This window comes from Callithrix jacchus, chromosome 1 (assembly GCF_049354715.1).
Source record: "Callithrix jacchus isolate 240 chromosome 1, calJac240_pri, whole genome shotgun sequence".
Classification (NCBI taxonomy): domain Eukaryota; kingdom Metazoa; phylum Chordata; class Mammalia; order Primates; family Cebidae; genus Callithrix; species Callithrix jacchus.
Window position 1 is genome coordinate 188,415,747 of NC_133502.1, and position 280,948 is coordinate 188,696,694.

General features: G+C 53.5%; 5 protein-coding genes, 2 non-coding genes and 1 pseudogene across 14 annotated transcripts; 5 read left to right on the plus strand and 3 right to left on the minus strand.

Annotated features, from left to right (window-relative positions):
* Positions 1-12,989: 12,989 nt before the first annotated feature.
* SCUBE1 (signal peptide, CUB domain and EGF like domain containing 1) lies at positions 12,990-156,898 on the plus strand. Of its 4 annotated transcripts, XM_035265525.3 has the most exons (23): positions 12,990-13,188; positions 16,660-16,791; positions 35,895-36,023; positions 65,298-65,432; positions 92,469-92,594; positions 96,890-97,006; positions 99,605-99,694; positions 115,136-115,252; positions 121,018-121,140; positions 124,045-124,161; positions 125,719-125,841; positions 131,393-131,512; positions 131,855-131,959; positions 133,612-133,728; positions 134,320-134,457; positions 136,451-136,654; positions 140,583-140,744; positions 142,287-142,454; positions 143,778-143,939; positions 144,599-144,796; positions 146,582-146,734; positions 147,501-147,580; positions 150,921-156,898. In XM_035265525.3, exons 1-23 carry the CDS (start codon positions 13,101-13,103, stop codon positions 151,071-151,073), a joined length of 3,057 nt encoding a protein of 1,018 aa, XP_035121416.2. In that variant the 5' UTR covers positions 12,990-13,100; the 3' UTR covers positions 151,074-156,898. The 4 variants fall into 4 exon arrangements, with proteins under 4 accessions (XP_035121416.2, XP_035121422.2, XP_035121432.2 ...); XM_035265531.3 differs by lacking the exon at positions 99,605-99,694; XM_035265541.3 differs by lacking the exons at positions 124,045-124,161; positions 125,719-125,841.
* Positions 156,899-169,115: 12,217 nt separating this feature from the next.
* TTLL12 (tubulin tyrosine ligase like 12) lies at positions 169,116-190,469 on the plus strand. 2 transcript variants are annotated; one of them, XM_008979899.5, is made up of 14 exons: positions 169,116-169,716; positions 172,876-173,042; positions 175,774-175,972; positions 177,018-177,177; positions 177,267-177,400; positions 180,662-180,738; positions 182,418-182,534; positions 182,644-182,838; positions 183,196-183,307; positions 184,442-184,593; positions 185,045-185,126; positions 187,583-187,651; positions 188,241-188,379; positions 188,961-190,469. In XM_008979899.5, the coding sequence occupies exons 2-14, from the start codon at positions 172,906-172,908 to the stop codon at positions 189,110-189,112; spliced, it is 1,725 nt and encodes a 574-aa protein (XP_008978147.3). In that variant the 5' UTR covers positions 169,116-169,716; positions 172,876-172,905; the 3' UTR covers positions 189,113-190,469. The 2 variants fall into 2 exon arrangements, with proteins under 2 accessions (XP_008978147.3, XP_002743875.3); XM_002743829.6 differs by having other exon boundaries at positions 169,116-169,331.
* A 2,811-nt stretch (positions 190,470-193,280) lies between these two features.
* Positions 193,281-203,579, minus strand: TSPO (translocator protein). The gene is made up of 4 exons (XM_002743828.7): positions 203,554-203,579; positions 197,602-197,812; positions 195,835-195,973; positions 193,281-193,710 (listed from the first exon to the last, which is right to left on the minus strand). Exons 2-4 carry the CDS (start codon positions 197,781-197,783, stop codon positions 193,522-193,524), a joined length of 510 nt encoding a protein of 169 aa, XP_002743874.1. The 5' UTR covers positions 197,784-197,812; positions 203,554-203,579; the 3' UTR covers positions 193,281-193,521.
* Positions 203,580-204,899: 1,320 nt separating this feature from the next.
* LOC118147930 (U4 spliceosomal RNA) lies at positions 204,900-205,040 on the plus strand. Its single transcript, XR_004734632.1, has one exon. It is a non-coding gene; the product is annotated as a U4 spliceosomal RNA (small nuclear RNA).
* A 5,917-nt stretch (positions 205,041-210,957) lies between these two features.
* LOC118148085 (U6 spliceosomal RNA) lies at positions 210,958-211,063 on the minus strand. The gene has a single exon (XR_004734879.1). It is a non-coding gene; the product is annotated as a U6 spliceosomal RNA (small nuclear RNA).
* Positions 211,064-213,752: 2,689 nt separating this feature from the next.
* On the plus strand, positions 213,753-223,788 carry MCAT (malonyl-CoA-acyl carrier protein transacylase). 2 transcript variants are annotated; one of them, XM_002743827.7, is made up of 4 exons: positions 213,753-214,225; positions 217,004-217,091; positions 219,677-219,894; positions 222,914-223,788. In XM_002743827.7, the coding sequence occupies exons 1-4, from the start codon at positions 213,803-213,805 to the stop codon at positions 223,355-223,357; spliced, it is 1,173 nt and encodes a 390-aa protein (XP_002743873.2). In that variant the 5' UTR covers positions 213,753-213,802; the 3' UTR covers positions 223,358-223,788. The 2 variants fall into 2 exon arrangements, with proteins under 2 accessions (XP_002743873.2, XP_008978125.1); XM_008979877.4 differs by lacking the exon at positions 219,677-219,894.
* A 2,865-nt stretch (positions 223,789-226,653) lies between these two features.
* Positions 226,654-242,096, minus strand: BIK (BCL2 interacting killer). 3 transcript variants are annotated; one of them, XM_054238886.2, is made up of 6 exons: positions 240,900-240,977; positions 236,553-236,673; positions 230,113-230,274; positions 228,514-228,612; positions 227,700-227,826; positions 226,654-227,132 (listed from the first exon to the last, which is right to left on the minus strand). In XM_054238886.2, the coding sequence occupies exons 3-6, from the start codon at positions 230,265-230,267 to the stop codon at positions 227,046-227,048; spliced, it is 468 nt and encodes a 155-aa protein (XP_054094861.2). In that variant the 5' UTR covers positions 230,268-230,274; positions 236,553-236,673; positions 240,900-240,977; the 3' UTR covers positions 226,654-227,045. The 3 variants fall into 3 exon arrangements, with proteins under 3 accessions (XP_054094861.2, XP_078207130.1, XP_035121481.3); XM_078351004.1 differs by lacking the exons at positions 236,553-236,673; positions 240,900-240,977 and adding an exon at positions 241,909-242,096; XM_035265590.3 differs by lacking the exon at positions 236,553-236,673.
* Positions 242,097-274,429: 32,333 nt separating this feature from the next.
* On the plus strand, positions 274,430-274,804 carry LOC100403011 (cystatin-B pseudogene; annotated as a pseudogene).
* The last annotated feature ends 6,144 nt before the right edge of the window (positions 274,805-280,948 follow it).

Below are 280,948 nucleotides of genomic sequence, written 5' to 3' on the forward strand. Positions count from 1 at the left end.
TAGTGGGTACTCGGTTAAATGTTTGTTGAATGACGAAGTGAATGTTTCTCTAAAAGAATGTCACCCAAAGGAAAGTACAGAGGTTTGATGATAGTTACTTTATTTGCTCTGAGTTCTGTGGAATTGATTATCCAGGACCAGAAACCCAAAGAGGAAATTAAGGGTTGGTCAATAGTTTGGCAAGGAAGACACTGCCGAAAATGCCATGTCCCTTAGGTGCTGGTTAGGTGGCATCCTTCGGCAAGTCCTTCCTGGGTAGGTCATGATGGCATTCGTTCCCCCATTCCCCATACCCTTGGGGGTGTGACATTCTCCCTGTAAGGCCCAGAGCCAATGCCACCTTCTCCTGGAAGCCCTCTGGGAGGCACACAGCAAGTTCGCAAAAGAGGTTTCCTTTTTATTTTGTTTTGTTTTGTTTCAAGACGGAGTCTCGCTCTGTCACCCAGGCCGGAGTGCAGTGGCGCGATCTCTGCTCACTGCAACCTCTGCTTCCCAGGTTCAAGCTATCCTCCTGCCTCAGCCTCCCGAGTAGCTGGGATTAAAGTCATGCGCCACCACACCCAGCTAATTTTTTGTGTTTTTAATAGAGACAGGGCTTCTCCATGTTGGCCAGGCTGGTCTTGAACTCCTGACCTCAGGTTATCCACCCACCTCCGCCTCCCAAAGTGCTGGGATGACAGGCATGAGCCACTGAACTCAGCAGTGATGGGAGTTTTTTATTCTCATTTTTATATATGAGGAAGCCCAAGCTCAGAGAAGCTAAGTAACTTTCCTGAGGACACACAACTGTCTAAAAACGCGTGTGTCAGTTCAAGTCCAAAACCAGTGTGTGTGGTCAGTTGCGGGAGACTTGCAGTCTAGAAAAGACGAAGCAGGCCCCTCTGGCTGGAATCTTGACTGCCTCCTGCAGAACTCATTGCTGACGTCTCCTTCTCTAGCCTCAGGTTGATCATGGGCAGGGGCCGGGTCTCTTCCTGTGCCTCTAGTGTCTGCCACAGAGCCTGGAATGGAGTTCCTGCTTAGTCAGTTTCTTTCTACATGAAATGAATTATTTTCCATCTCTGCTGGGTACAATCCAACATCTGAATAGCTCTTTTTCTTTCTGTAATGACTCAGGTGGGACCAGCACAGCCTTGGGTGAGGGGGACTTAACTTTTCTTGGCCTCAATTTCTCCATCTGCAAAGTGAAGGATATGAAATGCCCGAGATCAGCCTTTGACTCTGATCAAACAGGCCGATGGATATGACTGAGTCTGGCAAACCGTGAAGTCCTGTACAAAGCCCATTGTCACTGTCACCGTGACCTCTCCCAACTACATCACAGGCACCAAGCTAGTTATCAAAGAGCAGAGCTGGCCTTGGGGGCAGAGAGCTCAAGCCCTTTGGTCAAGCTCTCCCCGGCTGGCCTTGACTCCCCTGCATTCCTTGGAGATAAGACTGTCAGGCAAGAGACCATCACGGCTTGTTGTGTGTGGGGTGCTGCGTCTGTCTGCAGCCCAGCATGGGCAGCTGTGGGGAGACTTATCATGGCGATACTTGCACCCTCCTCCCCTTATGCTGGGCACAGACTTAGAATTGAACCAGACCTGTGTGGGCGTGGTGGCTCATGCCTATAATAATCCCAGCACTTTGGGAGGCCAAGGCAGGTGGTTAATGAAGTCAGGAGTTCGAAACCAGCCTGGCCAATATGGGTAAACCCCGTCTCTACAAAAATACAAAAATTAGTTGGGCGTGGTGGCATGTGCTTATAGTCCCTGCTACTCGGGAGGCTGAAGCAGGAGGGTTGCTTGAACCTGGGAGGCAGAGGTTGCAGTGAGCCGAGATCATGCCGCTGCACTCCAGCCTGGGTGACAGAGTGAGACTCTATCTCAAAAAAAAAAAAAAGGAATTGAACTAGACCTAACCTGGGACCAGAGGAGGATTAGCATCTTCCATTCAAAACAGCAAACCGGGGGAAGGCCCGGTTTGGGAAAGCTGTGGATCACTGGGAGAGAGCCTGTAACTTCTTCCTGGATCCTGGGAGATCCCCCCCCGGATGTACTGAGAAGCAGCACCGCTTCCTATTTCTATGTTGTCACTTCCACTAACTAACCTTAGGAAACACGTTTAAGGGGAATACAGGCAATAGGGTCCTCCTGGATTCATGGGATTCTCCCACCTCAGCCTCCCAAGTAGCTGGGACAACAAGCACATGCTACCACAATGATTTATTTTATTTTATTTTTATTTTGTATTTTGTATTTTTTTGTAGTCTCACCGTGTGGCCCAGGCTGGTCTTGAACTTCTGGGCTCAAGCACTCCTCCTGCCTCAGTGCTCATCCCAAAGTGCTGGGATTATAGGCGTGAGCCACCATGTCCAGTCAAAAATCCAGGAAAATACCTATTTTCAGTACCTTCTCTGTTGGACCACTTGCTAGGCACTAAAGGAAGAAAAGAAGAAAGTAGACTAGTGACTCCCTAAATTATTGATGCCCCCAAATTCATGAGGTCTTTTCTCTGTGCCTAGTATCAAGGCTCCTGCCCCCCTCTGCAGCCTCAGAGCCCCCACCTGGCTTCCCAGGGGTGTCACCTCCTAGGTCTTGGGTTTAGAGAGCTGCTTGCAGCCCGGAGGGTAGTATCCTTGGGCAAGGCCCCAGGAGGAGTGCTAGGGAGTGACCACAAAGGGCAGGGGAGACTGCAGAGGTAGAGAGGGCTCCACGGAGCTGAGAGTCACTTAAAGGGAAAATTGACAGGACTCGATAACGTCTTTTTGTGTGTGTGAGACAAAGTCTCGATCTTGTTCCCCAGGCTGGAGTGCAGTGGCGTGATCTCGGCTCACTGCAGCCTCTGCCTCCCAGGTTTCAGCAATTCTCCTGCCTCAGCCTTCCAAGTAGCTGGGAATACAGGCACACGCCACCATGCCCAGCTAATTTTTGTATTTTTAGTAGAGACAGGGTTTCACTATGTTGGCCAGGATGGTCTTGATCTCTCAACCTCGTGATCCGCCCTCCTTGGCCTCCCAAAGTGATGGGATTATAGGCGTGAGCCACCAAGCCCAGCCTAAATGATGCACTTAAATGGTACATTTTACTATCTGCAAAGTATGTCTCTATAAATATAATTTAAATAATATAAAAACTAAATACACATAGAGGCCAGAAAAATATGCTGTATGTGCAATATGGCCTTAGTTTTATTTTTTTTAATGTATATGCTCATGGATAGTAGAATGTTAATTAACATCCTTTCTTCATCTTTTTTTTTTTTTTTTTGTGACAGAGTCTTGCTCTGTCACCCAGGCTGGAGTGCAATGGCACGATTTCGGCTCACTGCAATCTCCACCTCCCAGGTTCAAGAGACTCTCGTGCCTCAGCCTCCTGAGTAGCTGGTACTACACACGCTATCAAGTCATATCTATATTGAACAGATACAGCTTTTTTTAATTGGAAAAATCTTACTTTTTGTGTACAAGGTGTTCTTGCACAGATCAGCATTTGCAGGGGAAAGCAGGTGAGGGCACACTTATGCCTGCATCAAAATACGTTGCATTCATTCATTCGTTCACACCCCCTCCTCTGCTCCCCACCATGCTATTTAAATAATGTTGGCAGCACCATCATCTTGGGAGAGGGGGTTTGGTATAGGGTGCAGTGTACCATTCTTTTTTTCAGCAAAAAAAAAAAAAAAAAGACTCTAAGAGAATTTTAAAGATCAAGTCTGTAACTCCTTGAGGTAGACTTCCAGCCACTCTCGGCATACTGGTTCTGTTTGATTTTAATTTTTGGGTCTGATACAAGCATCAGCTCCTGGGAGTGACCTCAGATGATGCCCCCCACTCCACCACACCTCCATGCTGGATGGCACCAGCCTACTTCAGTTCTCTGCAAAACGCTGATCACTGAGTTAGGCTTGTCTTGTTTCTCATTTTGTTTCTTGCTTATCTGTCTGCTGTTCCCAGCTGGGGATGTCCAGCCTATGCTCTTCATTTTGTTATAAGCCCCATGAAGGCAACCCCCTCACTGCCGTATCCCCAGCATTCAAAAGAGTGTCTGTACAGAGCATCTTTTCAATGAATGGCTGCCTCATGTTCAGTGCCTAGGCTGTTTTACAAAAGTGATTTTAGGAGCGTTTCCTTGCCCACACTGCAAGGTCAACATTCTTAGCTCAGTTTTTGTTGTGTTTTGTTCTTGTTTTTTGAGATGGAATTTCACTCTGTTGCCCAGGCTGGAGTTCAGTGGCGTGATCACAGCTCACTACAACCTCCGCCTCCCAGGTTCAAGCGATTCTCCTGCCTCAGCCTCCCAAGTAACTGGAACTACAGGTGTGCACCACCACGCCCAACTGATTTTTGTATTTTTGGTAGAGACGAGGTTTCACCATATTGGTCAGGCTTGTGTCTAACTCCTGACCTCAGGGGATCCAACTACCTCGACCTCCTAAAGTGCTGGGATTACAGGCGTGAGCCACAGTGACCTGCCGTTTAGCTCAGTTTTACAGATGAGTATATTGAGTCACAGAGGCACTGTGGTTTGCCCAAGGCCACACAGTAAGTGGCAAAGCTTGCCTCTGTGTTCTGATCTGTCAGGTTCCTGCCCTTCCTCTTCACCTCTTCATATAAGTCTTACATGCTTAGATGGAGTGGAGCATCTAAGACTGAAGGATGGAAGGAGGATGGAGGAACCCTGGCCAAGGAATCAGGAGCCCACAGCCCCTTCCAACCCCAGTGGTGACTGGCTGGGTGACTGAGGGCAGCACTTCCCATTCATTCATTCAACCATTCATTCCACAAGTAGTCAAGGAACTCCAGTTCTTGCTGCTGTTGGAACAGTCATAGAATTGTCACACCTGGATAAATAGAACGTGAACAAGAAATCATGGGTTTTTTGTTACAAAGAAAAGAATAGGAGCATTTTTGAGTGATTCAATCAACTATCACGGTTATATCTGTTTGAGTGGCAGAGTATGTAGTACCTAAGAGCCATTAGTACCTAAGTTTGACTCCTGGTTCTGCTGTGTGACCTTGGGCCAGTCACTTAACCTCTCTGTGCCACATTCCACACCTGTAAATGGGAATAATAGTGCCTGTAGGATTGTAATGTATGTAAAGTGTTTAGGACAAAGGCTGGCCTGTGTGTTATTTGTCACTTGTGTCATTTCACAGAGGCACCCCCACCCCCACCTTGCACAATGATTGAGCAGGAGTATTTTGGCTGCAACTGGCAGAAACGTAAGTGTCTTAAGAGCAGAAGGGACGGTTCAACCAGGGCCTCAAACAATGTCACATTCTTCCTTTCTCCTCCTCCTCTACTTTCTTTCTCTCTTCTCTTTCCCTCTCTAACTTTCCTCTCCATTTCTCTCTGACTGGTGAACCTGTTCTCCCAGGTAAGCTGTCCGCACAATGGTAGGACCACAGTGACAGGCAGCTCTGGACACCCGTCCTTACTGCTTTGTGCCCACACAGGAATGAAGACGCCCCCACCCAGCTCCACCTAGAGAAGCCCAGGGAAGGCATCTCCCTGGAGTGGCCCCATTGTGTGTCCCTGTCTCTAAGGCTGGGGGGTAGATGACAATGAATGGCTCAGCCAGTCACGTGTTCACTTCTAAGGGCTTGGGTTGCCATCTGGCAGGGATACTAGGTGGCCAGGATATCTAGCTAACCTGCACACCTGCCATGGCATTTTGACCTAAGCAGGAGACATGGACTAGCCGACAGATTCCAGGTTTCAATTCTCTCCCAGTACTCATGGCAGAAGGGCATGCAGGGCACAGTTGCGGCTCAGCACAGGGACTGGTGCCCGAAAACAGGGCACCCGAGCTGAGCCTGAGTCTGCCTGCCAGGGGCAGGAGACGGGAAGGGCATGCAAGAAGAGGGAAAATACACTCAATCCTCCGAGCTGTAGCTCATGGGGTAGCTGCAGCATAGGGTAGAGATGAAGCGTGGGGTTTACCAGATGGGGTGAGGGTGGAGAGGCCAACAGAGCACCATCTCCAAAGGTCTTCAGTGGATTTTGTCCCACAGGTGGCAAAGACTGGCAAGGTCAGGCCAGCCCTTTGAGAACTGCCTCTAGCTACTCTGGGGTTATGAATTTGAGCCTCCATGGGTGAGAGCCAGTGCCAGTGGGCAAGGGGATGGAGAGGAGAGGTTGTGGATGCAGTGCTGACAGGGGGCAGGAAGTGGAGAGAGGAGAGGTGAAAAGTTGGGGAGTGGAGAGAGAAGAGGAGAGATGAGAGGTTCTCCCGCCCCAGCTGGGACTCCTGAAAGAAGCATGCTTGGGCAGGAGGAGCTGAAGGTCCACTTGGTGGACTTTAGGTACCGGAGGGGGTCCAGATGGATGTGTCCGAGGGGCAGCAGATCTGTGAGGCTGGGCCTCAGTTTCCCCAGATGTCAAATGAAGAGCATAGGCTGGACCATCACTAAAATTCATCTGCGGCTTTTCCTGTCGATGTGTCCATGAACTTGCAGTCATGAGGTGATGGGTAGAGAGGAGCCTGGTATACTGCAAGGCTCCACACGGCGCGGCTACAAGAGAAGAGTGGCTAGTCCTCCAGCTCTCACTAGGAGACTCCGAGAAGTCCTTCTTGGTGTTGTCCCATTTCTTGTGTCTCCTTTGCACGTGGGAGGGTGGCTCCAACAGATCTGGGGACTCTTAGAAAGATGAGAGAACATAAAATTGAGTCATCCCTACAACCAACCCTGCGAATTATAAACTGTGCCAATTTGACCATGGTGTTAGTCTGTTCTTGCATTACTAGAAAGAACTACCTGAGACTGGGTAATTTATAAAGAAAAGAGGTTCAATTGACTCCTAGTTCTGCAGGCTGCACAGGAAGCACGGCTAGGAAGGCCTCAGGAAACTTAGAATCATGGTGGAAGGCAAAGGGGAAGCAGGGTCGTCTCACGTGGCAGGAGCAGGGGGAAGAGTGCCAGGGGCCGGTGCTACACACTTTTTTTTTTTTTTTGGAGACGGAGTCTCTTTCTGTCGCCCAGGCTGGAGTGCAGTGGTGTGATCTCGGCTCACGGCAACCTCCGTCTCCTGGTTTCAGGTGATTCTCCTGCCTCAGCCTCCCGAGTAGCTGGGACTATAGGCATGTGCCACCATGCCCAGCTAATTTTTTGTATTTTTAGTACAGATGGGGTTTCACCATGTTAGCCAGGATGGTTTCGATCTCCTTACCTCGTGATCCGCCCGCCTTGGCCTCCCAAAGTGCTGGGATTACAGCACATTTTTAAACAACCAGATCTCATGGGAACTCACTCACTATCACGAGAACAGCAAGGGGGAAGTACGACCCCCTGATCCAATCACCTCCCATCAGGCCCTTCCTCCTCCCACACTGGAGATTACAACTGGACATGAGATTTGGGTGGTAATATGATTTGGTTCTGTCCTCCCACCCAAATATCATCTTGAATGGTATTCCCATAATTCCCACATGTTGTGGAAGGGACCTGGTGGGAGATAATTGAATCATGGGGGTGGTTCCCCCCATATTGTTCTCATGGTAGTGAATAAGTCTCATGAGATCTGATGATTTTATCAGAGGGTTCTGCTTTTGCATCTTTCTCATTCTCTCTTTATGTGCTGCCATCCATGTAAGACGGGACTTGCTCCTCCTTGCCTTACACCATGATTGGGAGGCTTCCCCAGCCACATGGAACTGTAAGTCCAATTGAACCTCTTGCTTTTGTAAATTGCTCATTCTCAGGTATGTCTTTATCAGCAGCATGAAAATGGACTAATACAGGTGGGAACACAAATTCAAACCATATCAGCCACTACATGAAAACCACTTTTCTCAATATCTAAACTAAGAAAGTAAAACTTGAAGCATTACAACCAGGAGCATCCTACCACTCCACACCCCTCAGCCCTTTGAGTCTCTGAGTCTGTTTCATTAAAGAAGAATGGTAAAGAGTGTGACGTGGGGGGTCACACTGACCTGGGTTCAAATCCCACCTTTGCCACTTGCTGGCACTGGGATCCTGGGCAGGCAGCCTGAGTCCCCATCTCTGCAGGTGTGAAGTGGAGATGGCTTCACAGGCTTAAAAGATATAATGCCTGGGACATCTCAGCAGAGTGCCTGGTTCATATAACATATAACACTCAACATGTCAGCTATTGTTACCCCTTGGGAAGAAAGAAGCAGTGACAGGTCAGAATATGCTGAGTGACGCAACTCAGGTGGGATGCTTCAGAATCTGGAACGTGGATTCCTGGGAACTAAGACCCTCACTTTGACGGGTCAGGCCAAGAGATGGGCCTGTGTGGCCAAAGGTCATTTAGGGGTTAAAAAAAAAAGTCTATCCTCAAAGGTCTAAAAACGTGTGCAACCACAGGAGGCTATTATGCAATTTCGCTTTTAATTTTTAAAAAGATACCTGGAGGCAGTGGCTCATGGGAGGCCAAAGTGGGCAGACTGCCTTAACTCAGGAGTTCAAGACCAGCCTGGGAAACGTGGTGAAACCCTGTCTTTACTAAAAAATAAAACAAAACAGAAAAAAAGCCTGTGGTGGGACGTGCCTGTAATCTCAGCTACTCAGGAGGCTGAGGCACAAAAATCACTTGAACCCAGGAGGCAGAGGTCACAGTGAGCCGAGATTGCGCCGTTGCACTCCACCCTGGGTGACAGAGCCAGACTTTGTCTCAAAAAAAAGAAAAGAAAAAAAGGAAGACACGAGCATCTAAAGGAATGAAGGTGAAGACTTGACATCTACGTAGTAACCTTTTATGCTTGCAGAGAACTTTGTTTTCTGAAAGAACTTCCCCAACCGTTGTTAAGCAAGGGAATTCTTCATTAGGAAGTTTTTAAAATGGAAAAATTTTTTTTTTTGAAACAGAGTTTCATTCTTGTTACCCGGACTGGAGTGCAATGGCACAGTCTCGGTTCACCACAACCTCTGTCTCCTGAGTTCAAGCAAGTCTCCTGCCTCAGCCTCCCGAGTAGCTGGGACTACAGGCATGTGCCACCATGTCCCATGCCCGGCTAATTTTGTATTTTTAGTAGAGATGGGTTTCTCCATGTTGGTCAGGCTGGTCTCGAACTCCCAACCTCAGGCGATCCACCCGCCTCAGCTTCCCAAAGTGCTAGGAATACAGGTGTGAGCCACCGCACCAGGCCAAGATATTCTTAACTGGTTGCATATTACTAGTGGTGATAGTAGTAGTGAGAATAGTCATCTAATAATAACCATCATCATGGTCCTAAGGGCTTTATGTACAAAATCTCACTGAATCCTCCCCACAGGTGAGTGAAAAACACTAGCTACCATCACTCTCAGGTTACTGATGAGAAACCTGAGGTTTGGAGAGGTTCCACACCATTTCTGCTGTGTTGAATCTTCCTGACAACTCTAAGAGGTTGGTCACCCATACAGAGGAGGAACCTGAACCCACAGAGGTGTCAATAGATTTAGCCCAGGTTACTGGGTGTGGTCTGGAGGCAGACCTGCTGGGTGCAGGGCCTCTGGCTTTCCCATTGCTGAGCACTGGAGTCAGCCACTGGAGTTGGGTCCAAGAGAGTGTGCCTGGAATGAAGGAAGAGAGGAGCTCACCTCCTCTGCCTCCTCTTCCACTTAGACCTGTGCAAGGTGTCACCAGGGGGAGCCAAAGGGCCCCAGGTCGGCCACTCTGGGCCGCCGAGGACTGCCATCCTGCTGGCTAAACCAGCATGCCCCCCGAGCCACAGAGGTGGTGTTGGACAGGATGGAGCAGGCAGTTGGATTCACTCTGAAGGTCCCATCAAATAGACAAATATTTGGCTTAAATTCTCCTCTGGCTTCTTGCTCCTTTTCCCCAGAGCCACAAGAATTACCAGTTAAATGATGTCCGTCTTGTTTCTTTGTTCATTCATTCATTCATTCAACAGTAATTTCTTCGGTCCCAACTAGGAGCTGTGGCCTCAGATATAGATCAGTTGTGAGCCCTGCCCTCGAGAGCCCCGTCTAGGAGGAGACAGATGTAAAACTCAGGGTGAGCCGGCTCTGATGAGGCAACTACAAGGGACTGTGGGATCCCAAAGGAGGCCCCATACCCAGCTGGGGGCAAGGGGCAGGGTGTGGGCAGAAGAGGGGGTGGGGGTGCCTTGAAGAAGGGAAACCAAAGGTTTCCTGGTAGGGTGAGGGATGTAGGCTCTGGGGTGTGAAAACTAGGACTTGTGTGAGGTTCCCTTTGCAGCAGTTTGGTGAGGCCGGGACTGCTGCAGAGGGGCAAGTGGTGCCTTGTTTGCCATGCAGAGAACACGCAGGTCATTTGGAGGTGACAGGAGCCATAGTGTGCTCCCTGCCAAGGTCACTGTGCAATTCAGCAGCCTTCAGCCTCCACTATCCCAGCTCCACATCCAGAGGTTCCAAATCATCCCTTGCTGGAGGCCTGGCTGTGGGCTCCCACCTGCCAGCCCATCCCACTTCAAAACAGGCTCATCCATTTCTATAGGCAGCCTACAGTGCTCTGCAGTTTTCGAGATGCTTCCAGAACATTCTCTGGCTCACTTGTTCAGTCCTCACCTTCTCTCATGGACCTTGGCGGACTCTCTGTTGGTCCTTCTTGTCCATTAGGCAAATCTCTTTATGCTCTGTGTCCAGCCCAGGTCACCTACCCTAAGAGGCCTCCGTCATGGCTCCCAGGGGCAGAAGTGACCTCCTCTTTCTCTGCCCCACAGGCCACCTCCTTTCCTGCACCTGTGAGGGGCTTACAGGTGTGTCTTCTCTCCATTTCCCTCCTCCTCTGCTCACTGACTCCTCCATGTAGACAACAAGCTCCTGGAAGGAAGCGCTTTCTGTCTGCACACCTTAGAAGGTGTTAATTCACCAGCAAACTTGACCTAAGCAATTACTTTAGGGCAGGCTGGGACTAACCGTACAAGGGAGAGCTACCTCTGGGCTGTGGGGTCACAGAGTAACCTGCCTCCGTTCATACCTGGATTTGTGGGGTCAGAGCCTGGAAGAAGGTTCTCCTGCTGCCATCAGGCTTGAGGGGCACCTGGCCAGGGCTGGGGGTCCCTAATGACCAGGTGCATTAAAGGTCATTGTTTCCAGTAGCTCAGAGCCCCCTGGAGGAACCTCCCCACCACCTCACACTGCTGGCCCTGTTCTCCAGAGCACAGGGCAATATGTGGTTCTGAGGGAACTCCCCACCCCCTGCAGAAACTCAAAGCCACACAATTGACAAGGAGACAAAATAAAGCCTGTCAACAGCATCTCCCAACTTAAACCAGCAGCCATGCAGACCAAAACGTCTCACGTCTCGAGCAATGGGATAGAGGCTCGGTGGAGACCGGAGGCAGCATGTCCTTCTTCCTTGGGCCTTTCTGGCCTCCCAACACCTCCCATCCCCATGTAGGGGACCCCTTGCCTCGGCCACCAGGACAGTGTCCCAAACTGACAGAAAGTCAGATGGGAGTAAGAACTGGCTGGAGGAGTTCATCTACAACAGGTCGGATGAGTGTGTGAAGACGCATGTGTGAGTGGGTGTGTGCTGGAGGGTGGGAGGGTGTGTGTGAGGCTGCGATTGCATGTGTCTACATGCATGTGCCTGTATGTGTGATGGTGTGTGCGTGTGTGTGTTGGGGGCAGCAAAGGCAGCTGGCGTGGAGGGTCTGAAACTGGTGCAGGCCGAGTGGACAAAAAAGAGAAAAGTGTTGTCTTTGAGTCGGGGCTGGAGAGCAGGAGAAGAAAAAAGGAGCTCTTATTGGTGGTTGTCAAGGAGATGGGCCTTGGAGTGTGCTGAACTTTCTTCCCTTAAAGCGCCCGGAGCTGAGAGGGGCCATTTATTTCCAGCCGCGCCTCCCTCTCAGGCCGGGTGGGACCAGACCCAAGCCCGAACCTCGCCAGGCGTCAGGTGTAAACCCCAGGCCAGGCCAGAGCACTTCCTGGGTCTTCCGACCGCAATGCGCGCCCCGCCCCTCCTCCTGGCCCCGCCGGGGCTGTCACTGGGGAGGCCTCGGCCTCGCATTCCCAGCCGCGAACTTCCCAGGCCGAGGTCAGCCCCATGCGGGGCCTCGCCCGGGACCTGCCGCCAAGGGGCATTGTCCGCCCCGGGCGCCCCGTTCCAGACGCGGGTCCGGCGGCCGCCTCCTGACGAGCGCACTGACCAGCCACTGTCCTTCGGCGAGTGCTAAAAAGTTGGTTTGTCCGCATGTTCTCACTCCTAGGCGGTGTTGAACAATGAGAACACATGGACACAGGGAGGGGAGCAACACACGCTGGGGTCTGTCGGGGGAAATAGGGGAGGGACAGCAGGGGGCGGGGAGTTGGGGAGAGAGAGCGCGGGGAGAAATGCCAGATATGATATAGGTGATGGGGAGGAAGGCAGCACATCACACTGCCATGTGTGTACCTATGCAACAGTCTTGTATGTTCTTCACATGTAGCCCAAAACCTAAAATGCAATAAAAATAAATAAATAAATAATTTTAAAAAAATAAAAAGTTGGTTTGTTCTGAAGGTGAATGTTTAAGCGATCTGCAACGCGTTTCCCCGCCCGGTTCGCTCGCTGCTGCCTCGCCCGTGCTCAGCCCCCAGTAGGTGCTCAGGAAACGTCCAGTGAACCCGGGGCGCGGACGAGTCTGTTCTGCTCGCGGGCGCGTTTCCCTGCAAACGGGTGGCGGGCGACCTCGCAGGACCCCCGGCTCGCAGGAGCCCCGCCCCCGAGGGTGCGGCCGGGAGGGAATGGGCTGCCCCAGTCGGGGGCGTCCACCCTGGACGGCTAGGGCCGGGGGGTCGGGGGCAGGGGAGGGCGCAGCCTCCGAGCAGCCCCAGCCTGGCCGAGACCCCGCGCCCGCAGTCCCGCGAGCTGGCCGGCCAGCCGGGCTCCCACCCCCACCCCCCACCTGCCGACCGCCCCAGGGGAGGGCCCCCCCCAGGCCGTCCGCGCCCCCCTCTCCCCCACCCCCACCGCGGGCCGGTTGCCCGCACCCATTGGCCGGCCCTGCGCGACGCCCCGCCCCCCGGCGCCGCTGGCCAATGAGCGCGCGCTGTCAGCTCGTCAGCCGGGCCGGCTGGGCGGCTCGGCAGCCCGAGCGGTGGCGGAGCGGCGAGCAGCGAGCAGCGCCTGCGGGAGCGGCCGGTCGGTCGGGTCCCCGCGCCCCGCACGCCCGCACGCCCGGCCGGGCCCGCATTGAGCATGGGCGCGGCGGCCGTGCGCTGGCACTTGTACGTGCTGCTGGCCCTGGGCGTGCGCGGGCGCCTGGCGGGGGGCAGCGGGCCCCCAGGTAAGCCCCAACCCAGGTTGGGGGGAGGCGGACGCGGGGGGCGCGGGCAGCCGACGCGCGGTCCGGGAGCCTCCTTCCCCGTGCATCCGGAGCTTGCACCGCGCGGCCCCGCGCAGCCCCCCACCTCTTTCCAAAGTAACTTCTGGGGCCGGCCCGGGGCGCCCCCTCCCCGCAGCCCGGGCGGCCGGGGCTCCTGAGCCCAGCGGGGCGGGGGCTCGTGGGTCTGGGCCCCGGGAGGGGAAATACGAGCGCGGGAGCGAGGAAGAAAGGCGGCGGCTCCCGGGGGCCCGGCGTGCGGACCGGGGCGGGGTGGGACCCCGAGCGCAAAGGGGGCTGTCCTCCCAGGAGAGGGGGCGCGGGGCAGGGCGGGGCGGGGCGGGCGGAGGGGACACGCCGGGAGGTGAACGGGGAAAGGGACGGACCGAGGGACAGGGACGGGCAGGAGGTGCGGGACAGACGGACAGAAGAACCGGCGCAGGGGAAGCAGAGACAAAAGGACGCAGGAGGAGGCCCGGAGAAAAGACCGACGCGGAAGGGTGGAGAGGAGGCCCGCGCGGCCCGGGGAAGGAGGGGACCCGAGGGAGGGAGGAGGAGGCCCAGGGACGAGGGGGAATCAAGAGGGACGAGGAACGGTCCCACCGATAAGTGAGAGAGGAGGAGACGCGGGACAGATGGACGCCAGAGAAAGACGGAGTGAGGAGGGGGCAGCGGAGGGAGACTGGGAAAGAGAGAGGGACAGAGATGCCTGGAGAGCCGTGGACGACGGACCGTCTGACAGGACGGGGAGGAGAGACAGAGGGAAGGAACGCAGAAGAGACAGAGGGACAGACGCGGGGAGGAGAGTCCGGACTCAGGACGTCGGTGGAGCAGACCCAGGAGGGGGAGGGGAGGCCCGGAGGCCACCGGCCCAGCCCCGAGGCTTTCACGGGGACCCCTCACTGTCCCACCCATCCCCTCCTCTCTGGCTGTCTGCAGAGGCTTCCCGAAAAGCTGGAGTCACTTTCTCTCCTCTGCGTCATCAGAGGCTTTTCCTCCCGTGCTCTGCTCGGAGCAGGGGCAGGGGGAGGGTTCTGCACGTCCTTCCAGGCTCCCTGAAGTCTGGTTTGGGTGACTAGGGTCTGTTCCTGGTGGTGACGCGTGCCCAGAGTGGGGATGCTGGGCCAGTGAGACTCCTCCACAGCAACACCTCTCCCGGAAGCCCAGCCCTGCTGCCCCATCCCCCTTGTGGGTGTCTCTCAAGCTTTGGGGTCCCTCACCTCTGAGTGACTGTTTCTGGGTGTGCCTATCACCACCTGTGTCCCTCCTCTGTGTCTGCCTCTGTCTCCTCCCCAACCCTCTCGGTGGAAGCCCCATGACTGTGAAACTCCAGCAGCCTGTCCCTAACATAAGCAAACCAGAGTCCAAGGGAGCTCCCTTTGACTCAGGTGCGGGGAGGGCTGGGCCACCCTGCATGGGAGTCTCCAGCCCAGACAGGAGCCAGAGCTGGCAGAGGACCAGTGGGGACAAGTGGCTCCTCCCCGTCTCTCCTCAAACTCGCATGCCCTCTCCACCGAGAACACCCAAGTGTTTAAAGGTGCATTGGGAGCTAGCTTCACCCACTCTCATCTGCGTCCATCTGTTTCCATCCCAGTGAAGACACCGGGCTAGGGGGTAGATTGGGGGTGGGGGCACAAGGGGCTCACACCCCTCATTCCCATGCACAGGTCCCGGGGAAGTGGGAAGAGCCATATCTGTGGCCTGCTGCCCCTGCTGGTCCTGTCTCAGAAGTGACACCAATCCTCCCAAACAGAAGCATGGAAATGGGCCCCCTCTGACCTCTGGTTCCCAGCCCTAGAGGCAGTGCCACCCCTGCACAAGAGTCCCTCTGTTGACACTTTCCCAGAAGGTGCTCATGGATGTTTCTGCTGGACCAGCCATCCAGTTGCCGGCTGGGTCCTCTCCAGTCCCTGCCTCCTGGTCCCTTTTCCACTCTTCCCCTGAGCAGTTGTCAAGGATAGGCTGCCCACCTGAGCAGATGCAGCCCCCCTGAAAAGTGATACCACCTGCTGTGTGTGTGCAAGGTGGTCATGCTGTTGTGTTTCTGTTTGATGCCTCTCTTCCTTTAGTGGTGGGAAGGAGACTTGGGGGCTGGGGCAAAGAAGGAGGACACCTAGGGAGCATGGATCTCATAGGCCCCACTGGCAGATTTCAAACCCAGATATTATTCAGGGGAGAAATTTAGACACTCATGGGGACCCAACCATCTAAGGTGAGACCAGAGGCATGAAGAGATGGGGACATTCTGAGCTCACCCCTGGGGGGGCTGCCCTCATGGCTGCTGCTGAAAGTTCCTTGTGCTGCACTCCTGGGTCCTTCTGTCTATCTATGTCATCCATCTGCATTTCATGCATTGCTAGCTAGAAGTCACATGGCACATAGGAAAGCTCATTCTGTGCCTGAGTCCATTGTCTGCCCCAGTGAGCTACTGACCTACGACAGATACCTGGGCCTCGGTTTCCTTATCTATAACCTGAGGTATTAACCTGGATGATAGCTGTGGCTCTGACTGTGCTGAACTGTGCCTGACAAGAGGAAGGTCCCCTCCCTGCCTGAACTCTGTGTGTGTGTGTGTGTGTGTGTGTGTGTGTGTGTGTGTGTGGAGAGAGAGAGAGAGATTTGGGGTGTATAGATGGAACAGATACACAGAATCCATTTTGCATGATTTTGCCCCAACAGCTATACCAGACTGAAGGTGTTGGGGGTGGGAGGTAGAGAGTGTTGGGAGCCCTCAAAACCTAAACTGAACTTGCATTTAGAAGCTGGGATATGAGAACCAGATTCACCTGTGGATTTCTGAGGAAGGAGGATGGTGGGAGGAGTCAGAACCATGGATGGGCTCAGGTTAGCCTAGTTGAGGGTGTGCTTCTGCCACCGGACACCGGTGCGGGGCCATGGAAGGCAGATGACGCATCCCATATCTCCACAGCCTATGGTCAGGGTGAGATACCATGTTCAGGTGGCCTGCAGGAGCCCCCTGGCATGGCCTCGGTGTCCCCATCTGAAACCCAAAGGGACTGGATTTAAATTCCTCCAAGGACCCTTCTGGCTGTAAATTCTAGAGTGAGGAGCATGGAGGAGGGTTGGGGCAATGCTTGTGTGGAGAGCAGGATGCCTGGAGGAGGTTCTTCCTCACTTTCTCCTTAAGCCTTAATTTTCTCATCTTTTTAGTGGAACAATAGCTCAACCTGATTGTTGGGACAATAAATAAGGCCAAGCATATTGGTAGCATTGTCCCTGCCACAGAGGAGCTGCGCCAATGATGCTGCCAGTTGCCACTTGTCACATCAGACTGTCCTGTGTGACAGTTGTTATTGCCAGTGAGCACACTGATCAATGGACAGGCAGAGGCAAGAGCTTCCTTGCCCCATACCATCGGCTGCCTCCTCTGGGGCCACACCTTACTTCTTGTTTCCCCTACACCCCTACCCACAGGGTCAGTCGACGTGGACGAATGCTCGGAGGGCACGGATGACTGCCACATCGATGCCATCTGTCAGAACACGCCCAAGTCCTACAAATGCCTCTGCAAGCCCGGCTACAAGGGGGAAGGCAGGCAGTGTGAAGGTGAGTCCAGCCCGGCCCTCCCAGCCAGACCCTGCGGCTGCCAGGGCTGCTGTAGGTGCCCGATGCCCGCCCCATTCATCACCAGCCAGGGCTGAGCCTCCAGCACCACCATTGTGGTGGCTGACAGCAAGGCTTCTCTCAGTCTCGGGAGGGAGGCAGTGAACTTTTCGGGAATGCTGGCTGCTTTCCTGGAAGGGTGCAGTTGGAGTCATGGGGTGTCTGATTCTCAACAGGGCTTGAAACTTTTCATTCTTTTTAAGAAATTGACTGGGTGCAGTGGCTCATACCTGTAATCCCAGCACTTTGGGAGGCCAAGGTGGGTGGATCACCTGAGGTCAAGAGTTTGAGACCAGCCTGGCCGACATGGCGAAACCCTGTCTCTACTAAAAATATAAAAAACGTCAGCCAGGTGTGGTGGTGAGTGCCTGTAATCTCAGCTACTCGTGAAGCTGAGGCAGGAGAATCACTTGAACCCAGGAGGCAGAGGTTGCAGTGAGCCGAGATCGTGCCACTGCACTTCAGCCTGGATGACAGAGCAAGACTCTGTCTCCAAAAACAGAAAGAAAGAAAAAAAATTAAAATGAAGCATTGAATGATTTATTTGTGCATCTGTCCTTGACTGGCTATATGGGGGTGGAGTGCAAAGACCTGGGTTTACCCCTAAGCCCCCAGGTCCCTGATGCCAAGTTCAAAACCACCCTATAGATCTCCTGTCTCAAGCTCCAGTGCTTGGACAGACACTGGTAGATTTGCACCATCTGTCTGTCTATCCAGCCTTTCTACTCTGCATCTGGGGTGCTGGTTAGACCTCCTGGCATTAGAAACTGCTTCCCTAGCAGGCTGAAAGTCAGAGAGAAAAGAGCAACTCTGGCTGCATTTGGCACCAGGACTCTCCAAGCTCATTGGAACCTTGGGAGCTTTTGTCCATGAGAGTCTGCATGGCCGTCCTCACCCCATGGGTCTGGGGCAGCACTGGGCATCTGGGGGCTGGAGATAGCTGTCTCTGAGATGAACGTGCATCCCAGTCTTCCATGTCTGCACCCATTGTATAAATGATGAGAGCCGAGGCTCAGAGAGGAAAACCATCTTTTGCAAGGTCCTCACGTTCACAGTGACCCATGACATGACAAGGACTGAGAGCCAGGTCTTGTGACTCCACTCAATGCCTCTGACATCTCATTTTCTTCTCCCTGGGCCCTGCCAGCTGAATTTTTCCAAGTTTGATATTTGTATTAGGAAAGTGGCAAGTGAGCATAAGACGGGTCCCTGTTCTTTCTGTAATAGGCATTTACAGGGCTGGAGTTCTGTGGGAGAGCCGCCACGCCTCCTTGGGATGCTGGTGGTGTTTATCCATTGTGTTTGTTGAGCATTTATTTAAGGCTGAGTGCTGGGCAAATAACATCGCCCTGGGTCATGCCTGGTTGGGTCATATTCCTGGCATGCTCAGGGCCCAGAACCCGAAGCGGGGAGCTGGTGCCTACCCACAGACCTCTGGAAGGAGGCCAGGCTGGAGGCACACAGAGGAGGCCATGAGTGAGAAGCCTGGTGGGGCGGCTGGCCGGCTGCTGGCAGGGCCAGATGCTAGCTTGCTGGTTCAAGTGGTACATACGAGGCTGTGTGTTGCCACTTTCTGACCCACTACTCTGCCTCCCAGAACAAGTGTTCTGGCAAGGCAGGGCCATGTTGACCCACCCCCATCTCTGCTGGTTTAAGCCTCTGACCTGGCCTCTTCCTCCCCCAGCCCAGCTCCTCCTTAGGCCCTCTCCTGCTGTCCCCTATCTAAGAGGCCCTACCTAGTTCCCTAAAATTTTTCAGAGTTCAGCTTTAACTCCCCACTCTGCTTGATCCCTGAGTTAGGAATCAGACTCTTGTCCCCAGCCCAGCTCTGTGGCTCACTGGCTCTGTAGGCTTCATGTTCTCATCTGCTAGAAAAGGAAATTGTTTTTTCCTGCCGGGTGTGAAGATGAGACAAGAGGAGGCTTGTGAATGTGCTTCAGGAGCTGAAGGGGTCTCCTTATCTCTCCAGTCAAATTTGGGCTTCCACCCTTCACATCCTGAAGCACCTCTGTCCTGACACACATGTGCACACACACTATGTTGTTCTGTGAGCCCCAGCTCAGATTTCCCACCTGCCTGGAGCTCTTTACCCTCTTTCTGTATACTGTCTAAATCTAAAGGCTGAACATTCTTTAGATTTGCCTCCTCCAGGAAGCCTTCCCTGATACCTCAACTTATATAGACACACTTACACATATACACACATGCATGCTAGGCTGCATTAGGTACATACCCTGCTCCCAGAGGCTCCTGGGCCTCCTTCCATCGTCACTCTTCTGACTCTGAGTCATAATTACTTGTCTTCATCCCCCACTGAATTGTGAGCTCATTCACCATGTTCCCAGCTCATGGGGCAGGGCCTGGTGCTAGCGCGGGTGTGCAGAAAATGTTTAGTTGGAGTTGGCTCTCCTTTGCCCAGACTGGACTTCACATTAGATGAGCAATCTGTAAGATATCCACAGAGGGGGGCGTGGACCGTGGGGTCTGTAGAAGGGCTTGTTGTGGCCCTGGTGTCCTCTTGACCCTGTGTAATGAGAGAGAAGAACAGGGACAAGATGGCCTCTGCAAGAGGAAACTGGGTTGCAGGCCACCCCTCGTGAACATTTGGGTGGTGATTTGCCCTCACTGAGCCTCAGTTTCTCCTTTGGTTGTGTGGGCCAAAAATACTCCCCATCAGAGGTCAGCCTGAAGATTGAGTGAGGCACAGTGTAGTGTACTGGGGGCTGACATCCAATACACAGTAGGCACTCACTTCGCAGTGTGTGCTCAACATACAGATGGTAGGGTCATCACTGTGATCTGTCATCAGCATCATCACCATCACCATCATCATTATCATCACCAGCATCATTGTCACCATCATCACCATCACCATCATTATCATCCACCATCATCATCACCATCATCATCACCATCACCATCATCAATATCATCACCATCATCATCATCATATCAATCATCGCCATCATCATCATCATCACATCAATCATTATCACCATCATCAATGTCATCACCATCATCATCATCATATCAATCATTATCATCACCATCATCATCATCACCATCAATATCATCACCATTATCATCATCACCACCATCATCAATGACATCACCATCATCATCATCATATCAATCATTATCATCAGCATCACCATCATCACCACCATCATCAATATCATCACCATCATCATCATCACATCAATCATTATCACCATCATTGTCATCATCACCATCATTGTCATCATCACCATCATTCATCATCACCATCATCATCATCACCATCATCATCATCACATCAATCATTATCATCAACATCATCATCACCATCATCAATGTCATCACCATCATCATCATCATCACATCAATCATTATCACCATCATCATCATCATCATCACCATCATCACCATCATCACCATCATTATCATCACATCAATCATTATCATCACCGTCATTATCATCATCATCATCTGTTCTCACTAGTTGTCAGAGTGGTTTCAGGCTCAAATGAGACTATGAATGGTGAAGACCTTTGAAAATCACTGAGTGCTGCATACCTGGGAGGTGATAGTTAAGGTGCAACGTAAGGTAGTCCTTACTCTCCAGGAGCTTGTGGTCTGGTGGGGCTGCATGAGCCGGAAATTCCTGATAACAGATTTAGGGTAGTATGGGTCATGATCAGTGCCTGTTGAGTTGTTGTGTTAACGGTATGAGAACAATTGTTAGGAACCAAGAGGAGAACACCGTTTGATTATGGGCTCTCTAAATCCTCATTGAGTGAGTGCTGACATGGATCCTGGAGACCTGTGTGGACCCTGTCCTGCTAGCACTTGGGTTTTCTCATCCCTGGGGACCCACCTACAATCATCAATTTGAATCAAGGGAGCCTGCCGGAGTGCTCACATGTATACCTCCCATCCCCAATACACAAACACCGAGAAGCATCAGATCCCTACTGGCTTCCCTGGGAGGACTATGCAGAGATATCCAGGGGCTTTGAAATCTGAAGGGGTACCAAGTGCCATGGTGGCCCGAGAGAACTGGGAGACCATCCAGATGTTCACCTCCTTGGTTTACAAATGGGAAAACGGAGGCCTGAGGGGCAGGTTTTTCCACACTGTGTTTCTGCAGGTGGTTATTCCTATCTGTGGCTTTCTGTTCTGAGAAGAGAGTGTGAACAGTCTCTGCTAAGGTCAGCATACGGGTTAAAGCATTGACTTTGGGGCCAGACTGCTGGATTCAAATCCTGCCTAGGCATGTTGTTTAACCTCCGTTTGTTTATCTATAAAATAGGCATAATGCTAGTACTTATTTCATAGAGATAGTGTGAGAATAAAATGGGTTAATGTATTTAAAGCCTTTGAACATAGCCTGGCACATAGGATGCTGTGTATAAGCACTAGCTGCTCCCACTGTGATGATGATGATGATAATGATGATGACGATGATGGTGCCATTGATGATAAGGATGATGATAATGTTGATGGTGGTGATGTTGATGGTGGTGATGATAATGTTGATGGTGCTGTTGCGGTGCTGTTGTTGAGGGTTATGGTGATGGTGATATTGATGATGATGGTGCTGCTGATGATGATGTATCCGATCATCATCGTCACCATGCTGATGTCATAATGTTGTTCAAGATGTAAAAGAGCTATAGCTTTGTCTTTTCCAGCAATTCCTGGAACCTAAAATGGTTGGAAAATGAGATATTCTGGTTCATGGACTGATCAAATAAACCATATGCATATACCTATATTCCCATAGAGGTGAACAGCCAGGTGTGCCATTCACAAATGGCTGCTTATCGAGAATGTACAATGAAAAATACACAGGACAGAAGACTTCCCTTTGTTCAACTAAGCCTTCTTCAGGGATGGCAAATATGCCACCACCTCCTTCCACAGCAGACATTAATAATCTATCACCGCACCCTCCAGTCACTTCTGCAGTAGATGAAACTTGCTTTCCCTCCCCAGGCTCCTACATCTGCAGGTCCTGAGCTGGTGTGGGGTTCTGCTGAGGCCAGGATTGGAATTTTGGAGGCAGTGAGCCCCCTGTTCTGCAGATCTCACCGACTGTACCCTTTGCTGTGATAAGCAGAGCATGCCCCAGGACATGGCTGCCACAGTCTCTCCCCAGCTGTTCACTTACATGTTGAGTATTTGCTGCCAAACACTCTACATGCTCCACATCCATTTACCCCTCACAAGAGCCCTACCAGATAGGGACTATGCCTTCCTTTTTTTAAGCGAGGAAACTGAGGCATGGAGAGATAAAGTGACTGGCCAAAGGTCACACAGTTGATAGAGGAGAGCTAGAATATATGCCCCAAACTAGCAGTTCCCAAGGGCTCTCCTGTTGATGGCTGGGTGAAACTGCCTGCTTTTAACTGGCTGTCCCACAGCAGCTGTCAGCTCTGATCAGTCCCCAAAACATGCTCTGTCATTTTCACAACCCAAGCGTGGGTTGGGGGAAACCCGATGTGAGTCTGACCGAGCGCCTTCCCTGCTTTACCAGGTCACCTTGAAACTTGCTGCTTGTGAAATCCTTGTTAGCAAATGCAGCCCTGGAGGCCACCTGCCCCCCATTCTGGGAATGGTTTCTGCCCCACCTTCAAGGCAACTTACCTCATGGCCAGGGGACATATGTGATGCTGCCGTGGCCTCCACATGTGCAGACAGGTTGCACATGTGTCCAGGAGTGGTCTGGGACCCCCTGCAGTCAGCTTAATGCTGGCAGAGGGCTTGGTGTAGCCAGATGGGTGAGTGCCTCAGACAGCCAGGAAAGGCTCTGAGCAGGGCTGGGGATAAAGCAGTGTTTTCTTGCTTGAATCTCAAGTTACTTGAGGCAAACTCATGGCTATGTAGAGTTGGAAGAAACTTGAAAGGGCATTGAGGCACCCCTGTGAGTGACAGCTGCCGTCCCTCTTTGCAGCCCACCCCAGGTCCACACACACCAGCGTTTTAGCCCAGGCCACACTGCATTTAGCTTGGCCCACGTCTCCTCCTGGAATGTGAGCTCCTCAAAGGCCGGATCTGGGACCGGTCAGCTCCCATCCCTGGAACCCAGGGACTAGGCCCAGCACAGGGTACAGAAGGCATTTGCTGGATGAAAGCAGTCACCTCCTCCAGGAAGTCATCTCTGGTCCCCCAGACAGGGGAGCTGTCACCTGTGAGCATCCTTATTCAATGCTCCTGTCACACTAGACTGTGAAGACCCATGCCACTTCCCTCAGGGCTAGGCCCAGAGCTGGTGTCGGTGGATAGTCAGTGACCCTTGTCCATGCTGGGAGGATCCAGCAAGGCCTCCCAGAACCTCACAGACGCTGAGGGTTGTACAGATGAGGAAGCAGAGGAGTGGCCAGAGAGAGCTAGTCTGAGGATAACTGGTGTGGATGGATGGCAGAATTCACCTGGGGAAACTGGGTCCAGAGAGGTCTGTCTCTAGCCAGGTCTCCAATCTGAGAGGCAGCAGGGCCTGGGCTCCATCCCAAATCAGCCCAGGGGGCTCAGCAGCAGGTCAGGCCCCCATCAGCCCACCTGAAAGCAACGGGGGGGGGCTCTTTCACTATGGAGGGAGCGAGGGGGCTGCACAGTCCCTCTGCTTCTACACAGGTTCCCTCCCTTGCTGCTGCGGGCTGGTCTGAAACAGGACCTGGGAGTGGGAATGGCTGGAAGCTACTATTTGTGATATTGTTATTATTTTGATTTATTTTAGAGGTGGGGCCTCACTGTGTTGTGAGCAATTATTTGTTTGTTTCTGAGTCGAATTCTCGCTTGGTTGCCCAGGCTGGAGTTCAGTGGTGCATCCTCAGCTCACTGCAGCCTCCACCTCCCAGTTTCAAGCGATTCTCATGCCTCAGCCTCCCGAGTAGCTTGGACTACAGATGTACACCACCATGCCCATCTAATTTTTTGTATTTTTAGTAGAGTCAGGTTTTCACCATGTTGGTCAGGCTGGTCGAACTCCTGACCTCAAGTGATGGATGCCTGCCTCAGCCTCCCAAGGCGCTGGGGTTATAGGCGTGAACCACTGCGCCTGGCTGTGAGCTATTATTTCGTATCCATCCCTCTGTACCTCATCCTAGCCTCACTGTCTTTTTTTGTTCCTCACACTTGCCAGCTGCTTCCTACCTCCAGACCTTTCCACACTCTGTTTCCTCTTCCCTCTCCATTTCGCTAAGCCTGTGCATCCCCGGCTCACCCGGCCCCCGGGGTACAGGCCTCTGGGAAGCCTCAGGCCAGTCCCTCACTGGCCTCCTGGTCTGAATTAACCAAGCCTGTTTGGGTTTATTCCGTGGAGGGGGCAAGCTGGGGGAGAGGAACGGACATTGCACCCCCTTTAAATGCTTCAACTCATTTAACCTTAATTGGCTTGTTTTCATAGACATTTGCTAAGGAAAAGGACCAAATTATAGCTTGAATTGGGTCCTACTAATGTTAATTAAAAGCTCTCGTTTATAATCACGACCAGGCCCCAAACGAGGAGCAAACTGCCCTCAAATGGCCTGTTTAAATGACTGAGACCCTCTTGATAATCAACTGTTTAGTCTGAACCAAAGCACACATTACCCTTCTATGTGTACTTAATTTTTAGACCATTTATTCAAGCGGTTTATTCCATTTGCAAGTTCCAGCTCGGGCCTTTTCCAACATGCTGTAATTAAAACTCTTGGGGGAAATAACTTTTTTGTTTGGGCCACAGTATATCAAATATATTACGTGTTTTCCTCTTTTTGCGTGAAAAGGGAAAAAATGACAACCTTATGGCTGACAGAGATCACAAAATTAGCAAGTATGTAATGAATATAAATAGTCACTTCCGGAATTTTATATCTCCAGGGTCTACTTGTCAATCTCTGAAATTAGGTAGATTACAGAGCATGTTATTAAAGTGTTTTAACAAAATTCCTGATAATATACTCAGTGATCCATTTAGTCTAACATCAGAAAAAAAATCTTCAAACCAATTGGCCTTCTTAGGAAATAATGTCCATGACCCCTTATTAAATCATTTTCATCCTCATTATTACACACTTTATTGAAACTCCAGATAAAACTCTGCTCTTTTTGGGAGGCCAGGAAAGGCGGTAGGAGGTGGGAGGGTTGGGAGAGAGAAGGGGAAATTCTTCTCCTTCAAGTCTTAAAACATGCAATTATGCATGCTAACCTGTGCTCAGCCCAAGATGAAAGTGCTCCAGTCCAGCAGACCAGCAGGCAGGAAGAAATGGGATGTGACTTAAAATTCCAAGTTGTTGTCAGGTCGCAATCAGGCAGTGTTGCTTGCCCGCTCCGCTGCAGTGTTCAGGCCTCTTGCAGAATTCTCGGAGCCAATGTCCATTTTTAAGAGGAAAAATAAAAAGCTCATGCTACTGCATTTAAACACTGTAGGCAAGTTTACCTCTGAGCCTCAGTTTGCCCATCTGCAAAATGTGTGCACACTGGACTGGATTCAGTTAAGTATCGAGAATGTTCACTGAATACCTACTCTGTGCCACACTTGGGGCTGGGGCCAAAATATGTTTCCTGCCTTTAGAGACCTCCCTGTCTTGTGGGAGACACAGACTGGAAAAGATGTGATCATAATAGGATATGAAAAGTGCTGCAATGAAAATACAACCAAGACAGAGAAAGTGTATTGCATATCTCTGCCTAAGGAAGGGAAGAAATTCAGGAGGGCTTCTTAGAGGAGGTGTCTTCCAGGCTAAGTTGGGAAAGCATAGCAGAAGCAGGTCTCTGATGCTCCTTCCAGCTGTGATGGTCAGTGGAAGCATTTGTAACAAGGATTTAGAGGCCTGCATTTTGGTCCTTGCTACTCAGTGAGGCAGGCGGTGACTTGACCGTTCTGAGCCCTGGTTCCTCATCCATCACAGGAAGCCACAACACCTGCCTTACAATGTGCATTTGAGTTGCGATTTAACGGGGAAGGGGGCTCGCTGTCTGTGAGAACGTGTGGAAGCCTGCATAGTGGCTGCATGTTGGGTTCTTTTTTTTTCTCTAAGTCCCCATTTCTCCCACGGTTAGGGGTCTCTGCTCCCACCTCCCACCCTCCATGTCCTCCCACTCCCCAGGCAGCAGCCCCTCTCTGCCCCCTTCCTCTGGGCCCTCTCGCCTCCTCTTAGCCGCTTCTTATTACAGTGGCTGTATTTGTTTTTCCATCAGAGGAATGCTAACCAGAAAAAAACCATTATTTCTAAGAAAATAAACTGTGGACTTGTGTGTCTTTGAATGCTACTGAAATGGATGACGGCCTTCCCCAAAGGCCTTGAGACAAAGAGTGCTCGGGGCCTTGTGTGAACGGGCAAGGTCAGGGGGTCTCAGAGGGTGCTCTGAGGCGGGCTTCCAGATGGGCCAGGGCTGCGGCCCCTGGCTAGAAAGAGTATAAAACCCCAGCCAGCTGCTTGGACGCTGGCCTGGGTTAACAGAAGCTGCTGGCGTCCATTACTCCCCACTCCCTCCAGCGTCTCCAGGGTACACCCCTCTCTCCAGGAGCCCCCATATCTTCTGTCTAGACTTCCTGCCTCTCATAGAGAGGGGAGTAGAGCTGTGAGTGTGTCCCTGGAGACTGAGTTCCAGCCCTGTGTGGCCTGGGGCAAGTCTGTGGGCCTCTCCGGCCTTTGCGGCCTGACATCAGAGTTCAGCTGGGCCAGGAGATCTCAGGGCCCTTGGACCCTCCCTGTGGGCAGCTTCTTCCTCAGGGTGCCCCTCATTTCTGAGGCACCCAGGGCTGACCTCAGTCCATCAGCGTGGGGGGTGGGCTTCAATGGGGTTTAGCCAACTGTCCCTTCCCACTGCCAGCCTTGTGGGCAGACCCAGACCTGGTCAGTCCGTGGGCAGGATAGCCTCTCCCCACGTGAGTTTGTGTGTGTCTGTGTCTGGGTCATTCCCCACTCCAGGCTGGCAGCCCCTTGTGGCCAGGGCCCAGGACAGCATTGGCATGGGATGGAAGAAGGCAGGGAAGTGACCTGATCCTTCACAAGAACCACGGGCCCTAGATTCCTGGGTCACAGAGATGCTGTCTTCGCTGGACAATTGTGTCACAGTCAGGAAGGTAGCATCTGGCACCAGACTGCCCGGGTTCAAATGTCGCCTTCACCACCTTCTAACTGGGTGCTCTTGGGAAAGACACTTAAGTCTTCTGAGCCTCAATTTCTTTTTCTATGAGCTGTGGAAAGTGAAGACCTTTCTGCCCAGTTACCGTCAAGGATTAAGCCAGTTACGGTCAAGATGGTGCCTGGTGTGGAGCTGCCACTGCTGTTATTTTTATGACTTTTGGAGAGGAAGTCCACCTGGGGATTTGGAGAGAAAGGGAAGGAAATTGAATTGCAGCAGGCCAGCTTAGGCTCTGCCCGCTGCCAGATCCCGAGACTAGAGAAAGAAGCCCAAGCTGAGAGCCCCGAGTTCGTTGCCGTCAGCCCCTGATTTGCTAAGATTTGTCTTTCAGCTCCCCTCCTTGGGCCTCACTTACGCCTTTATAACATCCAGGGTGCTCTAGGATCCAGCTCACCAATGCTAAGGGGCGGCCCAGGTTTTCAGGCAACTTCCTTTTTCTGATCATCCTTCTGAGGTCAGAGGCGGCTGGGCCTGTGGATGGGCCCCACAGAGCCTACAGTTTTTGGGTCCTGGGCATCTCCCTGGCCCTTCCCTAAGGGAATGGGGGAATGACTGCCTGTCATTGGCAGGAGGGTGTCATAGGGGCCTTGACTGAGAGCTGGCAGAACCACACTCAAGCCTGCCAGGTTCCCTGCGGTCTCTCCTGGCTTTCATCTCACATGCGCCAAGGACTCAGTTTTCCCTTGCTCAGACTGCCAGAGCCCAGGAGGGTTCAGGGCGCTTTGAAGGGAGAAAGGAAATAGTTAACTGGTCTTCATCTTATCGGTTTGGTGGGAAGTCACCCCTCGTTCTTGGGAGCAACACACCCCACCGTGACCCCAAGCTGGGCAGGTGGCACGTGAGGTCAGTTCAGAGCCAACCTCCTTGTGGTTTCCCTTCACCCAGGCAGACACCCCTGGAGATGCAGCCAGCCCAGTGGAGTACAGTGCCAACAGCATGAACTGTTTGACTTTTATTTTTAAACAGCTTTATTGAGATGCCATTCACATACCATACAATTCACTCATTCCATCCATTGTATTGCATCCAGTATACAATTCAACTTCCATCCATTACCACAATCAATGTTAGAATCCTTTTTTATTTTTTGAGATGGAGTCTCGCTCTGTCACCCAGGCTGGAGTGCAGTGGCGCGATCTCAGCTCACTGCAACCTCTGCCTCTGGTGTTCAAGCAGTTCTCCTGCCTCCGCCTCCCAAGTAGCTGGGAGTACAGACGTGCACCATCACGCCCAGCTAATTTTTTGTATTTTTAGTAAAGACGGGGTTTCGCCACGTTGGCCAGGATGGTCTCGAACTCCTGAGCTCAGGTGATCTGCCCACGTTGGCCTTCCAAAGTGCTGGGATTACAGGCGTGAGCCATGTTCTAACCTGGCCCTGAGTTAGAACCTTTTCATTACTCCAAAAGAAACCCCATGCTCCTTGACCATCTGCTTTAGCCCCTCTGGCACTAGGAAACTTCTCATCTGCTTTTTGTTTCAGTAGATTTGGTTTTTCTAGAAACCTGATGTAAATAGAATCATTGACTATGTGGTCTCTTATGACAGAGACATCACTAACTCCGAAGTCCAGCAGCCTGGCTCCCTTCCTGGCTCCCCTTACATTTGCTGTGTGATCTGAGGCAGGGCAGACAATGTCTGTGAGCCTTGGTTTGCCCTTGCTGTGAGACAGCTATGGTGGTACCCAGCTCTCAGGGCAGTCATGTGTGTGGGGCCTGCAGACTGCCTGACATGGCGTGAGGGTCGGTCAGCAAGGTCACAGTCATGATTATTCACCCGTGCAATGCCCAGCAGATTCCTTTGAATATGCTCAGGTTCTGCTCGGTTCTGAGGCTCAAGCTGCTCGGGACACGGTTCTTGTTCTCATGGATTTGCAGCATCAAAGGACACAGACACAAGCAAGCAAGAATAATGCTAGTGCCTGTTTGGGCCAGGGGAGGGACTCTCTGCTCGAAGATGAGCAAAAGCTTCAGGGAGGAGGTGATGCTGAGGCTTAGGATGCAGAGGTGAGTAGATGCTTGTGGAGGGGAAAGAGCTCCAGGTAGAGGGAACAGCATGAGACAGAGTGTGGAGGCCTGAAGCCACATAAGGGACTGGGAGAGGTCACGGAGCAGCTCAAACCCCACGGTTATCTTGAATAAGAGAGTGGGAAGAGGGAGGGAACCTTCCCACCCTCTGGCTGAGCCATGGTCATTGTGTGCAGTTAGGAATGAAAAAGTATATCGATTTGTGTTAGTTTTACGTGCCCTTTGACCTTTCCCGTAATTAACTGCCGGGCCCACTTCTGGCATTGTCTCTGCAGAAGGGAAACCTGATCGATGGATGCCAGGGGTCCTCAGAGAGCAGGTCTCATTACTCAGTCATTACAAACCCAGAGCTTAACCCCGAGCCACCGGAGACAGGGGCTTAATCCTTCCTGCTAGGCAGCCCAAGAAACTACCTTCCCTGGAGCATAATTAGCCAACAAACCGGATTAAGATTTATTCATCAATAAGGAGTCAACTTCCTAAGCCATACCTCTCTCCCCGAATGGTTGCCTGATCTAAGGAGAGCAGGGTTTTCCCTAAAGCCCCCAGACAAAGGAGAGGACGTGCTAGTGCCTAGCCAGGAAAGGGGTCTTTGTTAGAGTGCTTTGCCTCCACTGTTCTTGAGGAATGTCTAGAAAAATACCAATTTCAGGGGGAAATGAGAAGACATTTTCAGTAATGGTCTCTGAGAGTAGAGTGGGATGCTTTAAAAATCCTTATTTTGAGAAGGTTTCTAGTCCTGATTTTGAGGAAAATGCCCTAAAATCATATTAAAATAAGATGGGAAGGTGCTCTGATTCACTGCAATCAAATCTTTTAAATCTAGACACCACAGAATAAATGTGTATTTTATGGGGCAGCAAGAATCAATTTTGAATTGTATGGGGAAAAAAAAAAACTTTATCCTATGGGGGTTCCAAACCAGCACTGTTGGCACGGAAACACAGCTATGGGGTTGTGTGTGTGCACCACCTTTTAATACACGAAAAGTGAAACCGGGTGACCTTTCAAAAATTCCATAATGAGCAGTTTTCTGTGCTGCTTTTCTCCGCTTTATTAGCTGCTGGGAGCTGTCTTCTATTGGGAATTGAGTTTTCATTTAAAAAACAAAACTCTAGCAGGGAAGGCACAGGGATGCCTTGAGTGACTTGCTGGACTTCTCATCTCCAGAGCTCAGGGTTCGGAAAGCTGGTCAGATCCTTTCTCCTGCCCCATCCCCATTCATGTGAACTATCCCCGTCACCACCCCTCCACTGCCACCACCCCTCCACTGCCACCACCCCTCCACTGCCACCACCCCTCCTCACCCTCAAGGGTAGGTACGGACCTTGGAAATAAAAATAATAATACGCATGACAACTCTTGCCCACTTTTCTTGTTAATGACTTTTTGAAGCGTGCAGCACTTTTTTTTTTTTGAGACGGAGTTTCGCTCTTGTTGCCCAAGCTGGAGTGCAATGGTGCGATCTCTGCTCACTTCAACTGCCGCCTCCTGGGTTCCAGTGATTCTCCTGCCTCAGTCTCCCGAGTAGCTGGGATTACAGGCATGCACCACCACGTCTGGCTAGGAGCATGAAGCACTTTTTAAAAGTATTCATTTCACACACCCCAAGGATGTGGCTCCAAATGCAGGAATAGAGCCTGTACTTGAACACAACCACTGGCTGGGAGCCTGAAGACGAGGTCCTTAGTGATGCTGAGCCTCAGCCTCTTCTGTGTGGTAGCAGCTCTTACCCTGGTTCACATGCAGCTGCATCACTCTGATCTCCGTCTTCATCATCACACGGCTGCCTTCTTTCTGTGTGTCTGTCTGTGTTCACATGGTATTTTCCTCTCCGTATGCCTGTGTCCAGTTTCCCTCTTCTTAGGACACCAGCATTGTATTAAGGCTCACCCTAATCTAGTATGACCTCATCTGAACTTGATTATGTCTGCAAAGACTCTACTTCCAAGTCAGATCACATTCTCTGGTCCTGGGAGTTAGGACCTCAATATATCTTTCTGTGGGGACACAATTCATTCCACACCAGTCCTTTGAGAATAAGCATCCACAGAGCTGTGCTCTGTCCCCTCCATTCCTCTACCACTTCCCCCTCCACCTGCCTCTTCCTCATTCTCTAGCTTTCAGTCCTTAAAAAGTGATCTGAGCCTGATGAGTGTCTCAGAGGTCTGTGGTGCCTCTTCCAGGGGAAGTGACTCCTGGGAATGTTTTTATAATAATAAATCCACTTGCTTTGGCAGATTTTTTTAGCTGATTTGTGTGTTTATCTCTTATGTATTAAAGGAGGAGGCTTTACATGATTTTAGAACAAATTTGGAAAATCAGGGAAGGTTTGGCTTATGAGCAGATGTCCTCCATCCAGGGCAGTGGGAGGTAAAGCTGGCTCCCACGGAAGCCTGGAGAGCACAGCAGGCCTGGGGATTGGCAAGGAACTGGTCATCTGAGAGATGCTCAGTCTGGGAAAACTCACTGGGGATGGATTAAGGAAAGAGATGCAACCAGCGAACATCTCTGCACTCTCCAGCCCCATGGCAATTATTGTGGCCTTACCCTATGGGGGGTCAAAGGAAGGAAATGGCTAGAGTGGTTTTATTGACTATTCAATATCTTTATAATGCCTTATGGGTGATCAGATAGTTTATCATTTTAATAGTGAAAAGTATAATAATTGCTGTTAATAATTATACCCCAACAACAGGCAAAAACTGGAGCTATGCCAGAGAATTAAAGTATATGATATTCTAAGCATGGGAAGACATTCCCTATCTAGGAGGTCTGAGGCTTCTCAGACCTGACTACCATTGAAACAACTAGTTTGATTACATTTTATAGATGTGGCAACTCTATTACCTATTGTGTTTCTTTCTTTGTCTTGGCTTTCAGGAAGCTCACAGCCCACCTTCTATCATTGTGCTACAATTATCAAATGTGTGTTTGTATATTTCCACCAGATTTATCTTATTCTGCAACCCTCATTTATTTTCCTTCATTCTAATATCTTATTCTGTTTGAAAAAATTACTGTATTTTGTAAGCTGTTTGGATGGATAATATTGGAAAGAGTCAGTGAGTTAATAGAAGTTTGGATTGATGGATGGGCGTGTAGGTGTTTGAATGTGTGTGTGTGTGCATGTGTGTGTGTGTATGTGTGTGTATGTGTGTGTGTACGTGTGTGTCTGTGTGTATGTGTGTGTATGTGTATGTGTGTGTACGTGTGTGTCTGTGTGTATGTGTGTGTATGTGTGTATGTGTGTATGTGTGTGTGAATGTGTGTGTGAGTGTGTGTATGTGTGTGTGAATGTGTGTGTATATGTGTGTGTGCATAAGTGTACACACATGTGTTTGGATAGAAGGGTGGGTATTTGAATCAGTGAATATACAGATGAGTAGCTAAGCACTTGGATGGATGTTTGGATGGGTCACTGCTTAAATGAATGGAAGGATGGGCATCTGGCTGAATATTCAGACAGATATGCATGCATGTTGGATGTATGGGTGAATGTTTGGCTGGATAAATGGATGGGTGACTAAGTAATTGGAGAAATGGAAGGGTGGTTAGCACACTGGATATTGAGATGGATAAATTTGAGCAGAAATAGACCAATGGAAGAATGATTGGGTAGATATTTGAATGGATAGGTTGAGGGTGAACAGATGGTTGGATAGTGGAAGGGTAGATGAGTGTTTGGATGAATGGATGCATGGCTGGCTGGTTGGTTATTTGGGTAGATAGATAGGCATGCACACATGTGTGTATGTGTGTGTATACAGACAGATGCAGAACAAGTAGAAAAATAGATAGGTAAATGGATATTTGGATGATTGGATAGTACTCTCAGTACACAGCATAAATGTGCTGAGGGTGAAATATTGTATCATGTATAAAGCATTTTGTCAATGACTGGCATGTCGTAGGCATTCTAACTTAGTAAAAAGGATGTGGGCTTCCTAGACTGAAAGACATTTGTTCTGATCCTTGCCCTACCACTTACTATGTGACCCTGAGCAATTATCTAACGTCTCTGCACTTTAGTTTGTTCAACCATAAAGTGGAGTTCAAATAACTACTCCAGAGGGTTGTTGTAAGAATTAAAGGAGCTGGTGTATATTTCAGGAGTAGATACTTCCTTCTGAGGTACAAGATGAGAGAAAGTTCTTTTACCCAAGCATGGAATAAAAGTCCTTTTCCTCAGTCTGATTGATCCAACCTAAGTCACCTACCAAGCCTGGGACCAACAGCAATTGCTAGTGGCACATGATGTTTGGATAAAATTGATAAGACTTCACCCCCAGAGTTAGGACCAGGCCAGCTTCCCCCTGATCACCTGCTTGCAGGAGGAAGGGAGGGAGGGAATAGTTTGGGGGCTGCTGGGTTAAATCAGATGTGAGGTGATACTCATGCTGACAGATAGTGAAAATAAGTGACCAGTGGGCAGACTGTAACTGTATTAAAGGTGCAGAAAAACCACACTTTGCTAGCTGCTTTGATGTTAAGGGAGCAGTGGAAGGAAAACAGTATTCACTGGAATGAGGAACCCCCAGGTAAGTGCAGGTTGAATAGTTGAAGTTAGGCTTTGTTGCCTTGGAGTATCTTTGGACTACCCAGGGGAAGAGATGGTTGCATTAGTCCATCTGGGGCTCTGGAGAAAGATCAGGGCTGCAAACAGAGACTGGGAAGTAATCAATCTCTTAGTTTTTAAAAATTGGTGTGCCTTTTCAGTAAACATAAAATATCACATTCTCTCTTAATTTTAATTTATAAGTATATTAAATATCTATCTTTTAATTTATAAGTGTATTAAATATCAGAATTACAAACAGTTCAGAGCCAGGCACAGTGGCATATGCCTATAGCCCCAGTTACTAGGGAGGCTGAGGCAGGAGGATCCCTTGAGCCCAAGAGTTTGAGTCCACTCTCGCCAACACAGTGAGGTCTTGTCTCTAAATAATTCAAATGAGCTTCAGAATTGAGAACTGATGCAGGTGCCCCTGTAGGCAGATTAGGCGAAGACTCCTATCTCTTGATCCTTTGGAGACCCAGCCCAGGCTTCTTTGTCCCTCATTGTGACTGGGTGGACACCACGAGTGGCTGCACAGCCCAGACCCCGTACTTGGTGTGTTCTCTTCTGCTGTTTTCACCACAGTTGTCCTCACCACAGTTGTCCTCTTTACTCTGCAGCATATCTGGCAGGCAGGTGCTTAGTCACCTCCAAAGTCAAGGAGCTCACCACCTCCTGCAACAGCTTGTGCCTTGCAGACCGACAGTCCTACCCACATATATTCATAGGCCCCATGGCTTCCCCACATTGTGAGTAGCTCTGCTCTCCCAACCAGTATGGAGAAAGCAAGGAGTTCCGTGTCCCTGTGGCAGCTCCGGAGGTTGAGGGGAGGCCAGGCCTGCCTTCTCCAGGCTCTCTTCTTCTACTGGCTGGCCCCAGCCCCATTTTCACAGCTGGAACTCAGCCTCAAAAATCCCTTTTCCGCGCCATGCAAGAGGAACTGTGGCGTCCTCCTCGGTTGCCTTTTTAATGTACTTCCGGTTCCGCTTAGTGCTGCACTTCTGGTTCTGTTTTCCCTGTGGGGAACACTTCCGGTGTCCTCTCTCCCCGGCGTGTTTCAGAGCCTCTGGAGGTCAAGATGGTTGTTGGTTGAGATGAGTGAGGCCAGGGGTTCTAGGGGTTGCTGAAGACCCTGCAGAAGAGCCGGCACCCACAGGCTGGCAGATTTTTGCTGTGCCTGGTGCCCTCCCAAGTAGGCCAGGTGTGACGGGGGTTAGGCCCCTTGGGCTCTGAAGCCCAAGGGTTCGAATCCCATTTGTACCACTTCCTAGGTGTGTGACCTTCCGCAAGGTTTTAACTTCATTTTGCCTCAGTTTCTTCCATGCTCTTGCAAAATTGGAATAGTGAGAATGATGCCTGAGTTAGTGTGTGGATTGAAGAGGTATGACATGGCCTTACAAGCAGCACTTGGGCATGGAAGCAGCTCAGACGAGGTTAACTAGGCATGTTCCTGGCATTCTCCAGGGTCTCAAATCTCTAGAACTCCAGAACTGATAGCCCTTTGACCCCTGATGGGAAATATTGAAAAAGCCTTAAAACAGCAAAAAGGGTGACCTTTACCAAGGCTATTGGCCATTGTTTATGAGACAGAAGCCTTTGTTATAGCGAGGAAGCTGGAGCAGTTGAAATGCAGGCATCAGACGCTGATGTGGAAAGAAACTGTTTGGAGGAGCAAGTGGACTTTTGTTTCATTCCAGAAGTTACACTTTTTGGTGATGTTCAGTTAATTTTACTCAATACCCCCTGCTTCAAGATAGCTAGTTTTCAGAAATCGTGCACAGGATTTCCGCATGTTCGTAGTGTGGAGAGGCTTTCAGTGGAGGCAGAACTAGGTGTGAATCTTGCCTGTTCACTGTGGTAGGAACTGGAAGGTACCCCACATGTGATTGATTAGCTTTTTTTTTTTCAGACAGAGTCTAGCTCTGTTGACAGGCTGGAATGCAGTGGCGCGATCTCAGCTCACTACAACTTTCACCTCCCAGGTTCAAGCGATTCTGCCTCAGCCTCCAGAGTAACTGGGACTACAGGCATGCACCACCATAACCAGTTAATTTTTGTATTTTTAGTATAGATGGGGTTTCACCATGTTGGCCAAGATGGTCTCAATCTCTTGACTTCATGATCCACCCACCTTGGCCTCCCAAAGTTCTGGGATTACAGGCATGAGCCACCGCATCTGGCCACGATTAGCATTTTTATAATCCTTGAGTCCCCAGCTCCCAGGGAGGACTTATGTGAATACTTGTTGAATCATCCCCTAATCACTCATATCCGGGTGGTTTCCATTGGGGAAACTGTGAGGGGACCACCAGGCTCTTGTTCTGACACCTCTCTTGCCCTTCCTTTTGCAGACATTGATGAGTGTGAGAATGACTACTACAACGGGGGCTGTGTCCACGAGTGCATCAACATCCCGGGGAACTACAGGTGCACATGCTTTGATGGCTTCATGCTGGCACACGACGGACACAACTGCCTGGGTGAGTGACACAGCCACATTCTGCCCTCTGGGCACACCCTGCCTGTTGCTCTGCTCCAGCTTGCGGAGTCGGGGCCTGTGGGAAGGTTCCCCTTCCTTTGGCTTTATGTATTAGTTTGCCAGGGTTGTCACAACAAAACATCACAGACTGGGTGGCTTAGACAACAGAGGTATACTTTCTCACAGTCCTGGAGGCTGGAAGTCCAAGATCGAGGTGTGGGCAGGGCTAGTTTTTCTGAGGCCCCGTCCTGTGCCAGGCTGGCAGGTGGCTACCTTCTTTCTCCCCCTGTCTTCACACAGTCTTCCCACTGTGCATGCACTCATCTGGTGTCTCTCTGTGTCCTAATCTCTTCTTCTTCTTTTTTTTGAGACGGAGTCTTGCTCTGCCACCCAAGCATTCAGTGGTACGATCTCAGCTCACTGCAACCTCCACCTCCCAGGTTCAAGCGATCCTCCTGCCTCACCCTCCCAAGTATCTGGGATTACAGGCGCCCACCAGCCACCCAGCTAATTTTTGTATTTTTAGTAGAGATGGGGTTTTGCCATGTTGGCCAGGCTGGTCTCGAACTCCTGACCTCAGGTGATCCACCCACCTCAGCCTCCCAAAGTACTGGGATTACAGGCATGAGCCACCTCGCCTGGCCAGCCATTGCACCCGACCCTAATCTTCTCCTCTTATAAGGGCACAGTCATAGTGGCGTAAGAGCCCACCCTAAAACTCCATTTTAACTTAATTATCTCTCTAAAGGCCCTTTCTCCAAATACAGTCACAATTTTGAGGTCCTGGGGGTTGAATTCTTTCAACAAAGAAATTTGGAAGGGATTCAAAATTTGGCCCGTAATCTTATATACCTCCATCTTCCCATGGTCCAAATACATTGTTAAGCCAATTACATAAAATTTATAAGAGGCTGGGCACGGTGGCTCATGCCTGTAATCCCAGCACTTTGGGAGGCCAAGGCAGGTGGGTCTCCTGAGGTCAGGGGTTCAAGACCAGCCTGACCAACATGGTGAAACCCCATCTCTACTAAAAATACAAAAATTAGTCAGGCGTAATGATGCATGCCTGTAATCCCAGCTACTTGGGAGGCTGAGACAGGGGAATCACTTGAACCCGGAAGACAGAGGTTGCAGTGAGCCAAAATCATGCCATTGTACTCCAGCCTGGGTGACAAGAATGAAACTCCATCTCAAAAAAAAAATTATAAAACAGTGCATATTTGCTGAATCAAATTGGAAAAACACAGAAGAGTAGGGAGAAAGCTGGGCAGTCGTCTTAGTTTTGCTGGTGGGTTTCCTGTCTGTCTTCTATATGCATCCAAGTGTGTTTTTACCATAGTGGTGATCAGAGTCCACAGGCCTTTGTCCCTTGCTTTTCCCTTTAATCTCATGCGTACCTCAGCCATTTTGGTTTTGAGACAGAGTCACCCAGGCTGGAGTGCAGTATGGCTCACTGCAGCCTTAACCTCTGGACCTCAGGTGATCTCCACACCTCAGCCTCCAGAATATCTGGGATCACAGGCACATGCCACTCCACTCGCTAACCTTTGGGTTTTTGTTTTGTTTGTTTTTTGTAGAGACAGGGTCTGGCTGTATTGCCCAGGCCAGTCTGGAACTCCTGGGCTCAGGTGATCCGCCCACCTCCGCCTCCCAAAGTGCTGGGATTACAGACGTGAGCCACTGTTACTTCAGGCATTTTTATGTAACCCCTGTGACCACTATTTTTCTGGTTGCCCCATAGCCTGATAAATTACTGACAACCTGTGTCCCTTTCCTGGGGCTGCCACAACAAAGCAATAAACTAGGGCTTAAACAGCAGAAATGTGTTCTCTTGGTTGGGAGTGCAAACGCAAGGTGTAGGCAGGGTAGTTCCTTCCGAGATCTGCAAGGGATCATCTGTTCAGGCCTTTCTCATAGCTTCCGGTAACGTCAGCTATTCCCTGGCTTGTAGATGTCATTCTCCCTCTGTCTTCCCATTGTCTTAGCTCTATGTATGTCTGGGTCTGTATCCAAATTTTCCTTTTTTTAAGGGCACCAGTCATGTTGCATTAGGGCCCACCCCAACCATCTCGTCTTACCCTGGACATCTGCCAAAGCCTGTTCCAACAAAAGTCACATTCACGAGTACGGGGAGTTAGGAATTCAATGTCTTTTGAGGGGACATAATTCAGCCTGTAAGAGAGGGAATTCAAAGTCTGTCACAGGAAAACAGTGTCTTGTCATGGAAAGCGTGTGGCTCTCGAAGCAGATGTGTCCATCCCTCAGACCCTCTTCTGCCACTGCCTGCTGGGTGTCCAGGGGATGTGGGCATGGATGTGGCAGGAGCATGGCCCTGGATGTGTTATTGACTTGTCTGGGTCTCAGGCCCTTGTTGGTAGATAGAGGGAGGCTGTCGTGAGCAGTAACTGAGATGTGTCCAGATGGCCGAGAACAGGCTCAGCACAGGGGACTTTCAACCACTGAGAGCTGTTACTAGCCGCATGGTGTCTGGGCCGCCATCTTCTCCAGCCTACGGCAGGGATAACTGTACCACCCGCTTCACGAGAGCGCGTGTGAGGATGAGGTGACACTGAGGTGAGGTGGCAGTGTGAAGTGACTAGCCCCTCACGGGTGCTCAGTAGTCAACACAAGCATCACTACTCCAGCTGACCCGGCCACCTCTCTGTGGTTAGACGTCTAGATGTTTGCTTTTTTGTTTTTACCATCAGAATCCAGAGGTGGTTCTGGACACAAAACTTTTTGTCCCCTGTTTTCCCAATTGTTTCCTTAGGAATGCTTCACAAAAGTGGAACCGCCGGGTCCAAGGATCACTTGGTTTTTGATGGTTTTCTAAAAGGGCTCAGCAAACCTTCCGTTGTGCCAGCTGGTTTGTGGGTGTGCAGTAGAGGACACTGGGTGTCCTGAGGAACATTCCCTCTTAGTGGAGTGTTAGCCTTAGACTTGCCTGCCTGTTTCTGTCCAGTGCACGTTTGATGTCAGATGAGCGTGTTGTGGGAAACATTCGTAAACATGTAATTACACCCCGAAGAAATGCCAAAATGGAGGTCTGAACAGCAGGTTGAAACCCAGAGGGGCCTGGGAAGAGCTTCGCAGAGATGCAGTGAGTGTGAGGGTGGAAGCGGGGCTCACTCCCTGGGGGTCTTCAAAGAGGAGTAGCGTTGAGTGGGACCTCCAAGGTTGGGGAGAAGTTTGCTAGGCTAAGGGCAGAGCCTGTGTAGAGCTGCAGGCAGCCCCTGAGGCTCAGCTCCAGGTGCAAGGGTGCGCACAAGGATCAGGGGGTGTGGGGCTGTGGAGGTAGGTGGGGCTTTGACTAGACTGTGAAGAACTAGGACCGCACGGCGTTTATCGTGCCAGACACCAGGTTAACTATCTTCCAAGCGTTAGCTCACTTAATCCTCCCAAAATGTAAGTGCTTGGCTTTCGTCGTCCTTTGCTCCATTTTCAAATGATAGAGTATGTTTTGGGCACTGATTAGCCAGTGAAGACAGAGCTGACAGTCGCTGCGGGACAGCCAGTTAAAAGCAGGCAACATCACCCAGCCGTCAAGAGGAGAGCCCTTGGGAACTGCCCATCTGGGGCTCACATTCTAACTCTCCTTATCAGCTGTGTGACCTTTGGCCAGTCACTTTAACCTCTCTGTGCCTCAGTTTCCTCACTTGAAAACTGGAAGGCATAGTTCCTATCTGGTCGGGCTGTCATGAGGATTAACAAGATCATGGATGTGGAACATGAAGTGGAGTATCTGGCCTCAAACACTCAGCACGTAACCAGCGTTCATCTGCTCATGGGCTCCCGGATGAAATGCATTGATGTGGACTGGTTTGATGCCTCCAAGACCTTGTGGGGACCACTACCTGCCATGGGCACCCCCAGGGCTGTGTCTGACACATGGGACTCTCCTTCCAGTCACTGTACTCTTACCTGTGCACAAACACCTGTTTGTAAATACCCTTGTTCTTGGCTACAGCCGATACTCCCAGTGCCCCCAGAGCCTGATGCCAGCAGCCTGCAGACTGACAGTGAGTCTGTGCAGGCCTTTGTCTCCACAACATCGTTTTCACAATGGACTGTTTTTACACTGATTAATTTAAAAGGACCCGGTAAGGCTCCCCTGCCTCACCACCTCTAGCACAGATTGCAACCTCACACAGCTCTAACTTGCACATCCAGCAGCCTAGAAAAGGCTCTCTCTGTTGCTCCTCTGCTTTCAGCTAAGGGCAAGACCCTTCCCAACAGAGTTCTTTTTGTTCAGCCTTTCTCTTTCTCAAGATGAAACTCCAGCTCTAGAGAAGTCAGACCTTGGTTCCAGCAGGCTCCAACCCATCCTGACCATGTGACCTCAGGCTAGTGAATCGACTTCTTGGAGTCTCAGCACCCTCACGTGTGAAACACTGTATGAGGGTGAAAAGTAGAGTACCTCGTTCTCTAGGACCATGGGGCTTGATCTGTGTTGGCAGAAATTAGTCATGTGTAAGAGTCAGCTGAGCTTGGAGTTTGAAGATTTAGTTCAAATTCTGGTGTCACTGCTCATGAGTTTTATAGTTCGGGACCTGTTCCTCTAGCCTGTCAAGCTTCAGTTCCCCCAACTATGAAATGGATCAGGGCCAGGCACAGTGGCTCACGCCTGTAATCCCAGCACTTTGGGAGCCCGAGGCAGGTGGATCACGAGGTCAAGAGACCGAGACCATCCTGGTCAACATGGTGAAACCCCGTCTCTACTAAAAATACAAAAAATTAGCTGGGCACGGTGGTGCGTGCCTGTAATCCCAGCTACTCAGGAAGCTGAGGCAGGAGAATTGCCTGAACCCAGGAGGCGGAGGTTGCGGTGAGCCGAGATTGCACCATTGCACTCCAGCCTGGGTAACGAGCGAAACTCCGTCTCAAAAAAAAAAAAAGAAATGGATCAGTAGTACCTGTCTCAGAGGGTCCATGTCATGATTAAATTGGATTGCGCAGAGCTTTCCTTTTGAAAGGAGATTGCGCATTTACAGATGTAAATTCTGGTGCAGGTGCTGGATTTTGTGGTCATTTTGCAGCGGAGGCTTTAAGCTGGCAGCCCACAGTCCTCATCTATCCCACAAACATGTTTGGTGTGTGCCCATGGTGGCATCATTGGTTCTTATTAAACTATTTGTCAACACTTAAAAATTAGGGGATATCACATAAAAATCAGTATCTGTAGCGTCACTCCTCAGCCACAGTCACCCAGGTCCTGACGTTTGCAGGACTTGGGACAGGAATCCAGATGAAGGCCCCTATCCCACACCTCTAAATATTTTACAGGTATTATGAAACCCCCAAACAAGAATGACAAGTATTCCTATCTAATAACCTGGAGGCTAGACTGGAATTTAGAAGGCTGCTTAAATTTTGCACGAGAGACTGGTAGCATGGGCAATGCCTGCTCCCCTCCCTGCCTTTCCCACCGTTGGCTCCATCCCACACCGTGATGAGCCTCAGCACACCCTAAGGCAAATGTGCGAGCTTTGGCCGTTTACCCTGAAAGCAGCTGTCTTTTACCTAAGTCTTCCTCAGACCAGAGTGTCATCTGATCGGCTTAGGACCATTTGGGGGGAGTTCTAGGGTCCTAAATGCCCAGGATGTAATGTAGAGTGGCAGGTATATCTTCCAGGTGCCCTGACCCCACTGCAAACTCCTTACTCCATGGTGGAGGGCTGCTACAGCCACAGGAGAGGCAGAACAGGGACCTCCAAAGTGCAGGGCCCAAGGCAACAGCACTCTTGCTCACATCTCAGTGTGGTGCTGGCAGCAGCTAGAGTGAAATACACCACAGCTGCCTGCTTCAGAGCGGGTGTGTACTCTCTCGTTTGCCGCAGTCTCCACCACTCCCTATTACTTGCCACTGGCTTTGGTCATTTAACTACCTACTTGAAATTGTGCAGCCTGGAAATGTTTGGAATTGTTTGTGCTCCCTGACAAAGCTTCCTGCACAAGGCCTTGTTCCCAGTGGATGCTTGGTGGTGGCTCTGAGTGGCCCACTGAGTTGTTGGGAGGCTCTCCGTCTTCACTGCCTTGTACAGTCTCGACGGCCTCCAGGCCGTCATGGAACCTCACCCCATAGCGCATTGCCCATCAGGAGTGGTTAGGCCCATTCACGCCTCCTGCTGTTTTGTCTCAAGTCCAAGTCAAGAGTCTTGTCCAGTTGTAACATTCCTCTTTGAACCACCACTGAATTCCTTAGGGATGGGGGCTGGATAAAACCCTGATCACCTTAGAAATACACAGACCAGTCTGAAAAGCGTCTGAGCTAATTAGGAGGAATGAAGCTAATGGCTTACAAGTTATTTTCTTGCCTGAGTTTGCACAGTTGAACCTTTTCTTTTCCTTCGAGTATGCGAGGTTGTTTTCCTGTGGAGATGGCCTGCCTCTGACTGTATCCTGGAGGGTGGCCAAGTCTGTCCTCTGGGGAGCAAAGCTCTCACTCTCTTTGACATCTTTATTGAGGAATTTCTCAAATATAACAGAAAATGACACCAGAGGGAATTGAAACCATGATGAGATCTTGCTCAACCCCAATGGCTGCTTTTAGCTGTGTAATTACTTGAAATAGCAGTAGTTCTGTTTGAAAAATATTATTCCAAACTCCACACAACTGGACAGCAGAGCAATATTTAGGCTAATAGAATAAGATTTTTTTTCATCTTAAATTAAAACCAGCAGTGGATAATTTCTTCCCGTCTCCACAAAGGCTCCTCTTTCTCTAAAGCCATTAGTTCACTCAGCCAGATGTTTTCTTCGGCCCTGATCTTTACCTTGACTTACTGAAAATATGTTTCTCAAGTTGCTCACAGTTTGAATTTTGGACCTGCCTCTCAGCACTTCTTTCCCTGATGAAGAGAAGCCATCTGCATCCTGGTTCAGAAGCACTGATATCTTAGCCAGCTCTCTCCTTGCCATTAACGTTATTGAGCACCTACCCTGTGCCCAGCCTTGTGCGGGGTACACTGTCTGACTTAAGTGAGATTTGGGAGCTTTGGCTGAGTCTCCGGTGTGCCTGGATGTGCCCATGATGTTGTGCTCAATTCTCTCGTTAGTGCTCACAGCATCCGAAACCATTAGTGTCTTCTTTTTACAAACAAGGAAACTGAGGCTCAGTGAGGGAAAGCGACCTACCCAAGCTCACACAGCCAGTAAGTGGTAGAGCTGAGATCAGAGCCCAGGTCTGAGATTTTACAAGTTCAAGCCTGTAAGCCTACCCTGCTGCCCACCCCTGCCCCACAGTGCCCAGAACTGCACCAGCTCCAGTAGAGTGTTAGAAGTGCACCCCTGTATCTATGTGTGAGTTTGGGAGTCACTGGGAGCATCCAGAAATCCCAGCATGTGCCAGGCCAGGCACAGGCAGGAGTGTGCTAAGGGGCAAGCGAGCACCGCTTGCTCTAGAGAGCTCACGCCAAGGGCGCCTTCTCCCCATAGCTTGTTCAGCCTCCCTGGGCCAAGGGCAGAGCTTGCAGCCTTGATTAGGCACCTCACATCACCTTGAGCCGCTCTCGGGACCTTGTCTTTCCCCATCTGACTGTGCAGAGCCCTCCGCTCCAGCAGCCTCCTCTCAGTGCCTCTCATGGCTCCCACTGCTTCCACAGCGGCACCCAGAGGCCCCTCTGGCCAGGGCCTTCTAGACTCTCCCCCCATTTGTCACCCTTGCTCAGCTTTGCCCACGGGTCCAGCCTTCCCTATACCCACAGAGTCCTACACAGATCTGCTGTTGATAGGCTGCTCCTCCTTAGCATAGACCTGGTGAGGTCCTGCTCATCCTTCAAGCCCCAACCAAACCTCCACTTGCTTAGAAGTCTGCTGTGGCCTACACCACATAGTACATCTCCACTGCAGCTCTGTGGGGCTCCTCTTTTCTTTCTCTGAAAGCAGAGTTTGTCTTGTTTACCTTTCTGTCTTTCTTCTCAGAACCTAGTGCAGTGTCAGATATATTGTAGGCATTTAGTCGATATTTGTAGAATTAATGAATGGATGGATTTGTAAAAATGCCCTGTGATCTAAAAACCCTCTCACTCAGCAAACGTCTGTGCTAGACATAGGGCAGAGGTAAAGATGAATTAGACGGGGCATCTCTCGCAGGGGTACCAGGTTAATGAGGAAGCCAGAAACATTTACAACTCTAATGAAGGGTAGAAAGTGCTATATTAGGGCCAGGCGCTGTCACTCATGCCTGTAATCCCAGCACTTTAAGAGGCCAGGGTGGGTGGATCACTTGAGGTTAAGAGTTTGAGACCAGCCTGGCCAGCATGGTGAAAGTCCGTCTACTAAAAATACAAAAAAATTAGCCAAGTGTGGTGGCGCATACCTGTAATCCCAGCCATTTGGGAAGGTGAGGCAGGAGAATCACTTGAACCTGGGAGGCGGAGGTTGCAGTGAGCCAAGATCGAGCCACTGCAGTCCAGCCTGGGTGCAGAGTGAGACTCTGCCCCCCACCCTAAAAAAAGAGCGCTACATTAGGAGTAATACTAAAGCCTTCCACTTAGTATTCATCCATTTGTTTACCAGAACGTTCTGAGCACCTGCTACATGCCAGACATGATTTTAAGTGCTTACTCTGGCAGGGAAAAAAAGCTACAACATCCCCCTGTTTGTGAACTTACATAGAGGAGAAAGACAGCAAACCCGTAAACACATAACTCAGTAATTTCAGCCAGGTCAGAGCCGCTGAAACATAGTCATGTGATACAAAGTCATCCCCAGTCTTCAAGTCTTCTAGCTGAGGCCCCAGACACTGTGAAGCAGAGGCTGGCTGATCCTTCTGAATTCTTGAGCCACAGAACCCATGAGCAAAATAGTACTGTATGCCGCTAAATGTGAGGTAGTCTTTTTAAAATTTAATTTTACTTTTTAAAATGGACGTGTAATAATTGTACATATTTGTGGGGTACACAGCAATGTTTCAACATGTATTTTTAAAAACTTCATTTAAGCCAGGAGCGGTGGCTCACGCCTGCAATCCCAGCATTTTGGGAGGCCGAGGCGGGTGGATCATGAGGTCAAGAGATCGAGACCATCCTGGTCAACATGACTTGATGGCTAAGAGCTGAATCATCTGGAAGCGTCTGCTCACAGCTGGTGGTGGTTGGCTGTCAGCCAGGACGCTATGGGCAGCCTCTTTATGTGGTCCTTCCACATGGACTGGTGGGAGCTTCCGCACATCATGCCACTGGGTCCTAGGAATATAGAATCTCACACTTGGCAGTTTTACAGTCTGACCTGAGAAGTCACCTCCACCAGTGAGGGGAGTAACAGAGTCTGCCCAGGGGCGAGGGGAGGAAGCCTCAGTGAGAGGGAGAAAGTGCCATGCGAAGGTCTAGGGAAGGTCCTCCGTCCAAGCAGAAGGGGCACAAGTGTGGTAGCCCAGAGGCGGGAACGAGCTAAGTGACTTTGGGAATGCGCCAGGGTGCCTGGTGGGTCAGGAGCGAGGGATATGGACTAGATATGAGGCAGCGAGGCAAGCCGGGGGTGGGTCATGCAGGGTTATATTGGCTGGAGAAAGGGGTTTGTCTTTTATTCTGTTACTTGGGAAGCCATGGGATATTTTCACCAGGGATTGACATATTCCCGTGGACATTTTAATTTTAAAAACACTTCTGGCTGCTGAGCAGAAAGGCAGAGTGGCTTCAGCAGGGAAACCACTGCAGTGTCCTGGGTCAGAGATGTTGGTGGCTGCATTCAGGGTGGCAGTGGTAAAAGTGGTCGTTGAACTCGCAGTGTATTTTGAAAACAGTCCATGGGACCTGCCAGTGAATGAGATGTGAGAGGTATGGGGAAAAAAAGAATCAAAACTGATCATTGGGTCTTCCCAGATTTCCTGGGGGCTCTGCTGCTGTGGCTGACATGGGGAAGGCTGTGGGAGGACTGATGGGGTGGGTGGGTAGAAGGACTCAAGAGTCTGTCTGGCTGAGTTTGGTTTGAAATGATAAGCAGCCATCGAAATGGAAGCGGCATACAAGTTTGGACGTCTAGTGAAATCTGGGGGAAAATGTGAGGGTTCTAGATGGCTTTGGAAGCCAGATATCTTAATATTTCATAAAGATTTCACAAGTTTCTTAGGATCCATCTGTTTAAAAATTTTTTTTAAAAGAAACAAAAAAAAATAGATTTCACGAGCACCCACCCTATGCTGTGCCTTCTCTAGGAGCTCACAATTAGGAGATGGATGGCCTTATTTTGGGCCCTCAAGGACCATAGGAAGTCTACCTGTCTGACTTTGAACCCTGGATCCATCACTTACCATGTGACCTTGAGCAAGTAACTCAGCTCCTCTGGGCCTCTATACACTCCTGCATGAGGCGGGATGGCAACAGTGTTTATTTGACAAAGATGATGCAGAGGCCAGTGAGATGAGCTTTGTATCACACATACCACAGAGCCTAGCACAGAGCAAGCTCTCAACAGATACGAATGAGGTCATTGACATTTATTCCTAGTGTGCAAAGCCAGAACACAGTTTAGAGAAAATGGATGGATCCTGGAGCTGGTGAAGATGCAGGACCTGAGCGGAGTGGGAAGCCCATTGGCTGGGCCCTGTTTCTCCTTCCTGCTGGATGAGCTGCTGCCCATGGGCCGCTCCCCACCCTCCAAATGCTCTCCCAGCCTCTTGCACTGGTGCTTGCACTTATTGTCTGTTTACTGTGGGGTCGTGTGGCATTGAGACTTCAATTCCAGCTCTGCCATCTTCTTATTTTGTAAATCAGGACATATCATCTCATTTCTCAGTTGCAGTTTTGGTCTCTGTGAAATGGGGTCAGTCCCCGTGTGTTAGGATCAGATGAGGAGATGAATGTGTAAGTGCCACTTGAGGCTGCCAAGTGGAAGGGCAAAGGGGAGGAGGAGGGGCCCTCAGGAGACTCCCAATCCAGCCTGGAGTCCAGCTGCTCCTGGGGAGGAAGTCACCCTCGAGCGAGCACCCCAGATACTCCGTGTAGGCACCACACTCGCAGCTCTCCCTCCGCTGTCTCAGCTCTCCCTCCGCTGGGCTGAGCTGGTCCCCTGCCTGAAGAAAGGGCCTGCACCACACCTGGCCTTTTAAAGGAGCCCCTCGCGTCCTAGAAGGCAGCTGGAGACAATGTGTGGCTCCCTGGAACCCCTAACAAAGGCTCGAGTTGCTGCTGTTTATTTGTCTTTATACTTCAGCAGCTCAAATCCATTTCTTGCTGGGAAAAAAAAATGATGATCATCTTAATGTAAAACTAAACACCGTTGAACAGTCATAGACTTACTCCATAAACACCAGTATTTTCTGAAGTAAACTGGAGAGGTTTCTTCCTGTTCTCTCATCATGCCCACCTACCACCCACCACCGTTCCCATTCTTGGCCCACTTTCAGGTTGGAGGGAATTGCTGTCCGGGTACAAGACAGGTCCAGGCCCGTTCTTCCTCTCCATCTCCTACAGCCGTTCATCTGATACAAACCCTTTGGCCTGAGAGAAGGAAGCTCCCTGGACAGTGGTGTGCATTTCATAGACTCGCTTCCTTCTTTTCCCAAATTGCTACACAAAAGGGGAGAGCCTAGAGTGGGTGTAGGGAGGCAGACTGGTTCAGACCCACAGGTGTTTTCAGGGTGGAGTGGCCTTTGACAGCCTCATGACCGTGGCCTGCTTGGGATTGGGTAGAGAACAGTGGGGTGCTCATTACAGGGGGCAGATGGATCTTCCTCCCAGCCCCCACCTGGACCGGCGATCAGGGCAGAATCAGTCAAGCTCCTTAGGCCACTGACTTGCTGGGGACCTTGGGAAATGCCCTACCTCTTTGTGCCTCAGTTTTCCTGTCATATGTGAAATAAAAAGATGGGATTTGATCCGTGGTTTTCAGACGCTGTGGGGTTTACGGCAGCAGCAATCTTTTTTCCCAAGGAGAATCATGCAAGGGTCTCACGCTGTGGCCGAACAGGAGACAAGACTAGCCACGATTAGAGCTCTGTCCCCGCTTCACACAAGCCCGTCTGTGCCCCCGCTCCCCACGGAGCCTGTCTCTACCACTCCTCCCCACGGAGCCTGTCTCTACCCCTGCAAAGTCCTGAAGACCCTAGAACTCCGTCTGGAACCCCTGGCTGGGTCCCTGGAACTCGGTCTGGACCCCCTGGCCGGGCCTCTAGAACTCGGTCTGGAACCCTTGGCCGGCTCCCTGGAACTCGGTCTGGAGCCCCTGGCCGGGTCCCTGGAACTCGGTCTGGAGCCCCTGCTGGGCTGCTGTCAGAGCCCTTCTCCCTCTGGCACCCCATGACTTGGTCGTGTGGGATATGATTTGGCCCCAGGGACAGTGGCAGCTCAGCTCTTTTCCATGTCTTCCTTGTCCCAGCAGGATGCAGTCCTCGTCTGTGCGGCTCTACTTGTTTCTTAGGACTATAATCTGCAGCATGGCAAAAGTTTCCTCTCCCCGACCATGCCACCCTTTCCTCCTCCGGGGTGTCAGTGCACCTCCTGTTCTACCCTGAGCACTCTTCCCCAGCCTCCTCTTGAGCGCTTAGTTTGTCTGGCCCCCATGTTCCTCAGGGCTCAAGCGAGGCGTCAACCCCTAGAGAAAACCTCTCTGAGCTGCACAGCCTCCCTGGGCTTCCCTCCGGGACTGGCATGGGCATCTCAGGGCAGATCTCCCTTTCTTCCTTGGGAACTCCTTGAGTGCTGAGTTCTGGATTGGCCAAGCTCTTCATCCAAGGCCTGCACAGGCCAGGCCCACCACAGGCTCGTTTGTGTGGTGGAGGATGGGCCAGTGGCAGAATGTTGGGTGCCGACCCTCAGCAGGCACACGACTTGGCGGTGCCAGGTGCGCAAGCTGCTGTGGGGGCAGTCAGCAGCACACTTGGGGCTAGGTAGAAGTGCTGGAAAGTCTCCCCGTCTACCGTAGCCGGCGCTGGCCTGCGACTCCCCAGTCCACTTCTCCATGCCTGGCTCCTTCTCGTCTCTGCTCTAGACAGGGAGAGCATGGACTTGGGGATCACACACTTGGCCTTGACCCCCACTCCCTTCCTGGCTCTCTGCTCTTCGTTTCCTTTCCTGGAAAGGGGCATGCTGATATTCCCAGGAGGGAGCTCTGGGGACACAGCGAGGGGATACGTGAAGGAAGGCGGCACATGGTGGGTGTCAGGACCCTTCCGTTTCTCTCCCCTTCCCACTCTCCTCTGCTTGTATGTTCAGGTCAGGGATCGCGACTCCATCTGAGGCCACCTTCCCCTTGGTAGGAACATGTGTTCATGATCCTGTCCTCCTTCCACTGGACTGAAATCTGTTGTCACTGTGCCTGGTGCCAGCCCCACCTTTGGTAGGTCTCAATTTGGTGGCTTGAGGAAGAAGTCCCACCCTGTCTCAGGGCAGAGAATACCAAGTCCGTAAACAGCAAAGAAAGACACTCGCTGCAGACACTTGCCTTCGTCTGCTCCTGTTTGCAATCCCTGTGCCAAGGGCTTGGTCAGTACTCCGAAAATTTGAAAAAAATAAAATAAAAAGTGTCTTGTAAAGGCTCTTTAAAAATACCTGCCAGCAAAACACATGCCCCTAAACCGGACACAGAGCCATGGACCTAAAAAGGGGCGTTAGCAACAATTGAAGGCGCCTCAGCCCGGTCCACTACTTCCTCTGTCAATAGTCTTGCTTACCTTGGAGCAGCATGGGCCCTGGGTGGTGTCTGGGGTCACCGTGGACGTTTGCTGGAACTGGCTGCATCAGGACTGATGCTGCGGTGACCCTCCCCCCACACCACCAGGACAGGCTCGAGCTGTTTATAGTGGCCATTCGCCAGGCCAGTGCATCAGGCTGCCCCAGCACCCCTCCCTGTCACCCACCTCGTCCCAACCACATACAGCTAGAAATAGACCGTTGGCAGAGATGCCCCATGCCTGGCTGGCACTCTTTATTTGTGGGAAGTGGGCAGCTGTGGCAGCAGCCCAGCTGCTTGGTTTAGGGTCTTTAGTAACCTCCCAGGTGCTACTGTAATGACGGGGAGAGGCTCCCACAGGCTTGCCCTCCCCTGGCTCATCTGCTGGCCGCCGGGGGGTCAGATGCCAGTGGAGTCATTTGGGACACACCCACGGTGGAGGCCACTCTGAGTGGGACCTTTCCAGAGCCGGTGTTGCCACTCTGGGGGTCTGGCTTCCTCAGCCTGGCAGCCGGTCCTGCTAACACCCGAGCCTTTCCTTCTCTCCTCGTGCTCCTAGCAAACTAAACATTAAGCCTGTCCCCAGGCACCTCATGCCCTCTGGGCCTCTGCACACACCGTTCCCCACCAGAGAACCTCCTCCCTGCTGTCCCAGGTGCTCCAGCTCTTCCTCCTGCACCTCTTCCCCAGCCTCGCTGGTGGAGGGACCTGCTCCCTGCGTTCCGCTCCCTCACCCTCCCTGCCAGCTCTCAGGCCAGAATCAGACCAAGCTGAAAATGTCTATTTACTTATCCATCGGCCACACGTACAATGATTGTACAGAAACACTCAGAGAAATCCAGAGAAAAGACAGAATCATTCCCACATTTCTCACCCCTCCAACAGAGCAAGCGTTTGTGTCCTGATGTCCATGTCCAGTGTCGTCTGAGCGCAGACAGAGCTGTGTGTGGTGACGTCACCCATCGAGGTGTGTGCTGCTTCTGCACCGTATTCTACAGGACCCGCTTCACTGTTGATGCAGAATCATGCAGCCACAATGCGGGAATGGAATCAAAGCCTGGGGCAGTGGGGCCAGCGGCGGTCATTATCTAGTTGGGACAGCAAGAGTGCCCCAATGCTCTTCTGTCAGGACCTGCCCCGGTGCCAGGCAAGGGGCTTCTGAGATCAGTTAGCTTCTTGCACTGAGGGAGCTCCCAGGCCGTGTGCAGAAATACTCCTAGTCTGGTGTCCTTTGTGTAATTAATACTAGGGGTATGTGCAAAGGGATGGTGTGGGTGGATGACTCGCCCTACCTGGAACGAGTGGAGGGTCCCCTGGTTGGTGTGAAGATGGGTGACAGGAGGACATTTCAGGAGGTGGGAGGAGCGTGTACAAATCCTGGAGGTGGGAGGGGCTCGGCCAGGGAGCAGAGTGGGTTCAGGGGCAGGTGGTGGTGGCGGTAAAAAGGCAGTCTCTGTCAGACGAGCCAGGTATACCACATGCTTGCTGGGTGTGAGACCCAGAGATCTCACACACACACACACACACACACACACACACAAAACCAACCGCACCTTTCTCTGCAGTGGCGCTCAAGTGGCTTAGAGAGACCTTGCTGCCTCTGTTCAGCCTGCCTGTTCCCACTTCTCACAGCACACTCTTCTTGTCCTGCACACCTCTGACCCCCTCAGTGGTGACAGACACTGGTCTCCCAGTGTCCTCGCCACTTCTCTCTTTCCTGGAATGGCAGCTCCCTGAGGGCAGCCTTGGCCTCTTCTTCCTGGCTTACCCATGCACCAGTCTGGTGCCTTGCACCCCTGCCAGGTGGCTGAGTGAAGAAATACATATGACTGGTCCCAGAAGTTCACTGGAGGTGGATGTGGCCGGTAGGAAAGATGGTGGCAGATGAGGCCACATGTGCAAACCATGTAGGGCAGGAGTCAGTCACTGTGTGCAGGTTAACAGGGGTCTGCAGGGAGTCATGAGGAGCAAAAGCTCACAGTGGTTGGCCCAGGAATCCCACTTCTAGGGAGCTCTCTGAAGCCAATAATCCCTCAAATGAAAAGGGCCGTGGCTGCCCAGCTGTGCCCTTCACAGGGGAGTTTATTAACAACTGCACAAGAGCCTGGAAGAGGAACCCACTTGCTGACGGCACAAAGCAGCAAATCAGAAGGATGGGCAGGGTGGAGTCACAGCATGGAGGGCGCTTTAGCTCAGCTTGCAGTGGCTGTGTGCGGATCAACTCACTACAGTTAGAGAAAATCAGCTCGTGCAGAAGGATAGACACAAAATAGGCGCTCCTGACTGGCTGTGTCTCAAGTATAGTGGTGTTGATCCAGCTTTTCCACCGTTTCTCAAATTCCTTGTCAGCTCAAAATCTTAGATAATAGAACTGTTTTACTGGAAAGTGACAGAGAGCCAAGGAGGAGAACCGTAGACAGAATGTGGCCACAAACTCAGAAACAGGTTGGCTGTGGGGAGGCCTGCGAGTGTTCCAATGCCTCAGCCAAGCAAGCTCCCTTTTCTGTGAAGCTTCCTGGTGCCCACCCTCGGCTCCTCCACCACTGCCCTCTGTGACCTGCTATCTGCCCCCTCCTCAGGTGTGTCAACTCTGATGAGACGAAACTATTCCTTAGTCCTGGTTGTTGCTGCCTGGCCCACCCCAGGGCCTGACAGCGAGGGACTGCTGAGCACAGGAAGGAATAAGCCAACATGTGGCAGGCCCAGTCGGAGAGCCGATCAGGGCAGGGGGCAGGAGGCCAAACGGCTGGCACCTGGGTCTGGCCACAGGCCTGGCATGTGCCGAGGATCCTCATGCTCAAGGAGACCTCTCAGGTGGGGACAGGTGTACACACGGAGGGCAGTAGCAAGGAGGAGGAAGAGAAGGAGCAGCTGCACAGCCGCCTGGCAATTTCACACAGCTTTGGAGGGTGGAAGAAAATGCCAACTTCCATGGGGAAGAATTGGCCCCTGAGGGTTCAGAATTCCAACAGTACCAAGGCTGGCAAATTGATGTTGGGAATCAATCAGTGTTGACTTGGCTGGAGTCTGGCAGGATAAACTGGCCAGAGGACCTGTGTCACCTGGGGTGTTGTGGGAGCTCCGGGGCCTCTCCTTACTTCGGGCGAGTTTTGTTTTTTTCACAAGGAGTGGGACTTGCTCGGCCACAGCATCCACTGGCCTGGAGGTAATCACATGCAGCTGGGCCTGGGTAGGCGCGCAGGCTCTTCGTTAAGCATCCTGTGGGGCCTGGATAGGCGCAGGCTCTTCATTAGGCATCCCGTGGGGGTGGTTCCCCTTTCTTTTCTTAGAGCTTCTCGCTTTGGTTCTGTGATTTGTTTGTTTGGTTTCCCTCCTTTCCTCTCTCCAGTCCTCCATTCTTACCCCATCAAAAGAAATTTTGCAAAACTCCAGTGCCTCCTACAGATGTCCAGCCAGGCTCACATGCACAGCTGCACTGTCGGAGGCCTGAGGGAGGGGATCAAAGCATCCTGTTCCCAGCCCAGCTCTGTCACTCACGTGCTGGGGACCGTGGGCAGGCTGCACACTGCTTGGAGCTCCCAGTTAGAAAACAGCTACCGCCCTGGGCTGAGGAACCAAGATAACTGTAACGAGAGTGCCTGACCCTGGGCAGGGGCCCTGCCTGTGCGGTAGAGGTTCAAGGAGGAGCTGGCCTTGCCATAGGTGGCCCAGCACAGTCAGGGAAATGTAGTTCAGTAGGGGATCCCACTGTGTCTCCAGACCCCTTCCCTTTCCACTTGATTCCTAAAACTCTGTCCAGCTCCAGCAGCTTTTCTTTAGTGGGAGACTTTGGTCCTCGTGTCAGTAAAGCAAAGCAGGAGGACACCCTGAGCTGCACCCCTCTTCCAAGGCACCAAAGCCACAGGCCAGCAGTGACTGTGAGGGCATCAGGTTCCCCGTCACGATTGCTGCACAAGCTCCCCACTCTCGGGCAAGGCTAAGGCGGCAGATGAGCACAGCTCTTCTCTGAGAGCCTTCTCTGGCACCTCCTGATGTCAGCGCCAGCCCACCCACCCAGGACCCACTGGCAGCCAGCACAGGCTCCTGTCACTCCTCCAGAGCTGCTTCCTTGAGGGGGTCCTGGGGCTGCAGGCCCTCATGCCAGCCCCTCTGCAGCCACACTTTGCAGCATACGGCAGTGAAGGCCATGCAGCTCATCCCTACTGGGACGGCTTTAGTCGGGGCCTATGGACGTCCCAGCCAGAAGCGCTGTTCCCTACCCACATGTTTGTTAAGTGCTCAGCGAGGGCAGGGAACAGCGCTTCTGGCTGGGACATCCATAGGCCTCATGATATATGTCATACCCCATGTGCTCCCTGCACTGTTCAAAACCCTGGGATACTGCAATGCTCAAGACACACACGGTCCCTGCTCTCAGGGGCTCTCTGTTATCTGTGGGGAGACAGAAACAGCCACAAAGATGATTCCAAGTGGGTGGGGGCATGCTCTGAAGGAAACGGGGGAGGGGCATATTGCAGAGTAGCCTGTCTGCCACTTTAGCTTGGTGGTGAGAGAGAGCATCTCTGGGAAAGTGGCACACGAGCCGAGGTCTGAAGGAGGAGGAGTCAGCCGTGCCCAGACAAGGGAAGAACATTCCAGGCAGAGGAGCAAATGCCAAGGCCTGGAGATGGGAGCAGGACAATGGTGGTCAAGGGAGAACAGGACACAGCAGCCTGGCTGGAGGCGAGTGAGCGAGGGGCGGCCAGGGGGACATGGGCAGAGCAGTCCCTGTCGGCTTGGTGGCCAGGAAAGGGAGTTCATGTTTATGAGGCCTTTGGGGGCTTTCAGGCAAGGGGATGGCATCAGGTCCATGAGGGATGGAGGATGGGACAGGGACAGGGTGGCAGCAGGGAGTGTGAGAATCCAGGCCAGAGATGAGTGTGGCTGGCCCAGCCATGGCAGCTGTGAAAGGGAGTGAATGTGTGGTGGTCGCGGTTAATTTCAGAGGCAGAGTTGGAAGGCCGTCGGGCTAAGGACTCGATGTGAGGAGGAGAAAGCAGCATCCGGCATAACTAGGATGACTACCAGATGTTTTGCCTGAGGCCACTGCGGGTTCACGAATACTGGCTGAGCTGGGGAAGGCTGAGGGTAGACTGGACTTTGTCTCATTCTGTTCTGCTTTTGTGGGAGGGGGACTTAGGGGTTCGGCATGGGCCCCCTGAGGTCCGTCCCGCCTGTGGGACGTCCATGTGCAGGCACCAGGTCAGCTCTTGATTTCCAAGTGGGAAGGTGTGGAGCAGGCAGGCTGGGAGTGTGGGGAAACATTGGCACATAGGTAGCCAAGGAAGCCACGGGGCGGTGCGACATCTCCCAGGAACAGAATGCACATGGGGTGGGGGCAAGGGCAGAGCCCGAGAGGAGCCGAGGCCCCACTCACCTGCACTGAGCTCCTTAGTACCTAGCGCTGCCCAAGGCTGCTTTAAAGGAGGTGGTGTCCACAGAATGGGAAAAAGTCTTTGCCAATCATATATCTGGTCAGGATCTAGTATCCAGGAACTGTGAAGAACTCTTACAACTCAAGACGACCCAGTTTAAAAACAGGCAGAGGATCCGAATAGAAATGTCCCAAAGAAATGGAGATGCCCCGCCCCCCTGGCACCTTAGAGAACACAGAGCCTGTGAGAACAGGTACCACGTCTGTGTTGAGCATCGCTGCATCCCAGGGCCATACATGTGGCCGCTAAGCCTGTGGAAAGGGGTTCAATGTCATCAGTAGTTAGAAAAATGACAATCAAAACCATGAGGGCCAGGTGTGGTGGCTCACGCCTGTAATCCCAGCACTTTGGGAGGCCAAGGCGGGTGGATCACGAGGTCAAGAGATTGAGACCATCCTGGTCAACATGGTGAAACCCTCTCTCTACTAAAAATACAAAAAATTAGCTGGGCATGGTGGCACGTGCCTGTAATCCCAGCTACTCAGGAGGCTGAGGCAGGAGAATTGCCTGAACCCAGGAGGCGGAGGTTGTGGTTAGCCGAGATCACGCCATTGCACTCCAGCCTGGGTAACAAGAGCGAAACTCCGTCTCAAAAAAAAAAAAAACCATAATGAGAAACCACATCACCCCACTAGGATGGTATTAAAAAAAAAGAAAAAGCCCAGAAAGTCACAGGTGCTGGTGAGGACATGGAGAAATTAGAAACCTCATACTCTGCTGGTTGGGAATGTAAAATGGTGTCGCCCTGTGGGAAACACTTGGCCATTTCCTCAAAGAGGCCAACATGGAGTTACCAGATGATGTGATGGTGCCACTCCCAGGTAACTACCCAAGACAGCCAGGAATGTATGCCACACAAAACTTCCACGTGGTGTTCCAGGAGCACCACTCATGACCACCACAGAGCAGACACGACCCAGATGCCCATCCGCTCTCGAAGAGAGAAATAAAATGTGGTCTGTCCATGCGGTGGAATATTATGCAGTTATAAAAAGGAATGAAGCTTAAAAACATGCTAAGTGAAAGGAGCCGAACACACAAAGACAAATATTGTGTGACTCTTTATATGAAATGTGCAGAACTGGCAAACCCACAGACAGAAAGCAGACGTGGTTGCCAGGGGTGGGGGCGGGGGGCGGGTGGAAATTTGGACTAATCAAAAATAGGCATGGGGCCTCTTTTTGGAGTGATGGAAATATTCTGGAATTAGTAGTGATGATTGTGCATCATCACCAATACACTAAAATCCACTAAGATGTGCGCTTAAAGATGGTGAATTGTGCGCTCCATGCGATCTATCTCAACCAAAAACTGGGTTGGAGAAATAGCGGAGGTTGCACAAACATAGCATCAGAAGGCCCGTCCACACCCTCCGAGCAGACTACGTGCCCAGGTCTGTCCACTTCTGGGCCAACTGTGAGCTCCCCAGTAAGCTGGGTCCCCAGGGAAGGGCGACCCGGATGGTGAGGTGGTGAATGTGCCAGAAGCTTATTCAGGAGGGAGCAGTGTCAGGAGCTGAGCGGCTTTATGTGGAGACCAGAAGGCCGAGGCGCGGCTGAGTGCTCCCCTCTGACGTGGTTCGTTGCTGCTTTTGCAGTCTGGAATGGCCTCTGCTGTACGTTCCTAGCCGTGGATCCCCGAGGCATGAGCAGCGCTTTGTGCCACCCTTGTTTGGAGGTGGTCTGTGCATGCCAGGTCTGTGCAGGGCTCCTTACCTCCATCACTTCCTTTGATTCCCAGAAGACCTCTGGGTGTTTTATAGAGAAGGAAACCAAGGCCCCAAATGGTAAAATGACCTTCCGAAGGTCACAGAGCAAGTTACTCCCTGAGTCTTGCACTCCATCTGGTGTGACTTGTGGAGCAAGAGCCAGGTCCCATGGGCCGTAGTCACTGTGCAGACCACTGTGAGGACTGGCACTAGGTGCCAGACTCCTGTCCTTCCCTAGAGATGCACAGCAGGGGGCGGCAGGGCATTGGTGGGGCTGGAAGGCAGGACTCAGGTTGGGGAGGGCAGAGTGAGCAGACCCCAACAGCCAGCAGGCTTCTCCACACCTCTGCCTCCTCTGGGCTGGCTTGCTGGGTTTGGACATGAGCAGTGAGCTTGCTTTTCTGGAAAGCAGACCTCACCATTCATGCGCCTCATCTCCCACCCTGAGCTTGGACTCAGGCCCAGGCCAAGAGGTCGACCCTGTGTCTTCTGCACACAGCCAACCTGCTAGGGAATCAGGAGCCCCAGGAAAGGCCTCAGCCAGGAGGCAGACAGGTCCTAGAGACCCCAGGCATCCCTCCTGCCTGCCGGTGCCAGCAGCTCTTGACAGCTCAGGGAGTGTTCTGGATCTGGCAGAACGCAGGCCCCAAAGCTCTAAGACCCATGTATATTTTACCCAAAATCTAACCCATCTGGTTCTCATTTATTTACACTTAACTCATCAAATGCAATTTTGCAAGAGCGCTAGATAGCCAAGAGGCTTTTCTGCCTAAGCCGCCCTTCTGAAAGGAGCCGGCGGAGGGGGGAGCCTCAGCCCCCTGGGACCAGGTGGGAGCTCTCAGTGCCGGAGGTCGAGTTCACTTCCTCGGGGGCTGGGCACCTCTGCCTGTTTCCAGACCCTCCGTGGGAGCTGGGACACCAGACCGTGCAGGGCCTGACACACAGTAGGCTCCTGACGGGCATGAAAGCATGGGTGGGGTCCGAGCAGAACACAGAGTCTCTGTGTCAAATCAGGAAACATTTGTGGGAAACACGAAGAGACCAGGGCTGGATCCAGAAGTAATTTTTAGTTGTTATAAATAACTTCCAACCTGGACTCTTTCTCCAAAGTAGAACAAACAGCCAACTATTAATAAAAACAAGCAGCATCCTGGGCCAAAAAGCACACCTCCCAGGGAAACTGGTGCTGTCTGCAGAGGCCTTTCAAAGCAGGGCAACCTCTGTTGTGCTGGTGTCAGCTCTGGAAACTCTTCTTGCTGGAAAACCACTTCAATCACAGCGCATGGGTCCACGCCCACCCGTGACCCTTCATTGGCTAGCAGTGGGTGGAGGTGGGCAAGAGTCACAGCTGAGGGCCATCCGCCACCCACCTGGCATCCAGAGCTGTGCTCATGCCGGGCACTGCACAGTGAGGTGATGGGACGTGACTTCAGAGACCCTGTGGGACCCTGTGCCATGTCCTGTTCCAACCAGAGTCCTCACAGCAGCCACTGCCCATGGAGAAGGGATTGCCCATGGAGGGGCTGAAGGCTGAGAAACCCAGGAGAAGTCTGCAGCCTACCCCAAAGAGGAGACTGAGGCCCAAGCCAGGGCTGTGCCATGGGAGCCAGGGACAGATGGGCAGGGTGGCGAGGAAAAGTTAGCGGCCTTGGTCAGACCCTTGGGAGATGGGCAGAAAAAAGGGGATTCAAGGACAATAGGGTCCTCAGGTCTGGTGGCTGGGTGGGGTGAGGGCCAGACCCTGACCAGTGAGGCCCCTCTTTGGTGCTCCAAAAGCTTGGCCTTCCTTGACCCGTCTCCTTCCCTTCCTCCCACCCCTCCCCTCCCCCAGCTCCGAGGGCCGAAGGAAAGAGAGCTCACTGCTCGCAGGGAGCAGCCTTCAAGGACCTTCAGGGTCCCTGTCTTTTATCCCAGACCTCACGGGAGTCATCTTTTTCTGAGGGTGTCTCCCACCCCACCCCCCGCTGAAGCCCCCATGGCAGGGCGGGCCGAGCTTCCACCTTCCCTTCCTCCCAGCTCCCCTTGCCTGCTGTTTCACCCTTGGCCCAGAAGAGGGAAGGGCTCCAGCGGTTCCGATGGCCAATCACAGATACGTTTTGTACCTCAAAGGAGGCTGTGTACCGGGGTTTTTCAGCCTCGACCTGGCCAGTCCAGGCAGCATGAAAGGCTCCTCCCAGAGCCAGCATTGAGGGTCCGCTCTCCATTCTGCCTCCTCCGTCTCTCCTACCAGTTAAAAGGATTTCCTGAAAGGAGCCTCCTAGAATCTGCCCAACAACCCAGGGGACCTCCTCTCCGCTTTGTAGCTCAGTTCCTGAGCTGTGCGGCTGTGCGAGGAGCTCCATGCCCTCTGGGAACACTCAGCTGTGGCCATAAATAAAGATGAAGGACCGTGAGCTGCCCGCAGGATTCAGAGGCGGGACGCTCCCCCTACCCCTCCTGGAGCCGCCCAGGGATTCTGGACCCTGGATTGGAAACAGGCACACTCAGGGGCCTCACTCCGCGCAGCCTCAGCCCTGGCCCAAGACCTCAGTGGTTTGGGACACTCTGCGTGTCAGGTGGCACAAATGTCTTCTGTGGGAACTGCCCGCCCCCACCCCCGCCAGCTGAACTGGTGTGGGGACCCGGACAGGGCTGGGGCTTTTGAGTGCTGTGTGGGGTCTCGCCAGGGCAGGGTGCAGGCCTCGGAGCAGCCTCGCTCACTCTGCATGCCCACAGCCTGGCTCTGCTGCTCATCTTAGCCCTGCATCCAGGACCCAGTCAGCCACCTTTCCCTGGTTGCTGCCAGAACTCTCCTGTTAGAGAGGCTGCAGGCTGTTCCCCGCCTGGGCCCTGCCGGCCCCTTCCACATACCTTTGCTTTCAGAACACCGCAGCCTCCAGGATCCCCGGGCTCAGGCCACATCTCTCTGCTGTCCTCATTGCAACTTACCTCACCTCTTCCAGGAAGTCTCCCATCTCTATGCTCTGGCCCAGGACACTGGAGCTTGGTGTCCCTGGCAGCTCAGGGTACTGTGGCACAAAGTAGGTGCTTGCTGTTTATGGACTGAATGAATGAACAGAGACGTTTCAGGTGGATTCAAAAGGCAAGAAAAACTTCAGTCTGGACGAGGAGGGGAGGCTGTTCTGGGAGGAGGGTGGTATCTGCACACAGGCAGAGGTGAATGCGTGGGCGTCTTGAGCAACAGAGTGGCTGGAGAAGTGGGCAGGTTCTGAGAGCCCTGAAGAAGCCCCCTCCTGCCCAGGGGAACCAGGACAGCACTCTGCCCCAACGGCCCCCTGGTGGTAGTGAGCTCCCTGGCCCTGGCGTGTGCAAGCACAAACTGCCTTCACGTTTACTCTCCTGACACGAGCACTCACTCTTGGCCTGCTCCACTGCTCGAAGCAGTGATAGGAAGGAGACTTGGCCCTGGCCTCACCCCAGGGCAGGGACCACCAAGCCCTCTGGTCCAAGGCAGAGGAAGGAATTAGCGAAGGAAGGTAGGCCTGGCCGGGAAGCCGGGATGGAGTGAATTATGCTGGGCACCAGAAAGACTCCACAGAGGAGGAAGCTAAGCACTGGGTTTTGGAGAGGTGGGCATGTGGCATCCAGGGAGGTTTGTGAGCATCGGCATCTGGGTACCTTAGTCTCACCACCATCACAGCTTGAAGGGGCCTCATTCACAGCTGAACCCTGGAGGAGGAGAGTGAGGGCTTTGGGCTCATGGGGCTTCCAGTCCTCCTTCTGCCTCTTTTAGAGCTTTGGGGAAGTCTCTCCCCTTCTCCAGGCCTCAGTTTTCTCATCTGAGAATCAGGGATGGTAAGAATAATGCCCCCGGCAAGGAGCCGTTGTGTGGTTTAAGATGGTGCCTGAACTGGGCCTCCCTGGAAGCAGGTGCCGTTATTTACGGTGGTGAGGCTGTTAACCCCGCCCAGCTCCCCTCTATGTGCGGGCATGGATCGGGGCAGAATTCTCACATGGGGCCAGTCCGTGCAGAGACGGAGGAGAGCTGCCCGCACCACCAGCACTCCAGGAGCCCCTCCAGAGGACACAGTCTGCAGCCCTGAAGCTCTGGGGGCTTTTCCCAGGGATAAGGCCTGGGCATCCCCCACAGGACACAGCGCAAGATAGGGGTGTTGAGAAATGTTAAGTTTATGAATATTGAGAAATACTGACTGTACGATACAATATATTGTTTGCTAGGAAGAATGATGGCAAGGAAAACCTAACTCCCCCCACCAAGTAGAAAATTACTATTCCAAAGTGGCAGGACAATGTGTAAACATCACACACCGGTTAAAACAGTTCTTTAAGACAGCTGACCCTGCCCCCATGGCTCTCTCATGGAGAATGCTTTTTAGTTTGTGATCAGTGATAAGGGGGCACCAGCTGCCTACTTGGCATATTTGGTGTTATGAGACCCAACATGTGTTTGTTAATAATGATCACCTGTGCAGAGAGAATCGCTACGTGGGTCAGCGTCTGCTCGAGGCCTTCAGCCGGGAGTGTGTCAGCCCCTGAGGCTCTTAGCTCGGAAGGCTATAGACCCACTTTGCTGTTCTGAGTGTCTGCCTCTCAATACCTTCAGTGCCGCCTGGGTGAGGGTCCCTCCAGCCGAGCGGGTCTCGGTACAGGGGTCGAGCTCAGGGAGCCTGATTCCCGGGTATGGGTTCCCCTCTTGCCATGAGGGGATCCCTCCAACCTCTCATAATGGGGTGTGCCGAGTGCTGGGGACCATGGGGCGACGTGTGCTGGGCTCACAGCACCCCTTGGAGAGGGCGGAAGGACTGTTTCCCACAGTGCCCTCTCAGGCCTGGCCAGGGCCTTCAGGTGAGCCCCGTCTGTCCTGGGCTCGTGGGCAGCATCTCACAGGCCCAGCTGCCACAGCTGGACACTCTTCAATCTCAGCGTGGGGCCCACTTGGAGTGCTGGAGACAGGGGTGCAGGGGGCATGCATGGGGCCTCAGGCCCTTCCCTAAAGATTTGGCAGCCATGATTTCCTCCCCTCTTCAGGGGCCGGGGGTGAGGCCTGTTTGGCCCACGGTGGGAAAGGGGTGCAGGGGGCAGCCCCAGCTTCCCGCCTGCTTAATCTCAGGGCTTGATCACTTGGGAATGGGGACAAGACATGTTTACATGGCTCTACATTTGTTCCCCATTATTCATCAGCACTGGCAAGTCACTGTTCCCTGCTAGTGTAAACAGCCCTGGCCCAAGGCCCAGCCACCCTGCCAGGTCACTGAGGGTTTGTAGATGCCTTACGTCAACTGCCCTTTGCTTCAAGCTCTCAGTGAGGTGAGGAATGGCCAGGCCAGACGGCTGCAGATGGGCGGCACCAGGGAGCTTACTCGTGACAGGGGTGAGATAGCACTTCTGCACCAGAAACTCAGCATTTGAGGGTCTGTATCTGTTTTGCTTACTTTACAGTTGAACCTTTACTAGGCCTGGGGAAGTCAAGGCACAGAGCAAGGAATCTGAGAACCATGGGAAGAAAGGCGACGACTGTGGCATGAGAGGGGTCTGGACTGAGTCCAAGGGACACTACCGACGTCCAGGTCCCACTGTTAAGCGTATGCCAGCACAGGCCTCTACAGGGTCTTATTGGCCCGGAGATGGGACTAACCCCAGGAATGCTGGGCCCTTCTCGATGCTCCTTGTGGCAAGCTGCATCTGGGGTTGACCTGCATGTGCTCTAGCTGACACGGGACTCTAGCTGTTGTGAGGAGCAGCCGGCTCTTCTCAGCGTTAGTCTGAGCGCACTTGCTGACACAGCCAGCTTAGCATGGGGCCAAAGGCACGCGCTCTGCAGCTAGACAGCAGGGCTGGGTCCGGCCTTCACTCTGATGTGCTGTGTCACTGTACTCCAGCTGCTTCAGCTCCCAGAGCCTCCATGTTCTCATCTGTAAAATGGGATCCATAACGTGACCTATCACACAGGGAGCCACGAGGATCACATGAGCCTGCGCCTGACGCATCACAAACACTGGAGGGCTGTTTGCTTTGTGTTAACAGGATCAGTAGGACACAGGGCCTGGATCGGTGCTTTTCATGGTCCAGGGCAGGCTGGAGACAGACCCCAGGGGCAGACATGGCTGAGGCACAGAGGGAAGGGAGGCAACCACTCACCACACCTTGGGGCTGCCCCCAGCAAAGGTGGCATTGGCACTGGGCCCCTAGGGAGTCCTAAGCAGGGCTTTGTTGAATGGAGAAAGGTGCTGAGGATAGTCCCTCTCCCTCCTCCCCAGGCTTCCCCAGTCACACTGTCGGGTCAGATCACAGTGTGATCACATGGCTCCTCTCAGCAAGGGCCACCACTACCAGGTTAGCTGTAACCGCAGGTGGCTTTTAGAGTTCAGAGCTCTGCCTGCCTCCTCCGGCTGCCCACGCGGCTGACATTTGAGCTTGCCAAAGAATAATGGCCTTGCCGTTGGCCTCAAAGGCAGCCGAGCGGTCTCTTAGGTGGTAAAGTGGTCTGTTGCCCATGAGTCTAAATAGGACCAAGCTCACATCCGCAGCTGAGTCCTCTCCCGGTTCAGGGCAGGTCACCAACTCTCTACCTGTTCACATCCTTTTGGTTCCAACAGTAAAATATGTCTGTGTCCAAAAGAAGTGTATCAAAAGCTCAACACCAAAGAGTGAGTGTGTGTGTGTGTGTGTGTGTGTGTGTGTGTGTGTGTTGGGGGCCAGGGACTGGCTAGAAGCACTCAGTAGCTCACGCTGCCTTTGTCGTTTTATATATTTGCCTATTAAAATGACAATACAGACATGGAACATTAAGGTTTAAGAAGCCCTTCTTTCATTAAACAAACTGACAGAGTAGGGGGTTATGACTCTGGTAATTGAAACATGCTGTTCTGTTCAAGACCAGAACTCCATAAAGACTCTTTTCAGCCAATAGCACCCTTTGTGCCAGCAGCCTCTGATCAGAAATGAGTGTCGGCCCTGAGATCAGCCTCTCCCCGAGACTGGGAAAGACCGCTTGGCAGCCTTCTGCAGCCGTCTCGGCAGCCGGAGGTCAGGGCCTTTTCTTAATAAAAACCTCCTCATTCTCGGGGCTTTTGAAATCAGTTGCAGGGCACAGAGCCTCAGGCGCAGCCCTGTGCTCCAGCCCACCATCATGTTGTGCTGCTGCTGGTAACCCTAAGCTGGGTCAAGAAAGAGGGGCTCGTGGGGTGGAGCTGGCAAAGCTCCCTGTGTTGGGACAGCTGCTGCAAGCTGCTCTGTCTTCCTAGAGAGCGGGGGTCTGGCGACGTCAGTGAGAGCCAAGGTTTCAGGGTCAGATCACCAGGTTTGAATCCTGCCTCTGCCACTTACCATGTGTAGCACTTTGGACAAATGACTCTGCCTCTCCACACCTAAGTTTCCTCATCTATAAAATGCACTGGCACCTGGATCTGATTTACAGGGTTATTGTGAGAATTAAAGGAATTAATACAGGTAAGATGCTTAGAACAGTGCTGGGCACACAGACAGTATTGTTCAGTTGGAGTGAGCTAGCATCATAGCCATTGAACTACTTCCATGAGCAACTTTCGGGAGTTCTACTGTGCAGCATCACCATAGAGTCCCGCTCTACCACTACAGCCCAGCACCATAGAGTCCAGCTCTACCACTGTGCGGCATCACCATAGAGTCCCACTCTACTGCTATGGCCCAGCACTGTACAGTCCCGCTCTACCACTGTGCGGCATCACCATAGAGTCCCACTCTACCACTACAGCCCAGCACTGTACAGTCCCGCTCTACCACTGTGCGGCATCACCATAGAGTCCCACTCTACCACTACAGCCCAGCACTGTACAGTCCCGCTCTACCACTGTGCGGCATCACCATAGAGTCCCACTCTACCGCTACAGGCCCAGCACTGTACAGTCCCGCTCTGCCACTGTGCGGCATCACCATAGAGTCCCACTCTACCGCTACGGGCCCAGCACTGTACAGTCCCACTCTGCCACTGTGCGGCATCACCATAGAGTCCTACTCTACCGCTACGGGCCCAGCACTGTACAGTCCCGCTCTACCACTGTGCGGCATCACCATAGAGTCCCACTCTACCACTACAGCCCAGCACTGTACAGTCCCGCTCTACCACTGTGCGGCATCACCATAGAGTCCCACTCTACCGCTACGGGCCCAGCACTGTACAGTCCCGCTCTGCCACTGTGCGGCATCACCATAGAGTCCCACTCTACCGCTACGGGCCCAGCACCGTACGGTCCCGCTCTGCCGCTACGGCCCAGCGGTGCCGCAGGGTCCCGCTCTACCTCTACAGCACAGCACCATACAGCCTACTGTACCTATAGCACAGCACAATGGCAGCCCATTGTAAACTACCACCATATTGCATTGCCATGGGGCCCACTGTAGGGTACCACCGTGGTGCAGGGCTGTGAAGCCTACTTCAGTGTCACCATAATACAGCACCAGGGAGGCCCTCTCCAGAGTCCCTCCTCCCTTCAGGGCCCTGTGAGGAAATTCACTGCCTCCCTGTCCCGCCACCCCATCATCCCCTGCTTCCAACTCAGGTCCCCCTGTTTTCCTCTTCTCACAGATGTGGACGAGTGTCAGGACAATAATGGTGGCTGCCAGCAGATCTGCGTCAACACCATGGGCAGCTACGAGTGTCAGTGCCACAGTGGCTTCTTCCTCAGTGACAACCAGCATACCTGCATCCACCGCTCCAATGGTGAGTCCGGCCTGTGCTGAGCAGGCCTACCCCTCCCCTCAAGATGGGCAGCCCCCCAGTCCCCTTCTCTACATCTCGATTCCATCCAGGGCCCTCAAGGTCAAGGCATGGGATGTGGGTGGTAGTCTGAATGGCTGTTTTGCACATCTGGTATTGGTTCTGCGTAGGCCTCCTTCCAGCTCCTTCCCTCTGCCATCCACGCTAGGGCTGTGGGTGTTTCTCGTGTTTATGTGTGGGGCCGCAAGTGGTATGTGTGACCAGAGGAGCTGTTTTCCTTTCTGGGTTGGGGCTGACTATGGCTGGCAAGAGTGGGGCACCATTCTCTGCAGGTTCCTTCTCTAAAGGGGGCTTGAGGCTACCTAGGTTGTGTGCCAGCTTCTCTGTCTCCGTGAGCCTGTCAGCACCAGCGCCTCCCTGCAGAATGTTCATTGGGTTTCCCACCCAGAGAGGGTCCTTGGGGTCGGCAGCCTGTTTTTTGGAGGCCAGGCGGGATGGCAGGTCAGCCTGGGAAGGTGCAGAGGACCCAGGAAGACACCTCACCAGCTGGAGCACTAGATGGCAGACCCAGGCTGAAGCGGAGCCTGGCCGCCAGCCAAGCCCAGCAGGCAAAGGCATATGGTGTTAGGGCCTCAGTGGTCAGATTCTGGAGTTTGGGCTCAGGGCAGCAGGCCTGTGAGGTGGTGGCAGAGCTGGCCAGAAAGCCAGGACACATGTGCTTGGTGGAGAGAGGCTTCCAGGCAAAGAACAGCATTTGGAAAGGCACAGGGCATCTCTTGCTGAAGGTAATGCAAGGTTAGGCATCTTGAGGGCTAGGTGCTGCAGCAGAGTGGGCTGTGAGGCCAGAGGCAGGAGCTGAGGGTCCCGGGGCCTGGCTGTCATGAGCTGTCAAGGGAGTAGATGGAAGGAAGAAGGCCAGGACTGCCCCAGCTCGAGCACGCCCCCATTGCTGACCCTTGACAAGGAGGAGGCTTGTGGGCGTTCCTGGGAAGGTCGAACCTCTCTAGTACGCAGTCCCTGCAGAAGGCTTAGAGAGGGTCCACACTGAGGTGGGGAGCCAAAGGGCACGCACTGCATTCTGGGCCAGCTGGACCCTGTGCGAATCCATCTCCTCCCCTCCCACGCTGGAAGCCCTCCCTTGGGTGGCCCCACTGACTGCTCCCAGATTCCTTTGTCCGAAAAGGGGGGACAAGGTGTTAACCCAGCAGGAGATGGAGCAGGACCCTGGGATGAGGTACCAGCCTCCCGTGAGCAGGCAGGAGGCTGTGAGGTACGACTCTGCCAGTGCAGGTATGAGTTTCATCAGAAAACAGTTCCTGAGAAAGTGAAAGCAAAACATTTAAAAAGTCCTCAGGATAATAAAGTGGAAATGCTCAAACAGCCTGCCTAGAATGCTTACTGTTCGTTGCCTCGAAGACAGGACGGGCCTGCTCGTTAGGGCTCTGTGGTGTCCCTGGAAGGACAGAAAGTCCAAGCCCTGTGGCTCCTGGCTCTTGCTACTGTCATGTTGTCCACACTCCACCCAGGTGACTCTCCCGGGCATCAGGAGTTCATTTTGTGTCTTCTAGACCTCCCAGTGGTAGGCCATGGGGCCAAGCTGCCCGCAATGGAGGCAAACCCTGTAAACCAGGACTCTGAGCCCAACAGGTTGTATAAGAAGCAGATTTCTGGGGACAAAGTAAGCAAGTGCAAGGAGGAGCCCCTGCTTTCATCAAGGGAGGGGATTTCACAGAGTGACTGCTCAGAGCAGGCTGTGAAGTCCCAGGCCAGGGAGTGTGTGCTCTGTTCCTTTGACTCGCAGCTTTCTCCCCAGCAGGGTCCCTGGTTGAAAGGAGGGTGTATGGCGGAAAGGTCACACCCGAAGCTACGGCCTGTTTGTTATAGGTTTGGCCTGTAAGCATCTGCTGTGCTGAGGACCAGGGTTTGGGAGGGGATGATGTGGGAGCAGCAACAGCAGCTGCTGCTGGAGCCACACATGGCCCTGAGCGTGTGTGAGCCGGACACGGCCCTGAGCGCCACCCAAAGACCAGCTCACTCCAGCCTCGCCACTGCTCGGCAAGGCTGGATTGCGACGCTGAGGAAGCCAAAGCCCAGTCAAGTTAGGAAAGAGGCAGAGCCGGGATCCGAGCCAGGCACGTTAGCTACGGGGCTCGCTCCTCGGGAGGTGATGAGGTGCATGAGGAAAGAAATGGGTGGTAGAGCAGACAGTGCTAGAGCTAATGAGAAAGTCAGGCGAGAAGCTTGTGGGGAGTGTGCCAGGCCAGGTGTGTGCAAAGGCCCCGGGGTGGGAATGGGCACATGAAAAGCAGAACAAAGGGCAGGATGGAGAAGCAGAGCACGAAAGCAGGAGGAGCCCAGGGTGAGGGGGTTGGGGCTGGACAACGTGGGGCCTGGTGGGCTGTGGCAGGAGTTGAGATTTCAGCTGTGGGAAAGCTGGTTAAACACAGGTGGAAGTGATGCTTAGGGAAGGGGGAGGGCATCTGGGGAAGCGCCGACACTTCCAGGGGCTGGTATCACGTAAATTGTGCAGTGGCTGGTGTTGGGTAGGACCCTGGGCACACATGGCTCACTCCACCCAGATGCCCCAGGTGGCCAGATCCTGATTTTTAAGGAAGCCAAGAATCCCAGTTTAACCAGAATATGGATTTGGGGGCCTCAGTCCCAGTCTGCATTAAGAAGAGCTTTCTCTCCTTAGGGTCTTTGCGTGGCCTCTGCTATCTAAAAAAACAACAGATAACTTATTGGATCACTCTCAAAGGACAAGCTTCAGCATTCCCAGGGTTTCCATGGTTGTGTGGAAGACCCAAAGAGGGCAGAGCACACACACAGCACATGGGCCAGCTGCCCCTGAATGCCCATGGGGAGACAGGGACCTGGGGACTAGGCAGGTTGTCTGCCTCTCTAGGAGCCTCAGTCTGTTGTGACAATTGCCCACCATTAGTGTCAACTGCAATAATGATTGTTACAGCTCACAGTGAGAGCATGTCAGAGGAGCTAAGACTGAGCTTGTTTTGCACACAAGTGACCTCTGATTCCCATAGCTCCTGGGAGAGCTGATGGATCATGAGCCATTTGGCAAATTAGATTCCTCCTGTCACCTGACTCTGCCTAATGCCTGTCCAGTTCTTTGGAGCCTGCCCCTGAACAGGGAGAAAAGCACACAGGCTGGTTTTGATTAGATGGAACCAGATGTGTGAGAGGGGTTGGCCCAGGTCAGTCCAGGCTCCTGGCTGAAGAAACACAGGGCTCAGCCCTTCTGAGGGCCCCCGCTTCCTAGGCGCCAGTGCACACCCCGGCCCAGGGCGTGGCTGTGACCCGGGCTGGGCTTGGCAGGATTAGGTTCTCAGCTCCAGTTCTCCACCGCTCTGCCAGTCACTCTGGCCTCTTCGGGTGTTTTCAGCTATAAAATGGGCCTAGCTGTTCAAATTTTCCCCATTAGTGGGTAAATGCTCTGTCGCTATCAAGGGCAGCACCTGTCCCAGGAGTGGTGACTGATGCAGGAGCTTCTTCAGGTCTTTAGAACACAGGCTTGATTTGCGGGACTCACACAGGCTGCTCCTCTGTGCCCACATTGGGCGGGAGGGAAGCAGAGACCTTGGGATATGGCCAGGTTCCCTCTGCTCAGCACTTCCCAGCACTGCTTCTAGCCCTGTGATAGGCCCACCTACCTCCCACTAAGCCCAGCCGGATAAGTGCCTACAATCCCGCCTCTGGCCACAGCCGCAGGGGCCTACCCGCTGCCCCCATCACAGCATTGTGCCTGGTATGCCCAGAAGGTAGCACCTTCAGGCTCTCTCCCTCTCCCACACTGCTCTTCTCATCTGTAGCTTCTGACAGATTGATGCCATAGGAAGATGTGGCCTCCTGGAGGAACTTTCTCCTTTTCTCTCAATGAAGAATTCTTTCTTTCAGTCTGACCAGAATCCATCCAGGAGTAGAAAGGGCTCTGGAAGGCCTGTCTTACTAGCCACGTGATTTTAGGTCACTTGTATTCATCTGCTCATTCATTCATTCATTCATTCGTGTGCCAGGTGCTCTGCTAATCCCTAGTATCCAAGGCATGGTCCCCTGTGCAGTTTTCAGTCTGGAAAGGGGACCAAGTGCTACACAGGGGTGCTGAGAGATGCTGTACAGTCATGAGCTTAGGGGAAGTGCTCTGGGGATTCTGTGGCTTTGGTTTTCTCATCTGAGCAGCAGAAACGCTCATGACGTGGTCTTCTCCTCCACCTGGTGAAGTATTGCTACTCCGAGGGCCCAGCACTGGCACTGGGCCACACTGGCTGCCAGCAGCCTTGGGTTTGTGATGCCCCTGGCCCTCCGTGCAGGAAGCTGTTGTGCAGGGCTCTGCTCCGAAGCCTCACCAGACGCCCCCTGTGGGCTGGCCTCAGCCTTGGTGGAAGGCACCAGAGTGAGAGAAAACGTCACATTGTCCCCATCGTTGTAGGAAGCAACACAGGCTCACAATGGGGGCTTCAGACCCAGCGGCCTAGGCTGGAACCCCAGCTCTACCATGGACCAGCTCGTGACCTTGAGCAAGTCACTCAGCTTCTCTGTGCCTTACCTGTAACATGGAGATGACAAGCAGTCATAATACCTGCTTCATAGAGTTTATAAGGTGTTGAAAAGACAGTTTCAATAAAAATGGGCTCTTATTAATGGTATTTGTGACGAATGAGAAAACTGAGGCCCTGAGAGGGCAGGGCCTGGCCCAGGGCCCCACAGCAAGCCAACAGCAGAGTCAGGACCTGGGAGCTGTCAGAGCAAGGCTCTGCTGACGAGTGCTAGGTGCTGTTCGGGATCCTGCGCATTCAGCAGAGGGGGAGGGAGAGGAGCAAGAGGCCAGCTTTGTCCTCAAGGAACTAGTGACTGACGGTCCTTGCACCTGGGTTCATCTGTGAATAGAGCAGTACATGCCAACACCCAGGGCCCAACGAGAAGGCATTGTCCTTCATTCATCGGCTGAGCGCCCACACCTATCCAACCTCAGGGCAGCCCTCCAGATTGCCCAGCCACCCGTCCTTCCTGCAGAGCTTTGAATGCTGGGCACAGGGAATCAGGAGTCACAACAGAGAGGGAGCACCAGGGCCCTGCTCCTCCCCCACCCCGTCTACTGGCAGCTCCTACACTTAGCCCTCAGGGATGGCAGCCCATTCTGAGCTGAGCCCCCAGGGAAAATTGTCGGGCTCTGCCTCTTCTGTGCACCAGTGGCCCCCTCTGTCCCCTGCCCCCTATTGTCGCTGGTGGCAAGCTCCAGAAAGTGGCTTCCTGCCTCATAGTGCCTGTGTCCCTGCAGCTTGGGAGCTCCCTGAGGTCAGGGACTGTGTTCCCCACATCTCTGAGTCCCGCTGCCAACTTGGGCCTTTGGAAAGGACAGGAAAGGAAGGTGGGCATGGGTAGAGCCGGGACGGGACTGGGAACAAGGCAGGGTGGTGAACAGCTCAGTGTGGATGTTGAGCATCGGAACAGCACTCAGCTCACAGCGCCCTCAGGTCGCGCTGTTAGATATTGGTCAGTGTGGGCTAGTAGACCGTGTGGTTGGGCCCAGCAGGGGGCTGGGTAATAGGGGTCCTCTATGGATGAGGGCCCCTGTTTGGGAGAAATCAGGCCACATGCACAGAAAGCCTGCTGTGCAGCTGCCCAGCTGGGGTTTTATGCACTGGAACAGGCCATGGGGCAGGCTGAGGCTCTCCCCGCAGACTCCATGAGTTTACCCAAGTGCGTTTCGCCTTCCGGTTAAAGTTGGGAGTTTGTTTAAATACATGTAGGAAACCACATTGCCCTCCCCCCACAGGTATTCCTCGTGGGACCCAGACCCACTGTTCACAAAGCTCAAGACCTGGCATGAAGAGTGATGGCTCCAGCCAGAGTCAGAGGCAGGGCCAGCAGTCGGAAAGCTTGGCGTCTGGGGTCAGTCCCTTGTGTGAAATGTGATGATGATGATAGCAAGAGCCCCACCCGATGCATGCTTGCATATGCCAGGCCCCACTACCAGGCACTTTCCATGCACTGCCATTCATTGAGTTCTTGCAGTGCCCCATTTTCCAGATTAAGAAACAGAGGCACTGAGAGGTTAGGAAACTTGCACAAGGCAGCCCACAGCTTCAGGGGACTGGGGGGCGGGGGTCTGCCATTATGGCCCCAGAGTCCAGGCTCCTTACTGCCTGGTAGTAAAGAGAGGAGCAACGAGGAAGGTTCTGAGACCCCCACTCAGTCATAGGCCCAGGTGTGATGAGACATGGGCAGGACCTGAGGTTCAGCAGAGATGCCTTCTCAGCTGGCACCACCTACCGTTCCAGGCACCGAGTACACCTCTTTAAGCACCAAGAGTTCAAAAGCCATCTTGCGGGAGAGGTTTTCCGAGGGTGGCATGCACTTTTCTCCAGCTGCCGGAACAGCCTGAGTGGATTTGGCCTCTTCTTTCCTACAGGTTAGGGTTAGGTGATGAGCTCAGCTATGGGGCTTGGCCTCTCTTTCCTACAGGTTAGGGTTAGGTGATGAGCTCAGCTGTGGGGCTTGGCCTCTCTTTCCTACAGGTTAGGGTTAGGTGATGAGCTCAGCTGTGGGGCTTGGCCTCTCTTTCCTACAGGTTAGGGTTAGGTGATGAGCTCAGCTGTGGGGCTTGGCCTCTCTTTCCTACAGGTTAGGGTTAGGTGATGAGCTCAGCTGTGGGGCTTGGCCTCTCTTTCCTACAGGTTAGGGTTAGGTGATGAGCTCAGCTGTGGGGCTTGGCCTCTCTTTCCTACAGGTTAGGGTTAGGTGATGAGCTCAGCTGTGGGGCTTGGCCTCTCTTTCCTACAGGTTAGGGTTAGGAGATGAGCTCAGCTGTGGGGCTTGGCCTCTCTTTCCTACAGGTTAGGGTTAGGTGATGAGTTCAGCTGTGGGGCTTGGCCTCTCTTTCCTACAGGTTAGGGTTAGGTGATGAGTTCAGCTGTGGGGCTTGGCCTCTCTTTCCTACAGGTTAGGGTTAGGTGATGCGCTCAGCTATGGGGCTTGGCCTCTCTCTCCTACAGGTTAGGGTTAGGAGATGAGCTCAGCTGTGGGGCTTGGCCTCTCTCTCCTACAGGTTAGGGTTAGGTGATGAGTTCAGCTGTGGGGCTTGGCCTCTCTCTCCTACAGGTTGGGGTTAGGAGATGAGCTCAGCTGTGGGGCTTGGCCTCTCTCTCCTACAGGTTAGGGTTAGGAGATGCGCTCAGCTGTGGGGCTTGGCCTCTCCTACAGGTTAGGGTTAGGAGATGCGCTCAGCTGTGGGGCTTGGTCTCTCCTACAGGTTAGGGTTAGGAGATGCGCTCAGCTATGGGGCTTGGCTTCTCTCTCCTACAGGTTAGGGTTAGGAGATGAGCTCAGCTGTGGGGCTTGGCCTCTCCTACAGGTCAGGGTTAGGAGATGAGCTCAGCTACGGAGACAGAAAACAGTTGTTATGTCTATCCCCATGCTGAATGTCCCCAGACCTCTGGCCTAAAAGGAAACACTTTTCTTTTGACACTGCTGTTATGAACTGTTAAGTACCCTGTGCTGTAGTGTGGCTTGCTCTGAGAACACTCGTGGAGTTTCAGTTCTCCCTCAGGGACTGGGGACAGCAGGACTCTTCTACCATCTATGCAGCACTTTAGTGATGACACACCTGGGCCCGACATCCCACCCCCATGGCTGGTACTTGGAAGCCCCGTTCCTGTGCCAGGGCAGGTCTTTATGGAACCTGCAGGCTGTAGGAGGGTCCGACCTGAGGCAGGTGCCGACCAGACAGGGCATGCAGGGCTGTGGCAGAAGCCCGACCGGGATGCGGGAGCCCAGGAGAGCGCTTCCTTGCCCACTCCAGCAGTCAGCAAAAAAGACTGCATCTAGTTCATTCCTGCTTCTATAACAAAAGAGCTGAGACTGGGTACTTTATGAAGATAGAAATTTGCTTTTCACAGTTCTGAGCACTGAGAAGTGCAAGATCAAGACTCTGGCAGATTCGCCATCTTATGAGCACTGCTGCAATGGGGATTTGGTTTCCACATCATTTTGGAGGGGACACAGTCATTCAGACCATAGCACATGCTTACTGTGTGGTGAGCTTAAAAATAAAGGTCTCTTTCCTGCTGGCACTCAGACTCCTAAGTGGCTAGAGGTGAAGCCCTGCACAGCATACCCATCTGAGTCTGTCACCGTCAGAAGCACCGCTGGAGACCAAGCCCACCCTGCCTCTGGGGCCTCAGCCCCCTGGTCCAAGTCCACAGCCATCTCAGGACTGGGGGCTCCTTGACAAAGGTTACTTGAGAGTGTTAGGGTGCAGGTTTCCTGGGGTTGAGCCAGGATAGAGAGATAGTGATTCTCCCCAGCAGGATCTGGGGCAGTCTGTATCTGAAACCCTTGTCCTGATCCCTCTTTCCCACCCCAAGCTGTAGTCCTAGACCCTCGAACCACCCTCCACCGGGCTGGTCCTCCAGCCTCCTCTCGACTCTGTCTTCCTCTCTGCTTCTCCTGCTCTGGCTGGTCTGTGGCCTGCAGGCTGACTAGACACGGTCCTTCCCCTAACCCTGTCAGCCCATAGGTGTCCTCGGCAGGCCCAGCTCCACCCTCCCGCAGCTTTGCTGTGGCTTCCACACAGGATCGCCTGATGCTCACAGTCACCATGTGCCAGGCTTTGGATGAGTACTGCAGTCCCCATCATGGGAGGGAAAGCTGAGCTTCCCTGAGCTACATTGTGGGACAGGACATGCGTGAGAACGGAAAGCACGCTGGCCTAGAGGGAAGCTGGCCTGCACGCCTGTTCTGGAATGAAGTAGAAGGGCCCTGGAAGCATCATATGTCCTGTCGGAGATCACCTAGCATGTTGGTGGCAGAGCTGGGACTTAGCCCAGGCCCCTAGGCCCCAGACCAGAGCCCACCCCCTACACAGAAGCCCACAGCCTGGCTTCCAACCTGGGGTTTGTGGGCACAGGCGCCGTGTGTGGAAAGCCATGCAGATCTGGAGTGTGGGTTCAGGAACCACTGGGCAGATGGTTCAGGATCAGGGGCTGGATTCTGAGGCCAAAGCCAGTTCTTTTCAGCCTGCACCCTCCACTTCCAGACTCAGAGAATCAAGCCAATGGACAGAGCCCCACGGGCCCTCCCGAGCCACCTTAGCTACATATTGGCTTAGGATGCTATCAGTGCGCCTGGCTCTCAGGTTCCTGTTGACTCCTGGGACGTGATTCCTACATCGTGGGATCCAGGCTAGGCCTTGACCTGAGTGTCCCTAGCGTGGCTCCTGCAGGGGCAGAGACACTCCCTGCCCTGTTCCAGGGCTTTCCATTACCGACTGTGAGCACCAAGGCAGCATGGCTAGGAACTTTCTGTGTAAAGAGCGGGGAGATGGCATGGCCATGCCCCTGAATACCTATCCCGACCTCAGCAGCTGCCTTCTTCAGTTGCTCCTTGGAGATTAGCCAGGCGAGGGCGCCAGGCAGGACGTATGGGGTTGCAGGTTCTCCTCCCTCCCCTGCCTGCTGCAGACCAGGTGGACCAGAGAATAAACAGCTCTCTTGCTTAGTGGGGAGATTTATGGTGCTACCAGAGGAGGCCTGTCCTGGCCCTGTGAGGTCCGGAATAGCCCTTGAGGCGGGGACAATAAATCCAGCCCATTATTTTTTATGAGCCTCCCACTCCATAAACAATTCTTTTGGCTGGTAAGCCCAGCTTCACGCCCCTCTCCTGGCCTGGCCTCGAGTCGGCGCCAGGGGCACCCCCGGTACTGACTTCATATCAGTGGTGTGAATTTCCCCTGAGCTGCAGAACTTTCAAGTCTCCCAGAGTTGCCGGTGCAGGGCAGAGAGAGCTGCAGCCCAGAGGGCACTAGGCCAAGAAGTAGTTTGCCCAGCCCTGGCCCCTTCTCTGCCACAAGTTCTGGGCAAACAGGAATGTATTTTATTATAGAATTGTTGATGAGAATTAAAACAAGATCTTACATACATGACATCACCTAGTGTAGCGCCTGGTCCTGGGGTCCCTAGAACTGTGCACAGCTGTCATATGCATCATAGCTGAGCCTAGCGCCCAGACTTTGACACACGTCATCAGATCCTAAGAACAGTCCATGTCATGTAGCTACTCCATTTTGCAGGTGAGCAAATGGAGGCTGAAAAGAGAAGATACTTGTCCGTAGTAAAAAGGTAGCAAAGGCAGCTGCCTCCTAAGATCAGACACTCTGAGCAAATGGACAGGGGGCCAGGGCCAGGGCGCTGTGCAGCCCAGATGCCCTGACATGGGGAGCCCCTGCCTTGCCATGCTGCCTTCTGCCTAGGGCTGTGCTGCCGTCTTTGGCCTGAGTTAGGGCAGTAGCTGCCTCACAGGTCTCCCTGTCCCGGCGAGCTTTCTAGTGGCAGCCAGAGCCACTGCTCCACCCAACCCTCTGGCTGTATCACTCCCCACTCAAGACCTTCCCACGGCTCCTGAGAGGAAGTTGGTTCTCTGCAGCCTCTCCTTGCTTGGCATGTCGTGAACCAGCCAGAGTGAACTTCTCATCCCAGCCTCCACTCACACAGCTCCCTCTGTCTGGAATTCCTGCTCATCCTGACTACCCATCAGTCACTGAGAACACTTTACACCTTGTCCCCGAATGCCTCCTGATTCCCCAGGTGGAACCTATGTGTCCATCCCTGCCTCTGTCTCATTGACGCCCCACCCTCAGCCTCCCTACACTGTCTCACATGTCTCTGCTCCCAGGCCTTTCTCTCCCAAGTGAGGATATGCCCTTGGACACAAGGATCCCCTGGCCCCCAGTGTCCAGCCTGGGGTCTGTAGGGAGCGGGCAGTCAGGAAAAGCTGAGGCAACATCATAGAGCTGACATGTGTGAGAACCAAAAGCACGCTGGCCTGGAGGGAAGCTAGCCTGCACACCTGTTCTAGAGTGAAGTGGCAGAGGCCATGGAAACATCCTATGTCCTGTTGGAGGTCACCTAGTATGTTGGTGGCAGAACTGGGTCTTGTCCCAGGCCCCTAGGCTCCAAACAAGAGCCCACCCCCTACACAGAAGCCCACAGCCTGGCTTCCAACCTGGGGTTTGTGGGCACAGGCGCCATGCATGGGAAGCCATGCAGATCTGGAGTGTGGGTTCAGAAACCACTGGGCAGATACCTGGTTGGCAGAGTGGGGAAGCAGCCAAGGTTATCCTGGGTCATGAGGGAGGGCTCTGAGCCCTGCCTAGCCTCATTAGGGAAAGTGGGTTGTGACTGTGGCCTGTGGCCTCAGGCCGATCTCCTGGTGAGATGTCTGCCCAGCCACCCCTGGCCTCAGCACCCCCAGGGCACATCACTCCGCTGAGGCCAGCCAGGTGGGTTTTTGTCCCCCAGCCTGGTGGCTGTTGGATTGTCTTACAGGACTCTCAGCATGTATGTCCTGTGGGGCTTCTTCCCTTCCTCCTCTGCCGTGACCCTGGCTCCTCCTTGGCCTCAGCCCTCTCCCAACTCTCCCCCAAGCTTCTTGAGTCTCCTTGCTGACCAGCATGGCCACTTCTCCAGCTCTGACCCCAGTGCCAACTGTCCCCTAGACAGGGACCCCAGTTACAGCATTCCTACCTACTCAAAACCAAACACATCCCCACCAGACCTGTGCTTCCCAAGCATGTCCCCCGTCAGTGGAGCACCAGCACTGGGGTGCTGCCTGGATCCTCCACTGCCTGGCTCCCACATCCCAGTATGGCCAGATCCTCATCCGAGCCCTGCTCACCTCCCAAACCCAGTCAGCTTCCTCACCCCTGCTTCCCTTCCCTGCCTTCTCTGAAGGCTGTGATTGCTACTTGGTGTCCCTTCCTCTGCCTCGTCCCCCTTCCCTCCTGCATCCTGCAGCCGGGATGCTTTCTCTCAAGTTCCTCCTTTGTCAAGCACTGCTGCCTTCCTGCCTCCCAAAGCCTCCTACAGTCCAGCTCCATCTTCCCCTCTCCTGGCCCCTCCCAACCTGCCTGCTGTTCTCCCTGTTACCGGACACATGCCCTTTACTGATTACAACCTTGGTGTGTGTCATTCCTCTGCCTTTACTGCCATTTCCCATTCCCCTCCCTTCCTGGAGAACTCTTAGTTATCCATCAAAACCCGCTCACTTTCACCTCCTCTCTGAAGCTGTCTCTGACTCTTAGACAGGCGCATTTTCCTCTTGACTTGGGCTTATGTGTTTGAAATGGTTCAGGACCAGTGCCTGAGCTACGGAGAGAGCAGGGATGTGTTTAGGTCATCCTTGTCTTTCTCACGCCTCACTCAGGACAGGGTGCAGAGAAAACATGGCGCATAGGAGTGCAGAGGGGACGAGAGCGTCTCATGAGGGACTCATGCCTGAAGCCTGTGTGTCGTCAGTTTCACAAAGTGCCTTCACATCCCTGGTGCAGAGCAGTATGCCCCACCGCCGCCCAGGAGAGGACTGCCCAGTGTGTCATGGTTTGCTGGGTGCTGCACTGCTGTCCTGCCTGGGCTCCCTTCTGCAGCCAGTCAGCTTGCAGGTCTGTGGGCTTCTCTCCATGAGGCCTTTCCAGGAGGACAGCCCCAGTTTGTCTGTCAGAAGCACAGAGACCTCCCTCCCCAGGCCTCTGCATGAGCCTCCGGAACACCTCTCCCTCCCGCTGCCCACCCAACTCCTGTACCACAGGGCACATCACCAGAGCGCTCACACGTTTGTCTGTTGAGTACATTGACAAGTCAGCAGCCTGTTTAAGTTTGAGTTGATGGCAGGAATTGGCTTATGTTCCCAAAGTGGCTGCATCTGCTGATGATCCAAACGTACCTACTGTGCCCCGAGCCCATGAGCCCCTTTCATCTTGGAAGGGCCATGGAAAGTACTCGCTTCCGCCCCTTGTGCACAGCTGATGGAGGGGAAGTGAGCACCACTGCTGTGATCCAGCTGGACTCCAGCCCGGGACTGTGGCTCTGCAGCCCCTGCTCCTTTCCACAGCATGTGGGTGGGCAGTGGTGGAGAGTCACTGGCTGGGGCTCGGGGGCGCTGCTTGCATCTTTAAAGATTCTCCTGCTAGTGCGTCCACAGTGCTCTTGCCAGCTTCTCCTTCCAGGTCCCCAGGGCTGCTGTGGGAACAGTTTTGGGGTGCTGCCACCTTAGCCACCTTAGTCCCCCATGCCTGGGCTCCCTCCATCTTATCACCTGCTGGGAAGGAAAGACAGACCTGTTGCCTGTTCCTGACAGGTCATGGCCTGGGCACCTGCCTGAGCACTTTGGCAGTAGGACCTGTACAGCCAAGGGTGACACTAGACAGCCTGTCCCTCCGCTGTGGCTTCCTTTAGGTTCCCTGTGGAGGGCAGGGTAGGGTTGACAGAGAAAATACAAAGTGCCCATTAAACTGGGATTCAGATAAAGTAATTTTTTTATGTCCCATGCAACTTTGGAACATACTTATACTCAGAAAGTATTAGTTATTCATCTGAAATTCAGATTGAATGGGGCATCCTTTATTTTTGTTTGCTAAACCTGGCAACCTGAGGAAGGGAAGAAGGACACCTCCAGCCTCCCAGGCCTTGTAGGAATAGAAGCTCAGGAGGTGAGGGAGTCTCTTGACCAGGCTGTCTCTGGTGCAACACCCAGGTCTGCGGGGGCAGAAGAACTTGATTGTGGTGACACCTAGTGACCAGCCTGGGAAATTTCAGGAATCAAGGAAGAGGAATGGGGAAGAAATGAGGCAGGGTGGGGGCTCCAGGTGAGGAGCCAGGGTGCAGGGGCCGGGGAGCGGGCCAGCCTTACAGAGCACCCCTGCAGCTTGAGGGATCTGAGCTGGAGCCCATTATCTCTGTTACTATCCTTGTACACTCTTACAAAAGACAGATTTAAACTGGGCTTAGTGGCTCACACCTATAATCCCAGCACTTCAGGAGGCCGAGGTGGAAGGATCGCTTGAGCCCAGGAATTTGAGACTGGGCGATATGGTGAAACCTCATCTCGAAAAAAAATACAAAAATTAGTCGGGCATAGTAGCCCACATCAGTAGTCAGCTATTCCAGAGGCTGAGGCAGGAGAACTGCTTGCTGCAGTGAGCTGCGACTGCACCACTGCACTCCAGCTGGGGCGGCAGAGTGGGATCCTGTCTCAAAAAAGCAAAAAATAAGAGGGTTTGATTAGGCTACAAGTTCTAAACCCACACGCCTTAGAAAGGGCTAGGACGGGGGCACCAACCGGAGCTGTTGAAATCAACCTGCCCCGCCACCGTGGCGCCTGGCCCATGGAGCTTTTAATGGCTCTGCAAAGGTTTTGTGGGCCTCCCCACTGTCAGAGACAGAACCGCCTCCCGTTTCACAGAGGCAGCTCTCTAGGGGTTCCCACTGTCAGCGCTGGTCAAGGCCCTGGGGCGGGAGGGGGTGCTGAAGGGAGGCTGGCGTCCATCCTGCTTTCTGAGAAGCACCCAGGCCAATCACTGTCCCAGCTCTGTCTGTCCTGTGTACACAGGACATGCCTGCCAGTGAGCCACATGGCAGTGAGTTGGCCTCAAACTGAGAATGCGCCTGTGGGGTTGGACACCCTTCATCCTCAGGCTCAGCCCAGGGCCTGCACACAGGTGGTGCTTAGCAAAGGTTTGTCAACTGAGGGAGTGAAGAAATGCGTGAGCTGAACAGTCAGTGGAGGGTCCCCAAATTAGGGCAGCGGTCCTTGTGAGCTACCTCTTGATGTGCCAGAAGGAGGGTGAGCTTGACTGAAAGTGGGAGGTTGCATGCAGACTCTGCACTGACAGCTGCGTGGCCCGGGGCAAGTCACTGCCATGTGACCCAGGACGGTCACTGTCCTGTGGGCTTCAGCCTCCTCAGTGGGACTGGAGAGGCTTTACCTAGTTGCTCTCCTACACTCCTTCCAGTTCTCACTTTCCAGAAAACCAGTCCATTCTGGTTTTTGCTTGCAAAAACCTTCTGATTGTAATTGACGATTTTATATTATTCCATTTTTTCTTTATGCTATGCTTCATTATAATTTTTTTTTTTTTTTTTTTTTTTTTAGTGTTTGCCCCTGAGTTTGTCCTGTTTGGAGTTCATTAAGCTTCTTTACTTTTAGTAAAAACCAAAGCAGGACGATTTCTCTCAGAGCTGTGCCCATGTCCATGCCGGTGAGCTCAGCCACCTGCCCTGCAGGTGTTTACTGGGCAACTGTTCGGGCTTAACTGTGGCCCGGCCACTAGGAGAGCAGAGCAGGAGGCAGCGCAGACAAGGAGCCGGCTGGTTGGTAGAAAGGCCTGCGCCTACCTGGAATCCTGGGGCTGGAAACCAAGGAGGCACTCCCTAAATATTTGCAGAATGAATGGGCACATAAGCACATGGGCAGATGAACATGGAAGGCGTTGGGAGCCAAATAATACAAGGTGTGGCTCTTGTGACTGGACCAGCTGGGTGGTGAGTGCTGAGCCAAGGCATGTGCCTCCTTGGTTTCCAGGACAACTAGTCTTCTGGGCCCTGGCAGGGGCCTTTGAACCCAGAAGGCCCAGAGTTGGTGTCAGTGTGGGTGGGAAGAGGACCGGGCAGAGCAGGCCAGCCCCCTTGCTGGTCACACACCCAGCTGGGACCCAGGACCGCAAGAGGCTCTAGGGGATAAGCTCTTTCCTCTACATCCAATATGGCGCATTGGCCAAAGCAGACGGGGCAGTGAGAAGGAAGACAAGAGGAGCCGAGTTCCCTGAGGGGCCACCAAGCTGCCAAGTGGGACCAGGCCTGATAAGTTGTGAGGTGAGCACTTACTGGAGGGGCTAGAACCCCTTTTGGGGCTGAAAATGGAATGGCCACCAGGGCATCAGGTCCCTACCCCCTCACACAAGTTGGAAGACTTGGGGCCAGTCTCTTTCTCTTTCCAAGCCTCAGCATCCTCACCTGTCAGATGAGTGCTGGTTGTACCTGGCACTTGGTTATTGAGATGTTCAATGAGGGAGGTTTGCAAAGAGCCCATTGTGGGGCCTGAGGTAGGGGAGCTCTCGGTAAGTAGAAGCCCACAGGTTTGGCCACTCCCATCTCCCAGTTGGGACTGCCCATAGGGACGCTGCCTGGGAGTGGCTAGGCTCAGGGTCAGCTGGGGGTCTAGCCTGGCGCAGCCAGCTGTTGGTGCCCAGCAGCCTAGATTTGACCCAGAGAAGGTAATCTGGAGGATAGAGGGTGGGAGGCAGAGCTTTGCACTTCTACTGCAGCCGAGGCCGCTCAATGTGCCACACTGGGGTGGGTGCTGTTAGCATGTAATTAGGGGATCAAGACCAGCAGCCAGGCCTGGGCCTGCAGACAAATGGAGCGCTGTTGTCCGAGAGCTGGCCCCTGTTCTGACACAGACCAAACCCAGAGCAGCTGAGCCCAGGCTGCTCGCCCATGAGCTTGGGTTCATCCAGAGGTTCCTGCGCATTCACTGGGTGCTAGGCACTGTGCAGGGGACAAGAGCAAAGAGGCCACTCAGGTGCGAGCCCTGTCTTTTTGAGAAGCCCCCATCTAGAGGGAGGGAGACAATGTGTAACTGCTCGAATGAGTGTGGTGGATGCTATGAGCAAGGGGTGGGCAGGGGGCTGAGGAGCCCCAGGCATGGCCCAGTCCAGCCTAGGCACTGTGGAGAGGTTGGAAACACGGAGGGCTTCCCGAAGAGGTGACACGCAAACAGAACGTCAAGTAACTAGCCAGAAGTTGCCATTCAGATGAGGGCTAGAGTGTGTCCAGGCAGAGGAAAGCACCTTCTCAGAGGCCCCAGTGTGGGAAGGGAGGGCAGGTGGTACAAGGCAGCCACTAGGGTGCCCCTCACCCAGGGGCAAAGGTGGAAGGACGAGCAAACTGGAGAGGCAGGTGGCAGGGTCAGGGAGGACCTTCAGTGCCGTACTGAGAACTCAGCCTACTCCTTTGGGCACTGGGTGCAGGTGCATTGAAGAGGCTTTGTTTGTTTACAGTAGGAAGACACAGTCAGATTTATGCTCTAGAAAGTTCCCTCTGCAGCTGGAGAAGGGCAGGGCTTTCAGTCCCACAGAGCTGGGTTTCCATTTCGACTCTATTGTGTCTCCCATGTCCTACTCAGTGACCAAAGGCAAATTGCTTCACCTCTCTGAAGAGCTTCTGTTACGTGGGGTGACACGCCTTGTAGGGTGACGTTGTAAAGGCTTCTCTGTCTCTGCCAGGCCCTGGCTTTGCAGGGTATGCTCCCAGCCCTCGGAGGGGCAGCTCTCCGTGGCTCTGAGGGGACTGGCAGGGTGGCATGAGAATCGGCGCCCTGGAGAAGCTCTCGTTGGAGATGGCCTTGGCCAGAGTGTATTGCGGCTCCAGCTCTGCAGGCTAGGCTCAGCCCAGTCACCTTACCTCCATCGCAGGCATCTGCGCTCAGTGCTCTCATCTGTTCGGTGGGCGTAATACTAGTTGAACAGCCTTTATCCGAAGTGCTTGGGACCAGAAGTGTTTCCAGTGTTGGATTTTTTCCATTTGGGAACTCTGCAGATACATAATCAAGTACATTGTGGATGGACCCAAGTCTAAACATGGGACGCATTTATTTTACATATTCTTTGTACACATAGCCTGAAGGCAATTTCATACAACATTTCAATAATTTTGTGCATAAAACAAAGTTTGTGTGAAGTAGTTATGTGTAGAATTCTCCACTTGTGGCATGATGTCCGTGTGCTAAAAAAGCTTTGGGTTTTAGAGCATTTCAGATTTCAGATTTTCGGATGACGGATGCTCAGCCTGTACCATAGTGCACCGCCTCCCGGACTTGTCAGGGAATCTGGGAGGTGAGGAGTCTCCAGGGCCTGGTGGGCCTGGCACACATGCAGTTTCAATGAACACTGGAGATCGTCTCTCCCACCAGCTCCAGCTCTACAGCTGTTCTGTGCCATTCCCCCCACCCCCTGCCCTGACACCACCTTCCTGATGTTTCCTTCAGCCCCCCTTGGAGGTAGATGGGAGCTCATGTTTGTTTTTCCCTGCGTGGCTCAGACAGCTTGCGGAGTCCCGGTTGGGGCAGGCAGCCGTCTCCTGCCCCCACCACTCCCAAGGCTCCAGCCTCTTTCTTGGCTCCATAATTTTCTATTGATGAGATGAAGGGAGGAAAATCCCTTCCTCCCAAGTTGAGGGGGAAGGGCGGAGCAAGGTAATTGTTCTTTTCTCCCTGCTCTGCCGTTCCCAGCTTGCCGTCCCTTCCCAAGTATTTAAGGGACATGGATGTAGAAAATGATGTTATTGATGAAGTCGCCATAGCAACGACCCTCAGGAGGCACACATTCCAGCTTTGTTATGCAGCCGCAGCAGTGAGAAAGGCTCACTCCTAAGTACACAGCGGGCCGCGCTGCATCCGTGAACTTCGCATTGCAGAGGACGCCATGTGCGAGCTGGCTGGGAGCCAGGCAGACTGTGCCATCGTCCCTCTCCGTGAACACTCCAGTGGAGCACCCAAGAATGATCGAAGGCCTTGGGGGAAGATAGGCCCCAGTGGGGAAGGGCTGCAGGGCCTGTCAGGGTCCAGAGGTGATTGGGACCTGGGGGAGGGCCCATCAGGAGGAAGCACGGGCACTTGGAGAGGAAGACATGGCCCAGGGCACGTCTTCCCCCACACTGTCCCCACCTCCATCTGCTTATCTGGAAGGTGGACACAGTGATGCCCGATCCTCAGGCTTGTTGTGAGGGTCTGAGTGGATGAAAGTATAGTCAGGGCCCAAATTCAGACATGCTGAGTTTTCCAGAAAGCTCAGAAGCAGCTCTTAAATGTGTCCAATCCAGGCCCCTCCCAGTCCCCACAATCACTGCCCCTCTACCAGGCTTTGTCCCCTTCAGACTGATAGCACAGCCTCTCCACTTTCCCGGCCTGCAGTCTTGACCCTCCAGGGCGTCTTCCACGAAGCCTCCAGAGACCTTCCTGACACACTAGTGTGTTGCTTCCCTGCTGACAGCTCTCCTGTGGCTTCCTTCTGGCCAGGAAAAAGTCCCACCACAGCCTGTCTGCACCGTTAGCCAGCGTCTTTCTTACCCAGAGACCGGGGCTCCACATGTAGCACAGGCTGGGAGGCAGGCACTACTACCAACCAGCTCTACACAGGTGGAAACTGAGGTTCAGGGCGAAGGGCTTGCCCGGGGTCACACAGCAAGTGGCTGCCTGAATGTGGACTTGGCATTGTGGCACCAGAGCATCTGTCTACTCCTTGCTCCCTGGCCCATCTTGGGCACCAAGGAGACACTTGGTCTGAGTTTGCAGAATATAATTGGATTTGGATGGTTGGATCAGATTAGATTAGACCTGGCCTGACGGGCATCAGGCCTCCGAAGACCCAGAATTTCTGGGAATGACTCTGAAATTCTGTATCACTTCCCATCAAGAAGGGAGACCAGCAGGGCCCTCTGCTGAACTTGCCTCTCCATAGCTAGGTCAAGGAAGCTGTCCTGTGGCTCCCAAGAGCAGATGTGACACAAATCAGGGGGCCACAGGAGGATTGACTTTGAGCCAGGGCCATTCTGGTCCTCAGGCTCACAGAAGCCTGCTCTGGGCCTGGACCTGGGAAGGGCCTCTGGGCTTAGGGTTGGGCCTGAGTGGGCTTGGTCCCTGCTCTGGCAGAGCTCACAGGCTGGCATCAGTGGACACGCCCTGTAGCTGCCGCTGGCTACATGGGCCTGGCTGGCTCAGGGGAGCTGGAGGAGGGCCACAAGCTCCTTCCAAGGTCATGGCAGAGGGCGTAGAATCACAGACCCACAGAGTCCTTTCTCTCTGAAGCCCAGGACCATTCTCCTAGAGCAGAAGGACTTGGAACCAAGCACCTCACATGCTCCAGGGTTCGCCTTTCCCCTTCACATCTTGACTTGACCCTTATGGCCCTTGGTGGCCAACATCCAGAAATACCACATGCAGGAGCGGATGAGTTGGTATTCCTTCCCATTAGCTCACTGCCCTCAGACGGCCCCTCTGGGAGAGGGCAGGGAGGGCATGCCACCCACTCTGCCCCTGAGGTTTGGAGGCACAGAGGATACCACAGGTGCTCCAGTGGGTGGGGCCAGTGCCCTCTCCCTGCCCCAGCAGGCCACCCTTGTCCCTGTGTCACTGCTGCTTTGTCTGTCAGGGAAGCTAGAATGGGCCATCCCTAGACCCTGCCAGTCCTGGGGTCTCTTCCTGTCCAGGACACTGTGTTAGATGACGGGGAAGGGACTGTTCCACAGTGCTGTGTTTCATAGCACACACAACTAGGAATGCCACAAGAGCATTTCCAAAATGGTAGCCTTGCCTCCTAAAATAACAGACAGCTGGCTTAATCTGTTCTGAAATAGGGGGCTCCGTTTCTCTCTTCTTCCTTCCTTGCTCCCCCCCCCTTTCCATTCTTCCCTCTCTTTCCCCACTCATTCTTCTTCCTTCTTTCAGCCACTGTTCGCAGATCCCTAAGCCTGTGCCAGGCCCCATGCTGGGTCCTCGTGATACTGAAAATAATAAAGCTCAGGTCTCCCCATCCAGTTACCCACAGCTGGCAGGAAAGAGTGTGGCGGAAGCAACGATTCTGATTTACTGCAAGGCAGAATGAGGCACGGGCGGAGTCAGACTGCTGTCCTGGCAGCTGTGCTTTACCGAGACCCTCCCTGTGCCTCCCTTGATATCGTTTGAGCTTCCCGGCAACCATGGGGCAAAGATTATTACATACCCACTTAACAGCTGAGAAAACAGACATCCCGTGCTGCAGGGGGGCTGACGCTCTGTCCTCACACTCAAGACCCTTCAGCAACAGCCATAGAAGGTCAAAAGAGGAGCCAGGTTATGTGCTTTGTGGAGGGGCTGCTCCGAGAGCTTCACAGGGGAAGCAGCATCTGAATTGCCCTTGCATTTTGCTGGGCTTGTAAGTCTGGAAACAGTGGCCAGTAACAGGCACCGGGTAGTCACTCACTCTGTGCCAGGTTCCTGATTCTGTTACCCCAGGAAATGTTTGCTCCCTATCAGCCATCTGGGTCCCACAGGTATAGCCCAGTGACCCCAAGGCAGGAGAGCCTAGGCTGGGAGCCCGGTGGCCCAGGTTCTGGCTCTGCTGTATGTTCTGGGACATTCACTGCCCATCTCAGGGACTTTCTGTCCCTGTAAGATACATAAACAAGATGGGCCGCAGGGAGGGGTCCAACCCTGACCTTCTGTGGTTCGGCCAGCCGCAGAGCCTATCTGCTTATGGCCTCCAGAAGCCAGTGTTGTCCCTGAGGGGAGGTGAACTCGATGCAGCTGACAGAGGAGCTGATTAGAGCATAGGAAGCCCCCAGGCCAGGCAGTAGCAGCCATCCTAGGAGTGGTTGCTAGAGTCATTTTGAAACGCCATGGTGATGCTCCCATGACCACCTTTCTCAGGGAGGAGGCACCCCAGCAGCACTCAGACTGAGCAGACTTCAGCCTGACCGCAGCCTCACCATGCAGCTGGTAAGCTTGGCTCCTGCGGGCCTGGCTGCTGGGAGAGCTGAAAGGGCCCATCTCCAGCAACCCTTCCTGTTCTGGAAAATTGAGTTTTTAACAAAAATAGATGAGTTGTGCTAACATGTAATAAGGTTGTTTTTTTTTTTTCTTTTTCTTTTTTTTAAGACAAGAGTTTCACTCTGCCACCCAGGCTAGAGTGCAATGGCTCGATCTCAACCACTGCAGCCTCTGCCTCCTGGGTTCAAGAAATTCTCCTGCCTCAGCCTCCCAAGTAGCTGGGATTACAGGCATGTGCCACTACACCTGGCTAATTTTTGTATTTTTAGTAGAGACAGGGTTTCACCACGCTGGCCAGGCTAGTCTCGAACTCCTGACCTCAAGTGATCTTCCCATCTTGCCCTCCCAAAGTTCTGGGATTACAGGAGTGAGCTGCCATGCCCAGCCCACATGTAATCAGTTTTTTAATCTTGTTTTTAAGTAAGTGCTTCTCAATTCCTTCAAAAAAAATAAGTAAATGTAAATTTCTCTCTGTAATACCTAGCCTGGCCAATCTTGATAGCTGTAACACATAAGCATGTCCACCATAGCTATTTGGGCTCCTTTGTAATTGTCAGGAATGTGTAGAGGTCCTGAAGTCAGTTCCACTAATGATCACTGGCCCGTCCCTTGCTCTTCATCACAGAGCCAGTGGGGGCTCCGGTGCTAGGGATGCCAGGTGAGGGGCATCGTGCAGTGGGCCTGCCGTGGGGTGTTGAGTGAGGGTGGCTAATCAGGACCTTAGCTCCCCCTCAGGGTCTTCAGGTGGGAGATGGAGGCTCTACCTCTTCACCAAGTTGTTGAGAGGTAAAGTAGAGGCCTTTGAGACCAGCTGACTACAGACAGGGCCTGGGGCTCACCCTTCAGTTCTGTGATTCCCAGCTGACTACAGACAGGGCCTGGGGCTCACCCTTCAGCTCTGCGATTCCCAGCTGACTACAGACAGGGCCTGGGGCTCACCCTTCAGCTCTGTGATTCCCAGCTGACTACAGACAGGGCCTGGGGCTCACCCTTCAGCGTCTCATGGACTGTGGATGACTGCAGCTCTGCGATTCTAGTGCTCAGTCTTATGGACTGTGGATAACTACAGTCCATAGCCATGCTAGATTACATTCCCAAAGTATCCTTTGCCAAGAAAACAACAACAGCTCAGTGGTAAAGTCTAGAGTCTCAAAAAGAAAGATCACTTTGTGTGTGTGTGTGTGTGTGTGTGTGTGTGTGTGTGTGTGTGTGTTTATTGTCTACTTTGATATGGAGCATATTTTTTTTTTGAAAGGAAAGGAAAAGAAAAAAGGAGTGAAGGAGAGGAAGAAAGGAAGAAAAAGGGAGAGAGAACAGAAGTATTGCTTTATTCTAAAAATGGGTATTAATAATGGCAGATCAATATTTTGTGTATTTAAAGTGGAGAATGTATATTTTGTGTATTTAAAATGGAGAGCTCTATAAATATTTATTAAGTTTACTTGTTCCGGATCTGAGTTCAAGTCCTGGTTGTCCTCATCAATTTTCTGTCTCATTAAGTCTAAATCTCTATGGGTCTTATGCATCTGGGTGGTAGGGTCGTTAGCTCTTATTGTTGCATTGATCCTTTTACCACTATATCTTTGTTGCTTTGAAATCTATTTTATCAGATGCAAGAATTGCAACTCCTGCTTTTTATTTATTTATTTATTTTTGCTCTCCATTTGGTTGGTAAGCCTTTCTCCATCCCTTTGTTTTGAGTCTTTGTGTATCTTTGGATGTGAAATGGGTCTGGATGTAGCATACCGTTAGGTTTTGGCTGTATCTTTTGATTGCGAGATTTAGTCAACTTAAATTTAGGGTTAATGCTATTTGATGTTACTGGCTATTTTATCCATTTGTACTTTTTGGTATATTTTTAGAAGGCTAATACTGGTTGTTCCTTTCTATGTGTAATGCTTCTTTCAGAAGCTTTTGCAAAGCAGGCCTGGTGGTGATAAAATCTCTGAGTATTTGCTTGTTCATAAAAGATTTTATTTTTCCTTCAATTTTGAAGCTTAGTTTGGCAGGATATGAAGTTCTGGGCTGAAAGTTCTGTTCTTTAAGGATGTTGAATATTGGCCCCCACTCTCTTCTGGCTTGTAGGGTTTCTGCTGAGAGATCTGCTGTGAGTCTGATAGGCTTCCCTTTGTGGGTAACCTGACCTTTCTTTCTGGCTGCCCTTAGTATTTTCTCCTTCGTTTCAACCCTGGTGAATCTAACGATTATGTGCCTTGGGGTTGCTCTTCTTGAGGAATATCTTTGTGGTGTTCTCTGTATTACCTGGGGTTGAATATTGTCCTGCTTTGCTAGGTTGGGAAAGTTTTCCTGAATAATATCCTGAAGAGTATTTTCCAGCTTGGATTCATTCTCTCCGTCACATTCAGGTACACCTATCAAATGTAAATTTGGTCTTTTCACATAGTCCCACATTTCTTGGAGACTTTGCTCATTCCTTTTTATCCTTTTTTCTCTATTCTTGTCTTCTTGTTTTATTTCATTAAGTTGAACTTTGACCTCTGATATCCTTTCTTCTGCTTGAACAATTCAAGTGTTTAAACCTGTGCATACTTCTCGGAGTTCCTGTATTGTATTCTTCAGTTCCATTAATTCACTTATATTCCTCTCTAAGTTGTCTATTCTCAATAAGATTTCATCAAACTTTTTTTCAAAGTTCCTAGTTTCTTTACATTGGGCTACAACATGTTCTTTTAACTCACAGAAGTTTCTTATTATCCACCTTCTGAAGCCTGATTCCGTCAATGTAATGCATTCGTTCTCCATCAAGCCTTGTTCCCTTGTTGATGAGGAACTGTGATCCTCTTTAGAGAGAGAGGCATTCTGATTTTGAGTATTCTCAGCCTTTTACGCTGGTTTCTCCCCATTATTGTAAATTTATCCACCTGCCGTCTTTGTAATTACCAACTTTCAAATTAGGTCTCTGAGTGGACGTCCAAGTTGTTAGTTCCCAGGGCCGAAATATGAGCAAACCAGCCAAAACAGCGGCGTTAAGACTGATGGCGCTTTTCTGCCCAGGAATCTCCAGTCTGGCTTCCTTCTTGAGTCCGTAATAGGTGACTCTGCCTTCCCGGAGCTCCAAACCTTGGTCAGAAGGGAAACCAGTCCCGTTTACTCTGCACCAAGAGCTGCCACGCCGAGGTGCTGGCAAAATGGCTGCACTTGCCACAAGAGTCACGCTGGCGACCCGTGGGGCTCCTCCACTGGGAATCTTCTGGTCTGTGAGCAACAAAAATTTGTCTGAAAGTGTGGCATCCTCTCATTCTCTGCACTTTCACTGGGAGCTGCAATCCTGAGATGTTAGCGATCAGCCATCTTGGATCGTTCTCCCCAAGAAAGATCACTTGATGGCAAGTCCATGATGAGGGAGAAGACGGAATGGCCCCTAAAGCTTCATATTCCGTTTCCCAGGGTTCAGGTATTTATCAGGTCCCTGGTGACAAATTTATGGTCAGTGATGATTAGCAGGCTTCTTGTAAATTGTGATTCTTTGGCTGGGAATGGAAATTCAATCTCCCTTTCTTCATCATATATAATAAGCCTGAGCCAAGCAAGGGCCCCTGGGCTCTTCCCAGCTTAGGAAGAAAGCACAGATCAGCTTACAGCATTGTCTCCGGTGCCAGCCACAGGACAGCCTGGGAAGTTAACATCGGTGGCAGCATATGGGGGAGGCGGGGAGTGGAAGGCAGGAGGCAGGAGGCTTTGTGGAACTGGAGGAGTTTGAGGCAGGCCTAGGATTTCCTTAATGGAAGACAGGAGAGCGTGTTTGGCCAGGAGGAAGGAGCAGCAAGAGGAGATGGGGCACCCTTGGGGGCTGCACTGCGGGTGTTGTAAGATGGCAAACTGTGGAGGATGTGCGGCTGGGAGAAGCTGGAACAGCAGGGAGCCATGGAAGCCAAATGAGCAGGGAGTGAGTGGGGCGACCCTGGACTCAGTCCACCATGGACAACAGACATCAGTAATGCTCAGAGAGATGGCTTGGTGACCACCAGCCACTGGCCAAACCTTTGCCAGGGCAGGAGGCTCCCATATGGCCCGATGAAGATGGCACTACATCTCCACAGGCTGAGAAGGTTCCTCTACTGAGAGCCGCCCCTCAGGAGGGGCCGCCTGGTCCAGCCAGGCTGCAGGGAGGAGCCACACTGTCTCCAGACCTGCAGGAGAAGCACCAGCCTCAGAAGCCGGCGCCCCCACACACAGACCTAGTCTCCTGTTACCTGCCATTTCCTGTCTGTAGCTGTATTTAATTTGCACACCTCCTCCATGAGACAGTGTTCGTGCCCATTCTAAGATGAGGCTCAGAAAAGTGACACGGCTATCTCCGAGGCCACAGCCAGTAAGGAGGCCAGATGCACACCTATATCTGCCTGCTGTTACAGCCACCTTTCTGAGAAAGTGACGTGCTATGGCTGGCTTGTCTTGGCTCATGAGAGCCAACTGTGCACATTTATCCCCAGCTCTACCCTCGGCCACATATCCCTGGTACCTTGAAATTAGCCATGGCGGGTGTATTTATCCCACAGAAATTGGTAAACACTGCAAAACAGCCTCCACCCCCCACCGGTTGTTAAGCGCTGGCCGCACACCGCTGTCTGTGTGATTTGGGCGCCAATGCTCTTTTGGGGTTGAGCCAGCGGAAAGGGCCTCCTGGTGTGAACTTGCAGCTTCTGTGAGGGGCCGCAGCATGAAAGCGCTTTCCGTGTTCACTCGTTGCTTGGTTGCTTGGTCTGTGTCATTCCAACAATTCAATTGATCAGTGAGAAAATCGAGGTGAGGAAATAGGGGTCACAGAATCAGGTGAAACCAGGAGTTACGGTGCTGGGCAAAATGTAGGCTTCATCATTTCCATGTGTGTGTTAGATTTTTAACGTTAGATGTTTTTATCTTTATTACAACTAGCAGGGTGTGTGTGTTTTTAAATATATTCTGAGTTGCTGCATACCGTATTTAAAGTGGACGGGGTTGGGACTGAGCCAGGCCTCCCCTGGAAGGAGAGGCTGGTGTGTCCCCGGGGGTAGGAGGTCGCCCGTTCGCGTTCGCCGTCTGCAGCTTTCACTGCCGGCTTTACTCCTGCCTGAGCTTTTTGCGGGTGGAGGTGGAAGGCAGGTCACAAAGCCGGTGGCTTGGCAGACAGAGGCTCTTCCCTTTCATCTGCTTTGGCCTCTTGATGGACTTGTGACCTACAACCTCTCACTTGACCCCTGACCTCATAAATTCTGGAAACGCCTCACAAATCACCAGGAAGATAAACATCAACTGAGGTCAACAGAAGGGGGTCTGAGCCACTCCAGGAGACCAAGAGGGTAGATCCAGTCTGCTGGGCGGGTGGGAGGAACGCTGGAACCATGGGTGGCTCAGGAGAGGGGACCAAACCACCCTGACACAGAAGCAGTCCTCCAGTCCCGCAGTCTGACCTAGAGAAGAGGCTTGTGTCTGTGGCCACAAGGTGCCATTTGCAGTGCTGCATGAATCTGGACCCAGGCAGCTTGCCCTTGGTTCCTCCCTAAGGGACATCCATGTGGCTGGCTGCTCCACACGCACGTGTGTGCGTGATACGTGCAGTGACAGCCCATTTGCTTGTTACATTTCATTGGCTATCTCTTTTCACCTGAAATTTTCTCTCTCCCTCTCTGCCCGGTCCCCAACCCGTCTCTTGTCTGTCTCTCTTCCCAGAGGGTATGAACTGCATGAACAAAGACCATGGCTGTGCCCACATCTGCCGGGAGACGCCCAAAGGTGGGGTGGCCTGCGACTGCAGGCCCGGCTTTGACCTTGCCCAAAACCAGAAGGACTGCACACGTAGGTAGATGGAGACAAATGGGTCAGACGTCCCATGCGCCTCCCGCCATTGCTTTCTGGAGGGTCTGTCCAGCCTGCTGGACATTGGTTAGGGAGGGCCCCCAGCCCCATGGGGTGGAGAGGGCAGGGCCTGCTGAAGGGGCCTGATGGGGGCATGAGGGACAAGGGTTGTGAGCCTCAGGCTCGGGGGCTTTCCTCAGCAAGCATGACACCGCCATGACACCAGTGTAGCCTCAGGAGCTGGGCTGGGTCTGCGTCAGCCCCTGAGCCTGAGCTCTCCAGCGGGAATGGTGGGGCCGTGGCACTGAGGTCTACAAGACCAGGTTTCCCGATGGGCCTGGGAAGCCCCTGGTAATGAGCAGTAGAAAGAAGGGAAAGAGGATGGTTTTGAAGGGTCCGGTTCTGGGCTGCGCTGACCAAAGAGCAGAACTCTGCATATCTCTAGTGCCAGCTGGTTGGGAGGCAGAAGCCAGGGAATCACTCCAGCCCAACTTTGAGTCCAGCTTGGACTACATAGCAAGACCCCATCTCTAAAATAAAATATAAAGATCAGAAGTCACAGCATGACCCCTGCAAGGCCGGCTGCCAGTGATGATACCTGGGAGAGGAGATCGGGGCTGAAGGAGGCCTCTGGCCAAAGACGCCATTTCAGGATCTGCTTGGTGGTCTGCCTGCGGGGTGCACGCGTAGTCCAGCCTCTTCACGGGGTCACCCATTCCCCAGTAGGAGTAGGAACCAGGAAACCAGGTAGAACAGCGGCTGAACTCAGAAGCTTGGGAGCCAGTGCATCCTGCCCACGGCTACGTGGGGAGACAGCAGGATGGGCTTCTCCTTGTGGGAAATGAGGGCACCATAGATACCCAAAGTGATGTCACATGTGCCCTGTTTTTACAAAGAGCCAAACAAGACTGCTGGAAGCACTTTCCACCTCTGGCTGGAGACAAGTGCTTCATCTCAAGCCCACTTTCTAACACAGAAAAATGTTATGGCAAAGTCCAGTTCCAACTCCCAGTAGAGAAGGGGGTCCCCACCCCAGCTGTGGAAATGAGAGACTGGGCTGCCTGCCGTCATAACGAAATGGACTTCCACCATCATTCTGTGGAGAAGACAGCTGGCCTTGCTGGTCCATCACCTGCAGTCCCTTATCCTCTCCATTGTCATCAGCTCCCCTCCGGTTGCCTGGCCACACTTTCCTGACTCATGTCCTCCTAGAACAGTCACCAAGGCCCCGGGGACCCACATGCACCAGATGTGATTCGTCCGTTCTCCAAAGTGGAGGTGCCTCCTTCTGCCCAAGGTATGGTCCGGGAGGCGGGCCACTGTTCTCTGTGTTTGCGGCTCTTTCCTGTGGGGTAGCCAAGATAATCCTGTATACTGTCACCCAGGGCAGGATGAAACAGCGGCAGTCTCCACTGGAAGTGCCATCCTCCAGCCCCAGGGCTCCAGCCAGGGCCCCTCTCCACACCAGTTGCATTCCTTTATCTGCAGAGAAGCCTTCTGGCCCCGGCCATCTCAGAACAGAAGATGCTGACTCCAGCTTTCCCAGTCCCTGCTGTTGTGTGATCTGAGTTTCCTACAAGAAAGGCCAAGGTCAAGAACACATGGAGTTGGCAGGCTTGTGCGTAGCCCTGGCCAGAAGGACAGTGCCTTCCCTCAGTCAGAAGACAGGCCGAGCACCTGCTCGAACCGGGCTCCGAGCCCAGTGTAGGGAGAGGCTGCAGGCGGCCTGGCTGGGGCCAGCTTGCTCCCTGATCCCATGGTATATCTGAGACAAGCACTACCAAGAGGACTTTACTCAGAGAGCATCTTCTGGGCGCTGGCCTGGTGCGAAAGGTCAGGGACTAGGCAGGGCCCTGTGAGCAGCTGCGCCACCCCTTACAACCCTTACCCCAGCTGCCCCCACCAGGGAAGGGCTCTGCCCTTGCCTGGAATATGTGCTGGCTTAAGAAACTGTAGTCCCACCCTCTCCATGGGTGGCTGAACGTCACCGAGGTATGGAGAGCCTGATGTGATTTCTGGGGCCTGAGGCCTCCCGTGAAGGACCTGCACATGCAGATGCCCAGCCAGCCCAGCTTTGGCTGCTTCTGTGAGGTTAATAAGGCAAGGCTGGTGTGAAGTTAGCTCGGAGGCTTTCACTCTGTTCTTGAAGTCACTTGCATTCCAAGAAATTCCAGATCTCAAGCTGGGTTGGGGGCTGAGGCCTGGCTTACCCAGCCAGCCTCTGTAGCTCAAAAGGACTGCAATGCTCTGAACCAAGCTGTCATCCATCCAGAGCCCAGGACCTACTCCAGGGCCAGGCCAGAAGAAGTTTTCTCCGCCCTCTGTCCATCTCACCAGAGCTTGAGCTCAGACGTTTCTGCATAAAAGCCGTAGGTTCTCCGGTACTTGATTGCTCGACCCTTGGGGGTCTGTGAGGCGCACAAATGCCTGTGTGTAGGAAACCAAATCCCCTGAGCCTGGACCTCCCTCGAGTTGCCTCAGACAGGCCTCTGTCCTCATTAGAGTCACTTTTAGGGCACAGCCTGTCTCCAGGAGCCTGGAGCTCAAGAAGGCCTGCCTTCTCCTCAGCTGCACCCCTGCCCACTCTGAAAGAGGAATCTCCTGGGTCCTAAAAAGACACACGACATCCAGCCCAAAGTGGGCTCCACCTGGGTCTCTTCCCATCACCTGACATCTGTGTAGAGCCGCAGCCTCCCAGAACCCCTGGCTTCCCTGGGTTCCCTCCTGGCCATTGAGACGAGCTATTGAGAGATGAAAGCCAAGCTCCCATCCAGGGTGCCACCTCCACACTGAAGAAGAGTCACTCCTGAGGAGAAGGGGCTAGAAGATTTTGTGCTTGAAACCCAGTTGTGTTTCTGGAAGCATTTTTCAGGTTCCTGAAATTTCACCGTAGAAGTCTGCTCCCTCCTCTGGATGATCCTCAGCTCCCTGTGGAAGAGGGAGCAGCCCCTTAGAGCCCCTGGCTGAGCGCAGCATCTGAGGCACTGACACCTGTCCCCATCAAGCCGTTTTCTGGACATCCTCCTCACTTGCTGTGAAGGTAGCATGTGTCCAAGGCTGAGGCGCCACCATCAGAGGACAGGAAGGCGCCGCATCATTGTCTGTGAAAGGAGGAGTGTGGAGAAGCGCAGCAGCAGAAGTCAGTTCTGAAACGTCTGAGATACTTCTGTGGAGGTTGCCACCAAATGACCTCCCTTTGGCACCGGCGTGCTCATGGGTCAACCTGACAGAACATAATTCATTCAATCTCTCAGAATTGGAGATTTTTGTCCCCTCTAACCATAGTTGGTGTGAGGTTATTTTTGCATATTTGGTCATTAGGGTTTTACCAAATAAAGAGTGGAGCTTAGATGGATGGTTAAGTATCTAGGAACACGGCCCGTGCTGAGGCCCTGGTGCACATTTGCGTTCGGGTGATGGCCTTGCAGCTGTCTCGCCAGCATCACAAGGCAGGGGCGCCCTACACCCCCTGGGGAGCACTGGAGTCACTGCTCCCCTCTAGCGATCCCGCTCACCCTGGAAATGGGCCGTGTGTTTAAATGAACTTGAATGGGTAATTTTTCCGCCTTCAGACTCCTTTTCTGTCCCTTTTCAGCCAACCCAGCTTGTTGGTCTTGGCCACAGGCACTGAAAGCAATGTCACATTGTTATTATTTCGGCCGTTTCCAAAACTGTACCCCAGATGGCATTAATTGGCATGAGTCTGTCTGTTCCAACATTGTCGAGCTCCAGGAGGATTAGGGCTTTCAGGGGAGAGGGTTTGAGGTGGCCCCTGGGGCTCTGAGAGGACGGACGTCCAAGGAGACATCCACACACCCCAAAACAGGCAGAGGAAAGAAAGCCTCTGCAAGAACTAAGGAAATGAGGGTCACCTGGAACCACGGGCCGCCATCTCCCTCCCCCCCGACAGCTTGACAAGTATGTCCTGGCATTGACAGACATTTGCCCCATCGAGACAGGCAGCTGTAAAGTGTCCTGCAGCCTGGGAAGGATGAAGCTGTCTTCATCTACCACCACCTGAGCACATCAGCTTTGTGCTGGCTCTGATCAGAGTCCAGATCATTCTCTGTCCCACCCCAGTTCAGCTCCAGGGAGTGAGTGATTCCATAGAAGATTCTAGAGGGGCCCAAGTGCAGGGAGATGGGCATCTGTTGCCCCGCAAGCCTCATGACACTACCCACTGATGGCCTTAGGCCTCAGTTTCCCCATACCCTGAAGGAAATAGCCAACACCAACAACTAATCATTTTTGTTGTTCTGTTTATACACACGTGTGTACACTTTGGGCCTAACTAGTAACCTGTAACTATGGAAACGGAGGCTGCCAGCACAGCTGTGAGGACACAGACACGGGCCCCATGTGTGGTTGCCACCAGAAGTACGCCCTCCACTCAGACGGTCGCACGTGCATCGGTAAGTAGGCACCCCTGCTGCACAGCACCCTTGCACCCCCCACCCACCCTGTCTGCACCAGCAGGGCCAGCACCGTGCCACATCTGGGATCCCTGGAAAGGAAGCTTCAGGGAAACAAGGAAAGGCAAGCCCGGGGCCATGGTGGGGATGGCTGGCGCCCCTGGGGAAGCTTTCTGGGGAGGCTTCTCTGGGGCCTGCAGCCCCCCAGGACCAGGCTCCTCTGCTTCATGTTCCCTGGCAATGCCCAATGCAGGCTCCCTAGCAGCAGAATTTCTGCATGTCCTCATCCTGGAAGTGAGGGGTGGCCCGGGCAGGGGGTTTCAGGGAGAAGGAAGGTGTACACACCTCTAAGAGCCTCTGCTCCAGAAGCACAGGTGTTTCCTCCCCTCATACGGAAGACAGCCAGATTCAGGTAACTGCACACAGCCACAGTAGTCATGGGAGCCGCCCATGGCTGGAAAACCAAGAGGTTTCCTCAGAACTTCGCTTTGAGTGGTCGTTGTCTAAACTCCAGGAGAGATGGGCAGTGCGGGCCCGCGTGGGTATGGTGTTTTAACTGCTGGTCTCTCGAGCTGCCGGGCCCCTGCTGGCCTTCCTCCCCCACCCAAAGTCCGCTCTTCTCAGCGCTGCCCGGCCATCTCCTCACCTGTCACATGGAGTCTTGATCTGAGTCTCTGCCACCTCCTTCCTCCTGGTCCCTCTTTCCAAGGGGAAGATTGAATATTTGTGATTATTTCATACCATAATCACTAGTAGGTTTTTTTTCTCCCACCTAAAAACAATGGCACATTTTTTACCTGAGAAAGAGTAGAATTTCAGAGCTGGCACCCAGAGTTCCACCCTTCCTGTGTTGGCACGCTTTAGAAACCCAACACAAGTTCGCTTTTTTTTAAGCCCGATTTCTTGCTGTCAGTCTGGAAGATACTTCTCGATGGAGTCTCAGGGGACAGGAAAAGGTTGGTCAGCGAACAGAAGCCCATGAGGCCAGGGCATGCCCCTGCCCTGTCTCCCAGAACCCTGCTCCCTCGAGTCTCAGGGAGCGGGGCCCGGGCAGGCACCAGGCTATTACCTCTGTAGTCCGGGGCTGTCATCACGGGTTCTGCTGCCTGCGGTGGCTCTCCCTTCCTCTGTGTGGTCTCTTCTTTCAGACAACCATTTTTTATTTCATTTTTATCTCATTGCTCCTGCTTTTCTGGTGATGGTCCCTGATTGCCTGTCTTGTCTGATAACTGACGTTCATTAATTATTTTCAGAGCCAAAAGCCAAACCAAACCAACCAACCAATTAAAACCAAAACTAAAAGCCAAACCCGCTCTCAGACCAGTGTCTCTATTGCAGCCTGATCCCATCTAGAACCTCCTCTCCTCCGGCCTCTCTCCCTCCCTCCACTGTCCGGCCTGGGGCTCTCCCGGGTCCCCCAGCCTCCCTCCTGTCTTGTCTGCTAGAGGTCTCCCGCACGGTTTGTTAGCTCCGCTGGAGCAGGTGCAAGCGGCTGCCGGGCCAGATACACCCAACACGTCTTGTCTTGTCCACCTGAATCATCCTTTCGCTTTTTTATTTTTCAATGTCTACTGCATGTGAAGGCCCCTGCTTGGATCTCCTTTCCAAAGTAACTTCCCCAGCCCCACCTTCCCTCCCGTCTCGGTAGAAATCAACTTCCTTACCCAGCCCCTGCTGCTGCTGCCGCTGCTTCCACTCCTGTTCAGGAAGAGATGCCTTTCGCCTGACTTTGCCCACTGTTCATCCATGTCCCCGCTTGGGAACCAATGTCTCCACACGTTTCCCTCTGAGCAAAGAAAGTCAGCCCAGCTAACCTCACCTGCTCCTCCACCAGAAGCCTCGTGGCATAGCCAGGATGCTCCCTGGCCCGCCCTGGGCAGCTTCTCCCCCGCACGCTCCTAAAATCAGTGTTCCCTCTTTGCATCCCCTTGTTGAGCACTTGAATGTTTAGCCCTAGTCCTCTATAGACAAGCAGGCAACCAGCGCTGCCCAAATCGATCCCGTGGTTTTTCTGTCTATTCTATTGGATTCATTGTGTGTATGTGTGTGTATGTGTGTCTATTTCGTTCTTAATTTTGCATGACTGTTGACACAGCTTCATGTCCCTGTGACAGAGCCTCTGCTGCCTCAGGGTGCATCCATCACCGGACCTTGTGGCCCTGTCCCCTGTCCTGTGCCTTGTCCTATGCCTGCTTCTCCAGCCTGAGCCACAGGGGTCCGTAATCGCTTGTGTCTCCATGAAGCACCACAGTGTGCTTTCTGCCTCTATGGCTCTCTGCAGACAGGTCCTGTCTGCCCTAACCTCAGCCTCCTCCTCTGTGTGCTTGCCTGTGGGCCCTGAGTCTGTGCTATGTCCCAGGTCACTTTGTGATCATCCCTCCTTTCCTGCACGTCCCCCCACCCCCGCCGCCTCTCTGCTTTGCCCTGAACACCCCCACCTTGGAGGTTCCTGGGATTAGCCCCTTGGCGAGGATGCCGAGCTGGCCGGCGTGCTGTGTTGGCTCTGTGCACCACGCCAAGAGGCTGACTGTCTTGGGCCGCGGGAAGTGGGCTGTCATTAACCACTGGCTCCGTGTTTGTCCCTTACTTGTGTTTTAGAGAAGGATGAGGCTGCAATTGAGCGCTCTCAGTTCAATGCCACGTCAGTAGCTGATGTGGACAAGCGGGTGAAACGGCGGCTACTCATGGGTAACACTTTTCTTCCACTTCCTTTGTCGTTCTTGCACTTGTGCGTGTGTGCACGTGTGTCTCGGGCGTGCGCTGGCATGTGGATATGGGCGTGTGTGGGTGTGGCGTGTGCGTGTGGGGGCATATGTCTGTTGCGGGGAGTGCCCACGTGTGTGCCATCCTGCGTGCTGTGTGAGTGTGGGGGGCTCCACTCCAGGTGTGAACTCACTTTTTCCTTTTTAAAGTGTTTACCCTCCATCAAACACGTTTGTTCTGTTTGTCTATGTGTTTGTATTAAAGAACCCAGGGCTATTATCCTCTGGCCTGTGCGTGTAAGGAGACGAGTGCCGTAATGAAAACGTCTTTTCACATTGAAAAGCTCCCCCACTTGCAGTAAACACCCACATTCGCAGTTAGGATCCCCAGGATCAGCAAAGCAGCAGGATCAGACTCAGCTGCAAAAGAGGGCATTTGGGTAGATGGGTCTGGGCAGTAGAGTCATTATGCATCTCCTCTCCTGGGAGGGAAGCTACCAGCTCAGGGAGGGTGTCTTGGGAGACCTGCTGGCAGGGCTGATCAGGGACCCGTGTGAGGAGAAAAAGAAAGAGGAGAAATCACTGCTTTTGGACAGAGCTCAGTGTGCACAGTGGAAAGCAGACTTCCTCATTCATTCGTTCTTCTCTCTCCATCAGTCAGTTCACTGCTCTACTGGCCTCTAGGTTGTACCACCTGCCCAGGACCTCCTGAGCATAGCTGTGGTCACCTGGGGTTCTCATGACCTTCTTTATGGCTCTCAGCTCACACCAGCTTTTGCAGCCATGGGGTCAGGTGGTGCCGTCTCCATTTCTCTGAGGGAGAGACTGAGGCTCACTGGAGTGCCCTGGCTTGCCCAAGGTCACACATTGCCCTGAAGGCCTGCCCTGCAGGACCCAGAGGTCCTGACCGTGTGAGCTGTTTCAGGCATCAAGGCTGCGGGGCCAAGTGGAGGTCAGAGCCTGAAGGTCCTAGAGTGGGAGCTTTGTTTCCTGGCCCTCATGTGGACCTCAGGAGGACCAAGCATCTAGAGAGGAAGCAGGAGGGGGTCCGGGGGCCACAAGGGATATGGCCTTGTGTGCTGCTGTGAAGGTTTCAGGCCCACACACTCATTAGGGGCTTCGAGGAGATTGAGGGTCTGGTTGATGATGCTCTGTGAGCCCTAAGATCATGCTAGATAGGACAGGAGTGGCCCTCCTTTCAGATGAGAAGAGTAAGGGCCAGAGAGGTCAGAGCCTTCACCTCTGGTCACACAGGCAGACAGGGCAAGCTCAGGCTGGAAGCTAGTTCTGCAGATTCTCTGGGCAGGTCTGTTTTGTTGACTTGGGAAGAGCTGGCGATGGCAGCTTGGGTCGGCTTTGAGCCTCCAACCTCACCCCTAGCCAGCAAGTATGACCACTGCCCTCCGGGCAGGCATGACTCAGTGCTATGGACTTTCTGGAAAGGTGGCTGGAAGCAGGTGGAGGGATCCCCAGAGTTGTCAGTGTTCTGAGGCCACTCTCAGGTCTCAGAGGGCCCAGGACCCTCAGCCTCACTTACTAGAAGTTGGCATATCGTCTGAGGCCAGAGCTCCAAATCCAGGCAGGACCAGGAGCTTGGTGGTCCCTCAGCTACCCCTTGACCTTCCCAGGAAGAGGATGGATGGGGGAAGAGGGCCACGCTGAGTTGGCATCACATAAATGGGTGGTGCAGAGGTGGGGAGAAGGCCCTCTGTGCTTGCATTCAATAATGAGAGTCAATGGATAAAGGCCCAGAGCCAGTACCTGGAGCAGGGGGAGGTGAGGGAGGCCCTGAGGATGCAGGAAGCCCCAGCCTGGGTTTGGGGGGACAGCCTGAAGGGACATAACAGGGTGGGGACCCTCCCCTGCACCCCCACCTCTGTGATTATCACAATCCCCCATACCACGCCTTAGAGCTTGTCCTGCCCCAGACAGAAGAGCCTTTTCCTCCTCCAGTCTCCCTCTAGCATTAACCAAAGGGAGAGCAAATAGCCAAGGCCTCACACCTGAACGAGGAACCAGACTGAGGCTTCCGAGGAGGGTCAGTCCAGGGGCCTCGAGTCTAGAGCACAGGTGAGGCCCTCTCTCACAGCTGGTCATTCTTAGCACTGTCTCCTCTAAGAACAGCCTGTGGAGTGAAGATACAGGATCCTTCTGGACTTCAGGCCCTAACTGGTAGCTCCCGACAAGGTGTGGCCACTCCCATGCTGTATTAACAGAGGCAAGGTACGGAGAGTAAGGGAGGTGACAATTCCCCTCCTGCCCCATGCTGGTCAGGCGCACTGGGGCATCACACTCAGAGCCAGGCCCTAGGTGGGGAGAGCAAGCTAGCTGGTGAGGGCTCAGACCTGAGTCATCCTCATCTGTTCATGCTGCGAGATTCTTGGGCTGTGGGAGAGAGTACATCTCAGTAGATCCTGGGCCTGTGGGCAGCCTGAGCCCCGTTTGGGGTTCTGGGAGGGGAGAAGGGTAGGGCAGGCACAGGCAGGAGCCAGCAGCAGATGAGAAAAGTGAGACACTGAGGAGTTTCACAGCAAGGTTAGACCCTGGCCCACCTAGCTCCAGAGTCCGTGCCCTTGATGGCGGCACTGGCCAGCTCCCCAAGAGAGCGGCTCAGATGCTCAGACCCCCAGCCCCTGGCAGCACCGGCAAGCCAACGCAGCCATCTTAGAAACCACAGAGGGGCTGCGTTGGCTTGCCGGTGCGGCTCAGAGGGGCTGAGGGCCTCAACCATGCAGCTGGGCAGGACAGAGCTGGGATTCTGGCTCCGGTGAGGGAGTGGGGTGCTCCCAGCAGAAGTCGCAGTTGTAGGTCTAGAGTGTGGCCGGAGAGAGATCTCCAGCATAGCGTCCTGGGCCAGCCCTGCCCCACCCTTGGGTTCTCACTTTTTGCGATAATCACCCCAGTCCCTGAGCACAGGTGAAGAACAGAGTAAGTTATGTTTACTTTAAAGAAGCCCCAAAACGTGTAACCGCTGTAGACGCCCTTTACAATCAGGTAAAATGGTTGGATCTGCAGGTTAAAGTGATACCTTTCAATTAGCTGACAGACTTACGTGAAACAGCTGAGTACCCAGCAAAGGGTGCAGCACGGCACTTGCCTCAGGCCCCTGGGACCCTGCTTGTCTCAAGGTTGATGGGGTGCAAGGCGCCACTAGGGTCGGCTCCAGGTCTTCCATCAAGCCCTCTCCCTGGAGCATACTCAGGCTAGGTGGAGGCTTCCGCTCCTCTTGCTGCTGCTAAGGGATCCCCACAATCCTGCAATCCCCCTTGCTTGAGACAACACAGGTTTATTATCTTCATAGGTCAGAAATTTGACTTGGGGCTCACTAGGCTAAATTCAAGATGTGGGCAGGGCTGTTCCCTTCTGAGGGCCCCAGGGGCCAATCCCCTTCCTTGCCTTTCCGGTTTCTAGCGCTGCCCTTGTTCCTTGTCCCTCGGCCCCTCCTCCACCTTCAGAGCCAGCAGCCTGGTGTCCCCGACCCGCCCCAGTTCTCACAGCTCTGTTTCTGACCCACCTCTGCCACCCCCCTCAGTTATTCTAAAGGACCCCTGTGATCACACTGGGCCCCTCCAGGATAATTTCCAGTCTCATGGTCCTTCACATGTGCAGAGTCCCTTCTGCCAGGCACAGTCATGGTTTCTGGGGATTAGGAGGTGGGCATTTTAACAGAGATCATTCTGCTCAGACAGATGGTTCCACTGTTAGGGCAGAGCCCACACATGCCCTCTTCACTGGCTGAGCCCCAGGATCATGAGCCTCCTCTGAAACTAGTCCTGGGGTGTGGGATGCACCCCACCCCCTTTCTGGAGGCTCCACTGGCTGCCCCAGCTATGGGCACCCACCCTTCCGCAGGCAGCCTCAGTGGTGTGTCTTCAGCCCATTCCCTCTGCCCTGGCTCTTCCGTCTCACCAGTACTGTTCAGTCCGCTACAGCTGGCAAGGGACTTTCCAGGCAGCTCTCCAGGGAGTGTCCCCACTGCACAGAGGAAGACCCTGAGCTCCTGAGAAGGGAGGCCACATGGCCAGTGAGCAAAGCCTGGGCCAAGGTCCCAGCCCTGTGGACTCCCAAGTCCAGGTTCCCAAGTTAGGAGCAGAACAGGCCTGAGGGACATGGCTGTGCAGGCCCAGCAGCCATTCCGGCTGTGATCTTCCTCCTGTGGGCACTGAATCAGCAGAACGCACAGCTAGCCCATTCCAGGGGTCCCACCACGCCCAGAGCAGCAGCGGGGCCTGAGCTGCAGGCCAGGGACCCCAATCTGAGTTGACCCTCAGCCCGAGCTCTCTCTGGGCCTTGTACTCTGCCCCCTGTTGACTTCAATCTTACAGCCACCCTGAGAGCAGTGCAAGTGCTTTAGAGAAGAGGAAATGGGGGCAAAGAAAGGCAGCTGGGAACCCCTCCCCCTGCGCCTGCGGCTGCTCCTGCTGGCTCCATGAGCCGTTCCACCTGGTCCAGTGTAGGCCCAACCTTCTCTGCCTCCTCTCCGGATCTGGCTGGGAGCGGGTGCTTGACGTCGCTTATGGAGGTTGGAGCAAAGAGAAACAGTGCCTAAACAGCAGTGCCTGGCCTGAGAGGACCTTGGATTCCAGCAGGGACCAGCCCCCTGAGCCTTCCCTGTCCCTCCGTACTGTAAGAGCCATCTTCATAAGTGTTCCCCAGGCGGGTGCCTGATGGAGGCTGGGACCAGCCCCAGAAGCCGTGATTCCCTTGATCAGCAGACACTGCCCGGGCATCTCCGAGGAGACAGGGCCCAGACCTGCAGGAGGCCGGAGGAGAGGGAATAGCTTTGGCCTTGGAGCCACGAGGCCTGGGTGCCCGTTCTGGACACTTCTTGGAAGCTAGGCTTGCTCAGGTAACTTTTTAGCTTCCCTCAGCCTGTTTCCTCGGCTGTAAAGTGGGGATCGTGACTGTGTGTCCTGTCGAGCTGAGGATGAAATGAGCACCTAAGTAGCAAGTGCTCAGAGCAGCCCCAGGCGTGTAGGAAGCACTAGTTGTGCATCAGCTGTGTGACGTAGTTGGGGCACTGAGGTGCAAAGCACAGAAAGGGAAGCCGCCAGGGACTGATTTGCAGGCGAGCAGCGGGCCAGGTGGGGGGGGTCTCAGGCCTCCCCTGGCTTTTCCCTGCCGGTCTTCCCCTAGACCTGTCTCCCCAGCCATCCCAGCATCTCTGTCCTGCCCACCCCCGCCAAGCTCTCTGGGCCACAGGGCTACACTCAGGGCCCACTATCCTGCTGGCATGGGGAGAAGGGAGGAGCTTTCCCACTGCAGCTCACAGGGCTGCAGCCTGGTCCCTCTGAGCCCTGGGTTTCCCATCTACCAAATGGCCTGGCCAGTGTCACTTCTCACCCGGACATATGCTCTCCTGCTTCCCCCCGAGCTCCCCTCCACCCTGTCTACACCTCCTCTTCTGCAGCTACCATCCTCAGGGCCCTGGGTGTCCCTGATTTCACGGCTCTGTGTCCCAACCCCCACCCCACACATTCACCCACTCCTGGAAGCCACCCTCTGCCTGTTCCTCTTGCCCGGCATGCTTAGCCTGTCCTGGGTTCACTGCCATGGTCACACCCTCACCTCTCTACCCAGGTGCCATCTTGGGTGGTTCTACCTGGCAAAGGCTGCCTTGCTTGTCCAGACCTCACTGGACCTTCCTCCCCTCCCCTGTCCCTCCACTCACCCTTCCTCCACCAGCACTCCCTGACTGGGGGCAGAAGCTAGGTCTTTGCCAGCTTGGTGCCCCCTCAGGGCCTAGCACAGGGCCTTGCCCAGAGCAGGAGCATTGGTGAGGCTGGTTGGCTCAGCACATGAATGAAGGCTTCCTAGAGGAGGTGCTGGGGATGGATGGGACCTCAGTGCCCAGGCAGGCAGGTATCTAGCTCAGAGAGAGGGTGGGCCCTGGAGGCTGGACCTGCTTGCAAGTGGGAAGGGGCTCTGGCAGGCAGGTCTGAGTGCTGGTGAGGGAGGTGACAACACAGCAGCTCCCCCAGCCAGTGCTCAGCTGGTGGCCTGGCTGAAGGAAAGGTGGGACAATGCCCTTTCAAGCCATGGCCTCCCTGCCCACTGAGCTCCAGGGCCTGAGCTCCTGTTAGAGAAGGATCAGGTTGTCAGGCTGCACCTCAGTCACTGGACTGGCTCCCAGCGTGGCTGGTGTCTGGTCAGCTGGGCCCCCAGTCAGGCTGAGTCCCTCACTGTCTCACACACACAGCTGGGGCTGGTAGGAGGAGGTAGGTGATGGCAACTCAGCTGTGCCAAGGGCTAGAGTGTGGGTGGAGTCGCAGTGCCAGGCAGGGCTTAGAGAAAAGATGAGGGCTCAGGGTATTGTCTGGCTGAGCCAGACAGGCAGCTGAGGCTTAGAAGGGACGTGGCCCACCCAAGGCCACCTTGTGCATTGGACCCTGGCACTCGCCCCCCCTGCCACCACCAGCCTTGCTCACACTGTACCCCATCCCAGTGGTGGTGGCACACGTGACCCCCGTAGCCTCCTTTTGGTCCTCAGCTCTCATCTCATGTTGAAATCCCCAAGACTGCATCTCACTGCCTGCTCTGTTTTCTCTCTCCTGGGCTCTGGCCCAGCCTCGCCATCTCCCAGCCCCACCGGGTGAGGCCACAGCCAGAGCCCTCTTTCTTTGGCACAAATCCGAACGGGCTCCAGCCCTGCTTTAGGTTTCTTGGCCATTGGTCTAAGTGGGCCCCAAAGCCCTTCCAGATGCAACCTCAATGTCCTCTGTGATCTCCTGCTATTTTTGCGAATCCAGTCCTGGCCCCCAGGCCCTGCATGCCCTGACATGGAATACCCATGTCCACTGGAGCTGCCATTGGAAGGTGCACCCTCTGCACCTGCATTCTCAGGAGGAGCACATATAAAAACAGGCACACCTAAACAGGCCCCTCTGCCACCCTGCCTGCTGGCTCCCTCTCACCCTCCACCTGGGAGCGACAGCCTGCTCCTCCTGCTGGCCCTCCCTGTCCAGGACACTTGCCTCTCTCTAGCTGGACCCAGCTAAGGGCGAGCCAGGTGGTGGCTGCAGGCCAAGGTTAGCCCTGACTTGACTGAGGAGTACCAGGCAGCCCCAGGAGCCCCCAGCTTCCTGAAGCAAGATTCCTGGTCTAACCCAAGGAAGGTGGGTGCTCTCTGGCTGCTCATCCAGGCTGTGGCATTGCTTCAAGGACCGCGCATTTGTTCTTAGAGCGGAGAAATCCGCAGTTGGAGCTTCGCTCCAGTCAAGCACCCGGTGACTCCTCTTTCTGGCTATCCCGAGCCAGATTCTAGAGTCAGACCCAGGTTTAGTTCTGGCTTCCCCCGTCAGTAGCTCCACCAGCACCCCAGGGCCAGCTCGCATCTGAGCTTTAGTTTCTCATTTACAAAAATGGCTTCTAGTGTCTGGAGAAGCTTAGCTAAGGCACTAGACAGGCAGTGCGTGGCTGTGTGTGCGGCCCGCAGTGGGTGCTCAATCACGATCCATCCTTTCCTTATTCGCCATTGCCGGCCATGAGCATCCCATTAGGATACTCTCGAATGCCAGGGAGGAACAGAACCTTGATGGCAGGCCCCAGAAGTGGGGCGACAAGCCTGGAGCCTGCCGGCCTTGGTCAGGTCATAGTGGTGGGCTGACTGGAACCCTGGAGACCCAGCAGGATTAACAGCACCTTTCAGACTGTCAATCCTGCTGCCCAGGTGCCTGTAACCTGGACCCCTCCAACAGGCATGCACAGCTCCCAGGCTGGCGCTCTGGAGACGGAGGGGGAGAGAGCACAGACACAGGCTCCAGGTGCCAGCTACTCCCTGCCCCGCCCCCATCCCCACAAAGTCACGTGACCGAAGGGCAGAGGTGGGAAGTGCACCATGCCAGAGGCCCACCTGGAAACAGAGGTTTGTGCTCAGACACTGGGCACTGCCTTCCTCTCCCCCAGATGGTTGAATCTGTCAGGTCTCCAGGGCAGCCAGCAGAAACCTGGAACAAGGGTTCCCTCTGTGGAGCGGCCTCTAGGCTGGGCTCTCTGTATACGCAGACATGTTCAATGCTCCCAGCAACCTGTAGGGTTTAGTGTTACAGATAAGGAAACCAAAGCTCAGAGAAGTGAAAGCAGCTTGGCCAGTTCCCTCTAGCCGACACCTCTCCCCATCCAGGGCAGGCAGGTGACAGCTCTGCCTCACCATGCTTCACACAGGGCCTGGCATGAGCATGTGCTCAGTGAGCATGAGCTGCTGTTGCTCAGATCCCCGAGCCTCCCTGGGCACACCCAGCTGGAGGGGCCTCCCGGTGCCCAGGAAGAGCACCGGCCCACTGCTCCCCAGTGGCACACCCTCACCTGCTCCTTCCCCTTGCCACACCTCAATGTCCCATGCCTCCGGGGGCACAGCTGTGATGCCTCCCGTAGGTGGGCCCCAGTGAGATGCTGCAGAGGAGCCCCCTTGTTTGCCCTAAGCACCTTCCACTGAGGAGCCAGGGTAGAGGCAGGAAGTGAAGGAGTCGGGCCAGGGAGACTGGCCACTGGAGGCCCTGCTCCTGCCCCCTGCTTTAATATGAAACTTCCCTGGCCTCCAAGGGGCACTTAGGACCCCTCAAACCAAGGGAGGAGACCTCTTCTGAGGCCAGCTTGTCTTGTTCCTGGGTAGGCATCTTCTATGCCCCTGGTGCCACCACCCCTCAGCCTCCCTGCAGCCACCTCGATGCAGCCCTGCAGGATGCTATTCCTCGGTCCCAGTGGCCGCTGTTTTCTGAGCAGGTGTAGGAACACACACCCACCAGTCACAGGAGAGGATGGCTTGCCACACTCCTAGCACATCCTGGAATCGGCACCCCGCCTGCTGCCTTGGAAGACAGTGTCACTGACAAAAATTTGCCTGGCACAAAATTTCCCGAGCAGCACAATGCTCAGGTAGACAGAGGCGCTGAGTTTGGCACAGGCCTGTGGGCCTTTTATTTCAGCAGGGCCGGGCTAAGGTCAGCAGAGGGCCGAAATGGGCCTCAGAGTCACTGGGCGTGTGCTGAAAAGGCAGAGTCCAGGAGACCCCGGACTGCCTCAGAGGCCTGGGTGGCCCCTTGGCGATCACGGGCATTGGGGCCCCGCAGCCTTAGATGTGAGCAGCACTGGCTCTGGGGGAGCTGCTGGGCCCTCCTGCCCATGTTCTCCTTGGGAGCCGCTTCCTTGTCAGTATCCCTGCATCCAGCTGCACAGAGCCCCTCCCCACCCCTGCCACCACCTGCCTGTGCTGTCACCAGCGTGTCCCCGGGCAGCCCTGGGACAGACCAAGCCAGCATTCCCTCAGCAGACAGCTCTCAGGATTGACCATCTGCCCAGTGGAAGTAGAGGCAGGTGGGGAGGTGTGGTCAGGACCAGGCGTGGCCCTCTGCCGACAGGGTCAAGCCCACTCCACCACACCCTGCTGACAGAGGCGCAGGAGGCCACATTTGTGGTGCCCAGCACAGTGCTGGCCGTAAGCCTGCTGCACAACACAAGTGATGGACCACAGGGCCTCCCTGGAGTTCAGAGGGCCCCTTGGGAGACAGGCCAGCTAGGAAGACCAGGGCCACTTTGTCAGGGCCTTGCCAGGGGCGTGGCATGGCTTCTATCCCAAAGTGTTGGGAGCCACAGAGGGCTAAACAGCCTGCTGGGGGAAAAGGGTCAGAGGTCAGAGGTCCCCAGATCTGCTGGAAGGGTTGGCCAACCCCTCTTCACCGCAGCTTCAGTTGATTCTAGAGACAGAAGGGCAGGTGGGCCAGCCCTGACTGAGGCCTCAGCAGGTTCTGGCCAGGACCCTGGGCTGCCCCCACCATCAGAGTAGGCCACTGAGGGACAGGGAGGAATCCACACGCCAGCCCACTGGATCAGAGCCTCTGCCCTGATGAAAAGCTCCTCAGCATGTTTAGGCTGAGCACAGGCGGGAAACCCAGGGCCTAGGGAGGGGAGAGTCCCTTTCCCACATCCCCCGCTGTGTGCTGGCACTGAGCTTGGCACCTGCACCCACCTCCCATTGTACACCACAAAGTGCCCTCATGCCCTGCACAGCACAGCACCTCACTGACTCCTCCACCAGGGGCCCATGGGCCCTTCCCTTCTTTCCACCTCACCTGCCAGCTCATTCTCCCTCCCAGGCCCAACGGAGGGCAGAGACCCGGTCCCCTGGCTTGATTCTGTTCCTCACGGGGCCTCCAGAGTCCCTGCTCATTATTTGTTGAACACAACTCATCAGGCACCTCTGCCGTGCTGGCCACCTCGACTGCCCTGCCTGGAGAGCATGTGGTCTGTGAGAGAGGCCTTGGCACTCACAGACAGCACCACCCTGCAGGCAGAATCCCAGGGCAAGGCTTGGGACAGCTTCAGGGAGGCAGGTGAGGTCTGCTGAGTCCTGAGGAATTGGTTCCTCAAGACCAAGGGGGGTGCCCTGTAGAACCCTGAGGACCCATGCTCAGGTGTGGCAGGGCATGGGCTGGGAGGGGGAGGTGGGCAGTGTGAGAGGCAGGCACAGACCCAGGAGAGAAAGGCGAGGTTTGGGCCTTATTTGCTGCCCCCTGCCACCCCATAAGCTGTTGACTCCTGGGACATGTCACATTCATCTCCGTAGCTCCCCTCTCCTGGCCACCCAGCACCGTGAAATTGACCCACCCGTGAGACCAGGGGCTGTGTTCCAGGCACATCTGCGCAGGGCAGAGAAGTTCAGATAATAATCACTGAATGAATTAGCAACTGCCTGTGGGTGCTGAGCCTCCATAGGTAGAGCTTCCAAAAATGGCACCGAAAGTGAGAGTGACCCAATCACAGAGCAGCTTACAGAGCGCTGTCACACCAACCGTTCTGTCTGGGTTTTGCAGGAACTATGTGGTAAATACAGTCATCTCCATGTTACACATCCAGGGGGACTTTCCCCTGGTCACACAGCCGGCCTGTGGAAACTTGTCGCTCTGACTCCATAGCGCATGTCTTTTCTGTCCACCACACGGTGACTCAGGCTGTCCTTTAAGGACTTGCCCCAGACCTGGGGCAACGCAAGCATGCCAACCCAAAGGGCAGCAGCGGCTGCAGCTGTTCCTAGGTGTCCTTCTGTCCTGGGCCCCTGCTTGCCTCTGTCAGAGCGCTGGCCAGGCAGCGCAGGGGCTCCAGTGGAGCATCCAGCCTCCCCTGCAGGGCCTGGCCCAAAGCAGGAGCTCCCCTGGGAGAGACCAAAGGTGGGACCTTTTAACCTGTCTGAGGTTTCCCCCACACTCTCCAGCCCTAGCCAGCCCTGCACCTGACCTTCCTCCTCCTTGGCCATCCCGCACTTCGGGGTGAGAGCAATCCCCACCAGCTGGAGGAAGCCAGGGCACCATCGGGTGCAGATCTCACCATCAGGATCCCCTGCCAAAGCCCAGGCTCTCTGGCCTTGTCTGGCTCACTCATCAGCCTGGGGTTCTGCAGCCCTGGGTTCAAATACCAGTTCCTCCCCATAGCTGTGTAGCTCAGCCAGCTTCTAGGGTGTGCAACGTGTGTGTAGCCCAGGCCCCCACCCTTAGAAGGGCCCACGATGGGTTTCATATTCCATCTCTGTCTTGAAATTCTCAGGAATTTTAGAACAAGAGCATTTCATTTTTATTTGGCACTGGGTTCCACAGATGATGTAGTGATTCCTGCCTGGACAGGCAGTGTCACTTCTCCATGCCTCAGGGGCCTGTCTGCTTCTGCACTGGTGCGTGGGGCTGCTTAAGGCCTGCTAAGGCTGGTGGATGACAGGTGCCTTGTCCACTACAAAGGGCTGTTTTGTTCCATGATCTCTGCAGGTGGTGAGAGAAGGCCTTTAGAAAGAGTTCTGTAGCTCTCATCTAGAGTCTAGACTGGAGGGCTCCCAGGGTCCACAAGGAAATTCTGTCTTCAGGTCCCTGGATGGAGCTCTGGGAGGCTGCACTGTGCCCTCCTCCCCTTCCCAATCCCAGGCGCCTGAGTCGCCCTCCACAAGTGTTTCTGGGTGGGAGAGATTCCTCATGGGGCCATAATGTCAGCCCCTGGGAAGGGACAGAGGCCAGGGTGGGACCCAGAGAAGACCCCTGGGTGAGGGGGAGGAAGATGCGGAGCCCACCCTAATGTCCCCACTGGGCAGAGCGGCTGCTGCCACAGCCTCTGGCCCCTGTTTGCCACTTGTATTTAGAGTGGTCACGCCGTGGTGACGGTGGCCTGCTTCCTTACTGTCTCTGTGACAGCAGCGGCCTAGTACCAGGTCTGGGAGGCCTCTGATCCTGGGGACAGGAGAGGTGAGGCTGTTTTTTGAGACTCTCAGAGATGGGGGGCTGGGGTGATGCCCAGGCCAGTTGCCGTGGAAGCAGGGGCCTCCTCAGCAGCTGCACTAGAGCCTCTGCTTGGAAACCAGGGACGAGGTGCTCAGCCCCACCAGGCCCATGTGTCCTGTCGCTGTAGACTTGGGTCCCAGCCTCCACTTCAGCCCAGAGCACCTAGGTCAGCTTCTGTACCCGGCTTGCATTTACAGTGAACATCTCAAAACCTCACAACATGGCTGAGGTGGACACCACAGAAGCTGCCATCACTGTGTTGTAGAGGAGGGATGGAGGCTCGGGCAAGAGGCTGCAGCCTGCCCCAGTCCCCACAGCAGGAAGAGCTGAGGGTGGGCCCAGGGCCAGACTGCTCCCTCCACTCCTCCACTCCACCCTCCCTGCCTCCACCCTCCTCCCTTGGCAGAGAACATCCCGGGGACTGCTGGCTCCCAGCACTCTTACATGAGCCCAATATGGGCACAGTTCTCTGGCTGCCCAGGGTAAGGCAGTGGTCTGGAGGAGGGACCGTGGGAGGCAGTGACAGTCACAGGAGGACAGCAGCAGCCTGGCCACAGTAAGAGCAGGGGCCAGAGTTGGGAAGTGCTGGGGAAGCAACAGGCCCAGGCCCTGGGTCCAAGGGGGAGGGTGCTCTTTGTTTTCAGCTTGGGGCAGATAGGGGTAGCATTCCTGCCCACAGAGAGCACTAGAGGAGGAGCTGCACAGAGAGCACTAGAGGAGGAGCTGCTGGGGGAGGATGATGAAGAGTCCAATGGCATGTGCTTGGTGTTGGGTCCTGAGCTGCCAGGTGGGTCCCTGCCTGAAAGGAGCCCAGGGGGTTAGACTCAGAAGAAGCAGGCCCCCTCCGGTTCCTGATGCTCTGTACCATGTCCTCTTTAGGAAAGTGGAGGGCACAGGAGCCGCAGTGGGGGCTGGGGGGAGCAGGAGAGTGGGAGGTGGAGCTGGGCCTTGCCCCTGGTGACCATGTGGCCCATGCTGTGGAGGAGGATGGTCAGCACCCAAGAATATCCCCTAAGGGACTAAGAGCCTGTGTTCAAAGCCGAATGTTTATGAGTCAGCCATGGACGGAGGCAGCTCGGGAAGACTCAAGCTGCCTGGTCCAGAGATCGGGTGACCTTTGGGGTGGAGCTTCCACATCCAGTTAGGGGCTTTAGGGAAGAGAAAGACCTCTGGGATTCTTAGAGTCCATTTGGTTGGATCTGTTTCTCAGAGTCACAGCGCCTGCACCGCACCGCACCTCACCTCCACCTCCACAGAGACCCAGTGCCCCAGCCCCGCCTTTTCAGCGCCTGTCTCCCCCGACCATCTCACCCGCCATGTTCCCCCATCTCTCCAAGGCCTGAGTCTTAATTATCTCCACCTGGAAAACAGGCATGTTCTCGGACCCCTTTCCAGAGAGGCTCTCCCACAGGAAAAGCTGAGAAGGTGGGAGGGGGAGCCCATTGGCTCCTTGATTCAGGGGTGGGAGGCAGGAGTTCCCTCTCTGGTTGTCAGCCCAGGGAGGAAACCAACATCTATCGGGCAACTACTTCGTGCCAGGACCCAAGCCAGGCACTTGTAAGCGGGTTGATTTGACCCTCCCCTCTGCCTTGGAAGAGAAGGCTGGTCACTTCCAGGTGTGAGTGCTGAGGTGCAGCCCCAAGGGGTGGCTGCCTGGGTCGCTCTGTGAGTGGCAGAGCCAGGACTCATGCACTGGCCTGCCACCTTCACTGTCTGTCTGGGGCTTCAGGGGGCTCCTTTGGAGGTGGGCTCCAAACCAGGCCTTGAAAGATGAACAGGAAGGAGTCGTCCGAGCCCTGGAACCAGCACACTGCCATGGCAGGAGGTGGGAGGGCAAAAGACTGGTTCACAAAAACTGTCCATGCCCAGCTGAGGTCCAGGATTTGAGGAGACACACAGAAGGAGGAGCCAGGGTCAAAGCCCCCCACCTTCCACTGGGAGCCACAGCTCACCCTGCGGTGGTGATGGCTCCATGAGCATGAGGAGGATGCCAACCACTGCAGCCCTGCAGAATCTCAGATGCACACTCGCTCACACGCACATACACAGGGAACATGAGGTTTCCTTCTCCCCCCGCACACTCCTGCAAGGTGAAGTTCAAAGGAAAGGCACCATGCATTTGATGTAACTAGCCACAGGGAGTCCTGACAGCTGAGGGTATATATTCATTTATTCTCCCCAACCTGCAGAAACGCAGACCCCACAGCGCAGGAACAGAGGAAACCCATTAGGGACACCCTTCAGGAAGAAGACACACCAGGGCCAGGAGTCCAGGTGACGCCGGCGATGGCAGGCAGGGGAATCCAGGTTCCGAGAGATGTGCGCCCACTGGTTCTCCACCTCCTAGCAGCAAAGCGGAGAGGGAAGCCCACACAGCCACAGTTTCTACAAGTTAAAAGCCTGCCAGATGCTTGGGAAGAAACCCAGGTGGCAGAGATCAGAGGCCCAGACGAGCCCCCGGCACCCCGGTGCGCCAGCTCTGCCAGCCCCTTCTCCAGGCCTGGGGAGGATCACTCTCACGGCACGACAGCTTCAGTGACCTCCGTTATGCCCCAAGCCACTCTAGCCCCTTTGAATTTTGCAAAAAAAAAGCACTAGGCAAGCTTCAAGTGGACAAAAACCAGATGCCATTCACTGAGAACAGATGTTGGGCTGAAAGCCTCATCACCGTGATGGATGGCATGCGGGCCCTGAGAACCTCCACCTCAGCTCCCTAGCCCAGGCCACAAGCCACTCCATACTGAGATGCATTTGGGGACCCCCGTTGCCTCCAAGTAACCTCTAGCCTGAACTTGGAGTCTGAGTCCAGGAAGGTCAAAGTTTTAGGAATCTGGCCCTGGGCAGTTAAATGCAGCCAGACCAGTCTGGACCCAGATAGTAATTTTGACCCTGTTAGCAGCAGCCGCTACATTAGCACAGCCTCTGCAGTTTGCACAGTGTACTCATCCTCATCACATGACCCACAGGAATGGTGTCATTCACCCATTTCACAGATGGGGAGCTTGAGACTCAGAGAGGCCACGCAACTTCCCTAGAGCCCCACAGCCAGAGGGTATATCAGAGCCAGAGCTTGAACCCAGGTCTCCTGTCTCATAGAAGATCTCTCCCCGGACGGGGAAAGGCGGTGGCTTCTGCCCAAGGAGACTGAGGTCTCTGTCTCTTTCCCTCTACAGAGACGTGCGCGGTCAATAACGGAGGCTGCGACCGGACTTGCAAGGACACGGCCACTGGCGTGCGATGTAGCTGCCCCGTTGGATTCACGCTGCAGCCGGACGGGAAGACGTGCAAAGGTCAGCATGTGGAGCCATGTGGGCGCCCCTGCCTGTACTGGCCTGGCCAAGGGCTTCCGTGTGCTTGCACAGCTGGGCCCAGGGCTGGGCTGGATGGAGGCCATGTGTGGCTGTGGGAAAGGACATGCAGAAATCATTTGCATTGCTGTTGGAGAGGCCAGGAAGAGGGAGGGCCGGCCATCAGCGGGGTCCCCAGCAGGGTTCGAGAGAACGGGGTCCCATGGCACATCTGCAGTTCCTGGGTCAAAAAGACACTGATGTCAGAGAATGTGGCTGCATGCTGGGTTAAACAGTCAAGCCAGCGTCTCTCCTGTGGGGCGTCCTGGGCCCTCCGTGATAGTGTGGCTTCCCAAGGCAGGTGGAATGTGGTGCGTTTCTGAACCTCTTGACCTTTGGTTCCAGTGGGTCTGGCAGAGTTGGTGGGGACGGTCTGGTGCAGGGCCATTTGGGACATGCAGATCTACTCAGGCCAGGAAAAATAAGGACACTGTGTGTCACTACTAGAGGAGCGAGGCTGGGGGATCCCATCTGAAAAAATAAGGACTCAGGACTTCTGCTGCCATTAGAAAAGGGGTCCGGAGGATCTGAGAGTGATGTGGCTGAAGGAAGGAGGGACCGGGCTGGGCTGCCGGCGGCTGGCGGAGAGGGACGGCAGAGGTGTATCTTCCCACTCGTCCTGAGCCACCCCATGAAGACTTCCTGAGTGCCTCCTGGGTTGAGGGGCCTCTCGGGAAACAGGAAAGCTGGGGAGCTGGGAGAGGAGAGCTGGCCGCACTCTCGAGACAGGCACTGGGGAAGGAAGGAATAGACTGGCCCTGCAGCCCAGGAGGTCCAGCTACCCCAAAGGTCGGACGGAGCCCTGAGAAGCCGTGGTACTGGGGCAGGGTGTCAGACCTCAGTGCCAGAGCCCCCCCGTGCAGAAGGTTGAGCGGCAGTCACTCCGTGCTCCCGGCATGGCTCCAGATCCCCCCAGTTCTAAATCCCCCCAGCTCTGGGCAGTCCCCCAACTCTTTGCCAGGAAGGGAGAGCCTAGAGAGCAGGGCGTTGAGGGGAGAGGAACCGGCACTTCCAAGGTCCAGTCAGGGAAATGTTGAAAGTCAAAGTTAGGGTGACCTAAAACAGTCCCAGGCAGGCTTTTTTAAAGCCCGTAAAAATAAGTGTATTTTTGTACAGTGTATGACTTCTTCCTGCCAACTTGCTGGGAAGAACCCAGTGACTATTTACAGAAATAACAGTGCTTCTGCCTGTTTATTTGAAAATAAAGCCCTCCTGTGGCTGCTGCGCGGCCTGTTAATAGCCTTGGTGCATTCCTGGCAGGCAAGTGGGCAGGTGGGTGGCGTCTGGGTCCTTGCCACGTGACTCAGTGCCAGGAGTGACTGGCCGAGGAAGCCCCAGGTCTGCACAGATCTGGCCATCTTCACAGCCTGGCAGTGGCACAGCCTGCCAGCATTTGCCTTCAGAGGGCCAGAAGGCCAGGCAGAGCTTAATTCCTTGGGCAAGGCCAGGGATGCTGGAATGGGGTCTGGAGGCCAGGAGCCACCCTGTCTGGTCCAGTGTGGGGCCTGGGCAGGCATGTGGCTCAAGAGGGAGCTACGGGCATGAGACTGCCACCGCTGCCCTGCCCACCCCTTGGTAGCCCAAGGGACACTCGTTTCCTGCCACTCTAATTGTGGCTCTGAGGTAGGGTGGTGCTAAGGAGTGCTGTCCACAGCCCCAAGGCCACCCCCAACCCCACCCTCACGACCTTTCCTTTGCTCTTGAAACAGTCGGGGCCTTTCACCAAGACTGCCCTACTCGGCCCTTTGGCCAAACCCCCTCCATGGACGCCCAGCCCTAGGCCTGTGGCTGCACTCAGAGCCCTAGGGCCCTGGCTCCCGCTGGCCGAGGTCAGAGGTCATCTCACTCACTCACGGGATAGGTTTGTTTTCTGGTTCCAGTGAGACCAGATGAATAAAAGAGACGGTTCCCACTTGTAGGGTCCTCTACTGAGCACAGAAGACATGTTTTCATTTGTAAAATCACTAAGATCATTGAGTATTACAGATGGCTTGGTGTGGGATAGAGAAGTTCAGTGTGGCAGGAGGTGGGGACGTGGGGGCAGGGAGGGCTGAGGGAAAGGGGCATTTATCAGGCGATGGTGGGGGAAGGGAAGCATTTCCAGCACTGTGACTGTTACCAGAGGCCTGTGGCTTCAAGGACCTGGGACTGGGAAGGATGCAAAGGAAGCGAGCCAGATGGCACAAGGCCGGGGACCACCCTACAAGCCTGGTCGGGTCCCAGTCAGCACCAGACAGGGGAGGCTGGTGCCAGGTTTGCATTTTGAACTGATCGGTGGCCATGGCAGGGTCATGGTTGAGTCTGGAAGAGCAGCCAAGCACAGCTCCTGTCACTCAGGCTCAAGGTGGCAGTGCCAAGGCAGGACTGGCAGACATGGAGAAGGCAGAGATAGACATGTCCATAGATGCCCATATTTAAGCGCCCAGGGACTGGCCCAGAACTGCCCCCAAGACCACCTCAGGGAGCCCAAAAGTGCAGCTGGAGCCTGCACTTCCCTCAGGGACACCGGCCCCTCTTGCCAATATCTTCCAGAACGTCTGGGAGAACCCCCACCTACTGCCTGTTTCCTGTCCTCCCTCAGCAATGCCCTGGGTCAGGCAGGCCACAGCCAGGGCTTTTACCCAAGTGGTGCCCTCGAGTGTCCACCACCTGGCCAGCCCCGGCCAGCAGCTGGCCCTCCCTGCTGGGCACTCCAAGATGGTGCCACCCCATGACCCTGTGCCCTCCCTGTGCTTCCATCCCAGAGCCCTCCCCTATGCGGCCCCCTATATGAGATGGGCAGGAGGAAGCCAGAACCAGGGTCCCACGCATCCCTATAGCTCACCCCATTGCCCTGCCCCGTGCACACGCACTCGAGCTCCAACCCTGGAGTCCACCCAAATAGTCCACTCGGTGGCCCGAGGCCCTTCCCCTCCCTCAGCCCTCAGACCCCTCTGTTGTCTGGGGTCACCCTAACCCATTCATTCCTTCAGTGAGTGTTCCCAGATACTCACTCATGCTGGGCGCTGGGGTGACAAGCAGGAGCAGAAACCCCAAGTCTGTGTCCCAAGGCCCTGTCATGTCCTCAAAGGCAGTTCCCATGAAGAGGGAGCTGCTGGCTCTGTAAAGAACAGTGGGAAAGGCTGTTTTTCCCAGGACTGAGGTCAGCAGGTGAGAGGGGACTGTGGCTGTACTGCGTGTGGTCACTGGAGTCCAGGCTGCCAGGGCAGGAGCCGAGCAGGCAGGAGAGAAGAGGCAAGGCAGCCTGGCAGGGCTGGAAGGGACACACTGGGAGCCTCTGCAGAGCCAGGGCCCATATCCTAGCAGACTCAGGGGCCTCAGAATGCTGGCCTGCAGGCAGGGACTCAGCCAGATGTGTGTGTGGAAGGTGGTGCTGGCTGCCTGGTGGGGCTGTGGGGTGGGAACCCAGGGAGGAGTGGAAGGGGAGGGAGGCAGAGAAGCGGCACCCTAGGGGCTCATCAGAACAGGCTCAGGGGCCCCATGAGCCCAGCACCCCCTTGGGGAGAGAGGCACAGAAGCTGCACCCCCAGGACTCATCTAAACAGAGCTCCAGGGGCCCTGTGAGCCCAGCACCCCCTTCACAATATCCTGAGGTAGTGTGAGGAGGGGGCTTTCCTCCACCCTGACCCCCAGGCAGCCAGCTACACCAGCCCGGGCCTCAGGCAAACATGTCTCCCTCTGCCTGTCTGGTTGCTATGACAGCCCCTTAGCAGACAGGCCCAGATGGGGCAGGGGATGGGGCTGGGGGTTCTAGAAGGCCCGAGGCTGTACTGAGGAGGCAGGAGTGGTGAGAATGATCATGTGCTGTCGCTGTCTGTGCAGCAGCCTCAGCTCACTTCAGTTTGCTAAGGATGCTGGGAGAGGCAATGCTGGGAGAGGCACCATTTAGCAGCCTGCTTAGCAGATGGAACCCCGAGGCTCAAAGAAGTGCCTTTCCCTGCCCAACGTCGCACAGCCAACTGAGGCAGAGCCAAGGTGGGCCTCTGTTCTCCTACCTGAGGCTTCTAGCTAGCAGTTCCCCTATCTGCCTGTAATCCCAGGGTTGGAGGGGAAGGGGTGAGAGAGGTGCCCAAGTGTCTGCCCCAGACCAGGCGCAGCTGGGGTTAGTATCGCTTACTCTGGTGGCTGCAGAAGGCCTGTATTTGGGCTCAGATGGTGCTGGCTGAGATGCAGCTCCTGCATGTGACCTCATCTGTAAAATGGGAGCCCTGCTCTCTGGGTTGTTTTGAAGGTCACATGATATGTTACCAGAAAGTGCCTGGCATGTCCCTCCACAAGGCTCTAAGAGTCACATGGGCATCTCATCCCCACACTCATCTGACATCCTTGACCAGAGACTTGACCTCTAACGTCGTTGTGTTGTCATCGGTGGGGAACGTTCCCTGGGAACACTGCTGGAGGACTTTGGGCAGGTATCCAGTCCCACCTGTTTGGATTGAGGAAAAAAAAGTCAGCGCGACACAGACTGGCCTGAGGTCAGAATCGCAGTGCCGGGAACATGTTGCCTCTACAGGGCTCCATGTCCCGTCTGGAAAGTGGGGGCAGGCTTACCTTCCACACGAGGCAGTGCCAGCTACACAGGATGGGGCCCTCAGGCACAGGCCCAGCAACCACGCACAAGACAGGCTCTGCAGATGCTGGAACATGTATCTGGCACGTCTGCTGAGTGGGGGCCAGTGACCCACAGGGAGTTGCTGCTCCCCTTGTCCTCCCTGGATGGGTCTCTTACATGGCTTTCTTTTAGCTCCTCCAAGTCAGGGTGAGACCACCATCCTGAAAGCCAGCCCTGAGGATTTTTGTAAGCCACCCTGGAATATAGAAACAAAACCCCTTATTTGTGTTTCTCTTTGCTAGAGAGGGTCTAGAAGGGATGGGGACCTGGAGGTGGGGACCCAAGAAGAGTTTGGGAGTAGCTGAGACTGTGTCCCTTGGAGAAGAGGCCCCTACATGGGATTGGGCCAGGCAACTTTCAGAGCATAATATGGCTCATTCACTGCTAAGCAAAACAGCAGCTCCAACAAAGATGCGGGGAACCAGGTTGGGAAGAGGGAGCGCTGCCCCGCTGCACAGCCCAGCTCCCCACTTACCTTCTGAAGCCGCTTGAAGCAGGTGCTCTCCCTCTCTAAGCCTCAGTTACTCCTCAAACAGAGGCAAAACACAGTTTTTGAAAAAAGTGTCTTGAGCGCTGACCAAGCACTGTCACTGCGGGAATGTTGTATCGCGTCGTCCTCGTGGTGTCCTTCAGAGTGGGTGCACTTTCTGTCCTTTCTCTGCGGACAGGAGGCAAAGGCTCAGGGGTTCAGGGGTTGCTGAGGTCACCAGAGGTTGTACCTGCCTGCTCCAGCCTCCCTGCTGGCCAGGCGGCCTCCCTGAACGTGCAGATGAGATGACATGGGAGAGTCATCATCCCTAGTTTCTTGATGGGCACAGCAGCCATCAGTTCCTCTCTACTCCGTGTCATGTGTGCCAGGCTCGCCAGGTCTCAGGGGAAGCAAAGAAGCTTGGGGAGCTGGCCCTTCACAGTAAAACCCAGCCCCTGCTCCAGCCCCTGCGAGATAGGACCCCCACTCCTCTGTCCAGCTGGGGAGCCAGCAGCCAGCCTGGGCAGTGGGCAGTGGGCACTGGGCGAGTTAGAGCAGTGTCGTCCCCCTGCTGGTCACACAAGCTCATTCTCCTGGCTCACCCCTCCCTCCCCTTGGCTCCCACAGACATCAACGAGTGCCTGGTCAACAACGGGGGCTGCGATCACTTCTGCCGCAACACGGTGGGCAGCTTCGAGTGCAGCTGCCAGAAGGGCTACAAGCTGCTCACGGACGAGCGCACCTGCCAGGGTGAGCCCCTGCCGCGCCCTGGGTGGCCCTCGGGCCAGCAGGGTCGTGTCTCTTCCACTCCTGGGCTCCTAGGAGGGATGGGAGTGGTGATGGGGCTTGGCCCCAGGGAAAGGGGTCCTTTATGACTCTAGGGGCCGTCAGTTCAATCTGTTCCTTTTGTTGATGGGAAACTGAGGCTTGGGAAGGTTTCAGCACAGGCGGGTGACTGAGCTCATCAGCTCACCCCATCCCTCCCCTCCCAGGTGGCCCACGGGCCTCCCTATGGCAAAGCCCTCTGGCTTCAGAGGTGGGATGCTGCCATCTGTTGGAAGGCACTGCACATTGCAGGCAGGCACTCTGGAACAATCGTCAGGGTCTGGGCACCTGCTGGGAGCAAGGGTGATAAAAAAAGGGTTTGGCAGAAGCCAAGAATCCCCGCCCAGGACAAGTCTATTGGGATCCAGGATGCAGCAGGACCCCAGAGGCTGGGCAGTGCAGAGCGGGGTCAGGGAAGGTTACAGGGGAGGATCTGTTGGTGAGATGCTTGAGGGCTACATAGGAATTTTCCAGGAGCGGGGAGGGAGCTAAAGCCACCCAGCAGGTGGCACTGTAGCCTGAGGAGGTTTCGGGGAATGCAGGGAACTTGGCGGGGCCAGATGAGGCCATGAGGAAGGAGACGGATGCCCTGTGGGACCCACATTTGGAGAAAGCTCAAGTAGGGGGTGCCCACATGGCAAGGCAGGGGCTCTCTTTTCCTGACAATTATCCAGCTGCGGTCAGGTTGTTCTGTGCCTGCGGGGTACCGGCAATAGCAGGCGGCATGTGGCCTCATCTGGACACCAGGCTGTGCTGCTGCCTGTCAGTGCCACTCAGGGGCTGACATGGGGCAGCATGGGGCCCTGAGGAGCAAGGGTTGTGGTCCCAAAGGGCCCCTGAGGAAGGTGAGAGCAGGAGCTGGCCGGAGTGAGGCCCCAGCCAGCCAGCCTCAGGATCACTGCATGCCCGGGGCCAGCTACTCCCTCCCCAGGCTTGGCCTCTTCATCCCTGGCCAGGCACCCTGGCCCTGTCTTCTCCTCAGGGCCTGAGGGCTGGTTAGGAGCACAGTGTCTGTCCAGGCCCCATCAGGGTTCTTCTGACTTTGACTTTGTTTCTCTATTGGCCTTGCCAAGCTCGATAGAGGGCTGAGGAGAGCCTTGACTTTGCACCCCAGTGCCCCTGAGGGAGGTAGGGGCTGTCAAGGAGGAGATGAGATCGCTTGTGAGGCCCTATCCTCACCTGCCCCACCCCACCTTCCTTTTCCCATCCCCTTCCAGGCTCATCTCTCTGAGGCCTTGGGCTCTGGGCTCCACAGGTCTAGCAGGGAGGTTTCCATGCTCCTTTGCTTGGCACTCAGGGGACCCCAGACACCTCCCCAGTCCCCCTTGGGCTCCACACAAGCAGACCTGTCAGGGTAGTCCTGGGGCCCATTGGAGTCAATGCCCCTTCCCCTCCTGGGCTTCTGCAGGCTCCTAGGAGAGGAGGGGAGTTCAGATGGGTCTGGGCCCAAGGGAACGGGTGCGTCCCAGGTGCCCCATACTCCCACCTCCTAGCTGCTGCCTGGAGCACCTGTCCTCCACACTCATTTCCTCATTCCAGGCTGGTCCCATCCTTCAGATTCTAGCCCAGGTGCCACGAGCCCCAGGAGGTCCCAGATCCTCTCTGGGAGGAAGCACACTCGACTTTGAGCACCCACGCGCAATTTCTTCCTTGTGTTAGTGTTTTGGGGGTTTTTTGTTGTTTTGTTTTTCTGAGGCAGAGTCTCAGAAAAAACACTGCACTCCAGCCTGGCTGGAGTGCAGTGGCGCCATCTCAGCTCACTGCAACCTCCCCCTCCTGGATTCAAGCGAGTCTCCTGCCTCAGCCACCCATGTAGCTGGGAATACAGGCACAAACTACCACGCCTTGCTAATTTTTGTATTTTTAGTAGAGACAGGGTTTCACCATGTTGGCCAGGATGCTCTCGATCTCCTGACCTTGTGATCCACCTGCCTCAGCCTCCCAAAGTGCTGGGATTACAGGCATGAGCCACCGCGCCCGGCTGTTAGTGTTTTTGTAAATATGCATATATTACAAATCTGTGGAAATTACATGAGCCAGCGTTTTCAAAGACTGAACTCTTAACTGCTATGCCCAAGAAGGGGCAGGTTGGTATCTGTTTTGCCTTCAGGGTCCCGCATCAACTCTCCCATAAAAGCCATTTTTCTCAGAATTTATGGTTAGGACAGCTTTGTCTCCAGTCAACATGGTGGGTCATTTTTTCCTTTCCAGGAACAAACACCCTGTGACCTTCCCTCTTTCCCTTTTTACCTTGGCTGCCAGGAAGCTCATCATCACCTTTCATATACTGTCACAGCTCCCTTTTTAACCTTTATGGGTACCATATCTCCTCGTCTCCTTTTTTTACTTGAGCTTATTTTCTCAAGAAACCTCGTGGGGTGATGGGGAAACATGCTTTGGTCAGCATCCAAGAGGCCTAGGTTTATGTCCCAGGTCAGCTGCCTCCTCGGGGCCCTGGGGCCAGCTGCAGTCAGTTTTCTGCAGGTATGGATTAAATGGCTCTCTCCCTCTACTGATCAGAGTTGACTGTGAGATCGTGAAATGGCAGAGATTGACCATCATCCCTTCCATTCACAATGCTTCTGCCCTGCTCATCTCCAGAAAAGATGTGAGGTGGCTCCTAACCCAAAAATCGGAGGCTAGTGGAGACCAGTGGAACTCGGAGCAGCAGCAAGGAGCCTCCCGTTTCCCGTGGGCTGATGCTGTGCTGCGCCTTGGCCCAGGGACTGTGTCCACAGATGTGCCTTGAGTGGCTGAGAGTGACAGGCCGTGCCCACCCACCTCTCCCTCAAACTCCTCCCCCAACTTTGTCTCCCTGTGGCCACGCAGACATCGATGAGTGCTCCTTCGAGCGGACCTGTGACCACGTCTGCACCAACTCCCCGGGCAGCTTCCAGTGCCTGTGTCACCGCGGCTACATCCTCTACGGGACGACCCACTGCGGAGGTCTGCAGCCTGTCCACCAGGGCCACCTCCCCCCCGAGGCACGCGCCTGGCCACATGGCCACCTATACTGCACCCCGCATCCCAACCCTGCCTTCAACCCTGGGCGGCCCGGGGCCTAAGCATGGGGACTGCTGGGTAGAGGGGCTCAGCCAAGGGTAAGGGGGCAGGGGTGGGGGTCGGGGGAGCAGGGGACGGCTAGAGATGGGTGGCAGGTCTCTGCTGGTGCTAGGCCTTCGCCAGATGGGTACAGGCTTGGAAACCACATTTACTAGAGAATCCAGGGCCAGGAGTGGGGGCAGCCAGTACGTGGAAATCCTGCAGACAGTTCATTCCAGGGGAGAGGCTCACAGCAGAGAAGGGCAGAGTACAGGGGCCATTCAGGATCCTCAAGGGGAAGTTTTTGGAGGGGGTGGGGAGGCACTCCAGAGGGGTCTGCATGAGAAGGCAATGGGCAGAAGGACAGAGAGGCAGCCGCAAGGCTGGAGCCCACAGGAGGACAGAGCTCTGAGGAAGATGCAGACGGCAGTGGGGGGTGCGCCACCCCACAATGCAGGCCTCATGAGCCCACAGGGGACTTGGGGTTTATTCCCAGTCAGTTGAGAAGCCCATGGGGGGTTTAAGTGGGGGTGTGATATGGTCAAGTTCACGGAACTAGATGCCCCCGTGGCGACATGGACAGGAGAGTGGAATCCAGGGTACCCGTGGGAAGACAGCTCCAGGCGTGGGAGCACGCGCTACTGTAGCTGCGGCAGGGTGGGCAGACGGAACAAAGAGGAAGGTTCTCAATGTATTTAGGAGCCAGAGGCAGGCTGCTGGGACTTGGTGTTACATGGGTATGGTGGGTGAAGATTGGAAAGCCAAGGATGGTCCCCGTGTCTCTTCCTGTTCTGTGACTGGGGGTAGCTGCAGTCACGACGCCAGGCAGCCTGAAGGTCAGACAGGGTCAGGCAGGAGTGTGATCAGGACACAGCGGGTGCTTGGGCTTCTGGAGTGGGCTTCAGATTCTTCTGGAAAGACTCGGAAACCTGGGCACCCTTCCCTGGGCCTGCCGAGTGCAGGCAGCTCAAGAACTAACAGAATGTGGCCAGCCCGTCTCTCCCAGCTTCCTCCCAGCTTTTGGTCAGGGTAGGAAGGGCCTTAGCGGTGACTTATTTCACCCTGGTGTCTGCTGTACCGGAGGGACCTTGGACTAGAAAAGGGCTTGTCCCGAGTCCCACGGTAAAATCAGTCTCACGGTCCCTGGAGCAGTGCACCTTCCCTGTGCCACAAAACCTGGCTGGGTTGGCACTTTGATTGTGTGCCACCATCTCTGCCTCCCAGCCTAGGGGCAGCTGCTTGAGCTCAGAAAACAACCTCGGTTCCTGGGGGAAGGAACGCTGGGGTCTGTGAGGAGCTTTATCCACTCACACCCGTGTGCACATGTGGTGTGTGCACTGCTCCTCTGCATCCGTGAAGCTGTCTGACTCAGTGGGGTCAGGAGATGCTCAACCCTCTTGCCCCGGGTGGTCCTTTCCCCTGCCAGCCGCCCCCCTGCCCTTACGCCCACTGTGCTTCCAGATGTGGACGAGTGCAGCATGGACAACGGGAGCTGTGGCCAGGGCTGTGTCAATACCAAGGGCAGCTACCAATGTTTCTGTCCCCCGGGGAGGTGGCTCCACTGGAACCGGAAAGACTGCATGGGTAGGTGGCCTCCCTGTGCTGGCTCCTCCCCTGCACCTGGGCTTGGATGGGAGGGGCAGTGGCTTTTCCGAGGTGGGGGTGAGCGGGCAGCCCCTCCCTTTCCTCTAGGCCCTGCGTTTCCAGGCAGGGATTCTCTGCTGCTGGGCTATGGCTGATGGGAATGAGGACTTGAAGGAGAGGAGGGTCCCAGGTGGCAGAGCAAGTGAGTGTCAGCCAGAGACACAGCAACAGGGGCCTGCAGTGCGGAGGAGGGTACAGAGATCTGGGGGTCCACGTGCAGCCCGAGCCGTAGGGCGAGGCACCCTGCTGATGGCTCTGTGAGGCTGGAAGCTTAGAGGGAGTGGGTGTGGAGACCTCTCCTCTCAAAGCTTCCCTTGTCCTGCTGAGGAAGCTGAGTGGGAGAAGGAGTGGTTATCAGGGTGCAGTAGACTCAGTGGGGCACAGTTGTGGGGATGTGCCACTGCCTCCTAGAAAGCCCAAGTTCTGTCCACCTCTGCATGTGAGCCCCCAGCACTGGGTACCCCGAGGCTGAGTTCTGGAGGGGCCCCTGCGTTCCCTGGTTCCCCGTACACGTGGCCCTGACTGGGTGCTGGATCTATGGACCTGCCCTCCTGGAACCTCCGCTCCAGGTCCTTGCCCTGTCACACTCTAACATCCCCAGGGCAGCCAAAGTGAGCCTTTTACATTTAAGTTAGAACGTCCCTCTCAGCTCAGAAACCAGCCCCCTCCCCAACTCCTCCTTTGACTCTCAGTCAAGGCCACAGTGCTTGGAATGGCCCACAGGCTGCTGCCACCTGGCGGGATTGCCCTCTGCCGTCCCCCTGGCTGGCTTCACGCCAGCCTCACTGACCTCACAGGCCTCCACCAGCCCTCGGCCTGAGGCCGTGCCCTTCTCTTGGCCTGGAGAGCTCTCCCACAGCACTCCTCACTCCTCCCTTGCTGTGGGGGTCTGTGGGTGACGCCTGCCCCATCACCCATCCAGAGCCGAAGCCTCGGCCACTTCCACACCCATCCGGGCCCGCTTTGCTTCCAGCTTTCTTCCCCCGCATCACACTCCCTGCCACCAGAAGTAACGTGCACTTTCCAGGTTCATGCTGATTTGTGTCTGTCTGTCTGCCCGTCTCTCTGTCTATCCTCACGAGATTGTAAGCTTTACACAGCTGAGCAGGTCTTCGTGGCCTGTCCCGTTCACTGCTGGAGCCCCAGCACCTGGAACAGACCCTGACAGTCATAGATACGAAGTAAACGTTTGTTGGATGATGAACAGATTGACAAATAGAGGCCATCACTTCATATCTGAAATCAAAATACCGAGTTTATCACATGCTTATGGAAGGAATTGCTGTGCTGTACTGCAGAGTCTCACTGAACAAAGTCACCTGCCGCTCTCACGTTGAGTTTGGGGAAAGAGCTTGTTTGGAGCTGTTCTGGTGGCAGAGGCGGCATTAGGGGATGTCCGTCTTAGAAGCATGGGAAGGATATGGTACCTTCAGATCTCTGCAGGAAAGCGTTGCTCACTGAGGATATTAGGGTCACGGCTCCATGGTAAGCAGCTTTATGCAGACCTGCCTGCAAAGGCCAGGGAAACTCGGTGGAAGAAAGAGGCTGACACATTGGACTTCTCAGAAAGAAACATTTGGCTGGGCACAGTGGCTCACACCTGTAATCCCAGCACTTTGGGAGGCCAAGGTGGGCAGATTATCTGAGTTCAGGAGTTTGAGACCAGCCTGGGCAACATGGCGAAACTCCATCTCTACTAAAAAATATAGAAATTAGCCGGACATGGTGGCACATGCCTGTAGTCCCAGCTACTCTGGAGACTGAGGCAGGGGAATCACCTGAAGCCAGGAGGCGGAGGTTGTACTAAGCTGAAATCACACCACTGCACTCCAGCCTGGGTGACAGACAGACCCTGTCTCAAATAAAAAAAAGAGAGGTGTGATCAACCTTAGTAGAGCTGTAGGTATATTACATGGGTGATGGTGTGATAAAAAGATGTACCTCTCCCAGTACAAGGGCTTTTCCTTTTTTATGCATTTTCTTTTCTTTCTTTTTTTTTTTTGAGACGGAGTTTCGCTCTTGTTACCCAGGCTGGAGTGCAATGGCGCGATCTTGGCTCACCGCAACCTCCACCTCCTGGGTTCAGGCAATTCTCCTGCCTCAGCCTCCTGAGTAGCTGGGATTACAGGCTCGCGCCACCATGCCCAGCTAATTTTTTGTATTTTTAGTAGAGACGGGGTTTCACCATGTTGACCAGGTTGGTCTCGATCTCTCGACCTTGTGATCCACCCGCCTCGGCCTCCCAAAGTGCTGGGATTACAGGCTTGAGCCACCACGCCCGGCCTTTTATGCATTTTCTAAAAAGAATATTATAATTTTTTTTTCTCGAGTTAGAGTCGTGCTCTGTCACCCAGGCTGGAGTGCAATGGCGCCATCTTGGCTTACTGCAAACTCCGCCTCCCAGGTTCAAGTGATCCTCCTGCTTCAGCCTCCGAAGTATCTGGGATTACAGGCACCCACCACCACACCTCTAATTTTTATATTTTTAGTAGAGACAGGGTTTTACCAAGTTGGCCAGGCTGGTCTCGAACTCCCAACCTCAGGTGATCCACAAGCCTCGGCCTCTCAAAGTGCTGGGATTACAGGCATGAGCCACCACACTCGGCCAAAAATATCATAATGAATAAGGCTCAGGTTACATGCTTTGAACCATTTTTCAACTTATCTGCACTAGCAATACCTTGGGAGAGCTGATGGAGAGAATTAGGATAGTGGTTATCCCTCGTAAAAGCTGGATCTAGGCGAGTTATCATAAGAGACAGATGATAGGTTAAATCAGAAGTGTATAACCTGAAATCCCTAAGGTGAGAAAATATGACCAGAAGAATAAAGAATCCGAATACACAGGGAGAGGGTATGGAAATTGCCAGTTGCAAACATCTAAGAGAATTTATTCCAAGGTCTTGGGCAAAACAGCTTAAAAGTGTCCGTTTCAGTGAGAGTTGTGCAGTCACATAAATTTTAGAGGATTTTCATTTCTTCAAAAAGAAATCCTGTGTCCACAGCTGCCAGTGCCCATTTTCCCTCAAGCCCCCCAGCCCCGGCACCCACTAATCCCCTAATCCACCTCTATGGAGTTGCCTATCATAGACATTTTATATAAATGGGATTACACAGTATGATGATATTTTGTGACTGGCTGATTCCATTTAGTATCGTTTTCACAGTTCACCGTGTCGTAGCTGGGATTTCTGTCCCATTCCTTTCTCTCCATTGGGTGGCCGTAATATCACGTTTCGTTTATTCATCCACCGGTGGCCAGGTGGGTTGTTCCACTTTGGGGCTATTATGAATAATGCTGCTGTGAACGTGTTTTCAGTTCTTTGGGGTGTAGACGTAGGGTTAGAATTGTAGGATCATGTGGTAACTGTGTCTAACTTTTCGGGAACTGCCAGACTGTTTTCCAAAGGGGCTGCCCCGTTGTTCCATCCCCAGCAGTGATGTATCAGATGTCCGATGCCTCCCCAGCCTCACCACCACTTCCTAGTATCTGACTTTCAGTTATAGCCATCCTAGTGGGTGTGAAATGGTATCTCACTATTTTATTTCCCTGACAGCTAGTGATGTTGAATATTTTCCATTTGTATATGTTATTTGGAGATATCTATCCAGATCCTTTGCCCTTTTAAAAGTGCGTTGTCTCAGCTGGGCACTGTGGCTCACACCTGTAATCCCAGCACTTTGGGAGGCCGAAGCAGGTGGATCACGAGGTCAGGAGGTCTAGACCATCCTAACACAGTGAAACTCATCTCTACTAAAAATACAAAAAATTAGCCGGGTATGGTGGCCCATGCTTGTAGTCCTAGCTGCTCAGAATGCTGAGGCAGGAGAATCTCTTGAACCCAGAAGGCAGAGGTTGCGGTGAACTGAGATGGTACCACTGCACTCCAGCCTGGACAACAGAGCGAGACTCCATCTCAAAAAAAAAAAACTGGGTTGTCTTTATAGAATTATAAGATTTCTTTGGGCATTCTGTATACATGTCCCTTATTAGGTACATGATTGGCAAATCTTTTCTCCCATTCTGAGTTGACTTTTCACTTTCTTTTCAAGCGATCCTCCCACCTCAGCCTCCTGAGTTGCTGGGACTGTCAGCTCATGCCTCTGCTCTGAGCATCTTTCGCTTTTGTGTGTGTGTGTGTGAGACGGAGTTTCACTCTTGTTACCCAGGCTGGAGTGCAAGGGCGCCATCTTAGCTCACCCACCGCAACCTCCGCCTCCTGGGTTCAGGCACTTCTCCTGCCTCAGCCTCCTGAGTAGCTGGGATTATAGGCACGCACCACTATGGCCAGCTAATTTTTTGTATTTTTAGTAGAGACGGGGTTTCACCATGTTGACCAGGATGGTCTCAATCTCTTGACCTCGTGATCCACCCGCCTCGGCCTCCCAAAGTGCTGGAATTACAGGCGTGAGCCACCGTGCCCGGCGCATCTTTCGCTTTCTTTATGGCGTCCTTTGAATCACAAAAAGTCTTTAATCTTCATGAAGTCCAATTTATCTGTTCTTTTTCTTGGTTGTTTGTGTTTTGGTATAATTTCTAAGAAATCATTGCCTAGTCAGAGGTCCCAAAGATGTATACTTACATCTTCTTCTAAGAGTTTTATAGTTTTAGCTGTGACATTAGATCTTAGATCCATTTTGAGGTAATCTGAATATGGTGTGAAATGTGAGCCCAACTTTATTCTTTTGCACGTGGCCATCCAGTTGTCACAGCACCATTTGCTGAAAAGATCATTTTTTTCCCATGGAATTGTCTTGACAACCTCGTCTAAGTCAGTTGACTGAAGAAGTGTGGATTGATGTCTAGAAATGGAATGCTCGGTTCTATTCCATTGATATTTCTGTCTGTCTTCATGCTAATACCCCACTATCTTGATTACTGTAGCTCCCTAGTAAGTTTTCTGAATGGAAAGTGTGAGTCCTCCACTTTGTATTTTATGTACAAGATTGATTTGACTATTCTTGAACTTCCTTGAATTTCCATATGAATTATAGGATCTGTTCATTTTTAAGATAAGTCGCATCAATAAACAATACCAACTCAGGATTTGTTATGGATTGCCCAGAAGATCTGTTCGGCGTATGAACACTTCTGAAGTACAGTAACACAAAAATGAGCTTCTCCTTCAAACACCGGTCGCTCCCAGGAAGCCCATGTTCATTTACCGCCGTTCCTTTCCCCAGCAGGAATGTACGCCTGCCGTGGAGAGCTCAGGGAGTTCCTGATGTGGGGATGAGACATGAACCTTCTCACAGCCAGGACTAGAGCCTGAAGTCAGGGAGCGACTAAGCCAGCTCTCTAGGTCCAGCATTCCCACATGACCAAGGGGATCTGGACCTGCCATCTCCAGGCCCCTTCCCACCAAGCCAGCCTAGACATAGAAGGGAGGAGTTGGGGGACTCCCCGTTGGTCCATGCCCAGGGTCCCTCCCAGCTCCGGGAAGCTTCCACCCTGGCCTCTCTCACCCCTCTCTCATGTCTTCCTTCACAGAGACAGGCAGGTGTCTTTCTCGGGCTAAGACCTCCCCCCGGGCCCAGCTGTCCTGCAGCAAAGTGGGCGGTGTGGAGAGCTGCTTCCTTTCCTGCCCGGCCCACACACTCTTCGTGCCAGGTAACACGGGCTGTCCCTGGGATGGGATGCTGTGGCAGGGGGTCTTCTTCCCTGGGGTCCCACCATTGCTCCCAGCTGTCCTCCAGGAAAGAGCCCGATCTTAGGAATGAGGGTCTCTGATAACTGAGTGACCCTAAGGCAGCTGTCTGGGCCCTCACGGTCCTCAGTGAATCCAGTGGGCTCCTTTCTCCTGGCCACTTACCTGTGGTTGAGTAGCAGAAACTGGCAGAAGAGTCTGTCTTGATCTTCATCTCACTCCACAATCCCTCTGAGGCCCCAAGAATCTGAGGGCCATGGGAGGAAGGTGCACCCAGGCCCGTCTCATCCCTGGCCTCTCTGCAGACTCGGAAAACAGCTACGTCCTGAGCTGCGGCGTTCCAGGGCTACAGGGCAAGGCACTGCAGAAACGCAACGGCACCAGCTCTGGCCTCGGGCCCAGCTGCTCAGGTATCCCCTCAGCCTGTCCATGCTGCATGCAACTGGGTGACCTTGACTTTGCATCTAGTATCCTGCTGGCGGGGGAGGAAGGGACACTGCTCATGGAAGACCTTCCTGCTCTTGGCCCTTCCCAGTGTGGCCTGGGGTACTGGCGATGAGGCAGGCCCAGGACCTAGAAGCCAGCAGGCTGCAGGCCGAGCCCCAGCCCAGGGTCAGGAGACCATGGGAGGGCCCTTCTAGCTCTGAGGTCACAGCCATAGTGGTTCAGGGACCCTAACATACTGGGGGTGCACAGATCTCAGAATGTTTGGGTGGAGCAAGCCACATCTGCTATGGCCATTAGGTTCTCCCGGGTCGGAGCTGCCCCAGCAGATCGCGCCAGGAAGACCTGAGGCACAGCACAGCCCCGGCTCTATGGGATGACCCGCCGGGCATGGTCAGCATGGCACAGCCAGCCTCATCTCCTGCCAGCTAAGGAGCTGGCGCTTTTGTCCTCAGCAGCTTTTCTTATTCAGATGTTGGATTTGGTTGATAGGTACATTTCTATATGTTTTCTTTTTTTTTTTTTGAGATGGAATCTTGCTCTGTCACCCAGGCTGGAGTGCAGTGGCTTGATCTCAGCTCACTCCAACTCCACCTCCCTGGTTTAAGCAGTTCCCCTGCCTCAGCCTCCCAAGTAGCTGGAATTACAGGCACATGCCACCACATCTGGCTAATTTTTTTGTATTTTTTGTAGAGACTGAGTTTCACCATGTTGGCCAGACTGGTCTCAAACTCTTAACCTCAGGCAATCCACCTGCCTTAGCCTCCCAAAGTTCTGGGATTACAGGCATGAGCACCGCACCTGGCTGTTTCTTTATTATTATTATTATCATTTTGAAACAGAGTCTCACTCTGTCATCCAGGCTGGAGTACAGTGATGTGCTGTGATCTCAGGTCACTGCAACCTCCACCTCCCCGGGTTGAAGCAATTCTCCTGCTTCAGCCTCCTGAGTAGCTAGAATTATAGGCATCCACCACCACACCTGGCTAATTTTCATATTTTTAATAGAGACAGAGTTTCACCATTTTAGTCAGGCTGGTCTTGAACTCCTGACCTCAAGTGATCCACCCACCTAGGCCTCCCAAAGTGTTGGGATTACAGGCATGAACCACCACGCCTGGCCCATTGCTGTATATTTAATGTATAAATGACTTGATTCTAAGCACCTGTGGTGGTAGGATCTTTAGTCCAAGGGCTATGATTTGCTCTTGCAAGGAATTGGCAGTCCTGGGAATCTGTAGTATTTCAAAGCCCCTTCCCTTCCCTGCTCCCCTCTCTCTTCCGTTCAACGCTCTTTCCTAAAGCGCAGTCACGGCTTGGTGATGGGGAGGAGAAAGGAGGATCCCTTTCTTCCTTCACAGAAGACCTCAGCAGACAGTCCCTGGGCTTGAGCTTGACCCCAACATCCATGTGTTCTGTTCTCCTGTTTTAGGCCTTGCAGGGAAAGAAATGGGACAGGAGAGAGTTCCCCACCCCAGGAGAGTTTTTGGGGCACAGGGACTCAGACCAGGCCCCACCCCCAGCTCCAGGTGGACTCGTCCCCTGGCAGCCCCCTTCCCCTACCACCGCCTTGCCTGCAGGAGAGGCCACCACCTGGGGGAATTTTCGCTTTCCCCAGATTCCCCCACCACCCCCATCAAACAGAAGGCCCGCTTCAAGATCCGAGATGCCAAGTGCCACCTCCAGCCCCACAGGCAGGCACGAGCAAAGGAGACCACCAGGCAGCCACTGCTGGGTGAGTGGGCTGCCCTGCTGCTAACCCACACCAAGGGGGCTGCGGGAGAGTCCTCATGCCTGGGAGCTGGGGGCCCAGGGTCCAGCAAGTCTCCTTTCCAAGGATGGAGGCCTCTCTCACCTGGCAGCTCTTTACTGAATGAGGGTTTCCAAGGACATTCCAGGCCTGGGGAGTAGCAGAGGGCAAACTTGGTCCAAGGGGCCCCAGCAGAAGGCACTACCTCTGTCCCCATGAATATTCCTCTTCAAACCAAACAGAGCTCTCCACACAGCAGGCTCTGCCCGGGACCAAGTCCGCCCTGGCCAAACCCTCAGCAGGCCCGGAACTGGGGACACAGCCTCATTCATGAATATGTATGAGGTTCCTCCACTGCAGCAGCATGATGGACCAGGCGTGAGACCTGGCTCAGCCACCAGCCCCTCCTGAGACCCTGAGCCAGCCCTGGCCTTCTCCAGCCTCAGTTTCTCCATCTACACCACAGACTGTTAGGCACAGGGGGTCCTGGCCCATGGCATTCTGTGTGCAGAGCTTGATAGGACCTTGCTCCCTGCCCCATGCTGCCTTTGCCATGGTGGTCCTTTCCTTGTCCAGACCACTGCCACGTGACTTTCGTGACCCTCAAGTGTGACTCCTCCAAGAAGAGGCGCCGTGGCCGCAAGTCCCCATCCAAGGAGCTGTCCCACATCACAGCAGAGTTTGAGATCGAGACCAGGATGGAAGAGGCCTCAGGTAGGTGAGGGGTTCTCTCAGGGCTTCTGCAGGCCCAAAGGAGGACGACAGGCTGGGGGTGCTGGTGGGGCCTGCCAGGCATGAGCACAGCTGTGGTTTGGGTGGGAGCCCAGCTTCTAGAGAGAGCACTGAGCCCACGAACAAAGGGAGCTGGCAGGGTACAGCGCCTGCAGCCCAGGGTAGAAGAGGCAGCCCAAGGCAATAAGAGGGAAGGGCTGGTCACATGATCATAGAAGTCACGTGACCCCTCCCTGCCACTCTACACTCCTGCTGGGGCCTGGGCGGACGAATAGGTGCAGCCTCCCCAGAATGGCTGAGCCAAGGACTGTCTTTCCCAGTTCCAGAGGGGGATTCTAATGCTGGCTTGGGTGGCATAGCAGCGCTTTGCTCTTGGCTATACATGAGTGTCAACTTGTGAATCGTCCATGGTGAAGAGATGGGATCTGTCAGCAGATGTGTGTGATGTGGGCCTGGCTGTGGGCTTGGGCGTAGAGGAAAGAAAAGTCCCCACCTAGGTAACACTCTCAGCCAGAGAGGCAGACACACATGCAAACCACCCATTGCCAGGTGATACTCTCAGTGGTGGGGGCACAAGAACAAACAATGCATAGAGCCCAGGTCTCTCCCCATGGGAAGGCTCAGGAAATGTCTTAATCTGGACAGACACGGTGGCTCATGCTGGTAATCCCAGAACTCTGGGAGGCTGAGATGGGTGGATCATTAAGGTCAGGAGTTCGAGACCAGCCTGACCAACATGGTGAAACCCCATCTCTACTAAAAATACAAAAATTAGCAGGGTATGGTGCCATGAACCTGTAATCCCAGCTACTCAGGAGACTGAGGCAGGAGAATTGCTTGAACCCAGGAGGCAGAAGTTGCAGTGAGCTGGGATCGTGCCACTGCACTCCAGCCTGGGTGACAGATCAAGATTCCATCTCAAAAAAAAAAAAAAGAAAATGTCTTAGTCTATTTGCGTTGCTCAAAGGAACACCTGAGGCTGGATGATTTATCAGGAAGAGAGTTGATTGGCTCATGGCTCTGCAAGCTGTCAGGAAACATGGCAGCAGTGCCTACACCTGGTGAGGGCCTAGGTTGCTTCTGCTCATGGAGGAAGCAACCTCATGAAGAGCAGCCAGAGTCACATGGCAAGAGGAAAGGAGCAAGAGCGAGAGGGGAGGGGGCGCCTGCCTCTTTTCAACAATCACATCTCAGGAGGACTGGTAGAGCCAGTGAGAACTCACTACCATTAGGACAGTACCAGGCCATTCACGAGGGACCTAACCCATGAGCCAGACGCCTCCCACCAGGCCCCACCTCCATGATTGGGGATCAGATTTCAGCATGAGGTTTGGAAGGGACAAATATTGAAACCATATCAGGAAGCCTTCCCAGAAGAGGCGCCATTTGAATGAGAGCTTGGAATCAAAGCTCACTGGGTGGAAGAGGTGGCAAGGAATGGCATTCAGGCAGAGGGAATAGAATAAGCAAAGGCACAGAGGTCAGAGAGAGGAGGATATGGCCAACAGTGAGTAGGGCAGGGTGGCTAGACATTGGAATTCACGGTGAGTGTCAGAGTTTAGGGGGATAAGGTTGGCAAGGCTGCATGGGGCTGGACCTCGAAGGGCCTTGGATTCACAGCCAGCGAGCTGGATGCTATCCTGCAGACAGTGGCAGTCCTCAAGGGTCTTTGAGTGACAGAAAGGAGTTCTTGTCCCGTGGGTTGTACCCTGGGGGGTGACATGTTGCACTTGCAGATGCCTAGATTACACTCAGATCTGCCGTGTGGCCTTGGGTAGGCCATGCCTCCCAGATCCACAGCCTCCTCATCTGTCAGATGGTCATGACAGTGGCCCCTCACCCCAGGGCTGTCATGAGAATGTGCTGCGGTGGTCCAAGCCCAATACAGGGCCTGGCGCAGGGAAGCCCTCAGCTAAGAAGGCAGCTGCTAGCAGGGCTGCCAGTGATTCCTGTTCTGTCTCTCCTGCCCCTGCAGACACATGTGAAGCGGACTGCCTGCGGAAGCGAGCAGAGCAGAGCTTGCAGGCTGCCATCAAAACCCTGCGGAAGACCATCGGCCGGCAGCACTTCTATGTCCAGGTCTCAGGCACTGAGTACGAGGTAGCCCAGAGGCCAGCCAAGGCCCTGGAGGGTCAGGGGATGTGCAGCGCAGGCCAGGTGCTACAGGACAGCAAATGCGGTGAGTCCTCACCCATAGCCACTCAGGTGCTGACTCTGTCCTTCCTTGCACATGAGCTGGGGTAAACAGTGGACACGCAGGGGAGACAGACATATGGAGAGGGGCAGAGAGGCAGAGGCTGCCAGAGATAGGACTGCAGCCCTCACCATCATCGCCGTCATTTGAAGCTCTTTGCTGGGCCTCAGGCATGTGATCAGTCCTGAGGACGAGGGATGAGGAAAAGACAGGACAGCAAGGCCATGGTCCAGGGGCGCGAGGGGTGCAAAAACCAGAGCAGGCTCTCTCCAGTCTGAGATGTGGTTCAAGGAAGCTTCCCGGAGGCGGAGAAGTCACGTGAGCTGAGACCTCAGGGGTCCAGGAGCTGGGGAGTCTGAATTCGGGTTGGAGGACAGAGCAGTGATGTCATGAGGCCTAGGGCCGCTCAGGAGGGCAGCCCTCTGCTGCAGAGAAGCAAGTGGGAGAGCCTGGAGGCAGGACAGGCAGAAGCAGCACTAGCTAGCTAGCCAGACAGTCCTAGCTCTTGGGGAGTTCACATTCCTGTGGGGAAGATGGACGGTGAGCCGGTGAACATACCCACGGGCACAGTGAGGCCAGAGGCAATGGGGGCCTGGCTGGCAGCAGATGCCACCCTGAGTTCAGCGGGAAACTGCAGGAGTGTTTAAAGCAAGATCGCAGGCTCAAGCACTCTGTTATGGCTCAAGCAACCTGAGTACAGTGGGGTGGGCCGCAGAGCGCGAGGCCAAGCACAAGACGGAGGGCGGGTCCTAGAACCAGGGGGCACTTTGGAAAGGGAGGTGAGGGAAAGACAGACTTCAAGGATGACTCCAAGGGTTTGGCCACTTGAGCAGAGGTGGCATCACTTTCTGATCTGGGGAAACTTGAGGAAGAATGGGCTGGGGGACAGAGCATGCAGGCTGGACATGTTCAGCTTGAGGCGCTCACACGGCATCCACATGGAGATGTGGGATGGGCAGCTGGAGCCACAGGTGGAACCTCAAAGAATAGTGTTGGCCGGGGGTGTAAACTGGGAAGTCGTTGGAGACAAGGCAACACTTGTGGTGAGGGGCAGGAGAAGCCATTGGTAAAGAGGTGACACAGGGCAAGGGAGGGGAGGGGAAGCTGTTGGAGAAGAGGGGGACAGTTGGCGGGGGAAGGGCCAGATGGGCGAAGCTGGGACTCTGGCTCAGATAGTGGAGAAGGTACAGCCATCCTGACAAGGATGGGACAAAGAGGGGCTTGGCGATGACATTCTTCTACTTGCAGTAACTTATTTTGGGCTGGGTGTGGTTGCTCATGTCTGTAATCCCAGCACTTTGGAAAGCCGAGATGGGTGGATCACCTGACGTCAGGAGTTCAAGACCAGCCTGGCCAACACAGTGAAACCCCGTCGCTACTAAAAATACAAAAATTAGCCGGGCATGGTGGTAGGTGCCTGCAATCCCACTTACTGGGGAGGCTGAGACAGGAGAATCACTTGAACCCCAGGAGGTGGAGGTTGCAGTGAGCTGAGATTGCACCACTGCACTCCAGCCTGGGCAGCAGAGTGAAACTTCATCTCAAAAAAAAATACCTTATTTTGAAATTATTTCAAACTTTCAGAAACATTGTTGAGCAGAATAGAAAACTTTCATATTTTCTTTACCCAAATTCCCCAGCTGTGCACATTTGACCCCATCTGCTCCCTCTCTCTCCCATGTGTGCGTATGCATGTGTGCATGAGTGTGATGCATGTATGCATGTGTGTACGTGTGTGTGTGATGTGTGTGTGCATGTGTGTACATGCATGTGTGAGTGGTGTGTATGCATGAGTGTGATGCATGCGTGCATGTGTGTGATGTCTGTATTGTGTATGTGTGCGCATGCATGCATGAGTGTGATGCATGTCTCTCGTCTTTCTGGTCCCAGCTCCCATCCAGAAAGACATGTCACCCTCCACTGTGTCTTCAGGCTCCTTAAGTCTAGAGCTGCTTCTCCCCTTTCCCTGCCTCTCCTGTCCTTGTCCTGACCTCGCATCTTCTAGGCTGATGCTCAGAGATCCCTCTGTTTTTTTCTGGGGACCTGACTCAGGGCCCGGGGTCCTGCAGGAACCTCAGCTTCAAGGCCTGATCCTGGGCATCCCATTCCACCACAGGATGCCCCAGCCTACCACAGTATACCCCAGCCCACCACAGGATACCCCAGCCCACCACAGGATACCCCAGCCCACAGCAGGATACCCCAGCCCACAGCAGGATACCCCAGCCCACCGCAGGATTCCCCAGCCCACCACAGGTTACCCCAGCCCACCGCAGGATTCCCCAGCCCACCACTGACTTCACTTTTACTTGCTATCTTCCCTCTGTGACTGATGAGTGTTTTCTGGGGACAGATTCTGAGGTTAGACCAGTATTCTCCTCCTCATCAAACTTCTGCACAGCTCCCGCCATGTCAGCACCTCTACCATTCCTTCCACGTTCACAGGTCACGTTCTCCTGTAGGAAACCAGGTGGCCATGGCCATTACCTCTGGGTCTGTATCCCTGTAGACTCTGATCCCCCCTCCGCATTGCATTGTGATCGTTCCTGATGTTACATAGTTTGGCGCTCATTCTGTCCCTAGGGTAGCCAGAGGTACTCCACCAAGCTGGCTCTTGGATCTTTCTGACCTGCCACCCCCCAACACACGCACACACTGTGAGCCTCCCCCACTTCAGATCCAATTCACACTGTCCATCCCCTGGAATTAGCCAGAGCCCCAAGGACCCGGGTTCCTTTGAGAGGAGGATGATGGGTAGGAACCAAAATTTGGGCTATTCATTGCTCCTGGAGCACCACTGCCTCTAGGCCCTCTCATCGGACAGAACTGGAAAGCATAGGTGTGTAGGCACATGCACAGGTAGGCGTGGGAATCTGTGGGAGTGTTCTAAAACCATGAGTTCATGCCGATGGCTCCCGTTCCACACCTCAGGCTCCCTTCTAACCACCTCCCGCCACCACCATCTCCACGTTTGTAAGCATCTTCCCCAGCACTGAGCAACGTGGCTCCCTTTCTCCTTAATTCACATGTTTATTCAGTTTCCTGACTAACTCATCAGTGGACATATTTGTTCAGTGCAGCGGACCACACTGTGCTGTCTTCAGCCCCTCCTCTCCTCACTGTGCCCCCTCACACCTCACCCACTGGCCCACGCCTGTCTCAGCCCCAGTCTCTCCACACTGCCCCACATCTTCAGGGGTCAACTGCTCCACTCCGGAAGGACAAGGGATCTTGCTTTGGTATTAAATGACTGTAGAATGTCCAAGTGGTGACATCCAGGAGGCAGTTTGCTAAAGTCAGAGGGCAGGGTGTGGAGTAGAGAGAGGACGGGTGGGGGGAGTGAGGCCCACAGGCTTTTACAAGGGGGTGGAGATGGGGGGGGTCTGCACAGGACTCTGAGGTACAGCAGCCAGGGGGCCAGGCTTCATGGCCCTCACAGATGGCTGCCCCCGGGTCCTGACCCAGGCTCTTCTGGGATGGGTTAGGGGCCCCTCTGTGTCCTTGGAGGCCCAGAGAACAAGGACTGTGCCTAGCTGGGTGTGGTGGCTCATGCCTATAATCCCAGCACTTTGGGAGGCTGAGGCGGGTGGATCACTAGGTCAAGAGATCGAGACCATCCTGGTCAACAAGGTGAAACCCCGTCTCTACTAAAAATACAAAAACTAGCTGGGCATGCCTATAATCCCAGCTACTCAGGAGGCTGAGGCAGGAGAATTGCTTGAACCCAGGAGGCGGAGGTTGCGGTGAGCCAAGGTTGTGCCATTGCACTCCAGTCTGGGTAACAACAGCGAAACTCTGTCTCAAAAAAGAAAGAAAAGAACTGTGCCTATAAGGAGAGCCTGGGCTTGAGCACACAGGAGACCACCCGGCCTCCCGCCTCTGCCTCCAGCAGCCTCTCCACTTTCCTCTGCAGTTGCCTGCGGGCCTGGCACCCACTTCAGTGGTGAGCTCGGCCAGTGTGTGCCATGCTTGCCAGGGACATACCAGGACAGAGAAGGCCAGCTCAGTTGCACACCGTGCCCCAGCAGCGACGGGCTTAGTCTGGCTGGTGCCCGCAATGTCGCGGAATGTGGAGGCAAGTGTGGACCTACCCTAGAATGAGGGGTGGGGGTGGGGAGTGGACTGGGGCTCCTCCTGTCTCTGATGAGGCTCCTAAAACAAAGGCCTGAATGCCTGCTATGGCCAGAGAGCATGGTCTTTTCCAAAGCCTTTCACAATGTCCATGCAGTCACCACTTACAAAGTGCGCTGCAGAACCCAAAGCGTCGGGGCATCTTGGAATACCCAGTACCCAGTACTACATATAGTAGTACTACACATAGTATAGTACTACACATTACATATGTACTGGGTACATAGTAATACCCAGTACCCAGTACTACACATAGTATAGTACTACACATTACATATGTACTGGGTACATAGTAATACCCAGTACCCAGTACTACACATAGTATAGTACTACACATTACATATGTACTGGGTACATAGTAATACCCAGTACCCAGTACTACACATAGTATAGTACTACACATTACATATGTACTGGGTACATAGTAATACCCAGTACCCAGTACTACACATAGTATAGTACTACACATTACATATGTACTGGGTACATAGTAATACCCAGTACCCAGTACTACACATAGTATAGTACTACACATTACATATGTACTGGGTACATAGTAATACCCAGTACCCAGTACTACACATAGTATAGTACTACACATTACATATGTACTGGGTACATAGTAATACCCAGTACCCAGTACTACACATAGTATAGTACTACACATTACATATGTACTGGGTACATAGTAATACCCAGTACCCAGTACTACACATAGTATAGTACTACACATTACATATGTACTGGATACATAGTAATACCCAGTACCCAGTACTACACATATAGTAGTACCCAGCCCTACACTGCACTCCATGTACCTGCAGAACTGCATCGTGCACTTTGGAAGGGACTTCACAGCGTGCAGGCACTTCAGCATTTACAAATCAATGCATGCTTTCTAAGGGAGGTGCAGAAGTGCCTTCCGGTGGACCAGACAGCTTACAGTTGACGGCACATTCCATTATGACCGCAGCACTTTGCAGAGTGTGTCTTATACTTGGGAAGAACTTTTTCTTTGGGCTCTACACAAAGAACTTTATGATGTGCCCCATCAATGGTTTAGAAGGCCCTTTTTCAATTTACCAAACATAATCAGGCTTGCAAAGAGCTTTTCCATTTCCTTCCCTCTCCTCCCTTAACTCTGCCCCCTGGGAGAGCCTCTTTGAAACATGTGACCTCCCCCTCCACCTAGGGGTCCCCTTCCCAGCTCCCCAGCAAGGCCTCTTGCTGGTCGACCCCCAGGCCTTCTTGCTACTGGGAGAAGGAAATCCAGACTTGATCAAGGCGGCACAGGAACTGCTGGCAGCATCCAGACCAGGAGCCCTGCCTCCTGCACCCAGCCTGCTGCATTCTCCCCACCCTAGGCCTTGGGTGATTGGTGCCTTTTCCAGGGCCAGGCAAGGCCAGGAACAGGGCCCAAGATTACCCACAGCCTTAGCCCTGAGTCACCCTCCCGCCCACCTGAGCCATGACCTCTGACTTCCAGGCCAGTGCCCTCCAGGGTTCTTCTCAACTGATGGCTTCAAGCCCTGCCAGGCCTGCCCCATGGGCACGTACCAGCCCGAGCCCGGGCGCACCGGCTGCTTCCCCTGCGGAGGGGATTTGCTCACCAAGCACGAAGGTACTACCTTCTTCCAGGACTGCGAGGCTAAAGGTGAGCATGCCCCCGCTGCCTACCCACCCCAAGGGGCAGGGCTGTGCTGCTCGGGAGGCTTTCCCAAACCCCTCTCATCTCCTGCATGTGGCAAACTGCCCAACTCAGAGGAGGAGCCTGGAGCTGTCAGGCATGGGCATGGGTGACCTACTGTGCCCTGCATTAGGACAGGGATGCCTTATAGCTGAGAGCTTTCCGAACTCCAGGGGGTAAGCAGCAGCTCCCTGGGGCACTAGGGAGGGCTCTAGGGACAGGAGGTCTTGGGCAGGGTCTAGAACGGAGGTTGCAAGGGTGAGCAGGGGCAGGAGTGTGGGGGCAGGAGCAGGATCACGGCGCCACCTCAACTGCTGTCTGTTCAGGGCACCTGGTCCCACCCAGATTTGCTACCCCCTTTTCTCACTCACCAACTCCCCCAAGTCCTCCCCACTCTCAGCTGCTGACCCTGCTTCCCCATCATGCTCCCTCTCAGCATCTGTTCATCTGTCCGGGTGGCCTGGCCCTCAGTCCCCTCGAGTCACATCACCAGATACTCCCCCTGCACAAACAAACCGCTCCAGATTTGCCCGTTTAAGAAAAGAATTGAAGCCAGGCATGGTGGCTCACACCTATAATCCCAGCACTTTGGGAGGCCGAAGTGGGTAGATCACCTGAGGTCAGTAATTCGAGGCCAGTCTGGCCAACATGGCAAAATCCCATCTCTTCTAAAAATATACAAAAAAATACAGAATGCCCAGGCATGGTGGTGCACATCTATAATCCCAGCTACTCGGGAGGCTGGGGCAGGAGAATCGCTTGAACCCAGGAGGTGGAAGTTGCAGTGAGCCGAGATGACACCACTGCACTCCAGCCTGGGTGGCAGAGAAAGGCTCTGTCTCAACAACAAAAAAAAAATGCCCACCTCTAGCCCCTACCCCGCCACCCTTCAGACTCTGGCTGCCTCTCTCTCCTTCCCTAGCAACCTTGTAGAAAGAGGGTTTAGCCTGGCAGACCTGCTTCCCCTCCTCCCTGCCTCCCTTGAGCAACTCTGGCCACCTCATCACCCCTGTTCTCCCTGAAAACTGCTCCCATCAAGGTTGCCTGTGTGGTCCCTGTGTGGCTGGAGCCAACATCACATCAATCTGCCGTGTGACCCCGAGCCATGGGTTCTTCCTGGCTGTGGTGGAGCAAGGGTGGTGGGAGGTCATGGGGGCGGTGGGAAGAGCCTTAAATTCTGCGCCAAGACAGACCTCGAGGGCATGGGAGGTCCCGCGGACAGAGCTCCCCAGCGCTGGCCTTTCCCCGCACCCCTCCATACCCACCACACCCCACTGTGTCCCCCGGCAGTGCACTGCTCCCCCGGCCACCACTACAATACCACCACCCACCGCTGCGTCCGCTGCCCGGTCGGCACCTACCAGCCAGAGTTTGGCCAGAACCACTGCATCACCTGTCCAGGCAGCACCAGCACGGACTTCGATGGCTCCACCAACGTCACGCACTGCAAAAGTGGGTGCTGCTGCTCCGCAGCGGGAAGCTGGGAGGTTGGGCAGCGGGAGGAGACCTGATCCCACACAAGGTCCACAAGGACACTGTTGATTCCTCCTGCTCCGTCACATCTGCTCCGGGGCACCCTGCATGGGTCTGGAGGCCTGTGGCACCAAAGGGACAGCCCTGGCTTGGCCCTGTCTGCAGAGTCACGCAGTGGTGGCCCTCATTCATCAGTTCCCACTCCATCCAACACAGCCCGAGCCTCTACCCTGGGCCAGGCCCTGCTCTAGTTTCTGGGTCTGCTGGGGGAGCTGACAGCCTAGAAGGGCACTGATGCAGCCACTAGAGGGGGTAGGGTTCTGGGTTCTCTCAGTGCCCCTAACAAGGCCCAGCCACAGAGAAATCGGGTGGCCTTGGAGCAAGGCAGCCCAGTAAGAAGGAGCCCCCAGGCTGGGCCTCAGAGAACCACAGGCGAGAACAGCGGCCTACCCTCCTACTCTGGGGGAAGCCCAGGCAGGGTCCCCAAGGAGGATGGGCTCAAGGCCCAAGGGCTGGTGGAGCAGGGAACAATAGCACCTGCCAGCCCACCCGGGGCCTCCCTGGCTGTTAGAGACCTGGCTGGCCAGGGCACCTGCCTAGCAGAGCCTGATGAGGCCCGCGGGCCACTGTGCCCACAGACCAGCACTGTGGTGGCGAGCTTGGTGACTACACGGGCTACATCGAGTCCCCCAACTACCCTGGCGACTACCCAGCCAACGCGGAATGCGTCTGGCACATCGCGCCACCCCCGAAGCGCAGGATCCTCATCGTGGTCCCTGAGATCTTCCTGCCCATCGAGGATGAGTGTGGTGACGTTCTGGTCATGAGGAAGAACGGTATGTGGGACGGAGGGACCAGAGGCAGCCTCAGCCACTCCTGCAGCCCCATCTCGGTGCGGCTCCACCAGGCAGGATCACTGCCTTCATGGGGCAGAGAGGAGGGCCCCAGGGCTCAGAGGGGACCAGCCCCTCAGAGTCCACCTGGGAGGCAGGGTTGAAACCCACTTAGGTTTAAGAGCTGGCTTTACAGAGTTCTGTGGAAAGATCTGGAGAGTTTAGGGTATCCCCTGAGAGTAGATGTGGGGACATGGTCACGCCTGGTCTCAACTCTGGCCGCAAGCCAGGCCCTCATCCCAGTGGTGGGACCAACCACAGGGCCCCTTCCCACCGCTTTCTGTCACACCTCTCAAGGCAGGACCTCAGGCTCCAGCTCCACAGGCCTCCTCCCGCCCACTGAGGTTTGGGGGACCACAGGGCCATCCTATGCACCACACAAGGTACCAGCTCAGAGCGCCCATCCCACCCCTCTGTGAGCCCCAGACTCCTGGCTCATCAGCCCCCATCAGGGCCTCTTTTGAGACATCAGGGAGCAAAGCTGGAATGGCATGAGAGATGACTGGACTCAGCAGTGGGTGGGACCGAGTGTGTGCCCAGATGGCCACAGCAGCAGGCATTGCCTGGGAGGCCCCTGAGTGCCCCCCAGTGCCAGCCAAATCCCCGAAGTGTACCCAGCCAGGGGACCTCGCTGCTGTCAGGCTGTGGGTGCCCATGGGAGCAAGCTCTGTGCTGGAGTGTTAGGAGAGGAAGAGCAGGAACCCAGACGCCCACAAACACTGGGCCTAGAACATCTCTGGGTACACAGCAACCACAGAGACTGGCCAGAGGAGTAGGGAGGGAAGGGGCCTGAGGTCTGCTCTGGGCTGCCCGGCTGGAGGAGCTGTGGTATCCTGCGCAGGAAGTGCTCAGCCTACTGACGAGCAGATGTCAGCATGGCTGATGCAGCTGACCAGCCGAAAGCTGCAGTGTGCAGAGATGGCCAAGGGACCGGCCCGGGACCACCTTCCCTGCCTGTTCCCCTTACCCACTCCCCTGCCTCCAGCATCCCCCTCCCTCTGTCCCCCACAAGGCTGAGCTCAAGTGAAGCCCAGCCTCTCCCCAATGAGGGGCTCCTTGGGAGGGTCCCCAAGGAGCTGTGAGTCCTTCCCAAAGAGCCCCTGAGCTGGGAGAGGCTGGGCAGGGCTGGGGACTCCCACTGTCACCATGTCTGAGAAAAGGATGGTTTGCAGTTTGGGAAGATTCATTTGCCAGTCATGTGCTGTGCCCACACTGCTGCCCTTGGCTCCTGATCTCCTCCTCAGGAGATCAGCGCTTGGGGGACTGCGTTGACACATTCGCTCTCAGGGAGAAAGGACTTCCTGAGTCTGTGCTGGTTCATCTCCCACGCCCTCCCCCAGCTTCCACTCCATGTGTCGAGTGCAGGCCTGAGCCTTGTCACAGAGGAGCAGTTAGCTAGAAGGAGATGGAGACCCCCGATAAAGGGGCCTGTGATAAGGGGTTCCCCAGAGCAGAGCAAGATCTTGGGAGGGGAGGAAGGGAGCAGTCAGGGAGGTGTCCTGTAAGAGGGGGCAGAGAGATGGATCTCAGAAGGACAAGTAGGAATCAGGGTTGAGGGCAGGAAAGGGCCTCAGAGGCAGAGGGAACAAGCATGAAGACTAAGCTGTTGTGTTTGGGGGACCAGGCGTTCGGTGCAGGTGCTGGGTGGCAGACTGGGTGGGAAGCGAGAAGCCCAGGGCAGGAGGAGCTGTACACTCGCAGCAGCTCAGCAGTGGTGCTTGGCCGCAGCCTCACCCACATCCGTCACCACCTACGAGACCTGCCAGACCTACGAGAGGCCCATTGCCTTCACCTCCCGCTCCCGGAAGCTCTGGATCCAGTTCAAATCCAATGAAGGCAACAGTGGCAAAGGCTTCCAGGTGCCCTATGTCACCTACGACGGTAAGGCCCCAACTGTCTTCACGGCCCCCTGTGCATAGCTCCGAAGGGGCCAGGTAGACACAGAGATGAGTCGCACGTTCCCGCCCTCAGGGAGCTGTGACCTGGCAGGCATAGACCCAGAAGCAGAACGAACACTCTCGGGGCCAGAGCCAGACAGGCGGAGGGTGGTCCCGGGTGGTACAGGCAAGGCAGCGGCCAGTGGCATCTGCAGGCCTCGGGTGAGGTGCCACCCAAGCAGGGCTTTGAAGGCTAAATTGGGGGTTCTCTGCTGGGCACAGTGGCTCACGCCTGTAATTCCAGCACTTGGGAGGCCAAGGTGGGTGGATCACCTGAGGTCAAAAGCTCAAGACCAGCCTGGCCAACACTGTGAAATCCGTCTCTACTAAAAATACAAAATTAGCCAGGCGTGGTGGTGGGCATCTATAATCCCAGCTACTCAGGAGGCTGAGGCAGGAGAATCTCTTGAGCCCGGGATGCAAAAGTAGCAGTGAGCCAAGATCATGCCACTGCAGTCCAGCCTGGGCAACAGAGTGAGACTCTGTCTCAAAAAAGAAAAAAAAAATTGGGGGATTCTTAGCAAAACTCCAAGGAGGACAATACAGTTAGAGGGAGCCCCCGCTGAAAGGCACAGAGGCAGAGTGCGTCCCGCCAGACCTGGGAGCCTGTGGCTGAAGCAGGGGAGGAGGGCAGAGGCTAGAGATGAAAGGGGAGCCGGTGGGGTCTCAAGCCCCTCATCTTCCTCTCCCCCGGCTCATCTGCTGCCCAGAGGACTACCAGCAACTCATAGAGGACATCGTGCGCGATGGGCGCCTGTACGCCTCAGAGAACCATCAGGAGATTTTGAAAGTAAGTGAGTTTATTGAAAGGAAATTGTCGTAACCTTGGGATGGGGCCTGTGATGAGCCAGGGCCACCCCTGCCTCAGCCCTGGCCTCTGGCCCCTGGAGACACAAGGGAGGATGGATGGTGATGGGGGAGGAGCAGGAGTCCTGAGGGTCCCAGAGCCCTAAGGGCAGGGACTGGGTCCTGCATGTCTGTCCCTCCAGACCAGGAGGCCTGAGGGAAGCTGTTTGGTGGGGATGTGGGGACCAGGACCCAGTGATGTGATCTCGGGCAGGCTCCTCGCCAGCTCTCAGCCTTACTCTCCTCATCTGTAGAGGGAGGGTGTTCTGGGGGTTGCTGTCTCAGAACCAGTGGGATCTACCCAGTGCTGCTATCACTTGGAGCCCCCCTGCTGCTGGGACTGGGCTCCTTCCTCTTCCTGCTTCTGGCCTGGAGAGGCCGGGCCACCTGGTATGTCACATGGTAAGCACTGGCCAGAGGCCCAGAGACCCACCCAGCTCAGCCCTGGGCAGCAGCACCGTCAGCCCAGGAGCCCTGGGTGTGGAGGACAAGGGCAGTGTTGGGGATGGTTTGCAGGCTCTGAAAGGTTCACTGGAGCCCCCCATAGTCTGCCAGTCACGCGCTGCCGCACTCAGCTCCCTGTTTCCTCCTCAGGCTGCGAAGGCAGAAACCAGGGATGCATCCTGGACTTGCCCCTCCTCTCCATCCCTGTTGCCCCAGCTCCACCCTGGGAGCAACACTCCCAAACAGAGCAGCATCTGAGGCTGCTCTGGGGACACAAACCTCAGCCATCCTCCTCCGCAGCAGCTCTCAGCTCCTCACGCTCACCAGGGCCTCTCGGGAACGTTCTTCCCCAACTCTTTCCCCAGCGAACGTCCCCCCCCCCGCCATCCTTCTCCCTTCAGCTGGAACATCCTGTCGTCCTCTGTGGGGTCTGCCTGGATCTCCCTGACCTGGGCACATCCTTCGCAGACCCTTGGGTCCCAGTGCCCCTCCTTCCTGGCACCCACCAGTACCCACTTTAGGTTTGTTGTGTGAATATTTAGTCCCTGCCCTGCTTGGCAGGGAGGAGCTGCTGGGGTTCATGGTCAACTCTGCCTCCAGGACTGGCACTGTGCCCAGCACAGAGGAGGGCAGGAGTGTCTGTCTCCAGGGCATGGGCTCAGGATACATGTGTGTGGTGAGTGTGGGGGAGTGTGTTGACTGTGGTGTATTTAGGGGGGGCTGTGGTAAGTTTGGAGGTGTTGAGTGTGTCTGTGCTGTATGGTGTGTATGTAGGGGTGTGTAGTGTGTATATAGGGATATGCATGTAGGGGTGTGTGGTGTGAGGTGTGTGGGGGTATGTGGTGTGTGTAGGGGTGAGTGTGCAGTGAGTGGGGGTGTGGTGTGTGTTAGGTGTGTAGTGAGTGGAGGTGTGGGTGTGGTGTGTGTAGGGGTGAGTGTGGTGAGTGGGTGTGTGGCGAAGGGGGTGTGGTGGGTGTGGTGTGTTGTCGGGGTGAGTAATGAGGGGGTGTGGTGTGTGTTAGGTGTGTGGTGAGTGGAAGTGTGGTGGGTGTGGTGTGTGTAGGGGTGAGTGTGTGGTGAGTGGGTATGGTGCTTATATAGGGGGTACGTGGAGGTGTGCTAGATGTGTGTGGGGTGTGGTGGGTGTGTACGCAGAGAGATGCGTGTGTGCCAGGACAGGTCTGCCCCAGAGACAGCAGATGCGGCCACAGTTACCAGGACAAGGAGCCCTCATGCCCTCGGTGGTAGTTGCCATTTGCTGAACAGCTTCCCTGGGCCAGGCTCTGGGGACTCCATCAGGAACCAGACCTCCACCAGACCTTACCTCTGCTCTGTAGTTTCTGCCCAGCGTGGCAGCCAGTGCCCCACTAGAGAGACGAGACTCAGAGACGGGGCTCAGAGAGGGCGGGGACTGTGTCTGCTCTCCAGAGACGGCTGCGGGAAAACAGTCCCGGGTTTGCTGCCTAGATCCCCCAGGCAAACCTGTACCGCTGAGGACAGGCTCTCTGCTCATGCCAGTACAGATCATTTTCCTCGAAGCCCCAGGAAGAGGCATCATGACCTCTCTGTGCAGGGAAGAATGGAATTCGGAGCACAGAGCAGTGTCCCCAAGGTTCAGGGGCCAGCGAGCAGGCCTGAAGTGATGATCGGGATGTGCCGGCTGCAGAGCCTATGCTCTTGGCTGAGTGTTCTGTTTGCAAACGTTGTTGTGTTGTTTGGGAACCCTTTGTTAATAAAATCTTTTTTTTTCTTTTTTAAGAAAAAGTCTCACTCTGTCGCCCAGGCTGGAATGCAGTGGCATACTCTCGGCTCACTGCAATCTCCGCCTCCCGGTTTCAAGCGATTCTCCTGCCTCGGCCTCCCAAGTAGCTGGAATCACATGCCACCACACCTGGCTAATTTTTGTATTTTTAGTAGAGATGGGGTTTCACCATGTTGGTCAGGCTGGTCTCGAACTCCTGACCTCAGGTGATCTGCCCTCCTCTGCTCCCAATATGCTGGGATTACAGGCATGAGCCACTGCGCCTGACCTTTAATAAAATCTTATCGGAATCCCAAGAGTTAATACCAATGGTCTGTTTAAAAACCAGTTATGGGATGGGTGTGGTGGCTCACACCTGTAATCCCAGCACTTTGGGAGGCCGAGGCAGGTAGATCGCTTGAGGTCAGTAGTTTGAGACCAGCCTGGCCAACATGGTGAAACCTCTTCTCTACTAAAAATACCAAAATTAGCTGAGCATGGTGACGGGCACCTATAATCCCAGCTAATTAGGAGGCTGAGTTGTGAGAATCACTTGAACCCAGGAGGCAGAGTTTGCAGTGAGCCAAGATCACTGTACTCCAGCCTGGGCGACAGAGACTCAGTCAAAAAATAATAATAATAACCAGTTATGGCCAGGTGCGGTGGCTCACGCCTGTAATCCCAGCACTTTGGGAGGCCGAGGCAGGTGGATCACCTGAGGTCAGGAGTCCAAGACCAACCTAGCCAACATGGTGAAACCCCGTCTCTACTGAAAAGATAAAACTTAGCCAGGTATGGTGGCATGTGCCTATAGTCCCAGCTACTCAGAAGGCTGAAGCAGGAGAATTGCTTTAACTCAGGAGGCAGAGTGTGGTGAGCTGAGATACACTCCAGCCCACTGCACTCCAGCCTGGGTGACAGAGCAAGATTCTACCTCAAAAAATAAATAAATAAATAGCCAGTTACACTATTAAAACCAAAAGAAGCTCTTTGGGGTCCTGAAACCTACCAGCCAGCCCAACTCACCCAGCCTGGCAACGCCCCACAGACCCTGCAGGCGCAAGCCTCCCCCACCTCTCCCATCCACTCTATCTTGCAGGACAAGAAGCTAATCAAGGCCCTGTTTGACGTGCTGGCCCATCCCCAGAACTACTTCAAGTACACAGCCCAGGAGTCCAAGGAGATGTTTCCACGGTCCTTCATCAAACTGCTGCGCTCCAAAGTGTCTCGGTTTCTGCGGCCCTACAAATAACCGGGGGGAGTGGCCCTGCCTGGGGCTGGCCTGGTCCATGGAGGGTGCACCTGCCCTCCACAGCGGGAGCTGCACAGGCCTCTACATGGCCTTGGGAACCCCATGGCACTCCCCTTCAGGGAAGCTGACCAGCCCGTGGAGACCAAGCCCAGGCACCCTTCAGACCCGCCACCCCAGTGGGAGCACCCTGCTTCAGGAAGCCTCCCTCCCTCCCTCTGCCTCCCTCCTAGGACACCAAGAGCACCCTCTCCTGAGTCCTGGCGTACCGACTGCAAGTAGCAGGATTGCAGGACCCTCTGCCTGGTGTTTGAGGATCCGGAAGGCGTGGTCTCCGAGACAGGAGGCCAGGCGGAGGGAGGAGGGGGCCAAGGTGCCATTGGGGGAGGTGGATGAGCCTGTGCCATCATCCTCAGGCCCCACGCTCTGCCAACTCCTCCAGCCACAGGCAAGGCCACCGCTCCCAGGATTCTGTGATGGGGCGGAACAGAGCTGCTAGGGGAGGAGACTGTAGGTTTCTGCTTTCCTTCGACAGAACATTTAATGAAGTACTCTCTCTATATATAAATATAAAGATAAAATATATATATATACTTCTATTTGTGGGTATTTTAGGAAAATGCTCTTTGGTTACTGTAAATATGAATCGTGACCCCATCCCTTCCCGCATGAGGCCAGAGAGTCCCAGCAGCTCTAAGCCTCCCTGAATGATTAAACAACTCCTCCCAGCCTTTGCCCTGCTGTCTCTGTGAGGCCGGGAACCCGCAGGGCTCGGGGAGCAGCTTGCCTTGGACTTGCTTCAGAACGGGAATTCTTCAAGAACTGGGCTTGGAGGCTCTGCTGGAGTATCGGCTCGGCCCCAGTCCCCTTGCCAGTAACATCACTGCCCTCGGACGAGACTCGGTGGAAGACACTTTCCCCTTGGACCCGTTCCTAGGAGGTGCAGGGGCCCAGCAATAAACCACAGAAGGGGCCTTGGCTCTAACCCTGTGGCAGTGACCTCGGGGTCCGTACTGTGCCCACGTGTCACCAGGAAGCAAGGCCTTGCTCACAGGAGCACAGGCTGTGCTACTTCAAGGGGCCTCAGAGCAGCCAGTGAGGGAAGGAAGAGAGCAGAGCTGACAGAGTCAGAGGCCTGGCTCCCAGCACAGCCTCCTCTCGCTACACTATGCTGTCCCCACTCAGAGGGAAACCTCTTTCCTTTCATGTCAAGGAAAGATGCTTAATTGACTCCCAGTTCCACATGGCTGGGGAGGCTTCAGGAAACTTGCAATCATGGCAGAAGATGAAGGGGAAGCAAAAACGTCTTCACAAGGCGGCAGGGGAGAGAAGTGAGGAATGCCGGGAGAAAGAGTAGTCGGCTGTGACCGAGTGCCTGCGTCCCACCCAGCCGGGAGGTCAGCACTGGGATGGAGCCAGCAGAACTCAGGTCCAGGAGGCCTCGCCTGCTCGTCATCTGCCTGCGGGCTGTGGACCTGCATGGAAAATGGTCTGTATTTTTCAAGTTAAGAAATACTGAAAATCCCAAGTAGCATGGGAGAATCTTAAAACGAACTCCAGTCTTCAGCTCAAAGTTGCCTCTGAGGTTCCTCCTGGTCACCCCCAGGCCCAGCCTGGCTGCCGAGAACCGAGCATGGTTTGAGAGGCTGTGGCACACTGAGCACTGCAGAGATGGAGGCAGGCAAGTGAGGTCCCTCTAGGCTTGGTGACAAAGGAGGCAGGTCATCACATGTTCTACAGCCCGAAAGAGGGCTCGGAGCTCAGGAATTCCGTGTGCCCGCAGCAGTGTGGTCCCCAGCCTGGCTGCTGCTGCCATCAGCCACCTTGTCTGCTGAAGTCCAACTCAAGCTGGAGAGAGTGGAGCCTCTGCACTTGGTGGATAGGACAGTGTCCACTAACAAGCCATGCTGGGGGCCACACTGCCCCTCCTCTGGTCACAGTCTTCGCAGGCCAGCCCTGGTTTCTGGGAAGAGGCCTCCCTCCCTCCCTTTGTCAAGCTATCAGTCATCCCCAAGATGAGAGAGGAGTATCCTTCTGAATGAGCCTGAGCAACAGCTTCTGAGGGGATGCCAGGAGGGGTGTCACCTCTTCATGAGTGTGCTCCAAAGAAACGGAACCCAGAAGACATAGATGTAGATATGTGAGGGGCTGCATTACAGGAACTGGCTCGCGGATTTCTAGAGGCCAAGAAGTTCCACGATCTGCCATCTGCCAACTGGAGCCCAGGAGAAGCCACACCCTAACTCAGTCTGAGTTCAAAGCCTGAGAAGCCAGGGGTCACCCTGTGAGTCCCAGCATCCAGTGCCCCGAGAACCAGGATGATGGCTGTCCCAGCTCCAAGAGAGAGGATTCTCCCTTCCTCCACCTTCTGTCCTATCTGGGCCCTCAACAGATTGGATGGAGTGAATGTCTTCACTTAGATGCTAACCTCTTCTGGAAATGCCCTCATGTTTTCCCAGCTAGCTGGGTCTCCCTTCACCCAGCCAAGACAACCATGAAATCAACCATCACATTTAAGGGTTTTTACATCCTTTCCAAAAACAGAAAGAACTCTTCATCTCTCCGAGCTCTTTCTGCAGTTCCTTTGGGTGGTTTCTGAAAGTTGCCACCCACATACCCACAGATCCACTGCGCACCGCCCCCCTCCCCATGTTCCACAACTCGCCATGGTGGTCAGACCCTGCCCAGCATGCCCGGGGCAGAGTTGGATGGGCAGGTGCAGATGCGGCCCAGCCTTCATCCTGCTCTTCCTTGAAAGCCATTCTGTAGCTCCCAGCCATGAGAGCCCATGAGGAGTGTGAGGGTGCCAGCAGCCCCTCTGGGCCTCCCACACCATCTGGGTGACTTGAAGTCCAGGGCTGGACACTGTCTTGAGCCTCCACATTGGCCTCATCTGGGGAACGTGGGGGTCCCCCCGTTCAACTAGAGCCGACAGAGCAGGATGGTCCCAAGGAGAGCTCCATGGACAGCAAAATGCATTTCTTCCAGTTGGCGTGCCGTTGAAGCCAAAGGCAGCTTGACTGATGTGAGGTGGCCGTTCCACCTGGTCCAAGCCGGAGGCATAGAGAAAAGGGAAGTGGGGAACAAGGACAGGGCCAGGTAGGACGGATCCACATGACAAGGCCCAAGAAAAGACTCAAGCTGAGGGCAGAGCGTGCAGGATACCCCGTGCTCTCTGGGGGGAAGCCAGCCCCTCCTCAACTGTGGCCTGAGCAGCTGATGTGGTCCCCAGTGCTGCACGCTGTGCTCCCCGTGCAGAGGAGAGGAGCAAGGGGCAGGCTGCCAGGAGTCCCCACTCCGCCAGGCTTCTCTGAGCTTGGGTCAGCTCCTAGTGAAACATTGCACCCCAGGGAACTGGAGGACTTCTGTGAAGATGGGCATGGAAAACGGGGTGTCTCTCACACAGCTCCCAGGAGTCAGGTGGGACCCAGGCTTGGGAGGATCTTTCTGTCTCACATTCCTGGCATCACCCCAAGTTTGTTTCTACTTTCCAGAAACCACAGAAACGGAAGTAACCTGCGGCAGGCTTTCGAGGCCGGCCAGGCACTCTGTGAGTGAGGGCTCCCATAGCCGCTAAGGGCAGCCCGCAGCCAGGTGGCCTCACCCACTGCCCAGAATGAGACTGCCCTTTCCCAGTCCTTCCCCTTGCCACAGCCTCACCGTCGCGCTAACTTCCCTCCTCCAGCTCTGGCTCTCCACCGGCCTCTCAAGCAGCAGAATCAGCCTACGCTCCCCAGCCTTGGTGCCCCTGCCCCACACAGGTCATCCTGGTGACCAGTTTCCCAAATGCTGGCTCCCCAAGGAGACAATGTGGCCCATTCCTCCTCCTCCTCCATGGTGGCCCAGGCAGCAGGGCCCATGGTGGAGGCCTCAGGCAGCTTTCTCTCCAGCTACCCATTGGCCTGGGACAGATACACAGATAAAGTAGAGCAGAAACATGGGCCAAGACATCCCCAGACAAGGAGGGCACAAGAGGCCACATTTGAAAGCCCTGGGAGAAAAGCCCTTTCCCCTGCCTCTGGCTAGCGTGCTTTTCTGTCTGAATGGCCTCCCTTTCATGCACGCTCAAGAGACACACGGTCTACAGGCAGCCTCTTGGTGAAGCCGCTCCCCTGGGCTTGTCCACGTAGGAGGCCCCTGGCCTGTCCAGGCCATAGCAATGCTTAATTTACATTTTTAGAGCTGAATCTTATTCCAGCACCTCCACCACTCAGTAGTAAAATAACACACTGAAATAAGTTGAGTCATTTAGCGAGCACCTCCTGTGTGCCAGGCTCCTAGAAAGACAGGGAGCCAGTGCCCTGCATAGTCAACAGACTGCCCCGGACAGCCTGCTCACCTCGCCTGGCACAATGCATGCCCCTCAGGGAGAAGCCCTCCTTCTCACCCAGGGATTCCAGCCATTGTCACCTTCCCTGGTCCATACTCAGGAAATCTGGTCACCCTGGCAAACTGCAGCTGACATTGAGGTCCCTTTTCTTCACCAAAGATGCACAGGTGTCTGTGCTGAGCTGATGTCATTCAGGCCAAGTGCAGAGGATGTGATGGGGGTTGGAGGGAGGACATGGAGAGAGAGCAGGGAGCTCCTATTCTCCCATGGCTATCTCTGCCCCATGGCACCCACAGATCCCTGGCCCTTCCAGGAGTAAGTCCTGGGCAGGCAGAGCTGGAGTTGGCCTGATCCCACCTGCCTTGCTCTTGGAAAGGACATCAGGTGTGGGCAAAGCATCCTTGGAGCCCAGACAGCACAGGCATGGCCCATGTGCCCTCCCAGCACCTGCTGTGATGGCATCAAGGCCTCACAGCCCCTGCTGCACCACACCACTCCAAGCCCCTGGGTGAGCCCCCTGGAATTGTCTGCATGCCACAAGCCCCAACAGGAAGAAGGGAAAGGAGGGGAATCTGATGCTCAGTGCCCACTGTGTGCCAGGCTCTGGGCTCAACCCTCTGATATCCACACATCTCATTCTCCCAGCCTGTGTGGACGGTGGGGTTAAGCTCATTCTTTAGATGTGGAAATGAAGGCTCCAGGAGACCACAGGACACGCCCAAGGCAAAGAGTTTATAGTTCCTGGATTTGGGAATCAAGTGCAAGTCTATCTACTCCCAGGGTAGGACATGTCTCTAAAACGTTGATCAGTCTGAAGCTTACAGACTGGAAACCGGGCCAGGTCAGCCAGGGTGGTGGAGTCCAGAGATAGAGATAAGGCTGCAGGCAGGGGAGAGAACAGCGAGGATCCGGGGCCAGGGTGACTTCAGTGACATTCCCTCCCTCCTTAAGCACGAGAAATCGTTCGGATAAAGGACAGCTTCTGCCTTCCCTACCAGGCAGACAGGACACTCACCGTGCCAGCATGAGCAGACACAGCCAGAGGCTCAAGTGCCCTTGCTGAGTGTCCCACTGCTCTTGGGGAGGCCCCAGCACAGCCTGCAGAGATGCAAGTGAGGAAGTGCCCGGTGCCCTCGGCAGAGAGATGGCAGAAAGCAGAGGGAGGAAGGGGGAGCTGACCGATGCTGGGTGTCTTGTTCCACTGAGGTCAGAACCTCCAACAGGCCGAGCAGACCCAGGCCACGTTGCTCGGGGAACAGGACACCAGGGCGCCAGACTGGAGGCCCGCAACCTTCACTTCTGGCTCCTGTGGGGGCGCTGTACTGTCCAGGCCCTTGGCAGTGACTCTGCCTGCAAGAATGACAAATGCCAACATAACCACATCTTCCTTTTAGTTGCCACAACTATTCAGTTTTGTTTTATCCATCATGTCCCCCATATGCATGTAATGAAACATTTGTGAAAATCACTTTAATAATAAACAGGAAATGAACCTAAATATTGCTCTTTTCTCTTATTCAGCAGAAGTCATGAGTTGGGGGGAAATGCTAACTGGAATCCAGAAAAGAAAAAATAGTGGAAGAAATTTCACGACGCTATGGAGGGCTGAAAGAAAGGAGCTGAGAACCCTCTGGAAAGCAAAGCAGCAAGCCTGAGATCTGCACGCAGAGGCAGGGGGCGCCCACATTTAGGAAACAGGCATGTTCCTGACTGGCAAAAAGCAAAACACCCATATTTCAAATCCCATTTCCCCGCATTACGCATGCCGAAATGAGAGCTGTTCTTTTACACTGGGGCTTTAATCTAAAAGTCGTGGTCACAGTGAGCCTCAGGGAATCTATGACTTCTCGAAATTAGCCATGCAGTGCTGTGTGTGTGTGTGCACACACACGTACAGGTACATATTTATATTTCTCTGGGAATATGGCCCACAGCCTTCCTCAGGTTCTAAAAGAAATCTAGGTCCAGGTGCAGTGGCTCACACTTATAATCCTAGCACTTTGGGGGGCCAAGGCAGGAGGACTGCAAGTGTCCAGGAGTTTGAGACCAGCCTGGGCAACATGGTGACACCCGATCTCTACAAAAAATGAGAAATAAAAACTAAGAACTGAGAGCAAAAGACATATACATGCATATCACAGAAGAATACACAGGAATGGCCAATTACCATTTGAAAAGGTGCTCAACCTCATTGATAATCATGGAAATACAGGCTGCTCTGCCCAGGAATAGCCATGCTTTTGTTTCTGTTTCTTTTTTTTGAGACGGAATTTTGTTCTTGTTACCCAGGCTGGAGTGCAGTGGCGCGATCTCGGCTCACCACAACCTCCGCTTCCTGGGTTCAGGCAATTCTCCTGCCTCAGCCTCCTGAGTAGCTGGGATTACAGGCATGCACCACCATGCCCAGCTAATTTTTTGTATTTTTAGTAGAGATGGGGTTTCACCATGTTGACCAGAATGGTCTCAATCTGTTGACCTCGGCCTCCCAAAGTGTACTGTTACCTTGTGAATTTTGTTAGCTCTAACAGTTATTTGTGGATTCCTTAAGTATTTTCCATATACATGAGCAGGACGTGGTCTCGATCCACCCGCCTCAGCCCTCAAAGTGCTGGGATTACAGGAGTGAGCCACTGTGCCCGGCCCTGTTTCTGTTTCTTTACTCCTCTAATAAACTTGCTTTCACACACACAAAAGACAACAAAAATATACCATGGTAGCACTAGGTTGGCAAAAAAAAAAAGTGATAAAATCAGAATCAGAGAGGATATAAATCAACTTACTCTATACACAAATGGGGACTCTCTCTTATGTGTGTGTGTGTGTGTGTGTGTGTGTGTGGGTACCAGGAAATACACAAAAATATTCATAGTGTCATATTTTTTAGAGCAAAAAGCTTAAGATAACCCAAGTCTCTTAGTGGAAGACGGAATCATAGTCACATAGTTAAATATTACATAGCTATGAAAATTAATTCACATCCTGCAACAAAAGGGATCTATCTTAAAAACATAATGTGCAGGAACGAGGCCAAGATGTGTGCTCGCATCACGCTACTGGAGGTCTAGTCAGGACAGCTAGGCAGGAAAAAATATATAGGACATCCAGATTGGAAAGGAAACAAAATGATCTGTTTGCACATGTCCTGCTCTTGTATATGGAAAATACTTAAGGAATCCATAAATAACTGTTAGAGCTAATGAAATTCACAAGGTTACAGTACATAAGATCACTATATAAAAGTCTGTTGTAGGCTGGGCACAGTGGCTCACACCTGTAATCCCAGTACTTTGGGAGGCCAAGGTGGGTGGAGAGCCTGAGCTCAGGAGTTCAAGACCAGCCAGGGCAACAGGGTGAAACCTTGTCTCTACCAAAAATACAAAAAATGAGCCAGGCATGGTGGCGCACACCTGTGGTCCAGCTACTCAAGATGCTGAGGTGGGAGGATCGCTTGAGCCTAGGAGGCAGAGATTGCAATGAGCCAAGATCCAGCCACTGCACTCCAGCTTCAGTGACAGAGTAAGACCCTGTCTCAAGAAAAGAAAAGAAATTAAAGATCTGAATTCATGGGTTGGAAGACTATTGTTAAGATGACAATACTCCCCAAATTGATCTACAGATTCAACATGATCCTTGTCAAAATCCTGGCTGACTTCATGCACGAGCTGACATGTGAGTCCTAAAATTCACAGAGAAATGCAGGGGACCCATAGTAGCCAAACAGCCTTAAAAAAGAACAAAGTTGGAGGATTCGACTTCTCATTTTTAAAACTACAAGCTTACATTAATCAAGATTGCACAATACAGGCATAAGGACAGACATATAGATCAGTGAAATAGAATTCAGAGTCCAGAAATGAACCCTTAAATTTATCATCCATCAGTTGGTTTTCAACAAGAGTGCTGAGACCATTCAATGGGGGAAAAATCAGTCTTTTCAACAAATGGTGCTAGAACAACTGGATATTTGCATTCAAAAGAAGGAAGTTGGACCCCAACCTTGTATACAAAAAATTCAACTCCAAGTGATCAAGGGCCGAAATATAACAGCCAAAACTATTAAACGCTTAGAAAAAGACAGATAAATGAATCCTTGTGATCTTGAATTAGGCAATGGCTTCTTAAATGTAACACAGAAATTATAAGCCACCAAAGAAAAAAATACATAAATTGAACTTCACCAAAAGTGAAAACTTGTACTTCAAAGGACATTGTGAAGAAAGTGAAAAAATAACTCACCGAATGGGGGGGACTTTACAAATTGTATATCTGATAAGACTCCAGTATCCAGAATATATTAAGAACTCTTACAATACAACAACAAGACAAATAACCTAATTTTAAAATGAACAGGCCGGCCACCGTGGTTCACACCTGTAATCCCAGCACTTTGGGAGGCTGAGGCAGGTGGATCACCTGAGGTCAGGAGTTTGAGATCAGCCTGGCCAACATGATGAAACCCCCATATCTACTAAAAATACGAAAAAAAATTATCCCAGGTGTAGTGGCGCACGCCTGTAAACCCAGCTACCAACCAGGGAGGCTGAGGCAGGAGAATTGCTTGAACCCAGGAGGAGGAAGTTGCTGTGAGGCAAGCTCACATCATTGCACTCCAACCTGGGTGACAAAAGCAAAACTCCGTCTCAAAAAAAAACAAAAAAATGAACAAAGAAGGCCGGGTACAGAGGTTCATGCCTGTAATCCCAGCACTTCCGGAGGCCAAGGTAAGAGGATCACTTGATGCCAGGAGTTCAAGACCAGCCTGGGCAACAAAGCAAGACCCTGTCTTTACGTGAACAACAAAGAATGGACAAAGGGGCCAGGCATGGTAGCTCACATCTCTAATCCCAGCACTCTGGGAGGCCAAGGCCAGCAGATCACTTGAGGTCAGGAGTTCAAAACCAGCCTGGCCAACATGGTGAAACCCCATCTCTACTAAAAATACAAAAATTAGCCAGGCATAGTGGCAGGCACCTGTAATCCCAGCTACTGGGGAGGCTGGGGAAGGAGAATCCTTTGAACCCTGGAGGCAGAGGTTGTATGGAGCTGAGATCATGCCACTGCATTCCAGCCTGGGTGATAAAGCAAGACTCCATCTCAATAAAAAAGGATAAAGAATATGAATAAACATATCTCCTGAAAAGATATGCAACTGTCCAAAAGCACATGAATGATCGACATGATTAGTCATTAGGGAAATGCAAATGAAAACCGTAAGACACCACTTCACAACCACTAGGAGAACTATAATTAAAAAGTCAGAGAAAGCCAGGCGTGGTGGCTCACGCCTGTAATCCAAGCACTTTGGAGGCCAAGGCGGGCGGATCACCTGAGGTCGGGAGTTCAAGACCAGCCTGACCAACATGGTGAAAACTTGTCTTTTTAAAAAAAAAAAAAAAAAAAGCCAAAGAAACACAGACAGAAAATATAAGTATGTACTTACTAGGAAGAATAATAGCCATCTTCAACTGAGGGGAAAAAAATTCCCTCTATCCAAACCTCAAGATCCAGAACTCACAGCTGAGATCAACAGCTAAGATATCCCAACCAGAATGGGGAAAGGCCCTCCCCAGCCATTTCCCAAATAAAACAGAACTCCAACCAAATTCAGGAGTTCTGTCCAAGAGAGACTTACCAGGTGGGAGAAGAAGTGACTCATGAAAGTAGAAGGGTGTCAGAGGGCCCCAATGTATGATTCTCCCCAAGGGGAGTCAGCTCTGGGTCCCACTTCTGACACCATGTATGTTAAAATCAAACATGTAGAGACAAACCTCTAAACTTAATGTGTGTGTAGTTTTTCTTTTGTTTTTTTGTTTTTTGTTTCTGTTTGTTATTTGTTTGTTTTTGGAGACAGGGCTTCACCCTGTTGCCCAGGCTGGAGTGCAGGGGCACAGTCATGGCTCACTGCAGCCTCAACCTCCAGGTTCCAGCAATCCTCTCACCTCAGTCTCCCAAGTAGCTGAGACTACAGGCACACACCACCACACCTGGCTAATTTTTGTATTTTTTGTACAGACAAGGTTTCACTATGTTGCTCAGGCTGGTCTCGAATTCCTGGGCAAAGTAATCTCCCCACCTTGACCTCCCAAAGTGTTGGGATTACAGGCATAAACTACCTGTAAATGCCTGGCTAAAATGTAATGTTTTATTTGGGAAGAAAGAACTGCAATTTACGACATATGTACAGTTTATCCAAAGAACAAAGAGAAGGTTCAAGGTTTTATTTAATACAGAGAAATGGGCCAGACACAGTTGCTCATACCTATAATCCCAGTGCTCTGGGCTAAGGCAGGAGGATCGCTTGAGGCCAGGAGTTTGAGACCAGCCTAAGCATGACAGTGAGACCCCATCTCCACAAAAAAAAAATTTTAAAATTAGCTAAGCATAGTGGCACATGTTTGTAGTCCTAGCTACTCAGGAGGCTGAGGTGTGAGGACTGCTTGAGCTCAGGAATTCAAGGCTGCAGTGAGCTATGATTGCCCCAGTGGCCACCACACTCTAGCCTGGGCAACAAAGTCAGATCCTTCTTCAAAAAGAAAAAAAAGAAGAAATGTTACTTACTGTTCTTTAAGAAGTTCACTGGCACTTCTAAGGGTTTGGGGAATTAGCAAGCTCAGACTGGTGAGCAAAGTTAGTCCTAGAGTTGCAGTCCGTTATCTCAGAAGCTATCGTTAAAACTGGTTTTAGGTTACAACAAGCAGTTTCAGCAGTTGAACTTACAGAGAATTACATTTGGAGAACAATGCACCCCAAGTGCTTTTTCTTCTTCGCTTCTCAACTCTGTTTTAGTTTGGTTTGACAAGAATGACCCAATTCTTTTTTTTTTTGAGACGGAGCCTCACTCTGTCACCCAGGCTGTAGAGCAGTGGCATGATCTCGGCTCTCTGCAACTTCTGCCTCAGCCTCCTGGTATTACAGGCATGCGCCACCACGCCTAGCTAATTTTTGTATTTTTAGAAGAGACAGAGTTTCACCATGTTGGTCAGGCTGGTCTTGAACTCCTGACATCGTGATCCGCCCACCTCGGACTCCCAAAGTGCTGGGATTACAGGCATGAGCCACCACGCCCAGCGGAATGACCCAATTTTTAGGATCAACTTTCACAAAGTCATTGTCTTGGGTTTAGGCTCCACGTATGAAAAAAACATTTTCTTTTTCTATTTGCTTTCTTTTGTGTGTGTGACGAAGTTTCTCTCTTGTTGCCCAGGCTGGAGTGCAGTGGCACCATCTTGGCTCACCGCAACCTCCATCTCCCGGGTTCAAGCAATTCTCCCACTTCAGCCTCCAGAGTAGCTGAGATTACAGGCATGCACCACCACATCCAGCCAATTTTTTTGTATTTTTGGTAGAGGTGGAGTTTCTCCATGTTGGTCAGGCTGGTCTCAAACTCCCGACCTCAGGTGATCCACCCTCCTTGGCCTCACAAAGGGCTGGGATTACAGGCATGAGCCACCTCGCCTGGCAGAAAAACCCATTTTCTATGAGTAGCTTTAGCACAGCTCTCAGCAGAAAAAGCTTTCAGAGACCAAAGGGTCAACCTGGGTTTGTGATTTTCAGAATGGCCTTTTTTTTTTTTTTTTTTTTTTTTTTTTGAGACGGTGTTTTGCTGTTTTGCCCAGGCTGGAGTGAATTGGCGCAATCTCAGCTCACTACAACCTCTGCCCCCACCCCAGGTTCAAGCGATTCTCCTGCCTCAGCCTCCCAAGTAGTTGGGATTATAGGCGACTGCCACCACACTCCACTAAATTTTGTATTTTTAGTAGATATGGGGGTTTCACCATGTTGACCAGACTGGTCTCCTGACCTCAGGTGATCCACCTGCCTCGGCTTCCCAAAGTGCTGGGATTACAGGCATGAGCCACTGTGCCTTGCTATGGAAGGACATTTTCAACTTTTCCCTCTTTCTCTCTCTTCTGTTCCATAGGGAGGGGGATGGCGGTAATGGGAGCAAAGAAGTAATCTTAATGTTGATTAAATGCACATTAAGTGCCTCTTTAGAAGGTAACATTTCAGCTGAGAAGAATGAGTCAGAGTTAACAAAGTGAGCACGGGGAGAAAGGGCTTTCTGGCAGAAGACAAAGCACAATGCGTTCTAGGAGCTGAAGACAACTAGAGAGGCAGGGACTCGGTGTGAGGGGAAGAGGGCGATGAAGAGGCCGGAAAGGTGGGCAAGGCGCGAAGCCTTGGAGCTCACAGGAAGGGTTGAGCTACAACGGTTTCAAGTGGAGATCTGATACAACTGGGTTTACATTTGGGGAGAAGCATGTAAAACGGGCCTGCCCTGTCAGAACCTCACATTCTCGTGGTCAAAGAGACTGGGTAAGGAATGCTCACACGATCTACCCAATATCTCAGACAGCTAAGAGTCAGGCTTGTCTTCCCCAGCAGGACCGGGTACCTAGGAGAATGTGCGCTGGGCGGGAGCCACTGCAGCTGTCTTATCACAACAGGATAGTCTGTTGGAGAGAGAAGCTGAAAGAAAATTATGACAGTGAAGGAGATCTGGCCTAAGCGACTCCATCTTGCCTTTAACCTCCACTGCCTGTATTAGTCCATTTTCACTGCTGATAAAGACTGGGCAATTTACAAAAGAAGGAGGTTTGATGGACTTACAGTCCCATATGGCTGAGGAGCCCTCACAATCATGGCAGAAGACAAGAAGGAGCAAGTCACGTCTTATATGCATGGCAGCAGGCAAAGAGAGAGAGCTTGTGCAGGGAAACTCCCATTTTTATTTATTTATGTTTTTGAGACAGAGTCTCACTCTGTTGCCCAGGCTGGAGTGCAGTGGCGAGATCTCAGCTCATTGCAACCTCCGCCCCCTGGGTTCAAGCAATTCTCCTGCCTCAGCTGTCAGGCCTCCATGTGCAAGCCCAGACCCAAAAGTCTGAAGTCCTGCCTGCCTTGGCTGATCACCCGCTGCCCCCTCACCTGCGTTCACCATTATCCTTGATTGCCCAGTGGAGCTTCCCCTGGACTTTAATCTTCTAACCCTACCCTCCCATCTTAACTGTTATTATAATAATGTGAATATTCCTCACCCCACCCTGCCATCTTAACTACTCTCTTGCCTTACCCCACCGCCACTGTAACTAAACCTACGGTAATGCATACTCCTTGCCCCAGCCCCACCACTGTAACAGATCTTACTCCGCAACGCCCCTGCCACCTCCCCAAAAGATCTGCCCCAACCTATAAAACCAACTCCTAGCCCACTGCCCTTCACTAACACCCTTTTCGGCCTTAGCCCACCTGCACCCAGGTGAATAAGTAGCCATGTTGCTCACATAAAGCCTGTTTGGGGAGTCTCTTCTTTCAAAGCACACGTTTTTTTAACACCAGCCTCCCAAGTATTACAGGTACCCACTACCATGTTCAGCTTATTTTTGTATTTTTAGTAGAGACGATAAGGTTTCACCATGTTGGCCAGGCTGGTCTCAAACTCCTAACCTCAGGCGATCCACCCACCTTGCCCTCTCAGATCTGCTGGGATTACAGGCATAAGCCATTTTGTCTGCCTAAAAATAAAAATTACAATGAGGGAGGAGACCCTTAATCACCCCTAAGCATCTAAGACCATCCCCATCCTTGACTTCCACACTGCATTTCAATAGAAGTAAAGGCTGGCAGACCAGGCGTCACCCTAATCGCCCTCCTATAGATGGCAGGCATGGTGTGGAGGAATCTTTCCGGAAGGCACTGTTTTTACTTAAGATCAAACCCCCACCTAAGTCACTGTACCCCAGGCCCACTCCATGGCCCAAGACCCTTTCACATGTGATTTCTAGAGTTGTAAGCCTTTAAAAGGGCAGGGGCTTTCTCTGTGAGCTCCAGCTTGGCTGTTAGCAGCTACGTCGCCTTGCTCCTGACCGAACAAATCACCGCTTCCTTCCCAGTTCGGTGTTCAAGAGGTTTGTTTTCCAGCTGTTTCTGCTCCATTAAGACTGACAAAACAGACTCCTGTGGCAATAAGATACCGAATTTCAACCTGACTCTGGTATCACATCGCATGCTCTCTGAGGGCTGCCAACCAAGAAACTTCATCTACGTGATAACAACCTCAGCTTCCACAACCCTTCATCATAAGCCTTCTTTCTACTGATGACAGGTGTTAGACAGAGCTTAACTCTGTCAGCCAATGGCCAATCAAGAAATCTCTGAATCCACCTATGACTTGAAGCCCCTCCCCAAGATATCGCACCCTTTTAGACTGAAGCAACATACACCTTCCAGGTATTGCCTTATGTCTTTGCTTGTAACACCTGTCTCCCTAAAACGTATAAAACCAAACTATAACCCGACTACCTCAGGTACACTTTCTCAGGGCCTCTTTTTATTTATTTATTTAGTATTATTATTATTTTTTTTTGAGACGGAGTTTCACTCTTGTTACCCAGGCTGCAGTGCAATGGCGCAATCTCAGCTCACCGCAACCTCCGCCTCCTGGGTTCAGGCAATTCTCCTGCCTCAGCCTCCTGAGTAGCTGGGATTACAGGCACGTGCCACCGTGCCCAGCTAATTTTTTGTAATTTTTAGTAGAGACGGGGTTTCACCATGTTGACCAGGATGGTCTCGATCTGTTGACCTCGTGATCCACCCGCCTTGGCCTCCCAAAGTGCTGGGATTACAGGCTTGAGCCACCGCGCCCGGCCTATTATTTTTTTAACTATAAAATTAAACTTCCTTTAATTCTCAGGCCTTGTCTTTCTTTTATTTTTTTTCCCCCCTTTCTTCTTCTTTCTTCTCCTTCCTGTTGCCTTCTTTTTTCTCCTCAGTGTGAAGGCTGGGTGAGATCAGGGTGCCAGCATGCTTGGCTTCTGGTGAGGGCTATCTTCCTGGCTTGTAGACAGGAAGCTATATTCTTGTTTGAGAGAGAAAAGGAGGAAAGAGGATGGGGGAGAGGGAGGGAGAGAGAGAGCTAATTTTTTTTTTTTAAAGACAGGGTTTCACCCTGTTCCTCAGACTGGTCTTGAACTCCGACCTCAGGTGATCCGCCCACCTTGGCCTCCAAAGTGTTTGGATTACAGGCGTGAGCCACCACACCTGCCCTCAGGGCCTCTTGAGACTGTACTCTGGGCCATGGTCACTAGTCTTGGCCCAGAATAAACCTCTTAAAATATTTTACAGAATTAGCTCTTTCATCAAGTGTCAAAGACAACTGGTTTCACTTTGTATGGTTGCTCATGAAATAATTGTAAGTATGACATATACTATCTATATAGTCATGACTATAATGCATGAGAAATAATATAGCCAGGCCAGGTACAGTGACTCAGGCCTGTAATCCCAGCACTTTGGAAGGCCGAGGCAGATGGATTGCCTGAGGTCAGGAGACCAGCCTGGCCAACATGGTGAAAACCTGTTTCTACTAAAAATACAAAAATTAGCCAGGTGTGATGGTGCATACCTGTAGTCGCAGCTACTTGGGAGGCTGAGGCAGGAGAATCGCTTGAGCCCGGAAAGTAGAGGCTAAAGTGAGGCGAGATCACACCACTGTGCTCACACCTGGTCAACAGGGCAAGACTCCATCCCAATAAATAAATAGACAAATAAAACAGCATCACAACGCTGGGTATGGGGCACACTGACTCACACCTATAATTCCAGCACTTTCGGAGGCTGAGACAGGAGGATCACTTAAGGAGTTTGAGACCAGTCTGGGCAACAAAGCAAGACCCCAAGTCTACAAAAAGAAATTTTTAATTAGCTGGGTGTAGTGGTACACATCTAGTGCACCTCCCAGCTTCTCGAGAGGCTGAGGCAGGAGGATCACTTGAACCTAGGCATTCAAGGCTGCAGTGAGCTATGATTGCACCACTGCACTCTAGCCTGGGTTATAGAGGAAAACTCTGATTCAATATATATATTTATATTTTTAGTAGAGACGAGGATTCACCATGTTGGTCAGGCTGGTCTCAAACTCCTGATCTTGTGACCCACCTGCCTCGACCTCCCAAAAAGCTGGGATTACAGACATCAGCCATGGAGCCTGGCCAAATGACCCAATTCTAGGATCAACTTTCACTATACATCTCACCATGATCCAGGGATTTTTGCAATGATCCAGTCTATGAAGAAGATATTTCTTACCTAATTGCAATATAATATTGTTATTTACTGAATATTCACAGTGAGATCCTGCTGCCCCTGCCCACCTACGACCTGAGTTGTGCCTGTACTTTGTCCTGCAAGATACATGTAACCTTAGAAAAATTACAGGTCAGGTGTAAATGAAGTGTGTGGAAAATGGAGACAGTGGTTCTGCTCTACATTCTGTGGAGAAGGCTGAACACTTTTGCTGGAGTGCTTTTGTCCACTTCTATGTGGTATAAGTCTAGTTTACATATTAATATTTAGTATTTTATTCCTACTGTGCAATAAACCTTTTCAGGAGCCCTAAACTAAAAACATTCCAGAAACCCGTATTTAATTATAAATTAAGTTCTGAATTTCAATTTCTCTAAGTTGATTATGAACATGAAACTTCCATAAAATGTCAACCTTAAAAGAAATAAATAAATAAAAATAAAAAATGTCAACCTTTACCTTCCATCATGGAGGTCAAAGATAAATCATCAACCTCAAACAAGATGACACAATTCCGATTCAGAAGCATCACATCTATCAAAACTTAGTAATTATTTTAAGGCTACACCTGAAATCAAAATGTGGGTCTGCAGCAGTGGATTTACATATCACCCTGTGAATCATGACTCTTCACTTAGATCAAATTACTTTTTCTTCAGAAAAGTACTTCAGTGTGACAGTATTAATAACACGTTTTTCTGGCTGGGTGAGGTGGCTCATACCTGTAATCCCAGCACTTTGGGAGACTGAGGTGGGCAGATCACTTGAACCCAGGAGTTCGAGCCTGGACAACATGGGGCAATTCTGTCTCTACTAAAAATCCAAAAAATAGCCGGGTATGGTGGTGCATGCCTGTAATGTCAGCTATTTGGGAAGCTGAAGCCGAAGGATCACTTGAACCCTGGAGAGGGAGGTTGCTGTAAACTGAGATTGTGCCACTGTCTTCCAGTCTGGGCCGCAGAGCGAGACAAGGCTCCATCTCAAATAATAGGCCAGTGCAGTGCCTCACACTTGTCATCCCAGCACTCTGGGAGGCCAAAGAGGGTGGATCAGCTGAGATCAGGAGTTCAAGACCAGCCTGGTCAACATGGTGAAAACCCATCTACACTAAAAAATACAAAAATTAGCTAGGCATGGTGGCGCGCATTCCAAATCCAAAAATAAGGAATTGAGAAGGGCCATGATTCTGCAGCATCCAAATCTGGTGAAGCACTCAAAGGAATCAAGAGTTCCTTCCTCCCCCGGGGCGGGGGGCCTGCGAGCGTCAACGTGTGCCCTGTGCAGGCACTGCAGCACCGCCCCACCGGGTTCCGGCCCCAGGGCCCCTTCCGGGCTGTCAGTGGTGCCTCTTTCCGGTCCTGACAGAGCCGGACGCAGGTGCCCCGCCCTCCCGGCATTCCCCTGGGTGGCCGCGGGCTCAGTGAGAAAATCTCCGCCCCCATCACGCGCGCGTGCGTACAAGGTGGCAGCTCGAAATCACGGGCGCGGCCGTAGACGCGCGCCCCGCTCCTCAGACCGCGCGCTCACGCACTCGCCCCGCGGACGCGCAGTGCCTGCTCTGGGGCCGGGAGGAGGGCGGGGCGGGGCGGCGCTGGCGGGCGGGCCGAGGCGGGAGGGCAGGGCCGGCGGGCGGCGGCGGCGGCGCTGGAGTCGGCGCGGGTGCAAGCGCCATGGAGGCCGAGCGGGGCCCCGAGCGCCCGCCTGCGGAGCGAAGCAGCCCGGGCCCGACGCCGGAGGAGGGTGCGCGGTCCTTGACCGAGTTCGCAGCGCTGCACGGCCCGGCGCTGCGCGCCTCGGGGGTCCCCGAGCGTTACTGGGGCCGTCTCCTGCACAAGCTGGAGCACGAGGTGCGGGGAAGGGCGGCGGGCACGTGCGGCGGCCGGGGTGGGAGCGCGGCGGAAGCCCTCGGCGCGGGGCAAGAAAGGGCGCTCCAGGGCGGCGGGAGCCTCGCTGAACCACCCAGACCGCGTCCTGGGCAGTTCTGGAGCGGCGTGGAGTTGGGGGCCGAGGAGTGACAGCAGGAGACTGGGATACCTGCGGCCCTGACCTGCCCGGGCCCGAGGCCCGCCCAAGGCTGCGGTGGAAACTTGAGCTCCACACACCCGAGCCTCACAAAGCCCTGCTGGGCGTCAGATTCATCGCCCCCACTTTACAGATGAGAACACTGCGGCTCCCAGAGTCCCTTCAGAGGGATTATTTCAGCCGCTGCCTCAAAGAGACTACAGGAACCCCGTGAGTTTGTGTAGCTGTAACTGTTGGGTTCACAGAATTCTGTCTTTTTTCATTTGATTCGAGCCTCGGGTTCCTTGCAGATTAAAGAAAACAGGCTGTGGGAGGTGGAGAACTCTAAAGAAAAATGGAAAAGGTTTAGGAGCCTCTAGGTTCTCCCCTTTTTTGTGAGGATGGCCCATCCTGCTCCACTCCAAAGCGTTTCTTACTGTCCTGGCTGGGGGTGAACCCTGGATTTTGATTGCGTGCCCAGGGGCTGAAGCCACAGCCCCTTCCCGGGCCGGCTGGCCGGGGGCATCTTTAGCTGGGACCAGGCATCTCCTCCAGGTGCCACCACCCTGACCGAGATGAGCCAAGTGGCGCAGGTGATGAAGTGGAGCCCCAGAGCCCAAAACAGGGACCCAGGCCGGGAACTAGAAGTCCCTGAACCTGGCTGCTGGCCAGACCCCACGGTCCCTGAGCCCGTTTCTCTCTGTGTAACCTTGGTTGGACGAGGAACCTTCCTGCTGGAAACGTGCAGTGACACCTCACACTACAGTGTAACAGTTTCCTCTGCTCTTCACTTCTGCCATGCTTTCTGAGGACTGCTCTGGTCCCAAGCCTGCGCTGAGTGGAAGGGACCCTGGTTTGTTCATGAGGACAAAAGGGTTCCCATGTGCTTCGTGGAAGGAGCACAGTGGGAATGACCAGCTCCTGCCCAGCCAGCCTCCACGGCATGACCCTCCCTCGGCCAGTCATGCCCATCTGAGTCCCGTTCTCCAGGAAGGGGACAGTGAGACAGCACCTGACTCCCACAGTATTGGAGGGATGGGAGGTGGCATGAGAAATATACCCATTACACAGGGTGGTCGCCACCTCGTCATGTCCCCCTGCCAAGGCCGCCCTGCCTGCTGTTGCCCTACTAAGGGGCAGCCAGTGTTTTTCCGTGACCCCCCGTAGCCATTAAGGGCGGAGCTGAGTCACTGCTTTACCAGACACAAACTTGGAGCTCTTCCTGAGTGAAGCCTCCTGCTGCTGTTGGCCCAGGTGTGGGGGAGACCGAGCAGCAGCAGGACCACCTGCCAGCGCCGTGGGCCCTTCCTCCCCTCGCCATCAGCCCTCCTGCGTCGCCTTAGGTCAGCTGCCCTGGGAAGGATAGGGAAACTAAAAGAGGTGTTTTTGAAGTGTCTACTCTTCTGTCTGCACAAGCTTCCCAGTTGAAAAACCACTCCCCTTATCTCCTGGGGAGCTCTTCCAGTCCTGCCATGAAGGGGTTGTGGTTACCCCCCATTTCACAGCTGGGGTGAAGCCAAGCCAGGCTTCAGGCAGGTTCTCAGTCCTCAGCCTCACTCTGTCCCCTGGGGTTTTGGAGCACTGGGGTGGAATCCTAAGGTCTTAGCCTCCCTCCAGTCCCAAACGAGAAAATAGCCTCCCCAAACCCACCTTGAGGACAAAGGAGAACCGGATGCCCCTTGTCACAGGTGCCTTGTCTTCCATGTGACCCCTGGTCTGCTCTACCCTGGGCTGTCTGCCTCCAGCCTTTGCTCTTGCTCTCCCACTGCCTGGAGTTCCTTTCCATCCTCACCACACAGCCTCATGTTTAAATCTTCCCCTTCAAAGCTGGCCTCTGATTATAGTTCCTCATCCATTAAGTCTTCCCAGGCCCTCCAGGCCCCAGAGCAATTTACCTGATACTCTTCAGGTGGCCTAGACCTTACTCAGCCGTCAGCTCCCTGGGCAAGGCCACGAGTGTCGTCCTCATGCCACCACAGGGCACAAAAGCTGCCTACGCCTGAGGAGTTAGTTTCCAGCTGCCATTTTTTGAGTGCAGTGGCACGATCTCGGCTCAATGCAACCTCCACCTCCCATGTTCAAGCGATTCTCTTGCCTCAGCCTCCTGAGTAGCTGGGATTACAGGCGCCCACCAACACGCCCAGCTAATTTTTGTATTTTTAGTAGAGACGTGGTTTCACCATGTTGATCAGGCTGGCCTCAAACTCCTGACCTCATGATCCTCCCACTTCAGCCTCCCAAAGTGCTGGGATTACAGGCGTGAGCCACCACACCCCAGCCTTTTCAACTGCCGTTTTTAATCCAGTACTGTGAATGAGGTTTTAGGGAGAAACTGGTCTCTGTTGAGCCTCTGCCGTGTGCCAGGACTTCATGTACACTGTTGATTTCATTCCATCTGTCCTGAAGGGTGGATGACACCCCCTCTCGAAAGTGAGGAAACTGAGTCTCAGAAGCGTAACAGTGGCACGCATGCTTACAGAGCATTTGTTGTGGCCAAGCCTCACTCCAAGCTCTGGGTATGAGTCATCTAACCTCCCAGGAACACTCAGAGGGAGGTTCTGTTATTCCCATTATGTGGATGAGGAAACACCAAGGGATAGTTAAGTAACTTGTTCAAGGTCACTTGTCTAGGAAGGGGTGAAACCAAGATTTGAACCCACACTGCCTGGCTCCAGAATCTGCCCAGAAGCCCCCCTTGCTGGCTCGTGGCAGACAGTACCAAAGTGTGGCTGGGCCAGGGACCCCTGTGGTCCACACACACCGGAAGAGGTCACTTGCTGCCTGACTAGCCACACAGGCAGGACCAAGGCCCTTATCTTCCTGTCCTGCTTTGACCTGGACCTTCCCTTCCTGTTGGCCTTGATGGGTGGGGCCAGATTGGAGGAGGCTTGTCTGTGAGTTCCCTCAGCTATCCTAGTGTTGAAGGGTTCTTGTGGGGAGGGGGAAAATAGGGTGTCCCCCCTGGCCACCAAGATCCTGACTCCCATTGACCTCCAGTGTGACTGGAGCCACCCTTTCTTATCTTTGGGTCTTCTCTTTCACTGTAATTCAAGGGGAATGGACTAGAGATACCTCCAGTGAGTCTTCGCAGTCCCATCTCCATGCAGTGTACTGTGGGACAAAGGGCTCTGGATGACAGCTCAGGCGATGGTGGGTACATTAGGTACCTGTTCTGACCCTGACGTCTCTAGGAGCTTCAGTCTCCCTGCCCATAAGACTGTGCAGTTGCATTAAACAGATCCCTCTCCTCTGAAGGAGGCATGTTTGTCCTTGAGGCCTGGGTGTGGCACATTGGGTCACTTTCTGGAGCGCAAGTCCCAGCCAGTGGTGAAGGCATTAGGGGTGGGGTCTCCTGCCCACACCCCTGCTGACCCAAGCTCTGGCCCCCAGGTTTTCGATGCTGGGGAAGTGTTTGGGATCATGCAAGTGGAGGAAGTGGAAGAGGAGGAGGAGGCAGCACAGGACGTGCGGAAGAGGCAGCCCAACCCCGGGAGTGAGCTGTGCTGCAAGGTCATCGTGACCAGGGAGAGCGGGCTTCAGGCAGCCGACCCCAACAGGTAGGAGCCTGGCCAGGGATGTCACCACAACCTTCACTTGGTGAAAGGTGGGGGACGTAGTAACTGCAGACTCTCCTGGGCCCTTCACCACCACTGGACATCTTCCCCAGGACAGCTTTGTGGTGAGCACACGTGGCCAGCAGTGTGTCCATCAGGGCTTCAGAGTAGTGTCCATGGCAACACAGGGCTTTGCTGTGGAGTCTGGGTGGATTGCGGCCTGGGAGCACCTCCCAGCCACCTCGTCACAGTGGTCCTACTACAGGGGATTAGGAGTTCCAGTTTTGCTCGAGGTTACCCTCCAGATTAAGGGTACAGGTCAGCCTTACTCCTCCCCGGTCCTGCTGAATTGGAATCTAGGATGGGCCCCAGAACACCTGAGCACCTGAGACTCAGAGCAGGCCTCACCTTGCCGAGGCATGTTTGTCCTTGAAGCCTGGGTGTGGCACGTTGGGTGGCTTTCTGGAGCACAAGTCCCAGCCAGTGGTGAAGGCATTAGGGGTGGGGTCTCCTGCCCGCACCCCTGCTGACCCAAGCTCTGGCCCCCAGGTTTTCAATGCCAGGGAAGTGTTTGGGATCATGCAAGTGGAGGAAGTGGAAGAGGAGGAGGAGGGTAGTTAGGGCAGAGCTGAGACTGTACCCCAGACTTCCTGCCCCCAGGGACCAAGAGTGGCTATCCCTAGGACAGGCCTGCCAGCCCCTCTGCCAAAAGTTTTGTGGAACCTTCGAGAAACTTGCTGGGCCCCTGTGTCCATGCACAGCTTTTTGGGCGGGGGTCTGGTCTCTTCTGCAGAGCTTCTCCCGAATCCTCCTCCAGCTGTGAGTGGGCAGTAGCAAGCCACCCCGCATATGGGCAGCCCAGCACCTCCACCTGTGCATGCTCAGGTTCACCTTCCCCTTCAAGTTCAGTGAAGTGAGTTCTGTGGCACTCAGGCCCGGGAGCAGGTGCGTTAGATGCAGCGACTGCCCTGGGAACTCCTGGTCTCTCTCGGGCCTGCAGCCACATACCCCACTGGCAGCCAGGGATCCAGGGTCTTGGATTTGGAGGCTGAGTGTTCATTTCAGCTCTACCTGCTTCTGAGCCTTTCTGCTTCCAGGCCCTCGTCCCCCTGAATCTCCCCAATTGCCAGGCCCCAACAACCTCTCCGTCCTCACCTCCATCCCTATCTGTGTACAGCACCCCTTGCTTCACTTGCCCAGGGTCACCCCGAAGGCCTGGGCCCTGCATCACATGCTCAGCCACTCTAGCACAAGTGCAAGAGTAAACCCACTTACTCAGGATGGGCCAACCAACAAATCTAATACAAGCACAATAAGATAAATACTCCTGAACTTCCTCCCAGCCTGAGAACTGGAACGTTGGCTGTCCCTTTCATTTTCTTTTTTTTTTTTTTGAGACGGAGTTTCACTCTTGTTACCCAGGCTGGAATGCAATGGCACGATCTTGGCTCACTGCAACCTCTGCTTCCTGGGTTCAGGCAATTCTCCTGCCTCAGCCTCCCGAGTAGCTGGGACTATAGGCAAGCACCACCATGCCCAGCTAATTTTTTTTTTTTTTTGTATTTTTAGTAGAGACGGGGTTTCACCACTTGACCAGGATGGTCTTGATCTCTTGACCTCGTGATCCACCCGCCTCGGCCTCCCAAAGTGCTGGGATTACAGGCTTGAGCCACCGTGCCCGGCCTTTCATTTTCAACGGGGAACAGAGCTGGGGTCTGCTTTACCCATCAGGCACCTGAGTGTTGTGTGTTCAGTGCCTCCTGGTCCGGCAGGGCTCTGGGGGGATTATGGCCAGCCCCATGTCCTAGAGGGTAGGGACAGCTCATCCTGTGCCACAGCCCTAGCATGCTTCCCATGGGAGCTGGGCTGCAGGGCTCCTATGTGCGGGGACTGGAAGCCTCTCCCACAAAAAGTCCTTGGTGCTTACAGAAGGCCTGGCTGCATGGATGAGCCCTGTGTGGCAGCCTCCGTGCCATCTGCCTGTGCTGGCCCCTAGTGTCTACGGCCTTTGCTTTTGTTGAGCAGCTGCACTGTGCCAGGCCTGCAGGCAGCAGGATGGACAGCATGGTCAGGCGTGGTGGCTCACGGGTGGATCACCTGAGGTCAGGAGTTCAAGACCAGCCTGGCCAACATGAAGAAACCCTATCTCTACTAAAATACAAAATAAGCCGGTAATGGTGGTGGGTGCCTGTAATCCCAGCTACTCGGGAGACTGAGGCAGGAGAATCACTTGAACCTGGAAGGCGGAGGTTGCGGTGAGCCGAGATCACATCATTGCACCCCGCCTAGGCGACAGAGTGATACTGTCTTAAAAAAAAAAAAAAAAAAAGAAGATGGGCAGCTTGGGCCTGGTCCATAGTTGTCCAGGGTCCAGTTGAGGACTTCACACTAGTGACCGCTGGTGTGTTTATTACGAGTGCTTAGTGGACGGTAGGTGTACCACATATTTGGTCTCATCTGCTGCTGTGACAGCCTGGTGACAGGCGGTAAAGACCCCTGCTGCCCTGTTTGAGAAGCTTGAAGAGGCGGAGGTGCTTGCTCAGAATCACACAGGGAGTAAGCAGCAGCGCCAGCCCCTGACCCTTGCCCAAACTGGGCATAACTCTAGCACCTGGTAGACCAAATCTTAGGAAGCTCCAGTCCTGGTCCCAGCACAGCCCTAGGCCTCTTCCTGTCCCCGCCTCCCTTTGCACTGTGCACGCCCAGCAGCCTCACGGGTGGCCTGTGCCCACAGCATCTTCCTCATCGACCACGCCTGGACGTGTCGCGTGGAGCATGCACGCCAGCAGCTGCTGCAGGTGCCCGGGCTGCTGCACCGCATGGCCAACCTGATGGGCATTGAGTTCCACGGCGAGCTGCCCAGCACGGAGGCTGTGGGCCTGGTGCTGGATGAGATGTGGAAGTTCAACCAGACCTACCAGCTGGCCCATGGGGTGAGTGAGTAGCTGGGCCCCAGGCACAGGGAGGACAGGCATGGACACAGACCTCTGCTGCCCTGCACCATCAGGGCGGGTGGAGGGCCAGCTAGAACAAGCCACTCACTTTTTCCTGTGGCTTCTTAAGGAGCACACTGTGCTGGGGACTCGGGTCCAGCTGACCTCCGAGCTCACAGGATGTGGCCCTCTGACTCCTAAACTAAAAGGGCCCAGATGACTCAACCACCTCTTTCCTGGCCGCTCTGATTACGTCACTCTCTTAAAAGCCCTTGACTGGCCGGGCGCGGTGGCTCACGCCTGTAATCCCAGCACTTTGGGATGCTGAGGCGGGTGGATCACGAGGTCAAGAGATCGAGACCATCCTGGTCCATGTGGTGAAACCCCATCTCTACTAAAAATACAAAAAATTAGCTAGGCATGGTGGCGCGTGCCTGTAATCCCAGCTACTCAGGAGGCTGAGGCAGGGGAATTGCCTGAACCCAGGAGGCAGAGGTTGCGGTGAGCCGAGATCACGCCATTGCACTCCAACCTGGGTAACAAGAGTGAAACTCCGTCTCAAAAAAAAAAAAATAGCCCTCAACTATTCCTCACCCACCGCTGCTGGCCTCTCCAGACTCACCCCGTGCTCCAGCCCCTTATCACTCTTCGTTTGGGGAAAGATACTTGCTTGTTTCTCATGATTTTAGCTTAGATGTCACCTCCTCCAGGGAGCCTTCTCTGAGCTCAAAGAGTACGCCCCCTCCCTCCATGCCCACAAACCCAGACACACCCCTACTGGTACTGAGCTGCATGCTTTGTTTCCAGACGCCCTTTTACTATGAGTTGTCACCCTGCATTATCCAGGCCTGGGTCTGGTCTGCAAAGGGTGGGCTGCTGTCCTGGAGCCTGTAGCTTAGCTAATGGGCCTGGGGTACATGTGAGAGGGCCTTTCTGAAGACCAGAGAGATGGCCATGGGCTGATGGGTGGTCGATGTCTGGGGTTTCAGAAGGGAGTTCCCATGGTGGGCAGGTGGGCAAGGGGTGCCGTGTGTCCTGTCTGCAGACAGCCGAGGAGAAGATGCCGGTGTGGTACATCATGGACGAGTTCGGCTCGAGGATCCAGCATGCGGACATGCCCAGCTTTGCCACGGCCCCCTTCTTCTACATGCCCCAGCAGGTGGCCTACACACTGCTGTGGCCCCTGAGGGACCTAGACACTGGTGGTAAGTCCAGCTCCCTCCCACCCTGGAGGACAGGCCTCGGCCCGGTGTCCTGTCATCCCGCTCTGATGGGCACATGTGTCTTGACACAGAGGAGGTGACCCGGGACTTTGCCTACGGAGAGACAGATCCCCTGATGCGGAAGTGCATGCTGTTGCCTTGGGCCCCCGCCGACATGCTGGACCTCAGCTCCTGCACGCCCGAGCCGCCCGCCGAGCACTACCAGGTACAGCCCTCCTCCACCCCTAGCGTGTCTGCTTGGTAGCTTCCAGAATGTTCTCTGTCCAGACACCAAATGTTATCGAACACCAGCCAGGTGCTAGGCCCTGAGCCAGTTACTGTGGGAGGTGTAGAGAGTTTTGGGAGCCTCTGAGAGACAAAGGGCTCAGAGAGTGAACACAAGCTGCCTGTGGCTGCACAGCTGGGGCTCCAGATCACAAGATGCCTGGTGAGGATGGTGCTGGTCTAAGTCTGTGGTGATTGAACCAACTATGCCCAAAACAAGGGCAGTCTTATTGGTCCAAAGAGTACTTACAAGCCTCTGTCCTCAGAGGGTCCATGCTGCTCCCTCGGGAAGGAGGAGGGCTGTGCAGTTGATCTTGGCTGTGAACCCTGCTCAGCCCCGTATCCTCATCTCACAAAGGTACAGGAACACCCAGTGTTCATACGTCACATGCCTTTCTCACTCAGCAGGCCTGCAAGTTACTGTCTTGGTCACTATTATTGATAACAAAGGTGCTTTTAGTCTGGGTGAGGGCCCCCTGGGACCCATCTGGGCCACTCAGAAGTTCCTGGCTGGAGGTTGGAGCTCATCCAGGCCCCATATGAGGAGGCTGGCAGGTTAGGGAGCCAGGGTTGGCAAGCCCCTAGTGCTGGGGGAGGAAGAGGAATGTAGCTACCTCCAGAAAGAGGCAGGGTTGGGTAGGGGGTTCCTGACCCCTGACCCTTCTGTCCTCCTTCCCCTGCCCTCTGATCTGCTGCTGCTTCCATAAGCTTAGACCAGCCCGCAAGGGAGCCTGTGGGCGTGTACTACTGTTCTTTACAAGTTTACAGTTCTGTTTTTATCTTCATTTTACTGAGGATGAGGAAATTGAGACACAGAGAGGTTAAGTCACTTGCCAAGGGTGGAAGAGCTGGAGTCCAGAAACAAGGGGACCTGGTGGCCTGTGGGCTGAGGCTGCAGGCTTGCCCCACAGGAACTGAAGTTGCCTTTCTTGCGCACCAGGTGCTAAGAGCCTCAGAGGGTTGTGGGAAGGGATAGAGTTGACTCGTGTGAGAGTCGGTGTGCAGAGTGGTGGTGTGTTTGTGTGGGCACTGCCAACTGCAGGGATGGGCTGTTGGGGGGCCTCCTGGCACTTTAAGTCAGTGGCGATTGAACCAACCTTCCCAAAAACAAGGGGTCAGTCTTATTGGTTCAAAGGGCGCTTATGAGCCTCCTGGAGCCCCTGCACCAGGAAGGTGCTTAGTACACATTTACCTGAAAAAGCAAATGCCTTTGTCAACACAGCTGGAGGGAGGAACACGTCCTGGTCTTGGGGTTCTTTGTTAATGGAACATGAACCGGAGTTCATGGTTTTCCTTGGGAACCTCTGTGTTGACCAGAAAGAGGAGGAGATAAAAGGCCAGGTGTCCGTTTTTTCCCATTTGACCCTTCACAGTTGGGTCTGTGCTCTGGGCCTGGGGTTGCTTATGTCCATTAGCTGTGGCTGGGTAAACAGTAACTCCAAGGCCGGGCGCGGTGGCTCATGCCTGTAATCCCAGCACTTTGGGAGGCCAAGGCAGGTGGATCATGAGGTCAAGAGATCGAGACCATCCTGGTCAACATGGTGAAACCCCGTCTCTACTGAAAATACAAAAAAAAAATTAGCTAGGCATGGTGGTGTGTTCCTGTAATCCCAGCTACTCAGGAGGCTGAGGCAGGAGAATTGCCTGAACCCAGGAGGCGGAGGTTGCAGTGAGCCGAGATCGCACCATTGCACTCCAGCCTGGATAACAAGAGCGAAACTCTGTCTCAAAAAAAAAAAAAGTAACTCCAAAACTTAGCACCTTAAAACAGCAAACATTTATTATCTCACATGATTTCTGTGGGGCAGGAGTTCAGGACTGGCTCAGCGGGGTGCCTCTGGCCTCAAGTCTCCCTCAAGACACACAGGCTGCCTGTCGGGCTGCGGACCTGCTTCCACGTGGCATGCGTGCGTGCCTGCTGTGTGGATGGTGGCTGTTGGCAGGAGGCCTGGGCTCCCCGCCTTGTGGGCCTCTCCATAGGGGTGCTCAGGTGTCCCCAGGACATGGCACCTGATTTCTCTCAGAGCAGCTGATCCCAGGGAAAGAGCAAAGAGGAAGCCTTGGGCTTGATGGCCTCATCACAGAAGCAACCCTGTTTCTTCCACCTTTTTCCTGCTAATTGGAAGCAATTCCTTAGGTCCATCCTACCCTTGGAGATGGATGCAGGTCTGCCTTTGGAAGAGGGTGTCAAACTTTGAGGGCATGTCTTAATCGTTTTTTTTTTTGTTTTTTTTTTTAATTGTTTTAAAGAGATGTGGTCTTGCTTTTTCCCAGGCTAGAGTGCAGTGGCACGATCATAGCTAACTGCTGCCTCTAATTCCTGGGCTCAGGCAATCCTCCTGCCTCAGCCTCCTGAGTAGCTGGGATTCTAGGCAACTGCCACCAAGCCGTGCTAATTATTTAATTTTTCCGTAGGGACAGGATCTCACTATGTTGCCCAGGCTGGTCCTACATTCCTTGGCTCAGGCAGTCCTCCACCTCAGATTCCCAAAGTGCAGGGATTACTGGCTTCAGCCACCATGTGCAGATACATGGGCGTGTGTTAAATTATCACACTGCTGGAGCTCTAGGTCTCAGGGCTCCTAGAACCAAGCGGCTCCTCTCAGGAGGGTTTTGGCACCCTCTCACCCCCAGTGATTTCCAGGTAGCATTGAGAAGATGTGCAGCAATGTTTACCTTGTTCTTTTGATACCAAACTAGGACTGTTCAGCACCTGAGGGCCCTGAGGCCCCAGAATCCCGGGGTGAAGGGGTGGTTAGAGGCTTTGGGGTATTGGGAGTGAGCAGCAGCCATTCGATGGCCTGTGAGGCCATAGAACTTGGCGCCGGGCAGGGAGACTTGTGTCCCCTCCCTCTCTTCCTTTTTTCTTGGAGATGGAGTCTCACTCTGTCTCCCGGGTTAGAGGACAGTGGTGTGATCTCAGCTCACTGCAACCTCCACATCTCGGGTTCAAGTGATTCTCCTGCCTCAGCCTCCCAAGTAGCTGGGATTATGGGCCTGCGCCACCACGCCTGGCTAATTTTTGTATTCTTAGTAGAGACAGGGTTTCACCATGTTGGCCAGGCTGGTCTTGAACTCCTGATATCATGTAATCCACCTGCCTTAGCCTCCCAAAGTACTGGAATTATAGGCGTGAGCCACGGCGCCGGCCTGTCCCTCCCTTCCTTAAGCTCATCTCTACCTCTGGTGTGTTTCCTTCTAGGCCATTCTGAAGGAAAACAAGGAGAAACTGCCACTTGCCATCAGCCCAGTGGTGTACCCCGACGACCACGTCTTCAAGTATGTAGCCCCCTTTGCTTGGGCTGGGACTTGTCCTCAGTCACTGCCTCCCAGGCTTTGTGGTTCCCACAGCCCCAGAACATGGGTGCCCAGTAAGTCAGCTGCGTCCTGTCTGGGCACAGCAGGGATGAATGCAGGGAGTGGAGCTCTTAGGATCCAGAGAAAATGCTGCAGGAAGTGCAAGAGTGAGCAGGGCTTTCTGGAGATTTTGTTTTTTTTTTTGAGACTGAGTCTCCCTGTCACCCAGGCTGGAGTGCAGTGGTGTGTTCTTGGCTCACTGCAACCTCTGCCTCCCGGATTTCAAGCCATTCTCCTGCCTCACCTGTGAAGCCAGGCGCAGCACCTCACGCCCATAATCCCAGCACTTTAGGAGGCCAAGGTGGGTGAATCACTTGAGGTCAGAGGTCAACATCAGCTTGGCCAACATGGTGAAACTCTATCTCTACTAAAAATACAAAAAGATTATAGTGGTGGGCGCCTGTAATCCCAGCTACTCAGGAGGCTGAGGCGGAAGAATCGCTTGAAATCTGGGAGGCAGAGGCTGCAGTGAGGGGACATCAGGCCACTGCACTCCAGCCTGGGCGACAGAGCAAGACTCCTTTTAAAAAAAATAATAAAATCACCCTTGAAAGTTAAAAATAGAAAATGCTGGTGGTGGGTGAAAGGCCCCCCTGGGTAGGAGCATTGGTCACCACTGGTCCCATCCCACCCTTGTCTTCTGGGTACCATGGGGTCACGTTACCAACTCTGCATGTCATGGGGCCTCTCCAGTTACCCGGATGTGCTCTTCAGTCCTGGAAATCGACACACAACCAGGCCCATGCATGCCAGGAGGGAGCCTTTGCTGGCCATGAACATGCTGGGCACTTAGAACAGGCACCTGAGCTGCCAGGAGGGCCCCCCCCCCCCCAGAAGGCTGCAGGTGTGGCTGCTGAGTTAAGGGAGGCCAGGCCAGCAGGAGGCTGCAGGTGTGGCTGCTGAGTTAAGGGAGGCCAGGCCCCCAGGTTCAGGTTGGACCCCTCACAGAAGCAATCACAGGTGAGGACACAGAGATGCAGAGCAGGTACCGCCTCAGCCTTCCCAGGAGCCCCTCCCCGAAGCTCCCAGACACTCCCCTTGGCTGCCCAAACCTGGCCCAGAGGGAAACAACCAGGCTGTTCCACTCTGCCCCCTCCACCAGGCCCAGGAGCTTTCCTCCCTGCTGGCCTCTGCCCCAGCCAGGCAGCCCAGGGGCTCTTGCTGAGACATGAATCTGGTGGGGACCTGACAGGGGCCTGAGTCCCTCCACCTCCTCTGGGGCAGAGGCCTCACCAAGGCCCTTGGTGTGTCTGTGTGAGATTGGTGGCCCCAGCCTCATCCTTTTTTTCCACCTGAGGCGAAAGAACTAGCACATAATAAACACCCAAATTATGCCATTTAATTTTAACGACAAATGTGAGGTAGACTGCATGGTCCAGCCCTGCAGATGGGGAGCCAGGTGTCAAAAGGGTACAGATTGCCCCCTCCCTTGGCACTTTGGAGGAATTGGGGTCTGAACCCCGCTGTCCAACATCGTGACTCGCCTCAGTCTCATTAGCTTCAGAACAGGGAGGGGAGTCCCTGAGCCAAGGCTGGTGCTCCATCCAGTCCCACTTGGATGCGTGAGGGCTACGGTTACCCAGCTCAGGCTCTCCCTGCAGAGTCTACACGGACATGCAACAGGTGGTCAGCAGCCTCACCCACCCGCGCTTCACTCTCACCCAGAGCGAGGCAGACGCCGACATCCTCTTCAACTTCTCACACTTCAAGGACTACAGGTGAGGGCACTCTCGCCCGCAGGGACTCTCCCAGTCAGGGCCTCTAGGCATTGCCGGCCTCTGAGTCTCAGCCTCCCGTTAAGCTGGTGCACCTGCCTTCGCCCTGCAGGAAACTCAGCCAGGAGAGGCCAGGCGTGCTGCTGAACCAGTTCCCCTGCGAGAACCTGCTGACCGTCAAGGACTGCCTGGCCTCCATCTCGCGCCGGGCGGGCGGCCCCGAGGGCCCACCCTGGCTGCCCCGGACCTTCAACCTGCGCACTGAGCTGCCCCAGTTTGTCAGCTACTTCCAGCAGCGGGAAAGGGGGTAAGCCTCAAACACGGCGTGGGCGTGCTCCATGGTCCTTTCCCCCGGCCCATCCTCTGTGTGCACCTGCTCCTCCATGAGCACCCACTGTGGAAACTGTGGTGCAGGAGCCAAGCCGTGGGCCCCGAACGTCACAGCCAGCCTCATGGACTGCAGGAGCTCTCCACTGCAGTACAGCCTCCTGGGCTCTGGCAAACCTCTCCTCATTTCCCAAGCCCTGCCCTCTAACAGATCCTCTCTGGCAGGCCCTCAGCTGCAGAAGAGATGTGGGCTGCCCTCTTCTGCCACTGGGTCCTGGGGAGGCACCATCTGAACACAGGCCCCAGGCACCACCCAGACAGTCCTTCTGCTCCCCAGGGGTGAGGACAACCACTGGATCTGCAAGCCCTGGAACCTGGCACGCAGCCTGGACACCCATGTCACCAAGAACCTGCACAGCATCATCCGGCACCGAGAGAGCACCCCCAAGGTGGGTCCCACAGCCCGGGGCCCTGGCTGGACAGTGAGAGACGAGGGCACCAAGTGCCATCGTCCTCACAGATAGGTCCAGGCCGGGCAGAGTGGCTCACACCTGTAATCTCAGCACCTTGGGGAACTGAGGAGGATCACTTGAGTCCAGAGGTTTGAAACCAACCTGGGCAACACAGGGAGACCTTGTTTCTATGAGGAAATAAAACTAAATTAGCCAGGCATGTTGGCACGCCCCTGTAGTCCCAGCTACTCAGGAGGCTAAGACAGGAAGATCACTTGAGCTCTGGAAGTTGAGGCTTCAGTGAGCTATGATTGTGCCACTGCACTCCACCCTGGGCAACAGAGCAAGACCTTGAACTGTCCTGGGTGCTTCTGATCTCAAAGACCCTAGCACCTAGTGTGCCAGGTATGGCTGCCCAGCAGGATGAGGTAGCCAAGCCTGAAAACGGAGCCTCTCAAGCCGTGGTAAAGAGTCGTAGTGAGGGGACATCCAGAGGCAGTGTTGGGGTTACAGGACACAGGATCCACTTGGGGTGTGTACATGGTCAGAGGCTGGTGGGAAATGTATCACAAGGACAATTGTCATGCAGAGTTCAGGCCATGGGATGAGGGTGGATGGGTGAGAATTTATATTCCATTTCCATTAAAAATGAATGTAATGACTTTGCTGTGGGTGTGGTGGCTCACGCCTGCGATCCCAGCACTTTGGGAGGCCGAGGCAGGCAGATCACCTGAGATCAGGAGTTTGAAACCAGCCTGGCCAAAATGGAGAAACCCTGTCTCTACTGAAAATACAGAAATTAGCTGGGTGGGGGTGGTGGGCTCCCATAATCCCAGCTACTCAGGAGCCTGAGGCAAGAGAATCGTTTGAACCCAAGAGGTAGAGGTTGCAGTGAGCAGAGATCGCGCCGCTGCACTCCAGCCTGGACAATGGAGCCAAACTCTGTCTCAAAAACAAAACAAAAAAAAAAAACAGACTTTGCGGCAACCTAGGCAGGTTTGAAAAGGCAAAAGGAGTAATGTACAGCCATGTCTGTGCCGTCATGGCTTTGTGTGCTCGGGAGCCCCACGGGGCTCTGTCCTGGCCCAGGGGAGGGGAGGGGAGGGCTGAGCTTGTGCCTGTGTCCTCCAGGTTGTATCCAAGTACATCGAAAGTCCCGTGTTGTTCCTTCGAGAAGATGTGGGAAAGGTCAAGTTCGACATCCGCTACATCGTGCTCCTGCGCTCGGTGAAGCCCCTGCGGCTGTTTGTGTATGATGTGTTCTGGCTGCGCTTCTCCAACCGGTGAGTGGAGGGCCAGCTGCATCCAGGGTCAGGAGCTGGGGGACCGGGTGGAGGTAGTGGGTGGGCGGTGGGCCCTTTTTGTAATCAGAAGGCGTTGATAGCACTCACCCTCCGTCACTTATCCAGTGAGTAGCCCTCAGAACCCGTCTACCTTGGTGGTCGTTGGTGGTGACTTGCCCTACCCCCCTCAGAGTCCTGGCATCGCCCACAATGATGGATGTGAACATTCTTTGTGAAATGGGCACCAATGTGAGAACCAGGTGCTGTTTTAGGGACTTGTGGAGACTTCACAGCATCTCACTCACCTCCACCCCACCTGCACAGATGAGGGAACAGGCTCCTGCCCCAAGCCCTGAGCCCCTAGCTGAGAAGGCTGAGTGAGCGGTACCTCCCTCGCAAGGATAAGGCCAGCTCAAGAACCCATACATGTGTCCACGTGCTTGTCTTCCAGGGCCTTTGCACTCAATGACCTGGATGACTATGAGAAGCACTTCACGGTCATGAACTACAACCCGGATGTGGTGCTGAAGCAGGTAGGGCCTGAGGAAGTCGTAGGGCAGATTCACGTGGAGGCCAGTGCAGACCCAGACCCTGCCTCGCCCACAGTGCTTCCTGGGAGGACTGGCCCCCTGGGCCTGTCCCGGGAGCTGCCTCCTGAGTTCCTGCTATGGAAGGCAATTGTTAGCACTGCCATGATGAGCCGGGCTGGGTTCTGTGTTGTCTGAGGTAGGCCTCCCCATGGTGCTCTGTGTTTGCAATGACATGGAGGCAGGTGGGGGTGGGTCCAGCAGCAAGCTGAGACAGCGGGTTCCCAGCCGGGCTTACTCCTCACCACCGCTTCAACCAGAAAAGCAGCCAGGGCAGGCAGAAAAGCACAGAGATTCATATCAAGAGGCCCCACCTGGTCCGACTGCCCGCTGGCCTGTGACCTGCCTGAGTCCAGGGCCTCCTGTCTTCCCTGATGCACAGGGCTTAGCGCTGCCCCATGCAGCTGGCACTCAGTGAACAGCTGCAACATCTGAGTACCTGGAGCTCAGGGGCATCTGGACAAAGGCCCTTCCAAGGTGGGGGCGAGAAACTAGAACTGGCCAGCCAAAGCACCTGGGCCAGGTAGACACAGCCTGCACAGAAGCAAGAGGCCAGCTCTGGGTACAGGAAGGAAGGAAGTCCCGGAAGTCCTGTCTGAGCTGGCAGGTTATGAATGTTTCAGATGCATAAAACACCTACCCCACCCTGCCTGTCGCCAGCCTGCAGGGGCATGGACTCCTGTACCCGGCCCCAGCCTTCCCTTGCTCCTGAAGGTGTGGCTGTCATTCCCAGCCCCGTGTTGATTCTTTTCAGCATGAGTATGTCCCTGACCATTCAAGCTGCTGTTTTGCTTGTTTAGGGTTTGTGTTCTGTTTTTTTTGAGAGGCAGGATCTCACTCAGTCACCCAGGCTGGAATGCAGAGGTGTGATCTCAGTTCACTGCCATCTCAGTCTCCTGGGCTCAAGCGATCCTCCTGCCTCAGCCCCCTGAGTGGCTGCAACTACAGCCACACACCTCCATGCCCAGCTAATTTTTTTGTATTTTTAGTAGAGACAAGGTTTCGCCGTGTTGCCCAGGCTTGTCTCAAACTCCTGGACGCAAGTAATCTGCCTGCTTCAGCCTCCCAAAGTGCTGGGATTACAGGCGTGAACCTGTATAAATGTCACCTTTTTTTTTTTTTTGAGACGGAGTTTCGCTGTCGTTACCCAGACTGGAGTGCAATGGCGCGATCTCAGCTCACCGCAACCTCCGCCTCCTGGGTTCAGGCAATTCTCCTGCCTCAGCCTCCTGAGTAGCTGGGATTACAGGCACATGCCACCATGCCCAGCTAATTTTTGTATTTTTAGTAGAGACGGGATTTCACCATGTGGACCAGGATGGTCTCGATCTCTTGACCTCATGATCTACCCGCCTTGGCCTCCCAAAGTGCTGGGATTACAGGCGTGAGCCACCGTGCCTGGCCATAAATATCATCTTATGGAACAGATCCTTCTGCAGCTTGCTTTGTTGGCTGAGTGACGTGTTTTGAGGTTCAGGGTTGCTGCTGAGCATGGCTGCAGTCCGTTAACCGAGGTCTTCCCTAATGATAAACCATGACACAGGAACACGCATGGAGGCACCACCAGGCTGTGCCCGTGTCCGAGGAGTCCTCTAGGAGGACTTGGAGAAAGGTCCCTGCCGTGCCATGGTGGCTGTAGTACCAGCGTACACTCCGCACAGGGGCCGAGTGGTCCTGTTGCTTCTGTCCCCCTTATCCTTACCTGTGTTGAAGCCTTCTCACTAGGACCCAGAGCCCCCAGCAGGGCCTGAGACGTGGTTGGTGGTCACCCTCAAGGTCTTGAGTCCCTCCCTTCTGTACTGAGGGACTCCCGAGAGTCCTCTCCTGGAGCCCTGTGTCCAGCACAGCACGGATGGCAGGTTTCCATAGGGGCCTGTCCTGGCTTGCCCTTTTCTGGGAGAAATCTGAGCCAACTGCCACCTTCCTCGGGTGTGTTTTGGGTAATGTGCATCCCTCGAGCACTCTGAGCCAGCGCTGAGCCAGGGAACAGGTGGGCCCTGCATTGGGGTCTGAGCTCAGAGTCTTCGTGCCATACCAAGCTGAGTGTGAGGGTGGGTGCCACCCCAAGGCCTGCAGTTTCTGGAGCCCTGGACATTCTGTGTCTGGTATGAGCCTCGAAGCAGTCTGGCAAAGTCAGCTTACTGGGCAGGGCACATTTTTCCATTTCACAGAGGAGGAAACAGGCTCAGAGAAGTTAGTCCGTTTGTCCGGAGTCACACAGTAAGACCCAGAGCTAGACTCCATCTCCTACCTCCTGTTAGTACGCTGAGGGGCTGCGGCTGGCTGCTTTCCTAGAAGCCCCACCCAGTGTCAGAAGCTCCTGGTCCAGGCAGTGGCAGGCTCCCCGCTCCTGGCCCAGCGGAGGCCTGGGCAGAGCGTGATGGGCCCTGTGTCTGTTGCAGGTGCACTGTGAAGATTTCATCCCCGAGTTTGAGAAGCAATACCCAGAATTTCCCTGGGTGGACGTCCAGGTAAATCCTGTCCTGCACACCACCTCAGGCCGGTGGGGCGGGTCCCAGGCTAGGGGCCTGCAGGAGCTGCCTCCTCCTCCTCAGCCAGCATGAGCTGGGAGGGTCCTTTGTCCCCTGCAGTTGATCCTTCTCCAGAGGCTGGCAAGACAGTGTGGCTTCCCTTCCTGTCCACCCTGGGCCTTTGTGGGTGCTCCTGAGAGGGAGGGAGTGACCTGGAGGGGCATGTGGGGCACCCCTGGGACAGCCAGAGGGTGGTAGCACTGCCTGCCCCCAAATCCCAGGTGTTTGGAGTGTGGGCTGGGCCCCCACTTCTGACAGCAGCATTCTGGGTGCTGTATTGAGCTCCTTGGGGTAGTGGGGAGCAACAGGGATCTGAGGCAGGAGACAGGCAGATTTTCGGAAGGTGGGCGCCAGAAGTAAGAGGGCGGGTCTTGGGAGGAGGTGGCCTTGATGAGGTCTACAGACATAAAGATACGGGAAGGGGCGACTTGGGCCGTGTGGGGCCTGGGGCTCAGGCAGGGGCAGCAAACCCCCTCTATTGAGAGGCTGCTGTGAGCAGGTCTCATATCTCAACCTCCTCCATCCCCAGGCTGAGATCTTTCAGGCCTTCACGGAGCTGTTCCAGGTGGCCTGTGCCAAGCCACCACCCCTGGGCCTCTGTGACTACCCCTCATCCCGGGCCATGTATGCCGTCGACCTCATGCTGAAGTGGGACAGCCGTCAGGATGGTAAGAGGGGCTCCCATCTCCTGATCCAAACCACGAGGCACCCGCTCCGCCAGCCAACCATGTACCTGGAGAAAGCAGGGGCCAGCCCCAGGCTGTCTTCTGGCTTGAACAGGCCAGAAATCAGGGTTGGGGAAAGCCATGGCTCAGCCCACAGGGAAGGGAAGTACCCGCTGTGCAGAGTGCAGAGGAGAAGAGCCGCGGGTTGGACCTCTGTGTCAGGGTGAGCTCACAGGACAGGAGACCTGAGGGAAAGGCACCCTGATCATCCCAACCCACAGCCCCCTGGCCGGCCCCTCTCTGCTTTTTTTTTTTTTTTTTTTTTCCCCTAAGCTGAACATTCAAGCTTAAAGGGACAGGCTCTCATCTTAAGGCTGGAGGCAGCCCTGGCCTTTCCTAGAGAAGCAGACGTCTCCTAAAGACCCCAGTTCCCCAGTTCCAGGCCCAGCTCTGCCCTGCCCATCCCCTGGGAATCAGAGCTCAGGTCCACAGCTCCCCCAGCCTTTGCTGAGACCCCAGGCCACTGCCCTTGCAGGAGTGGAGGCCGACAAGCCTTCATACTCTGCCGTGCTCTTTGTTGTCAGGAAAGCAGGTGATGCAGCCGCAGATCCTGGAGGTGAACTTCAACCCTGACTGCGAACGAGCCTGCAGGTACCACCCCACCTTCTTCAACGACGTCTTCAGCACCTTGTTTCTGGACCAGCCCGGTGGCTGCCATGTCACCTGCCTTGTCTAGACACTCGCCGTCCTGTGCTTGGGGCAGGATTCCAACCTCAGTTCTCGGAGCCGCTTCTGCAAAGGCCCCCACACCCCTCCCCACACCAGCCCTGGGCACAGCCTCAGCCCCAGGCCTCTGTCCTCCTGAGCCCCGCTCCCAGCCTCAGAGTCCGGGAGCAGAGCGTCCTCCTCCCACCTGTGGGTCAGAGCAGGACAGGATGGTGTCCCCAGGGCTGAGCACTGCCCCAGGCCCTGCCTCATCCCTCAGCACCATCCCTGCACTGATGAGACTCTGGTTTAGCCAAGGCCTTCGTTCCTGGCATGGAGAGTTTGTTTCCAGCTGCGTTTCCGGGGGTGCTGTGGGAAGGGTTCCGTGGAGCGAGACAAGGTGTCCTCGGGAGCAGGGTTCCACAGGGAAGCGTTTGGGAGCCCTGTGTCACACGGGGCAGGCGGATTTCACTTCCAGCGTCTCTGTTCTTAATGCATCAGGATGCTTCTGGGACGGGTGTGGGCCTCACACTGCATCCACAGGGCTCTATGTGACAAGTGCCCAGGAACAGTCTGAGACACCACCCGGCAGGCCCGCCTTGTCCCCATTCAGCTCACCCAGAACCTTCACCAGCAAACTTCCCACTGAGGTCCCAGTAGGAGCCGTCATCTTCTGCTACCGTTCCCTTTTTCATTTGTGAGGGTCACAGACCCCAACAGGGAGATCAGTCCCTGTCTTCCCAGGGGTTGCCCTGCTCGCCGGGCACTCCTCAGGGTCCCGCCCTCGTCTGAGGGATCCTCCAGCGATGGGGGCCAGGGCCTGGGGCTGATGGCGGATGGCAGAGTGCAAGGCTGAAAAGGATTCCAGGGAGACCTTCGGGTTCAAGTCAGATGGACCTACCAGAATCTACAGTCAAAATGTTGGCTTTTTCTTGTTTTTTAATCTATGGGAGAAAAATGTAAAATTCCAGTTCTTTTCTAATTGTGTTTCTGAAATTTGGAGTCAGCTGCCAGAGTTTTTGTTTGGCTACACTGTGCCTGGGCCCAGCTCATGGGCAGTGGGTGGGCCTAACTCCCCAGGCAGGTAGGAGCTGCTTCCAGAACCTTCCAGTGCACAGGAGGGCGAGGCTAGGCATGGCGGTTTCCTCTTTGAAATTAAGTACAACCTTTCTTGTAGCAAAGCTGCACCCAATGATGGTGCCCTCCCCGTGTTGTCTGGGCCCCTATTTACAAGCATGCCTTGCCCTTCCTGGGGGGAGCCACACTCTAGCCCCTGGGGGGCCTGTTGCAGGGGCGGGGTGGGCCCATTGCCCTTGGTGCCTCCTGGAGAGCTGCTGACATACTGTCCCCTCACTTGGTTCGTGCTGCAATAAAGGCCATCTCTCTTTCCTGCTTTCCTTGCTCTTTGGATCCTGGAGCCACAGGCTCAGCATGGCCTGTCACCCTTATTGTCGCTGAAAAGCCCCAAAGACCAAGAAGTCACCTTGAGAAAGTGGGAGAAGAAAGAAGATGGCCCTTAGACCGCAGGCCTCCACCCCAATGTGATTCCCTACGCTGGTTCCAGTTCTGAGCTGGCTGGGAGCCCTAGTGGCCCTGAAGATAGCGGCCTCCCTCACCTGCCTCCTCATCCTATAGGGGGACGGTAAGAAACCCTGGCTGCTGGGGCGTCTGGAGGGCTCTGTGGGCCACTGCTGGGCAGACGCATGGATGCCATGAGGGGTGGCAGCAGCACCACATGGTGACCAGGGAGATTAAGATGCAGAAGGCAGAGTGGCCCCTAGGCAGGCTACGTGGACCCCACTGCTTCTCCCCGGAGCCTCCCTTCGAGGGGAGGCCTCAGGACTGATTCCCACACGGACTCTTATCTTGAAGCGCACTGGCCGGTGCTCTCACTGGTTTCCAGCTCACTTAAAACCCGTTGCCCAGGAGATAGGCCCACCCAGGGAGACTGGGACAGCCCCCAGAATCAGGACCACATGGTCCAGGCTTTCCATGATTGCAGATGTCTGTTCTCTGTCCCCACATGTCCTTGTATCTCTGCTCACTGCAAATGGACACCCCCAAGGAAGGCCAACAGCCAGGGACTCAAGAGCCGGGATACCAGCCAGCTCCACAAGCTGAGGCAGTTGCCGTGGAGATGTGTATCCCACTAAATGCTTCTTCCTGGTACTCACCCCACCCTTGTCACTCTGCATTAAGAATCCATCCAAAGCCAGAATTGACCAGGCACAGTGGCTCATGCCTATAATCCCAGCACTATGGGAGGCTGAGGTGGTTGGATCACTTGAGGTCAGGAGTTCGAGACCAGGCTGGCCAACATGTTGAAATCCCATCTTATTAAAAATGCAAAAATTAGCCAGGCAAGGTAGTGCATGCCTGTAATCACAGCTACTCAGGGGGCTGAGGCAGGAGAATCACTTGAACCCCGGAGGCAGAGGCTGCAGTGAGCTGAGCATGCCATTACACCCCAATCTGGGCAACAGGGCAAGACTCTGTCTCAAAAAATAATAAACCCACGCAGAAACATCAAAGCCTTAAGTCCCTAGTGGATGACAACATCTTAGAAAAGAGAGGAATAGGCTGGGCAGGGTGGCTCACACCTGTAATCCCAGCACTTCGGGAGGACAAGGCTGGCAGATCACAAGGTCAGGAGTTTGAGACTAGCCTGGCCAATATGATGAAACCCTGTCTCTTCTATACAAAAATTAGGCATGGTGGCAGCTACTTGGGAGGCTGAGGTAGGGGAATTGCTTGAATTCGGGAGGCAGAGATTGCAGTGAGCAGAGATCGTGCCACTGCACACCAGCCTGGACAAGAGACTGAGGCTCCGTCTCAGATAAAAAAGGGGGGAATGCTTTTATGAGCAGGGGAAACATCGCCAGGCTGTTAACAGGAAGCCAGCAGACAAAATGCTAAATGAGTTCTCCTCTTGCCCGTTTTTCCAGGGCGTTTTTGTGGCCTTACATGTTTTGTGGCCAGCAGGAGCTATGTGGGACATTTGCTACAGATGAATAACCCCACAGGTGGTGGAGATGAGAAACACAGGCACATGCCTCACTGGAAAGACCCCAGAAGTCTGGGGCTGGGTTGCACTTTCTTCCATCCCTAAGTGTCTGGCGTGCACTCAGGTGTCCCTTGACACTTCGAAGGCCACCCCGTGCCCTGTGGAGATGGCGCACACTCACCAGCATGCTGGTACAGGAGACAGCCTGTGTCGGAGACTCCCTATGTCTCTGTGTTGCCCAGGCTGGTCTCAAACACCTGGCCTCAAGCAGTCCTCCGTCCTGAGCCTCCCAAAGTGCTGGGATTACAGGTGTAAGCCACGGCACTCTGAGCGTACGGGTCAGGGAAGGACGTAAGAGTAAGGGGAGAAAGGAGAGGAAGCAGCAGCCTCGGGCTGCTGGGTGATGATGAGCTGTCTATGAACATTTTGCTAATTTGAATGAACTTAGCCACCAAAAAGAACAAAAAGCCCAGCAGGTCAGGCCTGGCAGAGGGGAGGGAGCCTCAGGCTGTGCTGCTGAGTGCTGCATAGGTGTGGTGACCAGTCGCAGGACCGGAGCGTTTGGGACTCATTTACCCCAAATAGCTGCCTGGAGAGGCCATGGGTTGCCCAATTGGAAGCCCAGGTGAGGGAGAGACTGGCGGTGACCCCGCTCTGGGCCAGCAAGGAGGCCTGGTCTGCTTGAGTTGGGACCTAATCATTCCTGCCTCTGACACCCCCTTGAGCCAACTGGGTGCCTGTGGGGCTTCCCCTGGTGCAGTGAGGCCGGCATAAGCCTGGGTACCTGGCGGATGGGGCAGTCAGCACCCCCAGCTCTGTCCTGGACAAAACCAGCTGAGGGCCACGTACCGGGCAGGACCAGGCATCGGATGCTGGTTATGGGCCTGGCCATTCAAGGGCCTGGGCTGAGCAACCTGGAAGCCATGAGAAGCAGACAAGACCCCTCCCTCTGCCGACACCCACAGCCCCAGCTCGGTCTGAGCCAGTGTGGGCTCCAGGATGGCATCCAAGACTCCTCCATTCATCTGCAGGGCTCCAGGAGCGTCGGGGGAAGCCTGGGGCAGCCCCCGCTGGATCCAGCCCTGTCTGGAGAAATGGGCGCAGGCAGGTCCCACTGAGATGAACTCCAGCACGGCCCCAGCAGCTCCTCTTCCCTGTGGCCAGGGTCCCACCCAAGCAAAAAGGCCATGACAGAGGAAGTTAAAACTTTATTTGGCTTATAAAATTCCATGTTCTGAGAACATGCTCTGAGCATGCAGAAAGCACAGGATGCTGCTCCCGGGTGAGGGCTGAGGCCGGGCCCCCTCTGAAGCTGCTGCTGACCCTGTGGGCCCAGGCCGGGACAGAGTACCAGGCCCAGTGGTCGTGAAAGCGTGATGGCCACCACCTCTGATGGGGCCTGCTGGTGCTGCTGCAGTCCCTGGCGGGCTGGACACTCACTCTGGCAGCTGCCGGCCCCCACGCCGGCCGCGGTTGTCCCGCCATATGCAGTAGTTGAGTGTGGTCGCAAAGGCCAGCCAGGCCAGGTAGGGGTAGAGCAGGCGGGCAGCCAGTGGGCTCACCCGGTACCAGGACACGGTGGTGGCTGTGGCTGCGCCACTAACCAGCAGGAGGTCCACCAGGGCCTGCAGAGATTGGGGGAGGAAGGACAGGGAGGCCTGAGGCACTACATCCACCTGAGTGCGTGTCCCACAGCCAACCCTGGCTGGATTTGGGAGTAAGGAGCCTCACTCACCCCCACTCCACCCTTGAGAAACCCAGCCAAGTCCCTCTCTCGTCTCAGCCTCAGTTTCCTCATCTGTAAAATGGGAACGCTCATCCCACCTGACTCAGGCCATGTGTGGGGTGCACATGACATGCCTGAAGTGAACTCTGCTCCTTCAAGGGTGCGCTGGTGGCTTAGGAGGCCTTGCATGTTCCTTCCCCTCTCTGAGCTCAGTCTTCACTGAGGACAGCCCTTGCCTCCCAGTGTTCCTACTACAGGGCCCAAACAAAAACTTGCTACTGGCCGGGCACAGTGGCTCACGCCTGCAATCCCAGCAGTCTGGGAGGCTGAGGCGGGAGGATCCTTTGAGGCCAGGAGTTCAAGACTAGCCTGGACAACAAAGTGAGACCCCTGTCTCTCTATAGAAAGTTTAAAAATTCATCCAGCACCATGGTGCATGCCTATAGTCCCAGCTACTTGGGAGGCTGAGGCGGGAAGATTGCGTGAGCCCAGGAGGTTGAGGCCGCAGTGAACTAGGATCACACCACTGCACTCTAGCCTTAGTGACAGAGTGAGAGACCCTGCCTCAAAATTAAATACTCGCTGTAAACCATCAAGTACTTTCCCTAAGAGGTGACGGTGGGGGCCACACCTCCTGTGGTTGAACTCCACGCCACGGACTCAGCAGGTCTCTCTTTAAAAAGAGGCTGCCAAGGCTGGGCACAGTGGCACACGCTTGTAATCCTAGCACTTTGGGAGGCCGAGGTGGGCAGATCACGAGGTCAGGAGTTCAAGACCAGCCTGACCAACATAGTGAAACACCATCTCTACTAAAAATACAAAACTTAGCCAGGCATAGTGGCATGAGTGTAATCCCAGCTACTCAGGATGCTGAGGCAGGAGAATCACTTGAACCAGGGGGGCAGAGGTTGTAGTGAGCTGAGACTGCATCACTGCACTCCAGCCTGGGTGACAGAGCGAGATTCCGTCTCAAAAAAAGGTGCCAAGTGAGGCATAGTGGCTCACGCCTGTAATACCAGCACTTTGGGAGCCTGAGGCGGGCAAATCACCTGAAGTCAGGAGTTCATGACCAGGCTGGCCAGCATGGTGAGACCTGGTCTCCGCTAAAAATACAATTAGCCAGGTGTGGTGGTGCATGACTGTAATCCCAGCTACTCACGAGGCTGAGGCGGGAGAATCACCTGAACCCGGGAGGCGGAGGTTTCAGTGAGCCGAGATCGTGCCTCTGAACTCCAGCCTGTCAAAGTAAGACTCTGTCTCCAAAAAAAGAGGCTGCCAGGCACAGTGGCATGGCCTGGAGTCCTAGCTACTCAAGAGGTGAAGACAGGAGTATCGCTTGAGCCCAGGAGGTCGAGTCTGCCCTGGGCAACATAGTTGAGTCCTCATCCCTTAAAAAAGTTTAAAACTTAGAAACAGTTGGCTCACACTTGTAATCCCAGCACTTTGGGAGACCAAGGCCGGTGGATCCCCTGAGGTCAGGAGTTCAAGACCAGCCTGGCCAACATGGTGAAACCCCATCTCTACTAAAAAAATAAAAATGCAAAAATTAGCCAGGCATGGTGGCACACACCTGTAGTCCTGGCTACTCGGGACGCTGAGGCAGGAGAATTGCTTGAACGTGGGAGGTGGAGGTTGCAGTGAGCCAAGATCCTGCCACTGCACTCCAGCCTGGGTGACAGGGTGGAGACTCTGTCTCAAAAAAACAAAGAGCTGTCATATAGAGGAGCCAGTGTCCAGCCTGCTGCCTCTGTGGGTCACCCACACAGTACTGGCCATCACGTGGGTTTTCCTACACAGTGGCCCCTAAACCCACGCCTGCAACCCCTTCTGCCTTCATAGCGTCCCTCACTGGAGGAGAGTGGAAGGGAGGCTCCAGGGCATGGGCTGCTTTGAGCTAGAGGAACATGGTCTCTCGCCTCCCCTGGACCCGCCTAGAGACACTGACCCTGTGTCATGTGTGATGCCGCATGTCCTCCAAGTGTCAGATCCGGGGATCAGGGACACATGCCGTGGCCACACTTACCCAGCCCATTTGTCGGGCACCAAAGAAGATGGGGGGCCACGCCCAGTTCAGGGCCAGCTGCCCAGTGTAAAGGCCCAGGGGAACCACCGCCTCCTCTGTGAAGCCTCCCAGCTCTTTCCAGACCAGGTAGGAGCCATACCTGAAACAGAGGCCACAGTTCAGAGCACCATTAGGAAAAAAGCCAGGAGACTTGCCCACCTCCAAGTGACACAGTGATGGCTCCGGCGTGACCTGACACTGACTGCTGTGTGATCTCAGGGAAGTTGCTTGACCTCTCTGGCCCTTCATTTTTAATAGGGTTGCTCTAGGAATTGTAGTTAGCACATTGGCAGTGCTTCATGGGGTACCCGGCATACAGGACACTCAATAAATACCTGCCGTTATTATCACTGTCACTGCTGTGAAGGGGAAGCATATGGTGTGAGCAGGTAGAGGGGAGGCTCTTAACCTAGGCAGGGCACTGCACAGAAGTTGGGACATTTGGGCTAGGCCTTAGAGGAGGAACAGGAGTTTTCTAAGGGAGAAAACCGGACATGCAAAGGCTTTGAGGCAGATGTGAGACCTGAGTCAGTCTGTGCGACTGCGGGGTAAGGTCCAGGGGTGTGGGGGAGTCCTGGTCACGGGAGGTATTAACACAGGGCAACAATAATGCCAGGAATAGTAGCCGATGCCCTCCAGCACTCACAGTAGCCAGCCCTACCACTTCCCAGGCGTTCACTCATTTCATCCTCACGACAATGCCGTAAGGAAGCAGTGTCAGCACCCCCTTTACACAGGAAACTGAGGCACAGGGCGGTGAGGTGACAGATCTCTTGGCAGGTCCTCAGTGAATAAAGTCAGGACGGCCAGGGCCAGAGCCCAGGTGCTCACCCACTAATGAGGGGTTTACCTTATCCAGAGCCACAGGGAGCCCCCAAAAGTTCCCCCAAAAGTTCCCCCAAGAGAGGCTAGTGGAGTCGGAAGGCCAAGCGGGTGTGGGGAGCCTGTCTGGGCAGGGCCTGGGCCAGGAGGGGTAGGGCCCAGGTGACACCCAGGTTCCAGGGCCTTAGTCCCATCAGAGCCGGGCACCTGGCCTGGCTTCTGCTATCCACCCCCTGGAGTGCCTGGAACCTGCCTCCCCACCCTGCACTGGGCTGGCACAGAACCAGGATGCAGGGAACATTCCAGAAGGAGGGTGGGGAGCTGACCACACCTGCTGAATGCAGTTCTCAGTTACAGCCACCAAGGGGCACCCTACCCCTCCTAGCACATCCTTCCCTGATGGAATTTCCCTGGTCTAGTCCCAGGGCCTCAGGCCAGGCTGAGCCTGAAGTGGGCTGTGGGAAGTCCACATTTGAAAGCCCTGTGTCCTTGGGAGGCCCCTTATCATGGGGGGCATTGAGTAGGAATGAGGAGCTGGGCTCTGGGCAGGAGTTCAACAAAGGAGCTGCTCCAGGGGCTGTCGCTGCCATTGTTAATCTTGGAAAGCGCCCATGCCACTGCCCACGCCCAACCTTTACACACTACAGGCCTCTGCCTGGAGCTATGACCACAGCAGGGATGCCTGGGTGGGGTGAGCATCCGACCCGCCCCTCCCAGGGGTCCAGGAGGAGAAAGTTGAGTTGTGCAATCTACAGGCCCACAGCTTCCCCACCCTGGCTTGCCAAATGTGGCTGGGGAAACCAGGCTGTGGCCCGGGGCCCGCCTGGAGGAGACCCTCTGTCCTGGGCAGGCCTCTCTTTGCAAAGGGCCAGGCTCATCCCCAGGCTGGCACCCATGCCCACCTACCCCATGGCCGAGTAAAGCGTGCCCCAGACAGGGCCCAGCATCCAGTGGGGCGGGTGCCACGAGGGCGTCTGCAGGGTGCCATACCAGCGGAGACCCTCGCCATGAACAAAGTGGGAGCCCACGAAGCACCCCAGGCTGGGTGCCAGTGTGAAGCCCACGGCAGGCACCCAGGGAGGGGCCATGGCTGTTGCAGCTGCTGTTCCGGGGAGCTCTGAAAGAGAAGACAGGGCTGGGTGAGGACATTCCCGAGGCCATGGGGTCAGGCCAGTGTCTCCTCCAGCGTCCCCAAAAGGCCTGTCCCCCACAGATCAACCAAACAGCTGATCAGGAGGCACAGTGATGTGCAGGGCAGGCGTGGCTGAGTAAACAAATTTCCAGCCCTGCCCCCTGCCCCAGCTGCCCGGCCTCACCTTTGCCCACCCTACCTTGACCTTGGGTCTCCTGGCATGACCCCTCCTCTCTCCTGCCTCCTTCAAGGCCAGTTTGGGTCCCCTCTGCCAAGAAGTCTTCCCAGCCTACCTCCCTGGGCCAAGTCCCAGCCCTGGGGGCCCTGCCAAGCCAGTGGTTTGCATTCCAGCTCTTCACATTCATCATTCATTCATTCACTCATTCATTCGGTGACTGCTATCAGAGTTTGGCTCAAATCCCTTTCCTCACTGCCTCACTGTGATCTCGGGCAAATCACGCCAACTTGGGGCCTCATTTTCCCCTCGGTAGGGCAGGATATCAGTGCTTACCTACCTTGAGCACAGCTCAGTGCACAACAGCAAGGAGGGGACCCCACTAAAACCACTGCCCCTTCCCCATGCACCAGAGACAGAGCAGCTTGCCTGGGGCCACAGGGCACTGCCCCAGTGGCAACGCAGCTCCCACCCTGACCTCATCAAAAACGAAGGGCTAAGCTCCCACTCACTCTGATTCTAGGTGGAGAATCAGGTGTTGTCTGCTTGTCTGAGACAAGAAGCCACACAACCCGATTCAGCTCAGCCAACTTGCAGCAAGGCCTGTTGGGGCGAGGGCCGGGACCCAGGGGACACAGGGTCGGGGAGACCCTGAGAGGGCACAGACTGGGGTTGAGGGAGCCTGGACCTCAGAAAGGGACACCCTGACCAGGAGGACATGCCATGGGAAGGACAGTGAGCACTTTCACCCCAGAGGAATGCAAGAGACAGGCAGTCCAGAGGACACGGAGGCAGCCGAGCTGGGGGGAGGTGGGGGGTCAGCAGAGACTGTGCAGAAAGTCGGGCAGCAGGGGCAAAGGGCAAAGGGCAAAGCCAGCCCCAGGGAGAAGGAACAGCTGCTGGCCTGGGATCCATGGAGCTGTGTGAGCACAGAAGCAACCTCAGTGCCCAGGAGCCAGGGACAACTGAAGACTGGCTGCCCCACAAACGAGCTTTTGAAGGCTTGTTAGTGATGAGAAGGTTGTTCTCAACATAACATGAAGAAGCAGAATATCACATTGACTACAGAATGACCCCAATTTGGGCAAAAAATGGATAACATAAGTATGCATTTTTTTTGAGATGGAGTCTTGCTCTGTTGCCCAGGCTGGAGTACAATGGTGCCATCTCTGCTCCCTGTAACCTCCGCCTCCTGGGTTCAATTGATTCTCCCATCTCAGCCTTCTGAGTAGTTGGGACTACAGGCACGTGCAACCACACCCAGCTAATTTTTGTATTTTTAGTAGAGACAGGGTTTCACCATGTTGGCCAGGCTGGTCTCAAACTCTTGGCCTCATGATCAGCTTCCCAAAGTGCTGAGGATGACCTATTTTAAAGGAGCAATCAGTGTCAGATTCCGGTGCTGCCACTTAATATGATTCACTCCCTTCCCTGGACCTCAGTTTTCCCACCTGTTGAATGGGCACAGTTACCCCATCCCCCAAGGTCGCTGTACAGATGAGCAGTAAGGATAGACATTCTTGGGGGCTGAGCATGTGACCTAGGTCTGGGCAAGAAATGTTCCTCTGTTCTCCCTCCCTCTCCCTCCTGCCCCGCCCTCCAGCTTCCAGGGCACATGTGCTCATGAGGTGGGGGTGGGGGTCTGATGTCACCACACACAGGAAAGCCCTCCTTCCCCGCAGTGGGAGGTACCACTGAGCACTGGCCCTGCACCACCACTAAGTGGGTGTGGAGCTCTGGACTGCAGCGCTGGGAGCACCTCCCAGCTCAGCCTCCCACTACATCCTCTCAGGCAAGCCCGGGCCAGCTCAGCCTGCTGCTCATCTGGGCAACCAAGACATAACCGCTGCTCTGCTGGAGTCTGCATGAGTCCACAGCTGAGTGACATTGTGCGGGAACCATAAGGAGCCATGTTCAGTCTCCGCTGGAAACAAGCCGAGCCAGGGTGCCCTTATGTACCTTTTCCCAGGACGTGCCCAGTTGAGGCCCACCTGCCCCACACTGATGGCCCATTCTCACTCTCACACGTGTCCCTGTCCAGGTGAGCAAGGATAATACCACCAGCATGAGACACGTGGACATCCAGAACCCCTTGGTAGGACAGTACAGACGGGGTCTTGCTCTGTTGTCCAGGCTGGTTTTTCACTCCTGGGCTTGAGATCCTCCCATCAAGGCATCCCAAAGTGCTGGAATTACAGGTGGGAGCCTCTGCACTTGGCTTTAACTAATTTTAGATTTGGAGAAAAGTAACAAAAGTAGTACACAGTCCCTATATGCTCTTCACCCAGCCTCCCCTAAGAGTGCGATTGTCCAAACCAGGAAGTGAGCAGTGGCAGGACATGGACTAGGGACCTTTCCTGAAATCCACCAGGTTCCCACTGGTGAGGTCTGCCTGCCCCAGGTCCCACCCAGGTACCCACGTGAAGCTTGGTGGTTCTTCACCTTCCTCTCCCCTAGGCGCCGAAGTTTTCCTCATAGTTCCTCGCCTGTCGTGACGTTGGTGCTTTTGGAGCATGCTTGGTGGTGGGGGGGGGCATTCATTGTGGAGAACAGTCCCCTCCAAGTTTTCCCATGGTTGCACTGGGGCTTCGGACCAGACCCATCACTGCCCCAAGGGAACTCATCTCCAGGGCCTCCGTGTCCCCATCTGTGAGGTGGTAGTTGAGCCAGTGGGTTTCAAGGTGTCTTTCTGTTCTCAGAGACCTCCCTATAGAAGGTGACCCAGAGGCCGGGCACGGTGGCTCCCGCCCGTAATCCCAGCACTTTTCGAGGCTGAGGCAGGTGGATCACCTCAGGTCAGGAGTTTGAGACCAGGCTGGCCAACATGGTGAAACTCCATCTCTACTAAAAATACAAAAATTAGCCCAGTGTGGCGGTACAGGGCTGGGGCAGGCAGACCTCACCAGTGGGAACCTGGTGGATAAACATAAATAAGCCAGGAATTACTCATGCCTGTAATCCCAGCACTTTGGGAGGCCGAGGCGGGTGGATCACGAGGTCAAGAGATCGAGACTATCCTGGTCAACATGGTGAAACCCCATCTCTACTAAAAATACAAAAAAGTAATCCCAGCAACTCAGGAGGCTGAGGCAGAAGAACCGCTTGAACCCAGGAGGCGGAGGCTGCAGTGAACCGAGATTATACCACTGCACTCCAGCCTGGGTGACAGAATGAGACTTCATCTCAAAAATAAAAAGAACGCAACCCAGAAACAGAACAAGGAATATGCCCCTTCTTTGATCCCCCTACCCTAGCTACACCCAGCTCCCCTGAGCCCTGTCTTTCCAACGAAGCCACCACTGTCCCAGGGACATGTTTTCAGACTTTTTTTCAATGACTCATGGCTAACCGTCCTCATCATAATCTTTGTGCAAATTTTTCATTACGAAAGTAACCAGTGCAACAGCCCACAGGTCTGGAAAACTTTACAGCCAACATCGCGTGGCCTGGGAGAGGGTGGAGTGAGGGTGGGGCATCCAGGGGGAATTGGTTCTGTTAAGAAAGACTGCTTCCCTTTCCTTCAAGGTTCGGGGATTAAAGTTTTTTTTAGTAAAAAATAAAGAACCAGCCTGGCCAACAGGGTGAAACCTGATCTCTACTAAAAAGACAAAAATTAGCCGGGCTGAGGCAGGAGAATCACTTCAACTCAAGAGGTGGAGGTTGCAGTGAGCCCAGATGGCACCACTGCACTCCAGCCTGGGCGATGGAGCGAGACACGGTCTCAAAAATATATATGAATAAAAATAAAGAAGAAATTAAGAATGACTTCCTTAGTAGTCTAGTTGTTAAAAAATTTAAAAGCCTACTGTTTTAAACAAAGAGAGCACATCCAGGCATTGTTTGCCCAGTTGAAAGTAAAGAAAACATAAATAAGCCAGGAATGGTGACTCATGCCTGTAATCCCAGCACTTTGGGAGGCCGAGGCGGGTGGATCACGAGGTCAAGAGATCGAGACTATCCTGGTCAACATGGTGAAACCCCATCTCTACTAAAAATACAAAAAAATTAGCTGGGCATGGTGGCACATGCCTGTAATCCCAGCTACTCAGGAGGCTGAGGCAGGAGAATTGCCTGAACCCGGGAGGCGGAGGTTGCGGTGAGCCGAGATCGCACCATTGCACTCCAGCCTGGGTAACAAGAGCGAAACTCCGTCTCAAAAAAAAAAAAAGAAAGAAAGAAAGAATGAAAAAGCTAAAGTGAAAAGTAGGCTCCCTCCCTGTCAGCCCAAGCCCCTCACCCCACCTGGAGAACCCACTGTCAATAGTTTCTGGTAAATCCAGCCAGACATCGTGCCTCATGCCAGGTGCAGGTGTGTATACATGACAGGACACATACACACACACTCCCAGGAAAGAAAGTGGCCCTCAGGGCACAGTGAAGGAGGCAGGCTGGGATCAGACTGCACGGTCAAGGCCATTGCTCCACCATGCCAGTTGTGTAACTGCACAATGACTTGCTTGGTAAACCTCAGTTTCCCCCAGTTTCCAGCACTCCCCTGGGGGCCCAGGATTCCCGAAGAGCCACCCTGTGGAGCTGCCAGCAGTCAGGTGGAGACTCAGGGGCCGCCTGCCCCTGCCAGGCTGCGACTGGCTCTCCTGCCCTTGTTACACAGCCCTTTCACCGCCAGTGGAAACCTGCCTCATGCTGCCCTGTCCCAGGCCCCACTGACTCCACAAATGCCGGGCCTCGCCCATGTTCTGGCAGCAGGCCTTTAGGGGCAGGGCCTGCTGTGTGCCTGGCGAGCTGAGCGGTTGCTTCCTGTACACCACCTTCCTTGATGTCCTCGCCCTGCCTGAGCCCATGCTGGGACGACCTCAAGTCCTGTCTTTCCTGCCATCCAGCCCAGGGCACATGGCTGGTATCGGGTATGGCCAGGCCATGGCAGGTTGGCCAGAGGGGCTCCAAGCCCACACCAGGCCATGGCCTCTGGAAGCTGTCCCCACGAGCAGTGTGTTCACATCAGGAAGTGCCCGCTTCTCCCACCTGGGCTCTCGTTTCTTTGCAAGGGCCAAGGGGAACAGATAGGTCCCAGAGGCTGCTGGCTCACAGGAAGCTCCATCCAGGCTGCAGCGCACCTTGGCCCCGCACTGGGAATCCAGGGACAGGGGGCATCTAACCGGCCGTGGGCAAAAAAAAACTATCGTGAGCCCGAGGTCTCCCAGACGTTCTGAGACCCTCAAGGGAGCTCCGCGTGGGATTGCTCATCTGCGGAATGGGCGGGACAGGGAGCCTCTGCCAGTCTGGGACCATGCTTCCTGCAGGAGAAGCCGCGCTGCCAGGGGCCGGACGGGGCGGGGTTGTCCAAGTTTCCCCTCCCGAGTCCCCGGCTGGAGGCCGCCCGCGCAGGAACCCCGGCTGCGGCCCGGACTAGGCTGCCCGCCGCTCCCGCCCCTGACCCGGTAACCGAGCCCCAAGTGCTGCCCGGGCCGCCCCCTCGGGTATCCGGTCCACGGCTCCGGCCTCAGTTTCCCTCTGTCCCGCGGCGCTGTCGGAGTCGCACCCGTGCGGGCCCCACTTCCCGCTGCCCACTCCGGGTCCCGTCCTCACTCACCAGCGGCGAGGGCACGCTCCGGGAAGGGCACTGCTGGGCAGGAGTTAGCCAGGCCGCTGTCCCGGGGCCCGCCCCGCCCCTCCCCTCCAAGCCGCCAGGCCCGCCCCGCGGCCGCCAGGCCCCGCCCCTCACAGCGGCCAGGCACCCCCCCCCCTTCACCGCCTCAAGGCTCCGCCCCTCACAGCCGCTGCCCACCAGGCCCCGGCTTCGCAGCCAGGGCTCCGCCCCGCCCCATCGCCCGGCCCCGCCTGGCAGCCGGGCCCTGAGCCCACTTGCTTCCCCGCGGGACCGGAAGCTCACTCCTCAAAGCCACCTCTCCCGCGGGCCGCTCTTCTGCCTCCCCCGGGCCGCGAGCGAGTGTCTCGGCTCCTTCTCGTCCCCACGGTGACCGGTGACCACCGCCCGGGCCAGAGCCAGCACCTAAAACGTTGCCCTGTGTCCGCCAGCAGGTTGCTTCTCATCTCTTCTAGCCCCACTTTTTCCATCTCTAAGATACGGCAACAAGACCTATCTCCGAATGAGCAATGACCTCTCCTGAGGGCAAGACCCTGAACGTCCTCCTGCCCAGCAGCCCTGGCCCCATTTCCGGAGCACCCCAGTTCCTAGAGCTGTTGACCCAGGACACGGAGGCAGAGCTCTGCAGTCTTAGTCGTGGCCCGGCCACTTTCTGGCTGGTTCTCTGGGCCTCCGTCTCCTCATCTGTAAAATGGGCACAAAGTCGTGGGACTGATGAGGCCGCAACGCGGTGATGCAGGCAAGACACCCCTCAGATGCTCGGCGCTCAGTGAGGGGAGGCTGCCATCATCACAGCCCAGAGGTAGCCTCCGGCTGCCCAGGTCCGCTCCCATGCAGGGCGTTTCCAGCCCCAGGCCCTTGGCACTGGGGCTATCCCTGCCCCCTCCAGCCAACTCACCCTGGCAGCACCCCTCAGCCTGCACCAGCCACATTGGCCCGAACTGATCATGCAGGGGCCAGGGAGAAATGAGGCTTCTCCCCAGAGGCCAGGAGCCTCCTCGGTGACCAGCCAGGCCGCAGTATGGCTTTCCCAGGACCTGGCGTTTTTGCCTTTGTGGGCCTCTTCCTCCATTAAAAAACAAACATATATACTCTATTTTTGACTGTGTTGGCCTAAAGACGATAACCCAGGCTCGGTTCTATGAATCTTTTTATTCTGGGTTTTTTTTTTTTTTTCTTTTTTAAAATTCTTTTTTAGCAGGGTGCAGTGGCTCACGCCTGCAATCCCAGCACTTTGGGAGGCTGAGGTGGGAGGATCACCTGAGGTCAGGAGTTCGAGACCAGCCTGGTTAAATTGGTGAAACTCCGTCTCTACTAAAAATACAAAAATCAGCTTTGCGCAGTGGCGGTATTGTAGCCAGTGAGGTTTATCCAAGGCGCAATTATTGCTAATTGTAAACTTTTCCCAACACCCTGCCATGACGACTTGAAATATAGTCGGCATTGGCAATTTTCGACAGTCTCTACGGAGACTGAATTAAAAAAAAAATACAAAAATCAGCTGGGCGTGGTGGTGGGCACCTGTAATCCCAGGTACTACGGAGACTAAGGCAGGAGAATCACTTGAATCCGGGAGGCAGCGGTTGCAGAGGCCCGAGATCGCGCCACTGCACTCCAGGGCAACAAGAGCGAGACTCTGTCTCAAAAAACAAAAATTCCTTTTTTGTGTGTGTGTGCTTCTCATTTTTTATTAAATTTCATAACATTTTTACATTTTCTTCTGCCTTTTCCCGTATGTTTAGTTTCCTCTGATTTAAAAGAAATGAAAACATTTCATGTGCCCCTAGATGATTATGGCCCGAGGCACTGCACCTGCTGCTCCCAAAGGAGGGCCTGGCCACGCCTCCCACTGGGAGGTGAAAGCAGCCAGCCCTCCTGGCTTCCAGTAAGGAGCTGCCACAGGTGTGGCTGGAGCAGCAAACTCTCCTTCCCTAGACGTCCCCTGGGGAGCAGGCCAAGCGGCTTCCTCCCAGCCTTGCTCCTCCTGCCCACAGGACTCTAGGCCCATGGTGGAACCCTGGGGGGCAGGGTTTTCTGTCCCCAAATACCAGCTGCATGCCAAGGCCAAAGGGAGGAGCTGAGAGAAACACACAAGGCCTTTGCCCTGATGAAGTTCACTCCCTATTCACAGATGAGAACACTGCAGGTCAGAGGGAGGTACCCCCTGGGGGGATTCATGCTGCAGGCCTGGATCCGGGTAAGGGCACCCTGTCCTGCTGTACCTGGCAGCCTCTCCATTATTTCTCCATCCCTATGGACCCCATCTGAGCCAGGGGCTCTGTCTCTTTCCTGGGCAACACCCACAGCCCCTAGTTGGTCCCCAGCTGGCCCCCAGCTGGACCCCAGTTCCCGTCTTGTCCCTTCCTGCTGCTCCACACCTCTCCTCTACTCAGGACACGCCGTGGCTCCCATGGCCTTGAAATCTGATCAAAGATTTAGCCTGACACTAGAGGCTGAAATCAAGCTGACTGTTCCACCCAGTCCTACCTCTGTGCCTTTTTTTTTTTTTTTTTTTTTTTTTTGAGATGAGTCTTGCACTGTTACCCAGGCTGGAGTGCAGGGGCTTGATCTCTGCTCACTGCAACCTCTGCCTCCCAGGTTCAAGCAGTTCTCCTGCCTCAGCCTCACAAGTAGCTGGGATTACAGGCATGCACCACCACTCCTGGCTAACTTTTGTACTTTTAGTAAAAACGGGGTTTCACCATGTTGGCCAGGCTGGTCTCGAACTCTTGACCTCAGATGATCTGCCCGCCTTGGCCTCCCAAAGTGCTGGGATTACAGGCATAAACCACCATGTCCAGGCTTTTTTTTTTTTTTTTTTTTTTTTGAGACAGGGTTTCATTCTGTCTCCCAGATTGTAGTATAGTGACACAATCACGGCTCACTGCAGCTCGAGTTCAAGCAATTCTCCTACCTCAACCTCCCAGTAGCTGGGACTATAGGCATGTGCAGCCATGGCCTAATTTTTTTTTTTTTTTTTTTTTTTTTTGAGATGGAGTCTTTGCTCTGTCACCCAGACTGGAATGCAGTGGTGCAATGTCGGCTCACTGCAACCTCCGCCTGCCGGGTTTAAGCAATTCTCCTGCCTCAGCCTCCTGAATAGCTGGGATTACAGGTGCGCACTACCTTGCCTGGCTAATTTTTGTATTTTTTTTTAAATAAAGACGGGGTTTCACCATGTTGTTCAGGCTGATCTTGAACTCTTAATCTTGTGATTCACCTGCCTCAGCCTCCCAAAGTGCTGGGATTACAGGTGTGAGTCACTGCGCTGGGCAGACCTGGCTAATTTTTAAATTTTTAGTAGAGATGGGGTTTCTCTATGTTGCCTGGGTCGGCCTTGCACTCCTAGGCTCAAGCTATCCTCTCTCCTTCGCCTCCCAAAGTGCTGGGATTACAGTCATGAGCCACTGCCTGGCTCTTTCTACATTAAAAAACATATGTCTATGTTGTTTTATTGTGAAGTGTTCTAAACAAAAATGTATCTAAAACACACGTGTGACTGGGTGCAGTGGCTCACGTCTGTAATCCCTGCATTCTGGGAGGCTGAGGCAAGTGGATTACCCAAGGTCAGGAGTTCGAGACCAGCCTGCCCAACATGGTAAAACCCTGTCTTTACTGAAAATACAAAAATTAGCCAGGCATGGTGGCAGGCACCTGTAATCCCAGCTACTTAGAAAGCTGAGGCATGAGAATTATGGGAATCCAGGAGGCAGAGGTTGCAGTAAGACAAGATCACACCTCTGCACTCCAGCTTGGGTGATGGAGCGAGCAAGACTCAGTCTAAAAAACAAAACAGGCCGGGCACAGTGACTGACGCCTGTAATCCCAGCACTTTGGGAGGCCGAGGCGGGTGAATCACAAGGTCGAGAGATCGAGATTTCAATCGAGATTGAAACCCTGTCTCTACTAAAAATACAAAAAATTAGCTGGGCATGGTGGCACGTGCCTGTAATCCCAGCTACTCAGGAGGCTGAGGCGGGAGAATTGCCTGAACCCAGGAGGCGGAGGTTGCGGTGAGCCGAGATCACGCCATTGCACTCCAGCCTGGGTAACAAGAGCGAAACTCCGTCTCAAAAAAAAACAAAAACAAAAACATGTGTATACATTATAGTAATATTAAGGCCAGGTGTCCCCACTCTCCAGGTTATGACCAGAACATTACCAGGGTCCTAGGTGAGCCCTGGTGACCTCCCCAGATGCGTTTTCCTGAGTACTGTGTGCAGAGAGGCAGCACACCCCTGGCTGGGGAAGAACAGGTGCCCTGCCAGGCCGGAAGTCTCCTCGGAAGGTAAACTCAGCTGAGCGCCTGGGGCACAGGCTGGGCTTAGCCTCTGTGAGTACTGCCAAGAACCCCCTCTGGGGCAGGCAGAGGGCATGGTTGTGGGTGGGGCTCCCTTGTTAGGATGCTGGGCAGAGCTGTGGCATGGACATTCAGCAGGAAATGGTCGGGGGCATGAGCTGTTCTGTTTCTTGCTTCTGAGCTCACAGTGCCCTCAGGAGGAGGGTACTCAGACGTCAGGAGCAGGGTGAGGGCTGTCAGGTGGGTCCTCAGCAGACCCAGGCAGCAGGGCAAGAACAAGGCTTCCTCAGCCTGTGATCCGGACCAGCCACGTGCAGGCAAGAATCTGGGCCAGGCTCGCTGGCAGTCAGTACTTAAGGGAGCAGCATGGCAGCAGGGATGTTGGTAATGCCAGCTCTCAACACATCTGGAGTCATGCTACTCCCGACTGGACGGGCTGCACAGCCTGGCACACACATCATCCCCGGGTCTTTCTTCACCACCCCCTGAGGATGCCCTCGCCCCTCCTGCACAGATCCTCGTTTCCTGGATTTCACATCTTCCTCCTTCACAGTCTCCCCTTGCTTGTGTTGAGCCTGTCCTCCAGGAGTCCTTGAGAAAGACTGCCCGGGAGGTAACGCTAGTCAGTTCTTGCATCTGACCCCATGGAGGAGCGATGCTCAGCTGAGCATCGTGGTCCTTCAGAATCATGAAAAGATGTTGTCAGCCAGCTGCCACACCGTGGCTAAACAGGCTAAAGCCATTCTATTTTGGAAGCCTTTGGTGGATTTTGTTTTTATTTTTATTTCTTTAAATTTATATTTATTTATTTATTTATTTATTTTGAGATGGAGTCTTGCTCTGTCGCCAGGCTGGAGTGCAATGGCACGATCTCAGCTCACTGCAACCTCTGCCTCTTGGATTCAAGTGATTCTCCTGCCTCAGCCTCCCGAGTAGCTGGGACTACAGGCATGCACCACCATGCCCAGCTAATTTTTGTATTTTTTAGTAGAGACAGGGTTTCATCATGTTGGTCGGGATGGTCTCGATCTCCTGACCTTGTGATCCGCCCGCCTCGGCCTCCCAAAGGGCTGGGATTACAGGTGTGAGCCACCACGCCCCGCCTTATATTTATATTTTGTTTTTTTGTAGACACGGGGTGGCGCTGTGTTGCTCAGACCTGGGCTCAAGCAATCCTGCTTTGGCCACACTGTGGATCCTTTATATGTAATCAGTTTTGTTCTTCCTGGAAGATTTTTAAGATTTTGGGCACCAGAGTTCTGAGATTCCACACTGATATTCCTCTGTGTGAGCTTAATTTCTCTTTTTTTGAGACAGAGTCTCACTCTGTAACCCAGGTGGGAGTGCAGTGGTACGATCTCGACCCACTTCGACCTTTGCCTCCCAGGCTCAAGCAATTCTTCTGCCTCAGCCTCCAGAGTAGCTGGGATTACAGGTGAGCTCCAACACACCCAGCTGATTATGTGAGCCTGATTTCCTCCAGAGTGCCAGCACTCAAGAGGCCCTTTCTGGCTGGGCGCGGTGGCTCACACCAGTAATCCCAGCACTTTGGGAGGCCAAGGTGGGTGGATCACCTGAGGTCAATAGTTTGAGACCAACCTGACCAACACAGAGAAACACGTCTCTACTAAAAATACAAAATTAGACAGGTGTGGTGGCACATGCCTATAATCCCAGCCTTGAAGGCAGAGGTTGCAGTGAGCCACGATTGTGGGGCCACTGCACTCCAGCCTGGGCAGCAAGAGCGAAGCTCCATCTCAAAAAAAAAAAAAAAAAAAAAAAAAAAAGAGTCCCTTTCTCTCTGGAAGCTCATTCTTCACTTTCCAGAAGTTGGATTATTTCTTTGATTTCCTTCCCTCTGTTTTCTCACTTCTCTTTCTTTCCAAATTTGTGTTATGCAGCAACCACTTCTCTTTCTGGAACTTCTGTGACTCAGAATGGAGGGCCTCTAGGACTGGTTTTCTAACTTCCTTTACTTTCCTTTTCTTTTTTTTTTTTTGAGATGGAGTCTCGCTCTGTCACCCAGGCTGGAGTGTGCAGTGGTGTGACCTCGGCTCACTACAACCTCAGCCTCCCCGGTTCAAATGATTCTTCTGCCTCAGCCTCCCAAGTAGCTGGGACTACGGGTGTGTGCCACCACATCTGGCTAATTTTTGTATTTTTAATAGAGACTGGGTTCCACCATGTTGGCCAAGCTGGTCTTGAACTCCTGACCTCATGATCTTCTCACCTGGGCCTCCCAAAGTGCTGGGATTACAGGTGTAAACCACCGTGCACAGCCATTTTTTTTTTTTTTTTTTCAGAAGGAGTCTTGCTCTATTGCCCAGGCTGCAGTGCAATGGTGCGATCTTAGCTCACTGCAACCTCTGCCTCCCAGGTTCAAGCAATTCTCCTGCCTCAGCCTCCTGAATAGCTGAGATTACAGGCACCCACGACCACGCCTGGCTAATTTATTTTATTTATTTATTTATTTATTTATTTATTTATTTATTTTAAGATGAAGTTTCGCTCTTGTTACCCAGGCTGGAGTGCAATGGCCCGATCTCGGCTCACCGCAACCTCCGCCTCCTGGGTTCAGGCAGTTCTCCTGCCTCAACCTCCTGAGTAGCTGGGATTATAGGCACACGCCACCATGCCCAGCTAATTTTTTGTATTTTTAGTAGAGACGGGGTTTCACCATGCTGACCAGGATGGTCTCGATCTCTTGACCTCGTGATCCACTCGCCTTGGCCTCCCAAAGTGCTGGGATTACAGGCGTGAGCCACTGCGCCCGGCAATTTTTGTATTTTTAGTAGAGACAGGGTTTCTCCGTGTTGGTCAGGCTGTTCTTGAACTCCTGACCTCAGGTGATCTGCCCACCTTGGCCTCCCAAAGTGCTGGGATTACAGGTGTGAATCACCATGTCTGGCTGTCTTTTTTTTTTTTTTCCATTATCACCTTTTATTTTAGATTCGGGGGTACATGTGCAGGTTTGTTACATGGGTATTCTGTGTGATCCTGAGGTTTGGGACACAATTGATTCTGTCACCCAGAGAGTGAGCATAGCAGTAATTGGCAGTTTTTCTTTTCTTTTTTTAATATTATTTTTTAAAAATACAGAACGCTTCACGAATTTGCGTGTCATCCATGGCAGGGGCCATGCTAATCTTCTCGGTATTGTTCCAATTTTAGTACATGTGCTGCCGAAGCAAGCACAATAGGCAAGTTTTCAACCCCTGCCTCACTCCCTCCCTCCCTCCCACCTCTGGTAGTTCCCGGTGTCCATTGTTCTCTTTTTTTCTTTTGAGATGTAGTTTCGCTCTTGTCGCCCAGGCTGGAGTGCAGTGGCTCAATCTGGGCTCACCGCAACCTCCACCTCCTGGGTTCAAGCAATTCTCCTGCCTCAGCCTCCCAAGTAGCTGGGATTACAGGCACACACCACCATGCCCAGCTAATTTTTTGTATTTTTAGTAGAGATGGGGTTTCAACAATTTGGCCAGGCTGGTCTTGAACACCTGACCTCGTGAGCCACTGAGCCCAGCCAATAATTTTCTTTTTTTAAAAAAAAAAAGAGGGTTTCACTCTTGTTGCCCAGGCTGGAGTGCAATGGCGTGATCTCAGCTTACTGCAAACTCTGCCTCCTGGGTTCAAGTGATTCTCCTGCCTCAGCCTACTGAGTAGCTGGGATTACAGGCACATGCCGCCACGCCCAGAGACCCTTTGTCCCTTTCCAGTGAAACTCCAGATGGGTCCCAAAACTGGGGAGGGACATCACCCAGTGGCTAGGGAGCAGGAGGGGACCTAAAGATCTGTTTCTCAAAGGCACCTCCAAATAATCCTCTGTTTTAGCCTCTTTTCATCCTTAGATCTAGAAGCAGCAGCTGCTGCTGCCGGTTCTTAAGTTTTTCAGGATTCTGTTGTATGTATAAGGATTGGCTCACAGCCTTCCCCAGTCCTGGGAGAGGTTTAGCGTTCTGAGATCAGCTCAATCAGGTAATACCAGCCTATCTGCTTTCCAGCTTCCAGAGATTCTGCTGCTGGGGCTCTGCTTTCCGGTTCTTCCTGTCCCTGTGGATTTATATCTACAAGTATCTCTTTGTTGTGGATTTATGGGCTTCCAGAGGCAGTGCTCTCTCTATGCATCTTAACCCGAAAGTCTCCTCCATATATATATAATTTTTTTTTTTGGACAGTTTCATTCTTGTTGCCCAGGCTGGAGTGCAATGGCGTGGTCTCGGCTCCCTGAAACCTCTGCCTCCTGTGTTCAATCACTGAAACCTCCACCTTCTGGGTTCAAGTGATTCTCCTGCCTCAGCCTCCCTAGTGGCTGGGATTACAGGTGCCCACCACTGTGCCCAGCTAATTTTTGTGGGGTTTTTTTGGTTTGTTGTTTTTATTTTTTTGAGACAGAGTCTCACTCTGTTGCCCAGGCTGGAGTGCAAAGGTGCTATCTCGGCTCACTGCACCTCTGCCTCCCGAGTTCAAGCAATTCTCTCCCACAGTCTCTCAAGTAGCTGGGATTACAGGCATGTACCACCATGCCTGGCTAATTTTTGTATTTATACCATCTTGTAATATCACCATCTTGGCCAGGCTGGCCTTGAACTCCTGACCTTGTGATCCACCTGCCTTAGCCTCCCAAAGTGCTGAGAATACAGGTGTGAGCCACTGCGCCTGGCCAAATTTTTATATTTTTTAGTAGGGATGGGGTTTCACCACGTTGGCCAGGCTGATCTCAAACTCCTGACCTCATGATGCACCCACCTTGGTCTCCCAAAGTGCTGAGATTACAGACATGAACCACCTTGCCTGGCCTATTTTTTTTTTGAGATGGAGTCTCACTCTGTTGCCCAGGCTGGAGTGCAGTGGCATGATCTGGGCTTACTGCAACCTCTGCTTCCTGGGTTCAAGTGATTCTCCTGCCTCAGCCTCCCAAGTAGCTGGGACTATAGGCACCCACCACCACATCCAACTAAATTTTGTATTTTTAGTAGAGACAGGGTTTCTCCATGTTGGCCAGACTGGTCTTAAACTTCTGACCTCAAATGATCCATCTGCCTCAGCCTTCCAAAGTGCTGGAACTACAGCCATGAGCCACCGCGCCTGCCCAAGCTTGTGTCTCTTGAGTTGCTTTTAGGTTAAAATTAGATAACCCCAATTTCCAACCCCCATTCTGTCCCACCTGTCACTCAATCTCTGAGCCTTTGTCACTCTAAATTAAGAATAATAATAGCAACTATCCATCACAGCGTTGCTATGAGGAATTACATAAACTAATATTTGAAACATACTCAGGGCTTTGTCCAATGGCATAAAGATCTACTGGATGCTTATTATGTGCCAGGCACCGTGTGGTTTATAGGAAGCATTATAAAAGAGAGCTGTAATCTTGCATAGTTAGGAGCTGGCAACTGATGATTGGATTGGCCATACCAACTCCTGACGTTCAGAGAATCATATGCAAGAAATGTGGTTTCCGGCCAGGCACAGTGGCTCACGCCTGTAATCCCAGCACTTTGGGAGGCCGAGGGCAGGTGGAACACCTGAGGTCAAGAGTTCAAGACCAGCCTGACCAACATGGTGAAACCCCGTCTTGGGAAAAAAAAAAAGTGGAGGTTTCAAGTGCTCTTCCTGTGCCAGGTGGAAAGTGTCAATATTACATTGCGTTGCGTTATTTATTCCATAAATATATGTTGAAGACCCATCGTGGTGTGGCATCGTGCTCCGTTCTTGGCTGTCGATGTTTAAGTAAACAAACACATGGGTCCTTCCAGGTTCCCAGAGCGCAGCCTGAAGGCCCTCCGAGCCGGGGCGGAACCACTTCTGCGGAACCTTTCTTTCCGCTCCCGGTGCCCCGGGTACCCCGGCAAGAAATGCGTCAGGGACCACGCCGCACCGCGCCGGCGCAGTCGGGCCTCGGTCGCCACGGTAACGCGCGAGGGCTGGTGTCTGACCATGAGCGTCCGGTTCGTGCGGGCCGCGTGGGCCCGGGGCTTGGGCCCCAGCTGCTGCCGCGGCGCCTCCAGCTTCCCGGTGCCTCCGCCGGACGCCCAGGGTGTAGCGGAGCTGCTGCGAGATGCGACAGGAGCGGAAGAGGAGGCGCCCTCGACGGCGACGGAGCGCCGAATGCCGGGCCAGTACTCTGTGCTGCTCTTCCCGGGCCAGGGCAGCCAGGTGGTGGGCATGGGCCGCGGTCTGCTCAGCTACCCACGCGTCCGCGAACTTTACGCCGCCGCCCACCGCGTGCTGGGCTACGACCTGCTGGAGCTGAGCCTTCACGGGCCGCAGGAAGACTTGGACCGCACTGTGCACTGCCAGCCCGCGATCTTCGTGGCATCGCTGGCCGCGGTCGAGAAACTACATCACCTGCAGCCCTCGGTGAGGCCCGAGCCCCCGTAGCAGGAGTGGGAAGGTGGGCTCTGCCTGAGCCCTCACCATCAAGTTGGACCCACCTAGGGCTTCCACCTGCCAGCCCGGGAGGCTCTCACATCTCACTCATTCGATTGAGTTTTCTAGAGTTCCCATTTATGCCAGGCAGTGTTCGAGGCGCCGTCAGCAAAACAACGATCTCTGCCCAAGGGGAGGTTACATCTTAGGGATACAGATAATAAACACTAAATGCAGTAACTAGGTAAATTAGATGCTCTATAAAAGATGGTAAGTGTTGCAGAAAGAAATAGAGAGCAGGTAAATGGGATATGGGAGTGGAGGGCCAGTTTGTGGTTTTAAATGATTTTAAATTATTGAATGAATTAATTAATGATTTTTAAAGGATTAACTTTTTTTTTGAGATGGAGTTGTGCTGTATCACCCAGGCTGGAGTGCAGTGGCACAGTCTTCTCAGCTCACTGCAGACTCTGCCTCCTGGGCCCAAGTCATAATCGTGCCTCAGTCTCCTGAGTAGCTGAGCTTACAGGTGTGGGCCACCATGCCTGGCAAATTTTTTGTGGTTTTTTTTTTGAGCCAGTCTCACTCTGTCACCCAGGTTGGAGTGCAATGGCTCAATCTCAGCTCACTGCAACCTCTGACTCTTGGGTTTAAGTGATTCTTTTGCCTCAGCCTCCCAAATAGCTGGGATTATAGGTGCCTGCCACTACGCCTGGCTAATTTTTGTATTTTTAGTAGAGACAGGGTTTTACCATGCTGATCAGGCTGCTCTTGAACTCCTGCCCTCAGGTGATCTGCCTGCCTCAGCCTCCCAAAGTGCTGGGATTACAGGTGTGAGCCACCATGCCTGACCGAATTTTGTATTTTTAATAGAGCTAGGGTTTCTCCATGTTGCCCAGGCTGGTCTCAAACTCCTGACCTCAGGTGATCTGCCCGCCTCAGCCTCCCAAAGTGCTGGGATTACAGGCGGAAGCCACCACGACAGCCTAACGTCATTCTTTTTTTTTTTTTTTTTGAGATGGAGTTTCACCCTTGTTGCCTAGGCTGGAGTCCAGTGGTGTGATGTGGGCTCACTGCAGCCTCCATCTCCCAGGTTCATCCACCTCGGCCTCCCAAAGTGCTGGGATTACAGATGTGAGTCACTGCACCAGCATAAATGAAGGAACATTGAGATGACTTGAGAATGTCACTTCACTCGAAGGTGGTGGATTGATTGCTATTAATATTTAGTAAGTCGGTAAATGTTTAGCCCTTGAGATCCTTTACCCTATTTCACATCTACAACCACCTTGTGAGGTTAATACTGTTATTTGATGGTTGAGGAATGTAAACTTAGAGATAATAAAAAGAATTAGTTGGCCAGGCACCATGGCTCAAACCTGTAATCCCAGCACTTTGGGAGGTGGGTAGATTGCCTGAGGGCAGGAGTTCAAGACCAGTCTAGCCAACACGGTGAAGCTCATCTCTACTAAAAATACAAACAAACAGGCCGGGCGTGGTGGCTCATGCCTATAATCCCAGCACTGTGGGAGGCTGAGGCGGGTGGATCATGAGGTCAAGAGATCAAGACCATCCTGATCAACAAGGTGAAACACTGTCTCTACTAAAAATACAAAAATTAGCCGGGCATGGTGGCGCGTGCCTGTAATCCCAGCCACTCGGGAAGCTGAGGCAGGAGAATTGCTTGAACCCAGGAGGCAGAGGTTGCAGTGAGCCGAGATCGTGCCGTTGCACTCCAGCCTGGGTAACAAGAGCGGAACTCCGTCTCAAAACAAAACAAACAAAAAAAGCTGGGTGTGGTGGCGTGCGCCTGGAATCCCAGCTGCTGGGGAGGCTGAGGCAGGGGAATTGCTTGAACCAGGAAAGTGGAGGTTGCAGTGAGCTATCACGCCACTGCACTCCAGGCTCGGTGTCAGTGTGAGACTCTGTCTCAAAAAAAATAAAATGAATTAGTTAAGTGGTTCCGTTGAATTGTCATAATAATATTCATTCACTGCTTACCCTGGGCCAGGTCTATGCTAAGCACTTTATAGACATTGTATTCACATAATTTTCTCAGCAGACTTTAGGTCCTGTTCTTCCCTCATGTCCAGAGGGATTAGGGAACTCTCCCAAGCTAAGAAATCTAGTCTCTGACTCAAAAGTCATGCTCTTGGCCAGGCAAGGTGGCTCACTCCTGTAATCCCAGCACTCCGGGAGTCCAAGGTGGATGATCACTAGAGGTCAGGAGTTTGAGAGCAGCCTGGCCAACATGGTGAAACCCAGTCTCTACTAAAAGTGCAAAAATTAGCCAGGTGTGGTCGTGGATGCCTGTAATCCCAGCTACTCCAGATGCTGAGGCAGGAGAATTGCTTGAACCCAGGAGGCGGAGGTTACAGTGAGCTGAGGTGGCACCACTGTGCTCCAGCCTGGGCAACAAGCAAAACTCCATCTCAATAAAAAAAAAAAAAGTCCTGCTCTTAACTTCTGCACAACTATATGGCCCGAGAGCCTGCTGTAGGGAAAGGAATCCAGAGCCCTGGGTTGCTGTCAGTGTGACCGTGGGCGCAGTTGACTGTGCTGTAACTTATCAGGAAACTCCTCCTAAATAAAGGGCAGGACTCAGTGATAGTCAAGGTCACTTCTGCGTGTCCTCTTCCGGCTGGTGCACCGAGCCCGTAGAACCTGGCTCACTGAGATGCTGAACATGCTGGCAGCAGTCAAGTGCAGAGCCCTGGAACTGGGCTCCCCAGGCGAATGAGGCCTCACATTCTGTGTCTGTCACCACAGGTGATTGAGAACTGTGTTGCTGCTGCTGGATTCAGTGTGGGAGAATTTGCAGCCCTAGTCTTTGCCGGAGCCATGGAATTTTCTGAAGGTACATAGGAAGGCGTTTGGTTTTGTACAGTGGTGTGGTCTCAGGCCCTTTGGGGTAAGGGACACTGCCAAAAATGATACTGGACCCACTCGGGTGCTGGGAAGGGAGCACATGGATAGGGATGACATTGGCTCATGAGAACAGGACTTCACTGTGATTCCATTTTAAGCTTGAAGAATTCAGTAAGGATTTCCCTTACTTTTGTAATCTTGTGAAATCTGCTTGCTGGACTCTCACCCCTATCCTGTGCACTCGCCTGCCTGCAGCACCTGCCATGGATAGTACGTGCTCAATAGATTTTCACTGAACTAAAGAGTAAATAAGTATTTGATCTGGAGCTATGTTAGTTTTAGTTCTTAAGAATTTTGCGGGCCGGGTGCGGTGGCTCAAGCCTGTAATCCCAGCACTTTAGGAGGCCGAGGCAAGTGAATCACAAAGTCAAGAGATCGAGACCATCCTGGTCAACATGGTGAAACCCCGTCTCTACTAAAAATACAAAAAATTAGCTGGGCATGGTGGCACATGCCTGTAATCCCAGCTACTCAGGAGGCTGAGGCAGGAGAATTGCCTGAACCCAGGAGGTGGAGGTTGCGGTGAGCTGAGATTGCGCCATTGCACTCCAGCCTGGGTAACGAGCGAAACTCCTCAAAAAAAAAAAAAAAAAAAAGAATTTTGCTGTCCAGGAACCATGGCTCATGTCTGTAATCCTAATCCCAGTGCTTTGAGAAGCCAAGGCAGGAGGATCACTTGAGGCCAGGAGTTCCACACCATCTTGGGCCACATAGTGAGACACTCATCTCTGCCCCCTACAAAAAACAAAAATCAGGTTGGGTGCAGTGGTTCACAACTGTAATCTCAGCACTTTGAGAGGCAGATGGATGCTTGAGCCCAGGAGTTTGAGACCAGCCTGGGCAACATGGTAAAAACCCCATCTCTACCAAAAATAGAAAAATCAGCCAGGCATAGTGGTATGCAGCTGTAGTCCCAGCTGAAGTACTTAGGAGGATGAGGTGGGAGGATTACCTGAACCCAGGAGTTTAGCTGTGATCCTGCCACTGCATTCCAGCCTGGGCAGCAGAGTGAGACCCTGTCACACACACACAAAATTAGCTGGGCCTGGTGGCATGCCTCTGTAACTCCAGTTACTCAGGAGGCTGAGGTCGGAAGATCACTTGAGCCCAAGTCTGAGGCTGCAGTGAGCTGAGATTGTGCCACTGCACTGCAGCATGGGTGACACAGTGAGACCCTGTCTAAAATTAAAAAAAAAAAAAAAGGAATCTAGTATAGAAACATGAGGTTACTGGGACTGGAGAGGGAGGAGTGGAGAGTACTTCCATAGTGGACATGGAGTGTTTGAAACTAGACAGAGTTGGCGGTTGCACAACATGAATACCCCAAATACCACTGAATTCTGCACATTAAAGTGGTTAATTATAATTTAAGTGAATTTCACCACAGTGCTTTTTTTTTTTAAAGCATATCATTATTAAGGAGTTTCATACTTTTACATTTTATGAAACAATGTTATTACATGTATCATCTTACGTGTGCCTAACGTGCAGAATTAGGCCTGGTGTGGTGGCTCACGCCTGTTATCCCAGCCCAGCACTTTGGGAGGCCGAGGTGGGCAGATCACCTAAGGCAGGAGTTTGAGACTAGCCTGGCCAACATGGTGAAACCCCATCTCTACTAAAAATACAAAAATTACCCAGGCATAGTGGCGGGCAGGCACCTGTAATCTTAGCTACTCCGGAGGCTGAGGCACAAGAATCACTTGAACCTGCAAGGCGGCAGAGGTTGCAGTGAGCCAAGATCATGCCACTGCACTCTAGCCTGGGCAACAGAGTCAAACTCTGTCTCAAAAAGAAAAAAGTGTGGAATTATAGCATATTTTCAATTTTGTGGGTTATTTTTTTGAGACAGTATCTTGCTCTGTCACCCCAGCTGCACTGCAGTCATAGTTCACCACTAGGCGCCTGTAATCCCAGCTACTCGGGAGGCTGAAGCAGGAGAATTGCTTGAACCCAGGAGGCAGAGGTTGCAGTGAGCTGAGATCATGCCACCGCACTCCAGCCTGGGCATCAGAGCGAGACTCCATCTCAAAAAAAAAAAAAACAGAACCTCAAGGAGGTTGTGACTTGGCTAAGGCAACATGGTTCCCACTCTGTGCCTCTTTACCTTTCACCAGAGTTTCTCAATAGTGGCACAGTTTTTTTTTAATAGTGTTGCTATTGGGCCAGGTCATTTGTTTTGTGGGGGAAAAGGAGGCTGCCCTGTGCATTGCAGTGTGTCGGACATCCTCCCTGGCCTCTACCCACTAGACGTCAGTGACACTTTTAGTCGTAACAACCAGAAAACATCTCTGGACACCACTGAGCACCGCTGTCCTACACCAAACCAGCTTTACGGCAGGAAGGTTTGTTTGTATGGTGCCAGGTACAGCAGTGTGCTTTGGTGGTGAACGCTTGCATGGTCGGTAGAGATGTATGAAATCGTGAGTGGAGGTTGGGCTTTATTTCTCAGGCCTGGCCTTTTCGCCTTCATTCTGTGCCCTCATTTTTCCAAATGCACTTCTCTCTGGACAGGTTTGTATGCAGTGAAAATCCGAGCTGAGGCCATGCAGGAAGCTTCAGATGCTGTCCCCAGTGGGATGCTGTCTATCCTTGGCCAGCCTCAGTCCAAGTTCAACCTCGCCTGTTTGGAAGCCCGGGAACACTGCAAGTCTTTAGGCATAGAGAACCCTGTTTGTGAAGTGTCCAACTACCTCTTTCCAGATTGCAGGGTGATTTCAGGACACCTGGAGGTGGGTGTTGATGGGAGCCGCCTTTATAGACCCCAGTCTGGTACGGCGGGTTGGAACTGCTCCACACCTGTGAGACCTGGCAGTGTGGCAGGTGCTCTGTCCAGCCTGGTCTTCAGGAAGTATTTTGGGGCCAGAGCAGCGAGGTAGAGCGAGTGCTGCAAAGCAGGCAGGACCCGGAATGTGCCCCACTCCACCATGTGTAGGATGGGGTCTGGAACAAACCAGCCAGCCCAGGTCTAAAGTCAAGGGGCAGGGCCGGGTGATCTCCAGGGCCTCCCTGTAGTACATTCTGGGCTTCTGAGGAGCCTCAGATCTGGTTGCTTCCTTAGAGAAAAGAGCTGTTTTCTGCCGGATCACTCTGCCTGCCCTGCCTTTTTTAGGTGTCTGTTTTTACACTGGTGTTCGTTTCCTTTCCACTGTCTTTCCTTCTATTTCCTACTTCCCCAAACATTTATCAAGAACTGGGGACGCACAGACTGATTAGCCAGGGTTCCTGCCATCAAAGGAAGAGCCCCTGTGAATGTATGACTCCAGGCCGAGGGGTGCAGGGGAGGGTCTGGCTGACCACTGATGGGCCTAGGAGCAACCGAGGAGGCAGCAGCTGGAGGATGAGCACAAATTCGCCAGCAGGGGGCATCCTGAGCAGAGCAGCAGGAGCCCCCAGGGAAAGAGCAGTGGGTACTGAGTGCCTGGCTTGGGGAATGCTGAGTGCGTGCAGATTGGAACCCGTATGAGGGGCTGCTGGCCGGGTCAGATATTTCTTTATTTATTTTTTGAGACAGAGTCTTGCTCTGTCACCCAGGCTGCTGGAGTACAGTGTCACTGCAACTTCCGCCTCCTGGGTTCCATCAGTTCTCTGCCTCAGCCTCCCGAGTAGCTGGGATTACAGGCATGAGCCACCACACCTGGCCAAGGAAGGCATTCTTCTCACATTTTCCACACAAGGGTGCTGAGGGGGAGAGTGGAGAGTGCTTGGAGATGGTAGAGGCAGAACTGGATCCTGAGTCTCTCACTCCAGAGTCTGCTTCTGCCGCTTGACCATGCCTGGCTCCTCTTCCCACTTGAGGACTCACCAAATGCCAGGCATCCTTGTCTGCCTCCTCTGAAGCAGTGAGAGCCAGCAGGAGCCTCTTGGGACTGTTCTGAGATGGTGGGCAGGTCAGGTACAATGGCCTCAGCTCAGTCTTGGAGCTGGTTACACATTCCCTTTAGCAGTCTTGGAAGGAAGCTCAGGAAGGACCTCTCAGTCAGGGCAGGAGTCTCCCCAACAGGTTCCCGCACGGGTGCACCCAGTCTGGGTGACAACTGCTAAGCTTGTCCTTGTGGTACTTTTTTTTTTTTTTTGATACAGGGTCTTACTTTGTCTTCCAGGCTGGAGTGCAGCGGCATGATCTCGGCTCACTAACCTCCACCTCCTGGGTTCAAGTGATTCTCCTGCCTCAGCCTCCCAAGTAGCTGGAACTACAGATGCCCACCACCACGCCCAGCTAATTTTTTGTATTTTTAGTAGAGATGGGGTTTCACCATGGGATCGGTCGTGAGCACTGCAGTGGAGACTGCTGGCCCCTGCAGTGGTGACCTTGACCCCTGTGGCCCTAACCTAGGACTTGAGAGGGCTCGCTGTTGAGCCAGAGTCCAGAGACCTTACATGGAAAGCCCCAATAAGTGCCACAGGGTAGCCATCCCCATCCCTGCCAGTCACTCAGACAGTCTGGGTGTGGAGGGAAGGGCTTGGTCTGCAGAGTCCAGAAAGCCCAGACCAAAGGCTCCCAGCTCCTGCAGTGCAACCCTCATGGGATGGAGCTGCATCGAGGGTGATGGTGGAAAAGAAGCATGGGTCAGGCAACAGGAGCCAGGTTTTGCTGCAGTGACAAGCAGCCTACACTTAGAGGTCACAGCACAGAAGTGCAGGTCCCATTCCTAGTCTGTGCTCACCAGGCTGGGTTCTGCTGAGTGTTTTTAGCCCAGGACTCAAGCTATGGGAGCAGCCTCTAGGGAACAGACAGACTAAAGTGGGTGGATCACTTGCGGCCAGGAGTTCAAGACCAGCCTGTCAACATGGTGAAATCCCATCTTTACTAAAACTTAGCCGGGAGTGGTGCTGCACGCTTACAGTCCCAGCTACTGGGGAGACTGAGACAGGAGAATTGCTTGAACCTGGGAGGTAGAGGTTGCAGTGAGCCAAGATCACACCTTTGCACTCCTGCCTGGGTGACAGAGCTCGCTCTCAAAAAAAAAGTAGAAATTAAAAGAGTATCTTCCGTTTTAAAGACCTTTGCAAATTCTGTTGCTTGCTAACTGCTGCAAGAGTTTGGAGCTATTGGCTAGCCCAAGGCCCCTTCTGAGCTCAGATGCCCATCAGGAGGTTTTTGGCATCAACAAGAGAGCTCTTTCCTTCTCTAGAGAAACCCCAGATGAAGGTGAGAACCCAGACCCTGCATTATGAAATGGGGGCTTGAATTTACCTTCTGAATTTTTATTTTGAAGATGAAGGAATAAAAAGCAAACAGGCTTGTCAAACATTCTGAAAGGTGTGGTAGAATTCTCAGTGAGCGCTAACACTTCTTAGTGCCTTTCCTTTATCAGACACTCTCGCATGCCTTATGGTGTTTGCTCTTCCGGGCAATGTTGTGAAGTAGAGGAACTGTGCTTTACCTTAGGGTTGGAACAGAAGAGATTCAACGATGTTAAGTGACGTGCCTGGGGATGGTGCTGGGACAAACAGGTCACATTTCCATGTTTAACAGCTGTGGGTCTCTCTCTGGTCACCTTCCCAGTTTGGCCATATGAATGGTCAGATCCCCAAAGGCGGATTTCTGGGACACTGGTTGTACAAGTAATTTTAACGGGAACCAAAAGTGGGTTAAGGTCCCGCTCAGGGTTTGCAGGATTAAATCCAAGTACAGCTGTGAGGGAAGAGTGTGTTAGACACACAGGGCCAGGAGAGTGCCGGTGGTGACTTCTGCCACTATGTTTCTTCCCTAAGATTTGTGCAGCTGAAACCTCCTTCTATCCCCAGGCGCTGCGGTTTCTCCGGAAGAATTCCTCTAAGTATCATTTCAGACGCACCAGGATGCTGCCAGTGAGCGGCGCCTTCCACACCCGCCTGATGGAGCCAGCCGTGGAGCCCCTGATGCAAGTTTTAAAGGCAATTGATGTTAAGAAGCCTCTGGTTTCCGTCTACTCCAATGTCCACGGGCACAGATACATGCATCCCACGCACATCCAGAAGCTGCTGGCCCAGCAGGTGGTCTCCCCAGTCAAGTGGGAGCAGACGATGCACGCCATATACAAAAGGAAAAAGGGCAGTGAGTTCCCCAAAACTTTCGAAGTAGGCCCCGGGCAGCAGCTGGGAGCCATCCTGAAGAGCTGTAACTTGCAGGCCTGGAAGTCCTACAGCCCTGTGGACGTGCTGCAGACCCTCGAACACATTGACCCGGACCCCGAGGAGTCCCCAAGATGACCATGGGGGGCTCAAAGGGATGAACCCGTGCCCTCCTGAAAAGAGGCTCTGAGCTGCGCCCACCACACACTCCCTTCCTAACGGCTCCTCTTCCAAGGGAAAGTGATTGCAACGTGCTTTGAAGGCCACATAAAAAGCCCTGAGTATTTCTTTATATGACCCAATCCATTTCGCCCCCTTGGAAAAAATCTTTGGATGTTGGGAAGGATGCCACAGGGCTGCCAGCCCTGCACCATGGGTGGGTGTGCCAACTCAGTGGGACGGGACGGGTAGGGTGCTGCACCCTCATGCCAGCCCCTGCCCTGCCTTGCCCTGCCCTGCAGGTACTGGGAACATGCTGGTGGGGACTCATGTCCGGCCAGTGCCAGGGGAGCCCCTCCATCCCCACCCAGGGCTCCTTTGTCACAAATCTAAAAGGTTTTAGAACCCAATTGGCCTTGGCAGTTTTGTTCACCTCCCACCCCCTCACTTGACAGCTGGAAGACAGTCCCACATTTGTTGACTGGCACACAGCAGGCACTCAGTAGGTATGTCTTGAGTATGAGTGGGCTGTTCTGATAGAAGGGTCCTTGAGTGAGGTGCAGGGTGTGGGGGTGCCAGGAAGGGAGGGTGGCCGAGGCTCTGGTCCTAGGGCTGGGATCATAGGACTGTGGTTACTGCAGGTCTGCGGGGTGCCGGAGGGAACAGCACATACCTGCCTCGGACCTGACCCCCGGCTCCATGCCCCATCCTTGGACGGAGCAGCTCTTTCATGAATATCAAATATGAGACATTCCAAGCTGCTTGGGTGGTAGTTCATTATTCAGTGGGAAAACATCGCAAATCAACTCTTAAATGTTACCATTTGTGGCCGGGCGCGGTGGCTCACGCCTGTAATCCCAGCACTTTGGGAGGACAAGGCAGGTGGATCACAAGGTCAGGAGTTTGAGACCAGCCTGGCCAATATGATGAAACCCCGTCTCTTCTAAATACATAGAAATCAGTCAGGCACAGTGGCAGGCACCTGTAGTCCCAGCTCCTCGGGAGGCTGAGGTAGGGGGATTGCATGAACCCAGGAAGCAGAGGCTGCGGTGAGCTAAGTCACGCCACTGCACTCCAGCCTGGCCAACAGAGCAAGACTCTTGTCTCAAAGTTACAGGGTTTCTCACTGTTAGTTCTGTGGCGTTTCTCCGAAGTGCCCTGCTGGCCTTTGGGCAGAACCCTGTTTCGTTCTATGGCACTATCCATTGTTGGCCAGCTGTCCTGATGCTGGGCCATTACATGCCAGCAGCACTTCCAGGCATCGTGACCCTGTGACCCCCAAACACCCTTCATGTCTCCATGAAACCCTGGGTTAAAACACCAACAAAAGCAGACATTCTGATTCCCACTGCAGCCTGCATGCATGTCCCTTGACCTGTGATAGTTCTTTGGAAAGAACTATGTCTCAAATCTTTATTGTACAAAGAAATGCTTAAGTACTGAGCCTGTTTGAAGCCCTTTCCCTGAGAGCTTCAAGCAGTAGCAGCCTCAGGAGACCCAGACTCTCCACATCCAGGTTCTCTGGCAATGCTGCGGGCAGGATGGCGTCGTGGGGTCATGTTCAGCTCTAAGGAACAAAATCCCAAACAAGGGAGGGAGTCTGCTTTCCAAGGAGTTGGGAAGAGCTGTCCTCACCGCTTACTCTGGGCACTGCCCTTGTCCTTGTGTCCTGGGGTGGTACTAGCAGATCCAAGACCAGGAAGGGGGAAGAGACAGCAAAGAGCAGATGGTGCTGCCTTAACAAGACTCTGGAAAGTTGTATCATCTGTAGTGCCGGGGCTGCCCCATAGGTAACCCAAAGGTGAGGGCAGGCAGCAGTGCCCGCTACTCTACCCCTGCTCCTTTGGACAATCCCTACAGAGGGGCAGGCATGGGCAGACAAGGGGAGTCGGGGTCAGAGTCCTGGGGTGAGCCACGCCGAGTCCTACATCTTGTCCTTGGTGGAAACTTGGCAGGTTCCTGCCCCTTTAGGGAAGTGCCAATGGGTGGCTTTGGTGCCAGCACACTGGCCCAACCCTTGGTGAAAACTGACTCTGCCACCACATCTCTGGGCCTCATGTCCTAGGAGAACCTTGCCTGTTTCTCTAGGCCTGTGTGGCATCGGGGCCCTCCCTCCCCAGGATAGTGAGATCCCAGCTCTACAAAAATATAAAATGGGCCACTGATCAGCCTCTCCTCACTTTGTCAGGAGAACCCTAGATGCGAGGAAAGGGTGGTGTGGAGGTGAGCAGAGCCTCTCGCATCTCTGCTCACCCAGTAGGCACTGCCAGATGGTGGTGTGGGCTCCGGGGCAGGTGGGAGGTGGAAAGCCTGAGTGTGGGTCTTGGAGACCTGGGTGAAGCAGCAGATGTAGACGTGAGGAGAGAACACCCTGCACCCAGAGTGCAGGCAGCATATGACAAGGCCACGCTTAGGCCACACCTCGGCCCCATGGCTCATCTGCAGAAGCTCCTAAGCCCGCCGTTTTCACTGCGTGTGTTTCTGGTGGCCTTTGGTCAGTGGGCTGATCAGGGGTGGAAAAGGGTCCATGGCTGGGTCCAAGACCACCTTCAGTGTGGTCTTAAAAAAAGGCTGCCAAGGGCCAGAACTTGGGGAGAGAGAGAGAAAACTAAGGAGGTTTAGTGAGGCTGCCCTTTGGTCTGGAGGGCCAGAGGACACTGGAGCAGGATGCAGGGACTTCCCAGCCCGCCTGCATCTCCTGGACTAGCTCTGGGGATAGCAGGGAACAGAAAGGGCCTGGCTGGGAAGATGAGGCTGCAGAGGGTCCAGGAGGGTTGGAGGCTGCAGAATGGTAGCCAGCCTGGCCCAGCTTTGACATTTAGGGTGGAGGGCAGACAGAGCCCACGTCCCGGGAGGGAGGCCTGGTGGCGTCCAGAAATGGCAGAAGGCCAAGGCCCAGGGCAGATACCAAGCCCACGAAGTAGGGGGCTGCCCTCCTGCACCTGGTGCCCCTTGTCTTGCACCAGCCTTCCCACCATGCCCTCCATGTAACGGAGCCAGACCTGCATCCCTCTGGCAGGAAGTATGTGCAGGGAGAGACAGGCATCGCCTAACAAGGAACTAAAATCCCCAATAGTAGATTTCAGGCCACAGACCAGGACAAGAGAGAAGGCAAACCATCAGGCCAAACCAAGACAGCATTTGTGGTCCCCAGGTGCAGGGAAGAGCCTGATTAGAAGTACCGGGCCCCGCCCTCCCCACCAACACAGTGCACCCTCTCTGGGGGAAGAGGAAGCCTGCACCGGTGCTGCCAACCCCTAGAGAAGACCAGAGACTGCTGGAAACCAACATTTTATTGTGCACTCCTGCTCCTCAGAATCTATTCCAGTGGATTCTGGGCATTGCATCACACAGGGGTGTGACCAGCACTCCCCCTGCTGCCTGCCTGTGGGCAGGGGCAGGAGTGAATGGCTCTTCCTGGGCACAGGCCATAGTTAACCGGTAACAAACTAGGAGCCATAGGAATTCATCTCTTAAAAAACTGGAGGGAAAAAAAACCTGAGTATAAAACCTCAGCAGTGTTCCAGCACTATCTCAGAGTTTAAATATAAAAAGGGATCATAAGAAAACAGTTAAAAAGATAACACCAGTAGGCTGCCACCTCCAGGGCAGTGCCAGGGCAGTGGTCGCAGGGGTGGGGCCAGCCCCGCCCTGAGCCACAGGGGCCTCACTTGAGCAGCAGGTGCAGACCCCCACTGAACATCGCCAGCAGCAGCGCCAGGAGTGCCAGCAGCACTGCCTGTTTGCGGGACACCTGCGGGAGCAAAGCGGAAGAGTCAGGGCTCAGAGCAGGCCCCAGCAATGAGGCCCAACGGGCGACAGAGGAGTGCCAAGGGGAAGCCCAGGCAGGTGGGGACTGGGAAGGAGCTGGAGGGGTTCAGAGAAGGAGTTCAGGAGACGGGGAAAGTGGCTCTGAGGATATCGCCCTAAAGGCCAGTGTGGCCTGGGGCTGCCAGTCTACAGGACACAGGCAAAGACACCTGGTGGACGCAGGTGAGGGCAGTCAGCTGCCCTGGTGGTGGGCGGTGGGGAGTAGGCAGCATGGGACCAGGCTGCTCCGGGAGGCACCTGCTCAGGCCAGGAGATGAAAGTCCTCTCTGTCGGTGAGGGCTCTCAGGGCAGAGAAAGAAAGAGGACCCTGCACTGGTTTGTGCACTCGCAACCAGGAATCTCAAACCCAAAAGCCCGTGGGACCAGGCAGATGTGGAAATGGGACACAAGATGACAGGGAGCAGAAGGGACTGCGGCGCCCTAAGGAGCGGCTCTGACAGCCCTCTCTGACCACAGCGCAAGTCAGATACAGAAATCTCAAGGCTCTTACCCAGGACCCGGAGCTCAGGGATCTCCAGAGCCTCACTATGTCCTCCTGGAAGTTAGCGAAAACATCCACGACACCGCTAAGAACATCCCCGATGTCGGTCCGGTCGAGGACGAAAGCGAGACCCGGGCTACAGACAAAGGGGATGGGGGCAAAGGGGTTACCACAGGAACAGGTAACGACAGCCTGTACTTAGATGACATTATCACAGATGTAGGGAGCGGGGGACCTGCACCCTCCACCCCACAGCCACCTGGGCCCTTTCCCTGGGCACCTCCACCCACAGGGACCGCTCTGCATGGGCTGTTTGTGGTCAAATTCATACCGATTTCCTGCTTCCTCCCCCAGCTGCCCGCCAGCCCACTGGCCCTGTCTTCCGGAGCTGGCCACATGGAAAATAAACCCCCACTCTACAGGGCCCTGGCAAGTCACTACCCACCATTCTACCCCCGAGACCAGCTGAGAGCCCCGGCCCCCCAGGGTCTAGGATGCAAGCTCATGTAGCAGCTCCTTTTAAGACCATAGCGGAAATGGACCATCTGGGCTTCATAAGAAGGTGAGAGGGAAAAGAGCCCTGGGCTCTGCTTTATCTATTGCCCAGGAATACCCAGGACAGGTGGCAGGGGCCAGGGCCGGGAGCTGGGGGCTCCCAAGGGAGGTGCAGGCAGTAGCAAAGGATTTCAGTATAGCCCCAGAGTGTCAGGGGCATGTCCCCACCAGGACTTCCTCAGGGCCCTGTGCTGCATTTAGGGCATCCACCCCCCACCCAGAGTCTCTCCCCAGGTGTAGAGGCCCCAGCAGGGCACAGGCCGGTTACCTGTACATGGCCACCTCGTAGAGCTGGGCCAGCCTCCGGGCCCTGAGGCTCACATCCATCTGGTCCGCGATGCAGGCCAGCTGCAGGGCCAGTGCGTCACTGCGGGGAGCACACACAGGAATCAGGGGTGTGGCTGTGTCATGGAGGCCAAACGCACCTGGACCCACCCAGCCAATGGACTGTGTGCGGCTAAGAGTGGCCCAGAGAGAGATGGTGTCAGATTCGGGGCAGGTGGTGAGTGGGCCTCCCTGCATCCCTCCTCCAGCTCCCACTTGGCTTCAGAGACACCCTTGAAGTCCCATCCATGGGACCCAGATACCAGAGGTGCAAACCATTTCAAATGATCCCTGCTGGGCTGGCCACAGGGGTGCCAGAGACAGCAGGGAGCAGCCTGAGTGGGTGCCTGTCCCAGGCCCTCTTGTGCCCCATGTCTACCCATTAGCATAGTGGGCAGAGGGCTTGTGGTACAGGCTGAGCCCCACCTTGGGTGGGGAGGGGAGAGGGCACTGGTGTCTGGGGCAACTGAGTGAACAGGTGAGTCTCCCAAGGCAGCCTGCCCTGGCACCCAGGGATGACTGAACATGCAGAACTCAGGGGTTTCTGAGCTTCCCTGGAGAATCCTGGGGCAGGTCTGGGGAGCACTGTGCCCCCTACAGTGGCTGTGCTGGCTTCCCACGTGGGTTGCAACTTACCTTCCTTTGTGGGAGGTGAGGCTGTATAAGACCTGTGTCCCGGTTCCCAATCCTGAAACCGGCCCTGCTGGCACCACCCCTCTCAGAATGGGGCACACACACCTCTGCCTCACCACATCCGCTCCCACACAGACAAACACGGCCGGGTGCAGGGGCTACGCCTGTCATCCCACAGGAGGCTGAGGCAGGCGGATTGAGACCAGCCCGGCCAACATGGTAAAACCCCGTCTCTACTAAAAATACAAAATTAGCTGGGTGTGGTGTGTGCCTGTAGTCCCAGCTACTCAGGAGGCTGAGGCAGGAGAATTGCTTGAACCCAAACTCAGGGGATCTGTCCGCCTCGGCCTTCCAAAGTGCTGGGATTACAGGTGCGAGCCACTGAGCCTGGCTCAAATTCTTTCTTGCTTTATCTAAAAACCCTCTCGATCTGGATCTGGTCCCCCTTCTGCCAACAGAGCCACCTTCGAGAGGCCTTGATGTGCTCTGCAGGTTGCAAAGGGCCTGTCAAGCGAGGCCCCAGCACAGTGCCATTTGGACAGCCAGTGGCCCTAGGTCCGTCTTGGAACTGTCAACATGCTGGCTCTCCAGGGGTCTGTGAGCTGGTGGTGGGGCGGTGGAACATGGGGAAGTGACTGCAGGTCCGTCTTGGCACTGTGAACATGCTGGCTGTCCACGGATCTGTCCATCTATCAGGGGTGTGGGGTGGGGGTGGGGGCAGCAAAGTGAAGCTGCTCCCAGGGCAGAAGCCTCCATGCCCACATCTAGGGCATGTTCCTTGGGGGCCCTGCCTGGGAGGCATCTGCAGACACTCCCTCCCTCTTAGAAGGTCTGCTCATCCAGCCCACCCATGAAGTCAATACCAGGCCTGGGGCAGAGCTGGGGCCCAAGGCAGGCCACAGGGACCTACCTGTTCTCCATGCATTCCAAAGGGTCCTCCACAGGGTCCAGGTCCTCTTCAGGGTCACTCCCACCAACAACCTCCATGGTCAGGGGATCCACGAACTGCTCACACAGGAGGGTCTCCATGAAGATGTCACTGGAGAGGGGTCTTACTTCAGACATTTCTCCTCTGGGGCAAAAAGAGTACACTGGACCCCTCAGAACTGAGCAATCTGGGGCTCACTCAGAGGATGACCTCCAGGATTGCATAGCCCTACTCGCCCTCTCTCTTGATCGCTAACACCATCAACATCCCCCAACCCCAGCTCCCACAGGCATGAATCCTGCTACACGCTGGCTGTGTGCCTCCGGGCAAGTCACCCAGCATCTCAGGACTTGATTCATAAGGGCCCTTGCTTGCTTTCTTCCTTTTTTTTTTTTTTTTGAGATGGATTCTTGCTGTCACCAGGCTGGAGCACAGTGGCACCATCTCGGCTCACTGCAATCTCTGCCTCCTCGGTTCAAGCAATTTTCCTGCCTCAGCCTCCCAAGCAGCTTGGACTACAGACGTACGGAACCAGGCCCAGCTAATTTTTTGTATTTTTAGTAGATAGGGAGTTTCACCATGTTGGCCAGGCTAGTCTGCACCGCTTAGCAGAAGACCACACCTGTTCTTTGATGTCTGCTTTCTCTTAAGGCAGAGAGAAGCAAAATGAGAAAGATGTTATCACAACTCCTATTCCCAGAGAGACCATCGCGAATTCTTCTAGTGTTTTTCCGAAACTCGTGAGCTCCCAAATCCCCCTTTTCTTCAGGGTGGCCCTGCATCCTTATCCATCTAAGCCAGCCATGGCCCTCCTCTCCCCCAGGTTCCCAGCATCTCTTGCAGCTGGTGACAGCCATGTCACCCAGTTCTGGTCAATGAGGGCTCAGAGGCTGGAGGCAGGGGTTGGATGCCAGGGAGCAAACAGCCAGGGCAGCTCAACTCTCCTTCCTCCAAAGATGGAGCTGCAGCAGGTGGCCAAGAACAGCAGAGAAGGTAGGCAGAGAGCGCCCAGGCCTGAGGGTGTCCCTGAGCTGCCTCCTCCAACTGTGTTTAAGAAAAATGAACCCAAATCTGTCCTCATCACCATTCACTGAGTTTTCTGTTCTTTGACACCAAAGGCCTTTCTAACTATGATCACTGCAGATTCTCACATCAAGAAATGTTTCATGATGATGGCAGAAGGGACCCGATTCACCATAATGTACCCCACAGCATGAACAGCCTTAAATCTGGGAAATGATGATGCTGCTGACTGTGGGATGAGAATCTAATGGCCTAGTTGAAAGCCCAGCTCTGGCAGTTAGCAGCAGTGTGTCCGCTTCTTCATCTGTGAAATGGGTTAGATGGTCTGAGTACCCCTCCCTGGGCTATTGGAAAGATGAAACAAGGAACTCCTTAGTAGTCTGAACAGAGCCTGGCACACTGGGAGGAAACTGGCACTAGCCATTATCACTTTTGTGCTTCAACTCATTGTTTTCTTACTATAACGCCCTGGGTGTTATGAATTTTTAATCCCCCATGCCTACTGATAGAACGCTCTGACCTCCCACTGTCTCACTGAACTGTTTGTTCCAACAGGACACTGAGGCTTGGAGAAGTTCATGATTGAGCCAAGAAGAGACAGAGCTCCAAATCTCCCTATTCCCCAAGCCAGGGAGGACTGATGGCAGGCAGGACCCACAGGGCAGCCCTCTCACAGGCCTAGGCACAAGTGTGTTCTCATAACTTGCTCTCAGCATTAAAAGGAGAGGATGGGCTGGGCATGGTCGCACCTGTAATCCCAGCACTTTGGGAGGCCGAGACAGGTGGATCACCTGAGGTCGGGAGTTCAAGACCAGCCTGACTAACATGGAGAAACTCTGTCTCTACTAAAAATACAAAATTCAGATGGGCTCAGTAGCTCATGCCTGTAATCCCAGCACCCTGGGAGGCCAAGGTGGGCAGATCACAAGGTCAGGAGTTCGAGATTAGCCTGACCAACATGGTGAAACCCCATCTCTACTAAAAATACAAAAAATCAGCTGGGCATGGTGGCACATGCCTGTAACCCCAGCTGCTCTGGAGGCTGGGGCAGGAGAATCACTTGAACCCAGGAGGAGGAGGTTGCAGTGAGCAGAGATTGTGCCATTGCACTCCAGTCTCGGCGACACAGCAAGACTGTCGAGTAAAATAAAAATACAAAATTAGCCGGGTATGATGGTACTTGCCTCTAATCCCAGCTACTCAGAAGGCTGAGGCAAGAAAATCGCTTAAACCCAGGAGGCGGAGGTTGTGGTGAGCTCATGCCATTGCACTCCAGCCTGGGCACAAGAGCGAAACTTCGTCTCAAAATAAAATTAAAAGCCAGCTGTCGTGGTACACGCCCATAGTCTCAGCTACTTGGGAGGCTGAGGCAAGAGAATCACTTGAACCTGGGAGGCGGAGGCTACACAGTGAGCTCTGATCGTGTAATAGCATTCCAACCTGGGTGACACAGCTGGATCCTGACTCCACAGGTAAGATGTTTTAACATTGTGTAGATTGCCAGCAGCATGTGTGTCAAGGTGGCATTAAAAAGGACTTCGTCCAGAACTGCTGGCTGCCATGGGTGTCTATGCAAATAGCCATTTCCCTAAGAAAGCAGCTCCAGCCCTGGTTCGCTTTTCCCGCATTCCCTACCCCTGCAGAAAAGGCCTTCTCCTCTCCTGCTCTGTGCCCCTGTGGAAATCAGACTACCTCTACGCCCTGCAAAGAGAGAGCCGCAGTGGACTCAACTCACTGTGAGCTGCACTGAGCCTTGCCTCGATCCCCTGTCCCAACATCTCCCAAAGCACTTTGGGAGGTGGAGGCAGGTGGATCACCTGAGGTCAGGAGTTTGAGACCAGCCTGGCCAACACGGTGAAACCCCCGTCTCCACCAAAAATACAAAATCAGACAGGCATGGTGGCACTCGCCTGTAATCCCAGCTACTTGGGAGACTGAGTCCGGAGAATTGCTTGAACCTGGGAGGCGGAGGTTGCAGTCAGCCCAGATCGCACCCCTGCACTTCGGCCTGTGCTATAGGGCAAAACTCTGCCTCAGAGAAAAAAAATTAGAATGGCGGTACTAGTAACACCTATTGCACAAGACCGCTGTGAGGATGAAATGACCTGGCCCAAGAGTTAACCGCTGAGAGAGGAGCTGCTGCTCTGCCCAAGGCCTGGCAGAGCAGACATAACGTTTGCTGACTGAAGACATGAAGGCAATCTATTCCCAGAGGACCCACCATGAGGTCACTGCAGCTGCAGATCCAGGAAACTGGACTGGTTTTATTATCTTTCTTTTTCCAGCAAACTTGCAAATGAGTAGGTAAAACCCTTCTTTGGTGAAGGAAGACACACCTAGCCCTGTGTCCCCACCCAGGCTGCAGCCCACACTTGGCCTCCTACACGCTCACCAGTGGAAACACCAGTGGCCAGTCGGAAGCCCTGTTTTACCCTAAGAGGTTAGGATGCAAATCTAATGTGTGCAGAAGCAGCGCCACACCCACAGCCTTGAGGGCACCTGCAGGGCTCAGAGTGGGCAGGAGGGCAGGTTCTGAACAGAGCAGCCTGCATTTGGTGAACAGCTCTGTACTCAACAGCATGCCTAGGGCTCATCTCAGAGATGAGGAAATGCCAGCTACCTCCCAGGCCCCTCCCAGGTCCTTCAAAAGCCCAAGCAAGTAGAGATGCATCGTGCACAGCCCTCAGCAGGCGTTCAAGGGCTGAGGCTGCAGGATGGTGGGGGTGGGGTCCAGCTCCCGTAGGGACCCTCAGACTCTCAGGAACTCACTCAGTCCAGTCTAAGCGAGTGGGATCTGACACTTCTGTGTCACAGGCAGGCAAACCAAGAGGGCCAGGGGCCACCCTGGGTCCACAGGGACGGTCAGCTGAGTTGGCCCAGCTAGAAAGCCCTAGTCCAGGCTGGGCACGATGGCTCCCACCAGTAATCCCAGCACTTTGGGAGGTGGAGGCAGGTGGATCACCTTTGGTCTGGAGTTTGAGACCAGCCTGACCAACATGGAGAAACCCTGTCTCTACTAAAAATACAAAAGATTAGCTGGGCATGATAGTGCATGCCTGTAATCCCAGCTACATGATAGACTGAGGCAGGAGAATCGCTTGAACCAGGGAGGTGGAGGCCGGGCACAGTGAGCCAAGATGACACCACTGCACTCCAGCCTGGGCAACGAGAGCAAAACTCTGCCTCAAAAAAAAAACCCTGGTCCAGTCTTCTGTAATGGCACAGCCTGGTCCTGGACCATGAGGGTGGGGTGACACAAAGCCCTTGGAGCAGGCTCAACTCAGGTGCAATCCAGCAGGAAATGCCCTGACCTTGCAGCCAGGCAGGACCTCAGTTCCACTCCCTGCTTGGCCCCTGCTGTGTGAGGCAGAGCTACCTGCTAACCTCAGCCTTGCAGTGACAGCGAGGCCTCCAGGGCTGCTGAGAGGATGAGAAGATACACTACTGTCCATTTTCCGCCACCTCGCAGGGGCTCCATAAAAGCTGGTTAACTCAAACAACAGTCTCAGAAGAGATCAGAGGCCGCTCACAGCTCAGAATGCCACAGTGGATGCACAAGTGCTGCCTCTTTGGAGGAGATTCAGCATCCATAAGTCACATATGCACACGACCTTTGATTCTCGGGGTGCATCCCACACACCCCTGCAGGGACCTGCCCGCCCTCAAAACATGAAGCCACGGATGTGCAGGTGCTGCGCTGTCATCACAGCCCTTTAGGAGACAGGCAGGCAGACGGCACAAGCCCAGTTTAAGACCAGCCTGAGCAATATGGTGATACCCCCTACCTAAAAATAAACTGCAACCTCCACCTCTGAAAGTGGAGAGCAGAACGGACATGCAGGTAGTATTCAAAGCGTGGTTTCCACTGATCGTGTTGCATGTTCGCTCTACCGTACAATGAAACATCCTCAATCAAATCAAATCTAAGTTGGGGGACACCCGTACAGTAAAGCTGTAAGAACCCTGATGCGGTGACTCACACCTGTAATCCCAGCACTTTGGGAGACTGAGGCGGGCAGATCATGAGTTCAGGAGATCGAGACTATCCTGGCTAGCACAGTGAAACCCCGTCTCTACCAAAAATGCAAAAACTAGCTGGGCAAGGTGGTACATGCCTGTAATCCCAGCTACTCGGGAGGCTGAGGCAGGAGAACTTGCTTGAACCCGGGAGGCAGAGGTTGCAGTGAGCCAAGATTGCAACACTGCACTCCAGCCTGGGCAATGACTGAGACCCTGTATCAAAAAATTAGGGGAGATTCTATTCTATGCCCTTTCCTGTTTAAACACCTATAAAAATAATCCTAACCGTAGAGGAAGTGTAACAGACTAATAATTCTCTTGACTGATTTTGAAATGACCCCAAAAAGGGGAAGCCTGTGCCTTTTTATCACCATGAGGGAAGCAGAGAATGCCAAGCAACCACCTGGGTCTGCAGTTGTTGGAAAGTACATGTCTAAAACAAGTCCTGGGCTGGGCACAGTGGCTCCCTCCTGTAATCTGGGAGGCCAAGGCAGATGGATTACCTAAGGTCAGGAGTTCAAGGCAAGCCTGGCCAATATGGTGAAACAATGTTTCTACTAAAAACACAAAAATTAGCTGGGTGTGATGATGGGCACCTGTAGTCCCAGCTACTCAGGAGGCTAAGGCAGGAGAATCACTTGAAACTCAAGAGGCAGAAGTTGCAGTGAGCCAGATCACACCACTGTACTCCAACGTGGGTAACAGAGCAAGACTGACTAAAAAATAAAAAATAGGCAGGGCATGGTGGTTCACACCTGTAATCCCAGCACTTGAGAGAGGCTGGTAGGCAGATCACAAGGTCAAGAGATCAAGACCATCCTGGTCAACAAGGTGAAACACCGCCTCTACTAAAAATACAAAAAATTAGCTGGGCATGTGGCACATGCCTGTAGTCCCAGCTACTCGGGAAGCTGAAGCAGCAGAATTGCTTGAACCCAGGAGACGAAGGATGCAGTGAGCCGAGATCGCGCCATTGCCCTCCAGCCTGTGTAACAAGAACGAAACTCCGTCTCAAAAAAAAAAAGATAAAACAAGTCCTGAAATGCTGAGGCTGAGGAATATGAAGACTGCTCACCCCGGCCCCAACCTGGAGGCTTGAGAGGCAGGCACTGCCCCTGGGCTCTGCTTCAGTGTTTGGGTATCCCCTATGAACTTGCACCCCAGCCCTTTCACACCCCAGCTCCCCCCTTCATCCCCCCTCTGCTGCCAACATCCCCCAGGCAGGCACGGGGGACTCGCTCCTTCCTTGGGGCTTAGTCACTTCCTCCCTGCCCTCCCCAGGACAGAATTAGCTGCTCCTCATCTGTGTTGGTCCAGCACCTTGGGTAAACAGACCTGGATTGGGCATTCAGCCCATCAAGGTCTCATTAAATGTTTACCTGTCTGTCTGCCCCAGCCAGCCGGGAACCTGTATGGCCCCAGCGCAGAGCAGGGACCCAGTGAAAGCAGGTGAAAGGATGCAGACAGCCAGAGGAAGTCCCGAGGGTCCACTGCAAAATCCTGATGATGAGGGAAGGGGTTAATCAGATGCTGGGCTCAGGATGGCAAGCTGTTCCTGCTGGGGAGACCCTGGACTAGAGAGTGTCACCTTTTGTTAAAGGGCAGGAGGGAGAGTCCCATGGGGGCTGATGTAGCCCTGAAAAGGAGGTGAAGTGCTGCATGCAGGCATACAGTAGAGGCAGCTCCCTTTCTATGAGTCTGGAGCTCTACAAAGGTGCGCACCCATGCTAACCACCTCCTGTTCCAAACTCAGATTTATCTTCATGATGCACCAGGGAATTTCAGCTCTTCCTGGAATCAGGCAGCTCTCTTTGCCCTCACATTAGAGGGAGCCTCTAATCTACAAGCTACTGACACAATGTCATCTCTTGGCCGCACCTGTAATCTCAGCACTGTGGGAGGCTGAGGTGGGCACAGACCAGCCTTGCCTACATGGCGAAACCCTATCTCTATTAAAAATACAAAACTTCAGCTGGGCAGAGGCTCACACCTGTAATCCCAGCACTTTGGGAGGCTGAAGCGGGTGGAACACCTGAGGCTGGGAGTCAAGACCAGCCTGACCAACATGGAGAAACACCGTCTCTACTAAAAATACAACTATTAGCCGAGCTTGGTGGCGCATGCCTGTAATCCCAGCTACTCAGAAGGCTGAGGCAGGAGAATCTCTTGAATCCGGGAGGTGGAGGTTGCAGCTAGTGGAGATCACTACACTCCAGCCTGGTTGACAGAGTGAGACTCCATCTCAAAAAAAAAAATTAGCCTGGCATGGTGACGCACACCTGCTACTCAGAGGCTGAAACAGGAGAATCACCTGAACCCAGGAGGCGGACGTTGCAGTGAGCCGAGATCACCCCACTGTACCCCAGCCTGGGCGACAGAGCAAGACTGTCTGTGGGGAGTGGGGAGGGGGAAGAATGATCTTAAATTCCCAAAATGACAGGGACCCTCACTCAAACAAGTAAGCTTCTCCCTTTGCCACACGGCTTCTCAGTCTGTGTAACTGGGTGCCAAGTTCTCTCCCACCCCCAGAAAAACAGGTTTACTATGCAGTGCCTGGCAAGACCCAGCGGTGTTTTGTATTGTCATATCCTAATATTGACACTAGGAAAATCAGCTGCCCTCTGTGCCCGCCCCTCTCCTGGCTGCCTCGGGGCCAACAAGGAACTTGGGGCCTCAGACTGATTTGCTCACATTCTGTTTCTCCCAGGGCCTGGCCCCAACCAACCAGTGGCAGGACAGAGAGAGGCAAGGAAGCGGCCACCTATGTCCTGTTCAGATACACTGCTGGCTTCCTGGTGACCGCCCACGTAAGACTCATGCCAGGACTTCCTCCACACTGCTGAAACTGTTCTGAGCACACAGAGTAGTCAAACTCCCATGGGATCCACTAAGTCTGCAGCAAGGGAAGCAAAAAGCCATTAACTATCTACACATTTAATAGATTCACTACAAACAGGATGCTTTCCGGGGAGAGGGGAAAATACCACCAGCAGCGGTGTCAGTTTCAAGCCTCACTGGCAAATCAAGCCCTTCCTCAATTGGCTCCTTCCAGCTGTTTCAGATGGGATCAGAAGTGGGGGAAAAAGTACACCATTATTAGTAGTCTCTGGTTTCTCTGCAGCTATGACTCCAGATTTCACTTTTTTTTTTTTAGCTGGAGTCTCCTGTTAGCCCAGGCTGGAATGCAGTGGCACCATCTCTGCTCACTGTATCTCCGCCTCTCGGGTTCAAGTAATTCTCCCAAAGTGCTGGGATCATAGGTGTGAATCAAATGTGCAAGAATCTCAAACTATCTTAACATCTTAACACAATTTTAAAGGGCAGGGTGTGGAGACTCAGGCCTATAATCCCAGGAACTGGGACTGCAAGCATGCACGCCACCAGGCCCAACTAATCTTTTTTTTGGTAGAGACAGGGTTTCACCATGTTGGACAGGCTAATCTCAAACTCCTGACCTCAAGTGATCCTCCCAAAGTGCTGGACTATAGGCGTGAGCCACCCCACCCAGCCCCAGATGTCATTTTAATTTTAATTTAAGCAGCCCCTCTATCTAGCCATAGAGTACCCAAGCTGTAACAGACACCAGATCTACCATTTAATGCTGTTTATTTTGAGATGGAGTCTTGCTCTGTTGCCCAGGCTTGAGTGCAGTGGTGTGATTAGTTGCAACCTCCCAGGTTCGAGCAGTTCTCCTGCTTCAGCCTCCCAAGTAGCTGGGATTACAGGCGCATACCACCACCACACCCGGCTTCATTGTGTATTTTTAGTAGGGACTGGGTTTTGCCATGTTGGCCAGGCTGTCTCGGAACTCCTGACCTCAGGTGATCTATCTCCCCTGGCCTCCCAAAGTGCTGGGATTACAGATCTGAGCCACCGCACCCAATCTGATGCTTCATTTTTTGAGACAGGGTCTTACTGGTGTGATCATGGCTCACTGCAGCCTCAACCCAAAGCTCAGATAATCCTCCAAACTCAGCCTCCTGGGTAGCTGGGACCAGACGTACATGCCACCGTGCCCAGCTCATTTTTTGTATTTCTAGTAGACACATGGCTTTACCAGTCTGGTCTCAAACTCCTGAGCTCAAGCAGTCCTCCAGCCTCAGCCTCCCAAAGTGCTAGGATTACAGGCTTTAGTCAAATGTGTCAGAATCTGTCTTAATGTCCTTACGATGACAAAAAAAGGTCCAGGCATGACGGCTCACGCCTGTAATCCCAGAGTAGCTGGGACTACAGGCATGTGCCACACACAACACCCGGTTAATTTTTTGTATTTTTAGTAGAAACCGGGTTTCACCATGTTAGCCAGGCTGGTCTAGAACCCCTAACCTCAGGTGATCCACTTGCCTCCGCCTCCCAAAGTGATGGGATTACAGGCGTGAGCCACCTCGCCCAGCCAGCAGGAGTATTTAAACACCCAAACGGTGCCATTTACTGAGAACTTATTCTAATGGTATCCCCTAAGTAGAAATCGCGGTAACTCCAGGGAGGCCACTAACTTGAATGTGGCTTTCTTCACCCCCAGCCAGAAACCTCAGGGAGACGTTTCTGCAGAATGGACAGAACAAACTGACTTTGGAGAGACGGAGTAGCCCTTCAGAGGCCGCAGGGCTCTCGGACAGTGGAAAAAGGTTTTGGCTTGGCTTCCCATAAACGGCCCTTGGCTTCCAGCTGGACAACTCTGGCATTTCTGTGCCTCCTGGGACTGAAGTGTTTCTCCACCTGGAAAATGAGGCCTCCTGCTCCCAGGGGGAGATAGAATTTAAGACCTTCCCGAAGCCATTGCCCACCCTAATGTGGGAAGATGAGGCTGACACCAACCCTCCCTGGCCACAGTAAACACCGCATCAGCAACAAAAATGTTACAACATTAAGAGCAGCAGCAGCAACAACAACGTCCTGCCCCCTGAGTGGCTCGTTGTAGCAAAACTGAGAACAATTAACGGCTTGAAAGTGATGGCATTTAGGAGGTCAGAGCCCAGATGACAACCAGCTCCAAACCCCTAATCCTTGTCACGACGGCGCCCCGCAGGCGGAGGAACCCCTCTAGGGTCACCCGCAGGGGCGCACCCCCAGTTTACCGACAAGGTCCCACGCCCCAGCCGGGCTCTCGCCCCCGCCCCGCCCGGAGCGCACCTGTGCAGGGCGCATGGGGCAGGTGCGGGCGAGCGGCTGCGCGCCGCTCCGCCTGCACGTTCCTGTTCCGGACTTTCTGGGCGTCCCGTTACGAAGCCTTTCCTCGGCCTGTCCTCAGGTGCGCAGTGCCCCGGGGAGCCCAGTCCCGGCGGGAACAGGTGCCCGACGCCATCTTCCCTCTTTTAAGGACACCTGGGCTGTGCGACCGCGACCGTGGGCTGGCGGTGCCGCGCTGCGCTCTGGCCGGGTCCGCACGACTACAGAGGTCGGAGCCTGGTCCCCGAAAGCCGCGCTCGAGGACTGTGAGGGGGACGATGGGGCTCCCGGCCTTCGGGGCGAGACGCAGAAGGACCACCCATTGCACAGACGCGGGGACTGAGGGCCGCGCCTGGCACCATGCATGTCCGGGACGTGTCGGAGCCGGAGTCCCGGGACGTAGCCCCGCAAGGGACTCGTCCGCGACTTGCCGGAGCAGAAAGACCGGGCATGGGTCCTCAAATTTTCAGCCGCTCGGCACCCGGGGCCGCGGCCTAGGCGCTAATCGCGGGGCTGGAGTCGGGGAGGGGGAGCGGCAGCAGGGTCGGGGTACTCACCTGGCGGCGGCGGCGGCGGCGGCGGCGGCGGCGGCGATGATAGCAGAGTCTGCGACCCAGCAGAGAGGCGTCGTGTCTGCGGCCCGGGGACCCGCGCGGGACCTAATGGACCGGGACGCCCCGCCCCGCCCGGGTCCCGCCCCGCGCCGCCCCGCCCCGGGAGCTGCCTCTCGCACCCCGAGCGCGGAATGCTGGACTGGGGTCTGAATGGCATTAGCAACAGAACCGCTACAAGTGCGGCCGGTTGGCTTGTTTACGGCCTCTCTGCCCCCTGCTGTTCTGCAAACTTGCTTTGTCTCGTGCGTCGCTGTTTTCCCTGCGCCCGAGACGGGCGCGCACTCAGGGGTTTCCATGAATACCCGGGGTCGATCCCTTGCCAGAATCTGGGTGTATAATCTAAGCCCTTTACACGGATGGCTTCCCTTCGAGCTCAAAGTACTCCTAAGGGCTCGGTGCTGTTTTTCACGATTTTACCCGCATGGGAACCGAGGCTCCAAGAGGACGAAATGACTTGCTGAATGACCGCGTGAAGCCAACGCTTGAAAACGTGTGTTCCTTAGGCAGCTCTGGGACTTAGGTGTTTGGTTTTGTTTTGCTTTGGGACGGACTCTCAGCCACCCACTCTGGAGAGCAATGGCACGACCTCTGCCTCCCGGGTTCAAGCGATTCCCTTGTCTCAACCTCCGGAGTAGCTGGGACTATAGGCGCGCGCCACCACGCCTGGCTAATTTTTTGTGTTTTAGTAGAGATGGGGTTTCACCCCGTTAGCCAGGATAGTCTCAATCTCCTGACCTGGTGATCGGCCTGCCTCAGCCTCCCAAATGCTGGGATTACAAGCCACCGCGCCGGGCCAAGAGATTTAGGTATTTTTAAGCCTATTTCACGAATACGAAAACCGAAGTTCACACTTGGGTTAGCAGCAGTGCTCCAGACCCCAAGCCGGTGGGCTTCCCCTCCACTCCCCTCCCTCCGCAGTCTTCCAGCAGCACCCACACACCCACTGCCTTACCCCTCCGGTCTCGGGCTCCCGGACAGCAAGAGCGGGGCGGGACCGGGAGAGAATTGGGGGCAGGGGGCCCACCGGCAGACCTGCTGAGACGGACCCCAGAGACCCACCAAGGAGAGATAAATCAGAAAGGTTCCGGGAGGGGTGGGGGGCGGCAGCCTGCCCCGCGGGGACGGGTAGTGCCTAACTGCGCCCTGGGGCATATTGGGGGTGGGAGAAGAGGAGGCTCCTGGAATAACAAAGTAACGATTGTCCTGATCACAACAAAGCTTGTTTACGCGTGTCCTGATCCTCTTAGAGATCGGGGGAGGGGCAGGAGCCGGGGCTCCCCTCCCCGGACCATCTCCTCCCCCAGCTCTGTCGTTGCTACCTGTTGGGCACCCTCACTGCTCTTCCTACCTCTAGGGTCATTACTTCCCCCTCAGTGTTCTCATCTGTGAAATGGACAACAGCACCTACCAAGAGCTGGGCTGTTGGGAGGAACAGAGGAGGTAAAGCCTGATAAGGTCTTCAGGGTCCCTCCCTCCTGCTGGGCCTTGGACCTTCTCTGCTTTTGTAGTCTTTGCTTCTAGGGCGTCCAAACCACATCAACTCCCAGCGCTACAAAGCAGCTCACCCTGACTGTGGATAACAGCCACAGGGTGCCTTACAGTCAGGAGTGGGAAACCCTTAATTATGGGGCTTCCCTCTGAGTGCATTTTGCAGATGAAGAAATTGAGACTCAGGGAGGTAAAGCAATGACACAGCATCTCTTGGGTCCAAAAGACCTTGTATGTGTGAGATGTTTGCAGAGGGGTCTTGAGGCTGCAGGCACAGGGCCAGGCATGTGGATGTTCAGTAAACAGCAGAACAGATGGAGAATGAAGGACAGTTTGGGGACGCTTTGAATGATTCAAGGGCAAAGTGGGTGAAAATACAGTACTTATTTACTTTGCAAAATCACAAGATAATATGCTGATCAAGGCTGGGCGCGGTGGCTCACGCCCATAATCACAGCACTTTGGGAGGCCGAGGCGGGTGGATCACAAGGTCAAGTGATCGAGACCATCCTGGTCAACATCGTGAAACCCCGTCTCTACTAAAAATTAGCTGGGCACAGTGGCACGTGCCTGAAGTCCCAGCTACTTGAGAGGGTGAGGCAGGAGAATTGCCTGAACCCAGGAGGCGGAGGTTTCAGTGAACCGAGATGGCGCCATTGCACTCCAGTCTGGGTAACAAGAGCGAAACTCCATCTCAAAAAAAAAAAAAAAGATAATATGCTGATCAAAAAGAGGAAGAGATGGCCAGGCATGGTGGCTGTAACCCCAGCACTTTGGGAGGCCAAGGTGGATCACCTGAAGTCAGGTGTTTGAGACCAGCCTGGCCAACAAGGCAAAACCCCTGTCTCTGCTAAAAATAAAAAAAATAGCCAGTGTGATGGCCCTCACCTGTAATCCCAGCTGTTTGAGAGGCTGAGGCAGAGAACTGCTTGAACCTGGGAAGCGGAAGTTGTGGTGAGCCAAGGTCGCACCATTGCACTCCAGCCTGGGCAACAAGAGCAAAACTCTCATCTCAGAAAAAAAAAAAAAGAATCTTATATTCTTTAAAAATCCATGTATGAAAGTCTGGAAGGAAATACAGTAGAGCAAAATGGAAAAAGTAGTCATCGTTGGACGTCATGAAGTTCATAACCCGGCACAACTAACCGATGACGCCAGAGGTGAGATCGGCGGCTCCTTCTCCCGGGTGGAGATGGGTATTGGCTGGGAAGGGTCATAATGGAACTTTCTGAGTTGATGCAGATGGTGGTTGCAGGGGTGCATATGTATGCAAATAGCTGAATGCTTAAGATCAATGCATTTTTCAGTATGTCAAACTCAGTACAGGTGTATTGAGTTTTTGTTTGTTTATGTCTTGTTTTGTTTTTGAGATGGAGTCTCACTCTGTCACCCAGGCTCCAGTGCAGTGGTATGATCTCAGCTCACTGCAATCTCTGCCTCCTGTGTTCAAAAAATTCTCCTCCTGGCCAGGCGTGGTGGCTCATGCCTATAATCCCAGCACTTTGGGAGGCCGAGGCGGGTGGATCACGAGGTCAAGAGATCGAGACCATCCTGGTCAACAAGGTGAAACCCCGTCTCTACTAAAAATACAAAAATAAGCTGGACATGGTGGTGCACGCCTGTAGTCCCAGCTACTCGGGAGGCTGAGGCAGGAGAATTGCTTGAACCCAGAAGGCGGAGGTTGCAGTGAGCCAAGATTATGCCATTGCACTCCAGCCTGGGTAACAACAGCGAAACTCCGTCTCAAAAAAAAAAAAAAAAAAAAGATTCTCCTCCTGCTCCATCTTCCCCAGTAGCTTGGACTACAGGCATGCGCCACCTCACCCGAATAATTTTTTGTATTTTTAGTAGAGACGGGATTTCACCGTATTGGCCAGGCTGGTCTTGAACTCCTGACCTTGGCTTCCCAGAGTGCTGGGATTCCAGGCGTGAGCCACCACGAGCAGTCCTGTTAGTTTTTGTTTTTTGGTTTTTTTTTTTTGGAGACAGCTTCTCACTCTGTCATCCAAGCTGAAAGTTCCAAGCTGAAGTGCAGTGCCTAGATCTTGGCTCACTGCAACCTTTGCCTCCCGGGCTCAAGTGATTCTCCTGCCTCAGCCTCCTGAGTAGCTGGGATTATAGGCATGCACTACCATGCCCAGCTAATTTTTGTGTTTTTAGTAGAGATGGGGTTTCACCATGTTGGCCAGGCTGGTCTGGAACTCCTGGGCTCCAGGGATCCGCCCACCTTGGCCTCTCAAAGTGCTGGGATTACAGGCATGAGCCACCACACCCAGCTGTGGTTTAGTTTTCTGCCTTGTGTTTTCGTGTATTTTCCGGATTTTCTAGATAGACATGAAAAAAAACCTTTTTTTTTTTTTTTTTAAGAAGAGGAAGAAAACTATTTGGTCTTGTCTCATGCCAGAGCTAAGCCACCGACAATGCCAAATGCCTGCCTTCAAGTCAGTGGCAATGCAGAGACAGACAGAAAGTGACTGTGACCTGAAACGAGGGAAAACTAGCCGCCAGGCTCCCAGAAAGGATACACACATATCAGGGAAAGCTTCCTGGAGGAGGAGCCATTTGAGGGGAATTCATAGAAGGGACTGGATTTCAACCAGAATAGAAAGGTGAATGTGGCCTAATTACCCTGTGGGTACTGGGGAGCTGGAAGGAACTAGAGGTTAAGGAATTGGAATCTAGCAGCCATATGGAGGGGTACTGCAGGGAAAATGATGCCCATTGTCTCTGAGAGTGCTCAGGGCTCCTAAATAGAGGTGGTGCAGCCTCTGTCCAACTGATTGGAGTGCCCGGGCTGCCCCCTGACCCACAGCTGGCCAGCAGTACGCCCATCACCTGGCATGCTGCGTATCCAGCCTGGACTCAGCTGCGAATCTGTGAGGCCCTCCATGGACAGAACTGTTGTGCAAGCTCTGGAAACTTTTTTTTTGAGACGGATACCCAACTCAGGAGGATGTTGACGGGATGTCAGACCCAATGCCGCGTGATCACTATTTTCCGAGGCGGGTGGTAGGGCTGCTGCTTGCCTTCTTTTCCCACTTGGTTTACTTCCTTCCACAGTACCTTCTGCTCTCTTACATAGTTATTCACTTGTCTATTTATTACGTGATGCCCAGCCCCCACTAGAGTCTAAACGGACTCATCTTGCCCTGCTCATCATATAGTGGGTGGTTTGTTTGAGACGGAGTCTCGCTCTTGTTGCCCAGGCTGCCACTACACCTGGCTAATTGTTGTACTTTTAGTAGAAATGGGGTTTTGCCATGTTGGCCAAACTGGTCTTGAACTCCAGTCCTCAGGTGATCTGCCCACCTCGACCTCCCAAAGTGCTGAGATTACCAGGCGTGAGCCACTGTGCCCGGCCAAATAGCTGTTGAAGAAATGCATGCATGTTGTGCATTAGAGCTAAAGAGACATCTATTTTTGGGTGATTTCCCCTCTCCGTCCCTCTCTTCGTTCTTCTGCCCAGATAAACTTCCTTTGAACAATATTTAAGAACAGCTTTCACCGAGGCTTCACAGCTTCTGATTTTATTTTTTTGTGAGACAGTTTTGCTCTGTTCCCCAGGCTGGAGTGCAGTGGCACAATCTCAGCTCACTGTAACCTCTGCCTCCCAGATTAAGTGCCTCTCCTGTCTTGGCCTCCCGAGTAGCTGGGATTACAGGCGCCCGCCACCACATCTGGCTAGTTTTTGTATTTTTAGTTGAGACAGGTTTTCACCATGTTGGGCCAGGCTGGACTCAAACTCCGATCTTAAGTGAGCCGCCTGCCTCGGCCTCCCAAAGTGCTGGGATTACAGACTTGAGCTGCCATGCCCAGCCTTCTCTCTCTCTTTAAGTGAAGAGGTAGGGGGAGGAGCTGCTCCATATGCAGCCCAGGGAGCGGGTGGTGCATTGTCACATGTCTTCGGAGCTGTTCTGGGGGAGGTGGAATACCGTTGGGGTATGTGTGCCTTGGAGTCCAGTGGTGCCGTGGTCTTGGTGGGGAGTTGGGCCTTCTGTGTGGTGGAGTCTCTGCTGGACAGTGGGTCCAGGGATGGGAGTCAAGGCAGCCCTGCCTGAAGCAGCTGCCTGGCAGGTGTGGGCAGACTACACAGTTGGGACAGGGCTCTGTGACCTATGCAGCCCTGAGAGCCCCAGACTATGTGATAGTTGACAGTGCTTGGCTTCACTGAGCTCTCCCAGGGGGCTGCGGGGTGACCGAGATCAAGTGAGGGGACCAATAGCCACAGCCTGTGGCGGGGGGAGGTATTCAGTGGGGGCCGCTGGAGCTGGGAAATGGGGTGGAGTCACTGTGCACCCGGAGGCTGTCATCAGCTACTTCTCCAGGCCCCTAGGGAGACCTTCCAGGACAAGAAGCAGTGGCAACAAGATTATTTTTGAAAGGCTGGTTCTTAGCTGCTTACTTAGCTTTTTTTTTTTTTTTTTTGAGATGGAGTTTTCACTCTTGTTGCTCAGGCTGGAGTGCAATGGCACAATGTGGGCTCACTGCCAACTTCCGCCTCCCAAGTTCAAGTGATTCCCCTGTCTCAGCCTCCCAAGGAGCTGGGATTACAGGCGTGCACCACCATGCCCAGCTAATTTTGCATTTTTAGTAGAGACAGGATTTCACCATGTTGGCCAGGCTGATCTCAAGTTCCTGACCTCAGGTGATCCACCTGCCTCAGCTTTCCAAAGTGCTAGGATTGGGCCGGGCATGGTGGCTCACGCCTGTAATCCAAACACTTTGGAGGCCAAGGCGGGCGGATCACCTGAGGTCGGGAGTTCAAGACCAGCCTGACCAACATGGTGAAACCCCATCTTTAAAAAAAAAGAAAGAACAAATCAAAGTGCTAGGATTACAGGTTTGAGCCACCCCACTGGCCTTAAGTAATATCTTCAAAACCCAGAGAGGCTGGGTTCCTCACCCAGGCTTCTGATTCCCTCAAGTCTCTCCCAAGGCTGCTGGCCAGAACCCCTTGCAGCCATGGATATGATGTGCAGGCCTCCTGCCCTTTGGCCTCTGAGACTCCTTCAGCTGCTGCAAACCAAGCCAGTATGGTGGTTCGAGCTAAATCCCAGCACTTTGGGAGGCCAAGGCAGGAGGATCACTTGAGGCCAGGAGTTTAAGACCAGCCTAGCTAGCATAGTGAGACCCCATCTCTATAAAAAATAAAAATAAATTTAAAGATGAGCTGGGTGTGGTAGTGCACACGTGTAGTCCCAGCTGCTCAAGAGGCTGAGGTGGGAGAATCGCTTGAGCCCAGGAGGTAGAGGCTGCAGTAGGCCGTGATTGTGCCACTTGCACCCCAGTCGGGGCAACAGAGGAAGACCTGCCTCTTTAAAAAATAATTACAGGGGCTGGGCGTGGTGACTCTCACCTGGAATCCCAGCACTTTGGGAGGCCTAGGCGATGGATCACCTGAGGTGAGGAGCTGGAGACCTGCCTGGCCAACATAGTGAAACCCCATCTCTTAAAAAAATAGTAATAATAATTAAAGGTCGGGCCAGGTGGCTCATGCCATAATCCCAGCACTTTGGGAGTCCAAGGAGGGTGGATCACTTGAGGTCAGGAGTTTGAGACCAGTCTGACCAACATGGAGAAACCCTGTCTCTACTAAAAATACAAAATTAGCCGGACTTGGTGGTGCGCACCTGCAATCCCAGCTACTGAGGAGGCTGAGGCAGAAGAATCACTTGAATCTGGGAGGCAGAGGTTGCAGTGAGCCAAGATCACGCTGCTGCACTCCAGCCTGGGCAACAGAGTGAGAATCTGTCTCCAAAATAATAATAGTAATGGGCTGGGCACCGTGGCTCATGCCTGTAATTCCAGTAATTTGGGAGGCCAAGACAGGTGGATCCTAAGGTCAGGAGTTCGAGAGCAGCCTGACCATCATGGTGAAACCCCCTCTCTGCTAAAAATGTAAAAATTAACTGGGTGTGGTGGCACATGCCTGTAATCCCAGCTACTCAGGAGGCTGAGGCAGGAGAATCACTTGAACCTGGGAGGTAGAGGTTGCAGTGAGCCAAGATGGCGCCACTGCACTCCAGCCTGGGCAACAGAGCCAGACTCCATCTCAAAAAAAACACAACAAAAAAAGAACACAAAATAATACTACCACTAATAATAATATTACAGTCCCCATGTGACACTGCAATCCCTGCCTCCTCTGCAGGTATCCCCTGCTCACACTCCACGGTACACCTGCTTATTCTGCTTACCCTCTGTCTCTCCCAACTGGCATGTCAGCTTCACAAGCACGGGGATTTGCGCCTGCTTTTTTCTTTGTACTGTTATATACCGAGAGCCTGGAACAATGCCTGACATCTAGTAGGCCGTTAAAGAAAGTAATAAAGTACAAATGGTTAGGAAAATAAATAACATCATCTTCACCTTGAGGCTTAATTACAGAAATGTAATCAAAAATGTTGTTGAGCTGTCAGTTTTCATCCAATGGGAAACATGTCAAAGGCTCGTGGTCGATGAGGGCAGGCAGAGGGGAAGTGGCCTTGGGCCTCCCTCCGTGGGAGTGTACTCTGCTTCCCCACAAGGACACGGACTGGACCGACTGTTGCTGTATCCCTGGCCCTGGGGCTGTACCTGACAGAGAGTAGGTGTTCAATAAAAATTGGCAGACTAGGCCAGGCACAGTGGCTCACGCCTGTAATCCCAGCACTTTGAGAGGCTGAGGTGAGTAGATCACCTGAGGCTGGGAGTTTGAGACCAGCCTGGCCAACCCGTCTCTACTAAAAATACAAAAATTAGCCAGGTACGCTGATGTGCACGTATAATCCCAGTTACTCAGGAGGCTGAGGCAGAAGAATTGATGGAACCCAGGAGGCAGAGGTTGCAGTGAACCAAGATCATGCCATTGCACTCCAGCTTGGACAACAAGAGTGAAACCACATCTCAAGAAAAAAAAGAAACTGGACACAATATAATTCCATTTCTATGTAATTTCTGAGTAATTCCATTTCTGTACTGTTCATAATGAGGCACAACTAATCTATCGTGCTAGAGGTGAGATTGGCGGCTCCCTCTCCAGGGTGGGAATGGGTATTGGCTGGGAAGGGACGTGACAGAACTTCTGGGGTGGCACAGATGGTGGTTGCAGGGGTTTGTATGTACGCAAACACACACTGAACTGAAGGGTTAGGATCTGTGCACTTTGGGGTTTATTAATTAAAACTCAATACTAAAAAATAAAATCAAAGCAAATCACAATGCATCAGACTTGAAATAAGATCAAGAATTTTTTTTTTTTTGTCATCCAGGCTGGAGTGCAGTGGTGCAATCTCAGCTGACTGCAACCTCCACCTCCTGAGTTCAAGCAATTCTCCTACCTGAGCCTCCTGAGTAGCTGAAATTACAGGCATGCACCACCATACCCGGCTAATTTTTGTATTTTTAGTAGAGACAGGATTTCACCATGTTGGCCAGGCTGGTCTCTAACTCCTGACCTCAGGTGATTCACCTGCCTTGGTCTCCCAAAGTGCTGGGACTACAGGCCTGAGCCACCTCGCCCGGCCAAGATTAAGGATTTTAATCCAGATCTGGATTCACAGCTGCCAGAGTGCTTGGTAAGCCAAGGCCATGGTGAGATCTTAGTGGCCAGCTTTGCTGGTAACAAGAATAATGTCACTGAAAATAGGACCAGTGCACTTCAGAGCAGATTATGGAGGCTCAGCCCACCAGGCTCTCACCTCAGTGCCATAGTCATGTAACAGACATGCGTTTGGGCCAGAAACCCAAATGGCTAGTGTGACCAAAATCACAATCTCACGTGGCCTGTCAGGGAGATGGAGAACAGAGAACAGGCCTCCATTCTGTAAGACAATTCCAGGAATCCAGGGTCAGAAAAGAGGTGATCTCGGCTCCTGCAGCATTGCGGGGGCCTTGAACAGCAGGCTGGGGACGTCCTGTGGCAATGGCCACTGCTGTCCCTGCCAGGAGCAGGCTCAAGGCCCCAAGCTATCACTCAAGCCGGGTCTGATGGGAGGGATTAGGCCCACATGGTGTAAGCAGGAAGGAGCCCCAGTCCTGCGGATTCTCCTTTTGCCCAGAAATAACATCCCTTCTGACAGCTGAGCTTATCAGAGTGATGGCAGATAGTTTCAAAACAATAGCAGCCCTAGCTGCTCCTGCACCATCAACGAGGATGGGGTGGCCTTGAGCTGGCAGTGGCCGCCACCTACACCTCTGCTCTCAGGACACCCTGGGAAGAACCTTTTTTTTTTTTTGAAATGGAGTTTCGTTCTTGTTGGCCAGGCTGGAGTGCAGTGGCGTGATCTCGGCTCAGGGCAACCTGCGCCTCTGGGGTTCAAGCGATTCTCCTGCCTCAGCCTCCTGAGTAGCTGGGATTACAAGTGCCCGACACCACATTCAGCTAATTTTTTTTGTATTTTTAGTAGAAATGGGGTTTTACCAGGTTGGCCAGGCTGGTTTGAACTCCTGACCTCAGGTGACCCACCCACCTTGGCCTCCCAAAGTGCTGGGATGACAGGAGTGAGCCACTGTTCCCAGCTGGGAAGGATGTCTTCTAACCAAGCCTCCCCTGGTCTATCAGCCCGCCCCAAGACAGCAGGGCCCATGGACATGGGCTTGTGTACATTTTTGCTCCTCTGCACACCAAATAGCAGACCCTCAATAGATGTCTATTTCACAAATAAGTGGATTTTTTTTTTTTTTTTTAAGATAGAGTTTCACGCTTGTTGCCCAGGCTGGAGTGCAATGGTATGATCTCAGCTCACCACAACCTCCGCCTCCCAGATTCAAGAGATTCTTCTGCCTCAGCCTCTCAAGTAGGTGGGATTACAGGCATGCCCCACCACACTCGGCTAATTTTGTATCTTTAGTAGAGACAGGGATTCTCCGTGTTGGTCAGGCTGGTCTCCAACTCCTGACCTCAGGAGATCTGCCTGTCTTGGCCTCCCAAAGTGCTGGGATTATAGGCATGAGCCACTGCGCCCGGCATGAGTGGATTTTGACACTCATGACAGGAAACTGAGGCCAGACAGGCAAAATGGCGCCCGAAGGTCTTGTGGGCTGAGACTCAGGAGACTAAAGCATTGTGAGGTTTTCCCTTCTCATGGGAAATCATTTCTCTTAAAGTTCTGTAGTAGTCTGGTCCTTTTTGTCCCAGAAGGTTTATGTTACTGTGTCCTCATGAATCATGAAAGAGATGCACAGAAAAGCGGCAACAGGGCCAGGCGCGGTGGCTCACACCTGAAATCCCAGCACTTTGGGAGGCTGAGGCAGGCAGATCACCTGAGGTCGGGAGTTGGAGACCAGCCTGACCAACATGGAGAAACCCTGTCTCTACTAAAAATACAAAATTAGCCCGGCATGGTGGCACATGCCTATGATCCCAGCTACTCGGGAGGCTGAGGCAGGAGAATCTCTTGAACCCAGCAGGTGGAGGTTGCGGTGAACCAAGATCACACCTTTGCACTCCAGCCTGGGCAATGAGTGAAACTCTATCTCAAAAAAAGGCAGCAACAGTGCCCTCAGCGTTTCATCCTTTGATAGCATGCCATGCAGGCAGGAAGCAACCATCTTATCAGCCTGTGCCGGAACACACACAGACACACCCTCTTAGGAGGGCAGTCTGGTGAATATCTCACAACATTTAAAATGTGTGTGGTTGGGCCAGGAGCAGTAGCTCACACCTGTAATCCCAGCACTTTGGGAGGCCAAAGCAGGTGCATCACTTGAGGTCAGGAGTTCTAGAACAGCCTGGCCAACATGGTGAAACCCTTTCTTCACTAAAAATACAAAAATTAGCCAGGCATGGTAGCACACACTTGTAATCCCTGCTTCTCAGGAGACTGAGACACAAGAATCATTTGAACTCAGGAGGTGGAGGTTGCAGTGAGCTAAGATTGCACCACTGTACTCCAGCCGGGGCAACAGGGTGAAACTCTGTCTCAGCCGGACGCGGTGGCTCACGCCAATAATCCCAGCACTTTGGGAGGCTGAGGCGGGTGGATCACGAGGTCAAGAGATTGAGACCATCCTGGTCGACAAGGTAAAACCCTGTCTCTACTAAAAATACAAAAATTAGCTGGGCATGGTGGTACGCGCCTGTAGTCCCAGCTCCTCGGGAGGCTGAGGCAGGAGAATTGCTTGAACCCAGAAGGCAGAGGTTACGGTGAGCCGAGATCGTGCCATTGCACTCCAGTCTGGGTAACAAGAGCGAAATTCCATCTCAAAAAAAAAAAAAAGAAACTCTGTCTCAAAAAAAAGACCAGCCTGACCAACATGGCAACACCTCATTTCCACTAAAAATACAAAAATTAGCTGGGCATGGTGGCAGGCACCTGTATTCCCAGCTACTTGGGAGGCTGAGGCAGGAGAATCCCTTGAGCCCAGGAGGTGGAGGCTGCAGTAAGCCAAGATGGCGCCACTGCAGTCCAACCTGGGCAACAGAGTGAGATCCTGTCTGAAAAAAAAAACAAAAGACCCAGATATGTATTTCATTTAAGGACATTCTAGATAGAAGGACTCCTGTGAGCAAGGAAAGGTGAGGAAGAGAGAATCTGAATGTTGAAAGGTGGCAGCAGAAGTTAGCCTAGCTCTTTGCCTAGGAAGGAAGGGAGCCACCGGCCAAAGTGGCTGCAGGGGGTAAGGCCAGGAACTGCAGGGGATAGAGAATTCCAGACAGGAGGCCCCAGTGGGAACCTGGAGGCAGGTGGAAGCCCAGTCTCAGCTGCAAAGCATTTGCAGGGTTAGTATTATTTCTGCTTCTAACCTGGTCAAGTATGTATCATGAGCCCATTTCACAGACGAGGAAGCTGACTTCAGCCAGGGTCAGGCCTCCTACACAACCCCAATTTGAACTCAGGTGTGTTCTAGTCCCAAAGTCAAGGTCACTCATTCCTTTATTCCAAAACCTTCCCCAGGAACCTCCCTGACGGTCTGACTCTGAGGACACACACAGTTTCTGCAGTCCCTGCCACCAGGGAACTTGCTATATAGGGGATGGTTGGAATTGTGAAAAAAGTTTCCAGCAAATGGTATAGAGGGTTGAGTTCTCCCTTTATGCCAGGGTCTTCTTCTTTTTATTTTTATTTTATTTTTTTTCTGAGACAGAGTCTCGCTCTGTTGCCCAGGCTGGAGTACAGTGGAGTGATCTCGGCTCACTGCAGTCTCCACCTCCCAGGTTCAAGCAATTCTCTGCCTCAGCCTCCGGAGTAGCTGGAATTACAGGCACCTGCCACCATGCCTGGCTAATTTTTTTGTTTTTGAGATGAAGTCTCACTCCGTTGCCAGGTTGGAGTGCAATGGCGCGATCTTGGCTCACTGTGACCTCCGCCTCCTGGGTTCAAGCAATTCTCCTGCCTCAGCCTCAGCCTCAGCCTCCCGAATAGCTGGGACTACAGGCCTGCGCCACCACGCCCAGCTAATTTTTGTATGTTTAGTAGAGATGTGCTTTTACCGTGTTGGCCAGGCTGGTCTCGATCTCTTGACCGCTCAATCTGCCCACCTTGGCTTCCCAAAGTGCTGGGATTATAGGCGTGAGCCACCGGTGCGCCCTGACCAGGGTTTTCTTTAGTGGGGTGGGACTGGGGGCCAAGGAAGACTCTAACCCAGATGTAGCTTATTCAGGACCAGACGTGTGCCTTTGTCAGTGTTGGACCAGGCAGATATTCTGTGGGGTCTGGGCCAGGGCTGTGTTGGCCCCAGGCCAGCTCTGGGCCCAGGCCAGCCTATACTTGCCTGTGAGCCTCCAGTTCCTTCTGTGCTAAATAGGGAAAACATAAAAAGGACTGTTATGGGGTCCAGTGGAAGTCCTGATGTGAACCAGACCTTCGTTCTCATTTTCCTGCCTTTCCTGTTGGGGCTGAGAGCGTAACTGATTGACAGGGACTTTTGTTGATGTTGTTGTTGAGATGGAGTCTTGCTCTGTCGCCCAGGCCCAAGTGCAGCGGCGTGACCTCGGCTCACTGCAACCTCTGCCTCCCGGGTTCAAGCGTTTCCCCTGCCTCAGGCTCCTGAGTAGCTGGGACTACAGGCACATGCCACCATGCCCAGCTAACTTTTTGTATTTTTATTAGAGACAGGGTTTCACCATGTTGGCCAGGATGGTCTCGATCTCCTGACCTCGTAATCTGCCCGCCTCAGCCTCCCAAAGTGCAGGGATTACAGATGTGAGCCACCGTGCCCGCCCCCACCTTTTGTTTTTTTTTAGAGACAGAGTCTTGCTCTCTGGCTCAGGCTGGAGAGCAGTGGTGCCATCATAGCTCATTGCAGCCTCCAACTACTGGGCTTAAGCAGTCCTCCTGTCTCAGCCTCTAAAAATGTTGGGACTTCAGGCATGAGCCCAGCAGGAACTCTTTCAGCATCTCTTGCCAGTGCCACCCTGCCTTCCTGTTGCCCCATTGCCCTTCCCTGGCTCCCTCAGCTGTGAGCGCAGCCTCCGGCGCTGTCTGGGGGTGAGGTGCAGTACACCCGGAGGAGGGAGTGGTGAGGGCTCGCTGAAGTCAAGACCCACATTCCTGGCACAGTTTGTTTTCCTCAGTTCTGCCTCCTCAACAGCATTGCAGGGCCGGGTGCACGGCTCCTTCTCGATGGAGAAGCCAAGGCCCAGGGACCCGGAGGGCCGAGGTCAGGTCCAGTGAAGAAGATCAGGGGTTCCCATCTCTTCTTCTGAGGCGGTCTTGCTGCATCACAGGAGGACCCAGGGCTGAGAGAAGTCTGGGCATCCTAGCTGCCTGCTTGTTATAGGGCACAGTTCTTCCCTTCATCTTTCACAGGCTCGCTGGTCACCTTTCAAGGCCACGCCCATGTAGGTCTCAGTTATATGGATGAGAGGTCTCTATGTTGCCCAGGCTGGTCTCAAACGCCTAGCTTGGCCTTCTTATGCACCAGGACAACAGGCCTGGGCCACTGTGGCTCCCAAGGCCCATCTAGGTCTCTGGGGTAGAGTAGAGCCAGTCCAGGCAGGTGAGGGCAGCAGACCAGTGACTGGTTAGTCTTGTAAGACGGGATCCATGGTGCCTGGGCTCCCTGAGCCTCCCTTACCTGCACTCCACCTCCCAGGCTCCACTATCTACAACCCCCCATTCACACACCCCTGCCTTTCCCCTCCACCATCTAGCTGATACAGAAGAAAGAGCACCAATTTGGAGGCCAAGGCAGGTGGATCACCTGAGGTCAGGCGTTCAAGACTAGCCTGACCAACATGGTGAAACCCTGTCTTAAAAAAAAAAAGAAAGAGCACCAAACACAGATGCCTCCAGACCTGGGCTCAGATCCCCTCTGGAAGCCACTGGTTTCTCCTGGCTTACAGGGGTCCAACCCCAGGCATATGGAGGAAGACGGAGAAAGGATTGGTTCCTGAATCTCACTGGGCCGTGGGGGAGTGTGCAGGACCCCAGCTCCTGGGAAGAGCAGCTCCATCTTCCTCAGCCAGGGCCTCTGCTATCTGTGCTGGGTGTACTTAGCCAGGGGTAGGGGAGAAGCTCTAGTCCCTTCCAGCTTCAAGCCCCTCGTCCCAACCCTCCCCACCATCCTCGGGTCCTGCCGTGGGGTGAACACACATACACACACACATACACATACCCCCACACAAACCATACACACTCTCTTTTTTTGAGATGGAGTCTCACTCTGTCGCCAGGCTGGAGTGCAGTACTGTGATCTCAGCTCACTGCAACCTCCACGTCCTGAATTCAAGCAATTCTCCTCCCTCAGCCTCCTGAGTAACTGGGACTACAGGCACGTGTGAGGATGCTCAGCTAATTTTTGTATTTTTAAGTAGAGACGGGGTTTCACCATGTTGGCCAGGATGGTCTCGATCTCCTGACCTCATGATCTACCCACCACAGATCCCCAAAGTGCTGGGATTATAGGCATGAGCCACCGTGCCCAGCCACACACACACTCTCACACAAATACACCACACATACACCACACACGCACACACCACACACGCACAGAACACACAGTCATTCACACACACCACACACATACACACACACTCACACTCTGACACACACTCTAGGCATGAGGTCCTCTCTGAGCAGCTTCCCCTTCATGGATAATAAATAGTCTTCATGGGAGTAGCCCTCTGTGCAGGCCACAGGCTGAGCATGGCTACCTGCATAGTCTCATCTGATCATCACAGCTGCCCCGGGAAACTCCATTGTAAAGAGCAGGAACTGGCAGCGGTGAAGCACTCACAGTCCGCTTGCTGGAGGCTCTCCAAGATGCCAGTACTTTTGTTATTGTCCTTTACCCTTCTCTGACTGGACACCTCCTCGGGCTTTACCTAGGAGGACACTTTGGTCCCCAGGACTGGGGAACTGGGGCTTGGCTGCCCAGCAGGAGGGCATACAGGTGGAAATGGATAAGAAAAGGGGGAGAGGAGGCCCCCCACGGGAACAAACAGCGCACCCCCAGGGCCGTACTGGAGGAATGAATAACAGGTGAGGAGCAGCCCTTGCCTCCCACCAGCTCTGGGGATTTAAGTTTCTTTTCTTTTTTTTTTCTTTTTTTTTTGAGGTGGAGCCTCCCTCTGTTGCTCCGGCTGGTGTGCAATGGCAGGATCTTGGCTCACTGCAACCTCTGCATCCCGGGTTCAAGCGATTCTCTGCTTCCGCCTCCTGAGTAGCTGGGATTACAACTACTCAGGTGCCCACCACCAAGCCTGGCTAATTTTTTTATATTTTAGTGTAGATGGGGGTTTCACCATCTTGGCCAGGCTGGTATTGAACTCCTGACCTCAGATGATCCACCCACCTCAGCCTCCCAAAGTGCTAGGATTACAGGCATGTGCCACCACACCTGGCTAATTTTTTGTATTTTTGGTAGAGACAGGGTTTGGCCATGTTAGCCATGAATCCCTCCACCTGTCTCATCCCAAAGTGCTGGGATTACAGGCCTGAGCCCCTGCACCCTGCTGGTTTCCTTATTTTCATCTGAGCCCCTAGGGACTCTACCCTTTGGCCCCAGACCAAGAGGCCTGCCCTCTAGGCCTCAGCCCCAGGGGCTAGAAAAGGGCCTGACAAAGCCAGAGCCTGGGGCCCAGCTGTCTAGCCCCTCCCCAGTCCTTCTAGGTGGTCAGGCAAATGGGCAAGGACATTGAGGAGAGATCCCAAGAACATCTGCTTCTCTTACTGGAGAGAATGCAGCCTTCCCACCTCCATGCTGCAAGGAGGAAGGGATGGGGGACAGAGATGCTGGCAAGGCAGGGCCTGCAGCAGGGAGTAGGGAGGGCGAGGGAGGGGGCAAACCCCAGGGCGGCTGGAGGCTGAGGGTGGGGCAGCCCTCCACCAGGAGCATGGCCAGGTCTCCGAAGGTTCAGGGGCTGCAGTAGCCTGGGGCGCCCCTGAGGCTCCTGATGGCCTCAAGGAGCATCAGGCTAGAGTGATGGCGAAGTCTTTGTGTGAGCTATTGGCTGGCACCCTGACAGGGGCGAGCCGGCCTCCTGGTGGCAGTGTGAATGTGGCCGATGGCCCCTCTCTTCCTCCTTTGCCCCTTGGCCCGCTGGTACCAGGGTGGGGCCGGTCCCAGAGGTAAGGATGTGCTAGAGAGGTAAGAGGGGTTCTGAGTTTTAGGTCTGGCCCCACGTCTGTGGGTTTGGGCTAGTGGCTTCCTCTCTTTGACCCTCAGTCTCTTCCTCTGTGAAATCAAAGACTAAGCTCATGCAGTTGTGGCACAGAGACAGTGAGGCCTCTGTCCCCTAGGAGCCACGGCTTGTCCTGGTCACTCAGGGAGCATCCAGGTGAGCTGAGGCTGCGTGACTCTGCAGCAGGGCTCCCAGCCACCTGGTGTCACCATGTAGGTGTGCAGGCTGTTAAAATGCTGGAATGTCCAGGTGCGGTGGCTCAAGCCTGTAATCCCAGCACTTTGGGAGGCCGAGGTGGGTGGATCATCTGAGGTCAGGAGTTCGAGATCAGTCTGACCAGTATGGTGAAACCCTGTCTCTACTAAAAATACAAAAATTAGCCAGGCATGGTGGTGTGTGCCTGTAATCCCAGCAACTCGGGAGATCTGAGGCAGGAGAATCGCTTGAACCCGGGAGGCAGAGGTTGCAGTGAGCTGAAATCGCACCACTGTACTCTAGCCTGGGCAGCAGAGTGAGACTCCATCTCAAAAAAAAAAAAAAAGAACAAATAAATGAAAAACTACTACATCCAGTGAAACTTGACTTTCAGATAAATAATGAGAAATTTTTTAGTATTAGTCTGTCCCAAATATTGCATGGTTCTCTCCCTGTCCCCAGGACCCACTGGATATCAGGTGTTAGAGTGCTCCAGGCCCTAGGCCTCCCTTGGCCTCAGGAAACGGTCGAGAGGTCCCTCTCTAGAGACCGTGCCTGGGCACACAGTGGGGCTCATCCTCCCTCCCCAGGTCACCATTTGCTTCATTAGGAAAACCAAGAGCAGAAAATACAAAGCCTTAATTATCAGTAGCTAATCAGCCTCTGAGCCTTAATTAAATCCTTCTGGGTCTTGGGGCTTTGTGTGTGAGCGATTCCAGGGGAGCCAGGGAGGGAGTCCCTGGGGCTCCCACACCACTGCACCTATGGCCACTCACCTCTGCCTAAGCAGTTTGCCTCTGGGGTGGAGAACTGCACGCTGGAGCCTGACTCTCCGGGTGTACCCGGCAGCCCTGCCACCTCCTGGCTGGACCATGCTTGAGGTCACCTCACCTCTCTGTGCCTCAGTTTCCTAATCTGTGAAATGGGTAATCACAGCCCCTACTCATAGAGTGGTTGTGAATATAGAAGAAGAATTCAATGAGGTCATCTGTCCAAGTCCTTGGAATGGGACCTGGCGCGAAGTCAACCCTAGAAAGTGTCAGTGACCTGAGGCCGGACTCGGTGGCTCTGGGAGGCCAAGGCAGGTGGATCACCTGAGGTCAGGATTTCGAGACCAGCCTGGCCAACATATAGAGAAATCCCATCTATACTAAAAATACAAAACTTAGCTGGGCGTGGTGGTACACGCCTGTAGCTACTTGGGAAGCTGAGGCAGGAGAATCGCTTGAACCCAGGAGGCAAAGGTTGCAGTGAGCCGAGATCAAGATCATGCTACTGCACTCCAGCCTGGGAATGTATGGACCTTGTTTAGATCTTTATTCAAACAGATGAACCATAAAAGGACATTTTTCAGGAAAATGAGAACATGTGAAGATGAATTGCTTATTAGAGGATCTTAAGGAATGGTTCATTTAATTAGGTGTGGTGATGATGTGCTCGTTTTTAGAAATGTGCTAATGTGTGAGAAATACATTCTGAAATATTCATGGGTGAAATGATCTGGTGTCTGACATTTTTCTTGACAAGGGGCTTGAGGGAGAAATGGAATGAGGACTGCAAGATGGGGATGGCACTTCGAGCTGGGTGATGGGTGCATGGGAGTTTCCTCAAACCAGTCCCTTACTTTTGTGGGGGTTTTGGGACTTTCCATGCTAAAAGCAAAATGGAATAAACAGAAGTGGGTCTGTGGATATTTCATTTCTCTGGCTGTGGCCCTCCCCTTCCAGTTCCCCCCCTCCGCCATGCCCCACCTTCAGGCCCAGAGAACATCTGTTTCACCAGGCACAGCTGTTCTGGCCCCACTTCCCGTTAGCCCCAAACACCCGGAGAAGGAAAGGCGGGCCTTGACTCAACGCCGGCCCCTGCCTGATTTGCACTTGGCCTGTTGCCTGGTTTCTCAGAGGCCCACCCCGATTTCTCTGGGTTCTGAGCCCTTGTCTCAGCTGCTTTACAACCAGGAACCCTTTCCCTAGGCACATTCCTCTTCCCACTCATCCTCCAATAATTTCTCACCTCCGCTGGCAGGGGTGGGGGAGGCAGAAGTGGGGATGGGATGGGTCCCTGTGTCAGATGTCACATGTGACAATCAGGTGCAAGCCCTGCTCTCAATAGGGAGTCCGAATCCCAGTTGGGACATGACTGAAAACATAGCACGTCATGTAAACAATGATAAAATGCAACCATGGGGTGCAAAAGCAGGGCTGGGGTGGAGGGGGCAGGGCCGGGCTGGGCCAGGGCTGTGGTGGCCGGGTGGGTGGCCACTCTCACGCGTGTCTCTCTCTGCAGACATGTCTGAGTACAGCTGCTGCGAGCTGTACTTCACCCGCTACATGACCGATGGGCTGTGCTGCAGCGCCAAGCTGGTCACTGAGCTGGTGTGCTCCGGCCACGCGCCATCAGAAAGCCTGTGGTGTGCCCAGAGCACAAGACTAGGGGCATCTGAAGATGTGGTTTCTAGTCCTGGCTCTGCCACTAACTTGCTGTGTAACCTTGAACTCCACAATTCTCTTACAGGACCTCAATTTCCACTTTGTAAAATGAGGGTGGAGGTGGGTTTAAGATCTCTAGGATTCTACTGGCATATGATTCCAAGCACTCCAGTGCTTTTTGAATGGGCAGAGATGAGAGAGAGAGAGAGAGAATAAATGAATGAGGTTGCATTGACTCAATGCCAATGTCACTTCCAGAATTCAGAGTTGTGATGCTCTCATCTGACAGCCAAAGATGAGAAACAGGAAAAAGGAAAAGAGTAGAGTCTATTTCTGTATCTGAAAGATACAGGTGCTAGTTATGGTTATGATAACTACTGTTCTCACATGCTAATTATCTCATCTTTCAGGATAAAGGCCAGGTATGTGCCTGGTGCTGTGTCCCCACAAAACAGAAGGGGTCCCCTCTCTCCTTCCCTCCCCACATTACCCTACCTGATTCAGCTCTGTGCCTCCCAGTATCTTGCACAGGTGCTGGGTAAATGGCAGGCACTCCATGAAGACCAACTGATTATTGAGGTCAGTGTTCAAACTCAGGCCAGTCTCAAAATGGCTGGATAGAGTCACAGGTACTTAAGATGTTTGGTTTAAACAGATCCCAGGGCTCCATATGAGACCCTCAGAACCGAATTCTTTAAAGAAAGGTCCAGGGAATCTGTATTTTTTACCTGGCCCCTCAGGAGATCACAAGTCGTTGCTGGGTTAGACAAGGAGGTGAGGGAGTTAGAGGGGAGTTCAGCACTGCGGACAGAGACACACAGGGGCCTCCATCAACTCTCCTTCCTGGGACTGACTAGCTAGGGGCAAGGAAGGTCAGTCTCTGTATGTGGCAGGGATCCATAGTCTAACCCTGAAGGGGGCCAGGTGACATCTGTGGTCTTGACCCCTACATGATGCAGCCCCAGTCCCTGCTTCAGGAGCAAGTTTCAGGGAGGACAATGGTCTTGTTTCAGAGACAGCTCCGACTCTGCCCAGGGAGGGGCCATATAGTAAATATCCCCTTGATTTCTTTTATAAGTTGTAAGTAACCCCCATACTGTGAAGCCTAAGCCTGTGTGAACAAATTAATCCCCCAAACATGGTTTGAGCACCTACTGTGTTCAAGGGCTATGCCAGTAGCCACAGGGCATGTAAGGATGAGAGAGATACAGCCGCCGCCTCAAGCAACCTGCAGCTTGTCAAACATGGTTCATTGGTTGTTAGAAAGGAGAGCAGCCTTGAAGATAACCAGACTCCGAGCTGGTCAGTGTGCGTGTTAGAGAGGCAGCCAGGGAAGTGGAGAGAACAGACATGTGGTGGCAGAGGCTGAATTTGAGAACTGGCACTGAGAAACTATGTGGCCTTGTGCATGTGGCGTTGCTCTCAGAGCCTCAATTTCCTGATCTGAAAAATGGGAGTGGCTGCATCCCTCCCTCTATCTCCTCCCCTCCCCCCTCAGCATGTACTAGGAAAGTGCCCACCTGGCACCAGCCTGAGCACCATTCATTTATTCATAGACTCCACATTTGCTGGTGACCCATTACACGCCAGGTGCAGTGCCAGACACAGACAATAAGGTGGATGAGAGCTGATATGCTGGGGTCTGAGACTGGGAGAGCAAGGCAGCCATGGCTCCTCCTCTCTTGCTCCTGGGCCCCAAGCTGGGCGACATTTCCAGCTTCGCTAGCAGTGAAGATGGCCATGTGACTGAGTTCTGCCTGATGGATGTGCCCCACTTGCAGGCCTGGCCCATAAAGCCTTCCCGCATGAGATGATCTCTTTTCATCTTCATCCCTGGCTGGTTAGAGAAGCCTCTGGGTGAGAAAAGGGCAGAGCCTGGAGGCAGGAGGGGCCCAGGTCCCAGACAGCAGGGGGACGTCTGTTCACCAAATAGTGGCGCTGAACTGTTACGAGCAACAGAAACACACCAGTGTTGAGTTGAGGCCCTGCCTTTGGGGTGTTTGTTGCAGCAGTTAGCCTGTCCTGACTAAATACAGAGAGACAGACGTCAAGCAGGTACAAACAGGCAGGAGTTTCAGAGCTGATGGAGTGATGGAACAAATAGGAAGGGACAGTGGAGAATCCTTGGGGAGGATACATGATGGATTTCTTTAAGTTCTTTTTTTTTAGACTTGAGTCTCTTGCTCTGTCACCAGGCTGGAGTGCGGTGGTGTGATCTTGGCTCACTGCAACCTCCACCTCCTAAATTCAAGTGATTCTCCTGCCTCAACCTCCTGAGTAGCTGGGATTACAGGTGCTCACCACCACACCCACCTAATGTTTGTATTTTTAGTAGACACAGGATTTCATCATGTTGGTCAGGCTAGTCTCAAACACCTGACCTCATGATCCGCCCGCTTCAGCCTCCCAAAGTGCTGGGATTACGGATGTGAGCCACTGCACCCGGCTCTTTTTTTTTTTTTGAGACGGAGTTTCGTTCTTGTTACCCAGGCTGGAGTGCAATGGTGTGATCTCGGCTCACCACAACCTCCGCCTCCTGGGTTCAAGCAATTCTCCTGCCTCAGCCTCCTGAGTAGCTGGGATTACAGGCATGCGCCACCATGCCCAGCTAATTTTTTGTATTTTTAGTAGAGACGAGGTTTCACCATGTTGACCAGGATGGTCTCGATCTCTTGACCTCGTGATCCACCTGCCTCGGCCTCCCAAAGTGCTGGGATTATAGGCTTGAGCCACCGCACCCGGCCTGCACCTGGCTCTTTTAAGTCCTTCTAAGCTTAACAAATAAACCTTTAGCTCCTCAGTGGTCCTGGTCTTAGGCCGTATAACTTCCTTCCCTTCTCAAGCCTCCTGAAATCCCATCTCATGGGTATCAGTCACTCACTTAACTCCTCCACACTCTGGATTTTATTTCAAGGACCCGCTGTCCAGGTTTGTCTTTAATTTCTGGGTTGGAAACCTGCCCCTTCATGGTACGTAGCCCCAGCCACCTTTCTCCTCCCCGCCCTTGCCTTCCAGAGGCAAAGCTTTCCAATAGAATGATATTCCCCATTGCTTCACTTCACTGATCACCCCAAAACTCTAAGCTTTGTTCAGTATTCAGGTGAAAGCATTTCTGCACCTTTATTACCTTTATAGAGGCAAGACGCAGACCATGAGAATGAAAACCATCCAACTTACCGACTGGTTTGCAAGAGACATATTTATGTGGTTTAAATCCGTTTTATTTAAATTGGATGATTTTAAATTAAATTGAAATAAATTCGACTACATAAGTAATATGTTTAATGTTCCATCTATCTACTGCTGTATTACAAACCACCCCAAAACTTCACGGCATAAAACAGCACCAACACTCATCTTGCTGATGAATCTGCAATTTGGCTCCATGGGAGAGCTCATCTCTGCTCCATCCACCTCTGTACTGTGTCGCTGAGGTGGCCCCAAGTGGGGGCTGGGACAATCTGGAGGCTTTCTCACCTGTCTGAGGCCCAGGTGAGGCAGACCTTGATAACTGGTGCTGTGGTCCTCTTGGGCCGGCATTGGGCAGGCATCATTCACTAAGGCTATGAGGACTCTCCAGTACCTTGTTGCAGGGTACCTGGCCTCCTACATGTTGGCGCAGGATTCTCAGCTAAGACAGCCAGGTAGAAGTCAAAGGACCTCTTATTACTTGGTCTAGGAAGACAGACAGCATCATGTCAATAGAATTCAGTAACCAAGGTCAGCCCATATTTGAAGGGAGGGGATTTAGACTTCCACTATTTTATTTATTTATTTATTTTTGAGACAGAGTCTCGCTCTATCACCAAGGCTGGAGTGCAGTGGCAGTATTTTGGCTCACCACAACTTCCACCCCTCCCCCCACAACCGGGTTCAAGCGATTCTCATGCCTCAGCCTCCCAAGTAGCTGAAATAACAGGTACATGCCAACCTGCCTGGCTAATTTTTGTATTTTTAGTAGAGAAGGGGTTTCACCATGTTGGCCAGGCTGGTCTTGAACTCCTGACCTCAAGTGATCCACTTGCCTCGGCCTCCCAAAGTACTGAGATTATAGGCATGAGCCACTGCGCCCCGCCCTAGACTGCCACACTTTTAAGAATGACATTATTAATTTTTAAGAATTGCATTAAAAGATCATAACAAAATTTGCCATTTTAACCATTGTGGTTTTTTTGTTTGTTTGTTTGAGACAAATTCTCACTCTGTTGTCCAGGTTGGAGTGCTGGCACAATCATAGCTCACTGCAGCCTTGAATTCCTGGGTTCAATCCATCCTCCCACCTCAGCCTCCTGAGTAGCTGGGACTGTAGGCGCATGCCCCCACACCCCGGCTAATTTAAATCTTTTTTTTTTTTTTTTTTTGGAGAGATGAGATCTTGCCATTTTGCGCGGGCTGAGCAGACGATCCTCCTGTCTCTCCCAATGCAATCCTCTCGTTCTTGGTCTTTCACCACTTTTAAGTGTATGATTCAGTGGGACTGATTTTGTTCACAAGGTTGTGTGACCATCATCACAACTTTTTTGTAATGTTTAAGCATAATGTTTTCAAGGGTCATCCATGTCGTGGCATATATCAGAATCTCGTTCCTTTTTTATGGCAGCATACTATTCCACTGAATGAATATGTTTCCGTTTGCTTATCCATTCATCTGTCAGTGGACATTTGGCTTACTTCCATCTTTTGACTATTGTGGATAATGCTGGTATGAACATGGATTTACAGATATCTGTCTAAGTCCCCGCTTTCCAGTTTTTCAGGGCATATACCCAGAATTACTAGATCATATGATAATTCTATGTTTAATTTTTTTTGTGGAGCTGGTATAGTGTTTTCCATAGTAGAACTTTTTTTTTTTTTTTGAGATGGAGTCTTGGTCTGTTGCCCAGGCTGGAGTGCAGTGGTGCAATCTCGCTTCACTGCAACCTCCAACTCCCTGGTTCAAGGGATTCTCCTGCCTCAGCCTCCCTAGTAGCTGGGATTACAGGCACGCACCATCACGCCCAGCTAATTTTTGTATTTTTAATAGAGACAGTGTTTCTCCACGTTGGCCGGGCTGATCTGGAACTCCTGACCTCTTGATCTGCCCGCCTCAGCCTCCTGAAGTGCTGGAATTACAAGTGTGAGCCACCGCGCCCGGCCTCTCATTGTGGTTTTGATTGGCATTCTGCTAATGATTAGGGATGTTGGATGTTTTTTCAGCTATTATCAGCCACCCATTGTATAGCATCTTTGGAGCAATGTCTATTCAACTCTTTGGCCCAGTTTTATTCAGGTGGTTTTGTTGTTGAGGCAGCCATACAGTATTCCAAATCATAGTTGTACAGCATTCTATAGACCAGTCCTCTATGATGGGCATTTGGATGGTTTTCCAATCACATGCTGTTCAAACAATGCTACAGTGAATTTTCTCATACACGTGCTATTACGTGCAGGTGTGAGTGTATTGGAGGATTGGTGGGTTAAAGAGAAGGTGCATTTATCATTCAGGTAGACGCTGTCCCATTGTCCTTGAGAGTGAGTGTGTCCACTTTTATTCCCACCGGTCATGTAAGAGAGCAAGGCACAGCTATAAAACAAACATATATGTTTTCAGCATTGTGCCAAGATTTTTGTCTTCCTTGGGGAGGCTAATCTTCCATTTCCTCACACTGGTGTAAACATCGGCCTAACATTGCACTCTGTCAAGGGATTTGCAACTGAATTGCATTTGTTCATGAAACAGAATTAATATTGCAGAACTTGCCATCAACAGAACGAATTTTGACCCTGCACTATGACAAATCTATTTATGCTTTATGTTTGAAAAATCCACTCAAAGCTGAAAAAAAAGAGCTGCTATTTAAATACCATTAAGCTTATATCGACACTCAGACACAGCTGCAACGTGTCTGTCAATCTTTCCAAACAGTACAACATTTATGTTTTCAATTCTTTCCCATGAAAATTCATGACTGGGAATTCTTTTATCAAGTGTATCTAACAAGATAAGGGAACAACTGACATATCAAATATTAACTCAACCTGCAGAGATGGTACTATGTGTGGATTTAGAGAAGCAGACAGCGGCACTTTACCAAGCCCACACCAAACCTCACACTCCCCCAACTGTAATCAAGAAAGTAAGTGAAATCAGGACCTAATTCAAAGAGATAAACAGACGATAACCATATTAACACCATTATATGAATAGATGCTCATAATGAACCAGTCGCAGTTTTCAAGGAGGGGGATGTTCCTAAGGGGCCAAAAGTCTCATAAATGAAGCACTAACTTGTAAATAAACTCAGGACAGCAAGTTCCATATGCTCTGTAAGCAACTAATGTAATATTGAGACTAATATTATTACAACTAATGTAAGATTTAGGCCAAGTGAAATACGATGTGCAGGTGAATAAATGAGACATTCTTTTTACATTTTTTTTTTGTTTTGAGATGGAGTTTTGCTCTTGTTGCCCAGGCTGGAGTCCAGTGGTGCGATCTCAGCTCACCACAAGCTCCACCTCCCAGGTTCAAGCAATTCTCCTGCCTCGACGTCCTGGGTAGCTGGGATTACAGGTGTGTACCACCACGCCCGGCTAATTTTTGTATTTTTAGTAGACACAGGGTTTCTACATGTTGGTCAGGCTGGTCTCAAACTCCTGACCTCAGGTGATCCACCCGTCTCGGCCTCCCAAAGTGCTGGGATTACAGGCGTGAGCTACTGCGCCCAGCCGACATTCTTAATCAATATAGACGAAAGCGGGAGTAAATACATTACTTTACACTCAGCGTCAATCTAGAAGCTGCTTTACATAGACATCAGCTCACTTCTCTTTCCTCACATGAAACCTTCAAGTTCACCAAGTTCAGCCTCTCTCCCAGCAGAGGAATCGCAGGTCGCCTAAGCACAGCTTGCCTTTCTCCAATGACGGCAGTTTCACTATTTCAAAAGGCAGTGAATCCACGCTGCTTTTGATTTGCTGCCCAAATTGGGTGGCTGTGATTTTCTCCTCTTCTGAGGGTTTGTCCAGGGTGCCCCAGCTTCCTCCCAAGCCCCCTGAGATTCAGAGACACAGAGTTGCCCAGAGATAATTTGTAAAGCTCCCCAGGTGATGCTGAGGTACAGCTAAGTGTGGAACCTACTGGCCTATAATGATCTTCCACGATCCGCCTCATCAGCAATACATGCACATGTTCATTCATTCATTCACTCATTCATGCATTCATTCACTCACTCATTTATTCATTCATTCCTAGCATTTATTGAATACCTATGCCAGCAGCTGAGAGTACATACATGTTATTTACCTAATGTGTTCCTTAACATGGATCATTTTGTACCTAAAGACATTTGTTTTAAATACTAATGCATGTGACAGGTTGGATACAATAAAAATAGATACATAACTCTTGAAGTCCATCACTATTATCTAAAAATGACCCTGATAGCTTACTAGTGTTATTCACATGACCTTTTAGGAAATGAGTTCATTTATTCCTTCATTCATTCATTCCTTTCTTCATCCATCTTGTATATCGTGAGCCTTTCTGACAAGTCCATACTCAATGACAGGCACCCTAGCCTGCCCCCCTGCTGGAAAATGCTCAGTGTGTACCTGTCACCCACAGTCACACCCCCTGCTGCGGGAACAGGAATGGGGCTGTCCCAGCTTCCTCAGGCCTTTAAGAAGCACACATTCTTAGGTCTCCGTGCTCCTCCCACAGATGCCCACCCCTTCTTTCACCCAGCCAGGCAGTCCTGGAGTTGTGTGGGGGATGCTGCTACCTGGCTGGACCCGGGGTTGGAGTCCCAGTGGACAGTGCATAACATCACCAGCAGGGGCCACTCATGCCTCACCACTGGCTTCTCATCTGGTCAAGGGCAAGGCAGCCCTGGCTGGAAGGCTAGGATGACTGGGGTGCCACTGGGGGGACCACGCCAGGCTTGGGAGGGGCCTTATGGGATAACAGGGCATGAAAATGGGCCTCTTGCACTCAGATTTGGAGAAAATCGTCCAGGGAAAAAAGCACACAGCACGTCTCCTTACCAGATTTAACAAACATGACCATTTGGGGGACAGCAGCCATCAGTTAAATAATCCTGGCATTTGGTGAAGGGCAAGGTTGCACGTGGAGCACATGCCAAGCCCACTGACTAAACAGTGCACTCGTGGTCTGCCCCTGAACCCACCCTCCACTCAACGCTGCTGGTTCTTTGTAGAGAGAGGAGTGGGACACAGTCCCCGGGCGAGGAGAAGCACGAATGGAGAGCAGGACTTCCGGCCAATGGGGGCTCTTCTGGGGACTGGCGCCCCCCATCCTCACCTCCAGCCCAGTCAGGAAGCCCAGTCCAGGTGGGCCGGGACTTCTGCAACTGTCCTTTACTAGTCCCTTGGGTCTCATTTTCCCCTTCTGTAAGATGGGATCGAAATCACTCCTACCCTATCTGCTTCTCCTGAGAGCATGGATGTGGAAGTGGGTTGCCAACAGGGGAGAGCTGTCTAAACAAAAACAAGGGGATCTAAAATGCAGCTCGCCTGCCCGCCTCCAGCCACCCTCTTCCTGCATCGGAATTTGTATGTTTGTGAGTCTGCCTCATCGTGCGTTGCTAGAGCTGACGATTAGGTGCGGTGTTGGCTCCCACCTTGCCCTCTGATGACTTTTCCCTAATTGGACTAATCTGTATTTTCAGAACTCACTGGAAAATGAGAAGAGCTGCCAGCTTCTCTGAGGAACTGGGATGAGGCGTGAACCCTTAGCAAAGGGTAGGAGGAGGTTTGTGGCTCCTGCCATGGAGGCTGGGGAGGCTGCAGGAAAATGACAGACTGTCCTCATTCTTGGGTCCTCACTGGTCCCAGGCGAGAAGGGGCAGACTTTGAGGAAGTACAGGAGGTGAAAACGTACTGGGGGCCTGCGTACCTGGGAAAGGAGAGGTGGGGAGAGGAAACCCTGGCTGGGGTTGTCTCCCTGGGGACAGAATGTCTATCCAGGGGCAGGAACGGGGGCACCCAGGCAGAGAGATCCGGGGGCAGTGCAACCATCTCAGTGCACATCTCCCTGTGTTTCTGTGGCTTTCTCTGGGACAGGACAATTTTGTGGACATCTCTTTATATTTGTCATGACTTTGAGAGGACAGCTCGGTGGGTGCCTGAGTCTAGGGTGCTGTCTGTGTGTATGAGTGCATGAGTATGTGTGTGTGTGTGTGTGTGAGTTGTATGTGACCACTGGCAGCTCCTAATTCTGTTGCATTCGGCTTCCAGCCCTGCAGGGTTTCCTTGCTGAACCTCTGGGGATCCTGCCTTGGGACAGAAGTGGCTGGTGTAGCTGGGGGCGGGGGTGAGGCTAGCCTAGATAGAGGTTTAAGCCCCTACTACTGGGGTAAAGCTATTACCAGCGTGTGTGTGTGTGTGCAGGCGTGCATGTGTGTGTGTATGCATGTGTGTGCACGTGCCTTTAGTGGCTGCAGAATCCTCAGCCACCCTGAGAGGGTCCAAACACTTGCCCGTGGCCTTCTCTCCCTTTCCTTGCCATGATTCCCCCACCTCCCCACCCCCCAGCTGACCTTGATACATGCATTTAGGCTAAGATGCTATGCTCCGAGATCGCTTCTCCTCCTCGGAGTTCCCTGGCTCTGATGGTGAAATTTCCGTCTTGTCAGAGGGGAGACAGTTTGGGATGTGGGAGCTTCTTGATGCTGCCTTAGTGACATGTACAAATTGGGATACTTGACCTTGCATTTGACAAATGAATCACTTATAATCACCACTTATTTTGACTCACACCAACCTCACCGAGAGAAAGGGTTGCTCCTCCCGGCGCCATGAGCCCCTACACAGGATTAACGAGGATAAGAGAAGCGAGTGTGACTCAGCGGATGGAACATTCCCATGCTGGTAGTAAATTCAGTTTCCTATAACAAACAGACAATTTCCTTATGAGGAAATTAAGTTCTCACCATGAATCCGAGAGTGGCGCTGATCCTTAATAGTCCCTCCTCTGTAGCAGGGTCCGGTCTAAGCTCTTCCCAGATCAGCTGCCCCCTGTTGCCCATTTCACAGAGGCAGAAACTAAGGCACAAAGAAGTGAGGTAATTTGTCCCGAGATTAACCAGTTCACAGAGCAGGGATGAGAACCCAGGCTGTCTAGTGTCCTTGCCAAGTACCCAGCCTCTGTGCCCGGCATTGCAGGGCAGCTCCACAGGTGGCCACGGCCTGCAATGCACGGTGTTTCCTGTGGCAGAACCACAAACCTTAGTGTCACCAGAGAGCGTCTTGCCAACCAGTTAATTTCACATGGCCAAGAATGAGGAGGATGGGTTTCAAAGAGGCTTTTTACTATACCCATCTAGTATTCATTTTGTGTGTCTGTTCTCCGGGGTTTGTAAATACTCTCCAGCTTCCCCTTGATCTCTACAGCAGGGCACGGTGTCCACGATAACACTTTGCTTTCTCAACAGCGCTCCTGTCGCCAGCTCCAGCCGCTGCCGTCCGCATGGAGCGCCACTGACACTGCAGCTGTGGGGCCCGCTCCAGGTCCGGCAGAGACTGACTTACTGTGTCTCAGGGCTGGGAATGGAACACTGGTCTCTTGGGCATAGTGGATATCACAGAGGGAGGCGGGGAGGCTGGGATGCATCTATAAAGCGGGGGTGCAAGAGGAAGGGGTCACACAGCAGTATCGACCTCAAAGGGTTTGTGTGTCAGTCAGGGCTTATTTCCCATTGCTGAGAACATCAGCTGGAAATATTAATAATAGTGGTTGAAACCATATCCAGACTTCTCTTTCACCTAAAACGTGTCAGGGGGTAGGCATCCCGGGTTGGTGGGGGCCCCAGTGGTGTTTTCAGGGACCCAGGCTCCTTCTCTCTTTCAGCCCCACCAGCCTTAGCAGCCAGCTCCCATCCTCAAGGTTGCCACCTCATGATCTAAGACGGCTGCTGGGCCTCCATCATGATGCCTAACTTCCAGCGGGGAGTGAGCACACACTGGCCCAGTGTTCCCTTTTGTCCCACCTGACAACTTACACTTGGGCCTCATTGGCCACTCCTAGCTGCCAAGGAGGCTGAGAAACAGAGCCTTTTGGCACATTGTCATCCAAGGGTCTGTTGGTTGTTGAGGCAAGTCGGAGACAGGATTTGGTAAAGGCACCCCACAGTCTCTGCCACAGTGTGCAGCAGACTCCTGTGCACCCCGAGGTGTGACCTATTTGTCCAAGCGCTGTGACTGTTTCAGCTCAAACAGCCAGATAGGTAAGGGGGAAGGAGTCCCACAGGTGAGCACTGGAAACCCACCCCTTCAGCTGAATTTGGGTTTTTGGGTTTTTTTTGAGTTGGAGTCTTGCTCTGTCGCCCAGGCATGAGTACAGTGGCACAATCTCGGCTCACTGCAACCTTTGCCTCCTGGTTTCAAGCGATTCTCCTGCCTCAGCCTCCCGACTAGCTGGGATTACAGGTGCATGCCACCATTCCCGGCTAATTTTTTGTATTTTTAGTAGAAAAGGGGTTTCACCATGCTGGCCAGGCTGGTCTCGAACTCCTGACCTCATTATCCACCCGCCTTGGCCTCCCAAAATGCTGGGATTACAGGCGTGAGCCACCGTGCCCAGCCTGAGTTCTGGGTTTTATTTCTCCCTTAGTATGCTGTGGCAGTTACAGCCCCGGGGAAGGAGATGCTGCTGGACAGCCAGGGAGGGGTCTGGGGAGAGAAGGAGAAGGCAGCCAGACAAGGGGCTCCGTGCCTTGCAGGTATGTCCTGAGAGGAACTGTGGCCATAGCAGTGACAGTACAGTCGTCTGGCACCGCAGGCATCGCTCTATGAGTTGGGGGATCTTGGTGGTCCACCTGGGAGGGCAGGATAGAGGCACCCTGGCGTCTTGCGGCTGTGGTGGCCCGCAGATGACAGGCCACCTGGAAGGAAGGGCCTCTTGAGATTCTGTGGCAAGGCCAGCAACCAAGCCCACACTCCCCGGCTCCTCACTCTTTCTGTTGGGCCCTGGGAGAGCATCATGAGGGTTGTAACAGTGAGAGGGAACATTTAATCAGGAAGGGACATTCGCCTCTATTTTTCCATTGGTCCTCTCCACATTGGATAGGGTGGGCAGAGATGTTCATCCCCGTTTTACAGATGAGGAGGATGTACAGGTGCAGAGGCTGAGGGAGGCTAAAGAATGAGGTGGAAGTCACACGGTGGCAGAGCTGGGCTGGGTCCCTGTGTCCTTGATTCCCAGGGGGGTGGGGGATGACCTGAGTGCATCTCCAAATGTGGTGCCTTTTCTTTTTTACTTTAACTTAAAAAAATTGAGGTATAGTTTACATACAGAAAAGAAAAGCAAGTGCATGGGTTTTAAGTGTTTAGTTCGGTGATAGACATACATTTACCAACCAAACATTTCCAGCATTCCAAAAAGGTTCCTTTTGGCCAGTCACGGTGGCTCACACCTGTAATTCCAGCACTTTGGGAGGCTGGGGCAGGTGGATCACCTGAGGTGAGGAGTTCAAGACCAGCCTGACCAACATGGCAAAACCCTGTCTCTGCTAAAAATACAAAAAATTAGCTAGGCACCTATAATTCCAGCTACACAGGAGGCTGAGGAAGGAGAATCGCTTGAACCCAGGAGGCGGAGGTTGCAGTGAGCTGAGATTCTGCTGTTGCACTCCAGCCTCGGTGACAAGAGGGAAACTGTCTCAACAAAATGAAAACAAACACAAAACCCCCCAAATGTCCCTTTTGTGTCCCTTCCTAGTCGCTGACCTCTCATCCCACAAAGGTAACCACTTTTCTAAACCCTATCACTAGAAATTGCTTTTTCCTGTTCTTATGCCTCAAATAGAGTCATAAAGTGTGTTCTCTTGCTTCTCGGACTTAGCATAAGCCTGTGACATTCTTCCGGGTTGTGGTTTGTATGTCAGGAATCGATCCTTTTTTATGGCTGAGTGGAACTATCCCACTGTGGGGATAGACCAGAATTTGTTTATTCATTCACCTGTTGATGGACATTTGGGTTGTTTTCTGTTTTGAGCTAAACTTAGTGAGCATTTGTGTTCACTGTATAAACATATGCTTTCATTTCTTTTCTTTTCTTTTCTTTTGAGGCAGGTTCTCATTCTGTTGCCTAGGCTGGAGTGCAGTGGCACGATCTTGGCTCATTGCAACCTCGACCTCCTGGGCTCAAAGGATCCTCCTACCTCAGCCTCCTGAGTAGCTGGAACCACAGGTGCCACCATGCCCAGCTGATTTTCTTTATGTGTCTTTTGTGGAGATGGGGTCTTACTATGTGACTAGGCTGGTTTCAAACCCCTGGCCTCAAGTGATCCTCCTGCCTTGGCCTCCCAAAGTGCTGGGATTACAGGTATGAGCCACAGCGTCTGGCCTGCTTTCATTTATCTTGTGTAAATACCTAGGAGTGGAATGGTTAGGTTATAGAACAGGTGTTGGCCAGGCACAGTGGCTCACGCCTATAATCCCAGCACTTTGGGAGGCTGAGGCGGGTGGATCATGAGGTCAAGAGGTCGAGACCATCCTGGTCAACAAGGTGAAGCCCCGTCTCTACTAAAAATACAAAAATTAGCTGGGCATGGTGGCACGCACCTGTAATCCCAGCTACTTGGGAGGCTGAGGCAGGAGAATTGCTTGAACCCAGAAGGCAGAGGTTGCAGTGATCGCGCCATTGCACTCCAGCCTGGGTAACAAGAGTGAAACTCCGTCTCAAAAAAAAAAAAAAAAAAAAAAACAACAGGTGTTGATTTAGCTGTTTAAGTATCTTAGTCCCTTCTTCTTCAGCAAAATACCTGAGACTGGGTAATTCATATAAGAAAAATGTATTTCCGGCCCAGTCCCCTCGCCGAGTCCTTCTGCTGCCGCCACGATGATGTGCGGGGCGCCCTCTGCCGCGCAGCCGGCCACCGCCAAGACCCAGAACATCGCCGACCAGGTGAGGTCCCAGCTTGAAGAAAAAGAAAACAAGAAGTTCCCCGTGTTCGAGGCTGTGTCCTTCAGGAGCCAGGTGGTTGCGGGGACGAACTACTTCATCAAGGTGCATGTCGGTGACGAGGAATTTGTTCACTTGCGAGTATTCCAAAGTCTCCCTCACGAAAACAAGCCCTTGACCTTGTCTAACTACCAGACCAACAAAGCCAAGCACGATGAGCTGTCCTATTTCTGACCCTGACTTTGGGCAGGGTCCTTCCACCAGAAGGCTGGTAATAAGTGATTTCTGTGTGGACCACAGCGTGCACTTGGCATCATGAAATGAGCATCTCCTGGCTGCGCCCCTCGGGTGGAAGGGGCCGGATGCAGTAGCTGCTCTTGCATTTCTGTTCCTAAATTTCATTGTGTTGATTTTTTCTCCCTTCCAATCAGGTATCTTAATTACTTTCAAAATATTTTCAAAAAATAAAATATATATTTAAAAAAAAAAAAAAAAGAAAGAAAAGAAAAGAAAAATGTATTTCCCATAGTTCTGGAGGCTGGGAAGTCCAAGATCAAGATGCCTGCAAGTTCAGTGTCTGGTGAGGGCCTGGGCTTTCTTTCTACATCCTCACATGGTGGAAGGGACAAACTGGGATGAACAGCTCCCTTGAACCTCCTCTATAAAACCATGATTCCCACCCTCATGGCTTCATCACCTCCTAAAGGTCTCATCTCTCAGTCCTACCCCATTGGCAACTAAGTTTCAACATGAATTTTGGAGGGGAAGCAAACCTTCAAACCATGGCAGGAAGAAACTGCCAAACAGTTTTTCAAAGTGATTGAACCATTTACACTCCCACTCACTGCATAACAGAGCTGATCTATCCTTCCAACATTTGATGTTTTCATTCTTTTAAATGTTGCCAGTCTGGTGAGTGTGAATGACAGCTTGAGGTAATTTCAAGCTGTGTATCTCTGCTGCTTGCTCATGGTCAGTGTCATTTTCTAGTGTAAATTGGGTATTTTGATACTCACTTTTGTGAAGTACCTGCTCATATCTTTTGCCCACTTAAACATTTTTTTTCTTATTGATTTGTAGGAGTTCTTTATATATGCTGGCTACTAGTCTTTTGTCAGATATATGTACTGAAATTTATTTTCTGCATGTGTGGATTGATTTTTCTTTCTCTTGATGGTGTGTGTTGCTGAACATAAGTTTTTAATTGTAAGGAAACCCAATTTTCAACTTTTTTCCTTTTATGTCTAATGCTGTTTATGTCTCTTTTAAGAAAGCTTTGCCTATCAAAGTGGGGTCGTGTTAACAAGTGAATCTCCCTTGCCTCCCCCATCTGGCTGCTCTGGCTGCCTCCTCATGCCCTGTTTGATCTGCCTCTCAGCCCAGCGCTCCCAGAAGCAGGAGCCAGGAAGGCAGAGGCGGTATGGGAGATCTGTGCAGAGTGAAAGCCAAAGCCTAGATTCTCCCTCCCCAGGACAGATCTGTGTCTCCAACCCCGTTCCTTCCCCTGTACAGATTTGGGTTCATGTTGGGCTGCAAGATTAAAGCCAAAGAGATTAAAAGATTACCTCTGGCCAGGAAGGCAAATTCTGCCTCTACTCTTGGAGCTGGCAGGGAGAGTGGGGGAGAAAGGAGGGCAGGTGGTGGTCGTGACAGAGGTGCCTCCACCTCCAGGTCCCCTCCCCCGACTTCCTGCTGAGAACCCCTCCCACTGGTAGACTGAGGCCTGGGTCACCCTCGCTGCGCATGGGTCTGGGCACAAGGTCACCTTTCTGGGCCTCAGTTCTTTTTCTGTTTTTTGAGATGGAGTTTTGCTCTTGTTGCTCAGGCTGGAGTGCAATGGCACAATCTCAGCTCACTGCAACCTCCACCTCCCAGGTTCATGTGATTCTCCTGCCTCAGCCTCCCGAGTAGTTGGGATTACAGGCATGCACCACCATGCCCAGCTAATTTTGTATTTTTAGTAGAGACGGGTTTTCTCCATATTGGTCAGGCTGGGCTCGAACTCCCGACCTCAGGTGATCTGCTCACCTCCCAAAGTGCTGGGATTATAGGTGTGAGCCATTGCGCCTGGTCTCAGTTCTTAAAATACAGAGTGGTGAGGGGGCTGAGCTGGATCAGTGACACCAACATGGGCTCTAGTGGGTTCTCAGAGTGTGGCCCCGGGACCAGTGTCCGAGCATCAGCTGGTAACTTGTTAGAAATGCAACCTTGGGACCTTCCCCAGGTCTACTGAGACAGGAACTCAGGGAGCAGCAATCAGGGTTTGAAAAGCCTCCAGTGAAAGCACACAGGTCTGAGAACCATTGTCTTTAAGAAAGGTGACACTTGATGATATTTAGAGCATTTAAGTCTATAATCCCCAGTGACTCTTCTAAAGAATATGTATCTATTGATTAGGATGCAGGCGCAGAGAGGGGAAGCAGCTTGCCCATGGTCAAGCAGCTACTAAGGGGCAGAGTGTGGACTTGGACTGGGGAGGCTGGTCCCAGAGGCTGAACTGCTGACTGCTGCGCTACGTGTCGTCGAGTTCCCAGGGCCTTCACAGACACCCACACCTTCATCAGTTGCTCCAAGTGTCGGGCGCTCCAAAAGGCTGATCTCCAAAAGTGGTCCCTGGTGCTCCAGGCCCTCTCCTGGCCTCCCTCCGGTGCCACTTGAGATCTGCTGGGACCAGGCAGGGCACCTTCCTGCTTCCTCTCCCGGCCTTTGGGGGCTGCTAGGAAACCCCATGGCTGAAGTTGCGACAGAGACATACTGTGCTAGATGTCTCAGAGAGTCATCCACGTCCAGGTCCTATTTCCTCACTCAGTATTTAGTGAGCCCCAGCCAGAGAGGGCTTGGCAGAAAGCTGGAGGTGGAGAGAAGGCAAAAAGGGGAAGAGAAAATCTATTAATTTTATGACCCTCTGTGCTAGCCTGCTCCTGCCGCTAGGGATGGTGAACTTCCCGTTCCCTGGATGCTGATAAGTGATCGAGGAACAGCCATGGCAGAGATGAGGGAGCTGATTTATGGGGCAGCCCCAGTGTGGGGGTGACCACGCCGGCCGGGAGGGGCCACCCATCACGGTTCCCTGGAGAGCAGAGAAGGCCTTGGCACCCACTGCCTGCTCCTGCCTGGCCCCCACCTGTGCCCCCACTGGGTCACCTGCCCTGCCCTGTTCTCTGCCAGGTCACCAAGGGCCCTTGCTCTCAGGGAGGGGACCTTGCCTCAGAAGCTTGGGGCCCCTAGCACCCATGCCCCCAACTTTCCTTCCTCAGTTCTCTTGGGCCTGCAGCCCCTTTGTACCTTGGAGTGGAGGTGGGTGGGGAGGAAGGACCGCTGGACAAGTCCCTTCTCTGGGTCTCAGTTTCCTCATCAGTTTTGGGAGGGCAGCAGGGTCTTCACGAGGAAATGCAGGCCGAGGTTTCAGCCGTGAGGGTCCAGACAGAGGCGGGCCTTGCATTAGCGGCTGCTCCTCGTTGAGGCCCCTGGGCTTCCCTCTCCTGTTGCCTATGGGCCTGGGGCCTGGGAGGAGGCGTGGATTATGTCTGGAATGAGCCAGAGGGGACCCTCAGAGGGGTGAGAGGAGGGGGCTGCCTGCCAGGTGGAGGGCCCGCTGCCTTTATTTGGGGTCCCAAGAGGAGCCATGAGGAAGCATAGACAGACCCCGGGAGCCATTTTTGGCTCCTCCCTCACATGCTGGGGGGCGTTTTTCAGGAAAACACTGGTGGTGGAATTCTCATGCTTTCACTTCAGGTAAGGACTTGTGCAGATCTCAGTGATCACATCCCCTTTTTGGGCGCGAACATTCCAAAGCTGGGAAAAGCCCCACACCAGCGTTTTAGTGGTGTGATCCCTCTAGTGCCAGTTCTCTTATCCTGGATAAAGGCCAGGGCTCCTAAAGAAAAACACACACACACACACGTGCACACACACACGTGCACACGCACAAGACACATGCGCACACACGCACGTGCACACGCACAAGACACATGCACACACACACACAGCAGGGGTGGGGGCCACTTTCAGGGTCCTGGTGTGTGGTGACAGCCCCCAACACACCGACTTCACCTCTTCCAGTTGTCATGGGGAGGGTGTAGGGGACAGGGTTCATCCCTCAGAGCTGTAGGCCTTATTTGGGAGCTTGAGCATGTCCCAGGCACACGGGGCTGGCCTGTAAGAGGGGGATCGTGCAGCCAAGACGCTGGCCCAGAGCACGGGTGATTCAGAGGTGGGTGCGGGACCAGAGCGCTGTTCGCAGCCACCTGGGTCTGTGCTTCCCACGGCCCGGAGGCCTGTTTGGGCTGTGTACATCATCTCAGTGACGTCTTACAGGACCCCCGTGGTATGGGCAGAGAAACCGAGGCTAGTAGAGAAACTGGTAGCAGTAGGAAGAGCTAGGCGCAGACTCTGGGCTCTGAGTGCTCTAATCACCACGCTGATGGCCGCCTTCGGTTAATTCTGTCTGCAGGTGGTGAGGCCCTGGGATACAGAGTTGGCGATTTCTGAGGATGGAAGCTCACTGCGAGTGACTACCTTGCCTGAAACGGGATGGCTAAGGCAGGTGGATTGCTTTGAGACATTGATCCCCACCTGTGGGGGCCTGTCCTACAAACCCTGACCCTGTGACAGATGAATAAATACCCTCCACACACAAAGCACTGTGAACAAATCAGCTGCTCTCAGGGGGCCATTACAGCTACCCAACCCTTCAACAGCTGTCCCTCCTCACATTTATTCAGTTTAGATTTAATGACAGAAGTTCTAAGTCAACATGCTTGTGGATAATTAACACATTAAAGATTTGGTTCCAGGGCCCAGAGCAAACTCCTTTAAGGGGTGATCTCCCTTTGACCTCCCCTCAGAGGGCCATCGGCTCAAAGATTACTTTTATTTATTTATTATTATTATTATTATTTTTGAGACGGAGTTTCGCTCTTGTTACCCAGGCTGGAGTGCAATGGCGCGATCTTGGCTCACCGCAACCTCCGCCTCCTGGGTTCAGGCAATTCTCCTGCCTCAGCCTCCAGAGTAGCTGGGATTACAGGCATGCGCCACCGTGCCCAGCTAATTTTTTGTATTTTTAGTAGAGATGGGGTTTCACGATGTTGAACAGGATGGTCTCGATCTCTTGACCTCGTGACCCACCCGCCTCGGCCTCCCAAAGTGCTGGGATTACATGTGTAAGCCACCGCGCCCGGCCCCAAACGCATTTCTTAAATAATAAGACTTGAAAGTGAAATTACTCCTTGATCCATGTGGATGCAGAATGGATGGTGTGTTAGGCATGAAAACAACACTCATCTTGTACCTGTGCATCTGAGCTCTTGCATGACCAGACACGCTTCAACGAACAGTAATATTTTTAACAGAATCTTTTTTTTCTCAGCATTTAGTCTCAACATTGGGCTTCAAATATTTGGGCATGGTGTCTCACACCTGTAATCCCAGCACTTTGGGAGGCCGAGGTGGGCAGATCACCTGAGGTCAGGAGTTTAAACCAGCCTGACCATCACAGGAAACCCGTCTCTACTAAAAATACAAAAATTAGCCGGGTGTGGTGGCGGATGCCTGTAATTCCAGCTACATTCTCCAGTGAAGGAGAATAGCTTCACCCGGGAGGTGGAGGTTACAGTGAGCCAAGATCATGCCACTACACTCCAACCTGGGGGATAGAGCAAGACTCCATCTCAAAAATAAAATTAAGTACAATTAAATATTCAGTAAACCACACTGTAAACAGATGTACTGCACTGTCTTCTAGGTTTTGTTGGATTTCTAGAGAACAGGCAGAGTAGTTGAGCGTCATTTTTAAGGGCTCTAGGATTCTCAGAATGGTAAATGAGCGTTGGCTTCAACTTAGTCACCAAAGGCATTAGTGCCTCATACAGTCAGCCTGTCCTTTGAAGCCAGGCGTTGCCTACACTCTAGCAATGAAAGTTCTAGATGGCCTGTTCTTCCAATAGCAGGCTGTTTCAGCTCCGTTGCAAATCCGTTTAGTGGAGCCACCTTCATCTTAGCATCTTCTTGATAAGTGGCTGTGGTTTCTACATCAGCACTTGCGGCTTCAGGTTGCACTTAATGTTATAGAGACAGCTGCTTTCCCTAACCCTCATGAATGACCTCTGCTAGCTTCAGACTTTTTTCCTGCAGCTTCCTCACTTCTCTCAGCTTTTACAGAATGGAAGAGAGTTAGAGTCTTGCTCTGGATTGGCTGTGGCTTAAGGGAATGTTGTGGCTGGTTTGATCTTCTATTCAGACTACTGTAATTTTCTCCATGTCAGTGGTACGGCTGTTTTGCTTTCTTACTATTTATACTTTTTTCCGAGGGCGGAGTGGGGGCGTTGTGGGGAAAGAGATGGAGTCTCACTCTGTCACCCAGGTTGGAGTGCAATGGCACAATCTCAGCTCACTTCAGCCTCCTGCCTCCCAGGTTCAAGCAATT

Coding starts and splice junctions, on each gene's coding strand:
- SCUBE1 (XM_035265525.3), top strand. CDS start 13,101: ATGGGCGCGGCGGCCGTGCGCTGGCACTTGTACGTGCTGCTGGCCCTG. Junction 65,433..92,468: donor CTGCATCCACCGCTCCAATG/GTGAGTCCGGCC, acceptor CTCTCTTCCCAG/AGGGTATGAACTGCATGAAC. Junction 124,162..125,718: donor CGGGACGACCCACTGCGGAG/GTCTGCAGCCTG, acceptor CTGTGCTTCCAG/ATGTGGACGAGTGCAGCATG.
- TTLL12 (XM_002743829.6), top strand. CDS start 169,155: ATGGAGGCCGAGCGGGGCCCCGAGCGCCCGCCTGCGGAGCGAAGCAGC. Junction 169,332..172,875: donor TGCACAAGCTGGAGCACGAG/GTGCGGGGAAGG, acceptor TCTGGCCCCCAG/GTTTTCGATGCTGGGGAAGT. Junction 175,973..177,017: donor CCTACCAGCTGGCCCATGGG/GTGAGTGAGTAG, acceptor TCCTGTCTGCAG/ACAGCCGAGGAGAAGATGCC.
- TSPO (XM_002743828.7), bottom strand. CDS start 197,783: ATGGCCCCTCCCTGGGTGCCTGCCGTGGGCTTCACACTGGCACCCAGC. Junction 195,974..197,601: donor ACGCTTTACTCGGCCATGGG/GTAGGTGGGCAT, acceptor CCTCTGTTTCAG/GTATGGCTCCTACCTGGTCT. Junction 193,711..195,834: donor GTGCCCGACAAATGGGCTGG/GTAAGTGTGGCC, acceptor CAATCTCTGCAG/GCCCTGGTGGACCTCCTGCT.
- MCAT (XM_002743827.7), top strand. CDS start 213,803: ATGAGCGTCCGGTTCGTGCGGGCCGCGTGGGCCCGGGGCTTGGGCCCC. Junction 214,226..217,003: donor TACATCACCTGCAGCCCTCG/GTGAGGCCCGAG, acceptor CTGTCACCACAG/GTGATTGAGAACTGTGTTGC. Junction 217,092..219,676: donor AGCCATGGAATTTTCTGAAG/GTACATAGGAAG, acceptor CTCTCTGGACAG/GTTTGTATGCAGTGAAAATC.
- BIK (XM_078351004.1), bottom strand. CDS start 230,267: ATGTCTGAAGTAAGACCCCTCTCCAGTGACATCTTCATGGAGACCCTC. Junction 227,827..228,513: donor TACGAGGTGGCCATGTACAG/GTAACCGGCCTG, acceptor CTTTGTCTGTAG/CCCGGGTCTCGCTTTCGTCC. Junction 227,133..227,699: donor CCCTGAGCTCCGGGTCCTGG/GTAAGAGCCTTG, acceptor TTGCTCCCGCAG/GTGTCCCGCAAACAGGCAGT.